Here is a 288,358-nt window from a genome sequence, read left to right on the forward strand (position 1 = left end):
TTCTTCCAGTCTTCCTCAATCCTCTCTTCTCCCAGGTCTCGGATTCTGCCAGTCATCTCGGCCAGTTGCATATAGTCCATCAGCTGCATCTGCCACTCTTCCAGTGTGGGTAGATCTTGAGTTTTCCAGTTTTTAGCGATGAGTATCCTTGCTGCCGTTGTTGCATACATAGGTCTGTATATCTTTGTTGCACCCATGAAAACAGATATCTTGGTTTTTCTCCCCTCCAGCACTTAATGCAGTGTTACACTAAGTTAATTGATGTGACAAAATCCCTAAGGTAAAGGGACACGGGTGGCACTGTGATCTAAATCACTAAGGCTTGATCAGAAGGTTGGCAGTTCGAATCCTCATGATGGGGTGAGCTCCTGTTGCTCTGTCCCACCTCCTGTCAACCTAGCAGTTCGAAAGCACACCAGTACAAGTAGATAAATAGGTACAGCTGCAGCAGGAAGGTAAACAGTGTTTCTGTGTGCTCTAGCTTCCGTCACGGTGTTCCGTTGCGCCATAGTGATGATGGGCAACAGCACTCTGAATTAGCAACAGGTACCTGGGACCCCAGTACAGAAAGGGAACTTTGGATCTGAAAAGCCAATTAATATCCACAGTGGAACAGTCAGTAAAGCCAGTTTTTACTCCCATCATCACACAACAGCTATGTCCCTTGCTACACCTAGGATTCAGTCCTACAGTGAGATTATGCACTGGTTCCTCCTTCCTTAGCCCTGTCTCTGGAGTCTTTCAGAGCACTGGCATTTTATGAATGAAAAGCTGGTATCCTGACTAGTGAAAAGCAATTTTTGCATGCCTGTGTCACGCAATCCTGGGGTTTCTTATGGGCACAGGAGTTCTGACACACTCATGGAGCATCCCCACTGCAAGTGATGTCCTGCCTTGTTTCTTTCCGTATGATTGTGTTCATATGTAAGAACATAAGAAGAGCCCGGTTGAGCCACACCAAAGGCTTACCTTGTCCAGCATCCTGTTCCCACAGTGGCCAGTCAGGAGCCTTTTGGCAAGTCCACAAGCTGGACATGAAGACAAAAGCTCTCTCCTAATCTTGTTACCCAGTGCAAGGGGATCTGGTGCTTCCACCGAATGTGCAGAAGGCTCTAGATTAGGACGGTTCCCCCCTGTCTATCCTGACATTATATCTGTTTCAGTATCTCTACAGCAATCTGTACAACTGCTGTAATAAGAAAACAACAAAACACCCAAGCACAACTGGAGCCTTAATCCGAAACATCTGCACTAGTGTAAAGCACCAGTGACGCTGCATGACATTTCTCGAATACCAGCATAAATCCTCATTCCGTGATGTTGTTCTGGTGCGGCTTTGGGGCAAGCTGCACAGTTACTGCTTAATTGCTGGTGATGCACGAAATTTGCATCAAGTGTCTCCGCAAGCCAAGTTCCCCCTTCCTCATCAACTCTTTACTGAAAAACTTGCTCTGAGCAAACCGGATGCTGTTCTCACTCTCTGTCTGGCATTATAATCCAGATGGGGAAAACAGTGAAAAAATGCTGAACGGGCCCCAAATATATTCAGGAGGTGCATATTACAGGAAACCGTGATAAGGATGCTGTATTTTGTATTTCACGAGTCCTGTATTTTGTCCTGGAAATGTTGACACACTTCTTTGGAACTTCATAGTCAGCTAAAGCAAGCTCTTACACTCTGCCTCCCAGCTAGGATCGCAACAAGCTCTATTTTTAATTGTATTTTATAGGTTTTATATTAAAGTAATGAGCATGATCCAGGGAAAAGTAAGCACATTAAAATTACATGAATCTCACTAGGAGTACTGAACATGGGCTTAAAATAGTCCCCATTGGAATGTATGGGAATAAACATTAACTCTGGCTGGATGGTGCCCCATCTTGGATAGCCAACAAAATGGCATTGCTGGATGTTTTGTTAGACTCAGATTTTTGCTGTTTCAAAAGGTATGTATTTTGGTTCGCAATTAAAAGTTTTTTGTGTTTTTTTTTAGTGGTGATCTCTCATCCTATACACATCCAACCCTTACCAGCAGGTCAGGTAAAAATAACATATGTGATATTCTTCTAAGCTAAATACGCAGTCTTAAAACAGTTAAACTGATCCCTTCCCAAAATATGATATTTTAAAAGCATCTATGCAGGTAATCAATGTTTAAAACATATTAGATTGTCTTAGACTATACTTTTTTAAAAGTATGTAAACTCATTGCCATTTTTTGGTCTCTGCAGATATTTATCATTCCACATAAGACATAATATGATGTGAGGTGCCAGTACGGCTGCTGAAATTCTCTGATGCTGGAAGCATGGGATCTATGAAGAATACTTAAGGGGCTAAAACATCAGTGTTTACAGTTTCCATCTGGGTTGATGGAAATAATTCTAGAAGAGTTGAAAGTGGTTTGGGGATATAATACACGTGAGAGTATGGATTAGAGTAAATATATTCCAGCTATTGCATCTTGCAGGGCACATATTAAAATGGGAATGATGTGGGGAGACATTGTTGAATGACAGAAGATGAAAATGCGCCTACATCAAAGGGGCAATTATTTATTTGGGGTGTTTTCACACCTATGGCTACAATAAGGTCAAATTATTCCCAGGTGTAATTTGACTCTAAACTGCTTGGATATCTTCTCATATGGTACTCTGTTCATGTCAACTGGCAGTGCTGACACAATATGCACATTTCCTTAGGCCTGGGACCACCATAATCCAGTCAATGACTAGGATACACATGGAATGAATCTAAAATTGATTAAATTGTGGTGTTGTGGCTAATGCTGAAATTCCTATTTAGCCATGAGCTCAGTGGATAACTCTGGTCCTGTCTCCCTTACCTACCTCACAAGGTTGTTGTGAGGCTAAATGTATGATACATTTTAGATGTCTAGACGTATGGAATGCAATAATTTGCATCACTAAATATGACTGTATCTCTGAATAAGACTTTTAGATTTGTGTTTTTATGATTGTATCCTTGCTTTGATTTATATACATATTAAGCAGGAACTGAACTGTTTACAAAGAAATAAAAAATCCTATATAGGAGTTGGGAATTAAAGGGGCTCATTTGCTTCCTTTTCTGGCAGATAAACACTTCAGGAGGTGTTGAAATTAATGAGAAACAGTGTGGATTGCAGGCAGTCTGGTCTGTAGAAGGGATGAGGACAGTAGCAAATGTTTTTTGGTGTTTGTTTTGTTTGTGGGTTGAGATTTACCGGTATTTCAGAAAGGCAGCCCTAGGATCTAGATAGGGAGCTGCTTACAGACACACACACTGGGAGATCTGAAGAATTCAAGTTTGGTGCAGGAGGAAGAAAGGAGGGCTGCTTCCTGTCATAAAATCCTAAGAACTCTTAAGAGAAAGAGCCTTGCTTCAGAGAATTTTAGCAAGTAGGGAAGACTCTAGATAGGACCAGCGGGATGAGTTTATCCTGCTTTATTTTCATTACCTCTTTTGCTCTTTGGAGATTGTTTTGTGTGCATTCAGATGTTCAAACCGTTTTTTCCTAAGAATAATCTCTCTCCCTTTGGAGGGGCAAACTTTTCAATTCAAGCCTTGTAGTCTCATTGTCTGTAGTTTTACCTGCCACGATCTTAAGAGCCAAACCTCACACTACCTAAAGGAGACCTGGGGAGTTTAGGATGTTTGATGGAAGACTGAGTAAAATAAGGCTTTCCACCTAGTGGGTGTGGAAAATACCCAGGAAGCGAAGGGCAAACAAGAGAAAAACTCTCTTTGGTCTGCCTTCCTAACACGGATCAGGGTGTAGCAGGGGACTCATGATAAGCAGTACAGTGGTACCTCGGGTTAAGTACTTAATTCATTCCAGAGGTCTGTACTTAACCTGAAACTGTTCTTAACCTGAAGCACCACTTTAGCTAATGGGGCCTCCTTCTGCTGCCGCACTGCCGGAGCATGATTTCTGTTTTCATCCTAAAGCAAAGTTCTTAACCTGAAGCACTATTTCTGGGTTAGCAAAGTCTGTAACCTGAAGCATATGTAACCTGAAGCGTAGGTAACCCAAGGTACCACTGTATATGCAATTTACAAGTAAGTAAGTGAGTAAGTAAGTAAATATTGTTGGAGCTGCTTCCATTTTTCTGTGAAACAAAGAAACAGAATATGGTTAGAGCTATCCAAATATACTTTAAATATCAAAATCAATGCAATATATCCTTCAACTCTGGCAATGTTTCTTGGCTGCCTGGATGGAGGGTAGGATAGCCTACTAGACAAAGGTCAAGTTCACATTTGCTGCCCCACCCACTTTTGCTGCTGGCCCCACCCACGCACTGGAATAGGGTCCCTTGAAGGCTTTCCATAATGGAATGTGGCCCGTAGACTGAAAACAGTTCTTCACGCTTGACTTACAGTGTTCACATACCTTTCCCCAGTAAACTTGGGAACTATTCTGGAGTGTCACTATGGCAATTGTACCCATACCGCGGACGAAAGGAGCGTTAAAATTTCTGCCAGATTCCACTAGCTTTCCAGAAAGGACTTTCACCTCATGTGAAAAATCACACAAAACATGAAAATTATCAGATAAGGAAACGATGGTGAAATGAACTAAAGTGCCATTTGTATGTAGCCTTGGAGTTGTGCTGTCACCTATTTGACCTATCCACAGGGGGCTTCAGCTCTGACACAGCATCCTGGATTGGTGGTCAATGTCAGTGGAATCCCTCATATTTTTGCACCATCCTGCCAGTCTTCTACTTTGAACGACGAGCCACAGAAGGCAGAAAGTGCTAAATTATTGCACTTTAGTCCTTTCCCCCCTCCCAGTAAAGTAGATAATACGCGACTGGTTGAGTTTGAAAGCAAACTTCAGAAGATGGGATTGAAATAAATAAATAAATGCCCACCCCCGCACCCCCCCAAACCCATTCCTTTTGCCTCTCAAAAATGCAGTCTTTAATTCATTCAGATAGAAATGGAATGCTCATGCTAAGCCATCAAAATGTTCATAATTTCTTAAAGATGTTCTTTCATATGATGCAGAATCATCCAACCCAATAAGCCATTAACTTGTGCTTGTATGCTTTAAAAAGAAAAAAAAAATTAGAGCCAAACAAACTTCCCACTTCCTTTCCATTTGGTTTCTCTATGAATGAATCCTTTTCAGGGGAAATGTTAGAAAGATATTTTCAGATCCCTAGACAATATAGGATCAGACCACAGAATTAAAGTGTTTTCTTTGTCTTATGATAGCTTTCTTGTGTAGGTATTAAAACATGCTTGGATCAGATCAATAGTTTCCTTTGAATGCAGCTAGAGAGAATCAAATGCTTAAGCCAGCAATGCACTGCCATTATGATCATTTTTAGAAAGGAATTTAGATACTTCAGTGTTTGAAAAAGAATGTCCTGCAGTTTATTTAACAAACAAATGCAAAACAATTGGGTCTGCATGTTAGGAGGAGTTAGATGCTGCTTGCCATTATTGGTGCACATAAAGGTAAAATAGCATCGTTTTAAACTGGCCATTGCTTGATTTAAGTAGATTAGCTTGAGAGGACTTTGAAAGCAACAATTCAATTTTGCATTTACCTTGCAGTGGAGTTGCATGTGGAACTGAGTTATGGGGAAAGTAAAGCTAGAATTGGGACCATGTGTCAACATGAGGTCAGCAGTCCCAAGAGCTTTGTTATTAGGCTGTAGAAGACAGCTGCCTATGAATGTCATATTATAGTGTGCCACAAACAGAAGATACTAAAGTGACAAGGACTGAAGAGCTCATAAAAATACTTTTAATAAACCAAATCCACTTGGCTCACACAGTTTGAGACATACTAGCATGAAGCTGGACTGTGGAGGAAAATTATGTCCCGATCTCAAAATACATAGACAGCACAGCATAACATTTAGATATTCCATCAGGTTAAATTGTTTGGCATGAGTTAAAGCTACGTAGGTTCTTGCACTCAAAACAGATGCCATTCACAAGTTGAATGGCAGTCAATAGTCAGCTTGCTTTCTGGGTAATAGAAATGTCCGTGCTTATCCTCTGACTAAGGGCTGCTCACTCCAATCACCAACCTCCCTGGCACCCCCCCCCCCAACACACACATTAACCCCCTAGAGCAGCTGTCAGGGGCTCAGGAGCTGAGGCACAGGGAAGATGGGAGATGGAGAGCGAGGGGGAGGAATCCGAAGGGAGCGTAGGAGGGGACAGTGGTCCGAGGGATTCCATGAGCCTCTCCAGCGAATCGGAAGATTCACAGAAGGGAGCGCCAGTGGCCAGGGGCAGGGGGGTCCCAAGGGGAACGCCCCAGGAGCAAGGGGGCAGCAGGGACTCCCAGAGCAGCAGTTGGAAATCAGGACCAGCTTCCCCACCAGAGCAGAGTGGGGGGGAAGAGTCCCAGGCATCGGGGCCAGTGCTTTCCCCACCAGGGAGAGGAGACGAGGCAGAGTCTACCACGCCTCCCTCGGAGAGTTGGACAACGGAAGGGAGGTCAGATCCGGCCAGTGTCACGGAAGAGGGAAGCAGTGATAGAAGTAGTGTAACAGTTAGGAGAAAGGTCACTGGGTTGGCGCGAGAAGCAAGTTCAAATGTACAGGAGCGCGGGACAGCAGAGAGTGAGGATTGGGAACCGGGTCCTAAAGCACGCCGGAGGCAGGGGGAGGAGCTAAGCGACTCAGCGTCGGAAGAGTCCAGAAAGGGCAATGCCCCAGAGGGCAGGAGGACCCAGAGGAGGAGAGAGCAGCGCAGGAGGTGGAGCAGGGCTAGGATCTTAAACTGGTGTGGAAGGGGCGGAGACTCAGACGGGACTTCGCCGATCTAGAGTCTAGACGTAGGGCTGCACGCTCTGGCTTTGAAATGGAAATTATACTTCAATAAAGACTTTTGCACATAACATCAGCCTGGCGTTGGTCCTCTGTGAGCTGGGACCTAGAGGCAGCTCTGACAGCAGCCTTTCATTAACCCTTTCAATTCCACAGCCTTTCTTTGCACCCCTGTTTTCACCTTCAACCCCAGGTCCATGCCTCTCCCCTCCTTTTCTGTACACACCACCACCATGGTAAACGTCTACATTTTCTTCTTCCCACATATTGCAACAACTAGGCACCCATTTCACCTTCTGCCCAGTTATGAGGCCACTATCCCCTTCTATTCTACAGACCCTTTCATGCCTCTGCTTTCATCCTGAACCCGATTCCCATGCCTTTTGCTCCCTCCATTTTTGCAACCCCGTTTGCACACCCACTTCACCTTCGCTGCTACCTTTTCCCTCCAGCCCTCTCCTTACCTTTCTGCCATTTTCCTCTCAGTTCTTTCCACCTTTCTGCTGTTGTTTGAAGGCACCCACTTTCCCGCTCTCGGGGTCTCTCATTTCTTGCTCCCATGCCCTGTCCCCTGTGGTTGTGCCACCTGCCTTCTCATCTGCTCCCCTGCCCCAACCTGACTTCATGCAAATCCACTACAAATCCTCCAGTGGAGGCTGCACAATGACAGACTTAGATTTTTTATCTATATAGGAAGATAAAGCAGCAGCCATGCTCTGTATGCCAACAGAATTGTGGGGCTGGTGGTGCAAGTCAAAGAAGCGTAACAACTCGATTGCTAACTTCCTCTCCATAAAAGAAACATTGTTTCAAGCAAGCTGGCCTAATGATCAAGTTTACCACAGGAATGTGTTGGCAATTATAGCAATCAATGCAGAGCTTTTTTTGTTTTGCTTTTAAAAAAAAACCCCTCCCCTCCCCTCCCTCCCAGTTTGACTTATCTGATATCTACTTAGTGCTGTTCCTGGGTTATTGCTGTTTTGGATATGGAAGAGACAGTACTGGAAGCTTCTTTTTAATTATTAAAGGAATGGACTGCATTGTCTTTCACTGCCATATGCAACAAAAACACCCGTTTGCAAGATGCAGAGCTGGTGTGCTCACACAGTGCATAGCAACAGCATTACAGTAGCGTTGCTCCAAGGTATCTTGCATTTCTGTGCATACTTCCTATATTGCAGTTCAGTCACAGTGACTTGCAGGCTTCTTTCATGAAGGAGTACTTATGAAACGAGAACAAAGCATTGTAACCCATGAATCTGTACAGGTCACGCTTCCAAATTTTGGTTAGAATAACATTTCCAGAATTGCAGAGGATTAACTGGAACTACACACAAAGGTCAGCTGATTTGCAGGCAACCTGAATTTGCCATTCTTCTCACCAGTAATGATACTGCATGTTGTGCCAAAAGATGGTGCCACCCCCTGTCTTTGCCAAGCAGTTGCAAGATTCCTGGGGGTTCCAGGCACTCACCCAGGGTATGTGCTCCTTTGGAAAACTGAGACACAGCAGAGACTGTCATAGCTGTAGACATATTTATTATGTTTTATATATTCTGTAAGCCACTGAGAGTGGCTGGAGAAACACAGCCAGATGGGCGGGGGAAAATAATAATAATAATAATAATAATAATAATAATAATAATAATAATAATAATAATTTTTATTCACCTATTTACACCTTCAATTTGCATGGAGGAAGTCCAGCTCTTACAGCATGGTCATTTCAAGAGCTTGTCCCCCACAGCAGTGCAGCCTGGAGCCAAAGGCATCTCTCCCATCCAGACTTCAGCCAGCCTGCCCAAGATGGATCCAAGTCTTTGTCCTCCCCCTCCTCTTCCCAGCACGCCTTGCTCTCAAGACTCTCTTTTCCTGTCATTTCAAACCCACATCCCATCACCACATCCCATCACTTCTGTAGGCCCAGGATCTCAGATGTGCCATCAACACCTTTTGACATGTTAATGCCTCTAACCCAGGTGAGGCCATGGCTTGGAAAGAAATCTTAGCCTGTACTTTTCCACTGGTTTCCAGTTTTCCCTTCAATACTCCAAATAATCAAAAGCCTACCATTTATTAATTTCTAGGGTTTAGGGAGTACCTGCCAAATCCATAACAATACATTTGCAAAATCTAACATACTTGAAGGGTATCATTTGCGGCTCATCTCACTTGTTTCTAAACATTTACTGCTCAGAAGTTTGTTGTCCCTGTTAATAAAAGGACCCAGCAAGGTATTCTTGGAAGTGGCATAGGGCATTTAAATGTGGAGCTAGCAAGCAATTGCTTCTTGTCAGTACAATGTACCTCTTGTCCTTTCTGGGCATACAGAAGTGAGCAACAGCCAACATTACTACTGTGTACCAAAAAAAGAGGAAGTAAATAAACACGAGACTGTGGAAATACAATGGAGTGACAGTGCTGAATCTGTGGGGGTGAGGAAGGAAAGGCAGGAGATCTCCCAGAGGCAAGAGATCTCGTCAGATGTTATTTGCATGTGTAGAGAGATGAAATCCTGGGGAGGGGAGGGGGAGAGAAATACCTGATTGTGTGGAAAGAACAGAAATGTCCCCAGGATTGAGAAGGCCCTCAACAATGAGTCTGATGTGGGGCCACTCCTGTCTTAGTGGGCCTTCTTGGTGGTAGCAGCTGTGGTGAGCTGCAGTGGCAGCATTCCATTGAGTGCTTCCAGTGGGAGGAGAGGGAGGGTCTGGGAGCTGCCATTTTCATTTCCCACAATACCCTCGTGACACTACATCAGAGACATTGAAGGGAAACAAAATGGTGGATCTCAGATCGTCCACAGGATTGTCCAAATGGCACTTGTCACAATGCTTGAAAGATATTGCTTGAGGGTGGACCCCAGGAAAATACACGAGGAACTTCCACAAGTACAGAAAGCTTCTGTCTTCACAAGGTCATCCTCTGTGAATTGGGGTGCCCTCAACAGGATAGCGCTAGAATGAGCAGATCTCCTACCTTCCCCACTTCTTGGAAACATCTGAAGAGGGCATAATTATTTCGCCAATTCCTCCAATTCCAGAGCCTGACTGGTGGAAGGAGAATAAAAATTGCCTGGGGTGCATAACGTGCAAGGGAAGGGTTAAGCACCAACCTCTAGCCCGCTGATTCTTCCCGGCAAATGCAGGGAAAGAAGAAGGGAAATTGGTTGGGGTTCCAGCCAAACATATTTTGCTGCCTGAAGTGGAGCCCAATAGTAGGGCCAACTATTTTTTTAAAATACAGGGGATGGCACAGAAAGGCCAAAGTGAATTTTCTGGGCATGGGAAACTTTGTCCCACATGATCTACTTCTGAAAGAGAAATATCCGTGTATTTTGCAATAATGCTCCCACCTGAAACATTCTTTGTCTGAACTAAGATCTATTGATCTTGTTGAGTAAGCTTGTTTTAGGTGGCAGCCTCACTTTTCATTTCCAGTTTATGATTCAATTACCATTTGTATTCAGAAAACAATTCTTTTCAATCAAGTAAACACAAGGACCCATCAACTGGTGGTGGCGGGACTGAGATACTTGTCTGGGGAAAGTGTCGTCCCCCCTTTCCCCCCCCCAACACTTTTAAACACTGAACTACTTACATAGGGAACTGAAAACTGCATCCTAGGTTTTCTGTTTGTAACAGCCATACCATTCTCCATATTCATATATAGTTGTCAAGAGCTTATAATTAAATATTCTTGCCATGAATCTAAAATGGCCAGGCCTCTTTTTAGGTTCAAGGGGGCTGCCTTCCTCTTTAATCTGCAGGAAGTTGGAAATCCCGTTCCCTTAAACAAGTGCAGTTGACAGCATTTACCCAAGAAGGCATGCTAAGTCCAATAAGCTTTCTGTCTTCTTTAGTACCATCGTTACTGATATCAGTCCTATTTGGACAAGGACCTTCCAGATTTGTCTGAGAAAGATCACAGAGAGAAACACTAGAGATTACTTCCTCCCCCTATCTAGATGGTCTTATCCGGAAATTTTTTGAACACTACTGAATCTTTAATTAACTTCAAAAAGAGCCCAAGGTCTTTTGACTCAGGTATGTAAACATGAAATCCACAGATTTGTCACTGTTTGGTATGGTGAAGCTTCAAACCATCAATTAGGAGAAGGAGGTTTGATAGAAGAATGCCCATCTTGACAACAGGAAAGAATGTTTTGCTAATTATAAACACACTGTGTAGAACTGTTTCCTTGATTTCTCCATTCCCAATTATATATTACATATCCGATGACTTGATAAAATAGTCCCTATTCATCCTTTAATGTTAGCCTAATCCTGCGCTTTGCAAATTATTTACTATGCCAATGAAATTCAGTAAGACATTTCTCTGTGTATTTTTGAACAGCTCCAAATTTGCATCTTTGGTCCAAATCTTCTTTAAGAAGTGTCTAGGCTATGCTAATCCATTCAGTCGGCTTTCCCCCCCACTACTGACCCCACAGTCCAGGGGTGGGCCACTGAAGCCCTGGAGCCACAAGCTGCCCTCAGTCTCATTTCATGTAGGTGGGGAGAATGGGATGAAAGAGAATGGTAGAAAGCGAGAGAAAAAGGAATGACAGAAAGAGAAATAGACAGTGGTTCGTCCTGCTCACCGTTGGTTCTAGCCGTACCCATGTTTAGCTCCATCCCTGTCCACTTTTGGCTCTGGCCCACCCACCACCATTATTTGGCCCCTTGACAGAAAAAAGGTCCCCCAAGGCAATTTCACCTTACTGCTGAAGTATTGCCAAAAACAAAACACTCCTAAAATGGGTGAAATGGCTGAGAAATGGACAGCATAAAGCAACTTCCTATGACTGTGTGCTCTCCAGTCTATGGATTCTGCCACTGGTATTCACCTCCAAGACATCATAGTCAAATCAGAAACAGCTAAAAATATTAATCTTGTATTTTTATTTTTAAAGTCCACAGTTTAGATTCTAGAGAGTCTTACTATTTAGTTGCTAGGTGGTGCCCTATTATTCAGTGTTGTGAAAATATCCAATTCCATACAGGAACATAATTGGACTATCTGAAGGGATTGATGTTTCTTAGAAGACAATGCAAGTCTGAGGCTGCAAATATATATCCTTCTTTCTTACCACCCCCGTTTCTCTCTGTTACCTCACCAGCCCTACCTTCTTTGTAAAAGTGGTTAACAAAAGTATAGCTTTCCATTTTGATCTAGAGCATGGGATTCTGTGCCTCTTGAGCGCAACCTTTTGCCTTATCTAAACCTTTCAGTGGTGGCCACTTGGGAGAAGACATGCAATGCCACAATGACTCCCAGACAGGAAAAAGCGGCCCTGGAGGAAAAGAGCATGCAGGTCTCGGCTTAAATGGATCTGACAGCTCTGCTCAGAGAAAGATGTTTATCCCTGTTTATGGACGTGTCCTTTCCCCCCTTTTATAATTCTCATGGCTGGTGTTACTTTTTACAGCATGCCTGACTGTCTGGGAAGGGAGCAAACTGGTCACATGCCTTTGAAAGCAATTGGGATGGGTGAGAAACAATCCCACCAAAGCTGTTCGTTTGCAGTGGGCTTGATTCCTTGCCATAACATTTCCATTATCCCCTATAAAGCATAATGCCCTGCATCAGTGTTTATTGAAATCACTGTGTGCTTTTCCATTGGCTTCACTGGGAGCTGAACCAAGCGCTAATTGAGTGTGTGTGTGTGTGTGTGTGTGTGTGCGGGTGTGTGTGTGTGCATGCAAGTACCGGTATATTAAACATACACATGCATTTTTAGACATATAGCGGATAAAGATAAGAATGAAGGCAGTAATGTATTAGGTTAGCCAAAATAATAATAATCAAATGTTATCCATCTCAATATAATTAGTCAAAAAGTTTATGGATCATTTATATTCATTGTCTTTCGGAGGCACAAAGGGTATGTGCAGCCACTATATTTCTTTAGTGTTAAACACACCTAAATGCATTTTTGCATTTTAAAATGTATAAAATGCATTTTATATCCTAGAATGTATCATATGGTAAGGGACTGAATCTCTGTATTGGTGTTTCTTCCCTTTTTAGTGAATCACCAATTAACGTTTTAGAAATCCATATTAAGATTGTGATGTATTGTCCCATTTTATTACTCAGATTTAATAATACTAAAGGCAGTCTCCAACTTCAGTGTAAGGGTTTCTGCTTGTGCATCAAGACTCTATTTTCTCTTGTTCCTGCACCCGTGCTCTGCATTGCCTCCCAAATCTACTCCAGAGGGTTGTGAGAACCACTAGGACAGATTAGAACAGATTGGAATGCAGGTGGAGGAAAGGGAGTTCTTTCAGGGTTCTAAAATACACAAGGATGTTTTTTCCAATATATGTAGAAATTCAGCCCCCAACCTGTGGAGAGGCGGTGCAGGAAGAGTGCTGAAGATATGCTGGAGGCAGTGTGACCAACACGCTTATCTCCACTTTCTCCTTTGCACCATTGTAGCCACCGGGAGAGAGGAAGGCAGCTGAACAGGTGTTGGTATCTGAATTCCTTGAGAGATAATGGAGTGCACCTCTGGGGGTAAAGTCAAACCTCTGTGTTAGTAGCACCAAAGTGACCTCTCTGGGCTACAAGCCTGGCCAGTGTGTGTGGAGGTCCTGGGCTGTCCAGACAACAGAACCCCCCTCTTGGCCTTGCTGATGTGGGCCAAAAGAAAGCAGTCTACAGGAGTTGCCAGAAGGAGGCATACAAGGTGCTACCCAACCATCTTAGGAAAGCCACTCTGGATTTGTGTAAGGTTTACTCCTTAACTTTTTCTTCCCCTGAAGATATCCCACAAGGCAGTGGAGGTTTAGGAGCAGAGTTTTCCTTCTCCTAGATGGGCTACCCTCCCAGGTTGGCAAGTCCCATCTGCCCCTCACTTCCCTCTACAACATGTGCAGAAACTGCGTTCTTGACCCTTGGACCCACTATGGGTCTCATCCACTCAATCCTCCAGAGCGTCTCTTCACATGCAGGGGAAGTCCCTAACTCATGGAGGGCTTGAGATCCATCGCTTGGTTTAGCCAGCCAGTTGAAATCGTTCCCAGGGTGTGGCCGTTATCACATGATGACAGCTTCTAACAGAGCCATAGCTATGGGGATGCTAGCTGGTGGTTTTGCCCTAGGTGAAGCCTCCAGAGGGGCACCATTGAGGCTCCCAGCCTGTGTGCGTTTGTCTTCAAATGCCAAACTGGGTCTTTGACCCGGGTGAAATAAAGGCTAGTTTCACCCCTGCTTCTAGCAGCCACAGGTGAGACCTAAGTTCAGGGTGGGGACCAAAGGTGGACAAACTACCCTAGAAGGAGCACAATGTGTCCCACACCAGAGGTACTACCCCCACACCTCACAGAGCTAGTAACTGCAGCCAACTGATAGTGTAAAGAATGAATATACAGTATATATCAGGCAACCAAAGCCATAGCTTAATGTAGGCTGAAGCATATGCTAGGAAGAGATGCACAAATGCATTCTGTATCTCTCACATACTTACTTTATTTTCACTGTGCACCATGTTGCTGTTGTTTTTTCTCTAAAGTGTGAACAATGCAACATAATATTTTACATCTTTTATCTACATCTTTGGTGATGTTGATAGAAGAGTGAAATTTCTAGCTCAGCTTAATCGCAGAGAAAACACATGGGGTCTTCCATAATATTCTTTATCATTGTTTTTAAAGGTCTAACCTTCAATCCTCGCCACGAGGGCTGGGTTTTAATATCTCATCAGAAGGAATCAGCATGTGATGGGGATTTTCTGGAAACCAGAAATGATTCCAAGTATCATGTTTATTAAAGCCATTTTTATTAACAATTACCTTCACTTCCTGTATACAATGAAGTTTTCTCCGAGAGCCAAGTAAGTATTTTATCAGATACATATATAAAGTTTTGTATCAGAATGAAATCAGTGATGAACTGAGCTTGTGCTTACATCTTGAAAACAGTATGCATAGATTTATTTTGCATACACAAAAACTATTGTTCCGTTCAAACAAAGGAAGACGCCCAAACTGGCACCTGCATCTTTTTTCCCAGGGAGATCTAAGGGAAAGAATAATGATGCTCACTTTTTGGAAAGGAAAGAGTTTGTTTTTATTTTCCCATTCTCAGATGCTGGATTGAAGCTGACACGGTGATTCATATTGTCTTAAATCTTTCATTGGCTTCAGCCTTGAACTTCTTCCCATTCATTTCCCCCCCCAAAGCTCAGAACAGCATTGCAGGAGCCTGCCACCAAACCAATTAGCAGCGTTCTAGTTATTTGTGTGCTGGGGTTGATTATACTGGATTGAATGCTATGCTTTGAAGGATTCAGATACTGTGGTGACAAAGAGATAAGAAGTCTATATTTTGAGAAAAAGCAGAGTTGAGTCTACATCTTAGGCAGCAACAGCAGCAGCAACTCTAGTGCTAAAAAGAAGTCCAGCATAGACTTCATAATGAGCCTTCTCTGCACTTCTTCCATGTTAGGCTTCAGGAAATTTCCCAGGCCAAGGAGCAAATAGAGTAAACCAGAGAAACCACTGAATAGCATATACTTCCCAACTAATTATAACTTTAGCGCTATCTCTTTGCAGCAATAAACTAAGATCCATCTAGCTCCATACTGTCAACACTGTCTGGCAGCTACTCTCCAGGATTGCAGCATGCAGTCTTTCCCAACCTTAGCTGAGGATGCCAGGGGTTGATCATTTTGCATGCAGCACATTTGCTCCGTCACTGAACTGCACCCCTTCCTTATACAGTGACATCATAAATATTCTAAATGAGAGAAGCCAGGTTGGAAGAGGAGTCAATGGCCCGCCTGAAATTTATTACCTCTGACTTATGGGAAGCTGTTGGAGGTGTTGAACATAACCTTTGGAGCTAGGAGATCTCCAGATTTGGCTGTTGAGAGACAATGCCATTTATGCAGACTCTTCAAGCATCTGGTGTATCGCAGAAGGAATGGCACGGTCCATTTTGGTGCCTGCATCTGTAGTGAGGATACAATTCATTGAAGATTTCCATACAAGCAACCCCCAGTTCAGTGCACTGTTAATCTAATGGCACAGAGTCCCATAATCTCATACAGATCAAAGCCTGTGGGAGCAGTCCCTGTTAGCCAAACTGCAGCTGTGCTCAGATCCTGTCCACACCCTTCCTGCTTCTTGTAGTGGCATTACCTCTGGCCTATTATGTTCCCAGCAGGGTGATGATTAGCGCTCCTCCATTCCCTCCATTCTCTGGGGAAGGAGTTGCACTAGCGCTTGCCTTGCTGTCTGCCTCGGCTGCTCATTGTTTCTTTTCGCAAGGTGTAGATAGTAGGCTAGACACTTCTTTACTGCTTGTTAAGATAAGGCTCCGGAGTGGGTATATTTTGTTACACGTATATTCTGAAAATAGGGCTGATATTTGAACATATCAAAAGTTTACTTAGAGAAAAAAGCTTTTTCCTTTCTGGGTCTTGAAAATGCAAAAGGTTACGATCTCAATTACACTGCTGTAAAGTAAACTTCAAATATCATAGATTTGTTGCCATTTTTACAAAGACTGGGTTTTTGCTTATTACTCAAGTTACAGCAGGCATGGAGGATACTGATTATCTGAATCCATTTCAAACTGGTTCAGGCCTAGCTTTGGCATGGAAATGACTTGATTTATGATCTCTGTTGGGAGAAAGGCGACAGTAGTCCAGCATATTTTACCATTGGCTGTGGTAGCATCCTGCGGCAGCTTGGCAGCTTGTGGGCACTCTGCAGCTTCTGGTTCTGCTCCTGTTTCCATTTCCAGAGAGTAGCACTGGTCCTTGTGCTGGTCCTACCTATGGAAGGTCCCACCTATGGAAGGAGATACATTTGATGGTGGCATGGGATGGAGCTTTCTCAGCAGTGGACTCCCAGCTATGGAAGATTGTCGCTTTGGAAGTCTGATCCTCCACCCCTCACTGATTACCTTTCGTTATCAACTGAAGGCATTTTTATACATCCAGGCTTCTGAGGAATAATAATGAGAGCCATACCGGACATCAGAATGCTGTAAAATTAAAGAGTTGTTTGTTGTTTGTTATGTTTTAACTCTAGCCTAATTTTTTTATTGCTGTTGATTTAAAGTTGTAAACTGTCCATGGTTTGTTGACAAAAGGCAAGAGAGAAATTAAACAAATTAATGAACAAACAAACAAATTATACACCATTTTTACCAGCATAAGATCTCACTTAAAGAAACAGAAGACTGTGGTTTTCTGCTGGTTAACCACCAGAATGTTCTGGTACATATTTAACCTGCAGAGTTTCTACATTGCTATGAATCCATAGCACATCAGAGGCACACAATCATTATCTACTGCAAATGGAGATTGTCATGGGTGTGATAACACCATTTGTGCCCTCGCTGTATCAGAGGAGGGTGTGGGGACAGAGCTCAATGGCTGCATGCAATGGCCCAGATTCCCTCCCAGGTTAAAAGATCTCATGGAGCCAATCTAGGAAAGATCTCTTCTTGAAGGCCATGCTAGACACAGTACTGACTGAAATGGCCTATTAGTCTGACACAGTAAATGGTCATTCCTGATATCTTAGTAAAATTTGGTGTAGAATTTCCTGCATGGTTCAGAACCATAGAACTGGAAGGGACCCTAGCCCAGTTGCCTGCTAATGACATCCCTGGTAGGTAGCTATCCAGCCTCCACATAAAGACCTCTGATGAATGATAGTCCATCATCTGTCTTAGCACCATCCAAAGTAATTGCAGCTCACCAGTCATATACTGTTTGATCATTTCCCCATTTTTCCATTCCTATGCAGGCAGCGAAGTGAGAGGTTTTTTAAGCTTCTTGTTGACTGCCTTACTTGCTGGGCTGCATTTGGCTGGGAGGGTCACCAGTAGTGTGCAGGCCTGCTCAATGCCTCTCCCTTCTATCCTGTATTGGACAGAAGGACCTCATATGCTATGCAAAACAGAAATACAAGGTGCCCCGGGAAGTTGATGAAGTTGGACATCCAACACGCAGAGTATGCATAGTCGGTACGGTCAGCTGTGTAGTCCATTGATAGGGAACTCACAGGGGGGCATCTGTGTGGGCATCCTACAGAAGAGGCATCCAAATATATATTAGGGAATTGTAGCCTAAGGAAGGACCATAGCTTTGCATGCAGAAGGTCCCAGGTTCAATCACCAGCATCTCTAGGAAGGGCTGGGAGAGAACCCAGCCTGAAACCATGGAGAGGTATTGCCAGTTTGTGTAGGCAGTACTGACTGAGATGGACTAACAGTCTGACTCAATATAAAGCAGTGTCCTATATTACTAGTATTCATTTATCTGCTTGTTTATTAAAAATTGCTTGCTTGCATGCAGAGGTCTCAAGTTCAATTCGTGGCACCTCCAGCTAAGGAGATCAGGTAGTGTGGGCTGAGACATAGGTCATGGCTGGTTAACATGTGGCACTCCAGACTACAAATCCCATCACACATATCCTAGCCAATTGATAGGAGTTGTAGTCCAACACCATTTGGAGAGCCACAGGGTAGCTAAGAGAGCTGCTGACCCTCAGAATGGACAATAATGGCTTGGTAGACACACAGTAGAAGGCAGCTGGTATAAGTAAAGTAGCTTTCTAGGTTCCTAACCTGAAATACTTTCATATAGGAAATTCCAGACTCAGCCCTCTATTTTCTCTAGCTTTGTTTGTTGTTTGTTCAGTCAGTTTATTTGTTTGCCTTATTCGACCACCTTCCAGTTTGTGCACGCATATAATTGTCCTTTCCCATTTCCTCTGTCTCTCCCATTTCCTCCTGTTTCCTCTCACACCACCAATCTATACGGTGCAACATCTGTGGGCTCATGGCTCCCCGCTTCCCGCCCTGTATTCTTGTAACTCAAAAATGGAACCACCAACAAGGTATGCAACAATGAGTAGGAAGGAGAATCTGTCTGATATTGTGTCCTGTGCAGGACAGCACATTGTTCAGCTGCACGCTGTCTGGATAAAGCTTGCCATCAGGTGTTGGGAGTTGAGGCCTGTGGTGGGAAGGGAGAACTTTTTTTTGCTGTTAATAAAGGAAATCAGCTTGTGTTCCCAAGAAAATAGTAATTGAAAAGTTTGAAAGGCACAAGAGATAAGTCAGGACACTTCCGTCCTACTCTCCCCTTTGCTTATTCCACTTAATTGAAGTATAAAAGGAAACAGAAAGATGGAGTAAGTAAATTAAATGGCCAGACCATCCCACAGTTTGTAAAGGACTCTGAATGGGAAAGATTATCCATTGTCTTCCAGCTCTTTCGACAGTCTAATGTTGATATTGTGAAAGCATGGATAACTGGTCAAATCAGTTTCATATGATAGTATAAAGATGGTAAAATCAGCTTCATAAACGATACTATAAATGATCTCTCAGCATGGGAGTAGCCAGGGGGGTTCAGGGGGAGCATTTCACACACACATACTCACACACACCAAGTAAATAAATAAAAATATTTGACTAACTGACCAATTGTGTCACAGATAACTCAGTTCTGCCCCCCCACAACATAAAGCTTGCACCCCGTAAAATAAATCCTGGCTAAGCCCATGTCTCTCAATGATCACCCTTCAACCCTGGTTGTTTGCTCAATAGGTCCAACTGGTTGGACAAACTTAGGACTCAGCTATACAGCTGCAAATAAAACGTTTTAAGTGCTATATACAATGTGACACTATTTGGCGATGACGAACCTTATAGAAAATTCAATGTATTTTTAAAAACACTTTTTATATGTGTGTGGATTCCATCTTAGTCTGGGGCCATAGTATCTTCTGTGGGGAGGCATTTCTAAGTTCCACTGAATTTATTTCATAGAATTGAAGCCTAAATACAGCACTTGTTCATCCCTGCTATCTGATGTTCCGAAAGCTCAAGTTGAAATCCAAAGGGAGCTTTTCGCTGCTGACACAAAGGTGAAACAGAGATGATTAAGCTCTAGCATTTTGTCTTAGACACATAAGCAGGCACTCCGAAGCGCTCACTCTCTTTATCTCAAATCTTGACCCTGTTCTTCACCTTTGGATCGGCATGCCTGCGATTGCTGGAAAGTTATCTGTCATGGTAGGAATTTGCCCTCTGCCTCACATGCACCCATTTTACCAGCCACTTGCACACCGGACTGCGAGGCTAACACTTCAACACTCCCAAGTGGAGAACCTGAAAGGAGTTCAGTGTCTCCATCTCAGGCGAGGTGTAGCAGAGTCAAGTGGGAGGTCAAGAAGAACAAACTAGGTAAGGACCTCAGCAGGCATTTTGGCTCTGGTCAGCTCACAGGAGGCATGGTGTTAGCAATGCAAAAAATAAACTATCCCTTGAAAAAGTGAAATTCAATACTAGGAAATAGCCTTCAAGCATGGGCACACAAAGGTAATTGTCATTGGCAACAGCCTCAAAGGCTTTGTCATCTGCAGTCCCCTAATGCTATCACCTGTAATGCACAATTGCCCATGGTTTATGTAAAGCATTGACATATTTGTTGTTGTTTAGTCGTTTAGTCGTGTCCGATTCTTCGTGACCCCATGGACCAGAGCACGCCAGGCACTCCTGTCTTCCACTGCCTCCCGCAGCTTGGTCAAACTCATGTTGGTAGCTTCGAGAATACTGTCCAACCATCTTATCCTCTGTCGTCCCCTTCTCCTTGTGCCCTCCATCTTTCCCAACATCAGGGTCTTTTCCAGGGAGTCTTCTCTTCTCATGAGGTGGCCAAGGTACTGGAGCCTCAGCTTCAGGATCTGTCCTTCCAGTGAGCACTCAGGGCTGATTTCCTTAAGAATGGAGAGGTTTGATCTTCTTGCAGTCCATGGGACTCTCAAGAGTCTCCTCCAGCACCATAAACACTTTGTAAAAATAAATGCCAAGGGCACAGACAAAATGCCCACCAAAGAGACCAAAATGTTCATCCACTGACAATGGAGGTGGAACATATTCGTTGGGCCTAGTAGACACTGGGCATGCAGAGGAGAGAGAGAGAGGGAAACAATTCTGTTATGCAATGAGAAATCCTTGTGCTATGGAACATTCTGCTTAGTGCTATGTTGAATATCACCATATGTCTTCATTCTTTCCTCTCATCCTTTCCGAGTCCCTCATATCTTCGTTGCTGGAATCTTAGTTCAATTAAAAAACAAAATGTATAGTATTATTCAGATCTACGAGTGCCATAAAATGTATCCACGTTTTGCAGATTTTTCACCTCCTAGACCCCAGCATTCTCAAAACTATGAGGCACAAAGGGATCCCAAAGATTCATCAAACACCCCAAACCACTGATAGGTTAATGCATTCTTTTTTAAAAAAATAAATATTTATTACTTTTAAACCTTACAAACAAGAAGAAAAAGAAAAGGAGAAAAAAGAAAAAACAACAAAAGAAAGAAAAAACAATGCAATACAATATATAAACAATACACCACACAACATTAAGGCATTAAACTAAACAAAACAGAACAAAAACAATTTAAAAACAAGCATCATACCATTTCAATTCCTTATCTTTCATTCCCTCGTTTCATCGACTTCCTCTCACCTCCCTTTTTGTATTCCACTTCTATTAATTGTTTCAGCAAATCCTTTCCATCTTACACTATTTTCTGTCATATAAATATCTTAACTTATTTTAACCTTATTTCCATTAATACTATAATACTTATTTATGCTTAACTCCTTGTAACATTTCTACTAAGGTCATATAATTTCATTCCAACATTTTTCTAACACTCATTGATTTTATCCTATTTCTATAAATGAACTTTAAACTTTTTCCAATCTTCTTCCACCGTCTCTTCTCCCTGGTCTCGGATTCTGCCAGTCATTTCCGTCAATTCCATATAGTCCATCAACCTGGTGATCTTCTGTCCGAGGCTCTTAACTCTTTTCCAGGTCCCTTCTGCAAATCTTCTTCGTATTTATACATACACTTTACTTTGTCTTCTGCTGATCTTGTTCTTAATTTCCTTTCTTTGATGCTGAAGAGTAGGTCTCGGGGGAGCTCCAACCTAACAATGTTTTTATTCCTTCTCGACATGTCATCCACATCTCCGTGGTTAAAACTAAAATCCAAAAGATATTTCAGGACGTGTTTCAAAGTCCCTCCAAATCTGCAGGTCCCCACAACTCCAATTTCCTCCTGACCCAGGTCCAGATCCCAAAGGTCAGTAAATCCCTGATCTATCCAACTTTCCTTCTCCAGTCCAAGCAGGGTTCCAATCCGACTTTCTCTGAATTCAATCATAGAGGGCAACAACTTGTAATCATCAAATTGCCTCTGTAAGGCTGGGGCTCTCTCCCTCTCCACTTGTATTACTTTAGGTTCAACAACCACAACTTTCTCCCTCGCTTTCTGCACCATTTGGCATGTCAGAGTAGATTCCTGTATCGGTTCCTGAATAGTTTCTGTGTAGATGTTCACTTTTTGTCCCAAAATATCAATTTTAATATTCATCACATCCGTCTTCTTGTGGAGCTTTTCCAATGACTCACTTATCTTGCATAGTGCAATCACTAAGGCTTCTTCTGTCAACATTCTCAAGCAATCCAAGGTCAAACTCATGGTTTTCTCTTGCAGCTGGAGATTCCACCAGCCCAACTCTTGTAACAATTTCAGAGGTTCCCTCTAGAGGGAAACAATTTCTGTTTGTATCAATCCTTTTAAGCACAGTTCAAGCAGTAAAATTAGTTTCAATTTTCAGCTACTTTTACTCCTTTTTAAACGCAGAAGGAGACAATGAAAGCAATGTATTTCTCTTATTTAACTAACTGTCACAGTCAATGAACTTTCCCAAAAGCGTCAGTCTTACTAGCAGTCCATTTCCAGGTTCAGAGCAGTGGTGATCCCACTTTCTTCACTCTATCCCTTACGCGATCCAAAATTTCCCCCTCTTCTCCTGCCTCCAAGGTGGGTTTAATGATTTTAGCCGATGGAAGTTTAATCCTTTACATAGGACTTTCCAAGACTTTAGCTTGCAAATTCTTTGCTTCAATCTATTTACAAAAGGGGAAGGCGGACTTCCTGTTTGAAACCTCCCCGTTTCGGTGCCAAATTAAGACGTTTAAAAATCCAATTTTCTGTTCTACTCACGGGTAGTTGTTTAGAATCAAGTTGTCCACAGGAAAAAGTCAGCGCTCTCCGGCAACAGCAATGCGGCTTCACTCCGTGAAAGAAGCAGTCAATTTGAAACACCGCGCCGCTCACCCCACATCGCTCCGGATCCCCAAAACCGGGTCTCCCCGCAAGTAGGGGAGGCGCAAAAGGTGCCAGCCGAATCCCACGTTCACAGGCTTCTCCCGCCTGCGATTTTTAGTGGGTCTCTGCCTTCGCCGTGGCGGCCAGACCCTGAATTCCACGCAGCAAGTTCCTCCCAATAAGAGGAATTCCGCCATTGCCAGAGGCGCTAACCCAGAAGTCTGATAGGTTAATGCATTCGGTGCATAAACCCAAATTGACCATAAGTCACTGTCAGCACAAATGCAAAAAAAGTCTGAAAACAGTAAGTAGCTTTATGAAGATCTGTATCTGCCACCTGGAGCTATTGGGAGTTGTTCAAAGCATCTGGAGGGCAATGGTTTGGGGAAGGTTGCTCTATATAGATAATTCGTGCAAGTGGATCAATTCTGCACTTACAAGGGATACAACGGTTGGTTCCAATCACCAGTTAAAAACAACAAAGCAGAAAATTCCTTCTTTTTTCCTTTCCATTTTGTGATGATCATTCAGTCCAACGGTAGTTAAAACTCACAAGCCAAGGACTCCAGATAACATTGTCTCTCACATTCGCCAACAAACCCACCCTGACAGACATCTCCATTTATGTACTGCTGTAGATAATGGATTTTTGTTTGTTTGTCTGTAAAAAAGAAAAAGCGGGGAGGGGGGATCCCCTCCACAGTGTACCATGATTTCACAATTAGAACATTACATTGGTCTTTAATAAATTTGTATAGGGTGTCTGGGAGTCCTGAACAAAATAAATATAGCTATATCTGGAACACATTGTTTTGTGTTTTTATGTCTTATTCAATATGATGATGCTGATAAATTAAATTTGTATTCCATCCTTCAACCCTTGTTTCCCAGGGCACTACAGAGCAATCTGAATTGTGGCCTGTAACTGTTTATGATGTATCTAAATTGTTTTTTTAAAAATGTTATTGTTATTTGCCAAAATGAAATCCAAAAGAGCATTCTCACTCTTGGATGGGTGTCAGTGGATGAATACATTGTCTATTAAATCTGGAAAACAACAACAATAACAATAATCAGTACTGGAAAAATCAACTTCTCCCATAATAACACAATATATAGTTACAGTATAGAAAACATTGAATTTTTATTCTGTGCCAAGTTCAACTTTTACCATGCTTTGGGGACCAAGGATGAGGAGAGTTATTAGTATATAGAGTATTTTTCCTGTACTTTTATTTTAGGGATGTTCTCCAGTTTCCCAAGGAGGACACAGCTAGGTAGAAAAGAACAGGAACTTACGGTAATTTATTTGATATGCTGCTTTCAAATAGTGTAGTGAAGTGCATGCAAAAAAAAACCCTAAGTAATGGGAGGGAAAACACGATATCATTATGGAAAAGCTGTTGGAAATCACCAGTGGCTCTAATAAACACCTTTCCCCATCTTTAAAAAAATATTATCTCTTCATTGTTGCTGTACTTGAGCCAGAAAATATTATGCATTTTCCTTTCTAGCTCACTGTTCCATACTTTCTACAGCCTAAAACTCACTGCCAGAAGTCTGATCAAAGTCCTAAGATCTTTACAACACATTGATGGGCTTCATCTGCAGTTGAGAAGTAATCAACATACATAATTTATGTTGAAGTGTCTTTGGCTATAAGATCTTCATGGCAAATGCAACTCTTGTACAGTGGTACCTTGGGTTACATACGCTTCAGGTTACATAAGCTTCAGGTTACAGACTCCGCTAACCCAGAAATAGTACCTCGGGTTAAGAACTTTGCTTCAGGATGAGAACAGAAATTGCGCAGTGGCAGCGGGAGGCCTCATTAGCTAAAGTGATACCTCAGGTTAATAACAGTTTCAGGTTAAGAACGGACCTCCAGAACGAATTAAGTTCTTAAGCCGAGGTACCACTGTATCTTAATTCTGGAATGACAATGACAATGCCTTGTTTTCTTGCTCTTGCCTAGAAATATCAGTATTCTAGCATTGTTTTTGAGCTAGCCTAATGCTTACCATTTTTCCTGCAGCAGCAATATACAGTAATGTAAACCAGGATGCCGAAAAACTGAAATCGCACATATTAATGGTAAACAGAAGAAGCTGCCATATACCACCAGACCATTGTTTCATCGAGCTCGGTATTGCCTACATTAATACTTCCTCAACCTGGTGTCTTCTAGATGTTTTGGACCCATTAGCTCCAGCCAACATGGCCAATGTTTAGGGATGATGGATGTTGTGGTCCAAAATCCCAGGTTAGGATACACTAGCAACAGCTCTCCCAGGTTTCAATTGGGGGGTGGATTTGTAGCCAGTGATTGTACTTTGTACCTACTGCATGTGAAGCATGTGTTCTGCCACTGAACTACAACCTGTCACTGGATCTGGTCCTAGCCCTACTCAGAGTAGACCCATTGAAATTGGTCCTAAATTGGTCATGTTTATTCATTTGAATGGGACTAGCACTGGTTGCAACCCATTATCTATACTTATTCAAATAAAATTTTGTCTACTTCCATTCTGTTGACTTTTAATTTTTTAATTCATAAGGTTCTTTTAAAAAATGAATGAACTTGGACATTTGCCCTATAAATATCTATAAAATCTAGACTTTTACCTTATTTTTCATATTTCTGACCTTTTTAAGGTGCTTGGCCATATTTCTTGACATATGCACGCTTTAAGGCATTTCCCACATATTTTTGTACATCAGGAAATACTGCATTGCAAAATTCGGAGGCTGATGTTTGCGCTAGGTTCTGCACATTAGTTTAGGGTGTGTAGGTCATTTGGTTCACTTTGACATGCAGACTAAACAAAATCCTTGAATGCCCTAGCAGAATGATTTCTGACTTTGAATTATGCTTTCTGAGTAGGACAGGAACATTATAAAACTTCCTTGCACACTGGTAACAAGGCAGCCATATGCCAGTGGGAAGAAGTTACACTAAGGAAGGAATACCTTTGGGCCAGCAGAAGACAACTGCTGGGTGTACCTGAGGATGCAACAGGTGAAGATTGGAAGTTAGAATGCTTTGCTGACAGCAGCATAATATGATGCCTGCAAATGAGGTATTATAAGTTAATACATTTGCAGCAGAGTTACTGGACATGACTTCCTCCATCTCCTTCTCTACCCCCACATATACATTGGAGAACATGATCCCAATGAATACTGCAGCCACTCAGGGCCCATCACCAGAAGACTCAGCAAGAGAACACAGGTCTCATGTATCAAAATGGATAGCATGCGGGTTACCTAACTCATTTTGTCTCCATCAAATTCAAGTTCAATGTGCTCAGAGTCAGCAGTAGTCTGGATGAGGGATAATGAACTGAAGTCAATTCAGACAAAACAGAATTTACTGAGGATAGCTAGGTGGTGTTTGCATATTGATGACCCCGCACTCTAAAAAAATTATTTATTTATTTAGATTTATTAACACCCCCACCTTTCAAATACATTACCAGGGCATCATACAAAAGATATTGAGAGCACCATAAAATAATTAGTACATTAAAATCAGCTAAAACCACAAACTCTATAAAAGCAGTATCCAAATACAAATAGATGGAGGAAAGTGAAAAAGCTTGTTATGGAGTCATTCAGACACAGACATGCATTGACTGCTACTTCCATGCACAGCTATGTGGGCGCATGATCGGTGTGCAATGCTGCTTTGGATGCAGAATTTTAGCTTTCAAAGATGTTGTGATTTTGCATATCAGCATTGCTATGTTAGCTTTTTCGTTTCTTCATCTATATTTGTGTTGTTGACTCTGTGGCTGCACTCAGCACAGGATTGTAAATATGTCACAGGAGAAAGCCAGCAGTATATAACACTGAGCAAAAACAGGATTTGCACAAGAGTATCTAGCCTAATGAGCACAACAACTCAAATCTGGCAGGTCTTCCCCATGTGAAGCAGTTGCTGAGACTGAAGGTCTCCACTTCCCTACAGCTGCCCAAGTCCCTTCCTCTCTAGGGTTTCACCCTCAAGCAATCTGAGATTGTGCCTGCATGAAGCTAACTTCTCCTTTGCCCTCTTCATGCCTCTCCTGGTTCTGGGAGACCAGGGGTGAGCTTGTTGCAGCAGGAGGGGGAGACACATGTGCCAGCTAGACTCATCTCTGCCTTTTGGCCTCCCTCCTCTCCTGCTTCTGCCTCCAAGTCTAGACTACTCTGCCACAGACTCTCTCTGCTCAGTTACCTCTTCGGCTTCCAACACCTTCTTCAGTGTGGTGTAGTGGTTAAGAGCGGTGGACTCATAATCTGGTGAGTTCCATTCCCCGCTCCTCCACATGCAGCTGCTGGGTGACCTTGGGCAAGTCACACATCTCTGAAGTCTCTCAGCCCCACTCATCTCACAGAGTGTTTGTTGTGGGGGAGGAAGGGAAAGGAGAATGTTAGCCACTTTGAGACTCCTTAGGGTAGTGATAAAGTGGGATATCAAATCCAAACTCCTCTTCTTCTTCCTTATTTTCTCCCTCTTCTCCTTCTGACCACTCGTCGTCGTCCCACCGCCAATCCCCTGGCTCTGAATCTTCTTCCCTTGCAGGTTCCCCAGCTGGTTCCTCCCACCATTCTTTTGCATCCAGCCAATATGCTTGCACTGATATGCTTACCCATGTAGAGCAGCCACTCAGCGTACCAGCCCCTAAGATTGCCTTGCCCACCTGATTTGCTTTAAAAATGACAGCTTGAGGTGGCTCACAGAAACGGAATGTATGCTGGTGCGGTGTGAAGACCCATTAATTTTAATAGTACTTTGGGAGACTTGGGTTCTTTCAGATCCTCAGTAGCAGAAGCCACAGGAGACTGCTGTTCTGGAGTTCTTCGAAAAACAAGCCCCAGTAGCCATTTGGAATTGTTTGTTTTCAATTCAAAACACAAACATTTGAGAAGAACTCGTGCCAGATACGTGCCCTGCTCCCACTTCTCCTCATCCCTGCTCTTCATTCAGAATAGATTCCAGCATGCCTTTTTTTTTCCTCACACAAAAATATCTGGTTTGAATTGGAAATAGAAGTTTGCACAATAACCACTAGGCTTTGTTGTGGCTCAAGAATAAAGCTCAAACAGAGACTGCAGCTGTCTCAGTACGGTCTGCTCAATGTAAAGAAGAATGAAAGGGGTTCAACGTTAGGGGTTGAGCTGCCCCAGCACATTACTCTTGTAGTGGGCAACTTCTTCCCTACATGGATTTCATTATCCTTGCGGTGAATGGTCATCTGCATCGTCTGAAACTAGCTCATATTTGCAAAACACCTTGGGTGGCCACTTATGTATCACTAAAAAGAAGAGGATTTGCACCATTGGGTTTACCATCACTTCCCTTTCCAGGGATGTTGCATGGAAAAAGAAATGACTGTCTGTATGGACTCCTTGGCAGCCATTGGTTTCCCCATACCATGCAGAGCCAGAACTAGGTGTCTTAGGGCCCCAGGAAACACAACACAAAACATAACCCACTCCCCACACACACCCTGAGCCAACCTGGCATTTTTTTTAATGTAAAATAGCACAATGGTTGTAATAAAATGTTCATAGCATTTCAATTGTGGTAAAATTATGATAGCAATTAAATCAGAAAAAAAGGAAAAGCAATACCCAAATCAAGCTCATGTGCATATGTAAATTTACTAAAAACAACCCATGTATATGAAGCTTGCTTCTGCTGCTGTTTCTGAACACATTTACCTTGAGAATGAGTAAGGATAATGTATTTTTAATTAAGAATAAAAAAATGAGCATCTGAAACAAACTGCCTGTGTAGATGGCTGTCTCCTGACTAGTAATATTTTAAAAAGGAATAAGGAAGGAAAGATGCTGCAGTGACCACCATTAGCTCCATTGTGTCCTGGCCTGTCTAAGCTGATGCAGGTGCTACTTCCATCGGCATGCCTATGGAAGTTGGAAGAAGAGCCCATTGAGGAGCAACATAGGAAGCTCCCTTATAGCACGTCAGATCCCTGGTCCATTTAGCTCAGGGCTGTCTATACTGCCTGGCAGCAGGGCTTCAGGCAGGGGACAGCCCTACATGGAGCTGCTGGGGACTGAACCTGGGAACTTCTGCATGCAATGCAGTTGCTCTGCCACTGAGCTATGAGCTTCCCCCTAAGTTCCTAAAATCAGCTATACTGGTTCCAGCCAGGATGGAAGGTGGAGGTCAGTTCGCACCTTGTATACCTTCCATAAAACTTGTTTCTTTTAAAAAAAGAAAAAGAAAATCCCCTCCCATTTTTTATATGAGAGGGAAAATACTTCCAGTGCTGGTATAGTTTGCCACCCTTCTCATGGGCCTGAAGAAATCAGAGGATTCCTATGGATCCAAGACCACTGATGGCAAAAGGGACACCGACAGTAGACAATTCTACCACCATCCAGGGAAGACTTCCAGCAGCAGACCTCCATTTCTAAGGTGGATCTTCCTCTCAGCCGATGAAAGGAGGGAGTCCACAATATCCTAGGGTTCCTGGGACTCTCTGCCAGGGACCACAGGACTTCACCCTAAGTGAAGGTAAGCTAAGATGAAGCAGAAAAGTAGTCCTAGATATGCTTTCAAATGTAGGCGTGCTTGCAATTTCAATGCCGGCACACATTTATTAAGTTAATAGTTAACTAGGTTTACTACTTTTGTAACATTCAATTAAGCTTACAGGAGGAAATGTATAGCAATGTGCTAATATCATGTTCTCTAATGACAGGCTTACTGTTGGAGACATGTGTCTATTATTCTTATTCTTCCAGCATGCAGCTTTAGGAAGGAGGTGGGTTGGACCTACATTGTAAATAAAAGCCATCTGCTTGTTTTGTGTATGCCTGGCACATGGTCAAAAACAAGCTATAATTTGGACCAGGAAGAAGCTGGAAGCAAAAGCAACTTATTACCTGGAAGTTAAGTAAGCCCTGGTTGTGCATAGGGCAGTGGGTGTTTCATCTTCCAATCTGGTACAATTATGGCACAAGCCTGATGCTCAAAAGCTATATCCCCTAATCAAGGGGAAAGCAAGGTCTAGTCAATGAAGCCTAATTCCACCCCCCGCCCACCAAACATTGTTTGATGAATGTCTTCACAACATCTTCACAATGAATAATTTCCTCAGCAGTAATGATGCATGCGAGTTGATGCCAGCAAAGTCACTGTTGTTTCCCTAGAGGCCAATAAAAGAAAAAGGGGGAAAGGTTAATCAGATATAAGATGTGATTATTTTTTTTACACTTTTTTTTTTTACATTGACATCCTTATAGCCTTAGCATCCTTGAGTGTTACTCAAAGCACTATTTATGAGGAGAATCAGATCCATCTTCTTGTTCCTCCACCCACATTTTTTTGGAGAGACTAAAGCTCACCATACCCAGATGACTCGAGTTAGTGTTCTGGCCTGAACGGCGGCAAAACTACCACAAACACCACTTAACTATGCCAAAGAAATTATATTAGGGCCAACTGGCATTTAAAATAGCTTAAGTTTACTTGTTTTCAGTAATTACTTCAAGGTTTCTCAAAACCATGTTAAAGGTGCTGGACAAATTAAAAATACTGTTAGATTAACATCTCTAAAATTCCAAATGTAAAAAAAAAAGGATAGAAAATCAACTTGGCATCTAGACTCAGCTTGGCACTTGTAGCCACACAGGACCCATATTTTCCATGGAAGAAAGAGAAAATGTTTGCGGGTGAAAACAAAGAGATGGTGGGTGAAATTATAAAAGGTTCTGTCAAAACCGTTCTTACTGTTTCATTCCACACCCACCCCTGCCGGGCCAATGTTGGAATATCTTTAAAACTTGCAGTTCTCTCAGTTTCCCAAGTGTGTCATATTTTTCTTTAAATTAAGCCCTTTTCAAGCACACAATGCCTGAAATGGCATCAGATGATTGACTGAAAGGGAATGGAGAGTTTTTTAATTTTAATATTTCAGAATTTTAAAACCACTCTACATTCCATGAATACCTGAATTATGGACAGAAATAAAACATAAACAAAACCAATCATAAAACAGTATTAAAAATAAAAACTAGCAATAATTAAAAATAGCAGGTAGAAAAAAGGCTGATTTTGGAAGGCTTGTGAGAAAAGTTTTCAACAAACAATGAAAACATACCGATGACGGGATATGTTTCTTCATTCCTATGGGAAGAGACTCCTGGAGACCTGGTGCAACAACACCCAATACACATGCATGAATCACAGCATACTTTACCATAGGGGGTATGTGCCACCACCAACAGATCTTCATCCACTGATCTAAGTGAGGGAGTGGATGGGACGTAGGAGCAAGAGACAGATTCGCAGATACTGTGGTCCAGAACTATGTAGGGTTTTATAAACCATCAAGTCAAAATGGGGCTAGTAGCTGCATGAGGTGGGAATGAGAAGGTCTAAGGGAGTTACCATGGAGGGAGGGGCTGAGAAATGAGAGGAAGAAGCAGGATGCCAGAGCCTCCCTAGTATGAAGTACCGTAAGTTAAAAGGGGGAACAGGTTCCTAAATGATTAAAATACACCAAAATCTCTGTTCCACCCACAACACTCTTTGTGTTCAGAAAGCTTATACAAGGCAATGTCTAAGTACAATTTTTCAACAATGTTATAGAACAGGCTTGGGGAGCCTATGACCTTCCGGATCTTGCTGGACTACAACTCCCATCATTCATGACCATTCACTCTTGGTGGCAAATGGGAGTTCAGAAACATCGGGTGGACCTCAGGTTTCCTATCACTCTTATAGAAGGACACAGATGTAGGTGGAGGGCAATCAGAGATGGGTTCTTTGTAACACGGGAAATGCTTGTCATATTTTGCTCACAAAGAAAATTGTATGACATTCTAAAGTTATAATGAAATAACTTTTATAATTATTGACTGAACCACAGAACGAAATATTGAATTTATCCTAGCAAACTCTTTAAAAGAAGCCAAGTTTAAATTTAGCTTGGTGGTATGTGAACTTGAAGCACAGAAAAGTTTTTACCCGCTGGGTTTAGTGACACCCGCTTTACAGATGTAAAGAACTTGACATAAGGAGTCCAAAGCAGCCAAGACACTGATCACTGAAGTCTAGAGAAAGGTTTATTTCCTGGACTTCCTTAGAGGGCAAATGGGAGAGAAGTAAAAATGTCACTAGTGTTGTAACACTCAAGCAACCATTAGATGTTTTTGCCAGGAAAGAGAGAGAACATGAAGTAATGTGCTGAAATGTGGACCAGTTCTGAACCAGCATTATTTTTATTGTGTTCTTGGACAGCATGCTTTGAGGAGAGGAGAGTGAGAGAAACAAAGTGTAGAGGTAAGGGGAGAAAAATCAGAACAGCAGGCTTTTGCTACCCCGTGAACTGAAATTTATAGTATGCATGCCCCAAGTTATTTGGCTTTCCTGAAAGTATGTTGTATCACCAGAAAGCTTTATTACAAAGCAAAAAGGAACCCAACTTTAAAGGTCAAAACACCCAAACCTACATCCAACCTTGCTATTTATCAAATTCTCATTGTTGTAAGAGGTGGGTTGTTGTTGTTTTTTTGCTAACATTCAACTTCCACACAACCATGAAGTTAATGTGAATCATTAAAAGTCTGCGTCGTGCCATTTGTTTCCTTTGATAAAGTATCTTGCTCACATCTTTCAGCTAAACAGCCTTTGCCCAGTTCCTGTGGGCAAGTGCAAATGTCAGCGACCGACAGAGATAGGGCTTGAACAGCTTTCCTGGACTTTGGGGGTAGACACAGAGGCGGACAGAAATGGCAGGCTGCCGTCAGCCATTAGTGGACGAGTTCAAGATCAATAGGCTGTGGTAGTAAAAGCGATTTCCATGTCTTCTGATGCAGGGGCTTACAATATCATACACTCTAACATTTTTCAGGTGCAAAATAGGGATGTATTATATCAAGAAGCTTTTCCCACATTTAATCTCACTGCACACATAGATGTTATATACACATCTACATCAGTCCCCTTGAGCCAATTACAACCTCTCAGCCTCACCTACCTCACAGGATTGTTGTAAAGAGAAAAAAAAACATACCAGAGAAAATTCTATTGAACTCAGTGAGACTTAGTCAGGCACCCCCAACCTTTGGCCCTCCAGATGTTTTGGCCTACAACTCCCATGATCCCTAGCTAACAGGACCAGTGGTCAGAGATTATAGGAATTGTAGTCCAAAACATCTGGAGGGCCGAAGGTTGGGGGTGCCTGGACTTAGTTCTCAGTAAAAATGCTTAGGATTGAAGTGTAAGGCTGCACCTTACATCTTACCTAGGAATAAGTTCCACTGAATACAATGGGGCTCAGTGGCAAAATTTCCACTGGGAGCTACCTGCTACCTGCACTGGGAGCAGCGTACATAAGGGGGGGCTGGCGCGCATCCCAGAGGGTGTGGCCTGCCGCCCACAAGGGGCATGGCATGTGTCCCGGGGATGCTCAGTGAGTGCCGAGCATCCTGGGGGCAGGGGCGGCCGTGATGCCACCTCCCCAGAAGGCACCTGGGGCGGCCGCCCCTCCCACCCCCACCTTTGTCTGCCAGTGGTGGGGCTTACTTCTGAGTAGACAGTGCAAGGCTCCATTTACAATAAAGGAATAAATACTCCACGCATTTCCTAAGAAATGGATGGCTGCTGAAGCACTTAAATAATTTAAAGTGGATTGGTTACATTTCCCTTCAAAATTATAGGAAGGGCTTCAAATTCCAGCTTCACCATTTCCTTCATTTGGTGCAGGTACAGTGGTACCTCAGGTTACATACGCTTCAGGTTACAGACTCCGCTAACCCAGAAATAGTACCTCAGGTTAAGAACTTTGCTTCAAGATAAGAACAGAAATCGTGTTCCAGCGACGCGGCGGCAGCAGGAAGCCCCATTAGCTAAAGTGGTGCTTCAGGTTATGAACAGTTTCAGGTTAAGAACGGACCTCTGGAACGAATTAAGTACTTAACCCGAGGTACCACTGTATCTTATTTTCAGTATAAACAGGACTCCATTTTTGCACCCACCCCACTTTTAATTGTTCTTTGAGATGTGGAAGAGAGGAAAAAGGAAAACGGGGACATTCTGGATATTTAAATCAGATACCAGGATGGCTTCTGTAATTCTCTGGAAAATTGGAAGGGTATGCAATATCCTAACTTGTAATACTATCGAAACAAAATATGTGTTACAGAAACTTTCCACACATAAAATGGGAACAGGGTAGTATGTGGGGCTACCCTTGTGCCTTGTTTTGAAACTGTGGCTTAGTGCACAAAGGTGTTTAGTGGAATGCCCAGCTTTCAGTAGCTGCCGGTGGAGCGGTGCAGGCCGGGTTGTGTAGCTCATAAGCCTTCAGCCAGTGGTGGGTTGCAACAACTCTACAGCCGCCACGTTGGACTCCAGCTAATGTTGCCCAGACCAGTGTAACACTACACACAATGCCTTGGCTAGGACACTTTCTTGTGATCAGATTCTCAAATGTGGTCAGAGAAATATGAGCCTTTTTCAATAGGATACGTATTTGGAGCCAACCATACGCCACACCTTCCTACAACTAGGCCTCTAGCGAGGGAGCTCTATATGGAGCAGGGACACCCTGTTCATTCTCCAGTCTATTTCTATGGCTTTCTAGATTTCTCTTGAAATGGAAATATGCTGGGGACTAGAATGCAGAAGCGTCAGCTGCAGTGTGGCAGATCAGTTGCTGTCATAGCAGCATCTGGGGTCCCAGGAAGTGACAGGAGGAGCCTGGTGCCTGCAGGTGGCGAGAGTTGGAGACAGAATAAATGGCACATCATCCTGATTCCTCTCCCCACAACCTTGTAATAAGACTGAGCTGGGTCAAAGTTCCTTGCTGGGAATCCATTTGCAGGTCTCTCTGTACAGTTGCCAAGTTCCTAATGCCTCAGGAGGCCTTGCTTCCATTTCCTTCCTCCCTGCTTTCACATACTATTCCCTTCTCCCATTTTAGGGTATCTGTTCAGGTCGCATGCTCAGTCAGCTGAACAATGGCACTTTGCTTTTTAGCTCAAGTTTGGGTGAGCACATGCAAAATCCTAACACATGTAATGTAAATTTTGTATGTTAAAGCCAGAATCATGAGAGCGCCATTTTGAGCAAGATCCAGTTGCCAACTGTGAGGTGTCCCAGCTCACAGTGGCTGCTGCAGAAATGAACAACTATTTTCTCCTACAGACTTTCCAATCCACTTAGAACAGCCTCTCTCAACCTGTGGGTTCCCAGATGTTGTTGGACTACAACTCCCATCATCCCTGAGCTCTGGCCTTGCTAGCTAGGGGTGATGGGAGTTGTAGTTCAACAACATCTGGGGACCCACGGGTTGAGAAAGGCTGACTTAGAACATTTTCAGGACACTTAACAAGGTACTTCTTCTTTGGCCCGGTTTCCACTGGTGAAATTAAGGTGCCTTGCAGTAATTTTATTATCTACAGCAATGCAATTTTACTAGGTTTTATTTTTAAATGCTGTTGCACTAGTCCTTCAGATTGGGTGGAGTTGCGATCCAGATTCATGAATGAAAGTGATGAAATCATATCCTTAAGGTATCCATGTACAACAATGAGCCATCCAAATGAAGATACAGTGGTACCTCGGGTTACAGACGCTTCAGGTTACAGATGCTTCAGGTTACAGACTCTGCTAACCCAGAAATAGTACCTCGGGTTAAGAACTTTGCTTCAGGATAAGAACAGAAATCGCATGGTGGCGGCACGGCAGCAGCAGGAGGCCCCATTAGCTAAAGTGGTGCTTCAGGTTAAGAACAGTTTCAGGTTAAGAATGGACCTCCGGAACGAATTAAGTTCTTAACCCGAGGTACCACTGTACTCTTTTGCATTGGGATGTATAGGCTTTGATATGCCTTCTCCATTATTTTCTTTAAAAAACTTTTTTTTTATATAGAAAATATCAAGTCATTTGGTGGCACTGCAGGGGTGGGGTCTGCTATTCTGTGACCGAACGCCTAAGTATATGAATAAAAATCATACAAGCTTGCCAAGTCTAGCCACAGTCCAACACCAGCAAGAAAGCCAATAAATCTCCTCTACGGCCACCCAGAGACACACAGTCTAGCACTCACCTACTGAACGGGTACACTGCACACTTCTAATCTGCCTTCCTGCAGGAACAGTCCCCTGGTGCCAATATGAAATCATACTGTGTCACGTTCCAGGGCTACGTAGCAGCCTTTCTGGGAGCACTTTCTCTTGAATTACAACCTGTGGTCAGTCGGACATAATGGAGAATAGCTTGTAGGAGCTGAATGGGAAAGTCTGACAGAAATAAAACATAGTCCTGAGAATGGCAGGAAAAGCCTCTATTATTCCGCTTCATTCTATCTGCTGTGAGGCCATGCGGCGCCTGGAGCCTGTCTGCCTTTAACTCGCTTTCCTGGATTTCCGAGTCATAGCCACAGCTCCAGCTCAACGCCAGATATTTCACTCTGGAGACGTGCTACACTTCCTGATATAGGATGCACTTGCATGTATCCCAGTGACCTTAAACACTAATAAAGGAGTCATAATATGACCTAGACAGGCCTTGAAAGCCAATTGTAATGTGAGTGATTGATGGCATTGAAGCGGTGGGGAGGGGAGGTTGGCGGAAGTATTCAGTTGCCTAAATTTGTCCAGGAGCCTTGATACTGTGATCTTTTTATTATCGTGGGCAAGAGATTTCAAAACACACTTGGAACGTCTCTTTCGCCCATAGCAATAGCTAATTGTAGAACATTAGGGGATTGAACAAAGCAAATGCAAAGAAATAGTGGCAAGCGTTTGGTCACAACGAACTGGTTCTGGGTCTCTTCTCCTATGCATGCTGGGGAATTTCGGAATGGCTTTTTAAAATGCCTTTCATAACAAGACATTGTGCACTTTACAGCTAGGAAATCTCTTCCTGTTCTTCATCTATATTCCTCAACTACAATATAAAATAAGCACATCAGAAATGAGGACTCCACATTTTAAAAAAAGCTATTGTAAAAAAAATAAATAGTTCTACTCTGTTCTGGACTGGTCAAGCTGCAGTAGTGTGTCCAGTTCTGGGTGCCGCATTTTAAGAAGGTGATCAACAAAGGCATGTCCAGAGGAGGGTGGCCGGGTTAGTGAGGGATTTGGACACTCGAGTCCTATGAGAAATGGCTGAAAGAGCTGTTGGGTATGTCCAGCCTGCAGAAGAGAAGATTAAGACCACATTTACACCCTCCGTTTAAAGCACTATGGTACCACTTTAAACAGTCATGGCTTCCCCCAAAAAATCCTGGCAGCTGTGGTTTGTTAAGGGTGCTCAAAGTTGTCAGGAATCCCCTGTTTCCCTCAGGGAGCTACAGTTTTCAGGGTGGTTTAACAGCCCATCCCTCTTCCCCAGAAACTCTGAGAATTGTAGCTCTGTTAGAGAAAAGTGAAGGATAATCTGAATGATTTTTTTTCTAAAAGTTAATGTAGTGTGCAGAAAGCTCGGAACTGAACTAGGTACTGTGAACACAGTACAGTGGTACCTCGGGTTACATACACTTCAGGTTACATACGCTTCAGGTTACACAGTCCGCTAACCCAAAAATAGTGCTGCAGGTTAAGAACTTTGCTGCAGGATAAGAACAGAAATTGGGCTCTGGCGGCGCGGCAGCGGCAGGAGACCCCATTAGCTAAAGTGGTGCTTCAGGTTAAGAACAGTTTCAGGTTAAGTACGGACCTCCGGAACAAATTAAGTACTTAACCCAAGGTACCACTGTACACCAATTAATCCTGAACACAATGTTAGATTTACATACAAGCAGAGTAAGATAGTTTAGGGCCTCGAGTCATGGGGGTCTCTTAACTACAAAAGGAAACATGACTACATTTCACGTTTTACATAGTTACATAATAGTATACTTTTCCTGTTTGTTAACACTATGGGGTTTCTTGAACTTGACATCACTTAGGGCCTCCGTATTTCTTAACCCATCCCTGCATGAACTCAAAGCTATATGGGATTGATGTAGGGACATGCTCTGGTCCTTACTAGCAGAATAGCGCCACTTGAAATCTATTCTCCGCAAAGTTCCATACTATGTGCAAATTTTAGCCAATCTCCAAGATTGGTTTACCATTTGATTCATGGGGTTTGTCTGCAAAGAAAAACACAGCTACATCAGTATCCAGCAAATGCCCAACAGACCTAGAGATTTGCCCCATGGCAGACCTTGTCTTTTTTAAACATTTCAATGTGGCTCAATGAATGTTGTTAAGACTCAGATCAGGAAAGATGGAATTTTAATTCTCCTAGTGTTTCCCAAGTGCATATTCTTGGGCAAATCACTTGTACCGTCCCGGTTTCCTCCAGTGATATAAAACAAGCTTCAAAGGTTATTCATCCAAATAACTGTTAATATGTTTACAAGGAGAAATGCAGAAAATGAATGGAAAGAAAGAGTTGCCTTGTGAGTGAATGAAATAAAGACCCCAGAGTACTTTGTACATAAAAGACCCTGTTGCAATTAGCAATGATGTGGCTGGGATAAAAGCCTTGTTTTTGTTTAATGCAGGTATATCTGGTCTCTGCCATTTTCAACGGGCCTTTGTAAGTCTGCCCTAATTTGGGCTTTCTGTCACTGTTCTAGTCCCCAGTTGCTAATAAAATTGGCAGCAAGACTGAAGCACCCTCTAGAAAAATATCATCACACCAGTCCAAACGCCTGAGATTCACATAGCACAGAAAGGGTTAGTTTTTATGAAGACTCATAGAAAGAAAAACAGACAGCCTAAGAACAGCCTTGCGTTGGGAGGAGGGTTAGAAAACGAGGCTGTTGCTGTTGTTTTCATTGTGTGCACTCTAATCAGGGAGAGTAAGAACAATAGTGCATGTAATGCTGATTTTGGAACGGGTCCATGCAGCTTTTCCCAGGCTAGACAGCCTTGGGAACTACTGATAGTGTGGCACACCAGGGGCACAGCCTTCACCACCAAGCACAGGGCAGGGCAGCCTTTTCTGTGGATAAAATATGTGAGGGATGACAAAAATCTTCCCACCATGGGAAGTGGCGAGGATGTCGAAAAAATGATTTTTTAAGAAAATAAAAAAAGATAGGGGAAAAAAGCCGAGAACAGTGCGAAACTGCAGGACACTTCAAACCTGACCTTTTCCCTACATGGAGAGTTCTTCAGCATTAGAAGCAGCACACAGCAGCATGTGACCATCACACATGTTTATGCGCACGTTCTGGGGGACCCAGCAGCTCTCCTGTGCATGGACAGGCAGTGAAATCACAGGCATGACCCACCGCTGACGAAGAGGAGGAAAAAACCGTGTGCACAACACACCATTTTCCTACACAGAAGGAGGCAAAAAAAAACCCAACAGTCAAGTTAGAACCAAGCACAGTTTTGTGTTTGCCTGCGTAATTTTCCACCGGCCAACAATTCCTGACAGGGTGGGAAATATTTATTTACTGGACTTCCCTCCCTCTTTTTTCTCTCCCCCCCCCCTTTTTCATTTGTTTGTTTGCTTCCCTTTCTTATATGCCCCTCCCCTCCCCCTCCACACTTTGAAGGCAAGATGAAAGGACCCTTGTGGCTGTTGCTGGCAGAGAGAGCAGTGCGGGGTGGGGGGGAGCCTGACTGAAGTGTGCTTTAGTTTAAGATGCCATATTTTTCTCCTAAGGGAGGGAGGAAGCAGCAACAACACACAAAAAAGGAGTTAGTCAGCTAAACATACACACGCACATGCACATCCCAATGCATTACTCTCCACTGGGAAACGTACTGTATAAATAGCCAGGGATGAAACATGTTCCTAATTTTTCAAAGCTTTTGTTTTCAAGGACAGAGGGCTTACGGGTAGCTAAGATGTGGGGTCCTCCCATGAAGTGGTAGCTGATGGGGAGGTTTTCATGATTTATAAAACAGGAAAACCTGTCACAAAAGATTATGATGAGATCTGACAGAAGCTGCAATGCAGGAGTGGGGAATCACAGAATTGTAGCGTTGTAAGGGACTCTGGATCATCTAGTCCAAACCACTGCAATGCAGGAATATGCAGCCGTCCCATACGGGCATTGAACCTGCAACCTTGGCATTATCAGCACCATGCTCTGGCCAACTGAGCTATGCAGGCTCTCAGGCTTGGGGAGCACATGTGGCCCTTGAAGCCTCTTTATGTGGCCCTTAGGACACTTCCTGAGCCATACCTTTTCCCAGCCCTGCTGCACACCCTCTTTGAGTTCTCTTTTCCTCTCTGGATTGGGTCCTTGTGGTCTGTGATAAAGAATGCCTGTTGCTTATCTGGAAGGAAGATGGTGAGAAAAGTGCAGGTAGAGATCAGTTTGCATTTAAAGACTAAACTACATAATCTGTATTCTAAACCAATACACAGGCTGAAACACAGCTATTGACTGAAAATTCCTTCGTCTTTGAATTTTGCAAGGCAGATTCCCAGCCAAAGAAAGTGTTCAAAAATGAATATTAATGAAAATGGCATACAAAAATGCATTGCATATGGGGAAATTGCTTTGCAAAAATGAGCATATTCAGCAAAATTGCATACAACAATGTGTATAGTAGGAGAAAATCACAATAAAATGTTGATAATTTGTGCAAAGTGATGTGGAAATGTGGAGAGCTCAATATAGGAGTGAAAAAGTGGTCAAACTGCTGGCTTTTATGTAGCTGGAATGTAGCACACTGTACAAAGGTCAAAGTAGCACCCATTGCTCTGGCTAGTTTTGCATCTGGTCACACCTACCACTGGTATGTGGCCTCCAGACAGTTGTCTGTGATGGAATGTGGCCCCTGGACAGAAAGAGGTTCCCTTGCACCTGCTGTAACATGACGGTCTCCTTTGGGCAAATTAGCTTGGTCCAGCCAAGCCATCAATTCCTTCCTTCCTTCCTTCCTTCCTTCCTTCCTTCCTTCCTTCCTCAGGGCAGCATCCACTGTGCTACTCCATTTTATTCTCACAACCACCCTGGTGGTAAGTAGTCTTAGCTCTAAGCAATAGTGATTGCCCCAAAGTGAACTTTATGCCTGAGAACAGATTCAAATTTGGGTTTCTAATCCAACTCTGGTCACTATACTGGCACACTGTTGTGGGAAAGATGCAAATGAATGTGTGCAGTGCAATCCTATGTCTGTTTACTCAGAAGTAAGTACAACTGTATTTACTCCCTAGTAAGTGTGCTTAGGACTGCAGGCTTACAGTATATAATTTAAAATACTGTAGTTACTGTAAGCTACAATCCAGAACACACTTGTTGACTAAATGCCACCATTTCCCCAAATTCATCTTGATAAAATTTATTATCAAATATAACAGAAAATGCATAGACATGCATTCATATCCTATAAAACAATTTCCCTGCATTATGGCTTGTCCATTAATTTTAGAGACTTATCCTACCTGAAAATGCAAAGATCTGTTGTTTCACCTTTTAAAATATGTCTGCACTGCAAGTTACCACATCGCTATTTGATGTGTGGTGCTGATTCACACTTTAGGATAGCATGCTGAACACATTAATCTGCTCATCTGTTCCTTAACTAGGCTCCTCTATCCTAATCTCTTCCTGTTTCCAAACACGGTTAGTTTATTCTGGGTCAACTAAACTGTCCCACGGGATGCAAAGCCAGAGTTTCTGGTTTTTATTATCTGCCTAGGTTCCCAATTTACTTTTTAAATCTCCCATGGGAATTTTGCAGCAACACATTCCAAGCCCTGATTTTACTTGCTTATTTTTGTAGCGTATCCCGCTGCTCAGCAAGACCTAAATTTGTGCAAAGTATAATCAAGAAAAGGAAAATAAGCATAGCATGAGAGTGCAACAGCTATACTTTCTGGGAAATGACTGCACCTGCTCCGTTCTACAGGCTATATTAGTATTATTATTTCTGATCATGGAGATGACTGATGCTCTACTTGTGGCAGCCTGCAGTCCCACTGCCATTAGGTGCCCACCCAGCATTGCTGTCAGTGTCTGCCATCATTTGAACCCTCCAGTGGTTCTACAACCATGAAGCCACCAGCCCTACACTCTATCCTAGCAGATGTGCTAGTGCTGTTGGATGAGAACAGCTGCAGAAATGAAAAGCAAGATTGTCGTTTCTGCAGCACTGGGGAAGGTGGGGCGGAGTTCTAGCTGGCACTGGTGGTAATGTCAAACAAGTCCGCTCACCCCTTTTGGTGTGGAGGCGTTGCAGGATGGCAGAGGCTTCACCGGGGCCCTGAGAAGTGAGCTGGAACAACGGTGCCCTTCCTGATAGGTGGTGGGGGCCTTGGTTTAAGCTGATGTCAGTGATTTTGCTGTGGCTTTGGTGGTCATCGTTCTTTAAGGGGCCAGGTAGGAATTTGCCCACTGGACTAATTGGCACTGACCCGGTGGTTTTGCCTACCTCATAGTTGTGACCTGTTTTGACCCAAAAACCAGCCTCATTGGTCTCTTATTTGCATGGGTTGGGGTATGGGAACCCGATGCCTGGTCCTGCAAGGGTTAAAGGCAGTACTGTGGGGAGGCAGAGTCCCCCAGCCAGCCCTATTATGACTACGAGGAGCCTTTTAAGCTCTTTTGCAGTGCTGTAGGTTGTAACATTTGCATCTTTTGTAATCAAGTTGAAATATACTCAGAGTCGCAAAGTGATTTCATGCTCTTTATTCAGCTCATAGTGGTGAGGAGGAATGAATGAAAGTCCCCTCAAGGTATCTGCTTTATATACATTATTTACACAATGGGCTGCACATGATTGGCTAATTCCGGAATTCTACTGTAAGCCAATCAGGTTGTGGATTCACTTCTATCTGGAGCATGATTGGGTAGTTCCTGCCAACCAATCATACTGCTGCATTGTTCTAGGACCAATCAGACTGCTGCATTCTGAATCCTATTGCTCTAGGACCAATCAGACTGCTGCCTTTTGGATCCTATTGTTCTAGGACCAATCAGACTGCTGCAGTTTGGATCCTATTCAACTCAGTACATAACACAAGTAAAATGGTCAGTGATGCTATGCTGTATTTATTTATATGAAAATATTTATAAGCCATGCTTTTGCAAAACTACAAGCTGGTGTACACCATTAAAAACCCAATAATAATAAAACATCAGCAAAAAAAACCACCCTCAGTCATAACCTCAGTAAAAACATCCATACTGTAAATACTGGTTGGTGAAAGCAAGTTCTCATTTAAAAGACCTGTCTAAATAATACCGTTCTGAGGCAATATCTAATAGAAGGCAGTGATTATTCCTGCTGAATTTCTATTGGCAGGGAGTTCCCTGGGCAGCAGCAGGCCATACTAATGGTTAAGTCCTTTGAAAAGCCTGATTGAATCTTAGGGGCATGGGAAGCCACAGGAAGTGCCCCATCACAGGATCTCAGTTATTGAGGTAGAGAATAAGGGATCAGGTGATGGACCTTAAGGTACATTGAGACAAACTTGTTTAGGGCTCTGTGAATTAATGCAAGGTCTTTAAACCTGGCATAAAAGGAAATTGGCAACCAGTGCAATTCTCTCAGCAGAGGAGCAGCATACTGCTGATATGAACCAGTCTGGCCACTTAATTGTGCACTAGCTGCAGTTTCTGAACCGGATAAAAGGGAAGCTCCATATACACTACATTATGGGAATCAAGCCTTGAGGGTACCAGTGCATGGACCATGGTGGCCAGGCGATTGCAGTCTAGGAATGGTTGCAGCTATCTTACCAGCCAGAACTGGTAGGTTTGTGTATTTAATCCAGTTTAGCTCTTAAAAAAACCTGGAGTATAAAACCTTGCAAGTGGCATAAACTCAGTACTGTATCCTCTAGCCTGTGCCTAAATATGGAACTGCAAGCTAGGAATTCCTTGTCTACTGGATCTGATCACTTTGCCAAATCCCACTTTTATACCCAGTGAAATGTTTTAGCATCACATCACATGTGTTCTCTGAAACTTCCATCTTCTGCTATGTTCCCTCTCCAAACTTGAGTAGCTCCTTTTCAAGCTCAGAAAAATTCAACATCACTTTTCTATTTTTAGATGGAAAAAACCAAAGCTCCCCCCCCCCCACAAATGGTATTTCTCAACATTTTGCAGTGGGCTAACCCTCTGTAAACAACAAGAATGAATGAAAATTGCAAAACGACTCTGGTGTGTTTGCTTGTGAGAGATTTGTTGCATTGTTATTGTTGCTAGTGCTGTATAGATTTGATAGCTGTTCTTGCAACATGCGAGGCATGAACAGATTATGGATCATTCCTTCATTGCTAATTTATTGATTTGTGTTTGTCTCTGGTTAGGTTGCTTGTAAGTATAGCTGACATACAGAAATGATTGGCTGAAAGGCTGTAGTTAAAAAGAAAAGAGGTTTGCCTAACTGTGTGTTTCTATCACTCCCTTCATCTCAGGCTATCACACGGTGATTGAGTTACAGTTCAGTGAAAGAGGCTGTGGGAATGAATCTGCCAAACAGGAAACCATCTTAGCAGCAGCCTCTACAGGAGCTTCAGTGTCAAATACTTATATTTCTAAAGTTCCCTATTCTATAAACTGAGAACAGGTACAAAATACAAAAAACCAGTAGGAAACTGACTATAAAATCACCATAAAAAGGCAATGGAAATGCTAAGAGAGGGAAGAGAATCTAAAAGCAATTACACCTCATTGATTTAACGGTTTCTTCATTTCCGTTTGAAATCAGTGGGATTTAAAAGAGGAAAACCTTGGCTTAATTGAGCCCACAGGCAGCAGGCAGCTGAATTTTATTCAGGACAATTCAGGATCCTTCATTAGTGATCACAGCAATTTATCCAACATGAATTTATCTAATCCCTTTTTCCAGCTGTCCAAGTTGGTGGCCATAACTACCTCTTGTGGTAACAAATTCTATAGTTTAACTCTGCACAGTTTGAAGAAGTCCCAGCACACTAGTTTGACATGCTGAAGATCAGATCTAAGAGATATACAGATCCTTTCTTTCTGGGCAGAAGTGGGTATGTGAACTCAGTTATCTGACTTCTCCTTGGTGTGCTGAGAATGCAAATTAATCTATCTGTTTATATAGATTCTACTGAAGGATAAACAAGATGATTAAAAAGAGGCCTTCTCCAAGAGGTCATAAACTTGGGTGGAATGGGCAAGGCATTCCCTGAGGACCCAAGACATGTAGGCTTCCAAAACAAAACAAAACTAGGCACCTAAAATTATGCCTGGAGAACCATAACAACTTCTGAAGCATTCATGTAATGTGTGAGTGGAAGGGCTGAAAGATGGTTTCTTGACCCTCAATGTCATAGAAATTATTGGGTGGATCATTCTATTCTCTGTTCTTGGCTCTCCCCCCCCCCCTTTTTGCTTGTGTTAAAAATTTGAGGAGAGCAAAAAAGTGGAAAGGAATAAAGAAAAAAGTTTCAAATGCAGCCAATTCCTTCCTACACTCATTCTACAGCCTTCCCCAATGAAGGAGAAATGCCTGAATACTAAATTGAGCTCATACTTCTTTTTAAAAGGTTGACTGCCTTGATGAAGTTCTAGTTGCACTTAGAAAATACGTGAAATTAAGTTGTACAAAAATGTGGATGGTTATAAGAGGCACATCCCACTAAAAGCAATGCAGTATGAACAGATGACATGCCCCGCTGGATACTTCTAGATGCATAATTTATTAATCCCCACAAGAAATCTGGGTTGGGGTGTCCCAACCCAGGGAAGTGGGTTGGGGTGTCCCATGTCCAGGGAAGCCTAGAACCAAATGTAGCAATCCTAAGCAGTAGGTACAGTTGTTAAAGTGGAAACTGCAAAATGACTCACCTTGACTTGAGTACTCAAAACCATGCAGCAACAGGTCAGCCATGGTAACCACAGCTAATACACTGATTTTTTTAAATAAAGTTTGATCTTCAATAAAGAAAAGTGTGTCCAAATATAGACAACATATTTGCTTCTTGTTCCAACATCTGAGCCCCCAGAACCAGGAAAAGCAACTTCCTATGGTCTCATTTGTTTCAGTTTAATGTGAACTAAAAGCTCCCTCTCACAATTTCTACTTTTCACCTACCATGTATTGTATTTGTATCTCTGTCCTCTTCATGCTTACTATTTCTCAACTGAACTCTCTCATTGCTACCAAGAAGCTCCATGCATACCAGACTGACCATGTGCCTGTAGCTTGCAGTAGCAGAAGTAAATGACAAGGGGTTGCATGTTTGGCCTCAAACATCCCTTCACATGATGCTGCCTTTTGGAACGAGCCTTTAAAAACAAATAGAAGAATGAATGAATAAAACACCTCCTCCACATTTCCTTGTTTTTCTTAAACAAAGCACATTTGCGAGAATCTGCTTAGTGCTGTTGGTGCACATACTTTCAGAGGAAAATGTTCTTCTGCTTAACTTTGATGTAATAAAAAGAAAGACAGCGGCCACAGTGGGGGTGGATGGTTGGTTGAGGGGGGAGACCAGCAACAACTGTGGTGTAATCCTCCAGGGAGAATCATGAGTAAGATTCTTAAGGCTAATCTTTCCATATGTCCTCAGTCACAAGCAAACACAGTAAGACATAATTACAACCATTCCTGTTGAGCTATAAAGCCCTGGAAAATATTAATTCACCAAAAAACAACAACAAAAAAACAAAAAAAGGCCTGGTAAATTGACAGTGGTTGTCTTTACTGGATATCAGTTTGGGATTCTCTGTCAAGTGCTCCACCCTTTGTGTAGGAGATTGCTCATGCCCCAATAAACCAGCTGGACTCCAAGGTGCCATGGCACATTTTGTCTTCTTGCTGTGAATGTACTGCCAGCAGAAAACTCACTTTTCTCAGGCTGGAGATACAGGAAGTATATTTCAAGAGTTTGATAGGGGCTCAGTTCACATATACAAGCCTGGTGGACAAAACCAGCACATAGGTTGGCAAACTATAGGTGGCCCCTTACAAACACACCCCATCCCAATAGGAAATGCTTTTAAGAAAGACTAAAAAGAAGAAGAAGGCAAAAGAGCACAGAGTTTTTCAAAATGAGGCTAGGCCAGAATCCTCATCTCTGACATTTAGTTTTCTGCTTGCAGGAAGTCTTGAGGTGGTAGAGTCCATAGCCATTTTGCCACCAATCAAGTGGGAAAGTTTCCCCTGTGGCTTCAACCTGCGCACTTTAGGGGGTATTTTATACACATTTATTTTCAACAACATACAGTAGCTGGATGAAACCCTAATGTCCACCCTAATTTTCATAGGATAGGTTGATATTATGTACTTCTGTGTACCCAATCAGCCATCTAGAATGTATGTACAGCTTTAGTGCTTCATTAAGCAGTTTTGTGAACTCCAGATAGTGGGATTCAGGACCACAGATATTGAGTACAATTCCCAGTGCAGTTGCTTTGAGATAAAAAATATGTGGCACAGCAATTTACGGCAACAGAGGTGGTAGGGAGTTTGGAGAGGGGTAGCAAAGAACAGGAGACAAGAGTTGTGCAAAGCTCTGATCCTGAATCTTCCTGTGCACAGTACACATGCCATGCTGGGGATTAAAACACTGGAGTCTCTGGGAAGATTTGTTTATTATTATATTTATTAAATATACACCCTCTCTTTTCTCCACCAAAGCACCAAACAAGTGCTTTGCTGCCAAGGAGTGTGGTGGAGTCTCCTTCTTTGGAGGTCTTTAAGCAGAGGCTTGACAACCATATGTCAGGAGTGCTCTGATGGTGTTTCCTGCTTGGCAGGGGGTTGGACTCGATGGCCCTTGTGGTCTCTTCCAACTCTATGATTCTATGATTCTAAGTGACAGAACAATAAAGCAATTCCAATGCAGATTAGACTGGGAAAGATCTCAACCTAAAAGGATTTGTTGGAAGTGAAAGGTGTTCAGTAGGTGCTGAAAAGACAATGGAGCCTGCTCAATATTGAAGGGGAGGAAATTCCAAATGGTAGGGGCCACAACACCCAAAGCCTAATTCCTGTATTGTATGGAACAAATTTCCTGGTAACATAGCAGGAGGCCCGCACCTGCAAAGCACATTGATTGACTGGGAATATCTGGGGTGAAACAATCTTTCAGGTATCCTGGTCTTGAGCTGAATAAGGCTTTAGACACCAAAATCACAACTTTTAGCCTGGTTGCTATTTATGGCAGCAGTATATGCAAATACTGGCCTAGTTATGGTGTTACTATATTAAACCATATATATATAAATAAACAATGGTTTAGCAAACCATGAGTGGTAAACCAAAAATAAGCCTTGCTTTCCACTTGTGCTTTGTTAGGAGAGAAACAAAATTAGTACAGGACTGGTCCAAGACATTTTACTGCCTGAAGCAAAGGACAAGATGGCACCCTTCCCAGCTCAAAAAGGTTGTAGATACAAGCAGAGCAGTAGACATAGTGGGGACTGAGAAAAGGGAATTCAAAGTAGAGAAGGTCAGTGACATCAAGCCTTACAGATAGAGTAACATTATTTTGCACAATGTGAAAGCAACTGGAAATGATGTAATTCCTGCAGGTTCGTCTCAGAAGAATAGCAGAAGATGCTGGTTTCATAGATGGTAGTTTCGTGCAGTTAGGAGTCATCAACTTGCTAAAGCAGCTCTCCTATGTCTCTCCCTACTACCCTGGTCTACTCTTCAGGGAACATATTCATCTCCTCGCTTGTCACTTTCTGGTGACTCACATTCAACACCTCAATCACATGCTTACTCAAAAGTAAGCCCCACTGTATTAAATGGGGCTTACTTTCAGGTAAGCGTGCAGAGGGTTGCAACCTCAGTCTTACCAGTTCTACAACATCCAGCTTTACTTAATAAAACGTGGTGGGATTAAGATCAAACATTTCGTGGTCCTTCTGTACCGTCCTGTTTCAAAGGGAAACAGAGAAGCGAAATGAAAGAGGCACTACTTTGACATCAGTCCTTGGCATGCAAGGGTACGCTTCGCTCTACAGTTTGATATATATATATGAATATGACAGCATATTTTCAATTCTTCATAAAAAGCACAAAAGCAAAAACAGATGACAGAGAACCATCGTCACTGAGATACTACAAATAAGTAAACAAGCTCTGTACCGTTGCTATTTTCTTTTAATGAGAGCAGTGCTGGGAGGCCCTGGCGCCTCTTTGGTGCTCATAGCTAGGGCTTGTAAGAGAGAGAGAGAGAGAGAGAGAGAGAGAGAGAGAGGGGAGGGACAGGGAGGGAGGGACAGGGAGGGAGGGTTCTCCCTTCCCCTTCTCAAGCCTAATTACATGGCAAAGCTGGCCCCCTCCTAGAGGAATCTAGTCCATGGTGGGGGTCTTGCCTTGCCTTTGAAAATGCCTATGGTTGTCACCACTACAAAATATGAAAACCCTTTATTATATGGAGCCTGGTATTAGGCTCCCAAGCAGTCTGCTGTCAGAAGAAGCATGGCAATTTTCCAGCAGCGTATGTAGCTGCAATGACAAGGCAGAAGGGCACACAGCCCTTTCCAGAATCAATAAATATTTCTCGATATTATTAATGTACTATACTACTTCATTAAAGGTGTTTAGCCCAAGAGTGACAGATCGGCATTGGTAGGAAATTGTTCAAGAGAAGAGGAGGGTCAGTTTACATACACTTGTTCTTTTGGCCGCCCCAACCCTCTACGTCTACACTTTTGTCAGAGACGGCCCAGAACCAAATGGATATGCTGTCTACTATATGATACACACACACAGGGATGGGGCAAAATTGCCTTCTGAAAGTTTAAGTTTTGGCTGTGGCAGGCTTGAAACTAAGTAAACACACAACACAACAACAACACTTTGTCAAGAGAAACATCAAAATTCCAATACGGAACAGTATTCGTCATATCCATGCCCAGAGAATTTATTCCAGACCTGTTAACTTTCACTGCTAACATTTTAGGATAGTCATGTGTTGATGAGTGGTTAGTTATGTGTGAGCAAACCATGACGTTATGGGGAATGCTGAATACCAGATGCCTGCACGAGATGCTTAATGCAACAAATCATTTACAAAGCATTTGGAAAACAAACACAAACTCATTTTCGAAAACAAGAGCATGTTGCCTCCAGTACATGAGAAAGTGATCACAGCAGCCTCCTTCACCACCACCACCCATGTCACTTACCACCATCACCAAGTTGGGATGACTGCAAACACACACAAGGGGGTGGGGGGAACCAGCCTTGTGTTTTGTCATCATATATTCTGTGGTTAGCAGGTGTAAACTAAGTTGTGGGTGGGTGGAGGGAATCTTTTTAAACAGAAGCTTCTGTTACAGCAAATGTTCAAATGTTGAGGTGGATATCCAACAATACAGAGATTGTCCACAAGAAATCATTTCTCATCAGTGCTGACCACTACCAATGTTCACCACCACTACTCAGTTGACCGGATGTATGATAAATTGTCAACATAGTAAAGGTAGTTTTGGACTTTGACTGTAAAATATCTGCATAACTAGCCCTATTCGTTTCTCTTACATTTTAACAACTGGGGGGAGAGGGCTGCTTCTTACAAGCTCTGCCCTCCTCCAGTGCATCACAGTCCCATTTTCACAGCTGTCCACAGACTGAAGGGCATTATTCTGAACCTCTACTCATGCTTTAGCACCATGATTATGCAGAATTCTAAATCCCAAGGTACAGGGAGGGTGCCTCTATGAGTCGACAAGACTTCAGCAGAATTCCCTTTGACTAAATCTCTGACACACCAGAGGGGACAAGGCTTGCCAGCATATCCCTGCTGTTCCTCATGATTGTGGTCAAGCCTGAATTGGGAAGGTAGACAGGTAAATAGATGGACAGACTTTGCCAGAATAGAGACCTTTCGGTGACAACTGTAGTTCAAGCTTACTTTCTTAGGGCTACCAACTGTTTAAAGTACATTTTGACAGACGTGTTTAGAAAATATTCTAAATAAGGAGTTGGATTCTAGTGTATGTATGTATGCATGTACATGCTGCTTTTCCTCAACGACTGCTTCTGTGCAATCTTTGTTAATTTTGCACACATCGTTTCCAGGCAAGCTCTCTTGACAAGAATGGGGACTGTGCTAAAGGAGTGCTTGGTGGACTGTATTTATGGGCTGCAGGATTAAACCAGTACGTTTCACAAGACAGAAAGGGAAGACTGAAGAAAACCATACCCTTACCAGAGTCATATTCATCGGAGCTGGACTTTTGAAAAATGCTCCACTTCAGTAAGAGGCACAGGGAAACAATTATCCAACTGCCTCATATTCAACAGAAGAAAGGAGGAAAAGGCAAACATTAAGAACAGATTGTGTCTTCTTTTTGCCTCAAGAATGCACTGCTTCAAATATAAATATTTTTGGTCATATCATGGTTTGTGGCATTTCATCCGTAGTGTTTAAAGGGAGCTTATTTCAAATATATATACAAATACACAAAGGTTAACTTCCTGTCCGTAAAATAAGAATTTTACATTAGTGGTATTAGGAACACCAAAGTTAACAAAAAAACCAGTCCCAAAAATATAGCAGGCTCTTGGGTTTTTGGAGACTAAAGCTTTACTGCAATAAACACAAAAGGGGCATTCATAAGATCATTTGAGGCCTGATCTGAAACCTGCAGAAAGTTAACAACAACTGAATGACAAAGCACAATGGACAGTGCCCCAGCTCAACATCACAACCTGTTGCATCATGCCTTTGTCAGAAATTAATCCAAGATGTTGTGAGGCAGCTCTGCTGAACTCCTCATGGGCTGGGCAACAGCACCAGGAATAGGTTCTACCATCATGACATAAGAACATAGTAAGAGACATGTTGCAGATGATCAAAGTTCTATCTAACCTAGTAATTCTGTGCTTATGGAAGCAAATTCCATGGTTTAAATATGCACTATATGAAGAACTGCATCCCTTTGTTTATCCCAAATCCCACACTCTTCAGCTTCCTTGAATGACCCCAGGTTCTAGGATCATGAAAAAGGAGAAAAATATCTTCCTGCCTACTTTCTCCATGCTGTGTATAATTTTATAACCCTATAGCATGTTCCTTCCCTTGCCTTTCCCCCTAAGCTGAAAAGCCCCAAATGTAGCAACCATTCCATAACATTGGGATAGGCATCACGGCATGGGCAGGGTTTGTTGAGATGGAGCAGGAATGGCACAACTCATTCGTACCCTAAAAGTGAACAACATTCATATGTATCATATGTATACCACATGTGTTTCCAGTGTTCACAGTTGTGTTGCAACTGACATGCAGCATAACAAGGCACGCTTGCTAGACTTGTCTTTCACAGGAAACTGCCACAGCAATATTGCTGACTACAAAATTCACCGGACATTTATAGGTAACGTCTTTAAGCTGGATGAAGAGCTGATTTTTTTTTTTTTTTGTAAAGAACATTATTTGTAAGTATTCCTCCACAGATAATCTGCTAGACTCACCCATACTGTTACTTTATCTATACATTACCAGAAAAAACAACATGGGGATGACACAGGAAAAGCACTCTGCATGCACCTTCAATAATGTATAGATCAGGCCAAGGAAGGAAAAAACAGAGTGATGAAAGCTTAAAGGCTGATAAGAGTTATAGCAGCTTCAGATATAAAGCACTAGTAATTATGTAGTCCTACTGAACCTTCTCTTCACTCTGCTTCTATTTGCACTTTGCCTTCCAACACTCCAATCTTTTAAGACTGTTTAAACATTCTGGACTCAAACCAGTTCTAAATGTGTTTGACTTCACAGCTCCTGTGAAAGGCTGCAGATCTCCTATTAACAATTCTCACTACATTCACAAACAAAAGTACAGTACAGTTTGCCAGGATTGTAAGAGATGCCATGACAATTAAACAGGTTTCAATGATGTTTACCTTTCTCAGGCAGTACAGATGATGTTTTGGAAAATAAAATGTACTTTCGCTGTAATATGAAGTGTCTTTATTCATGATTTGTCCCTTTTCATTGCTCATCAAGCCTTTTACTTATTTTTGAAAGCTATAATGATCCCACTCAAATTCCATTTTTCCTCATCTGTGTCCTTCTCATATTTTCCCTGTCTCTTCTCTTCCCTGGAACTGAAGATAAGATGGCCAAATATGGTGGCCAGATCAAACATGCTTCTTGTCTATGGACTTCATCATACAATTTCAGGCAACGCATTAAGGATAGTGTGGCATTTCAACAAACAAACAGTCAAATACAAAGAGACTGACACAAGATAACTAGTTGAATTTTATTTGTAGGAGTGAGTCAGATCCTATAGTCCATACAAAATAAAAAAATTCCTTCCAGTAGCACCTTAAAGACCAACTAAGTTAGTTCTTGGTATGAGCTTTCGTGTGCATGCACACTTCTTCAGATAGAAGAAGAAGTGTGCATGCACACGAAAGCTCATACCAAGAACTAACTTAGTTGGTCTTTAAGGTGCTACTGGAAGGAATTTTTTTATTTTGTTTTGACTATGGCAGACCAACACGGCTACCTACCTGTAACTGGACCTATAGTCCATATTATAGAAAGATATCCATGGCTGTCTAATTCATCCAATGCCCCTTAAAAGAGCTTTCTGTTAAATCAATGGAGATTTCAACTTTCTGCTGGAAGCTGGTTAACCTGTGAGGAGTTTGAGGGGAAAGAGAAGAAGGAATGAAAAAGTTCCCAAATTGTACCCTTAGGAGCAGCAGTACAGTAAGTAAGGACTGCAGGCTTTCCCTGAAAGTCCCAAAAGACAGGGAATTTGAGGTGGTTTAAAAATTATTAAGGGGTTGGGGGCTGAATATCCATTTTGGAAGACTGGAATGGCCATTTTGGAAGACATTTCTTTCAATGCAGTGATTATTCCTACCATTTTACAGTGAAGAAGTTAGGCCTCCTCTTAGAAACACAGAAGAAACTGTTCATGAAAATGTTAACTTTGTTGAAAACGCATGAAAAAGCCATTGTTCTTATGGGCCATAACTAAGTGCCTCTTAACAATGTCACTACAGTATTGCTCCTTTTCAGCTTCTGATGTTGACAAGGCCATGGTGACCTAGGGTCATCTGCTGAGTACACATCGGTCATGCATGTTCAAGCAAGATGCCTACAGGCTGTTTTGAATAATTCAGGTTTCCCTATCATTCCCCCCCCCCCACCTCCCAGTGCTTTACCCTTCTCATTCCACTGAGCCTCACAGGCACAAGCCATCTCCTGAGTCACAATTGATAATCTACATCAGGGCTTCCCTGAGATTAGAAAATTGCTACTGGAGTCCCCAGGCCAAATCTTACTCCCTAAAATGTACAAAACCCCAAATGATAGATGCCTTACCAGATGCAAGAGACAAATATGGAAGGAGGAACTATGTGGGCACAAATCCAGTGTCCTGTTGTGGATCTTGCCTACAAAATTCACATCACTCTTATATTCTGTCAAATGTACTTTTTAAACGTTTCTTTTCTTCATAGTTTAAGGGGAAATGTTGTTAGACTCAGATGCCAAAAATAGCCAAGAGACTAGATTTATGTTTGTGAGATCTTCAGTTGCATCAGATCCCAGCAGAGGAGAGGAGCGGCGAAGCAGACACTGCCTCCCCTCCTCTCTGCCACTTCCACCCCCAAGTAAAGCCTGACCCAGGAGTGCAGCAGCGGCCAGCTGGTGGCTGTGCCCTCCCCCTCCCTCTTGGCCAACCCAGGTGTGGCCCCAAGGAGAAAGAAATGCGGCAGCTGCTGCCCCAGCCCCAGCTGAGTTGGGTGTGGCTTCCCTCAATGAAGGAACCTGTCATGGGCATGCCTGGCTGCACCCCTTCAAAAAGAATGTGCCCAGGGCTAAGGTCCCCCCAGCACCCCCCCAACTACACTACTGGTTTGACTTCACCTCTGAATGAGCAGTCTTCCATTGTCTCCCAAAACAGAGGACAGCCTTTCTTGTAAACAAGTTATACTATACTGTATAAGTTATACTATATATACCATATAAACCGAGACAGTATTTTTTGAGTGTAATAAATGACAAATAGTTCGCTCAGCCTATGAAACTAGTTACTAGACTATGTTCTGTAAAGGTGAGGAGCTCTGGAAGTTCCACTGAAAGGCAATATACAAATCTTTAAATAAATAAATAAATAAATAAATAAGCTTACCCAAATGAAAGTGAGGGATGATATATCAAGAGTATAATATGCTACATATGGGTTGTACATTTGGCACACAGTATTTTATGTTGCTCCAGAGGGCAGGGCCCAATGCAATGCGTTCATGTAAAAGAAAATTGGTTACATACAGCTCAATACAATTAGAACTATGTAATACGTGAGCATTAAATTGGAGGGATATTCTGGGACTTCCGGAGGCGGCGCGAAGGGCAATGGCTGCCCTTTCCTAACGGGAAGGGAAGCTCCGCTCGAGAAAGGGTCGTCCGCTACGGCGCAGCGGAGACCCGAAACGGAAACCCGCAGGTAGCAGAAGCCTGCGGTCCCGGGACCCGGCGGGCGCCAGCAGCGGCCACCGAAACGTTGAAGGAACCCCGTAAGGGGCTCCGGATCGCGGAGGAGGCTGCGGCGCTGTGGGTAATTCTGAGATTACCCTATACGCCCCCAAGGCCTGTGTAAAAGGATACATCTTGACCTGACATCAAAATGTGTACAAGCTTGATGTCAGGTCAAGATGCACCTTTTATTCAGGCCTTTGGGGCCATAGGATGATATTAGAACATTTCTCCCATTTAATGTTAATGCATTACATAGCTCAATTGTATTGAGCTGTATGTAACCCACCCTGGGACTGCATGATAAAGGGTAAACAACAAATGCTTATAAATTTAAGGAAAGCATTCATACCACACTAGATCACAAGTCACCTTGTGTGAAGAAGTTCTGACTGACACATAGAGAGTTGCACAACCAATGTGGCTTGATTCCAGGATAATTGTTTCAAGAATGAAATGATAATGTGACTGTGTTATCACATACTGAATTCAGTACAGGTCCACCCAGTGCTATTTTGCTAGAAAAAGAGGTGCCGCAACTCATTTTCTTAGAATGGCAACGGTGCCCACCTGAGAGGTTCTGGAACTGAGTTCGGGCGAGTTTCAGCTGAAAAAAAGCCCTGGGTTCACCCAAACCATGTTTACAATTTGTGTGTGTGTTGTGCAAATACAACTCACTCAAGCATCACTGGAACAGATTAAAGCAAAATAATATATGTGTTTCTATGCTGGCTGCTTTTCATAACATATGACCCAAACTGTTAAGAAAACATAAATTATTACAATGTCATGCAATGAAAGTATTCGGGTCAAATCTTTATTGGTCTTTATTGACCTAAGTCCTAAGCAAATAAGCCATTCCAAAAAAGAAAGAAAGAAAAGAATGGTGTGAAATACATAAAATGAACCAATAAAAATGTTCCATACACAAGTACTGTACTGAACCAAAGCATCCAGCTTAAATATATGGATACAAAAATCTAACAACTCTAAAAACCCTTTCAAACAAATCAAATTTGCTCGGCCCTCCAGAATCACCCCAGCAGCAAACCACATTAAAATGGTATTCTTCTGGTCAATATATTAAAATGTCAGCAACATCCCTAGAGGGCTAATGGAGAGGGTTGGTATTACACGCAACATACATTCCAGAATTGTTACATTAATCCTTCATTACAGTCGTCCACATCAGATTTTAGGAGTCTGCTGGTGGTTTCAAAACATATGGATTGTACACTGCAGGTACTGTAGGCCTGCAATATTTTAGAGCTAAATTTTGGCAGGAACAGGGCTGCTGGGACTTCCCTAAAAAAGCCGTAGGAAATCCATACTGGTCCTGTGGTTGATTTAGCAAAGCTCTTGGTATTGTTGTTATTTTACATAAAAGTAGTTAAAACAAACATATTTCTGGCAGTTAAAACCCAAGTAAAATCCCAGGTTCTTAAGCGACCAATGTGGATGTTTGCTGTTTATATACATATCTCTGCATAAAAGTACCATAACACATAAAAATGGGGATTTTTAGCATGTTGAAGACATTTGGAAACCAGTATGAAAGTTGACAGTCATAAGTGCTGTCAGAAACGTATTTTCCAGATATGTGGAGTTTTCATATCGCTGGTAGCAGAACAATGACAATGATTAATATAGTATATGAGTGGGAGGAATATAAACATGGTAACTAAAACTAAAACTAAATGCTTAAAACTAAGCATTCAGAAGTAAAATTCAATCTAAAGTAAGGATGCCTGGGCAATATTAATTATCTCTGGACCCAACTCCCATCTAACAGTTCATCACAAAAGGCTGCAATGCTACTGTAATTTACCTGGGAATAAGCCCTACTGAATCCATAAGGAGTTATTCTAGGGCAGTACAACAGTCAGCCTAAGTGAGAAATCTCCATTGAAGGAGCATAAAAGTTTCACACACACAAACACACTCCTCTTCCACAGTCCTTCCCAAACCCTCCAAAATGTCTCCGATGAAAATAGGGATGTCCTATTCAATAATAGTAGTATTAGTAGTAGTAGTAGTAGTAATTTTATTTATACCCTGCCCTTCTGACTGGGTTTCCCCAGCCACTCTGGGCAGCTTCCAACAGATATAAAAACATAATAAAACATCAAACATTTAAAAAAACTTCCCTAAACAGGACTTCCTTCAGATGTCTTCTAAAGGCTGCATAGTTACTTATCTCCTTTGCTTGGTGAGTCGCAAAACTCCATACTCTCCAACGAAAATAGGGACATCCTAAGGAAAAGTGGGACATTCCAGGATCAAATCATAAACTGGGATAGCTTCTGTAAATCTGGGACTGTCCCTGGAAAATAGGGACACTTGGAGGGTCTTTAACCTTCTGTCAGCCAATTAACAAGATGTGACTCACCACCCGAACCTCCCTCCCTCTGACCCAGTTTCCCCTTCCTTCTTCCTAATGCCCCTCGCGCTTCTTCACAGTACTGCAAATGCCCTTTAACCTCAGCCTCTTCCACCTCCTCTCCAGCCTTCTCCCTGACCCCCACCATCACTGCAGGCCTAAAACTGTCACACGCACATGCTTCCCTCCCTCTAATTCCTCCCCTTTACTCCAAGTCAGTTCCACCCTGCCCCTCCCCAGTTCATTCTCTTTCCTTCTCACCAAAGAACTAAAACTGTCACATTAACCTGCCCACGTCTGTTTCTCTCCCCATTATCCAATGGTTTCCTTAGAGCAGCTTCATGCCACCCCTGCTTTTAGAACCTTTGAAAACAGCCAATTAAAACAGAGCGATGGCGCTCTTATATTATTATTATATGTGATACAGATACATGTTCCTGATCTCAAAGGACAAACTACTGAAAATATGGATCATGCATGTGCTGAAATATTGTCCGAGTTGGTCACTAGATTAGAGAAAACACAGAAATATGTAGGCAAATGCAAAAATAAAAGCAGAAGCTTTTTATTTGAAATGCTTGAAGCGAAGAGCCTGTGGATGGGGGGGGGGGGAGGAGAGAAAGGTCTCTGAAAACCAGATCCTTCAGAATTGTCCCACAGAACCTGCTCATCCTTCTTGCCTATTTCCACCATATTCCTTTCATGTCATTTCTGTCTAATACAAGTGGGGAGACTGATCAAACACATTCTGCTCATACCACTGAAGCCACAGACTCAGCATCCCAGCTGTATTCCTAACCTCACAAATTCACAGCGAAACCATCTCCAATGTTTCAAAAGCATTACTACTTTCATGCAGAAGACAAAGAGAGGCAGTGGGAGCTCCTTAATTAACTTGACTTATTTCTGCACATTTTCTTTTACTAGACATGTCTCCTTCTTTGTTAGCCGTCTGGCGTTTAATATGAGAATAGAAAAGAAACAGTTTCCCCATATAGTGGAAATTCAGTACATTATTTTGTTGCTTATTTTTCCTGTCAAAGTTTTGGCAGTTGTGGAAGAAGTCTGAGCTCAACTACTCAAATGGAGAGAAGGGAATTTAATGTGAAGTTTTGTCAAAAATAAATTTTAAATCTGAAGCATTCATTTTCTATGCTGAATGCACAATAGGTTGCACCCTACTAGGTAGAGGGTACAACAATAAAGGCATGTGTGGCAGATTTATTTTTTTTTAAACCCACTCCATCTTCAACAATCTTATTTAAGGCAATGGAGCAAAAGTCCACCAATTTAGAAAGTTCTTCAATGACTGATTGAAAATGGCAGAATAAGCCGCCATTTGAACTTCAAAGGGCAAGGCAATCTAGGTTTGGCCACTGAAAAGGTCCTGTTAGGGTGCTTCCAGACTGTCACCATTTTCAGGTGTAATCCAGTTACATATCCGCAAATTCAAGTTGCACAGTTTGAGTTGATTTGGTGTTCATGTACAACAAATCTATTACTTCTCCCAAAACTGGGCTTTTTGAGATAAGGAAAGTGACAAAGAAACACACTGGGAAGTGTCGGATAATGATTGCTTGATCCAACGACCAATATACCCAAAAGAATGCTCAACAGCCCACATTGCTTAACCTCCCACAAACTTTGTGCCAATGGATCAGGATGAATGCACAATAAGCAGGTCATCTGGAAGTGATCTTGCAGTGTCCCATCTACTAAGAGCCTGAACTTCCATGTAAGAAAAAAGAGTGCTCTGACCCTCTACCCTTACTGAAGTGATAGGAAGCACTTGTGCAACACAGGGGTACAGCTTTTGAAGAACCAGGGAGAAAGCAAAGTCACTACTAGTCTCTTGTACCTCATCTTAAATGTCTGCAGAGCATGTGGCTTCTAACACAAGAGCAGCCTAGTAACTGCTGAGTGCTGTAGAGGCAAGGAGGTTGGAGCTGTTCAGCTTTGCCTTGCTGACACACAAACAAAATGCTCCATGAGTGCTATTTAATTGGCCATAGTTGTTACAATTGAGAGATGTGCCGCCAATGGCATAGTACAACTCACAGCAATTGTGTTAGGGGTTTCCCTCCCCCACCCACCCACATGTCCAGATCTTCCTTTCTAAAGCAGGAAGACAGCCCTTGTGTAGAATTTGTTGAATTAACTGATGTCTCTTAGCCAACATGATTCTTTTTTCATCCTTAATTCTAAGTGATATCCAGTTCATGTGGTTTGTGTTGCTGAGAGATTTGTTCTGATGGAAGTTACACGAATCAAAGGAAAATTCCAGGGGATTATCTATGCAGCACAGTTCAGTCCATAAATTACTCCTTATTGGATTCTGCTGCTCATGATAACTTTACTTGGGCCTAAGCCCTACTTCTCAATCATTCAGTTGAACAAAGATCACAGATTCTACCCACAGAAAGTGACTGGCCCAAGTGCCTTTTTTTACTAACTAATTACCCTTATTGATTTTCATTGTGGAATTCATCATGTTCATGCCATTGACTGTGGTTTTTTTTTTAATGCATTTCTGCCTTAGAATAACATTGTGTTAATTCTAACATTGTCATTAATGATCCAATTCAGTTTTCCAGAAATAAAGAGGGGGAAATTGTATCATTTTCATATATGTGCTCTTTTATGGGCAAAATCTACACTGAAATGTTGATGAACTTCATTGAAGATTTTAAAAAGCAAACTTCACACATTGCTGCAGAAATGTGGAGAACTTAATTTAAGACTGGAAAAACAAGAAACTAGGAGAACTGAAACCATCAGATTTGCCCATCCCTACTCAAGAGCAAGCACTTCATGTCCTAATAAAAGCTGGAAGCAGGACAAATAGCCTTTGCATTCCCCCCCCATCACTACAACACTAGGCTTATCCACACTTCCTCTTGTCCAGCTGCTTCCCCCCAGGGGAAACTGCTCTTTAGCACTTAATCGGAGCAAACAGCAATACAGATTTTCCTGCAGATTGCTATTTGTTCCAATCTATCCCTAAGGAGCAGGTTTTCCTATGGAAAGGAGTGGGGCAAGGGGAAGATCACTTGCACCTGTGCTTTCTAGGCACGACACAAACAGAAGTGTGGAAGAGCCCATTATGGAGAAACTGCACTGCGTGTGAAACTTGTGTTTCTTTTGCGCTCTGCCTCTGACCAAAGACCTGTTCTTGCTGAAATGTGGTCAACCAAATATGGGTCTTACTTACACTTCACTACTTCCCTTCCTAGATTGTGTGACACATACAGTTCCAGCTTAGAATAGGGATTAGCGAGAAATTTGATTCAGCTTGCATTTAAAGGTGACCCTACATAATCAAAGCTTTCTGAAATAATACGCAACAGCCACCCTCCAAAGCAAGCCACCCTCAACCCTTAATTCATGAAGCTGGCTTGTTTTCACTAACAGTGTTTAAGATCAACTTGTTTCAAGATCAGTAGACTAGTAAAAGGTAAAGGGACCCCTGACCATTAGGTCCAGTCGTGGCCAACTCTGGAGTTGCGGCGCTCATCTTGCTTTATTGGCTGAGGGAGCCGGCGTACAGCTTACGAGTCATGCGGCCAGCATGACTAAGCTGCTTCTGGCAAATCAGAGCAGTGCACGGAAACACTGTTTACCTTCCCACTGGAGTGGTACCTATTTATCTACTTGCTCTTTGACGAGCTTTTGAACTGCTAGGTTGGCAGGAGCAGGGACCGAGCAACGGGAGCTCACCCCATCGTGGGGATTCGAACCGCCAACCTTCTGATCGGCAAGTCCTAGCCTCTGTGGTTTAACCCACAGCGCCACCCGCGTCCCTTTCAGTAGACTATGGTCCATCTAAAACTCATATGACAATTTATGATCTTCTTACAGGCATACCGCAGGGGGAGGGAAAGAGTATACAATCCTGGTGGAGAGGCTAGGCTCCTCCTTGTGGCACTAAACTGTTGTTTGCTATTACGTCTGAACACACTCATTGTGAGCAGTTAATTGACACGTAGCTCTTTTAAATTGTGCTACGAAGGAGTTTATAGTGGATTCCTGGTCTCCCCTTGCTTCAGTTAATTGTTGGTGTATCCACAGTGACCTGTAACACTTCAACAACTGTGAGAACATCTTTTGTTTTTCGTCTCCAGCCGAGTCTAGGCAATCAAACAGCAGGTTGGGTCCTACATACAAAGGCACCTCCATATATGCCAGTGACCCTTCCCCTCACTCCTTCACTCGCTCTTTGACCCAGGCCCTCAGACTGTTTAACACACATCACTGCATTGTAGGAGGTGAAGACAGGCATCACTCATTCTTTATTATACTGAATAATGAAGAGAGGTCACAAAAGAAGCTGTGGCAAACTCCTTCTTTTTCAGGACACTTAAGCAAGCACCCCAGGGCCTATATGTGTTTCCCTCTGCAGCAAACAGACTCTTTATAATTTTTATTATTTTCAGCATTACACAGTCTTAAGCATGCTTACTCACATACTCAGATGTTAAGCCCATTCAGTTCAATGGGACTTACTTCCTAGTGAGTGTAGTCAGGACTGCAGCCTTAGCAGACTTTTAAAGGCAATCATATTCTTTTTTTTAAATTACCCTTCACTCTTTTCTGCATTCTTTGTAATATACAGGCTGTATTATTAACAGACTTGAAACAGGTCTGACTTTTGCAACCAATGAATTTAAAGAAAAACTAACAAAAAAGACGTCCCATCCTGATGACATCATCTCGCTGCCCATTTGAATGCAGCACTAAAAAAGATACTGCCATAGGAACAAGGCCTGCTGGGTCAGTTGCAGCAGCTGCAGCCAAGTAGGACCCTCAGCAAAGAAAGATCAGCTGGCCTCATCTTCTGAAATCTGATGTTCTGAAATCACAGGGTTTTTCTGCTGGAGAGAAGGGGCAGCTTTATTTGGTTTCACTGCTTTTTATATATATGCTGTATATAATACACTCACACATGTATAAAGGTAAAGGTAAAGGGACCCCTGACCATTAGGTCCAGTCATGACCGACTCTGGGGTTGCGGCGCTCATCTCGCTTTATTGGCCAAGGGAGCCGGTGTACAGCTTCCGGGTCATGTGGCCAGCGTGACTAAGCCGCTTCTGGCAAACCAGAGCAGCGCACGGAAACTCCATTTATCTTCCCGCCGGAGCGGTACCTATTTATCTACTTGCTCTTTGACATGCTTTCGAACTGCTAGGTTGGCAGGAGCAGGGACCAAGCAACGGGAGCTCACCCTGTTGCGGGAATTCGAACCGCCGACCTTCTGATCAGCAAGTCCTAGGCTCTGTGGTTTAACCCAGAGCGCTACCCGTGTCCCCACACATGTATATATGAATGCAAACTGCACCTTTTAAAGAGGCCAAACAGATGTGAACACGGTGATATTTATTGCAATTGCTGACACCACCATATTAGTATGCAATAGGTTTCTACATAAATCACACAACTGCAATCTGAGCTGTATTGATGGAACATAAGAGGCACAAGTCCACAAAATTCATATGAAATGGCTTTTGCAGATATGTCCTTGTAGATAGTCCCTTATATCTGCAACTTCACATCTCTATATATCTTATTGGGTGATTGTACACTTTCTTTTAAATAATTATAAAAATGCTTAGGCTCCCCTCACTCCTGAGGTATGCACTTTTACATGAATGCATTTGAAAGGAAAGAATTCCAAGCACATTCTTCAGCCATCGAATGAACTTGGCTTTCTCCCAGCTTTGGAACTAAAATTCCAAACAGTGGTATATCAGCAGTGGGGTAGATTTAGATTCTGGAGTTAGTCGTCTTACACACACACACACACAGTCTAGAAGACCATGTATATTGCTTCATCTGTGAAGCACCCACAGTTAAACACCACTGCATGCTGTACAACTGCTTCTACAATTCAGATATGTTCAAGCAAAAGTACAAAAAAAAGCGTCAGTAAAAAAAAGTTATGCACAAAAAGGTGTTAAACCCTGATTAAAACCAAGAAAGAAATGCTCTGGGCATGTTCAGCTTCCCATTTTAAACACGCTGACACCACAACTCCATCATAACTATAGGAATAAAAATGAGTTTGCTCCTGCTACCCTGATGCTAAACACATTTACTTGGAAATAAGCAACATTTAGTCATAGAATTATATATATATATATAAGAGAGAGAGTAAAAATAACAAAAAGACCATCTGTAACCATTTACATGCCTGGCTGGCTCCCCCTACGTTTTAGATGAAGAAGAAGAAGAAGAGGAGGAGGAGGAGGAAGAAAGGATGCTGTGATGTGGTGACCAGAGCGAAGCTTGATGGGCCCTGGAATACCCATTCCGGCCTAAGAGCTGATGCTGGGCCTGTTTGCTGCTGCCTCAATAACCTGCTGCTCTCTGGGTGGTCACTTGCAAGGGGAGCGGGAATTGAGCTGCTGGCAACCCTGGTGACAAATGTGCACCAATGGTGGCTTGTAATTGGGGGGTGGGGTCTATGGTGTTCTCATGGCAGCAGCACTACTGTGCTTGTGAGCATGGGAATGGAGCATGGTGAGGTTGGTGGATTTCCAAGTGGTCTCTTTCTTTTTTGGCGATCACTCATAGCCGAGTAAGATTGTCTTCCATGAACATGGTCTTAGCAGTCTCACAGATACCTGTGGACACCTGTGGGATTGCCCCAGCCAACCTGGTGTTCCCCCAACCTTGCTGCTGCCCCCTTGCCGCATCCCAAGAAGCAGAGTTTCAGCAATGCTAAGAGGATGCCAGTCTCCACTCACCCCGACCTAAGTCATGAGCAACCAATGATAGGTACATAGATACATACACAGATATCAATGGACAGACAAGTAGGTACTCACTGTCAATCTTATCCTCCTCTATGTTTTTGGTGGACTGTTTGTCTTTTTACTCCTATTTATGTAAGCACTATATGAGGGTTCTGTGTATCTATCCATTAATTTGTCACTTCGTTAATTCAGCGACAGCAACTTTTTAAGAGCAAAGCTACTCTGACATCAAGGTAAAGCAGGTTTTTTGGGTGCCATGATGGTGTGGGGATGGCTCCCACAACAAACTGTATTCTTCAGGATCTGACCCTGCAGAGGTGGCAGATAAATTTGGACTGAACACAGTGAGGGCACTTGAAGAGCAGCCCCAGGACTCTGAACACATTGTATGGGTTGTTAGCCTTAAAAAAAACAGTTGCAAATATTTATTGCGACTTTCAAACTGATGACAAGAAAAGCTACAAATGGTAAGATTTTTACCTAACGCCAGTCTCTTAAGTGGATTTTTCAAAGTGTATTCCAGTATGGGAAAGGTACTTCCACACAACTTGGAAAGTTGTCTTTTTGGTACTTGGGTAGCCTAAGACAGCCTAGTTGCTAGAAAACTCTGAAGATGAGTATTTATTTATTTATTTATTTATTTATTTATTTATTTATTTATTTATTATTGCATATGGCAGTCAAAACTCAGGTCATGAAATTTCCATCTTAATAGAAAGTAGCATAAAAGCTCCAGTCTAAAACAAGCAATTTTTCTCTCCAGGTATAAATCAATCAAAAAAGGTTTTTATGGGTATGTTCGTAGCAAAAGGAAGAACAAAGAAACAGTGGGGTCACTCAGAGGAGAAGATGGTGAAATGCAAACAGGGGACACAGAAAGGGCTGAACTCCTCAATGCCTTCTTTGCCTCAGTCTTCTCCGATAAAGAAAACAATGCCCGACCTGAAGAATTTGGAGCAAATGATTCAGCAGAGGAAACACAGCCCAGAATAACTAAGGAGATAGTACAAGAATACTTGGCTAGTTTAGATGTATTCAAGTCTCCAGGGCCAGATGAACTGCATCCAAGAGTATTAAAAGAACTGGCAGATGTGATCTCAGAACCACTGGCAGTCATCTTTGAGAATTCCTGGAGAACAGGCGAAGTCCCGGCAGACTGGAGGAGGGCAAATGTTGTCCCTATTTTCAAAAAGGGGGGAAGAGAGGACCCAAATAATTACCGCCCAGTCAGTCTGACATCAATACCAGGGAAGATTCTGGAACAGATCATTAAGCAAACAGTCTGTGAGCACCTAGAAAGGAATGCTGTGATCACCAATAGTCAGCATGGATTTCTGAAAAATAAGTCATGTCAGACGAACCTGATCTCGTTTTTTGACAGAATTACAACCCTGGTAGATGAAGGGAACGCAGTGGGCCAAAGCAAACAAGATGAATTTTAACAGGGAGAAATGTAAAATATTGCACTTGGGCAAAAAAAATGAGAGGCACAAATACAAGATGGGTGACACCTGGCTTGAGAGCAGTACATGTGAAAAGGATCTAGGAGTCTTGGTTGACCACAAACTTGACATGAGCCAACAGTGTGACAAGGCAGCTAAAAAAGCCAATGCAATTCTGGGCTGCATCAATAGGAGTATAGCATCTAGATCAAGGGAAGTAATAGTGCCACTGTATTCTGCTCTGGTCAGACCTCACCTGGAGTACTGTGTCCAGTTCTGGGCACCACAGTTCAAGAAGGACACTGACAAACTGGAACGTGTCCAGAGGAGGGCAACCAAAATGGTCAAAGGCCTGGAAACGATGCCTTATGAGGAACGGCTAAGGGAGCTGGGCATGTTTAGCCTGGAGAAGAGGAGGTTAAGGGGTGATATGATAGCCATGTTCAAATATATAAAAGGATGTCACATAGAGGAGGGAGAAAGGTTGTTTTCTGCTGCTCCAGAGAAGCGGACACGGAGCAATGGATCCAAACCACAAGAAAGAAGATTCCACCTAAACATTAGGAAGAACTTCCTGACAGTAAGAGCTGTTCGACAGTGGAATTTGCTGCCAAGGAGTGTGGTGGAGTCTCCTTCTTTGGAGGTCTTTAAGCAGAGGCTTGACAACCATATGTCAGGAGTGCTCTGATGGTGTTTCCTGCTTGGCAGGGGGTTGGACTCGATGGCCCTTGTGGTCTCTTCCAACTGTATGATTCTATGATTCTATGAATCATATTCAATGATACACGGAGCCTTTAAAAAAGGAAAGAAAATAGGTTAATGTTGCAGCCAGGATTAACTCTTATAATGTGGCACCATCACATTGTTTGTAAATAGTGGCTTATATTGCAGATTGGGGATTTTCACCATGGTACCAAAGTAGATTTTTTTTTTAATATTTGCAATGGCAGCAACAATGACAAACATACCCAAATTTGGAGCGTAAGAGGATAGCAGTGCCATCTGCATATAATAGAAGCGGGGTGCTTCTTGCCCCCAGCTTAGGGTGTTGTCCATCTGGGCCCATTAGGACTTCCTCAGTTTTAAAAAGATTAAACAATAGGGGGGCAAGAATACAACCCTGTCTGACCCCTCTTGACATCGTGATTTGGTCAGACAGTTGCCCCAGCAGACCGTATCTTACCTCGCTTTACTGGCCGAAGGAGCTGGCGTACAGCTTCCGGGTCATGTGGCCAGCATGACTAAGCCACTTCTGATGAACCAGAGCAGCACACGGAAACGCCGTTTACCATCCCACCTATTTATCTACTTGCACTTTGACATGCCTTTGAACTGCTAGGTTGGCAGGAGCAGGGACCGAGCAATGGGAGCTCACCCCATCATGGGGATTCGAACTGCTGACCTTCTGATTGGCAAGTCCTAGGCTCTGTGGTTTAACCCACAGCGCCACCCGCATCCCTTGAAATCTGATCATAGAATCATATAATTATAGAGATGGAAGGAACCCGAGGCTCATCTAGTCCAACCTCCTACAATGCAGGAATCTCAACTAGGTCATACTTGACAGGTGGCCATCTGTCTGTTTAAAACCTCCAATGAAGGAGAGTCCATCGCCTTCCAAGGGACTCCATTGCACAGCTGAACAGCTCTTACCATCAAAGAGTTCTTTCTGATGTTTAGTTAGAATCTCTGTTCTTATAACTTTAAGCTATTGGTTTGGGTCCTACCCTACAAAGCAGGAGAAAACAAGCTTGCTTTATCTTTCATGTGACAGCCCTTTAGATATTTGAAGATGGTTATCATATTTCCTCTCAGTCTCCTCCTATCCAGTCTAAACATACCCAGTTCCTTCAACCGTTCCTCATAAGGCTTGGTTTCCAGACCCTTGATCATCTTGGTAGCCCTCCTCTGCACACGTTCCAGCTTGTCAATATCCTTCTTAAAGTGTGGTTCCCAGGTACTCCAGGTGTGGTCTGACTAAGGCAGAATAGAGTGGTACTATTACATCCCTTGATCTGAATAGTATACTTCTGATGATGTGGCCTAGAGTAGCATTAGCTTTCTTTGCTGCTGCATCACACTGTTAATTCATGCTAAGTTTGTGGTCTGCCAAAACCCCTAGATTCTTTTCACATGTACTACTGGCAAGCCAGGTGTTCCCCATCTTATATGTGTGCAGCTGGTTATTCCTGCCTGCCAATGTTCTTTGCTGTTGTTGTATACATTCATAAAACAAGCTTTTTTGTTTTGTTCTTGGAAGGACAAGAAAGCATTTTGTAAAACCTCCAGTATTATCATCAAAGCTTCACTCCTTCAGCCCATGAACCATCTTTATGTGCCAATTAAAAAAGCAGAAAGAAGAATACTAGAACTGGCCTAACCTCTCCTCCTATCAGCAACAGAAGGACTACTGTTAAAGGATAGTAACAGCCAAGCTACTGTAAACTGTTCCTCTCACCCTTTGGGTGTCAAAATCAAAAGAGCTTTGTCTAATGCTTGGAATCCACCTATCAAGAAAACAAAATCCCCACTGATTGTGTGTGTGCAGTTGTTTGGGGTTTTTTTTAAACTCACCGGCAAGAAGCCGATTGACTAAGAAGCACTTCAATAAAATGTCACACCCCAAATCTGGCACCCTGCATTAACTCTGTTGCACACTCACAAACTGAAATGTTGCATGCCTGTGTGGGGTTGGTGGAGATTTTTTTAAAAGGTGACTCTGAGGCGAAAGGTCAGTGAGGAAACACTCATGAGCTCGTTTACTAATAAAGCTAGGAGCATTCTGAACTGCGCTCAAGCCTGCATGCAAAACTCCGTAATTAGATATTTTGCTTTAGGACAGAGCTTTCCAAACTGTGTGTCGTGACACGTTAGTGTGTCGGCTGCAGTGTGTAGGTGTGTCACACAAACTCTCCCTGTGCTCCTCCCGGGGATGGAAAGGGGTTAGTTTAATCTCCAGTTTGCTAGTAAAACAGAACTGCTGTGTCGCGAAATGATGCATGTCTAAAAAGTGTGCCACCAACACAAAAAGTTTGGAAAGCTCTGCTTTAGGAGGACTGGACTACTAAGTGGGTGAACTAACCTAAATTGTAAGCAGGATACTAGTTCTGCAAATCCATGCAAATGCCAGAGAATTGAGTTTTGGCTGCAAATGTCAACATTCTGGCAACTTCGTTTAAAAACAGTATACATCCAAAAAAGTGTACAGTATATAGCTCTAGAAGCAGGGCCACTTTAAAAGTGTGTTGGAAATGACTGATGAGCCACTTGGTGAACAAGATTTCATAGCTCCTTCCTTCTTTCTACAGTGAGCAAAAGTAGAAAAAAGTATACAGTCTAAGGAAATGCATAGACATGTGCTTAGTTTGCAAAATTTATATGTAACAGAATTATGCATTTCCAATCACAGAATACAGGGTAATGGTGCAGATTTAAAACAAAACAAAACATAGAAACAGCAGATTACTATATACATAGCCTTTCTATGTGCCAAATGTTGTTCTGCTCCATTCTTTCATGCATCCTATTGTTGTGTTCAGATGCCTGGGACTCTTAGAAATTAGAATCTGGACTCAGGCAATGCTTATAAGATGAACAGGCTCATTTTAGAGCCCCTTCATTGCTCAGTTACTGAAAGACTGTTGTTCTTCCATCCATAATTCCCTGTTTTCCTGTCTGCTACCCTACTGTATCTCCTGAGGTGGACACTTAGCCCAGAGCATTCTGGAATCATGGTCTGGATCAATAAATTGATCTGCCATAAATACTACAACTATCTCAGCCTGTCACCGTTTGTATTACTTCCTTGGCACATCATTGCAGAGAAAAGTCAGTAATTAAAAGGGACTGTGGAACCATTGACCTGTGAAGTGAAATGCAAACTACCAAATATCTGTAGCAACACTTTGGGGACTTGATAAACTCCTTGGTTTTGCTGCTTGCCTGGGACAACAGAAACCAGAAGCGGTCAAGTGTTTGGCATATTATTATTATTATTATTATTATTATTATTAACCTATATCCAGCCCATTTGACTGGGCTGCCGCAGCCATTCTGGATGTCTTCCAACATAATAAAAATGCAGCAAGACACCAAACATTAAAAACTTCCCAATACAGGGCTGCCTTCAAATGTCTTCAGAAAGTTGTGCAGCTGTTTATCTGTTTGAAATCTGATGGGAGGGCACTCCACAGGGTGGGTGACACTACCAAGAAAGCCCTCTGCTTGGTTCCCTGTAACTTCATTTCTCACAGTGGGGTTGGTGGACTGCATTTGGACTGGCAGGTCACATGCTGCTCAGATCAGGCTTAGGAGGAAAAGAATAACATCATTTTAGAATAGATCAAGCCAACAGAATGTCTCATGAAAAGAAAAATGCCATGTTGAAATGATGAGGAGCTATTCCTTAGTTAGCTTCACCAGGACTGGAGCACAACGGCCTTAAATGCTGTTTCCATCAAAGTTGGAAAAGCTATGTCATTTGGAATATATCCCCCATTTTAGATTTTTTTAATACCCAACATTAAAAAAAAATACTGGATATTATGAAAGGGCATTAAAGGCTATTTGTTTATGATGCAACTGAATACTCAAATAATCAGTCCTTTGGTACAAATGGTAAGACAGCACAAGGTGATGGCCATCTGTATGCTAACTATGCCATGAATACTCTTAGCAGAGGCATAAATAACAGGCCATTTGTCATCTGGACCATGGAGGAGTAAAATCCATAATTCTCACCAACAAAATGACTGGCTATAAACATCTATGAGAAGGAACAAGTAATGTAAAATGTTATCATTGGTGTGGTCTTGACACTGGATTAATCAAGGCCACACGCATTTACCAAGCTCACTTTTCCTGAAGAGTTCAGCAAATCACTGCATCATGACAATACAGATATTGTGGCATCCTAGAGATGGAAGATGTGGCCTGTGAACTGATCCTGAGACTCTCTGCAAAGGTATAACAATGCTATTATTCTCTGATGGGTGTCTGTGAGGAAAGCATAGGGGAAGGTTCAAAGGGATCCTGAATTTGGTGCAGGAAGATGGGATAAAAAGTTAGAGGACCTCTGGGCAGGAATATTGTGCAATAAACTGATTTAACATGGATGACAGTAAATCATCAAACAATAAGTGGAGAGGAAGGAGGCTGAAGTAAAGCTGGAGATTTTCATGACATGCAAATTTATCATGGTACATCAAACAACTTAATACAAAATGTAATGGTCAATTTGAAGTAGCATAAAATATGTATCCCTCAGAAACTGACAGATTGCTCATGTCTTACTGTACATATTGTGCAAACATGCTTTTTTCTGTACTATACAGCAAGGGTCGGAAAACTTCATGTTAAGGAGAATCAGTGATTTCAATGTGGCCCCCAATCATTTGAGCCTGCTTATTTGATTTCCAGTAAACCTTTCATTTTGCTGTGATTAACCAGTTATGAGAGGCTTCCTTGTTTCAGTGAAATGCCCACCTAATTTACTTCAATGTACAATTGACACTAATCATATAACTGATTTGCTCCAAGGGAGGAAAGTGTAACCCTTGCCAAAACACTTTGTTTCATGACTAGTCTGGTTCTGTTAGCTACTAGTATCCTTGTTTGGATAGGGATATAGAAACTGTTTGGATAGTGAGAATTCAAGATTAACTGATACATTGTCTTATTTACACTAAAGTGTATATTTGATAAATAAATAATGATAAATAAGTTGAGCAATGTGTGGATGTCAACTAGCACTTTCATAGTATATTTAACCACAGTATTTAGAATATCAAATTTTGTATTTCAACTATTTTTACCATCACCAATCCCCACAGCTGTGGGGTAAAGTGTGCCATAATTTATTCTGGCTTTTTCCTTTGTTAATTCACAAGATCATGAGTCTTACTTCTTGTGACTGCACAGGGTCTCACAATCATTCCAGCATTTCTTTTGAAATGAGAAAGTAAATAAAAATATACAGGATCCGTCATGAACTACAGTATGACTATTTACATTATAGGGCCTGACCGACAGCTATTGTGAATGTTCTAATAGTATTTTCAGAAAAGGGTAATGTAATTCATTGATATGGACTACACACAGATTATTGAGCTCATAGCGATGAATGCCTCCTTAAGAATAAGAATTGCCAATATAATTTTGATATGAAAGACATATGCATCCCACCCACCGCCCACCCCCAAAAGCAAAGGCAGTACTGTTAGCTATCAAACAAACATAGTTTTAGGGAGCCTGGGCTGTGGGGAGAAGAGATAGACAGAAAAATGTATTTAAAGTGACTTGGGAGAGCAGTATTTAAACTTCAGTTTAGGGATCTGATTTTGATTCAGAACTGTGACACTCTTCATTTCCATGCTGTTTTGTTTTATTATATTTAAAGAAGGAAAGGCTTGTGGGGAGGGAATTGGTTCATTTTTCTGGCAGAACTCCACAAAAGCTTGTTTTTCATCCTAATTATTTCACCGGAGTTTTGTTTATTTGCTTGTTTGGGAATAGTCAGTGGTACAGATACTAATATAACCACTGCTGTGTTGGTATTTGAAATAATTAAGTATGAAGGACACATTCTAAATCAATGCTGTCATCTCCCCGCTAGCTTTCCATCCTCATTCAACATATTTAAGTGAAGTATCCAATGTGACTATACAAAGTAATCAAAGAAGAAAGGGATTTCCATTTTTGTCTAACCAGGGGGACTTTGTATACTAAATAAATACAATTAACTATTGCAACAGCTGCAATTCAAAACACTACCCCCAGTACATATTTAAAGCCTAATTCAAAACTGAGCTAAGACATAATCATACTGAATTTTTTTTAAAAGCCAACTGGTACCTGAATCCTCACCATATTTCCTCCTATCCTGTAGTTCCAATGCACACAATCCTCCAGTATCTGTTAAATATTTTTCCCATTCCCTTCAGATGTTTGATTTCAGAGCCATAAATGGAAAGGGACATACTTTTTAAAATCTGCCAACTCAGGGACAAACTAGGCTTGGTAACTGCAATTATGTGTGATCAAATGTTTTATTTTTCCTTTACTAAATAGCAGGCACAGATGTGTGATAAGAAATAGGAATATGCTGTGCAGGAAGAGATTTTGCAACAGTTTGCATATCCAAACTGCACCCTCCAATGAGAATCTCTAAGCTGCTATTTGTCATGGGACAAGGAAAAGGCTTTTTAAAAAGTCAAATTTTAAAGGCAGTTGTGTTAAGTAGACAACAGGTCGATTTTTTAAGCACCACTGTAGTCATATCTTTATCTGATAGTGTTTGATATTGGTCAATTAAGCATCATGCCAACTGCTACTTTATGGGTTCTTCACATGACTATCATCTTCAGTTCACCTCCTTGGCACTTCTTCCTTCTGTGGGGTTTTTGTTAATCTAAAACTTCCTTGTCAATTACAGATTTGAGACCTCCAGGTATAGGGTGGTATACAAATTCAAATAATAATAATAATAATACTATCACACATATATGCATGGAGGTTTGTTTTACTTTCTGAGGGCTATATCAAACTAAGTTATACTCATTGACCCATTGAAATGGACAGATCTAATGCCTATCAATTTCCATGGGCCTGCTTTTGAGTAGGACTAACACTGGATACAACCATGGGCCTTTTGATAGCATGCTGGCCACTGACTTGGTTGTGGAAGCAGACAATGAAGGTTTTAAAATTCTGTTTGCAAAATGGAATGTTGGTTATTCCCAATATTGTGCTGGTTCCTATCTCCTTTAAGCCGCAGATCAACTGTAGATACCATGCCAATGTTCACTGTACAGAAAAAATGTCAGGCTCTACCAGTACTCATATCTCAATCAGACCCAATTAAATTCTCAAGGAGGAGATGTAGGATCCCTGGAGTCTCCCTATCTACTGAGGCAGAGCCCGACACTTCTTATTCAGACGACACCTGTCCCAAGCGGAGACTCCACTACCCCTTGTTGGAACCCCTAGTGCTAGATCTTTTATCAACTCAGGATATGCATATATGTGTAATACAAGGTTATGAACTGCCTTTTTCTTATTTACTAATTTTGTGCATAGCTTCTTAAAGTAAAGGTAAAGGGACCCCTGACCATTAGGTCCAGTCGTGGCTGACTCTGGGGTTGCGGCACTCATCTCGCGTTACTGGCCGAGGGAGCCGGCATACGGCTTCCGGGTCATGTGGCTAGCATGACTAAGCCGCTTCTGGTGAACCAGAGCAGTGCATGGAAACGCCGTTTACCTTCCCGCCAGAGCGGTACCTATTTATCTACTTGCACTTTGACGTGCTCTCAAACTGCTAGATTGGCAGGAGCAGGGACCGAGCAATGAGAGCTCAACACGTAGCTTCTTAGTCAAGCAATTAAACAAGACTCAGGTTTTGTTCCGACTGAGGTACTAAACTTGTGTTTGGGCTTTATGTATCACTTCAGAATGACTTTTCCATAAAAGATAATAATAATTTCTCTACATAGCTAACTACAATTGTTCAGAAACTCTGGTATTAAGCAGTATATAAATGTATGAAATGAATAAATTAATAATAGATAATGGCGAAGAGGGATTCTGGACTTGCCCTCAAAGTTTACTACTTCAACAACAACTGAAGTATAACTTTAGATGGCATAACTCAGTGGTATAACACATATTCAAAAATATACATTTTAAAGAAGTTAACTCCTTCAATTATTTAATAAAATATTGTAGGAGAAATGATTTAGAAAATTAATCAAGGTAACAGTACTATCTCCCATTAATTAAATAAGTTTCAGAAATTAGGCCTGCCATGAACATTTTTTGGCTTTATCTGGAATTCAGTACAATAGTTCTGTCACATTTATAACTGAATATGAACTGTGGCCAAACAAGAAAATGTAATGGTTTGACTCCCTATTTAAAGAAAGCTCACACATGTCAAACTGGCTTACCCCTTCAAAAGCTTGCCATTACCGCTCCCCTCTCCACCCCACATCATCTCCCACCTTGAATTCTACCCATGTAAGTGTTTAAAATATGGATGTAACGTGGCTTAAATTCAAGTATTTTGGTTTCTGGACAAGTTATGAAATTTGGCGGCCACTCTAATCCTAAGCACACGTAGTTTCCATTAATTTTCTTGGAATCTAAAGCCAAATATAGCTATTTGGAAGCAGTTGTTGTTTATCCCAGCTTCCAAGCAGATATGTTTAGGCTACAACAATCTTACATGGGTCATAACTCAGTCCTAGCAATATTTGTTCAGAAGCAATCCTCATTTATTTCACTTCCAAGTAAGAAGTATTTTATTCCAAGTAAGAATGCTTAGGATTTCAGCCTTAGATTAACTGTGCATAACTCCTGAACTCATCAGACTATGCTAGGAAAAAGTGAGGAACCCTTGAATCATAAACAAATTGATAAAATCTAGTGCTGAAATGTTTGGTGGAGTTTGTAAATTCAAGACAATTTGCTTCTCAACAAATGCAATCAAATATTCAGGGACATTACTGTTACATACCACAATCCTATACACGTCTTCTTAGAACTATATAAAAAGTGTAATGTAAATTCCGATCTCCCCCTCCCCCGATATACCATGGGTGTCTTTAAATCTAAAAGAGGCAACTAACAGTAGACTTCATGTGCTGGAGTTAGGATAGTTGTGATTCTATCATATTTATTTATTAATCAATAAGCAACAGAAGCAGCAATATGGAAATAATAAAATCAAATATAGTTAAGATTTAATACTTAATTTAAATAACCATTAGAATCATGCCTAATGTTACTTTCTAAAAAAAATCCCAAACCATTTTAATATATATACTGAGAAACAAAAGTGAAATTTTGACCATTTACATTTTGATTTTTTTTTTAATTCCAGAATTCTGGACTGCTTTCTAACTAAAGTACAGCTCCCACAACATACTCCCTTCAGGAGAGAGAGAGAGAGAGCTTTTTGTGCGCGCGGGTGTCTAGTTCTTAAATCAGTCCATTGTGAGGAATGTGTGTTTTTAAAAAAACAAATCCCTGAGAACTCCTGCTTGTTTTTGCTGAGGGGGGAAGGAGAGCTGTTGCTTTTGTTGTGTCTGAGTAGCCGTGCAGTTTTTAGTAACTCTGCAAACATGGGCATGAGAAGGATGTCCCTGCAGAGGCAATGAGGCATGAAATCCCCCCGTTCCTTTACGCAGTAACAACAGCCACATGAAAGAGCAACATGCAACATGTCACTATATATAATTACACAGCCCCCGGGCGTTGGTGAAAAAAGGGGACTGGTAAGGCTGTGTTTTGTAACCTATTTGATGCACATACCCACCGTCTCTCGCTTTTAATTTATTGCACTCAATTTTTAGGAACTTTTAATTCTTTTCACACTCTGTATTTTTCCCAGTAACAACTTGCACGCGCAACCAACCGTGCACGCACACACAACCACTTTCTAATTTGCATGTCCAATCTTCCTCCGCTTTCCCTAACCGTACACCAGTGCCTGGCGTTTAACACACACATTTGCCGTGGGGCGTTTCTCCCTTTACAATTTTTCACTTATGTGTACACGATAGAGCACGGTGTGCATATACCCTTTCCTTTTCAACCAATGGCACATGTTAAGTTCTCGCCTCCACCTCTGGTAAGAGAAACCAGAACGCGACAGGAAAGTTCTGCAAAGGCGCGCGCCGCCTTGCAAAGGGGCCGAACGTGGAACCAACCGAGGCGCTTCTTTGGCCTCAGCGGGCGCCAAAAGAGCAGGCGCCCGGCGCGAGCGCGCTCCGCCTGCCCGACGCTCTCTGTTGATTGGCAGGAAATGGCCACCGCTAACCTATCCGAAAAGCCCTTCGAAAAGTCGCCCCCGTGGTTTTAAAGGTCTGCACTGCACCTAAGCATACCGGACCCACACGCCCCGGGGCGCCCAAGGCGAAGCGTCTCAGGCCTGCAGCAATTCTCTGCACGCTTGCTTGAGAGGGCCAGTGAACGTAGGGCTTACTTCTAAGGAGACCCGCAGGAGGCCAGAGTGCTGTTGCGCGCCTCACATCCTGCTTCCCGGCCTTCCCACTGGCATCAGGTTGGCCACCGTGACAACAGGATGCTGGACTAGATGGGTCAGTAGCCTGAGCAGGCTCTTCTTACTTTCTTGGATCGCTTGGAGGCATTGCAACTTCGGCCAGGCTACGCCCATAACCCGCCATTACGATTCTTTAAAGTCCCAGCATTTTAAGAGCACGCAAATATGGAGTAAGAGAGGCGGAATATTTGCGTCCCTTTTTCCAAAGCCGAACATAGATGATATGCCGTGCCATTATTTATTGGTTGTATAATTTTTGTATTCCCCCCCCCCGCCCCGCTCCGCCTCCTCCAAGGGGCCCGGGAAGGCGCGTGTGCGGTTCACCCGCCTTCTCTCACATCCCTGAAAGGCCAAAGCAGGGCCCAATAAGCTTCGCAGGAGTGATTTGAACGCCGTCTCGTGGCGCGGCCTAAGGGCACGCTAGGCTCCGGGGGCTGCCCTGCGGGAGATCAGCAGGTCTGAGCTCGGTCAGTTCGCGGACGGGTCACCGCCCGGGAGCCCCAAATACGCTGCCTTGGGTCCGGTGTTGGAAGGGAGGGGAGACATTAAGTGCAGGAAAATAAATAAGCAAGCTGCCCCCAGATGCTTACTTGGAAAACACGAACATGAACTCCCGGCCTGGAGCCTGAAAGTGCCTTCGCAAAAAGTTCTCATTGCTCTACTTTTGTCGGGAAGAAGCGCAAACTTCAGAGTTCATGACAAACCTAGGTATTTCATATTCCTGCGAAGAAAACGAGGATGCTTCCTAATTTCCTTCTAAACGTTTTATCTGTATTTAATTCTGGGGAATTTTGAAGGGGGGCCAAGAATTATCTTGGCACTGAAGGGGCAGGGAAGAGAGAGAAACAGAAAAGGAGAAAAGAAAAAGAAGGCCCAAGCCTTTTCCTCTCCCAAGTGGCTTCTGCCTAGGACTAGGTGTTCAGAGAGTGAAGGGCACGAACAGCGGCTTGGTTTTATGTCCGCTGGTCTGCAAGCGTCGCTGGACGCATTTCCATTTAGGATGGTCGCCAAAATCCAGTTCCTGCTGTTCCTCCTCTGCCTTCCCGCTCCCAACTGTAACACCCTGTGGTTGCTCAGGTCTGCGGGCTGCTTGTTATGTGGCCGCGCAGCGCCTCCGAGAGCACCCAGCGTCCCTTGCCCGGGGCGGGTGGAGGCAAGGAAGCGGCCTCTGCTGGGGGTGGACGGGGCCTGGTCGGGCGCGCAGGAGACCGGGGGGGAAAGGGCACCGCCCTTGCGGGGAGAGGCCTGGCGGATGACAGACAGGCCGGGGGACAGCGCGAGGCAGGTTGCATTTCAAAAGCCACCCGAGCTGAGCTGAAACGGGTCGGGTTTCTGTTCACACGGGGAGGCCGCCCCGCCGCCGCCAGCAGCCCGGAAAGAGGAGCGGGTGGAGGGCAAGGGCTGCCTTTGGTCGCCCGCCACCCGCTCCTCTTTCGCCTCTGTGCCCGCCTGCCTCTTCCTTTCTCCTCGAGTCTCTGCGTTTGACATTCATTGTAAAGTCCCGTCCCCCCTCCATTCTGTGTCCATCGCCCGGCCTTTTCCCTCTCTCCCTGCTCCCGTCATTCCCGCCTCTTCTTGCACTTTTTTGCCTCGGTTCTTTTTCACACTCCCCACTTAACTGCCTTTTTCTTTAACGTTTGCCTTCCCCCGCTTCCCTCTTTTATGTCATCTTATTATATTCCATCATGCCATGTCAATGAGTTAGGCACAAAGGAGCCAGAAGTCTAAAAATCTCTAATCCACGAAATGCTCCTATAATGTCTATGTGAAGAGTTGAGAGTGCACTGAAGCCTTAATGTGCTGGAATAAATCCCTTTGGGTTTATTTATTTGAGTCTGAAATAAGGCCCACTGAATTCCATCATGTATAGGACTACACTGTGTTAGTTGACCTGTATTGATGTTGCTATTATTTGAAGCTGTAAACGCAACAAGATGTAAATATAGTGGTAATCCAATATTTCCCACCCTCTTCCATTCCAATCCTGCCTCCAATCCATGGCCGGCCCAATCATGAGACAAGGTGAGGTGACTGCCTCAGGCAGCAGAATCCACAAGGCCAATGGATCCTAATGTAGATCTTGATTCTGCCAGTGCCTTTGTTCCTGGTATCGATCTTCACTCCTCCACTTCTTCCCTGGCAGGGAAGGGAGGTGCCATTTTGTCTTGAGCCAGCCCTGCTCCAACCACATTTCACTCAGTTGCCTTGTGAACTGGAAGACAGAACAGGTTCCCATAAGAAACACTGCCAACAGAGATACAGTGCGAGGCAATGAAACCCCCACTCCCACGAACCCTAATCCCAAGGATCCCAGCTTCCTTTTCTTTTTAAAAGGAAAGTTCGGGCATTTGTAGAACCTGAGGTAGGAAGCCAAGAGTACAGTCACTAATTTATTTATTTATTATTGTGGAGGGAGGTAAGAAACCAACTTTTCCTTTCCCCTGAAAAATTCCTGCAGGCTCTAGACGTTCATGGCCAGAGGACACACTCAAAATCACATACGGCAACAAATAGGAGGGGGAGCCCTGGTTTTAATACTCTGTCAAACTAAAGCAAATGCTGCCTGCCGAGTTTGTTGTGGCTCTCTCCTTTTAATAGGCCACAAGCATGTTTGTAAGCAGAATGCGGCCTCTGATGCTGTGCAAGGACTTTTCTTCTAAAGTGTGTCTTTATGGTGTTACCTGTTATATCTCAAGCTGCAAGAAAATTTCCGGACTTTCAATCTGCTCATCCACTTTTGATTCCTACCTTCTAGAACCATTCCAAAAGAGCCCAGGATGGCAAACAAGTGATAAAGCTATAAAGACATCCTAAAGCATATTTGAAACATTTTTTTAAAGAACCCTGTAAGTGCCACTGTTAATTATTCCTAAAGTGACCTCTCTTCCCACTCTCTCCGCTTTCTGTCTGCAAAGGAAAGAGGCGCCCTTCTGCTTGGTTCTCATTGCAGAAGTGCGGGAAGAGAGTGATACCTAAGGGGGAAATCCTACGCCTGTTGACAAAAATCCTTCTTCCACATCCGTAGACGGTACCCTAAGACGACCAAAATTTGTTTCCCCTACAAGCAATCCTTCCTCATAGTTTCTCCCTTTGTTTTATAAATAGGACAAAGCTCGCCCCCTCCACCCGGATATTTCCCTAAAGCTCTCTTGTGTTCTTCTGCAATATATACGTCGGTGCAAATTATTTCCATCCGTCAAACTTTTTTTTTCCTTTGGAACTTTTTCCAGTGTTGGGTCAGATTTGAGAAGTGTAAACGCTGCGTGCCCGGATTGACATTATTCGCGCATGCATCTGCGCTTGTTTATGTGGGTTTTATGAATCCCTTTTGCAGTCTGTGGCTTGCTTCGCTGGCTGCGAAGCCACCTAGCAGAAACACACGCTTTGATCAGTTCCTGCCCGAGCTATCCGCGTGCTGCAGCCCAGCTCCGCAGAGCTGAAGGTGTCTCCCGGCCAGCTCCAGCCACCCTCCCGCCCTCTTTCCTCCCCGTCTCCCTTGCGCGCTCGAGGTGCTCCGGGCTTTCCCACGCTTCCAAGACGCCCAGGAGTGTTTGGCGCCGGGACCGCTGCCGCGCTTCAGCCAATGAAGAAGCGGGCAGAAGCGCCGGGGAAGGAGGCCTGTCACTCACTCCTCCGCTGCCCCAATCCAGAGGGCTCAGCCGGAGGAGGCGGGGCGTGGCTTCGCCCCTCCTGTGGGCGGGCTCTTGTGCTCGAGGCTGAGCTGCAGCGTGGGAAAGAGCTTCAGAAATCCATTCAGTTCGCTGGCGCCGGCTGGGGAGGGATAGGCGGGCTTTAATCCGGAGTCACTGTCCAAAAAGGGAAACCGCAGACCTGAGTTCTCCTTGTTTATCTCCTGATTTGGAAGCTGGACTCTTTCCTTGGGCCACAATGAAGCGGCCTTGTGAGGAAACTACCTCAGACAGCGATATGGACGAGACTATAGACGTGGGGAGTGAAAATAATTACTCTGGGTAAGGACGAAGTTTGTTCGTTCCGGGTTAATTTTTTTTCTTTGCAACAAGAACAAAAAATCTGGACCGTGCCTCATCTTTTTCTGTGGGAGGGGGTGGAAGAGGAGGGTGGGGAGCCAGATCAAAGGCACCCCCACCCGTGTGGGACCATTGTTTCTTGGCGCCCCTTTTTGACTTCTGTGCAGTGTTGGATATTCTGGCATCAGAGGGGCAGTTAAGCAATTTTAGATCTGGACTTGATGGTTTTGTGGAAGGGAGCGTGGTAAGAGTGCTATTTCACTGTTAATATGTATTAGACAGTTTGCTTCAAAAACGTGGCAAGGCAGCCCTATTAAGCTTTGTGGCCCTGCTACTTACTCATTTTGCTGACAGGCTTCTAAAGTCCTGCCCTGATGAATGGCACCCCATTTTTTTAGGTTCTAATAGAAAGTAGGGGGTCTATTTTCTACCTTACTCGGACGTCACACTTCTTTCACCCAGCTATCTACTTTGTAATAGATTTGTAAAAATTTCTTTGTAAAAATTTCTCTTGGGGATATGTGTAAGAGCATAAGATTGTCTGGGCAGAAAAAAAAAAACATAGCAACAGTAGCAGAGTACAGTGGTACCTCAGGTTAAGTACTTAATTCGTTCCGGAGGTCCATTCTTAACCTGAAACTGTTCTTAACCTGAAGCACCACTTTAGCTAATGGGGCCTCGTGCTGCCGCCGCTGTGCCGTCGCAGCACGATTTCTGTTCTCATCCTGAAGCAAAGTTCTTAACCTGCAGCACTATTTTTGGGTTAGCGGAGTCTGTAACCTGAAGCATATGTAACCCGAGGTACCACTGTACTGTACTTTTATCACAGTCAGCCATATAGTCTTGGTCAATATACATCTTTTGGAACTGTTCTTTAGTGCTAGATGTTAAACAAAAAGGGGACGGTGGTGGATGGAGTATCACATTTTGTGTCCTGTAGGCTGTTGACAATTAGCATGCGTTGAGTAGTAGCAGTACTGAACTAGTAAATTCTGTGTAAAGTGGAGCTGCAGCTGCTTGCAAGACTAGAACTGGGGTGGGAGGCATCCCTTGAAATACTTGAACCAGTCTTATAATACTAATCCTGTGTTACTAGAATCTTTCTAGGTGTGTACTGTTGTAGGTCATTGTCGGAAAAGAAGGCAAATCCAGTATAACTCACCTCCCAGCAAATGACCTGGGTTTGCCTGCTAGGAAGGATGGGGTGGAAAGGAGTTAAGGTCTCAGCCGTACCTACTGTTGTTTAATACGGACACTAAGTTTCCTATACCTCCATAAATTCTTCAGTTCTGCAGATCACTGCCTTCCCACACTTTCTTCCCCATCAATCTGGATTTTCTCATAACAAGGGAGACTTCAAACATCTGGATTAATAGAGGAGAAAGCGTGGGTGGCATTGATTTAGGAGAGATTTTCTTATGGACAAGGAATAATTAATGGAGCTACCGGGCTATTCACATTAAGCACCAGTATGGATGAAACCTAGAAAAGAAGAGAGATTGATTAGAATGCTATAGAAATCAAATTGGGGGGGGGCACAGTTGCTTCAGAATAATAGGTGGAGCTGGAGCATTGTTGAGATAAGTAGAGCAAGGTATGCTTCATTACGTCTGCTTGTGTAACAATCCTCAAGGCCTTAAGATGTTTGTGGTGAGAGTGTTTGAAGAAAGGGTGCTTGCTATCAAAGCAAAATAAGATATTTTCACAAGAGGGCTGTCAACCAACTGAATTATATTAGTTGATTAATCAGCTAAATAAATTTGAATTTTACCAAGTCTCCATATAGAGTCGTTGGGGTTGGTTTGTGATTCTGAAGAAAGTAGAAAACAACTGAATAAGTAACACTGCAATTCTAGCTCTACTTACCTCGCACTTAGTGGCACCTACTCAGTAGAGGACTTACTTTCTAAGTAGACATGGCTTGGCTTGCACTGTTAATAAACAAAAATTGTGCCTAATTTTTAGGCTGCCTTTAATAATTAATTTCATGAAAATGCAGAGGCAAAGCTAAAACAAAGTTCAGCCAGAGTTAGACATGTTTGACTCCCAATTATATCAGTGGCATGCTTAAATCTCTCATTGAAAACTTGGTAGTATCCAGTCCTAGTCTTACTCAGTAACATGTCCATTGATTTTAATGGGTTCCCTCAGAATATGACTTCCTTGGATATTGCCCAGTGGGACTAAAATAGGGGGGGGGGGATTGATTGCCTGCACACTGCGGTAGTTTTTGATAAAATTTTGTTAACAGAGATGCTGTAAAAAGATAGCAGTAAAATTACTGTTTCAGTCATTGATTCCCTTTGTCTTTTAAAATGCTGTTCTCCTGGGTTTGCTCAGACATGTCATGATTTGGGAGTTTAAAGAGGCATTATCCACATGATGCAATAAATCCAATTGCTTTTTATAATTCATTTTAAATTAACCTGTTTCAGGGTATCTACACAGTAGTAGTGTTTAATGTTAGCCAGTTGGATTTATATAGGCTGTACACAGTGCAATTTTTTTCTAGCAAAAGAGATACTGCAGCTCACCATGGAACTTCCACCGTGTTCACCTGAGAGATGCTAGAACTGAGCTCCTGTGAGCTTCAGCTGAAAAAAACCAATGCCCTGGCTGTAGTAGTTCGGTCTCAATCCCAATCAAGATGGTTAGTGTAGATTAGCTGGACAATTACATCTGAATTTCATGGAAATATTGTGTAAGTTTTGAACCTTAAATCCAATTACAGTAGTGTTATGCCACAAGTCACTTACTCTGGATAGTATCGTAGAAGTCAACAGAGAAAAAATTTAATTCCAATTAATGTCATTATCCGAGTGAAGCAAAAAAATGTAGCTGGATAAATGCAGAGGAGGAAATACTAACAGGTGTTTGCATGCTAAATTTAGGTTCTAGGGCCTGTAGTATGTCAGAAATGATCACCTAAATATATGGGCTGTCAGTAAAAAAAAAGTTTCCTCTTCGTTGAGGTCCAGATGATATATATGGAATATGGAATATGCAATTGCAATTGGTTGTTATAAAAGAAAAGGAAACAATCTATGGCTTACATAGTAATCAGTGGGACATACAACTGTTTAACTCTGACTGGATTGTCTCAAGAATTTTAAAATATTTAATCTGGAATTATCTAAAGCAATGTGATTGACAGATGAGGATAATTGATGGTCTGCCTTAGATTCAAAGCAGTCTAGTGCAGGCATAGGCAAACTCAGCCCTCCAGATGTTTTGGGACTACAACTCCCATCATCCCTAGCTAACAGGACCAGTGGTCAGGGATGATGGGAGTTGTAGTCCCAAAACATCTGGAGGGCCGAGTTTGCCTATGCCTGGTCTAGTGGTTCAAGCGACTGTCAACTAAAAGGGGCTGTAATTGAGGTTATCCTTCTGAGATGAATGGAGATTGCACAACAGAAGTGCCTGATAATTTTGTTGAAGGCTGGGCACTCTGCTTTTTAGAAAAACCCAAGCACCCTAATCAAGTTTGTTAGAATATGAAGCATTTTACAATCCAACATGCGTAGTTAGGAAATCTCATTGATCTCGGTGGAATATTTGTATTTCCAAGTGATGACCATTTTTTGGTTAATGTTTTTTGTACACAGATGTGAGTTTAGTCAAAATACATGTGCCTTGCATCAGCTGTGAATATTTCTTGTGTGTGTGCTCGGCAAAATACATGGAAGTGAGCCTAATCCTTTTCAGACTGCTGCTTCTATATCTTTTGCTTGATAAAATGATTTCTGCCAAACATAAGCAATTCAGAGGCATGTCCTTTTTGTATCAAGTATCTATTTCTGCTGTATTGGAAGCAGTAGGCTTGAGTGCGCTCAATATTAGACACTTAATCAGTAGTTCTTTTGAGTACAGTACATAGTTAATACATTTGAACTCATATATAATGAATATTTTACATATTTGCCGGTACTGAGGTCACCCAGTCAGGGTGAACTCAGGACCGTGGAATATTTTGGGGGGACTCTTTTTATTTTTTAAATGAACTTCTTGGTGAGCAAAACTAAAGGAGATGGTGTGATGGGGCTGAAGAGTGGTAGTGAAAGTTTTCTTCTGCCTGCTTCCATATTTTACGGAGCACTTGAAAGAGGAATGGGGAACCCGTGCCTTTTTTAATGTTGTTGGACCCACCATCTCTTAACCATTGGCCATCCTGACTGGGGCCAATGAGAGTTGGGTGTCCAACAGTATATAGAGAACCTCAAGTTATTATAATTACTATTTTTAAAATTTCTATACTGTCCTTCATCTGAGGACCACAGGGTGGTTTATGATATGAATTACATAGCCCTCGTGTTGGTGGGAGGAGGGAGGCATTAGACCCAGGGCTGGCCCTATGATGAGGCAAAGTGAGGCAGTTGCCTCAGGTGGCAGATGCTGAGGTACGGGGAGGAGACAACTGTGAGTTCCATGTGGCTTGCCCTGACACCCCTACGCTAGCCTGCTGCCCTCAAGTGTAGTGGAAGAGACTGTCCTTTTGCCAGTACAGCTGAAAACAAAAAAGTTGTACAAAACAGGACAGAGTAAAACAATACTTGCGTAGGAATAATTGTCCTTCATTTTCAACATTTGTAAAGTAAGATTTTGTAATTGGAGTAAAATTCAACTTCCAGTCGAATTGGCTTCTGTGTGTGTGTTGGCAGAAGACACCACCCTTTCCTTCGCCTCGGGCGGAAAAATATCTTGAGCTGGCTCTGTTTAGACCTCTGCAACAAACAACACAATAGGATGCTGTACCTGACATGCCTTTTCAACTGTTCCTCAGGCACAGTGCCAGTTCAGTGATCCGATCAAATTCGCCTACGACAACATCTCAGATCATGGCCAGGAAAAAACGAAGAGGGGTAAGGGTTTCCTTTATATTTTTAATGTAACAATTGCATTTGTTTCTGCTGTTTTTACCTTCTATGCACCTTAACTTTTATATCAATTTATTGCTTTGTTTTGGCAATAGATCATAGAAAAAAGGCGCCGTGATCGCATAAATAACAGTTTATCCGAACTGAGGCGGCTTGTGCCAACAGCATTTGAAAAACAAGTAAGCATAAATATTCTGTATCTCAACTCATCTGGTCATGTTGGGTCTTTCATAAAGCTCATTAAAAATAAGCCTGGATGTGTTCTGATCTGGCACAGAGCAGGCACTTCAATAAAATGCTTTGTTGTGGCAAAACTATTAAAAGCAAAATTCTCCACAAGGCTGAAAAACATTTCTATTCTCTGGTTTGCTGTTCCCTTAAGGGCAATAGTGTTCGTGTTGTCTCTGTTCTTTCTATGCATTCCAGTAGTGGTTTTGTTTTGCTGTTTTTAAAAGTGCTTTATTCCTTACAGTTTTTTAAAAAACCCACACATGTCAAATACCCTCCTGCATAAATCTTTTAACAGCATTGTATTCTCATCCCTCTCCTTTCTGATCCTTTTTTTATTTAATTCTAAATTTAATTAGTAAAATAATCTTGATTGTTTCAGATCCTTAATAAGCTGGCTATTTAATAAACTCTCTCAAATAAATATTTAAATTCTTAAAAAGAAGCTGTTCAGATATAACAATTGTTGCTAGTGCTGCAGCTCTTTGAAATGGTCCAAGTTGGAATGCAATTTTTTAAACGTAAGTTTTTGCAGGGTGATCACATGAGGAAGGGTGAATAAAAATTATTTCCTATATATAAAAAAGTTATTTATTCCATTCTTAAGCTGCCCAACATCTATGAAGATCCCAGGCTGGTTTATACAATAAATCTATTAAAAAATAAAATTAGCATTCTTCTTGCAGAATTGTCCCAGCCAAAACTTTGTGTTCTGAAGTAATGTGTCGGCACACTCATTATAATTACTGATCTTTCTGTATAGTGTTTTATTGGATATTTTTATCTTGCTTTCGCAAAAAAAAAGTGAAACATTGTGCAGAAGCCCTTTCTTAAATGTAAATTTGTGATTCCTGAGAACAGCACAAATAGGTTTCGTCAATATTGCTAAGCGTAACGTACTTCAAAAGATTTCCACTGACTTTGTAGAATCATAGAACTATACGGTATGAAAGGAACCTTACTCTTCTGTGGAATTATTCAAGGTGATGTGAAGTTGTGTTGCATGCACAGGAGAAAAATTAAATCACTTCAGTCACCAGCTTATAAGAGTTGGAGGAACACAAGTGTTGTATTTGGATCATTTCTAAATATTAAAACAGAACCTCTCGATTAAGCCCCTTCAACAATAACAAAAGTTTGGAGGGTTTTTAGTATCTTATTACTGACTCGTAACCAGTTGTGATTCCTTGACTTTGGGAGAGAAGTCTGCAGAAAGGTGCTTCTCTTGGTGCTGAAGATGCAATAGGTCCAAAATTGAGAAATGTAATTGCAACCTCGAAATTGCAATCATTATGATTTACAGTGGAATCCTGTACATAAATGTCTACTTGGAAGTAGGTCCCACTGAGTTAAATGGGATTTATTCCCTGATGAGTGCTCATAGGATTACGACCTCAGTGTGGAGTCATTGAAATCTAAGGGAATACAATGCATTTTCTATGGGGTAAGTATTTTGAACGTAGGCTCCTGGAATAGATTGCTTGCACGGAAGAAAGCGTGAGATGAGTATCATGTTATATAACACAATGAAACCTGTACGAAATCAACTTACACGAGTTAACTTTGAAACTCTGAGAGAATGTTTGTTTATGTATTTGAGGAATTATTCTCTGTCCTTCAAAAATTGAAACTACATGGTTCAGGTTCATACCACTTAGTCTGGAATAACATGACAATAATATTATAATAATTTTATTATTTGCACCCCACCCATCTGACTGTGGTTGTTTTTGGAATAAACAAAAACAAAAAATGGACTACAAACAAAAATGCTATTGTTAACAGGAACACTTTCATGTGAGACTATGTAACAGTGTCAGACGATTACAATTCCTGTACACAAGAGGACAAGAGAGTCCTTAGCGCAGCTCTCAAATGAAAGAGGAAGATGTATTTCTGCCTCTAGGGGGCGCTGCCATTAGCACTTCAGGTTTCAGGGCCTTCTTTGTGGAAGGATAGAGAAGGTCAATTCAAACTGGGCAACCCTTAGGGCCATAATAACTATAGTGATGACAAATATGAAGAATTGGAAGAAGTAGAAACTGAAAGCAAGAGCTGAGAAAGCAGAGCTAATTAAATTTCATGTACATTCATTGAGTCTTGGTTATCCCCTTGCTTTTCCCCTCATTTCTTTTTATGGAAATTAGTGCTTTATGTCTGCTTGACACAGGAGGACTGGAGGAGATGTAATATTTTTCTTTGTTTTACTAATCTTGGTGTTATTGTTTTGTTTTTATTGTTTTTTGCCTGCTCCTCATAACCTGGCATAGTCAAAAAAGTTTCTTACAGGTCAGGTTCCTTACAGTTCAGCAACTTGTAGCTCAGTTTGTAAACATTTTCTTTTAAAAAGTACCGTATTTTTTCATGTATAAGACTAGGTTTTTCCCTAAAATATAATGTCACAAATTAGGGGGCACCTTATACACAGATACATCTCTCCCCCCCCCCATTTTCTTAAATCTGAGTCCCCCAAAATAGGGGGCGTCTTATACGGTAAATTCAATTTGGAGTTATTTTCTGAATAAACTGTACTTTATAATAAACCAGACATGATAATTTTATGGCCAACCATGATACATTTTATGTTCCTAAGGTAACAAAGTGACTTTCAAACTAAATGGTTGAAAGCACACACACACCCCATATATATATATATATATATATATATATATATATATATATACACACACACACATACACACACCCAAAATATTCCACACATATATATATTTACTCAAACTGAGGGGAAAACCTCTTCCCCATGCCTTCAAATTTTCTGGAAATATTGCACCTCCAATTTTGATTCCCAACACTACTCCCCCCCCCCCCCGCCCCAAATGGTCATGAAATGTTCTATTAAGGGAGCTATCCCACATTGGAAGAAAACAAGCACGTTTATTTTAGGCCATATGTAGATCTCCCTATTCTTGCAACTCCTCATATCTCAGTGTAGGGAAAGTTGATGTGTTTTATATATGGTGGAGTAGATGGTATATACTATGTACAGACTAGGCCTTTAATGCAGATACAAGCAGATGGGGCGGGGGGGGATGACTGTGAGCAGGCAAAACACCATTACTGCTACCCACACTATACCTTTAGCAACTTGCAAAGCTCAGCAGACTTTGGCAGCATGGGAACATGGAGTTGTCCTGAGCTAGTCAGGGAAAGTGGGACAAGGGACAACAGTTGATTGTCCCATTGCATTGTTTACTTCTTGAAAACCACAAACATTATAAAGGCTTCTAAAGCTCCTGGAAATTACCCAGCATCGGGCAGCTATTACTCAGCTCTTGCTAAAAATGTTTGTGTTGGGTCAATGGAAAAGATTAGCACTGAGGAAAGTACAAGTTGTAATACAGGGGAAAGATAAGGACGGGGGAAGGAAAAGCAAAGCAAAGCAATCTAAGATAACCCGGGTCATATAAAATCTAAAAATGCCAAGGCTTACTGTGCTTATTACATTTATAAAAATAATAAATAATACGGGGAAAGGGCCATCGGAATAAACTTTCATACAGTCTGCCAGGCCACGTGTTATCATTGCTGTCTAGTCTTGATCAAATGGCTTTTAAAAAAATAAAATAATATTAGTATTCAGGTTTGTTGTAATCCAAGTCATTCTGAGAAAAGCTACACATCCATTCTCTTTACTGGTGCAACTGAAGATACCGTTGAATATTCTTCAGCAGACTTCTATGACTGCTATATATAGATACATTCAGTTGGCTCTTCAAAGGGAAAGGTGATCATTTCTGCTTAAACTTTTTTAAAAAAAGACATACCCCAGTCTTTCAATTGACTGATTCTCAAAGTGTCTTACAATACAACACTTGCGCGCGCACAAGCTTGTACCACTGGGCCAGTGCATGTTTCTCTTTGGTTCCCCTGTTGGATCAGAGGGTTCTTCCTCATAGGGAAGCAAGCTCTTTGCAATTTCTCCTTCAGTGGAGAATGGATTGGGCTATGCTGCTCTTCCCTTTGCCATGATGCTTTTCCTGGGAGGCCAGGAGGGCCGCCTTCCATTAGTCCTTGGTCCCTTGGCTGATGGCAGAAACCAGAGGGTGCTTCCAACAAAAATAAATCAATCATTGAGTCGCTAAGCAGAAATCACAAGCTTTTCATTTGAAGGCATATAGCAGTCTTAGAAATTTACTGAAGAATATTTAAATTGTGTATGGAGTTCCAGCAATAAAGATAATGGACTTTTAGGGATCAGAGTGTTGCGGAGCCTGAGCAATTTTGAGGGCACAAATTGCTTGACAGTTCTTTTTTCATTTATTCTGAGGACTATCCTGGGAGTTAGTTAGGCTGAGAGAGAAAGTGACTTTTAGAAGTTGGTTGCTCAGTAAGATGCACAGACTTGGACTTCTCATGTTCAAGCGCAGCACTTGATGGCTTGACTCGCAGCTGAATGTGTGAATAGGTGCTATTGAAAAGCAATGTGCTTTGAGGTCATGCAAGATGAAACGTAGGTTGTCTTTGCCTTGATAGAACTGGGATGGCCATAGCAAGTCTTGGATGGAGCTCTGAACATAACTGCACACTGTAGGGGTAGACCCATGATTTTACACCTAATCACACGGGAGAGCAAAAGGGACATATGAGTAGGGGGTGCTGAACCCCCATCCCTCCCACAATTACCCCTCCCTTTCCAAGGTTACTTTCCTGCCAGCTGGCTTCATATGTCAGAAATGAGCACAAGATGGATAAAGTGACTTGAGGGGGAGAGAGGCTGTGGGGAGATAAGCAGCAGGCCCTGGAATAGTTCAAGTCCCTTCCACTGATCCACTGACCCCTTTTACTATATAAATTGGGCTCCCCACTCCTTTGCTTTTTATGTGCTTGAGGGAGACTGGAGTCTAAACAAGCTGGCCTCTGCCAGCATTGGATGTAGCTTGGTGCTTTGTTATATAACTCAAACGTTTCATTTTGGTGGCACTGGAAAATAACAGGTGGAATTCAATGTTGCTCTAAGTGGGGAATGAGCATGAGAACAAGCTCATGCAATGGGACTTCCCCCCTCCCCCATATGTGCCCCTAAACTGATTCTGGGATTTTCCCAAGATTTAGGGGGCACAGGAAAGAGGAGATAGGAGGAAGTTCCACCATGGGAGTGGATCTTGTTTCACACATGCAACAACTTACTTAAATCCCACCCAAAGCTTCCGAAAGGGAAAGGGCAGATAAGGGCAGTTCTGAAGGGTTTTGGTATGGTTCCTGTTGAAATGGAGAAAGGGTTTTTCTTCCGTGAGAGTAAAATTTAAAAATGATTTTATGACCCCAGAAGATGGGCATCTTATCTGGCATCATTCATAACATGATGTCATCAACATCCCTACTGCAACTTAACCCTTAGAGCAGCTTGCCATTTAAAAAAAAAAAGTTTTGATATTTTTTGCAAGATGAATATTGAAGTATATGTATTGCTAAAACATGTTCTTCCTCCCCTTTGATTTAAATATTATCAAAGTCTTGTGGCACATTTAAAGACTAACATGCTCCAATGAGCTTTAAAGATGAAGGACACTTTGTTGGATGCATGGGTGGGGGGGGGGTCTCCTGTTCATGTGGACCATGTGTGTTTCACTTTTCCATTTTAAAGATGAACCAAGTCTCATAGGTTGTTTTTGGGAATCCATTCCACAGTATTGGGTTTAGATTTTCAATGAGAAGCTATACTCTTCTTTATCCAAGTGAAGACTAGGAATAGTTTTGAGCAAGAATTTCTATTTTTGCTAAGTTATGGGTCAATGTGGGTAGCCTTTTGGTAAGTACAGGAATAAAGACACCACCCCTCTCCTGAATTCCTGATTTGTAAACAAATGCTTTTTAAAAATAAAAATATATAATTAACTAAACAAAATTTGTATTAAAACCAAGTATATTTTTCCTTAGCTGCAGAGCATAAACTTGTTAGGTATTACTGCTGTACCATTCATTAGGCACAATTCACTGGGACATTGTCCTGCACAAAACTCATTGCAGAAATAAATACCTTGCTGTCCTATAACTCCTGTTTATTTTATTGGGGCTTGCAAATAAGATTGTGCAACTCTGAGGTTTTCTTTGCCTTTCAGACCTGGTGTGGATCTTTGCACCTTTTCTTACTGAGACAGATTATCTAGGTCAATTTCAATCTGGTTTCAGGTCTGGTTGTAGGACAGATACTGTCTTTGTCATCTTGGTGGATAGCTTATGGTGGGAATTGGACAGGGGGAGTGTGTCCCTATTGTTGGTTTTGCTGGTCCTTTCAGCAGCTTAACCATGGTATCCTTCTGGGCCACCTTGCTAGGATGGTACTTGGGGGCACTGTTTTACGGGGGCTCCATTACCGGTAATTTGGTAAAGAAAAAGTGTGTTATATGCGTTGTATATGCAATATAACACTGTGACACAAGGTGGCGCTGTGGAGACCCATCTTTCCCTACCAGATTTCCCTGTATGAGTTCACAACGCGTTTAACTGAATTGATTCTTTGACATGTCTAGATCCAGCCCCAGAAGGTGGTGCTGGGGGGCTCATGTTTGATGCCTTGCCCGTTTGCTTGTGGAGTGCCCCAGGGTTCTGTTCTGTCCCCCATGCTATTCAACATTTACAATGAAACCTCTGGGAGAGGTCATCCAGAGTTTTTTGGGGTTTTGTGGCACCAGTGTGCTGACGAAACCTAGTTTTGTTCCTCCTTTCCACCTAAATCCAAGGAAGCTGTATCGGTTCTAAGCCAGTGTCTGCCATCACTAATGGACTAGATGGATGAGGGTGAACAAATTGAAATGCAATCCAGACAACACAGAGGTGCTCGTGGCCATTTGGAAGGCAGAACAGGGAACTGGGTTTCAGCCTGTGCTGGATGAGTAACACTCCCCCTGAAGATGCCGTTTCGCAGTTTGGGTGTGTTCCTGGATTCAGCCCTGACTGCAGCCAAGCTGTTGGCCAGAGCTGCTTATAGGAAGCATACAACTTCCTTGTTCCAAAAGCTCCACTGGTCTGTTCCAGACACAATTCAAAATGCTGGTTATAAGCCCTATGTGTCTTATTCCCAGGCTACCTGAAGAACTGTATTTTCCCATACAAACCTGCCCCGGCTCTAATATCTTCAGAGGAGGCCCTTCTCTCAGTCCTACCACCCTCACAGGCACATCTATGGGGGCACAGGAGAGGGCCTTCTTGGTGGTGGCTCCCAGACTTTGGCTCTCCATCTCTAGTGGGGCTAGACTGGCTCCCTCCCTCCTTTCTTTTGTCAGCAGGTGAAGACTATTTTATTCCAGTAAGCCTTTGGGAACTGACGGCTTTTAAGGAAAGGGTTTTTAATAGTGCTGTGCTGTTTTTAGTATCTGTATTTTAATAGGTTTTTTTTTACATTGTTTTAATTTGATTATTAAAGTTCAATTACTTTTTAACTATTTTTTTTAGCTTTTAGCTTTCTGTGTTTTATTCAGGCTTCTTTTAATATGTGTAAGCTGACTTGAGGAGAGGTTCTGGTAGGGAAAGGCAATGTGTAAAATAAATAAATGATAATAATGATTTTTTAAATGCTGCTTTGAACGTTGTGAATGTGTATATCTGCTATACATGTTTTCCTTGTTTGCACTACTCTGTGCTTCATAGAAAATGTGTGCTCAGTTTATGCCACGCTAGAAACTGTGATATAGTACTTGTGTGCAAAAATAAAGTGTGGGATACAGATGCTGGGTAGAAGAATTAAACTGAGAATGCTCTAATGGTTGGGAAAATTGAAACCATAAGATGGAGCTCAAAAGAGGGTATACCAAATCAAAGCATGCAATACTTTTAAGCCTTTATTGTTTGTGCCTCTTATCTCAAAGGGATCTGCCAAATTAGAAAAAGCAGAAATCCTGCAAATGACAGTGGATCATTTGAAGATGCTCCAGGCGACAGGCGGGAAAGGTAAGGAATTGATTGTTGTACTGTTTCTAATATTAGCAGGGGGAAATCTCAGCAAATTCTCCCTTTGACAAGCTGGGATAGGCAGTTCTAGATTAAAGGACTGGAAATCAATGCTAAAGGCAGGGTTGAACTCGTGGGAAAGAACTACGGGGACAAAAGAACCACTTGACCCTGGGCTTGTGTTTGCTTTCATAACACTGTGGGAGAGTAAAGGCTTCATTCACAGGCAGCCCAGTCAGAGATTTGTTTGGGGTTTCCAAAGAGCACTGAAATCGGCACAAGGGAGACAAAACAAATACCCCAAACATCCAAACATAAACAAGGAGGGCTGCGGCAACAATTGTGCTGCATGAAAAACCAAAGTTAAAATTCATTATGCAGCTGCTATACCACGGGAAGTGGATCCAGAGGAAACTTTCCTTATTGTTTATGTATTGCCCTTTGTTCTAGAAAGAATGTTTTCCATGCAAAATTAGGCTGTGCCATTCATTCACCAGGACAGCATCTAAGCTTGGATCTTCTGTTGGATTGTTAAGAGGAAACCCAATACCACTAGAGCTATCCACAATCAGTGCTTATTTTGTGTGCCTGCATGTTTGCGATGTGGAATTGGGAATGTGGCTTTTGAAGAGAATAATGTCTCTTTTCTTATCTCGTTTTTTGAAAAGAAAAAAGAAAAGCAAGCTGCTTTGGTTTAGAGAATTTTTGAAAATCTAGTTGCACTGCACACTAGAAATTCAAAAGCCAAACATCTGGAAGCCTAGAAAGTTAACTTAATATATTTTAGTGGGTTACTTTATTTTTGTTGTTTTGTAAATGGAAATTGATAAAGTGAATAGGAAGTTTTGAACACTGGTAAATATGTAATCATTAGGACTTTAGTGCTGGAAATTGTGCAGCTCAGATCTTTCCACAGTATTTCCCATTCACTGGTGGCCTTACCCAAGCCACTGTGTCTCATATTCAGTCCCATTCTCCAATCGGAAGTATACCTTACATTATGACTGTCTGAGTTCCTGTGCAAATGTATGTGAAGGGTTTTGAGCATCCTCAAACTCCGTATAAATTGGAGATGAATAACTTGTGGCCCTCTAGATATTGTTGGATATCAGCTCTGTTCAGTATGGTTCATGGCCAGGGTGATAGGAGTTGCACTACATCCACAACTGAAAGGCCGCCACCACCACCTTCTTCTTCTTCTTCTTCTTCTTCTTCTTCTTCTTCTTCTTCTTCTTCTTCGTAGCAGTTGTTGTTTTATTTATTCCCCATTCCTGTAATAAATCAAGGTTAGGGAACCCCATTATCCCTGACAATTGGTCATACTGGCTGGGGCTGATGAGAGTTGGGAGTCCAGCATGGTTCCCCATCCCTGGTATAAACACATTTGCATTAGCACTAACATGAGCATTAGTATTAAGATGGGAGTGATCGCTCCCCACATTAAATGGGCATGTTTTGCATGGTTGCACGCAGCTCCCCCCCCCCCCCCGATCCTACGCGGCTCCTTAAAATACAACCTTGCTTTGCCCCCTCCCACGCTGGATACCTGGAGGGTCCCGCCTAACCTCAGACAGTTAACTAATCCTGGCAAGGGGGGGCATTGCCAGGGGAGTTGGCCAGGTAGGGTGGGACCGCCCTGCCACACAATAGAGGGTGGAACTTACCTGGGAGTCCTCATTCGGCTCCAGAGCATCTCCCACCCTGCCTTCCCTCAGTTATGCCTTCTTTTGCAGGTTAACCTCGTCTCCACAGGTATGTGGGCGCTGCTGCGTCATTGGTTGCTGTTAAAGGACTGAGAAGGAAGGAATTTCCCTGCACTGGCAGGTTTTGCCTTCCCCGTAGCAAAACGTCAGTTTCAGGCCTTGGGCAGAATCCTTTAGTCTATCTTCTTCCCTAAATGGGGGGGGGGGATGAAGCAGTGACCCATGCCCCCACTGCGGTGGTGATCTCAGGATTCCCCGTTAAAGGGGTTGTTTTGAGGGGAGTCATTGGCCATACACCGATGGCCAATGACTGCGTTGTGGCAAAATGGGGGGCGGGCTCTCTGCTTAAACATACGTTTACCAGAGCCAGCCCAATCCGCACACATTTTGGATAACCCTGATGTTCCCCAGATCCCCGGCTGGGGACTGGGAGGGATAAATGCCCAATTCCTAAGCCAAGGTCTCCCTACATCTGAATCTTTATAATAAAGTTGTGGCCAATTTTAATCCCATAACACGTTGTCATGAGTCATTATTCCACTAGGGAGTCATCTGGGGTTTGGGGGGGGTGTCTCTGCCTGTCTGCGCAATTCTTTATTAGGGGAATGGGCCAGGCAGAAGTCACGTTCTCCCAGTTGAGGCACCATTTGCATGCCCCCCACCCACCAACCTACAGTCGTACCTCAGAAGTCAAGCACCTTTAAACTTGAATGTTTCAGTCCCGAACAATCAAAAACCAAAAGTGATTGTTCCGGTTTTCGAACGTTTTTCGGAAGCTGAATGTCTGGCGTGGCTTCCGATTGGCTGCAGGAAGCCACGCCTTGGTTCTCGAACTGTTTCGGGAGTCGAACGGACTCCTGGAATGGATTAAATTTGAGAACCAAGGTACAACTGTATTTCACATGGAGGTTGTTGGAACATTAACAACTATCCCCCTCCTTTCTTGCCAGTTCCCCCTGCTACACTATTTCAGATTGTCTCTGGAGACCAAAGTACTGCACATCAAATAAAAGATACATTCTTAGTATCCTTGTAACAATTTGCACGACTTAATATGTGTGCAAAACAAACTCCTTCTGTGCTGTACTTGATTTTAATAAGAATTTGGGAGGATGCTGAACCTTAAGAACTGGTATTTTCAAAAATGATGCTGGGAATGTTTGTTTGAAGGGGGAATATTCGTGAATTTGATCAGCCACTTTTTCCTTTGGAAAGATAAATGTTTATCTTTGGTTAACTACTGGTAATGTGTCTTCCTGTTCCTACTAACACACACATGGTCTTAAATATTCACATTACTAGTAGTCCTTCACCATGATTGACATTCCCAAGCCTAACTCCTCTAAAATACAAAGCAGTTGTGTCATGGGCCTCAAAAGCTTTACAATATCCTTTTTCAGACTCTCTGACCAGAGTTGTACATTTTATTTCAAATTTGGTCTTGCAAAATAATTTGGTATAAAGGCATTATAATATGGACAGCTTTCTTATCTGTCCCTTTCCTAATGATTCCTAATGCAGGATTCACCCCTTTATAAAGCTGCTGCATTCTGGGTCCTCGACAGCTTTAATAGAATGAGATGCTCTTTGTTTCACCCACCCAGAGAAGACCTTGTTGTTTTTGTTAAAATAATAATAATGGCAAGCACCAGTTGTATGGAGGAGCAAATCCACAATATTGCAAATATTGTATTTAAATATCACTGTAAAAGGAACAGGATTTCAAAGGCTAATTATTATGTGCCCATGTATGTGACATACACAGGCATTGTTCAGCAATATGGTGGAAAATTTTGCATTGGAAGTTTAGTCTTTTTAATCCTTTTCCTATTGTTCAAAGTGTGTGTGTGTGTGTGTGTGTGTGTTTGAAGAGTCTCAGACACTGATGGTCTTAATTCTTTCTCACTGTAATGTCTGGTTGCAAGTTAACTTTAGCACATTTCAGTTCCATCAGTGAGCATATGCATAATACAAAAGCCGTTTGAAAAAAATGTTCTGGGAGCCTTAAAGAGAAAGAGCTAGAACATGGGTAGGCAAACTAAGGCCTGGGGGCCGGATCCGGCCCAATCACCTTCTAAATCCAGCCTGCGGACAGTCCAGGAATCAGCATGTTTTTACATGAGTAGAATGTGTCTTTTTATTTAAAATGCATCTCTGGGTTATTTGTAGAGCATAGAAATTTGTTCCTCCCCCCCAAAAAAATATAGTCTGCCCCCCCACACACAAGGTCTGAGGGGTAGTGGACTGGCCCCCAGATGAAAAGGTTGGTTGACCCCTGAGCTAGAATATTATAGAGCTGCCATTTCAAGAAAGACCAAAAGAAAAGAAGAAGAAAAAAACAACAATGAAATCCCATTGGGTCGCTAAATTCATTTCTTGCTTTCTGTGTTCCAGGTTACTTTGACGCTCATGCTCTCGCCATGGATTTCATTAGCATTGGGTTTCGAGAATGCTTAACTGAAGTTGCGAGATACCTGAGTTCAGTGGAAGGTCTAGACACATCTGACCCTCTAAGAGTTAGACTAGTCTCTCATCTCAGTTCCTGTGCTTCTCAGAGGGAAGCTGCAGCAATGACTTCAACCATGGCACATCACCACCACCCTTTGCATCCTCACCACTGGGCGGCAGCTTTCCACCATCTCCCTGCAGCTTTACTGCAGCAGAATGGACTCCACACTTCTGACATCTCCCCATGCAGACTCTCGACAGCATCAGAAGTGCCTCCCCATGGATCTGCTCTGCTCACGGCCACTTTTGCCCATGCCGATTCTACGCTTAGAGTGCCCTCTGCCGGCAGCGTTGCTCCCTGCGTCCCACCGCTTTCTACCTCTCTCCTGTCGCTCTCGGCCACCGTACATGCCGCAGCGGCAGCGGCAGCTCAGAGCTTTCCGCTCTCTTTTGCTGGGGCATTCCCAATGCTGCCACCTAGTGCAGCGGCCGCAGTGGCAGCTGCAACAGCAATCAGCCCACCGCTGTCCGTATCAGCATCTGCCAGCCCGCAGCAAGCCAGTGGGAACGGAAGCAGTAAACCCTACCGACCCTGGGGGACTGAAGTTGGAGCTTTCTAAAAAAAATCTACGCAAGCCTTCCTGGGGCATTTTACAGTTGCAATAGAAAGTCTTTCACACAAAGACTGTTAACAGCTCAAGTAGCCCTTTGGATTCCCAGAAGACGGGAGGGAAATAGTAAGACATATTCTGCCTTAATATTGGTCAAAATGAACAGGAGGTGTTTCTTGTTCACCAGTCTGGACCACAGTGATCTTCAAGAACGATGACTCCCCTGTAGGCGTTTCCTGAGAAATGTATAGAGTGTAGAATTAATCCTCTTGCCATGCATTTTTATTTGTTAAAGGGGCGCTGGATTTATAGCTAAAGATGCCTACCTGAAAGATGAACGCTAAGTTTAAAATGCGCAAGTGCCTGACCTCTTCCAAATGTGTGCGGGATGTGTGTGGGTGTGGGTGTGCACGTGTATGTGTTTTTCTTTACAAGGCAAATAATAAAAGTCCAAGTATGAAAATAATACTGGAGAGAAGAGTACAGAGATCCAGGACAGAGATACCATTCTTGAACAAAATGTATACCCTAAGGCTGTATTCCCTTGACATGAGTGGGATCTAAGCAACCTAACTGTGCAAGATTACAAACTATGGAATAGCCAAGCAGATAATTGAGGGTGTATACGCTAAATTTAATCTAATCTAATTCACTTTCTTTGTGCAGACTTGTCAGATGGTGACATGCATGATATTGACAGAAGCACTGATCTTTCCAGTGCTTGGTCTTTCAAGACCTCAAGCATCCTGGCCCTAGATGGCATAAAATTATAGCCAAGTGTGTTACATGTACATGCGTGAACACCAGGATAAATTGGACTTATTTGATTCCCTTTGCAAGTGAAAATACCGCATCCTCCAGATGGGCTGCAAGTCCTCTTCATAGTCAGCTGTTGGGAATTGGCATGAATGAGTAGCTGTAATGCAGGCAACAGGATCCTTTGGGTTGTCTTTCTCCATTGCCAGTGTTTTTGTATTGGTTCAGTTCTCAACCCAAACAAAAGTGTTGGGAGTTAAAGTTATGTTCTTACTACCCAGACAAGCAGTGCTACAAAAATGCTTTGCTTTTTTTTTATTTTATTGCAGCAACATGACATAACAAGTATTTTAATTCATTGACTCAAGAGCTAGAAAGTTTGTTGTTGCGGGTGGGTTGGGGAAGCAAGTTAAATAAAAGCACAGCATGTATTATTATGCACTTCATTTCTCTGCTGTGTGGAGAAAGCAATAAGCAGTGAGAATGTTAAACATTATGCAAAATATACTTTTAAAATATTTGTTTTAAAAATACTGTTCCTAGTCAGGGGTGGGGTGGGAAAATTGTGCATTATTTTGTTAACCTTTTTTTTCTATGCAAAAGTCTTTAAGTATCACTAATTAAATGAAGTCTTTTTTTGACTGACTTCTGGTTTGTTTTGGTGTGCGCGCTGGAAGTGAAAGGTCTGACTGTGAGGTAGAAGTTCAGATCAGCCCAGATGGAGAAACTTCCTGCACTTTCTGGTCTGTGTGTGCTTGTGCACAGGCACAGTACTAACCTATTCTACAACTTTTGAGTGTGCAATGTGGTCTCTCAGTTTCTGCATAACTTGATTGTACCCCATTTTTGGGGACATCATGCTACTGAAAACGTCTACAGTTGAATGTCCAAACCTAAGAGTGACTTTGGAAGGCCGAGCTAGACACAATGTTCTGCACATGACTGGTCCTTTGTATGCTTAGCTTTTGTTGGTTAAATAGCAGTTGCAGGGGAGCTGATCCAGAATGGGGGCTGCAGGATGGAGAGGGCATCAAGCTGGTTAATCCTGCTACAGTGCTGACTGTGCCCCATGCTTCCCCAATGATTTCTACTTGCCCCCAGGACAGAAGCTACCAATGTTACTAATGTTAGTTCTCCTCCAGGGAGAAATCTTCTCTCCTTCATGCTCTGCCCCCATGGCTGCTATTTAATTAATGAAAACCAAGCACATGAGGTACAACCACACACGTAACATCTAGGCTGGCCTTATATTGGTTCAAAGTGTTTGGTGATACATGATAAATAAGAAAGATAGATAACTGCAGCCATTCTCCCTGGTCCTCAATGGTTTTAGTTCCCAAAAGGGGAACCTAGGACAAAACAAAAAAGATGGCTAGCAGTTAGGAATGGCTTTTCTCATTTTCCCTGTCTTAGGTTTTTTACATACATTTCCACATCAGTTTGCATTTTTTTAAAAAAAGTCCTCATGAAAATTCATCAGTGTCTCAGTGCAAATTTCTCCTACTATACGCATTTTTTAATGGATTTCTGAAAAGCTGTTTCCCCTAGTATGATGCATTTTTGTACGTTATTTTCATGAATGCATGCATTTTTATGCACAATATTTGGTTGGAGAACTGCATTGCAAAGTGTGAATTTTGATCGACGGCTGTGTCTTGGGTTCAGCTATTTCAGAAAGTGAGGCTTGTCTTTAAATGCAAACTTTAAATCCAATTTCTCTCTGCCTCCCACCTCCCAATCCCTACTTGAAATATTCACATTTTATATTAACACGGGAACAAGCAGATTAAAAGGTATTGTCTGTGTTGCAGTTCTAAGGACCCTCCTTAGAGGATCCCTGCTGTCTCCTTGGCAATTTGCAAAGACACAGAAAACAAAAATAGTTATCCCATTGGCCCCAACATGAACAATCCACAACAAAGTGAGCACACAGTTCCTGTCGCAGATTGGCACTCTGCTTCTTATCTCAGTTAATAAATTATCTGGGAGGGGCCAAGAACATCACCTCTGCACTTCTCCTAGATGGCCTTCACATAACAAAACAGGTTTTTTTTAAAGTAAAACTAGGCACTATATTTTGTGTTTATCTCACACAGTATTTCATTGATTCCATCTTTTATATTTTACTTTGAATACAGCAACAAAGTTTAAGCTGGAACTTCACAAATACACTTCTGAACTATGGCTCAGGTTCTGTCCCATTCAAAGGTACTCAGGCTGAAGCCTGTACAGTGGTACCTCGGGTTAAGAACTTAATTCATTCTGGAGGTCCGTTTTTAACCTGAAACTGTTCTTAATCTGAGGTACCACTTTAGCTAATGGGGCCTCCTCCTGCTGCTGTGCCGCCGGAGCACGATTTCTGTTCTCATCCTGAAGCAAAGTTCTTAACCCGAGATACTATTTCTGGGTTAGCCGAGTCTGTAACCTGAAGCGTCTGTAATCCGAGGTACCACTGTAGACCACAGTTGGGGAACCTGTGGCCCTGCTGATGTAACTTGATTTCATTTCCCATCAGCCCCAGCCAGCATGGCCAGTGGGCAAGAATTATGGGAGTTGTGGTCCAATATCTAGACGATATTGCCTGAACTTAGAAAGTAAGCGTATGTCCGCAGAGAATGAAGTGTGTACATGTCAGCTAGAAAATGCTAGTGAAAAGCTTTGCTTGCATGCTAGGGCTGGATAGGACTTGTACTGTAATAAGATGCTGAATTAACAAAGCAGGAATGAGTTGAGCCCTTTCAAATAAAACCTGCTTTTCCTACAGCTTGTGCCCATGTTGCTGTCAGGGAGCAAAGCAATGAGGTTCACATGGGAATGACAATCTAGTTGCTCAAAGGGAAATAAATGTTATTCCAGTGTCGTGCTCTGTCATTACAGAACTGGTTTGGCTGTAGTGATATGCTGTGTTGAAAAAAATCATCAAAACTATATATATTTTTCTGTACAGCACTATCATAATAAAAGAGAAAGGGATAAAATCCAGAAATGTTCTAAACCTTTTAGATCCTGTTTAAACCATGTAATGTTTTGCAAATAATTTACTTCAAATGCTAAGCTTAGTGTCTGTATTAAGACACTGAGAAACAATTCAGCATCATGATGCTTTTAAAAATAGATGCAAAATATTCCCTTTACCTAGCTTCTTTTAAGAAGGAGGGGCAAAGAAATTACAAGGCTCTCGAGCAAATCAGATGCAAATATATTTATTGGATTAAGCCACAAACACTGATCTGCACAGATAAAATACTGTAGCCAGTAATAATGAAGGAAAAACATATTTGGCTACTCCTTTAAGTGCCACTTTGTCTTCCTTCAGGACCTGGTAAACCTGCAAGAATGAGTCACATTAGTAAATCACTATTCAACCACAATGTGCTTTTCTAAGAGAATGAGGATTACGACAGTCAGTGCCTGCTGCCCACTGACAATCATGGGAACCGACCTCAGTAATAAATCCAGGCATTATCTGGCTCAATACTGACCAGTTCTCACGCCACAACAACTCTTTTGATGTGACCGTCAAAAGCCAAGGATGCCCAAAAGCAGTAGCAGAATTATAAGCAAAAGCCACACGCACGCCCACACACACAAATAGAAATAATTTAGCAGAAATATGTAAAGCCTGCTTCCGAGGCAGTCTTTCTCGCTGTGTGGACCATTCTGCTCTGTGCCAAAGACTTCCCAGATGTAAAGAGAATGAAAAGGTTGCCGTATTTGTGCACATAATATTTACTAATACTGAGTATGATCCAACCAGAAGTTAAGCGCTGTTATGTCTCATTGATTCTAGGAGGAGAGATTTAAACCTAAGTGGGGGAAAACTGAAAAAGACACAATGGGACTTACGAAACTTCATGCCAGCTGGATCTTGCCCAATGTTTGCCCATAATATACAGACTACAGTATTATTGATTTTCAGCTCCACCTTTCATGTGTACACACAGCCAGAGAAAAAGCTTAGCACATGAAGCAATCCTTATCCTTGATACAGGGCTGTAGCATAGCTACCATGCTGAGAACCCATATTCCTTGCCAGATGTTCTAGAAACATGGGAGATAGTGGCTTCCTAGGAGCTCAGGAGGCAAATTCTTGCCAGCTAGCCTTTTGCATAGGCACTCTCCTGTACGACACATGTTTTATATACTACAGTGCCCTCAGACAATGGGGAAATAGCAAGATTACATGTGCAAGTCATGCCAGTGGAGTTGCCCCCAGCAGATGTGCATTCAGTACCAGTGCAGAGAGAGGCCGATGCATGTAGCCACCGTTCCTTCATAGACCAAGAGGGAACAGGTTATATGGGGCAAACAAACTACTTTTCACAGTAGTGCTTGCTTGTGGGCGAGGGCCCTCTAAGACGCTGAATTAACACGAGAGAGTTCATTGCAAACAGCCTACAGATCTAAGTGGACATATTAGTTGTGCAGAACATTTTGTTTTCTTCTTGCATTGATGAATTGCTTTCCCTGAGGCATCCCAAAGCGATTTACAATATATGAGATGTGTAAAAGAGTTACCTGATATTTTTCCTGCAGGTGGCTACAAGCTATTAGAACTCCAAACTGTTTCAGTAGGAGCAGGAGGAAAACATTTTTTGATTCAGAATTCTGTTAACAAAGCAACAACACAGAAGGCTTGAGTTTCTGCAAGGGATGGATGAACCTTCAGTTTCTCATTTTTTTACAGTCTTAAGTTCAATTTTCCCACTTTTTTTTTTTAAGATGTGTACAAATTTCAGGCAAGTTCCCCTCAATAGATGCATTTTTGTACAAAGTTGTTGAATATTTCTGCAATTTTTGCCCATTTTCATTAACATGAATACTTTTGCCTAACATATGTATTTCTTTGGTTAGAGAACAGCATCTCAACATTTGAACAAGTGTGAAATTTCTGCTTGTCCTGTGCTCAAGAAAGCATGAGTCTGAGTCACTTTCTAAGGCTTCTGATCATTTTAATTGGGGATCTTCATGTAATGCACGGACCACACAATGGAGCTACGAGTCCTCCCGTCTATTATTTATAAAAAGGATGGTTTCATTTAAAAATAGAGTCTTGTTGTCAGCTAGGAGGAAGGCACCTCAGGACCACTTCATTCAACGAAAAGCATTCCTGGTACGGAAGGATTATTAACCAAAAGCGTGCACACACATGACGCGTAGGAGTCTTGCAATTTCCTACAAAGAAATAGCTTGGACAGCTGCTTTTTCATTTGTGCACACAGGTCTTAAGTACTACTGTAAGTCGCATCACTACATTTAAAACAAACACAGAAATTTCTTTTAGGCCCAAATGAAAGTTTGATCATGGGACTAGCATGCCCCCTTGTGGGATACTTCTGTATTTATTCTAAGCAACGGTAGAGCAAATGGCTTTTGGAATGCTGCAAAGTATTTTGAAGAATGGAAAAGAAGCCTGGGGAACCACTAAGAGTCAGAGTAGACAGTATTTATTAGTAGTAGTAGTATTAGTATTAGTATTATCATTACTACATTTGCATCCTACCCTTTCTTTAAAGAGCTCAGGTCAGGAAATATAACAAGCAACTAGAAAGAGTGACCAAGTGACTCTGATACTAAACCCCACATTGACACTAAGTATATAAAAGAATGTACCCACCCCTCTTCCCCCTCTTTTTCTTCCCAAAATTTTACTGCATGTAACACCAATGTCTCACAACAAATGCAACTGATCTGTAGAAATCACAACCTGAAAAAAGAGATAATGCTTGTACTTTTGTAAAACTATGAAAATCTTTAATAAAAATTATTTTAAAAAATAAAAATATAATAATTACAACTACTACTGGTAAAAACATAGAAGTTGTTGAAGCTTTGGAGTACTGCATTTCTGTTACTCCGTAGAAATAGGGATGCACAGAAATAGGGACCCACAGATTGAATGCAACAAAACTGCAAATATACGGAGTGAAAGAACATTTGCTTCCATCTCGGATCCTCGTTGAACAACATGACATCGAAACTACCGTAACGACAATAAAAGCAACTTCCCTGACCGGGAATCGAACCCGGGCCGCGGCGGTGAGAGCGCCGAATCCTAACCACTAGACCACCAGGGAGCTGCGCAAAACGGTTGTCTGCTTCTTTATGAGAAAGTATTCCATTGGTTTACCTTCCCTTAATCTGCATAAATGCCGCCTATATAAATATCATCCCGCCTCTTGATGTTAAATGACCTATCAGCATGGCTTTCTGCTCCCGCAGTTCCTATTTAGTGCCCTGCTTTGCAACCGAACGTTGACGCCGGCTCCGCCTCCTCAGCGCAGCAGGCTAGGCTGCTTTTGTCAGCATCTGACAAAGAATAGGTCGCTCTTCTAGCCAGTCTGCCAAGTTCTCGGCTATCGCGAGAATGGGCGTAAATGCAATCTTTTTGTCCGGCCCGTGTTTTGTTGACTTCTCAACACAGAGATAAAAGTGTAGAGTAACGTATTCGTTGTCTGCGCGGTATACTTCCGGATTCACCATGAAGTATCTTTTTTCAAAATATCCTACAGGGCAGAGCGACGGCTCATAGCAATAAGGAGAAATCAAATTTTCAAAGAGCAATGACTGTTCACCCCTCGCCCTCCAAAAAAACCCCACATTTTTTGTTTATTCTTTAAACATTCTCAACACGTGTCAAACCTACATAACTCCAGCATGAGTTTGTAATTAACTGCAAAAGAAAAAAATGATAAAAAGCAGCTGATTGTGGCAACGCAAAACCAACAATATTTAGTACGGCATCAATAAAATTATGCGGCCGTAATAAAATCTGCCAAACCTGATGCTCAGAAAGGCTCCCAACCCACAAACACAATCTAGATTTGCAGATAAGGTGATGTGCTTGAGATAGGACAGCTCTGAAACAGCGACATCGCTGCAGATCAAAGCTGAGGCTGGACTGGATTCCTAGTAAAATGTCCACACACAGAACATCCCTCGGAAGCAGGCAATCCCCACCCCCTCCTGGCCCAAATCCAGTTCTCAGTTGTACGCGGGCACTTGTGCGCCGCCACGAACTTGCACACAGGGATGCCGTCGAAACCACCCCAAGCCCCTCTGCTGCTTTTGCGGCTCTTCCCTTCTTCGCCTCTGCGGTTTCTCAGCGCAGGAGGACGAGAGTCTTCCTTCGCAGAGCCAGCCTCGACTTCTTTCTGTTTGAGAGCCTCCTCGTGCCCGGTGGATGGAGCCCGAGAAACGGGCTTCTCCAGTCCCCGGGATGCCCATCGCTGTTTCTTCCTTGCATCTAATGAAAAACTTGCACCTCCAATTTTAGGACTCGGGCGCGCTGCTGCAGTTGCGTTAAGTTCTTTAGCAACCGGCTCCTGGATCTCAATCTTTCTCTGGAATAAAGGAATCCTTTAAAGAATAGAATTGCAGAGAAGGCTGTAATAAACAAAGACCTCCTCTATCTTTATCGTTACCAGTATAACCACAATCAGCAAGACATATATGCGAAATATATTTTGAGGATTTTTTCCTTCGCGTTTCCTTTGCTTGTTTCTTTGCATCACGGTAGATCATCAGGGCATCTTTCTCTACCAGTTCGATTCGATTCCTCTATTCGATCCCAACTTTAGGATTAGAGAGGTTTAATACGCGCAAGAAGGTAGTTACGACTAAAGATAGTTTCTCCTGCACCCGATCAATGGCATCTGAACCCAGAAAATCCACAACAGATCAACCTGACAAGTCAACATTTTGTCACAGCCCAGCTTTCTTCTCACCGATACCTCTGTGTATCACTCATTTGATAAAGCAGGCGATTATCAAGCCCTGTGCACGAACGTTCACTTTCACACACTTCTACTTTCTTGTTAGTACACAACTAGATTTCGGGGTGGGACGAGAATTAACTATTCTTAAAATTAACAGGTCCCAAGGAGGAGGATTCATTCGCACATTATATAAAAGTTTTCTAACCCGCGAGACTATTGACAGACAACTCTAAAGCAATATACAGTACTACAAATCTGAGGGGGTTTTGTGGTCGTTAAAATTTGCACGCTGAGTTTTAGCAGAACCGTGTTCTCTTAACTGTTTGCAATGATAGGTCATAACGGAACCAATTAAGACTCCAATCTTAACCCCGTTCACCTGGGAATATGCTCGACTGACATCAATAGAATTTATGAAAAAGCATGGACAGCATAGCAGCCTGAAATTAAAGCAGTAAAGCACCAAATCAAAAAACCCTAAAATACTGAAATCACAGGACCCATACTGCAGGCGTGAGTTCTGCTCAGAGTGGGTGAAACCACTCTGGGAACTAATTAAGAAGAAAACCTCAAAGGAATACGGGAAGCGAAATGACAACTTTTGAAAAAACACAACTTCCCTGACCGGGAATCGAACCCGGGCCGCGGCGGTGAGAGCGCCGAATCCTAACCACTAGACCACCAGGGATCTGAAAAGCTATATCTTCGTCTGATTTATGTAAGACACTTTGTTATTTTTGGTGCCACATGACATTTTTTAAAAAAGGAATTTAAATTTAGACAAATTCAATTGTCCCCTGGCTGGGAATCAAACCCAGGCTGCAGAATGAGAGGACCAAATCCTAACCACTAGACCTTGGACCAAAGTCAATAGCTAAATTATACATTCCATAGAAATAATGAGCATGGTAATTGCAATTTATACCAAACAAGAGTGGCTCTTTCATATCAGTGAAATCTCTTATTGGAACTTATTTCACATTTATCCAAGTGCAGCTACTGTAACATGTCCACTCCTATCTCATTTATGAAGTTGTACAAATTCTGTTTTCCAATTTATTTACTGAATTATTGTGATGATGTGAGTATCCTATATAATGGAGAGGTAATGGGACTGTTAATAACAGCCATGCTGACCTATTTGTGAATCAGACAAATGATTATATCAAAATAATAGAAGGATCACTATAAAAGCTGTGACATAAATACTTCAGGAAGTGAAATTAAATGTAAATACATGATTGCTTTTACTTATATCAGTTATTGGTTTATAGTATCAAAGCAATAACATAGCAAAGTACATTTTAGATTAGAATTGATTTATGGCATTTAGCAAACAAAAACTAAACTATGAATTAATTAAACATGCAAGCATCACCTCTACTAGCATTTCTAGTTCTGAAAGAACATCCTTTGCACTAGTGTGCCCAGCTCACTGCTTTACCCCTAACCACAGAATTCCTTCATTAAAGTTACAGTGCAAATTTGCAAAACTATATAAAATGCAATCCTAACCTCACTTAACTAGGAGTAGGCCCGACTGGACTCAGTAGAACTTACTTTTGAACAGACATGGTTAAGATTGGGTTGTTAGTCCAAGGTATCATCGACTTACCATGGGAGTAGACATGATTAGAATTACAGTAGCTCTGTAACAAGTCAGCAGGGTGTATATGGGTTCATAAAGAAGCAAAAATGATCCAAAGCCAAATTGTAGCTCTTTGGGTTATTGATGCTACTGAACAGTTTCATACACTTTGACAGCCACAATGTTAAGGTAGGCTTCTTTTAGGTGCCCCAAACTGGAAGAAAAACGTAGCAAAATAGTATCACGGCCTAATCCCATATGCATGTTTACTCCCATTGAATTCTAAAGCAAATGCAGATATGTGTGTCTCCCTCGGTTTTCTTAAAAACAACTCGAGGCCTTACCCCTCTGGATTTGGTTTGCCATATTGTTAATATTGCTTGTTCTCGTGCCTTTAAGGACAGCCTGGAAAATAGAAATTGAGCAGATAAAGTTTCTTCTGGCTGCTGGAGATAAGTAGTAAGGCACTGTGAGCACAGGAGGAATAGGAAAAGCTGACATCCAACTAAGAAATATGGATCTCTGACATACAACACAACTAAGGCTTGTAAGGTACTAACAATGTTTTCATAAGGAGGCCCAGCGTTGAGGTGCACAAGGCTTCTGGACTTATCACAGGTATGCAGAAGGCACAATATCAGCAGGCGCAGCCTTTTTACCCATGAATGACAAACTGCACCTGCCCAAATTTAAAATGTTCTCTACTGTTAAAGGTACAGGGACACTCTTTGCATCTGATCACCTTGTTCTTCCACCAGTGCCTGCTTTGTAGTTTGTCCTTTTTTTGAGATATGATCTAACATGAGTGTAATAAATGGCTGAGATGCTGAGGGCAGATAGGAGACACGTTCTGGGAAATCTTCCTGTTTTCCCTGCCTGCCTTTTCAAAATCTCCCATAAACAGGCCAACACCATGCCCCTTCTGACTACTGAAACACTAACCATCATCTTGGCTGAGTTGTGAAGCAGGGGAAGTGTGTGTTGCAGTTGCAACAGAACCCAAAGTGCATTGTCAAGAAGAAAATGAGAAGTCACAACCCATGATGGGAAAATCCACTTTTCAGGGCAATATCTCAGTTCTCAAAAAAATGCTTTTAAATGATTTCCTTTACATTTTTTTCTGCTTGAAGCTCTTGTGCCTTCAATAGCTGAACAGGTAGAAGTGCAAGCTAATGATGCAGTTATGCAAAAAGCTACACACTGAACTCTTGCACTGGAACGAAACGTATGGAGTCTGTCAGGAAAAACGCAGATAATACCCTTCTTATTCACAAGTGAGCAAGCACAAGCATATTACGGAATATTCGCAAGGAGGGGCAAAGAGCTTCTTAGTTTTGGGATATGACACTTTGGTGGGTTTAGGCCTGGCCCTTGAAGCAAAGAGTCAGAAGGTTAGCCCTCTTCCTCTCTTATTTGTTTAAACTAAGGACGGGGAAACCAAGGTCCTCCAGATGCTGCCCAACAGCCATCAAGCCCAGCCAGCATGGACAATAGTCATGAGCATTTTCTGGGTGGGTGGGGAACTGCTTCCTTGCTCCTGGTGCTCAAAAACACAAGTTGTTGAAGGCAGGTAAATGGCAGCATATGAGCTGGCTCTACCATTTAACAGACTGAGGAAGCTGTCTAAAAGTGGCCGCTTTTAGGTGTTAAACTACTTGATTATTGTGGTATTTTTACTCACAAGGAGAGGCATTTGAGGCAAATTCTATCTCAAATGCCAACATAATGTGGGTATTACACACCTTGCCTCTGGGAGAAGGCATTTCCCCCCAGCCTGCCCTCAGGAAGCAAAAGGCCTTGGGCTTGAAAAAGCACACACATTTCAAACAAGGCCATGCTGGGGGGCCACTGGCCAAGAGCTCCCCTGTGGGACAGGTCATGATTTGAGTAGAACTTTTTGCTTGGAGAAGCACTGGAGGGAAAACGACCCCAAACCCGGTTTAATAAGAGGTGGACGCTCCACGCATGCTGACAGACTTGTGTGTACACGGCACCGTCCAGAGAATGACAGATTAATAAATATCATTAGCAATGGACGTGTTTTTGCCAGATACGGTATTGGGGAGGAGGAGGAACTGATTCTGGGTGAGAAGGGAGAGTGGAGCACGTCACGAGGAAATGACGGCACCCTCTGGCTCCCCTTTCCCCGCTTCTGGTGGGATTCTACGCATTTCCCCGCGGGGTCGCCCCGCTCCGACGTGGGCGGAGCCGGGGCCCGGCTGCGAGGGAGGAAGGGAGAGGCCGAGGGAGCCGCTCTGGCGAGGCGGGCTCTGAGGAGATTTGCCGGGCTCAGCTGGCGGTGGGGAAAGGAGCGAGCGAGCGAGCGAGCGAGGGAGGGAGGGAGGGTGTGCGTCGCCGTGCGGGTGCGCGCAGGGCACAGAGGGGCGGCGGCTTGTGCCTGTTTCTGCCGGGGGAACCATGCTGCTGTTGCCGCTACCGCCGTTGCGGCGACTGCTGCTGCAGCCCTTGCAAGGCCGGCGGGCGGCCTCAGGCAGCTGCGCTCCCCGGACGGCCGGCTGAGCCGCAGCGGCGCGCGAGGGTGGATCTTGGCAAGCGCGGCTTTCTTCTTTCGGCGGCTGTCGCTGCAGCAGCTGCTGCTGCAGCTCCTTCCCTCCGCCAGCCAGCCAGTCTCCTGATGCTTTTGCTCTACTACGCGCCCCTTCCTAGGTAGAAGAATGAGGGGATCTCAGCTGGGCATCCTCGAGGGAGAAGCTGCCTAGGGGTCCCGAGGAGACTGCCGCACACCTTCCGGAGGGGGACATCGGAGAAGCGACAACCTCTGCCGCCGCAGCGCCCAGCTGTGCGCCTTTTGGAAAACATCAAATGCTGGTGCGCATCAAGGGGATGGGGATGTGGGGGAGGAGAGAAACAGGCTCCCTCTTTGCAAGAAAAAAAAATGTGTTTGTGTGTGTGTGTGTTTTTGAACCTCCCACCAGCTCTCTGATCAGCATTTGAGGAGGCGGGCGGATGAGGCGAGGGGGGGGGGGGAGGAAACGCCTGCGCTTGGCTGCCTCCCGCTGCAAAAGCTTGTTTTTCTCCGCCTTGCCCGGCAGGCGCTTGCCAAAGAGGGAGCTTCAGGGCTGCCCGGCTCCGAGATGCAGGTCCAGGAGGTGGGTGTGGCTCCGGCGCTCACTTCCTCGCTTTTTTCCTCCCGAAATCGCTTGTCAAACGACGAATCCTGTCTCCACGGGGGCGTTGAAAGGGTTAGGATGATGGATTCCCTTGCTTTCCAAATAGTGCCTGCCTCAAACAGCAACGTGCGAAGTTAACGCGCAGTCGAAAAGGTTTGTTGCAGGCGCCCACCCACGTTGCTGCTGCTGTTGTTGTTGCAAGTCGGTGATCTTAAATATATCATGCAGTTGCCTTCCCTCCCGACTTTATTGCGGTTTCTCACATGGAAGAGTATGTTTCTTTAGCTACACAGCCAGGTAGAATGTCTCTCTCTTGGTGAACTGAGGTGGAGGTCTAGGAGTGATGTTTGTGACCCTGGTTCACATACACTTGGAGGAATTGTTTATGAAAATGGCCTTTAAAAAATATGCTCAGCAATGTGGGTAAGAATCTACTGCAGTGATGCGTTCATGCCTGAAGGTACAGAGAGAGGTGTATAGCTAATATTTAAGCTTGTTCAGCAGAACTTCAAATCATCCGTAATTTACAAGGGGAAACCATTCTCTTAGCTAGCCACTTACAGATAAAACATACTTTGAAAGAAGGAAATTGAGTATTTTTGGAGTTCTCATAATCAGGTTGTTTACGATTTCCTGACTTCCAAAGATTTATTATATTAAAAAATGGGAGGGATATTAGCATACAGTGCATCATAGGCCTTGGACACAGACTGGACAAAAACAAGGTGCAGCTTTGAGATTTAAGAAGTGTTGTGTTAAGAGACATTAAGCATGTAAATAAAAAAAAGTTTTGTTTCGCTTTGTTCATTTAAATAACACCAACTATGCCCATGGCACTTTACACAAAACAGATATGACAGGTTGCTGCCTCAGGGGTAGACACTTAAAATCTATGAGTAGAACACAAGTACAAGAAAGGAAGGAATTTTTAAAATATTCTTCTAACTTTACTGGTAGCAAGGGGCGTAGGAAGGGGGGGATGCGGTTCACTCCGGGTGTCATCCCTGAGGGGTGACAAAATGGCACACCGCGGGGGGCGGCACTTACCACGAGGCCTGGCCTGCAGTGTGCCTGAGCCATGCGTCTCTCTTGGGAGTGACGCGGTGGCTTGAGGCCCCACTTTGCCTGAAATGGCAGCGTGGGGCTTGCGTCTGCTAGGCGGACTCTGTGGTCAGCTCACCGCACTGCCCCCCTGGACGGATCCCTGTGGCGCCCCCGTGCAGTGCCTGCCCCCCTGCGCAGATCACTGCAGCCCCCCCTGTGAGCGGCTTGCCCCATCCCCGCCACTTCGGGTGCCAGAGCAGCTAGCTACGCCCCTGCTGGTAGCATTTATTTTGCATTTATTTAAGTGAAAGAAGAAAATAGAGGAATGGAGAATAAGAAATGCCCAATAGTTAAAAATGTTTACCCCTTCTTTCTTTATCCCAGCTACTTCAGAACTGGTAAACCCTGTTTGCTGGTTGATCTATGCAGCTGTGTGTATATGTTTACTTGCTTGATAGTCAGGACTTACTCTGTGGTAAAGGTGCATAAGAACTGCTTTGTTGATAACACATGTAATGTTTAGGCTAGGATAATACCTTCTTGTTACCTGAATTTGAAAACAGGATGGCATGAGTTGTTACATAACCTTTATCATGATATATGTTAATAGATAAGCAAGGGAAAAGGAACACCATGGAAGTTAATTGTCATACAGTTTAGTTCTGATCTAGTAAAGAGTACAGTGGTACCTCGGATTACATACGCTTCAGGTTACACACTCCGCTAACCCAGAAATAGTCCTTCAGGTTAAGAACTTTGCTTCAGGATGAGAACAGAAATCGTGCTCTGGCGGCACGGCAGCAGCAGGAGGCCCCATTAGCTAAAGTGGTGCTTCAGGTTAAGAACAATTTCAGGTTAAATACGGACCTCCGGAACGAATTAAGTACTTAACCCGAGGTACCACTGTACTTAAGTTCCCCCCCCCAAAAAAGGTAAAATAAAACATACATTTGCTTTCATTAGTTGTAAAAATATGTTATGACGGTAAAGTTTGATATCCAGTTACAGAGTTTGTCATGATGGCCTACTAGAATTAAAAAAGAAAATAGATTCTCTGGTACCCTTTGGCATAGCATTTTGTTATTTAAATTGGGCTTCATTTGATTTTGACAACCATTACGTTTTGAGTAAACATACACAATTACATATGTATGTTGTGGGTGTTATTTTTGTGCTGCATTTACTATGTCTTTGTTACACTAGCTTTTGTAATGAACAACCAGTTCTAATTTAAAATGGTAAATATCTGACAGCTAATTGATTCTGAAACAGTGCTTGAAATAGTGTGTGTATATGCTTGAACAAACTTTAACAGCCGTTTTGAAGAGGTTCTTCCTAGTGTAATGCATGAACAAATATTTGCAGCTTTCTAAATCAATGTTTGTAGAAAGGATGACACCAGGTCAGGTTACAAACTGAACTGTCAAAAGTCATTTAAGGAAGCACACAAATGTGAGCATAGAAGTCTAAATGGAAACTTTACCCAAAGCTTTGAATGTGGAAGACTTGTGTAAAGATGTAGCTAAGAATTAAGTATGTGTTTGACATGGCAAATTCTATACCCACTTACCTGGGAGTAAGACCCATTGAATGCCATCACTTATTTCTAAATAGACTTGTACAGGATTGCATCCTCACTTTTGATTTTGAAGCATCTCTTGAAGACATTTTTATGCCAACAGGCATAAATTAATTAAACAGATTAATATATTTTTTTATTAGCATGTCATTTTAATGCTTATCTGTATTGTTTTTCAGGGTGCTTTATGTTTTAATGTTGTACACCGCCCTGCTATTTTATGAAAATGGCAGTATGGAATTACTTTTATAAATAAGTAAGTAAAAGCAATCCCAGTTAGTTTTAACCATAGTTTGTCTTGATGATTCCAGTTATGGTCCAAAATACAGTGAAACAACATTTTAATTTGCTGGGTGGCATATAAACACCAGTGGGCGCTTTATAAAGTGGCGAGAGAGAGACAAATTAAGCACCTTCCAGCAGACAGGCTAAAGAGGCCAGAGAAAAACCCTCACTGTGGTTTGCTTGGTGCATATGGGTTGCTTAAACATGTTTTGCAAACTCAATTGAAACTTTGATTTCACACCCTGGTCTGCAGTCTGGTCAATACTTAACCATGATTTAGGGATTAATAAATAACTATATTATGTTTTAAATGTATTTCCCTCATTGATTTTAATGTCTCTGTACAGTGGTGCCTTGGTTTAAGAACAGCTTAGTTTATGAACAACTTGGATTAAGAACGCTGCAAACCTGGAAGCAGCTGTTTTGGTTTGTGAACTTTGCCTTGGAAGCAGAACATGTTTCACTTCCTGTTGAGTGTGTTCCATTTGTAAATTGAGTCCCCCGCTGCTATGGGAAAGCACGCCTTGGTTTAAGAATGGACTTCCGGAACGGATTAAGTTTGTAAACCAAGGTACCACCGTGTGGGGTTTGTTTGTTTGCTTTTAAGTCTTATTGAGTTGCCTAGGGCAAGATAAATTGACCAACAAATTTAATAAATAACAATAATAAAAGGACTAGGAAAGACAGAGTAGGAAGAAGAAGAGTAAGAAGGAGGATGGAAAAAGATCTAATCTCAAAAGATCTGTGATTTTAAACTTGTTCATTTATGGTTAGGGGTGAGCAGTGTGGTGGCCAGGTTTGTACATGGCATCAAATTAGTGTGGGTAGTGAAAACCAAGCAGATTGTGCAGTTTCAGAAGGATCTTGGCAAACTAACTCAATGGGCGTATAGAGTGCAGTGTAAATAAGAATAATGCAATGCATGTTTGTGCTGCATAAGCCTAACTTCACATATACATTGAAAGGTCTGAAACTGATGGTGACTTGTCAGGAAAGAGAGCTTGGGATTGTGGAGGGTAGCTCATTGAAATCATTGACCTAGTGTGTGGCAGGTTTGTGAGGGTGATTAGGAAAGGGATCAAATAGAAAAACTACCAGTCAGTATGGCACTCCCCTTAAATCTCTGGTCTGGCTACACTTGAAATGCTGTGTTTAGTTTTGGTTTGCGCATCTCAAAAACAGGAACAGAAAAGTGTAGCCAGGATGAATCAGGGGCACTTTGACTATGAGGTAAGGTTGCAGTGGCTCGGTTTTTTTAGTTAAGAAAAATGTGACTGGGGGAAGAACCTAATAGTTATTTTAAACTTGTGTAGTGTGTGGGGAAGGGGCATTGAGAAGGTTCTCTCACATGCAATAGTAGAACTCGGATTCAACCGATGAAACTGATTGGCAGAAAATTCAGGGCAGACAAAAGCAAGCAGTTTTTGGATGGCTTTAAAAGACCTTGGACACATTTGTAGAGGGTGGGTCTGTCAGTGGCTCTTAGTCATGGTGGCATTAGGGGATTTCCAGGTTCATAGGCAGTATCAGTACCAGTTACTGGGGAGCAATAACGCTTACTGCCTTGTGAGTGTCTCAAAGGCATCTGGCTGGCCAACACCACTGTTGGGAAAAGAATGCTAGACTCTGTGAATTGATCCAACAGGGCTGCTCTCACATTGTTAGGCGGCAGCTTTGATCATGCCATATATTCTTATTCTAAAAGCTGCTTGAATACTTTATGTAGTAGAAGTGCTCAACCTAGAAGGTACTTAACAAAAAATTGAAAGCTAATTAAACCTTTTTTTAAAAAGAAGGGACAATGCAGTGTGGTTTAAAGCAGTGATTGAATGCATTGCCATTAGTGATACCATTTTTTTCTTCTTATGTTGAATTTTGTCCCATTCTTATCTGTTTGGCAGCTAAATAGGGCTGTCTAGATACAAAGTACAGTAATGGCTTCTGTGTGCTCAAGGAGCTTTCTAGATATGCTGAGCAAAAAGAATAATAGCTTGTATATAAAAATAAAGAGAATATCCTGTTCAAACCCATGGCCCCTTACACCTGACTTAGAGCTAAGACATATGTTCAGCATAAGTTTAATCTGCTGGAGTGGCTAATCTCTGGCCTTCCAGACATTGTTTGCTTACAACTTCCATTGGTTGTTCTAGCTGGGGTTGAGAGGATCCATTCCTACTAACCCTAACCGTAACCCTTAATGCCTCTTGAAATCAGTTAACATTTGGATTTTCTACCACAAGATGTGATGGTTACCAACTTGGACAGCTAAACAGCTTTAAAAGGGGACTAGACATATGTATGGATGATAAAGCTATTGGTGGCTACATAATTATATATTAACTCCAATATGTGTATTGTTTTACAGTTTTAGCTTTTGTGGTGACAACTGAAGCAGGCAGCGATAGGTTTATCTGTACCAAAAACCACTTCAGATCTGCCCACCCTTGACTCATTAGACCACAATGTTTTGAAGTTTTTAAAACAGTGCCATTTAATTTTTGTAGTCACTGACATTCTGCTTCTGTCCCACACATCATCTGTTGTATTTTATGTTTGTGTTGCAATCTTCAAAAATGGTAGTATGGTGGGCAAACTAATATCCTGGTTTGTTTTTCTTGAAATGAATTCACCTCATACATTTGAAGTGCATTCCCTCCCACCTCACCCTGGGAAGCGTAGTTTGTTAAGGGTGCTGGGGATTGCAGCTCTGTGAGGAGTAAACTGCCATTCCCAGGGCCCATGTTGAGATTGTAATGAAGGACTGACTTCCCACATGGCCATCCTAAGAGGGTCATTGCATGAGCCTCCATGCTGTCATCATACGAGAGTCTGCCTCCATGCTTGTGCAGTGTCCTTTGATGACATGTGGAAGTAGTGTAGAGATGCTATGCCAGGCATCCCCAAACTCAGTCCTCCAGCTGTTTTGGGACTACAACTCCCATCATCCCTAGCTAACAGGAACAGTGGTCAGGGATGATGGCAATTTTAGTCCCCAAACAGCTGGAGGGCCGAGTTTGGGGATGCCTGTGCTATGCAATGCCAGCATTCATGAGAATAAGCTGCTCTAGACGCTTCTGCTGCAGTGTAGAGCTATGGTGGTGCTTTCAAATGGTCCCTACGTGGTGAGCGTGAGGCGTACACTGTCACCAAGTCCTTGGTTTGTACTTGCTTGTTTCTGGCTTATCCTGATGGAAAACTGGGCCAAGATGGATTTCTGCCAAACAAGCTGCATTGCAACAGCAATGTGCGGTGCAAGGAACAGCAAGATCAAGTTGTGTCTGTCCTTTACAATAATTGCCTTCATGGACAGAATAAGCTGAACAAAACAGCATTCTCCCTCTTGGGACCCAATTAATGCCAAAATAGGCCCTGTGTATTCCCTGCATGTGCTGGTAAAGTTGCCCTAACAAACACAAAAGTGATTGGATGCTACTGTGTACCAACCAACCTTATCTCTGAAGGTGTTGGGTTGCAGATGCCGAATGCAGCTGGAGAATCATATGGGAGAAAACCATATTTTGGATATCCTGGCTGTATACCACTTAGTTCTTTAGAGTCCAGAATGTGCATTTGCAACTGACGATGACCTGGAAACAAGTGTTGCTAGAACTTAGGGGCTCCAGAGGTCAGTCTAGCCACCAGCTGACATTTATGATGCTTTTTTATAAGGCAGCTTCAAGAAGACTGTGATCTAGTAATTGAATGTGGCCAACTCATCCAGGAAGGGGTGCAACAGCACTAAGCCCAGGCTTGTGGTTTGTTGCTCCTGGTTTCAGACAGGAGTGTGTATTATTGGCATTTTGCACTTACAAAGTGCATACCTTCTCATAAAGGAACTGTTAAGAGTATTGAGAATTGTAATGTGAGGGGAAAGCTACAGTTACCATGATTTTGGGTGGGTGGGGGCCGAGGTGGGTCATGTGCTTTAAATGTATGGTGTGGGTCTTCTTACAGTAAGACTTAAAAGCCACTGTCTGTTGTAACGTGCGAACCAGTTTGGTGCATAGATGGCATGCCTTCTGATAGGATGTAGTGCAGATAGGAATCCATATAGCCTGCAGACTGAGACCACTTGCATGTTGCTGTTACTCACACATTACTAGTCGCGCATAACACTTCATTGGATACGGCTATCTCTGGCTTAAAGCCAATGTGATTTAAGTTGGAAATGCTGGCATCTATTGTTGGCAACTGCTTGCTTGATGCTTCATTACTGTGGGCAGTTTTTAAAGTGCTGTCTGTAGTTGAAATGAATCATTCTAATGGCTTGAGTGCCTGGAAGCTAAAGTACTAGCTACTGTACAAATGCCAATCGGGCCCCCTTTTCCATTACTCTCCTTGGCTGCTGATTTCAGAAGTGCAGATGATTAAAGTGAGTGTGATCATTACAGCTTCTTGAGAACTAAAACATTAACTTACTAGAGTCACATCTTGCAAGCTTCTCTTTGAAATCCCATGGGCTAGGGGCAAAAGCACATTGGAAATATTTTTTTCTTACTATTTTCAAAAGCTGAGGTTTTAAAAGCATAACAAGAAAAATGCCCCTTCCTTTCCAACTATTAAATAGCTTGCTGTATGTGATATGTGAGTTTTTGTCTGTTTCTGGGGGGAAATTTTGGGGATGTGTCTAGGCAATGAATACATCACTCTGACACTGCTTGGTGGCCAGTGACTACATGCTTGCTGGTGAGTTCAATGAAGAAAGACTGGTGATGAGTCAAATGGAGTTCATTTAACTGGTCAATAAAGTTGTTCCTGCTGTAGGAAACAAGGTTAGTCTACAATGCTATCTGTTGTGGAATTCAATTGTACTTTGATTAATCTGGAAGGTAACCAAGGTCTTGTTTACATGCTGAAGATAGAGACTTATGGTCTGCAAGGTGCTGTCGCTACAAGGAACTCAAAGTTTTTTTCAAGGCCTTCTCTTTATTCTACATGAACAATTCCAGATTTATGGAATTCCCATGTGCTAGAAAGATAGTAGGTGCTGCAGGCTGAGGGCATTTGTGACTACCAGACAGCTGATAGATTTTAATAAATGTGGCAGTGCGTGGGGAGTCTCTTCCTACATGTGTTATAAACTTAAGTTCCTCACTTACGATTATGTAATAAGAAATGAGTGCTGCTCTTCTGGTTTATGTTGAATCTCCTTAATTAACTGATCCTTTGCCAGTTTGATTTATAATATTTACTTGAATCATGGAATTGCATACAAATCCTCATAAGTTGAAATGCCCCCTGGATTTTGCTTTGGAAGTTTATCTGTGTATTCCTTCTGCTCATGAAAAATGTGTCTTTTGGACTGATAACAGAATAATTTATGGGGTCCATAGGATCAATGGACTGAAAGGAGTGCACAGGGACCTAACTTGGACAGTGAACTTAGTCATGGCTTTGATGTTTGGAAACGAGTTGCATTGATCAAGGGGCTCTGCTTCTCCCTTCTCTCTTCCATCATGCACATAAAGAGGAGAGTGAACATGTCACCGTTCACTTTACAACAAAGTAAAGGTCCCTGTTGTGGGCAAACTTGGTGAACCATGGTGTGTTATAATTGCTTAGTTAAAACCTGGAACAAACTATGGTTTGATATCCTGGTGAGATTGGCAGGGATAGGGAACCTATGGCCTTCCGGATATTGCTGGACTACAATTCCCATCATCCCTGATGGGAATGTTTGGCCATGCTAGATGGGGCTGAAGGGAACTGTAATCCAGCAGCAGGCTCACCACCCCGATTTCGTGTGAAAACAGAAGCTTGTAACCTTCCTTGTGCATAAAAGAGAAAGAGGGAAGGGGATTGCTTGTGGTCTGAAAAAAGTTAATTCCTGTGTTTCCAAATAATATAAGGAACAAACTCCTAGATGTGGGAGCATATGCAGCATGCATAAAATCATGCTTTCTGTAATAAATGATTAATTGTTTTAGATAGAATAACTGCTACTTCTGTACTAAAAAATCCTCTAAGGGGATTAGAATCTGAAATTTACATATACTGTAATATGTATTAGAAGAGTGAAAAATTCTACCCTTTTATCATTGTGGAATCACTTTGATTGTGAATATATCATGATGGTTAGGTGATTACCAGAAGTAACCAATGCATATTAAATAATATTGAGGGTGCACTCATGGAACAGAAGGAAAATAATTGCCGGCAGCCTCCGATTAGTACAGTGATTCTGCATGAACTCAGAAAATGAAAACTGAATGTTGATGTAGAGATCTTGAATTTTCTTAAGTTGTGCATATATATATATATATATATATATGTTTTACCCTTCATGCTGTGCATTAGTACACTGTGCGCAGTGTGTTGGAATTAAAGTTGCTATAGAAACCTTAACTTTGGCTTTATAATGTGGATAATCTGTGGAGGGTTTAGCTGCCTGCCTCTGTACAAAAAATAGCATTCTCTGCATTGCTAAGTTACCATAGTAGTTGTTTCCAGGTTCTCTTTCCCCTCTTTTTGGCATGCATAATAATACATTGCAACATATGGTGGCTACCTTTTTTGACTCCCCCCCCCCCCCGGCTTTCTCTCAAATGTTTTTAAATTAGTTTTCAAGCATCCGTAATTTTGAAGACTATGATGGCTAAAACGTATGTTTGACCTGAAAAATAGCTCTCTTCTGTTTTCTGTCCACATTATTATTATTATTATTTTTGAATAATATTTATTCAGGTTTTAAAACATTACAAAAACAAAAACAAAAACAGAAAACGCAATACAAAATACAACAACAAGACATTTCCAAGAAAAAATGCAAAAAATAAAAAAGCAAAAAAAAAAAACAGATAAAAAGGGAAAAAAATAATTAGAAAATACATACAATCAAAACAGAAAAAAACAAGTTAAACCTTTACATAATTTTCTTTCTATGACTTATTTCCTTGACCTCCTCACACCTCCCCTCTTTGTTTTCTAGTTCAAATAGATATTTCAGCAAATCCTTCATCTTTATTTTTATCCTAATAATTTATCTTAATATACTGTGATTTTCCATTCTCTCTTTCACCAATTAGCCATCCACTTTTACTTTATTTAATCTTATTTCTCATTAAAACTGATATATTTAAACCTATTCTCTTAAGACATTTCCCCTAGGGTCATAAAAATTCCATTCCACGATTTCTCCATCTCTCATTAAAAGCAATTTTAAAAAAATAAAAAATAAATTCTCAATATATACACTTTAAATTCCCAATTTTCTTTCACCGTCTCCCCTCCCCGGTCTCAGCCCCTGCCAACAGTTCCATCGGCTTACAACAGTCCATCAACCTGGAGATCTCAAATCCGAGGCTCTTAAGTCTTTTTCATGTCCCATCTGCCGATCTTCTTGATAATCTTTAATATTAAGAAACAGTTCTCGGGGGAGCTCCAACCCAACGATAGTCATATTCCTTCTTATCAAGTCTGCCAGATTTCCATAATTAAAGATAGGGCCCATAAAGTATTCCCGATCTTGTTTCACACTTCTTCCGAGTCCAAAGGCCCCAGAAACTTCGGTCCCCTCCTGGCTCAAATTCATATCCCAAAAGTCATTTGATCCCCACATAGGGTGATCTCTCCACTTTTCATTTTCCAAATCAAGCCAGGCTCCCATCTCCAAAAACTGGCTTCTCCTAATTACAGTCATGTAAGGCCTCAACTTGTAATCCTCCAATTGTCTCTGTAGGGTTAAAGCTCCCCCTTGCATCACTTTAACAACAACTTTCTCCTTCTCTGGTTCTTCAGTTTGTTCAATTGAGAAAGATTCTTGTGCCGGATTCTTGTCGACTTCTTTACTGATGCCTACTTTTGTTCCCAAAATATCCACACTGGTAGCCATGGCATCTATCTGTTCATGCAGCTTTTCCAACAGATAAAATGTCCTATTCAATTCAAGCATAACTTTTTTCTTTGCCGACATCCTTGAAATATCCAAAGTCAAAGCTAATTTCTCAGAGTTTTTATCTTTAGGCTAATTTCCCAGCTGCATTCTTATGACCATGTCCCAAAACTCCCTCTAGAGGAAAGCAGACTATCACTCCTTCCAGCACAGTCCCAAAAGTCTCAAAAGTAAATTAATAACAATTCCAGTTACCTTTCCTTCTTTTTAGACGCAGAAATGGACAATGGAAACAAAGTCTTTCTTTGTATCTTAACAGCTAGCTGTCAAATTTGACAGCTGTCAAACCTTTCTATTCACCGTCGATGGGCTTCTCGCGGACCTCTCCCGGGTTTGGAGACGTGACGCTTCAGTTCCTAAATTTTACCTTCTCCAGCAGGCTTCCCTTGCTTCCAAAGGGAGTGTAAGTAATAGTTTCAATCAGTGAAGTTTTAATCCTTTACGTAGAACTTTCCAAGACCTTAGTTAACAAACTCTTTGCTTCAGTCTATTTACAGAAGGGGGAGGTGGACTTCCTGTTTAGACCTTCCCCCGTTCCTTGCCAAATTAAATTGTTTTAAAAACCTAATTTCCCGTTCTACTCACAGGTTGTTGTTTGAAATCCAATTGTCCACAAGAAAAAGTCAGCGCTCTCCGGCAACGGCTGTGCGGCTTCACTCCATAAAAATAGCGGTCAATTCAAAATACCGCGCCTCTCACCCCACGTCGTTTCGAAGCCCCCCAAAAGAGGTTTCCCTGCGGGTAGGGGGGACGCTCCTGGTGTCAGCCGAATCCCATGTTCCCAAGCTTCCTCTGCCTGGGATTTTTAAAGGGTCTCCGCCTTCGCCGCGGCGGCAAGACCCGATTTTCGCGGAGCGGGTTCCTCTAAGTCAGAGGAGCTCCGCCATTGCTGATGGCGCTAACCCGGAAGTCCCTGTTTTCTGTCCACATTAATGGCATTTACAAGTCATGCAGTGATGCATCTCCTCTTAAAAGGTTTTCTTCCCCATCCATCATATATGTGCTTACTCAGAAGTAAGTTTTGCTGAGTTCAGTAGGGGTTTGTTGCAAGCAAATACCATTTAAATCAGGGGTCAGCAACCTTTTTCAGCCGTGGGCCGGTCCATTGTCCCTCAGACCATGTGGTGGGCCGGATTATATTTTGAAGAAAGAAAATGAACGAATTCCTATTCCCCACAAATAACCCAGAGATGCATTTTAGATAAAAGCACACATTCTACTCATGTAAAAACACGCTGATTCCCGGACCGTCCATGGGCCAGATTGAGAAGGCGATTGGGTCGCATCTGGCACCCAGGCCTTAGGTTGCCTACCCCTGATTTAAATCCTAGCATCATGTGCAAAAATTCCACTGAGTACAGGGGATCAAATCTTCTTGTTTTAAGAAAATGAGGTATTAGATATATTTGGGTTTTCCTTGCAGCAGAATCCTGTACTTATTTTTGACTGTATATAATCTGGGATGTCCACATTCTTAGCCATCCTTTGTATGTGGGAGAAACATGACAGAGGTGACTTGAAAGGGACTCTTACACCCACTGGATCCAGTAATTTTACCAAAATCAGGGTGAACTTTTTAGAAACATTTACATCCTTTATGTTTTACTTTCTTTAACGTTAAAACCATCATGTGGACTTGCAGTGGATCCACAAGAGGGTGCTGCTCAGTCTCTTAAATTGACTAGAAGGCTACAAAACCAGTCTTGGAAATACTTGCTGCCTGCATCTTATTAGTTTCATATTAGTATCTTATGAGTTTCTATTTGAATAGTGCACCCCTTCTTTTCTGGCTTGTGTGTGTATAATAAACATAATGTGCAAATGTGTTTTTAAAACAACATTACAGTAGGTCTGAGGTCAGTCAGTGAAGATAACAGCAGGATTTTTTTTTTTACTCATTTACGTGCAGGCTTAAAAAGTGTTTCCCAAACCTTTAATACTTGGTTCCACTTTTTAAAGCTATCTTTCTTTCTTCCCTACTTACTATTTCAATGTATTGAGCCAGAACTGTACATCTGCATCTAGTGTGTGGCTGCTTCCAAAAGCTTGGGTTCAATATTTTCTTCTATCCTTATTTATATATTTATTTCATATATTTATGACCTGCCCTTAAGCAAAAGGGGCCCTAGGTGGATTAAAAAATAAGTGAGCCAGAATGCATAATTCGACATGTTTCAAGTTTCCTCATCCTATTCCTCTTATTTCTGAAATGTGGGAAATGAAAAAAAAAAAGTCATTGGCTGCTGCAGGTATGGAAACAGTGTAGTGATGGCATTCCTTGCTGGAACGAACCCTTTCTGAACATTACTGGGGACTGAGATAGCCACAAGTTGGCTGTGACATTTAGCTGTGGTCATAGTCACCCAGTTCAGATCACCTTTCCTTGGTTCACAAACCATTAAAGCCAGAATCTTCCCACCAAAACATGGCAAGACTAGGAGGGAGACGGGATAACACTATGAGTCTAGGAACAAGTGTTATCCCATCTCTATCCTCCTCTTGTGATATTTTGGTGGAAAATTCTGGCTTCAATTAAGCCAGAGTTCCCTGCTGCATCCAGACTTGGGAATTGTGGCTTAACATTTTATATTCTGTTCAGCTGCTTGTGCAAAGGGTGGAGAGATGTGGCTGTGAAGTGGCTGTGTACTGGTTCATGCGTACTTTGCCTTAGAAGCCAGGGTTTTTGGCAGTGCATAACCTTCATACCTTCATGTGTTCCTCTGGAGGTAAAATGTATGTGCTTCCATTATCTTGAAAAGAAGACAATATGGTTGGATGCTTCTTCTGTTCCTTTCCAGGTGTGTTAGTATTCAACGAGTTCTTAATGAAGTTGCACTTTCCCTGAAAAACCAGCTTCAGGGTTATTACATATCCAGCTTTGGCAATAGAAGCCCATGTGGTATTTTGTGGCCTCGAGTGTCATTTACCAATTATGACTGATTTGTTGAAGGCAGCTGCTCCTGGACCTGGGATAATTGGCTATCCCTTCTATGGTAACCTGCTTAGATTGCTGCAGTGTGTTAAATTGCGGGTCTACCTTTGAAGATGGTTCACAAGCTTCATGAGGAAAGAATACAAGTGCCAGTGACCTTCAATGCATTCTTTTCTTCTCTGAGGTGACATGGATGTCAACAATATGGTACTGTTTTTCCTTTTACTTTGACAGGCCTCTTTTGAAATGTCCTTCCCACGGAAGCTTATCTGGTACCTACAGACAGCAGGCAAAAATGGTTTGATTTATCCAGGCATTTAAATTTTTGCCACTATTTTCTGTCTTTCTTTTTAGGACCAATAGCAGTGGGCAATGGATGGTGGCAGGGTGGAGGGTGATTTGCATCTCAAGGGAAGCTTCTATTGGTACTAATGGGAGCTTCCCTTGGCATGCAAACAGCACCTTTTAGTAATAGTAAAGAAATCCTGTATACCAGAAGGTAAATAAGGCTAGTAATCCTATACCCAATGACATGGGAGTAAGCTCTATTGAACCCTGTGGGACTTGCTTCTGATTAGATATGTATAGAATTGTGAGGTAAATAGAAGCAAGCATGCTGATTTCTACATTGATATAATCTCTTAAATTTGAATCCATGACCCACCTAAAGCTGTTTCCCTTTTAATTCAGCCTTGAGAGTAGGCAAGGATCATGTACCTGAAATGTGCGCACACACTGAAGTAAATTAGTATATGCAAAATAAGACTTCCTCCTTCCCCACTCAACTTGCAGAAGATATGATTTCTTGACCTCTGTAGCTTGGTTTTGAGGTTAAAGCCATTGGAGAAGCCATTGAGCTGGCATACTTCAAGAAATTCTCTTTAGTTGTGAGTAAAAAGAAGCATTCAACAATTCCTCTTGTTGCCTATGACAGCCTTAGATTGTGGTTTGCCTTCCCAGAGCATCCCTTAACTTCATGGATGAATTACCTCAAGTATGTCACTGTGGCCAACACTTTCCCTGTCTTTTCTTCAGGTTGCTTTCTTGTGAACTCTCCATATATTGGCCCATGGTACATCCATTTTATTTTAACTTTGCACTCACTAATTAGGCAGGCAGTTTCTCATGAACTTTCAGTCTTATTTGTGGTGACTGCATTTTGCCTGAAGAAACAACAAAGTAAGTGGTGGCTTACTCCGATTTCTACTGGTTATAGCGTTTCTGCTGCTGTTTCAGTCTGTCACAACTGTAGTGTTGTTCTTAAATTGCAGACTCTGATTAAAGCTAGTGAGGTGGCATTGTTAGCTGGAAACTGATGTTACGCCTAAACTGATTGGGCAAAATACTGTGGATGGTATGTATTAATGCTATTCAGTGCAGCCTGCTATTGAATTTGCAGAAATGGAATTGAAAGGTTAAACTTCTAGTAAAAGCATTTATATTTATTTATTCATTCCATTTATTTCCACACTTTTCCATATTCATGGTTTTTGTATTGTGGTATGTGAAGCCCGAGTTTTCCTCAGGTTCTTCTTGTTGAGAAGGTAAATAATGGCAGACAGGCAGCGGCGGAGCAAGCCGATTGGGCGCCTGGGGTGGCCCACATGCCCTGCGCCCAGGGGCCGGGCCAGCTGGGCCAGGACGCTCTGTGGGGCCTCCAAGGAGTCTGCCTGCCTCCTCCCACTCAGCTGCCCTACAGCTGAGGGATAGGCGGTGGACGGACCGTTTGGGGCAGTGTGGAGCCTGCGGGAGCCCAAGCCACTGCATCACTCCCGGTGAGTGCTGCCCGCCATTTTGTCACCCCCTCAGTGGTGACTCCCAGGGCATCCGCTCCCACCGCACCCCCCCTTCCTCTGTCCCTGCAGACAGGATGACCTTGTGCCACTATTAATGATCTTTTCATGGTCATCCATATGGGCTCATTCTTGTGTGTGCTCTCAGTTTGTGTCAGGCAGGTGTGGCTAACCTGTGGCCTTCCAAGTAGTTTTGGACTCCCATCAGCCCTGGCCATCATGAGTAATCATTAGGACTGATGGGAGCTCCAGTGTAGGAACATAGAGGGCCTCAGGATAGCCACCTTTGCTGAAGATAACATTTCCCAAAAGCTGGACCATGTACAGTACCAGAATCCTCATTGGTGAGCAGATATTTTGTGGCCAATGTGTTGGATTCCCTGAGAACAAATAGTTTGAATACAGCTTCTGGCAGATGTTCCTACAGTTTATTAACTAACAGATTTTTGTTTACAACATCTACATATACTCAAAACCAGGGGTCGGCAAGGTTAACCAGCCATGGGCTGGATCACTCCTACAGAGATCGTCCGTGGGCCGGACTGTTGAAGCGTGGCCCCGGAAATCGCTTCTGTGCATGTCTGCAGTGCTGGAAATTGCTTCTGCGCATGCCCAGACGTCGAAAATCACACCTGCACAGAAGCAATTTTCAGCGTCTGGACATGCGCAGATGCGATTTTTGGCGCCACTTGGTGAATCTCCGCGTTGTGCCTGTTTAGCGCAGCATGCGTGGGACTCACCAAGCAGGCGGCTTAGTTCGGGGCAGCTCGTGGGGCGGTAAAATGGGCTTTGTGGGCCGCACGTTGCCGACCCCTGCTCAAAACTGTATAGTCATCACCCTGAACCACATTAGTTCTAAAGTGTATGCAGGAAACCTTGTCAATCATGCAGCAGTGGTATGCTGTTGAGGAAAAGCTGTCTCTAGGTTGAATACAGCGAAGAGGTTGAGAATCATGGCCTGTTTTGGCACAAAAGCAGTTCTTGGTTATCTCTTGATTCTGAAGTAAATATTGACCAATTAGTTTCAGTGGTAGTAATACAGCAATTGTGGAAAGTGATGTGTACAGTGGTGCCCCGCAAGACGAATGCCTCACAAGACGAAAAACTCGCTAGACGAAAGAGTTTTCCGTTTTTTGAGTCGTTCCGCAAGACGAATTTCCCTATGGGCTTGCTTCGCAAGACTTGCGAGTTCTTGTGAGTTTTTTTCCTTTTTCTTAAAGCCGCTAAGCCGTTAATAGCCGCTAAGCCGCTAATAGCCGTGCTTCGCAAGACGAAAAAAACGCAAGACAAAGAGACTTGCGGAACAGATTAATTTCGTCTTGCAAGGCACCACTGTATTTTATTACCATATATCTATCTTAAAAGTTCGGTAGTCATCCCTTTGACTCCTACTTGTTGTTGAGCAGACTAGGAAATAAAAAAAGAAGTGGGGAAAGAAAAGAGGAACACTAGATATGGTAAACTTAATTTATGGTTGCAGGGAGATTACTAATGCCTTCTCCAAAAGGTCTCCTCCCACCTTTGATTATTGTTTCTTTTTCTTAAGAGCACATGGGAGTGATCTGACTTCCTTCCAGTGAATCTTTGAAGATATACTTAGTGCTTTTGTTTATTAGAATAGTTCTCCAGTTTTGAAGAGCTTAGCCCTTTTAGCACATTATTTTTATTCTACAGAGAGTTCTAATGGGACTGTATTATTTTTCTAAATTGGTTTTTATTTATTTTACCCACTTTTCAGATTAATCTTCCAAACAACTAAAAATAAAGGCACTACAGTCATACCTTGGGTTGAAGTAGCTTTGGGTTGAGCATTTTTGGGTTGCGCTTTGCAGCGACCCGGAAGTAACGGAAGGTGTTACTTCCGGGTTTCACCGCATGCTCAGACTCTCAAAATGACACCACGCGCATGTGCGGAAGCGGTGAATCGTGACCCGCGCACGTTCAGACGCGGGTTGCGTTCACTTCAGGATGCGAACGGGGCTCTGGAACGGATCCCGTTTGCATCCAGAGGTACCACTGTATAAAACACAGTACACAGTATAATTGAGAGTGGGTGGTGCTGTGGTCTAAAAGACTGAGCCTTTTTGGCTTGCTGACCAGAAGGTCGGCAGTTCGAATCTGTACGATGGTGTAAGCTCCTGTTGCTCTGTCCCAGCTTCTTCCAACTTAGCAGTTTGAAAGCACACCAGTGCAAGTATATAAATAGGTACCTGTGTGGCAGGAAGGTAAATGGTGTTTCCGTGTGCTCTGGCTTCCATCGCACCAGAAGCAGTTTAGCTGTACGTGAACAAATGCCAGCTCCCTCAGCCTGAAGCGAGATGAGTGCTGCAACCCCATAGTCACCTTTGACTGACGTTAACTGTCCAGGGGTCCTTTACCTTCTACCTTTTTATACACAGCGTAAGAATATTGAGGAGAGTATTGGAATATCCACAGTTATAATCATACTGGCTACTATTCTAAGTGAAAGTTAAGAAATATATATTATGTGGCCCACAATAAAAATAGAAGGCTCAATTGTAAAATGCTTTCTGGAATTAAAAAAGAAAAGAATAAGCAATGTAGTGATTGTATTGGACAACCTTGGTTTGGCTGGTTCCAGGGCCACGCAAATGGCATCAAGGACCAAATGCAGCCTTGGGGTTGTGTGTTGGACCCCTGTGATTTAGACAGACTGCAGATAATTTGCACTAACAGTGCTATGTGGGAAAACGGTGCATGTTCTGTGAAACGAAGATGCAAAATGCCAGATCTATTTTCTACCACAAGTGAACCCCCCTCAAATTTGTGTTTTGTTTTAGTTCAGATGCCTTGAATGTTCTCTCTGTGTGTGTGTGTGTGTGTGTGTGTGTGTGTCTGTTTCTTTCTTTCTGAGCATTAAAACAACAACAAGAGAAGCAAACAAACAGCACTCAGGTTGTTCATTCTTTCCAGGTTTCTTGTCTTTTGTATCCACATATATGGACAGAGATGTTTAACCTGTTGATAGAACTGCAGCACAGTGCATTAAAATAATTGCAGTTAGATGGTGAATGAATTCTTTGTAAAGTGGTTTTAAAGGCAGTTCATTAACATTGATGTCAGACATCTGTTTTTATTTGACACATATATACACACACATAAAATCCCATGTGCAACTTGTGTTTCCCTATTTGTGTTTCTATTTTAAGGAACCTTGTGTTCCCCATGCAGTGAATTGAGCCATGACTATTGTTTTTCTTTTGTTTTGTTTTTGGTACAATACGCTTTGTCATGTGACAGTGCTTTCACTGGTTTAATTTACCGTGCTGTGGGACTATGCACTGTAACTCTTCAAAAAAAATGAAGCAGCAGCAGCAAATCAGGTGTTGTCGACATGTTAATTTCTGAGCTTCCTCTTTTCCCCTTCCTCAGTGATAACTGCATGGATCGTGTGTGAACATGAGACGCTAACTGGAAGTTCAGAAGCTCAGCCAATTCACCTTACACTTTTTACTATTTGCTTACAATGGAGATCAAGGAAGAGAAAAAAGAACGAAGACAAGGCTATTTTGCCCGGTAAGCTACTTGCTGCTCTTTCCGTTGTTTCAAAATGCAACTGTGGATTTTCCCCTCTGTCGGTCGCAACGTTTTAATCCAGGGCAAATACTCTGACTGCATTTTCCTGCTTGCTATGTGAGTTACGCTTTGCTTTCTTTTTCTTTGTTGTCTCTGAGTATCCACACTTCCGTGACACGTACAGGTTGGAGCCCCCAGAGTGCAACTAATTTCGAGCTGCTTTGAATCTTTTTATTTTATTGCTACTGTATGTTGAATCTGGACGTTAGGGATTTGCTTCCTGTCTAACCTGTTTAACCCTGGTGGAACCAAGCTGCAAGTCACAAGTCTTTTCCACCAAGAATGTAGTGCAAGGGTGGGGAATCTGTGGCCCTCCAGAGGTTGCTGGATTACTACTCCCATCATCCCTGGCTGCAGCTGATGGGACTTGTAGTACCACAACATCTGAAAGCCTGGGGGTCCTTGACCCCTAATGCTGTACGGAAGGTTTTTGAGTACAGCACACGTCAGTGTTCATAAAAGAAAGAATATTAACTTGAAACAGAAATGACTAACAGCTCTGGTATTTCATGCACCTCTGCAGACTACTAAATTAAAATATCTAGGAATTAAAATTAGTAATTAGACTTAGTTACCTACAGCTTACTGGCTAATATCCAGTTCATCGGTACTTGGGAATAAATTATATTGCAGTCAATGTAGTTTTCTTAGTAAATATGCTTAGGATTGTGCTGCATGTGTGGAAGGCAACATTTCATTATTATTATTATTTTACCATGATATATAAAAATAAATATTTTTATTAACTTTAACACAGGTTTGTTATACTTGAGCCATGACTTTTGAATTTTACTTCCCATCAAAGCCTAATGTCTTTTGTTAGGAAGTTGACCTTCATTTTAAATAATAGGTATATTTAACTTGCTATGATCAAATTATACAGCTTTCTTGGTTGAAAAATGAAAGGGAAGGGGAAATCTGTTTTTGTTCCTTTAAACATACAGTTTTGTTTTTGTTTTAAATCTGCTGTAGCATCAGCAAAAAAGAGCTGCTGTGGTGATTCTGTGCCATCTTTGCTCTTCATTCTGTGTTTATTGTAGGTGAATTATAAACACAATCCTTGATGTAACAAAACCAGATCTCCACGGTGGAATGTAAACTGTAGTTAAAGTGGGGTAGATCTTTTAAGGATTATTTAACTGTGCAAACGTGCTGTTATGACACCTTTTTGGAAGAAAAAGAAGTGCATCTCAAGGTCATGAAATAATTTGTGAATTGAAAGGCAGCAAAGTTGTTAAGATTTCTAGCGTTGTCCCCCCCCCCCCATTATTATTTTTTGAAATACACACAGAGGTGATCAAATGCTGTGAACTGGGGAACACTCATTCTGAAGAAACCATATTCTTAGAGAAATATTTAGCAAGCTGCCAGTGATAGACACTCTATAAAAGGTGAGCAAACTCAGACTTAGGGGCCCAAACACTCCTACAGTCCTCTCTGGCCAATCCTCTCCCAGGCCATCCCTCTTAACACCCTGTTTCATAATAATACTGATTCCTGTTTTGCAGTAAGGCAAGGCACTAGGGTGAAACTAGCGTCTCCACTCCCATTTTTCAGCCCGGACACTGAGGTCCATCTCCGAGGGCCTTCTGGTGGTTCCTTCACTGCAAGAAGTGAAGCTACAGGGAGCCAGGCAGAGGGCCTTCTCGGTGGTGGCACCCTCTCGTCAGTAAAAGTAAAATAAAAACATAATCACAGCTGATAATTTCAAATTCTGCAAACTGGGAACTGCCACCAAACAGACCCTTATAGTTGAGAGTTGCTGTGCAGTACATTTTGTGAATAAACAATCCCCTTGGCCAAATCAGCAGCAATTTCATTTCTCTCTGTGGCCCACGTGCTTTGTTTAGGTGTAGGTGAGTTGTGTTAGGGTTTCCTCTCTAAGCTAGTTTCAGACTTATTTTTATGCCCCAATGACAGATTTTTTGCTCCCTGCTCATGGAAGCTGTTTCCTATTTTGGAAACCTTGGTTTCGAAACAGCTAGTTTTTTAAAAAAAATATGAAGTGTGCATGGAAAGCTGCCCAATAACACAACACAATTCCCTACACAAAAGCACAACCAAATTTTTTGATTCCTACCATTTCCTGTAACAACCTTAGCCATGGCTCAGAAAAAGTCACCAGTCGGTACAAGCTCACCACATATTTTGATGTGAAAAATGTACCCACAAATCTGCTCTGGGTCTAAAATGCATTATTATGTGCTTCTTGTGTTTGAGAGTATATCTTTTGACATTATATGCACATGCACCTCATTTCTAATTTAAAAATTTGGAGTCATTTTTTGTTTAAAAAGAGAGTATCTTTTCTAGACAAACAGAACCCTTCTTTCTCTGGAAGGTTTTTATTGTTGCCCCCGCAAGGTATTTGTGTGCTTTAGTTTTGTTCATAATTGGGTGTCCCCTCCCTTTCCCCTGTTTTCTTTTTTGCCTTTGCTGTAGACTGAAATAATAATTGGTTTTGTAAGCACAATGTCTGCATACTGTAAATAGTTTTATCTGCCAGACACTCTTGTTTTCCCCCTCCTGTTGAAATTTCACATCATGGTTAAAACTGTGGGATAATTGATCTGTTTCGAAAGAGCCTGTGGCAAGGATTCTGAGGCTGTGGCCTAGTCTAGTGAGCAAGCAAGGACAATGTGTATACTCAGAACTGTTGTCATGGGGGGGGGGGTTGTAGGCCATTAACCCAGACTCTAGCTCACTGCAGAGATAGGGATAGAGATCACAACCAAGAGATAGAAGTCTAGCTTCTGCTTGAAGATCTCCAGCAAGGGAGAGCCTCCCACCCTTACTGAATTCTTGGTTCCATTGTCAAGTTACTCTTAGCACTGAGAAGTTTCTTCTAATGCTCAGTCAAAATCTCTGCTCTTCTGTAACTTAGATCTAGCTGTGTTCAGAGGCAGTAGATAACGAGTATTATTTGCCCTCTTCTGTGTCCCTCAGGTATTTGAAGACTGCTGTCAAGTCCCCCCTCAGTCTTCTCTTATCCAGGCTAAGCATGCCCAGTTCCTGCAACCTTTCCTTCTTCATTTTCATACCCATGACCATCTTAATTGTCCTCCTTTGAACTTGTTCCAGTTTGTATTTCCTTCTTAAAGTGTGGCATTTAGAACTGGAAATTGTTCTACGAATGAATAAAGGGAAATAATGGGGAACTATTACTTCTCCTGACTTAGAAACTATAGACTATCTAATGAAGTTGTCCCTTTAGTACAAGGACTTCAACTTGTGCAGAGGAACTTCTCCTCCTCCTCCCCAGCGCCCCCCCCCCCAAATCTGCTCTGAGTTTGTAAGGAAAAGTGGGGCAGATCCCAGCAGCTAAACCACAACAATGATTATTCCAATTTCTCCCTTTGAGTTCAGTAAACAAATAACAGGATAATCTCTACTAGGTACTGTACTTGAAATAAACAGTATCATAAATGGGAGGGAAACCCTGTCTGCTTTGTCTGTGCTCTCTTTCTGTCTAGTGTTGATTTTCTCTTGCAGGGGAAAGCCAGTTTCTTGGTAGAAATGTTGTGTTAAAATGAAAGGGAAAGAAAAAAACATTTTGAAAACATGTTGCATAGCAAGGATCCACTGGCTCTGGCCTTCAAAAGCAGGATGCTAAGCATATGGTTTAAAAACATTTGTTCCTTTTGTGTGTGCATGAAACGGGTTTGACTTACCTGTTCTCATTCTGCAAGGTGCCCTATTTTGGGACAAGGGACTTCAGTGGGCAATTATGGATGAGAATAGCAAGGTAGTTCCTCTTAGTGGTATACTATAAAACTCTTTTCTCCCCTTCAAGCTTTGTTGTTTAGTCGTTTAGTCGTGTCCGACTCTTTGTGACCCCATGGACCAGAGCACGCCAGGCACTTCTGTCTTCCACTGCCTCCCGCAGTTTGGTCAGACTCATGCTGGTAGCTTCAAGAACACTGTCCAGCCATCTCGTCCTCTGTTGTCCCCTTCTCCTTGTGCCCTCCATCTTTCCCAACATCAGGGTCTTTTCCAGGGAGTCTTCTCTTCTCATGAGGTGGCCAAAGTATTGGAGCCTCAGCTTCAGGATCTGTCCTTCCAGTGAGCACTCAGGGCTGATTTCCTTAAGAATGGAGAGGTTTGATCTTCTTGCAGTCCATGGGACTTTCAAGAGTCTCCTCCAGCACCATAATTCAAAAGCATCAATTCTTCGGCGATCAGCCTTCTTTATGGTCCAGCTTTCACTTCCGTACATCACTACTGGGAAAACCTTCAAGCTTACTTCCTAATAAATTTTATAGAACGTCTGGCATATTTGGCGGCCAGCTTTTGCACTTTTTGCAACGTTAAAACCACTTTACAGCGTTTTGTTGTCGCCAGGTTGAATAACCTAGGAAGAAGTTATACATATTTAGAGCATAGGAGCCTACCTTAAACTGAGTCAGACATACATCCATCTAGCTCAGTAATTCCTGGCAGTGGCTCTCCAACTCTTTAGACAGGGCTCTCACCCAGCCCTGTTTGGAGATGACAGGGATTGAGCCTGAGACCATCTGCATGGATAACAGATGTTGTACTCCTGAGCTGCAGTTGGAGTAGGTTGCCTCGATTCTTTATCCTGTTAAGGATTGCTAGCTCCTGACAGTGTCTAGTAATGGCAGGGTTCCTGAAGGTGTGTCTGTATTCCCAAAGTTGTACCATATGTTGTGTCCGGGTCTGATGCTGGATCCCACACAGAAAAGTGGCAAGGGGGGTGGTCTGGTCAGAAGTTGCAGGACCATGGACAGCTCTTATTCAGTTACTCTGAGGGCCCCAACCTTTTTGCAAAGTTTTTGTGTGCTTCTAAACTTGGGGCTCCACCAAGCCTACTGAAACCTCTGTCTTGTGCATGGATGGCGGGGCAAGGCAACATTCTTGGATTGTAGAGGTCCCAGCCCACCAGGTTCCTCTTGTGCTGATAGTAGTTAGTAGTGTCATTTGCGGCTGGCCCAGAGAGCAATTTCACTCTGCATCCTTAGCCTCTTTCCCTGGTGATAGGCCATTACAGCAGCATATATACCTTTGGGTCCCTTCCACCTCTACAGTTCTACGAAAGTAGAATTAGTTGGCTCTACTCATTGCTGACCTGACTTGAGTCTCCAAATTTTTCTTCCCTTCCTCTACCCAATATAGTTACTACACTGACCAGCAGGGTAGCTATCCAGAAACTCAAAACAGGACCCTTTTTCAGCCCTTTCCAGAGATATGTGGGGTTGAACCTGAGTCCTTTGGGCATTCAAAGCATGCACTGTGCCATTCCACTACAGCCCTTCCATTTCCTACTTTCTCTTTGGCTCAAGGTGACTTACTACTATAATTAAAAACAGTAACATAATTAATGAAGATGTAGTACAGAAATAGGGGGAAATATTAAATCTCACTTTGGAAAGAAAAGGTTATTCTTCATACATCAATGGTGTCGTTCAGATCTCTCTCTTTTTTGTAGATGTTTATAAGAGCCTCAGAACAAACATGTATTAGAGGGCACTGATTTAGATAACCTTGAATGAATGACATGTTTATGTGAAAACAAAGCTAATAATAAAGCCTGGGCAGCTGACTGTGAAATTATAAGTTTAGACGATGACATAACGAATAGATGCTGGCCAAATATATTAATCAGTGTAGTATTGTTTGAGATGGGGATTAACATAGAACGTTATTTAGGCTCATATGGGCTGGAGCTGGCTTTGCTTCCATCAGAAACTGGTCCCGTGTTGCTCCAGTAACGTCAGACATCCAAGCTCACGTGGGAGGAGTCACCTTGCCACTGCTCCTCCTATCCCAGCAGTTTTTCAGTTTCTTGGTCAAGTGATGTTGGCATGGGAAGGGCATGCCAGATCCTCACACTTGCACGCCAGCTCCTGATGTTACCCGAGCAGCATGATAAGATGACATGTTGCAGCAGCACATAACCTGCTGAAATGAAGGCTACTTTGCCATGTAAAGTACGTTAAAAAAGTGAGAGAGATAAAACCTCAAGTTTAGCCACAATTGGGATTTTATTTGTAAAAAGAAAAAGCCCAATGTGTTTTGGCCTGTGATTATTTTAGGCCTTCGTTATTTTAGGAACCACGTGCATTTTTCTCAATTAAAAACCAGTTTTAAGTATATTTACGTTATTTATATGCTAATATATATTTACTCAATGTAAGATGTAGAAGTAGTTTGCAGAAATCTAGGTTAATAAAGTCACACTGTCACTTTCACTGAATATTTACCGTATTTTTCACCCCATAGGACGTACCGGCCCATAGGACGCACCTAGCGGAGCGTTGCGCAAAGCCCAAAGCTTGGGGCGTGCTGAGCTCCGTGCGCCCCAAGCTTCTGGGTGCCGGCAAGCTCTCCGCTGTGCAAAGCCCGAAGCTTGGGGCGGGCTGAGTTCAGCGCGCCCCAAGCTTCTGGGTGCCGGCAAGCTCTCGGCTAGCCATGGGAGAGCCGTGCGACTTTGCCCGGCTCTCCCACGGCTAGCGGATAGCTTCCTGAAGCCTGCATTCGCCCCATAGGATGCACACACATTTCCCCTTCATTTTTGGAGGGGAAAAAATATGTCCTATAGGGCGAAAAATACGGTATGTGATGTAGTCAATCGATCGATCAATCAGTCATTCTATTATGGTCAAAAATCAGACAACAGAAAAAAACATTAATAACACACACAACAACATCAGCACCAAGGGGCAGAAGCAGTAGACAAAATTGAAAATGTCATATGTATTGTTCCTTTTACAGTTCTGGTGCAAGCCTAAGATAATCACAGGTAAAAATGTGTTGGCTTTTTTACAAATAAAATTTGTGCCATCTTAAGATTCTATCTGTATCATTTTTTGTGTGTCAGTTTGGATGCTTATAGGTCTTTAATAAAAAAATAAGTTGTCATGCGTGACATCAGGTATGGAGCAGATGAAGGTTTGGTTTGTATTGGCTGCACTACTGCAGCCAGTGGGACTGCTCTCAGCTCCAGTTACCTGATAGGCCCTAAGAGGGATCCCTTTTGAAGTAATCACCTGACTGTTTAATGTTTTATTATATTCTTAAATATGTGGAAGCTGCCTAGAGTGGCTGGGGCAACCCAGTAAGATGTGTGGGGTATAAATAGTAAAATTATCATTATGGAATTTCATCAGAGAAATGTTGGAGGGTATGCTAAGTTAGATAAACAAAGAATTGTTATTCTGATCATTGCAATTTAGCAGGATCAAGGTACATAAAATTATAATGATCAATGGTTAGCCAATGAAATTTCTGCAAATTAGTTTATTGTCTATATTGCTTTATTGTGTTTCTTTTTTCTAGTTTGAAGAAGAAGAGGCTAGCTAAGCAAAATTCAGAGGCAGCCTCCTCAAATGCTTGTGGGATCCCCACAGGTAAAACTCAGGCTGGAAGAGATGATGGAAGTAAAGCTGTTCTGGTGCAGACCAATGGCTCTCAAGAAAACGGCAAAAAGTCTGGGGAAAAGGAGGACTTGGAGAAAAAGAAGAAGAAAAGCAGTCAGCCAAAGGATATTAGGCGCACAGATCTTAAGCGATACTATAGTATTGGTGAGTTTAAGGCAAATACTGTATTACCTCTTTGAAATCTTTTAAGTATTTTTAAAGTGTAACAATCCGTGGTGTGGTGTTTTTTCTTCTCATTATATTGCTGCTATGCTTTCAGTAACCTTCTGTAAGTCAATATGGAATATATAAACACGTTTTAGTTTTATAAGCTCCCATTTGGATTCTGTAACATTGCTGAGTCTTGGCAGGACTGGTTAAGTGTGTGAAGTCCATCTGCAAGCACAGATTCTATGTATTAGAAATGACAGAAGTTTCTTAGCATCAAAATAAAATATCTTTTTACGTATTTGAATGTAGTGGATGAATGGGTTGGCTTTTACCTTCAGAATGGGCACCTGTCTCCAATCTGGCACCTTGTAAGTGGAGGTTGGATCCAGCTAGACTGGGGAAGGTAAAGCGTAGTGGAATGATTGTAACTGTTTGAAAGGATTCCTAGCCACAAGGCTCTGGGACCAGATTTCTTATATTCACCTAATCTCTCTGCTTCTTAGCAATTTTTCATTTTGTTGAAAACATTCTATTTTTAGTATAAAATATCTTTTAACCAAGTGAAACATAACACTATTGAAAGAGTTAGTTAACAGTGTGGAGGTTTTTGAATGTGCACACTCACACACACGTCTTTTAAGACTTAAGAACATCATAATAATCCCACTAAAATCATATCTTATCCTTCTTCCTACAATGGTCAACCAGATTCCCTGGGAAGATCACTAAGTAAGCAGGTCATGGAGAAATGTCTTTCTTCTGCTGTTGCCTCTTTAACCAGTTGTATTCAGTTCTATATTGTCTCTGAACACATAAGATCCTATAGCCACCATGACTAATTAATCATTGACAGACCATAATCTTGTCTAATTCCTCTCTGAAGCATTTAAAGTTGATAGCAATTGCCAAATCCTGCAGCTGTGAATTCCATGATTTAACTGTGCATTCTGTGAAAAAGCACTTACTTTTGTCTATCCCCAATCTACTGCTAATCAGTTTTAGTGAAAGACTCTTGAGTAGCAAGTATCTGTCTCACTCTTCATTATACAGTTTATTATTCCTCCCCCCCCCAAGGTAAAAATGCCCCACTGCTCTAGCTTTTCCTTGTTGGGAAGAATATGAAGAACGGCATGTGTTGCCCAACCCAAGTAACTTTTATGATGGCCCATTAACCGTATAAAGAGTAAACAGAATCTGCAAAAATGACTCCATCATTTGGCAGGACACTACAAGGATAATGTCTGCCTGTGGAGTTGGGAAAGATTCCAAATAACTAGAGTGGAGCTTGTAAGACAGATATCCAGGAGAGGCATAAAACAATTTGCTAGCATAATGAATCTGTTTAGCATTTACATGGCAACAGTGCAATTTCAGCCTTCTTAGCAACCTTGAAAAGGGACCATTAGCTTCTTCCATTGCCAGAGATCCCATGGTTGTGCCTTTCTCCAGCAGTCTGATAATGAAGGTTCTGATGCCACTTTAAACTTGAATTGGAGCATCAGAGAAATAATAGATATCTGTGTGTGCATTTTTACAAAATCACCTGTTTCGTTTTTGCAACTAAAGCAACACAAAATACCTGTTGAAATAGGAAAAAAAACACCAAATATTGTTTGATGGTATACCCCAGAGCAGGGGTAGCTAATGTGATGCCCTCCAGAAATTTTGAATTGCAGCTCCCATTCCCCCCAACCTGGGGAGCTATAGTCCATAACATTTGATGGGTGCAATGTTGTTTGTCCCTGCTCCAGATTTGGTGCTGGTTGATACGGGTTTTAACCAGTCTCTGAGTTGCATCCTGTAGTGGCTTTATGCAAGCAGAAAGTGTTTCTGTTTTCACAAGGTGGTGCCAACACCACATTTTTCTCAATTCTCCATTATGCACTGCCCATGGTTGCCCCAAATATGCTTCTCAGAGTTGGGGAACCCTCTGGGGCAATAGGTAATACAGGACTGAAGGCTGTATTGGGGATGGGGGAAGGTATGTGAAAAACATAGTGTGTTTACTTTTACCTACACATCTATGTAGAGTTACAGACATACCTGGTAAGAGTTAAGGCTTCCATCAAATGTTAGTATGATGCCAGGTTTTAAAACGCAATATTCCTATTGTGCCCTGCAACCTGAAATTTGCTCCCTGAAGCAGATTTGGGCCATGTGTAGTGGGAGGAGACAGAGGGGCAGTTCTGTTGTGTTTATGGAAGTTGTTCCAATTGCCAGTCACGTAGCTGAATACAGAAGGTCTGGTTATATTGCTTCTCATTAGGAACCAATAGCTTCAAACACTGGGTACAGAACAAGTGCACCACAATTTGAACTTGGCTGAAATGTCTGATTTGTGGCCATCTTCTGAGGGCACACTGGTGGGTTTATTCCTTTGCTATTATTTTTTATGATGGTCCATTTTAGAACCTCAAATGGCTGGGCTGGCAAACCAAAAACCTAAGTTGGATTCAGCTTTTCTAGTTAACAATTATGTTGTAGCTTCCTTCAATGTCATCTTTACAAGCTATTGCCTTGTTTCCTCACACGGTTCTTTCCACCAAAGGGGCAAAGTTTAAAGGTGTAACATTGTAAATCAGTAACCACAAACCTGCTGTTCTAACAAGTAAAAACAAATAAATTCAAGCTAGCATTGTAGTGGGATTCAAATCTTTCCCCCTCTAGTCATCCCTGTGGTTGCGTTGTTTTTTGGGATGAGATCAAAATTTTCAACCTATTTCCAAGTTGTAAATACACTTCCTGACTATCCGAATAAATAACACTTGTCTTTTCAATATTTGTTAACAAATATGTTAGGTTGTATGTAAAAGTCAAAAAGCTGGTAACTGATGTTTAGGAGGAGCTGTAGCTCTGTGGTGGAGCCCAAAGTTTTGATGGTATGAGGTCATGATTCAGTCCCAAAACATCTCAATTAATAGATCTTGTGATGATTTTTGCCTGAGAATCCTGAAGAGCTAGTGCTCACCAGGGCAATGAAGAGAGTTCTGGATTTGATGGACTATTGGTATAACTTGTTATATATTGTGTGTGAACATAAAGATATTCTCATGACCATCCTGGAGGAGGAGAAAGGAAAAGTTTGTGAGTCTGAGACTCACTGTGGCGTATCTTCATAACACTAAACCAGGGGTGGGGGGTGGGGCTAGACTTTTTTGGCCAAAGAGACAGTGGTGGATGTGACTCCACACATAAACCTTACTCAGCTGATCCATGTTGGAGAGGATATTTCTATCTCTACACTCATCAGATGATTGTTAAGATTTCTGGGGAGGGGGTGATTTGCATCCTCAACAGAGCATTCGACACCACCCAGCAACACCCAGTGCTGTGCCTGCTTCACTTCACTTCACTTTCACCACTACTGTCAAAATTGATGGGACCTTATCAAGAGGCCAGGAAAATTTGCTGGGTGGGGGAGGGCACAGGATCAGGCCTCCAAACTGGAAATTTGCCACCCCTATGTTAAACAACCCCCAATGTGTTAGCTAGTCCTCTGTACATGTTTTATATTCGCATTACATATGATGAGAATGCAAAAGCGCTTGTAAAGTTACCAGTTGTGGAAATTTCTAAATAAATCTCATTACGATCGAGTTGTGAAAGATACCAAAATTAGCGTAAGCCCTGCTTGTGAAAACTCAGCACACTACGTGCCCTCTCTGTGCCTTGGGATCCTCCTGTTCCTTTTGCTACAAGGGGACTGTGCTCATATTTCAGCTGAGGGGTGGAGTATGCAGAATTACACAAATCTGCTTCACTTTCCTCAGAGCTAGATTCCACAGACTTGGACAAGCCCCTTCCTCAGCCACTTCCTTAGCAGAGGCTTTGAAAAAGATGGGGGTTTTGCGTGTGTGAGAGAGTGTGTGTGTGTGTGTGTGTGTGTGTGCACACGCACAAACACACACAAGTAATGGCACTATTCGATTCTAATTTTCTCTGAGCGGGGGGGAAATTGGCCAATTTGTATTCTGAGTGATTTTGCTGTGGCTTATTTTCCGTTCTCTGTCAGCCTTGCTTGCTTTCAAGTCCAGCGAGGCTGATTTAGCAGAGGCGTGGCAAAGAACCTTTCCCTTGCTTTTTTTTTTTAAAAAAAGAAAGTTGTAAAAGGGGAAACTCAGGACTTTTGGACACATGATTTAGGCTACTTGTTGGCATTCCTGCGCTTGAAGATGTTTGCGGTTGAGTGTTGCTGTGCCCACCATCCAGGAGGATTCTGCAAGAGCTGTTTGCCGGATGTGCCCAGGAAGGCCTGCCAAGCTTCTGCTGTCACTGCCGCCAGTAAACTCCCGGGGAGAATAATCAACGTGGAATGGGAGGAGGGCTTGCCATCTTCAGGCTACAGTTCTGCAACCGGGGACAGCTGTGAGTCTCTGCCAGAAGCTGTGGCCATTGATCACAGTGAGATGGCAAAGAAGAAATTCCTAAAGGTTATGCACAGCTTTTCAGCCCCAAAGCATTTTTCCTGGTGTGTGGATTACAGGCAGCCTTACCTGTTGTTAGGTATGCAAACCACTGATTCCTGTCTGCTGATGGTTATCACACATGGAGGAGGAGTGGGGCTCAGGGAGAATAGGTCTTGGGAAACTAGACAAGGTGAATGGGCTTTCAGAGCTATCTGAGGATACCTAACCATATTTTTCATTACAGCTTTTTACATCTACAGCTCTCCCACTGAAAACATGACATATCCGCTACTGTGTGCGCACATGTGATAATGACAATCACCTAGAAATGTACATTTAATATTTATTTATTTTTTAAAGTGTTTTAAGACATTAAGCAGCCATCATTGGGCAGCTAGCTTGAGTCTCAACTCCCATGGTAAATATAATGCTGAAGCAAATTTTATGGAAGAAAATGGGACCTCAATGCTTTATTGTTAAAAATTCATATAGTAATTGCACATTAAACACAGGCACATGTATCTTCTCTCTGATGTTTTCTTTATTTTATATATATATATATATATATATATATATATATATATATGAAAAAATTGTCTCTGAAGTTGATTTTAGTTGGAGGTGTGTGTCCGTGGAGAAAGAAAGATAAATTGGCTCTCATACCTTTCCCTTCTAGCAGGTTTTTCACTTCAAATCTCCCATCTCATGCTGGTTTGTTTGTTTGTTTGTTTGTTTGTTTGTTTGTTTCCACCAAGGAAGAAAATATACAGCCCTGTATTTCCCCTCTACAAAGTAAAAAGCAAGTTGGGCAGGAAGAATCTGAGCTTCAAAATGGTTGGAAGAGAAAGAGTTAAACAGCTGCTTTCTTCCTGCCTGGCCCCCTTTATCTGCTTCTTTTCAACTGAAATTTCTAACCTCAGAGGCTGGTGTTGATTAAAAAGAAAGAAAGAAACTTCAAAGAAATGCTTGCTTCTTTGCTTAAGACATTTATATACTGCTCTTCATAATGTTTATCCCGGGATAGACATTTTTTAAAATAATTTGTTTGGCCCTTAGGTAGGTTCTTGTAGCAGATATATATAGCAGATCCTGTGTGGGATATTCAAAGTGGGAGAAGCAGCCATAGTTTTGTGTGTTCAATCCTTGGCATCTCCAGTTTAAGAGATGCTGGATGTCTGAAAAAAGCCCAAGAAGACCTCAAAAGCTGCTGCCATTCAGAGGAGTTGTAGGCTAGATGGACCCATCATTCCCCACTTTGTTTTCCTGACCCCCTCACTATTTTCTTTTTGCCTCCCATCTAAAGATGCACTGGTTTAGTCATTTAGCATTTGGAAGAAGCAGAGATAACAAGAGTCTATCTGACACTTAGAACTTTGGAGGTGATATTAATATATTTTATGATGTTTCAAGGCTTCATTTGGTTTCATTTGTGTTTCTTTTAATGGAAGATTTTGTGTATTGCTGTGCTGCCCTGCAATCATCAGCTGAAGGGTGGTTCTAGAAATAAAAATAATAAGGCTATTCTGATGTACAACTTTGTTTAATGCCGGCAATGTTAGAATGTTTTAGTTCTGTTAGCAGCAGAGGTACCTTTACTGCTTATGTGTGAATACGGTCTGACAGTTTCAAGCTTCAGTATTGTACAATTAACCGCTTATGTGTGTCCTCAACAAAAACATCTAGCAGAACACAAAGGATATCCTTTCGAAATAAGTTTTGTTTTCTGATCTTGCAAAAGACTAATGCCCATACAAGGTCTTCTGCGGAGTCCTGCTGAGCCCAGTAGCCCCAACCATAAAAATCTTGGATGACTGGGAAGAGCGCACATAGGCAGTTGTGACATCAGCAGAACGAACAATTCTTGTTGATATTGCAAATGCTTGAGTGATTTGTCCTGTCATGATCTCAACTTTGTCCAAGCCCTTAGGCACGCTGTGTACACCTCAGGTAGATAGTGGCGGGGTTTTTTGCCGTTAACATTTGTCACAGTGTATTTCAACTTTTCCTGACGTAACACCCACATTTAGCCTCAACTTGCAACCGTTGACCCACTTTTAATTCTTTACCATATACAGCATGCCTGTTTTTCTTCCTCTTTCTCCTTGCTAAAAACACAAACAGATAAGAAAATGTTGGTGACCCACCTTAGCTTAGGGCATAACTCGCTTGTGGCTACCAGCCTACCAATAAAAGATCAGTGATACTTCCCTTACTTAATGCAACACTCAAGCATTACTGTTAAAAATATTGTCAATAATAGGTTTTCTGTGACTGGCAGCCCTGTATCGAAAAGTTTTTAATATTTGAGGTATTATAATGTTTTTATATATGTTGTAAGCCAGCCAGATGGGTGTGGTATAAATAATAAAATTATTATTTATGATTTGTTAATCACCAGTTTTCATGTTTGGTCAAGACAAACCTGGTTTAATATTATTTTGCTTATTTTACCAATTAGTGATTTGAAAGTTGTTCACATTTTAGGTAATCGGTCTCGGGGTTTCTCTTTCAGAGGACAATCAAACCAAAACAAATGAGAAGAAAGAAAAGAAAATGGTCTCTCAGAAGCCACATGGTACAATAGAATACACGGTAAGAGTAGCTCCTCAGAATCTATTGCATGAATATTTTTGGAAGTGGTATGCCCATTCTATTACCCCATGCTATGCAATTCCTCTACATCCTGGTTTGTTGTTTTTATCCTATTCACAAGAGGAAGTGATCCTTTTCCTGAGTATAACCAGGCAGGAGCCACCTGTGTCTCTACTAGTACCACCAATGGTATCTATCCACTAAAGGTCTCACTAAATATCCACAATATACAAGAGGTTGTTTCCTCTTCCTGCCTGGTTCCTGCATGCACTAGCTCAGTCTTACTTATACTGTGTACCCCCTCTTAAACATAACCACATTTCAAGTAACTGTTCTCAAGAACAAAATGTGAGATGAGTGCCTCTCAAATGAAGCCATAGGGCAGGGTATGGATGCGGGCCCAGCAGCAGGGGTTAGAAGCACTGGGCATCTTCCAAGGCCCATGCCCAGGTAGGGAACCCAGTCCCAGTGCCAACCCCTGAAGCCACCTGCCCAACACAGGGTTGTCCTTGCTGCTGCAGCTACCCACCTCACTGAGCATGCAAGCAACGGCAGGCACTATTTCATTTCAAAGTGATATGCAATAGTACTTGCTTCGGCAGTACATATATTAAAATTCAAAGTGATATGCAATAGTAGTTTTGCAATAATAAGAGCGAAGATGGGGCACCCCATGCACATTTTCAGAATTCCCGGTGTGCTCACTGTGCTTGGTGTGCTCATGGAGTGTAGGGAAGGTGGGAATTGTGCCTACTGGCCTCCTTGTGGGGTAGGTCTAGCCTTGACTGTATGCGTAGGTGGTGGCTGTTGGAGCCTTTCTGATCTCTAGCAATCAGATTTGTCTTTTTAATAAAAAATCACCACTGCACCTAGAATTGATGTTTTCATTGTCCACAAAGCTCCAGGGTCTGTTCTAAAGAAGCTTCTAAATTAATAGATTAGCAAGAAGAAGGAATGGGGTGATAAGTACAAGGCGCTGTTACATGCTCAAGCTCTAGTACACATGCTGTGGTTCAATGGATTATGTTCAATGGTTAGAAAACAAGTTTGCTCTGGATACAACTTCCTCTTATCTTGTAAAGCCGATAAAGAATTGACTTAACTAGCTATAAACAGAGACCCAAGTGGGCCAATCCTATTGATCTGTTGTATATGAGTGTTTGTTTTCACTTAGGTTACTTCAATTAAATCCTCCCTCCAGTCCAGATTCAAAAGATGGGAGTATTTTCCACAAGCCCTCATGTGTATTGCAAAGATAAGATACTTTTATGTGCCGGCAGGCTTGATTGCTCTTGGCTGCTCCCAGAGGTCAAATGCAAGTACCAGAGAATGCATACAAGAAAAGTTAGGGCTCTGGGTTTGAATGGGAGTTAGATTAACAACAACTTTGAATCCACTTTAAGCCATGAACATTCTCATGTCAGAGGGACTGGGTAATTTGTAGCTAATAAATCCACTTTATTCTGTAGTCTTGCACACATTCTGCCAAAATACATTTCCAGAGGCATTGCCATGTTAATCAGTTGCAGCAAAAAATATAACTGTATTATTTTAACGAATATTTTTTATTAATTTTCCATTTTTAACATTGATATTTACAAATTTCAAGCTCCACTGAGCTAATCGACTTCCCTCCATCTCGTCATCTGGTTTTTATATAACTACCTCATATTTCCACACATTTATATCATCACAATTCTACATTTTTCTTAATATTATATTAGTTTTTAAGCATATTTGTAGAAAAGTTCCTCTTAATAAACATTGCAAGATTTAATGCAGCCCGGCTAGTGTCTTTGTGTTTACAATGATTGTCTATATATTGAATAAATTTACTCCACTCTCTCTGGAACGCTTGTTCACTCTGATTTTGGATTTTCCCCATCAGCTTTGCTAATTCTGCATAGTCCATCATCTTTGTCTGCCATTCCTCTACCGTCAGTAATTCTTTCAGCAAAAAATAAGTGCACATCCCATTGCATTTTAAAGGCTAATAATTTATTACAGCAGAAGCTTTTGTGCACCAAAATCTACTTTGTTTTGTGACCAGAGCCTACTTAGAAATGTGTGGTGGTTTTTGAAGTGCTACATACTTTGGTTATTTCCCCCTGCATCGAGGAAATGGTCTTCTTAAATTTAGGTTTTATATTTGTTGTTTTTAAACAGGCATGATCGAGGACAGTGCAATAATATTTTAATCTTTCTATCTTCCCTCCCTCAGGCTGGAAGCCAAGATACTTTGAACAGCATAGCTCTGAAGTTTAACATCACTCCAAATAAACTTGTGGAACTCAACAGGCTCTTCACACACACAATTGTTCCGGGCCAGGTAACCGGGTTGTGATTAAATCCAATTTTCTGAAAGATGTGATCTGTACTAGTTAAAGAAGGCTCTTCTAGTATCACTTATTAGGGCATGGTGTCATTTCCACTGTTCTAGTTATTTCAAAATAACTAGAACAGTGGAAATGACACCATGCCCTAATAAGTGATCGTAGGCATGCAGTGGCTTCAGAGCCACATGCACCGGGCACAGTGGTGGATAGCATGGTGGAGCTGTGCTGCTGCTGCTGCATAAAGTGACACAGCAATAAAGGAAGGGGTGACGCAGCAATAAAGTTGACACAGTGCAGACACGCTGGTGGAGCCAATCTGTTGCACCTGCTGGTGAGTTTGCACCACACCAACCTTGCTGCTGCCTCCTGGAATGCAGCCGTTATGCAGCCAGTGAGAAGTCAGGTGAGTGGCACAGCCCCTCCCTGCTGTCTGCATGCAAAATAACACTGGTTTTATAAGAACACGACTTTATATGCTCAGATCATATGTCCAACAAGCAGAGCATTTCCTATACTGCTTGGAAGCAGCTGTCTGGGGTTTCAGGTAAGAGTGTTTCCCAGACACATCTGGGGATGCCTGGAACTGAACCTGGGACCCTATGCCTGTATCGGTGCAGGCAGACCTCTGATAACTTCTGCACTGGGCTGAAATCCTGTACCAGTTATATGTGCTTAAGGCTGCAATCCTATACCCCTTTACCTGGGAGTTAACTGCATTGAATTAACAGTGTTTACTTCTGAGAGGGTATGTATAGGATTGCACTGTAAATATTGTTATATATTAAAAAAAATTAAGGTGATTTTAAACAAATTTATAGGTGCATAATCACTTCACTAGTTGGTTTTGTAAGGTCAGGATTGTCACTATCCTGCAATGAGAGAGGGACAAAATTCAAGAAGCTAATAGTTGTGTGTGTGTGTGTGTGTGTGTGTGTGTGTGTAGATAGATGATAGATAGATAGATAGATAGATAGATAGATAGATAGATACCTTGGTGCTTTAAAATAATGCTCTGAATCGGTTGTCTTCACCGTGTATGTTGTTGTAATAATCTTTTTTCTTTTATGGGGGGGTTGGCTTAGGTTCTGTATGTGCCAGATAGTGAGCCTCTTTCTGCTGCTGCGAAACTAGCTTCTTCAAGCCCTGGCGCTACTGTTTCACCTTCCTCATCAGATGCAGAGTATGATAAACTTCCGGTAAGACTTTCATGTTAGAGTCAGTTTTAGCCAAGAAGCATCTTAATCCTTTTTTTCTGGCATAGCCTTTCAGGGAGTGGGCTCTGGTCCACAAAAACTTATACCACAATAAATTAGTTAGAGTTTAAGGTTGCACAAGATTTTTTGTGTTACTTTTCCAGTAAGACATTATACAGACTCTGATGTTTAGAAAGTACTGTCTAGTCAGTTAAGCATATAAACTATCTTTTGATATTACGGTTCTTGATTTCCTTGAAAAGTGTAAAATTGCTTATCATATTTGCAATATACATGGGAACTTTGCATGTCATAAGGGTTCACTTGATAGTAGTTCCATGGCTATTTGCCACATATTCCATTGTTTGCTTGCCGTGGCTCTCTGCTTGAACTGCTGGGTTTCTTCATGCCACTAGAAACAAGAAACAATGGGGAATCTGTGGTGGCCTCGCCCACCTGCACAAGGAACTGTGGCACACAAATGTCTGCTGGTTTTTTATTTTTTTAAAAAACCTTTATCATTCAAGGATGCTGACTTAGCAAGAAGGGTTTGCAGACCAATCCAAAGAGTCCTGTCTTCCACCTCAGAGGAAGATGAGCCAGTTGTTGTCAAGTTTTTGAAAATGAACTGTCGATACTTCACAGATGGCAAGGTAGAAGGCTTTGGTGATTTATTTTGCAACAGGTGTGTGTGTGTGTGTGTGTGTGTGTGTGTGTGTGTGTGTGTGAGATAGGCAAATAACAATTAGAGTATCATAAGATGTGCAGATGTTGGAACTGTTAATCTTTATTGTCTACAAATCTATTTGCATTTGAAAATTAGCTTTACTGGGTAGGCTGACCACAGTCTAAAATGGGCTGTTTTGTAGATGGTTCCTGTGTGTGTGTGCTTGGGGTTCTGGGCACATAAGATTCAATAGCAAACTACACATTATGCACATAGAAACATAGCTAGGGTCTAACAGCAGCTTTTACTAGGTAACAGCAGCTGCAAGAGGAGGTAATTTGGAACAGAGAAGGCTCATAGGAAGGGAAGGAGTGTACTACACTGCCTTTCTACCAATTGTGTGCCTGCTGCAAATTCACCCCCTTCCTCCTTCAGTGTTCCAAATCTTTTATTTCATGAGTATGCATATTACATGTACCTAAGCTCTAAGGCAGAGCCATTTGCCATTTTGCCTTCAGTGTGCTATAGCCATCCAAGTCTCCTGTTGGGAATTATCAGCGTAAGAAATGAAATCATGCTAACATGAGAAAGGAGGCCTGCTAGCTTTGATAGGTGTCATGGAAGCAGCCAAGATCAGAGAAGAATGGTTTTTGCTTGACTCGTGAATTCTAATGTTTTGACTCTAGTTAATTAACAAGCTGTCGCTCCCATTTCATTGCAGCTAAGGATAAAATTTAAATACCTTGATCCCCTTTTATAACCCTGGCCTTGTCTGCTGAAGATAGATGTGTTTTGAGCACTTGGAATCCTTATCACTGCTTGGTATCAGTAGGGTATTGACCTGATGTCTATTCAGAGTGAGCACTTTGGTAGAAAACATGATTGCAAGGGCGGGGTGGGGGAACGACAATGAGGGGTGTATAAAGAATTTGGGAGAGGGAACATAAGGGACAACTTGTCTTGAAAATCTGATGTGCTAATTCATTTATTTTTATTTTAAGGGTGTGGTAGGAGGGGTCATGATAGTCACTCCCAACACTATCATGTTTGATCCTCACAAATCAGACCCTCTGGTAATTGAGAATGGCTGTGAAGAGTATGGGCTCATTTGCCCCATGGATGAGGTTGTTTCGATTGCACTCTACAATGATATCTCTCACATGAAGATTAAAGATGCCCTGCCATCGTAAGAAGTATTCTTTGTTGTCCATGTTTGAATGTAACCAGTGGGATGTGGAGGACAACCAGTGGGAAGTGAAAGGAGAGCTTTGAAGAAATTGAGGAGCGAAACAGCTAATGAGGGTGGGAGGGAAGGGAGATGCAGAATAGTTCTGCATTCATTAGGAATGGTGATATAGGCTAGGCCCAGCTCACATATTTTTTCAAGTGGTGAGGTTGTATACAGTGACGCTCTTTGTGGAGGGAGGAAAGCCCTCCACAACTTGTTTATACAGTACATTGCTGCCTATAAAATGCACGCAAGCATGGGTAGTGTGTATGGAGGTCCTGGGCTGTCCAGATGACAGGACCTCCTTCTTGTTCTTGACATGTAAACTGGCCTTAAATCTTATTTTTTGAATTAAGAAGCACAGATTCAGTGAAAAGGGGGGTGGGGAAAGGAACTGGGAAATGAAATAAAGTGTCAAGGATCTAGTAAGGCTAGTTTCTTTATTTGAATGGGTTTTTCTCACTGCTGTGAGCTCCAAATTATTGGCATATTAAATGATATAGACTGATCTGTATAGGAGTAGATATATGTAGGATCTTCCTCTGAAGACAGACTGCTAGTACTAATGTCCTTGAATCTCTTCCTATCATTGTATGAATGGTAATAATGCTATACAGCTACTTTACAGGTACAGCTGCAATTGTATAATTCATATCATCACATACAATGACCACATAGGTAATGAGAGGGATCTTCATGTCTTAACTGAACATTTACTCCAGTAGTGAGAACCACTGGAGTTGTGAAATCACTTTGCAAATACAGGGAGTCTTCCAGTGGCTTGAAGTTATTCGTTATTAATCTCTGTATACTGGATGAGAAAATGAGAGCTTATACGTATACACAGGCTTCAGTTTATTTATTTGAAGCAAGGTTGGGCAATTTGCTGAACTGTTTAAAAATTTCTCTTTTTAAAAAATGTATTTGTGATTGCTGAGAGCATGAATCTTGGCTCATTCAAAGGCTTATGCTGTCAGCTGAGAGAAGGAAAATTTCAAGACCCTTGAAAATAATAGAATTGTAGATCTTATGATTTCTGAGGCCTCCTCATGTTTTTGAGCTTGGATCTCTGAAGTCCGCTTCTAGTCTTTTGTATCAGTCTCAGCTGATGAGATGGGATTTGTTTGTTATCAGTGGCCTGAAAACCGTCACAGAAAAGAAATTATACAGTTTATAGTCATTCTGTTGCTCCTTTTGTAGTAACTTGAAGACTCAGGCTGGGTCTTGTCTTTTGTCCCCTTGGCCTTAAAAATACCTGCAGAGTACCTAATGATACATCCATCTCTCCACTTTCACAACATGAACTTCAAAATACAAATATTTTGTTATACCAATTCTTTCAACTCCATAATTACTTATTTAAGTTGGCTTGCATTTTATTTTGCGAGAAGCAAAATTGGTTTATTTCAAATTATTTCAATGTTGCTTGGGTGTATTTTAGTTGAAAGTTCCTTTTTGCCATTTGTTTTGTTTATTTATTTTAGTATTTATTGAGTTTTCATTTTGTTATCATTTTGTTCTCCATTTTAACATTCCATATGCATCCACCATCTTTCCTGACAGCGACATTCCAAAGGATCTTTGTCCTTTGTACAGGCCTGGTGAGTGGGAAGACCTTGCTTCTGAGAAGGATATCAACCCTTTCAGCAAATTTAAATCCATAAACAAGGAGAAGAAGAAGCCCAAAGCGGACAACTTTGTCACCCTGAATTCCACACCAATAAAGCCCACGGAGAAGGAGAAGTCTACAGATCTTGAACTTAAACCTCCTGAAAGTTCTTCCTTGGTGACCTCCAAGTCGGAGGAAACACAAAGGGACTCCAACACTCCTGAGCCTTCAAAAAGGGTGGCTTTGGAATGTACCACGGAACACTCTGTAGAGAGTGTTAGTCTGGACCTATCCAAAGATAATTCCCTTCTGGAAGAAGATGGTTTTATTGAATTGGAAGAGACTTCATCACAGACTGATAGCAAAGTAAAGAGCACAGATGTTGGAACAGTTGGTGTTCCCAATGACTCTAAAATGAGAAAGGAAGTTTGGTTGGAAGCAACAAATAAAGAAAATTGTGACCAGTCAGGGACAAAGCATGAAGTTATTAAAGATGTCCTTGATTTAGAGTCCTGTGAGAAGCTAGATGTGGTGCCTGAAATAAACAAGGGGGGTAGTTCACCAAACAAGGAGCTGAATAAAGACAAACTTATTGAATTTTACCTCAGTAAAGATAAGGATGAGCCACAGACTACTGATGACTTATGTAAGGCTAACGTCAAGGAAGAGGGGAACAGTATACCAGGAGGCATAGACCTCACCCTTAGTTCTTCACATTCCCAAGCCAATAAATTTGTGAAAGGCAAAAGAGAAGGGCCAGATTTGTGTTCTAATGGAAGGAAAGAGGCATCGTCAGAAGTTGGCGCAACAGCAGAGAAAAAGGACCATGAAGGATCATTAGCCTCTTCATTGCCATCTCAGCTAGATAATAAGTCTGAAATCAGACTCTGGCTGCTGCAGAGAATCCAAGTGCCCATTGAAGGTAGGCCTGCTTGCCATAGTGTTACTGTAGCACCATATGTTAATGAAGGACAGAAATCTCTTTCAGTTTCCAATAGTTCTTTTCAACCTTGTTTTTTTTTACAGACTGCTTAACAGCACAGTTATGTCCTACAAAAAATTAATGAGGCTGCCCTTGATTCTCATCTCTTTCTGCAGTTGTTTCTAGAGAAGTGGAATACTCTTGCGGTTTTTTCTTTCTTATGACTTGAATATAGTTGGAATGTGTCAAAAAATTGAATTTTCCTAATTGTAGGGGCTACATTAAAACCCACTTGAACTTCTTTTTCTGCAGGTCAAAGTATCAAAGTTATTTCATAAGTTGTTTTTTTTCTTTTCTTTCTGCAAAGTATTTTTGTTGATTCCCTTAAATTAGTCTTGGAGGAAAACCAGCTGCAATTTATATATATATTTATGTAAGCTGAGAATAATAAGGCTAATAATTTCCTACCAGACCTTCACCATGATGTTGCAGGGTGCGTTGCAATAATTTTAAAATACAGTATTAAAAGCAGTTGAAATACACTGAAGGGCAGTCAGTACAGAATGTTCACAGAATATACATTTAAATATAATAAATTCAAAACCATATTCTGCATTTCTTAAGTCACTCCTTGATAAAGGCTAAATTGTGCTGCAGGCCTGGCTACTGTGCTCCATTTGCTATGTTATAACTCTGTGGTCTTTTGGATTCAGATATGCTTCCTTCAAAGGAAGAGAAAAGCAAGTCCCCTCCGATGTTTCTGTGCATCAAAGTGGGCAAGCCTATGAGGAAGTCCTTTACTTCTCAAAGCTCCACAATGGCTCAGCAATATAATAAAAGAAGAAAGCAACCGGAGTACTGGTTTGCTGTTCCACGAGAAAGGTAAGTTGTCACTTTTCAGGACCATTCCGGAGTTTATAAGAACTACATTTCTTGCCCACCAGCTGTGTGATTAGTGCTTCTGTTAGAGAAGCCTTTCATTTTCCAGATATCCTTGTTATTGTTTTGTTGCCAACATCATGCAAATGGAACCGAACAGGGTGGTTTGTCTCTGCAGATACGTGGTGTTTTCTTCTGTCCAAGGCACATTCAGCTTATTCTTATTGCTTTGTGGAATGTGATAACACAGCCTGGCTGGTAACTGTGTGATGTGATTAGTGATAAGTATCACAAACCCCATTACAAACTCCGTAGCTCTTGCTGGCTGACCCGGTGTAAGCCTGACAGAGGGAAAACAAACCTTTAAAAGATTTGCCAGCATAATTATGCCTATCCTAGCAGATCTGGGGTTTGGATTTCTCGCTTAAAAATTGAGTTAAAAACAATAACTGATATTCACATAATTTCAAGTAACAGAGGCCAAACTAGATTAGAAGCTACATGTGTCACTTGCGATGATGTCAGCTGAACTTCTTTTTATATATATATATAAGAAACCCCAAGGTGCACATGGATAAAACCTAATGGAAGTTTCTTTCCAGGACAGCTTTGTGGGCTAGCGGGGGAGGAGGGTTGTTTTTATCACAACAGTCACGGTAGAGGAAATGATTGTATTTCCTGTCTCTTTACACAGTGGTCCTGATAAAAAAATCCCCTCCCTGGCAGCCACTATATATATAAAAAACTCCCTTTTCCTCCCCTGCCTTTGCATGTTTCGCCTCACATCTAGTTTGACCTTCAAACAGCTTCATCAAGAATGAATGGGGGAAAGCCTAAAATAAATGGGTGGCAAAAATAGTTTAAGGGGAATAATAGTCCAGAAAAGACTTGGCGGAAAGCAGATTAAGTCTGAGGAAGGAAGCAATCTAGACTCTTTCCAAAGCTGAAGAGTGAACTAATGGAGTGACTGAACAAGGCAGTAGCAAGAGTTTTTAAAATGAAACACAGCTGAAGCTCGTGTGTGTGTGTCAGATATTTCATTTGAGTTCTTAGAATTGTTCCAAGGTGATGTTTTATTATTAAGAGCTGTCTTGCATTTTATTTATGTTGCAACACATCTCTTGATATTGAAGCATGACCCATAACAGCATTCTTAAAAGTTCCAAGAACAAAATGAAACCATTGGATGAAATGATGGATTCAGTTCCTTACAAGTTTATATATAGATGTGTTTAAAGTACTACAAGACTCTTGGCTGTTCTTACCACAACAGACTAGCAATGCCATCCATCCTGGAAACGAGGTCATGTAGCTGATAAGCTTGCTGATGGATCATGCAGCACATCTGCATGACTGACTTTGCAATAAGGTACAATGTGCCACAGCTGCAGTTCTTGGCGTCTTCTGCTGGACACGTCTGTCTTCTATGTGACTTTGGACATGCAGCAAGCGCTCTCTCCCAAAGCATATCTTACTTTGTCAGCGTAGACCATGAAACCGGTTAATCAATGACTTTGGCCACTGGTGCCTTTGTGATTGTGAAATAGGAGGAGCCCTTATCTTTGGCACGAAACTCCAGAAGCAATAATCATTAGGGAGGTATGCTTTATAAGGGTCCTTCTTTGCGCTGCGTGAATCTTTATGTTGACCCAGTTGTACCACTGCATCTAGCCAGCTTACTGAAAGTCCTTCATTGTGTATCTTGCAATGGGGAATTTCAACAGTTCTAGAGGGTAAGTATATTATTTATTTATTTATTGGATTTATATACCTCCCTCAGGTCTCAGGGCGGTTCACAGAATAAAATCAAAATATAAAACCACAAAATACATAATCAGGTTAAAAACAACCCAATAATCCCTCCCCCCCAAAAAACCCACATTTTAAAAGGGCATAGGATGTATAAGTATAAACAGGCTGTGTTACTTTTGTATGTGCTTGTTATGTTTGAAGAATAATAGGCTAGTAGTTTGTATCTATAAACCTCTGCAGTAGTGCCTGCTTTACATTTGCCAGTGAGTTAAAAGCAGGGATGACTAGAGAGAGTTACTAGTGCTTATAAAGCACTGGCAAATTGCACAGCAGCCCCTGCTGCAGAATATTACGGTTCAGGTAATATTAGAGAGGGGGTAATGAGTAATGGTACATGGACTTAATGGCATGGCACTTGCTTCAGAGATCAGTTGACTTGGTGAAACGCATCTTTACATACACACACACACACACACACACACACACACACACACACTTTTCTGTTTTACAATTTAAATTACTTGTTTTTACATCCTTTAAAATATCAATGGTGAAGCACATCTAATCCCCTCGGTCTGTATCCTGTGCTATGCATTTAATACATGTGTGAAAAGATGCTGTGAAAACAAAGCAGCCTTTCACTAAAGTCCTTTGCTTGCTTCTTCTTGTGCACCAAAACACTGAGCCAATAATGTGGTGAGTGATTTGAGTCGAAGAATACATAGCAGTAATTATGCAAGTCTGCATATGTGTTGTTTCATTTACTCAGGAGTAAGGATGGGCCCTGATCTGGATCAGGACTTCAGCATGAAGGAAGGAGAGGTTGAATTCTTCTCTCTCCAGCCACGGTTAAAGTTGCCCACTCTCATCAGAGAGGACCCCCCCCCCTCCCGGTACAATATTGGAATGAAACAATGTAGGGAAGAGTACATGGTTCCTATTAGAAATGTGCCATCTTTCAGGCATTTCAGTTTGCCAGATGGAATGAGCATTTTGTCCTGCTTCATGCTGTTCTGGAGGTTCTGAGCCAATTTCGAGAGACACAGAGAGGTCCATTGGTCAAGTGGAAGTTCATTAGGTGAATCCTATTTTAAACACTGCTCTGTAAGGCTTGATACAGATGGGAACGTGTTGGAATCAAGGACTATGGGTCATAGCCTGGCATGGTGTTTCTTTTTCAAAAGAAAGTTTGTGTGCACACACAAAACAGGGTTTTTTGTGTGTTTTTTTGCAAAGGTGGGGAACTTGTATCCTTTCAGAAGTAGCTGGGCAACAACTTCCATCATCCTGATCCCTGGCAATGCTGGCTGTGAATGATGGCAGTTCAACTCCAACAACATTTGAATAGTACCAGCCTTGGTATTAAAGTTATTTCTGATATTTTGGCAGTGCAGGAGTGGTAGTATAATGCATTGTACTGTTTTTAACACTTGATTGGGAGCCGCCCAGAGTGGCTGGGGAAACTCAGCCAGATGGGCGGGGTATAAATAATAAATTATTATTATTATTAAAATAACTTTTTCCTCGAATGATAAAGCAGTATGTTAGCTCTTCTTCCACCTATCCAGTGCTGGATTTGTGTATAAGCTGAACAAGCTATAGCTTAGGACCCCACTCTCTTGGGAACCCCCAAAAAATTTAAAGGGGAAAAAACTGGATGTACATTTCTAAAATACAAGATAAGAAACGAATAAAACCTACATACAGCAACAGTGTTTTGTGTTGTGTAGGCTCCTATTTGTTATGTGCAAATGGCTTTAGATGCCTATTAGGTCCATAAATTACCATATAGCATATATTCAACACAAAAAACAGCGACAATTTGTTGTTGACAAAGGACACCTGGACATATAAAGGGCCCCATTACCTTCAGTAGCTGAGGGTTTCATCAGACCTAAATCTGGCCCTGCACCTACCCTTCTGCAGCCAGTAACTATATAAATCATGCTAATTATTGCTTGTTAATTATGCGTCAGTCCCCCAAGTCCTGACATTGCTCCGTGCAACTGTTATGCTGCATTTCCAACAACCACCTTCTAGGTGCAGTGGTGGCCAAAACAGAGTTTTTGTTTCTCTAAGCAGGGACTGCGTCCTTTGTAAGTTACCCATAAGTCCACCTGGTCAAACTTATTTGTGTACAAATAAAGCTTTGTTTTAGAAGAGTTGGAGTGACTCTGAAAGGCTGGCAAACAAGGTCACTCGCTTGGTTTGACTGGCATGGGCTTTACGTGTTTAGCATTTCAGACCTTAAAGCCTTTGATCAAGATAACATGATTACGGTAAGTTAAGCTTTGGTAATAAAGAGTGAGAGCCACAGCTCATGCCCGCCTGCTGGTGTGACTTGTAGAATGATGCCATTCAGTAAGATTTTTTGGAATGAGGAGAACTGGGCATTTAAGTTTGCACTTAGCACATCTACAGCACTCACAGCTGTAGGTGGAAGCACCACAGGTAGAGAATTTTCTGTGCCCAGTGCAAAATTTGTACAAAATATATTCTTGACCAGTTCCCTACCTTCTTCCCGCCCTCTTCCAGAAACTCAGCACTGTCAGGTTCTCCCCTAGTTTCTTTGTGTATTCCCTGTCTGCAAATTTGGCAACTAGCCTTTGTCTACAAATCAAAATGCTTTAAGCTGGGGGTAGGGAACTACTTACGGGGGCAGGGCCAGATCCAAAATCAGTCAATCTTCTGCAGGCTACATTGACAGGTGGTTGGGTCCACCCGCCTGTCAATCACCTGGCACCAAATGATTACGGTAATTCAACCCATTTATTAGGCTGGAACTTATTCATTGTTGTTTTAATCCAGGGGTAGCCAACTCTCAAGTGACTTGTGATCTACTTTCAGAATTAAAACCTCCCTTTTTTGTGTGTGTGGGGGTGGTTTCAGCTCAAAGTTGTTGAGCTTTTTTAGGGAATAAAAAAGCTGTTTTTGGGAGAGGGTTAAAGGCAAGGGACAAAGGGGTGAAGTCCCTCACAAAAATAGATCTCTATGGATGAAAACAGCAGCACAGAGGAAGCTCTGTCTTCCCTTCCATAGATCAAACAACAATGGAGGGCGGGGCGAGGGAAGGGAGCCAGAGATCGACTGTGATCTACCAAAACCTCACGGTGATCTACCAGTAGATCGTGATCGACCTGTTGGACATCCCTGCTTTAATCAGTTGACAAGCTTGACTCGAAGAAAGTGAGCTGAGAATCCCTGAAATTAAGACAGCAGTGATGTTTTCAGGTGGGCTATCAGCAGGGAAGGTCCTGTTGGTGGTGCTGCAACTGAGTGCTACCGGGCTTCCTCAGACCCATGATAGGGCCTTCTGTGCAGTAATTCCCTGTTTATGGAATGCCTTCCCTGGTACACAGTGTAGGTGTCTCCCTCCTTCATTAAAACAAAATAAAAAAAAATTTCTTTCCAGTAGCACCTTAAAGACCAACTGAGTTAGTTCTAGGTATGAGCTTTCGTGTGCATGCACACTTCTTCAGATACCTCCTTCATTCTTATCATTCAGGAGGAACTGAAAAATCTTTATGTTTACTCAGGCATGTGGTTGCAGAAGTATGTTGGTTCCTGGAACCTTGAAATTATTTAGTTGTGAGGATATTTGAGGAAACAACAATAACTATCATTTTTCTTGTTTTTGTTGTTTGCTGTCCTGGGTTCCTTTGGGAAGAAGGGTGGGATAGAATAATGATAATATACTGTTTGCTCCAAATTAGTATCTTGCAGAAATATATAAATGCTGTATATGTGTTTCTTGAAATTGTCTTATGCTTGATTCCCAAAACAGTTGCTTGAAAATATGCCAGAAGGATTTGCTTCCAAGGGCTTGAGACTCATTGCCTTAAATGTGTATATGAGAGTGATTTGTATGGTTTATCTTTTTATCTAAGAACGGTGATGAGATTAATAGTTGGCTACCAGAATTCACACGCAGTAAAATGTTTATGATTTGATAGTCTTTAACTAAGTGATTGCCTTTCCCTCAGCAGGTTTATGTTTCTGTCTGGTTCTCTAGAAATTAGTTACTTGATATATCACTTTGGAAATAGGCAAGTTGATCTGTTATGGAAACAGGTACTTAGGAAGTTGAGGTCATTTTAATCTGTTTTAGTATTTTAACTTTTGTATGTTTTAAAGTACTTTTGTAGTTTTTGCTTGATTTTCTTGTTTTATCCTATTTGTAAACCGCTTTGAGTTTTTGGGGGGGCTGTCCCCCCCCAAAAATCAAGTGATATATACATTTTGCGAACAGTCTTCCCCAATCTGCTGCCCCCCAGTTGTTTGGGGCTACAGGTTCCAAGAATCACTGACCATTGGCAATGTTGGCTGGGACTGATGGAAACTGTAGTCCAAACTGTTTGGCGCTCACCAGGCTGGGAAAGGCTGCAGTGACACAAAATGAAACAGTGAAACATCATGTGGAAAGACATTAAGTGAGTCACTTGCATTTCTAGAGGGATTCCCCCCACCCCAGTGGAATAACTCAATCGTGGGTAGTGCACTGTGGATTGGTAGGAAGTGGTTGCAGAAAGATTAGATAAAATTGCACCTGCCTTCCCTCTGTTTCTCATGGAAAACCAAAACTCAGGCTGCGGATCACAAGCTGTTACACATCTGGTTGGCCGTTGGAAGAATAAAATACTGGATGAGCTGGGCCTTTGGTCTCAGCCAGAGTGGCCCATTATCTCTTTATGAGTTTTTATTTTCATATATGTTTATCACTTGATAATTGCAGCTTCAAAGGATGGTTTGTTTCCTGTGCTCTCTGAATTAAGGAATACTCTTGAATCTGTATACCGAATGTAAAGCTGCTTCAAAATCGAGGGATAAGAGAGTTTCAGTGTTGAATAACTGCAGTATTTTGCAGTTTGGGTGTTCTGTGAGGTAGGAGTAGGGAGAAAGTGTAAACCTGAGGTTCAGTCCAGCTCTCACCAAATATTTGGTCAAAATCAAGAGCTGCTGCCACATTCACTGAACATGTTCAAAAAAGCTTCATTTAGGTAGTTGGCAAGTGGTGTTAGTATTTTACACTTGCCTAGGAGTAAGTTCTACTTAACTGATTTGGGCTTACCTTTGAGAAGATGTGCTCAGAGTTTTACTGTTAGTGAATCTGCCTCCCATGAAGGGTTTTGGAATGCTCAGCCCCTATCTTTTTGCTTTCACTTCACAGGGTCGATCACCTGTATACCTTCTTTGTACAGTGGTCACCAGATGTGTATGGCAAAGATGCTAAAGAACAGGGCTTTGTTGTGGTGGAAAAGGAGGAGCTTGACATGATAGACAACTTCTTCAGTGAACCCTCAACAAAAAGCTGGGAGGTGAGTGGTATCTGTTTTCAAATCAGAAGTATTTGAAACTCCATGGCAGGATTGATCTATAGCAACACATCTGGCTGCCAAGGAGATTTATTCCTACTGATTGTAACCTGTCGTTGGCCTCTTCTAAAGTAAGTTCATAGTCCTCATGGTTGCATGCATGGTTGGACCATGTGTTACAAAGTACAAATTCTGCTTTTCATGGACTCGGCTACAATGAATAAATGGATAATACAGTCCTATGTTAGTTTTATACTGAATATCGCAGGTTAACTGTAGAGTTCAAATAAAGAACTACATGCATTTGTGACAAGAAAAATGTATTTATTATTTATTCAACTTAATAATTCCAAAATCAACAAATAAATACATCAACAAATACGTAAACATATTATTACAATTTTTAAAAATTACTCCAAATATAATAAAATGAATTACTGTATTTTGTACGTTTGGGTTCCTGTATAATATGAAAATATTCCATTTTTCTATAGAATATTTTTCTTTTGTAGTACTAATAAATTCATTATATACATATACACTCCACTCTGATTTTTCAGTAGCCATTTTGAGGCCTGTTTCCTCTCATATTTCCTGGTAAGTGAGTGCTCCTGAAACCAGACATAAATTCCCTGTTATTACTATTATTAATAATTTATACCTCACCTTTTCCCCTAATGGGACTGAAGGCAGTTTACAGACAAAAACCAGAATGGCTAAAAACTGGAAAATACAATTAAACATTGATAGATTTAAAACTTTATACTTATATAAAATATGCTACAAGGGAAAGAGATACAACTGGATACAACACAAAGACTATGAATTCTAGCAAAATATATTTCAGTCAAATATATTCAGGTTCACTTGTGCAAAATAAATCCTAAACATTTAATCAGTCCCATGTCTTATCTTATCCCTATTCCTAGGAGCTCAGGGCATGCAGTTTTATCTTCACAGCAACCTTGTGAGGCTCATTCATGGTCAAATAATTTGTCCACTACAGAAACAATCTTTCTATGAGTTGTTAGTATAATTTCTTCTTGTTCTTGTTGGCATCCCTGCAAAACTCTTCATTTTGTTAGTGTATTAAATTTATATCTTGCCCTTTCTCCCAAAGGAGCCCAGAGCAACAGTTACATAATTATATGGTTAAATATTTATTATTTAATCTTGAAGCAAAGTTTCTTGTGTTTAACAAAATTGTCTAGATCAGATACACACTTTATTACTGCCATTAATTTTTGTAGACAGATACTTTAAATTCACACAATTCAAAGGATTTGTAGGGTGAGTTAAAGATTTGTGTCATCAAGAGAACAAAAAAACAACAATACAGGTTATGTAGTTGAGGATCAGATGTTAACTTGCAACATCTGCCTGTAAGATAAATTGTTAGAATCTTTGATTCAGAGGCATACACACATTCAGGATTTTTTTTAAAAAATGGGGGGGGGGGGAGAGATGCAGCTCTATCGAAGCAATTTTTTATGCAAAGATTTTGGAGGGATTTGTTGGATAAAATTGAGGAAACAATGGGATATGATATTCCTTCAGGTCTAAAACATAGGATCCTTAAAAGGAAATAGAGTTTTATTTTATTTTAGAATTATTGTTCAATTTACTTGCCATCAAATGAGTTTCTTTTGCAGTGGGAATTTATTGAAAAAACCCCACATACAAATCCCTGTAATTTCAAAATGACTTTATGACCACCTTCCAGGCAGCAATGAAACTGATCGGTGTACAACATAAAATGACAACACCTGTTTTATTATGATACAGAACAAAAATTTTCAGAACACATTAGCTCATGGAGGACAAGAAGTAGTGGGCAATAATAAAAGAATGACATGTATCTTAATGCACAGTTTGGCAACTGCAACCTCATTTTGTGCAGCTCCTGCTGCCTCTTGAATTTTCCCCATCAGAGCTCCTTTCTTCCTTGTTCATTTCCTCGTTTTTCCTGACCTTTTAAGTGACCCCCTGTCCCACATTCTGTGTAGTTTTGGAACAACTGGTTTGGACAGTTGATAAAAACTAACAACCCTTTCCCCGTTTATTTCTTCCCAGTAGTATTTATATATTTGATTTATAAAAACAATTAAAGCATTGTTACATTAAAGCAAATCAGAACATTCAGAAAGAAATCACATGTAGCTTGAGGAACGTAATCCCTGCTAACCCAAATAACTCTACTGGACAGTGGCTCCTATACTAAATGTACCAAAAAGCATAGAGTTAGAAAGCTAGTGGATTATACTCGTTAGGAGTATGACATATGGGCAGAAAATTCCTATTCAACTCTCAGCTCAGGCAGGAATCCCTGAGGTGGCCAATCTCACAGCAAACATCACTCCCTAAAACTGCTATGTGCCCTGATTTTTGTGGTGGTAGTGGTGAAGTTGGGGGGAAATTTTGGCAGGAAAACAATATGAAGGGAGATCCTGATCCAGACTGAGGCATTTTGTGAATAAAATAAAATTTGATTTTTAAAAAAATCGTCTTTGGGGAGATAAATTTGTCCTGTTTGAGTCTAAGCTTCACTGATCCTGCAGCTACTCACTACCCTATGGAAGGAAGGAATGGGAGATGCTCTTTGAGGCAAGAGAACTACTGGTTCTACTACATTGTTTGCATGTGGTGGCAGTGAGAATGTGTCCCGTCCCTAGACGACCTGTGTGTGTGTGTGTGTGTGTGAGAGAGAGAGAGAGAGAGAGAGAGAGAGAATATGAGTATACATATGAGATGAACAGAAAGGTACCATTAGGAGTCGTTTCTGTTTTCCCTACAGAAGCCTAAAGTTGGCACAATTGCTATCTCAATCATTCAGTTATTTTCTTTGTAAGATATATATATATATATATATATAGACACACACACACACTCTTTACAGGGCTGCTTAAAAAAATTCAAAGAACCTTATTATTTCCTTTAATTTCATTTATATAAATGTTTTTATATTCCTCTGACTGGAAGCTGAGGGTGGCTATTGATATAAAGGTGTGTGATAATTACATTTTTTAAAAAAGTCAATAGGTCCAGACTTGCTGTTTTAGCCTAAACTGCCAGAAGCGGCTTAGCTGTTGCCAAATAATGGGAGGGACAAGCTTTGTCTAGGAATACCTAAGAAAGTGTTAATTGTTCCAGGATATGAATCAAGGCTGGAAAGCAAAAGGCAGGATAAAGGCCATTCAAGTTGCCACAGGTAGGCAGGTATCCATCCCGCTGCTGATTTCCTGGCAGCGGGGCACTAAGATGTGTTGGTGTCCTTCCTTTCCTCTGACTTAGAGCAGAAAATTAAACTGATTTGGATGATATAAAACTATAAGATAACAGCCATAAACATTAGTTTAAAATAAGTAAAATCTACAATAGGCTATCCATTTATCCAGTGTGTGTGCTCCTCTGACATGCTGTTTTAGCCTAAACTCCGGAAAGCAGTTTACCCATTTCCAAAAAATGGGAGGGGCTAGCTTTGTCTGGGCATACCTGGAAAAGTGTTAATTGTTACAGGGAATTAATCAAGCACTGGAAACTGTGAAAGGCAGCAGTGCATGACGTATTGGTTGGGCCATTCAAGTTGCCGCATGCAAAGGATATAGAGACTAGCAGTGAGAGCACACAGATGTTTACCATGTGCCCTTCCACATTCTGAGCTCAGTGTTGACGTTGGTTACCAATTTCAAGTTCTTCCTTGTGTTGAAAAGTCACAACTCAGTCAGAAAACATAAAAAGGAACAAGAGTTTATATACCCCTGAACTCCAAAATAAGCTTGGTCTACTACATACAATAGGTTTTAATGGTTTTACTGTATACCACCTTGATATTTTTATGAGTTGGCAGTTTATATTCTTATAAGTATCACACCTCTATGACTAGGAGACTATCTCTTTTGAGATGCACAGTAATTTTCTAAATCACTGCAATACTCATAAATGAGGTAATGGAAAATTTGGGCTACTCCAAATTGTGACCCAGGACAGGGAGCCTAAATGATTACATTATATATGCTGATTTAATATCAATTGCACAGTGATAAGTTTAAAGAAAGATGGGTTTAACCTGTTTTAATTTGTTTTGATTGGATTTGATTTCATTCATCTTAAATCAGTTTTGAACTTTAAAATCAGGTGTTTTTTTTAAAAAAAAAATCTTCACTTGCATTAAAAAAAAATCTCTCTGATAAAAAAGAGAACAAGCTAGTTAAAGAAACTGCAAGTGGCATAGGGATGTGTTCAGCGTAGCACTAAGTGGAACAGTCAGGGCAAGGATTCTTCCTTGCACAATAGAACATTTGCCCCCTTCCCTCCCCCAATGAAATCTATTCTGAGAATTCCCCCATCCCTTCAGAGCAGATTGGGGATAGTGCAGAAAACATGTGGGAGGAAAAGAGGGAAGAAATTCCATCACCTAGCGGTAATCAGTGCACTAGTGGAACTATTTAGTTGAATTCCTTCCAGTAGCACCTTAGAGACCAACTATATATATAGTGAGAGGTTGGGGAGGGGTATTTACTCAGAAGGGTGGTGGGAATGGTTGACGACTGTTAACAACTGCAATTGGTCTTACAAGAAAAAACAAGCAAAAGCTCATACCAATAACAAACGTACGGTAGTTGGTCTCTAAGGTGCTACTGGAAGGATTTTTTTTTTTTATTTTGTTTCGACTACGGCGAACCAACACGGCTACCTACCTGTATTTAGTTGAATGCCACCCACTTTTCTCAGGTTGTGGGTACATATGACCTGTGGTGGCATGGTAGAGGGAGGCTTGACTGCATATTGAGACCAAACAGAGAAATCAGTTGAAGCAATTACGGTATTTGCCATCACACAGAAGACAGGATCCTAGATATGTGGGTGTATGATCTGGAGTGGCCTGAAGCTTATTTTGGGAAGACTCCCATATTCTTTTCTACATATTCTGGCCATTATTTGCATGGTCCCTTGATAGACATATAGTTTCCTGAACCCAGGAATTCGTTCCTGAGGTCCGTACTTAACCTGAAACTGTTCTTAACCTGAAGCACCACTTTAGCTAATGGGGCCTCCCACTGCTGCTGCGACACCGGAGCACGATTTCTGTTCTCATCCTGAAGTAAAGTTCTTAACCTGAGGTACTATTTCTGGGTTAGCGGAGTCTGTAACCTGAAACGTATGTAACCTGAAGCATATGTAACCTGAGGTACCACTGTAGCTAAATAGGTACCGCTCCGGCAGGAAGGTAAACAGCGTTTCCATGTGCTGCTCTGGTTTCGGCATTGTGCCAGAAGCGGCTTAGTCATGCTGGCCACATGACCCAGAAAAACTGTCTGCAGACAAATGGCTCCCTCGGCCTGTAAAGCGAGATGAGCGCCGCAACCCCAGAGTCGTCTGCGACTGGACTTAAATGTTGGGGGCCCTTTACCTTTTAAAAATGTTGTTATGACAGCCTTACTTAAGAGAGCAGCATTCCTTGTGATGGCTGGAGATAAGTGAAATCAAGAAAGGACACTGCAGCTATTAGGAAGTGATGTCCCTTATCTAATGCTGATTAGTGGATGTTTGATCAGTTGGGTTTAGAGGGAAAGTGCATTGACAGGTGATAAAGAGTGTACAAGAGAATCCTGGGATTCCTGCAATTTTTTTGGAATAGGTAAGAGAGCCTGCTCTTGTGAAATCTTGGAGCCACTGTAAATTTATGTTTAGGTAGTACATGGAAATGGCAATAAAAGTAAAAGTTGTTGCAAAACCTAATCTGAAAATGGACTGCTGCTACTATCTGACTCATACCCTATTTACAATAAAGTCTTTTTGCGTTGAATCTGTTGCCAGGCTGCCCTTGGGCTCGTTCTAGAGAAAACGAAAGTAAGTTTGGTATATAAGGCAGTTTAGAAAGCAGCTTGTTTCAGAGTTAGCTGTAGAGACAGGAGCTTCACTTGTGGCGAGAAATCAGAAGGTAATAAAAAAATGAAAATCATAAGAGACAGACAAAAGGAAACGGCTGTGAATTTTCAAATAATATTCTGTGCCAAGCCTGACCAGGAGCCCTTCGTGAAGGTAGGTTAAAATGAAAGTTGTTGTCTTTTAGTTCTTTTGTTTGCCAATTCTCAACATAGAACGTTCAGAATGGGAGTGCTGTTTCCTGGTTAATAAAACTGTTCTCATCATAGACCATATTGAAATGTAGTTGCAATTAAGATACGTTGCATATCATTTTTTTATATGCATGACAAATGCAGTGCTCCACATGGTATGAGATCATGTTGTTGCCCTTGTTGTAGAATGCATTTCTGTTGAAATTGTGATTTCTCATCTTGGTACATATGCCTACTCTGAAGTACGTACTATTGAGTTGCACTTATTCTCTGTGTATAGGATTACGGCACTAAAAGAGCTGTAAAAGGAGTTTCTGCTGTTGCTGTTTGTTTTTAATCCTGTCCTTCAGTGTGTATGCAACTGCCTCTTCACATGCAAATAAAATGCATATTTTGCATCTCAATTGCAGGTGCACATAGTCAACATTTTGTTCCCAACTTGGGAAACACACTGGCTCTTCTATCTTCTGTTTTTCTGTTCATTGTTTTTATCTTGTTTTCATTATTGTACTTTGAGATTTTAATTAATCAGTTCAAGTATTTCCATAAGCCGTCCCTGAGCACTTCCTTCCTGGACTTGAAAAAGGCAGACACACTCCTCTGAAGGACAAGTAGCATATATGAGGTGTTAAATCACATTAAGTTGTTTATTAGGTTTAATTTAGATTGGGGTATGTGTTTTGCAGTTGTTTTAATGTTTAATGCTTTTATGACTGAACTACCTCGAGCAGGCTTTTATTCTGAAACATGACAAAAAATTAATGAAATAAAATAAATAAAAGTATATTACAGGTTTCCATCAAACAAAAAGCTATCTAAATAGTAAATCCTTTAAAAACATTTCCCTCGTTTTTACAATGGTAGTAGAAGTTGGAGGGTCACGGCATAGGAGCTGTAATGGAAAACATTTCAAATACGATGACCTAATTTGACCATAAGCCAATAAATGTCCATGTTTATTTTACACTGTCCTCTTCCTTTGACAGTCAAATATAATGTAGCGAACAAATTAGATCAATATATATAGATGTCCATTACCATAAAACAACCCCTTTAGCTATTAGTTACAGATAGGTAGCCGTGTTGGTCTGCCATGGTCAAAACAAAATAAAAAAAATTCAAAAATTCCTTCCAGTAGCACCTTAAAGACCAACTGAGTTAGTTCTAGGTATGAGCTTTCGTGTGCATGCACACTTCACGAAAGCTCATACCTAGAACTAACTCAGTTGGTCTTTAAGGTGCTACTGGAAGGAATTTTTTTATTTTGTTTTAGCTATTAGGTTAGTCATATCTGATGTGATTCTATGAGAGGCCATGTGGTTGGAATAATGTGGTGGCATGGATAAAAGCCAGAGAGCAAACTCCTCCACATTATAATATCATCCTCTCTATGAACTCTCTGCCCGTTACAGAACAGTTCCTTAGCATACATGTTAAATAAGGCAACTTCTTCCTTTGCTGAATGAATATTACAGTTTAGGGTCAAAAGAGTCCTCTGGGCTTAGTTATAAGGCCAGTCAGTTGCCATCCAGTTGACAATATTTGACCATTGTTGGCTAGATAATCTGGAAGAAAGGAGTCCCCTTGTACAGATCACAGCAAACACAAGAGTTCCTTGGTTTGTGAGCCCTTCAGGGTGCCTGGATTGGGGGCATAGGATAAATCACTTGTTCCATCAGCACAAGGATTTCTCCTTGCGCAGCAGAATGTTCTCCCCCTCTCCTCCCCCTCTGCAGGTTCCCAGATTTGAGAAATCACATTCCCCTAGTGCTGTTAGTGGAATGCCAGCCACACATTCTTATTTTAGGCCTCCCCTTTTATCCTCCTATTTTAAAAAGTAAGAGCACAATCCCGGCCAAAGTTAAGTATTTTAATTCTTGCAGATTTTAGTAAGAGATATTTAGTTTGTGGTACTGTTTACAAACTCAGTTGCTCCAAAGAAAGGGGGGGGGATAGCTGATGCTAAAAGCAGCCCTTTACTGTGTTTCCCTCACAATTTAGTTTGCCTAATTTTCGCCCATGACTAGGTAAACCTGTTCTGAATGAGATAGAGCTATGCCATTGTTACCTGGGCATTAGTTTGCTCTTTTATAGAGCATTTCTTTTCACACATTGTGTACTGCATCAATCAAATAAGTAAATTTCAAGATGCACATGGCATACCCCCAAAAGGTATGAATAGATGGTTTTGCTTCCCTAGCCTTCCCTGTGCTGGGTCACTTTCTCTCTTATAAAAACATTTGAGTACCACTGATCTAGCATTATGGAATAAAACTATTGTCAGACTTTTTTTTTTTAAAAAAGTATCTCTTTTTAAAACCCTTTTTAGATTATTACTGTAGAAGAGGCAAAACGGCGAAAGAGCATTTGCAGCTATTGTGAAGAAGATGATCGACGCAGTGAAGAAGATGAAGATGCTTTGCCTGTCTTAAAAAACCAGAGTGTGCTCTTAGAAAATATGCATATAGAACAGGTAAAGTTTATAAAGGGGAGAATGTATGTGTGTGTGTGTAAGTATATATGTATATATGTGTGTGTGTTTATATAAAATCAGAACATGTTTTGTGTGATGTAGTGGTTAAGAGCGGTAGTCTCGTGATCTGGGCAACCGGGTTCGCGTCTCCGCTCCTCCACATGCAGCTGCTGGGTGACCTTGGGCTAGTCACACTTCTTTGAGGTCTCTCAGCCCCACTCACCTCACAGAGTGTTTGTTGTAGGGGAGGAAGGGAAAGGAGAATGTTAGCCACTTTAAGACTCCTTCTGATCGTGATAAAGCGGGATATCAAATCCAAACTCTTCTTAAAATCCAAACTCTTCTTAATTGTGTGCAATGCATATTAATTTTTGATGCTTTATAAATGGCAACCAGGGAGCCCCGTCCTATGGAGCTTGTTCATGCACCTCATTGTACAGAGGTACAGCTCTGATTATAGGTTGAACTGTTCAGTTCTCATACAGGACGGAATGAAATTTCTAGTGCCACATCAGTTGCATTTTACACTAACTACAGTGCTGTCTTTTATCTTCTAGCTCGCCCAGTGCCTGCCAGCAAGGGTTCAGGGATATCCCTGGAGGCTAGTCTACAGCACACAAGAACATGGAACCAGCTTGAAAACACTGTATCGTAAATCGGCATCTCTTGATAGCCCTGTCCTGCTTGTCATCAAAGACATGGACAATCAGGTTAGGCACCACAACAAATCCTGTTTAATTGTGTTTTGTTTTCCCTCTTGTATTTCAGTAGGAGCGTAGCTTAAAATAAGTCTTGTATTAACAAAAAGCACAATTGATCTCTGTCTTGTGGCTTCAAGTTACTTGAGTGCTTCATAGTGTGAAAAGTACTTTTGCTTCGTGTTCGTTTTTAGATTACATTGGCATAAAAAAGCACAAGTTTATGGATGCCATTGTTCTTCTGTCTTAAAATGGTTGAGATCTAATTATGTCTGCCTGCTTGTGCCCCACTTTTCAATGGGACTTCTGGTTTCTTATCCTCCAGCCTGCACCCCAGAAACTGCTCTGGAAGGTTCTCCAGCTCTCAAGAGCAATTTTGGGGCATGCAGGGGCTGGAATGGAAACCCTGTTGCCCTAGTGGACATCTGCTCATGCTACATTGGATTTTGCTAGGGGTTTAGATGGAGGAGCAACTTAGAATACTTGTAACTTTTGCACAAGAAGAGAAATAATCAATAACAACAACAACAACAACAACAACTTTATTGTCAATGTACAACCTGTGTACAATGAAATTAACCAAGCCTCCCCCCCATACACTCAATCTCATTGCACTTTGTGTGCTTATCACACAACAGACCAACCCTGAAAGTCAGTTGCACTATATTATTTTCCGTTCAGCAGCCTTACAGCCCACAGATAGAAACTGTTTTTTAGCCTGTTGGTACAACTGATTACTGGACTGTGGGTTAAACTACTGAGCCTAGGACTTGCTGATCAGGTCGGCGGTTTGAATCCCTGCGATGGGGTGAGCTCCCGTTGCTCGGTCCCTGCTCCTGCCAACCTATTAGTTCGAAAGCATGTCAAAGTGCAAGTAGATAAATAGGCATCACTCCTGTGGGAAGGTAAACTGTGTTTCTGTATACTGCTCTGGTTCGCCAGAAGCGGCTTAGTCATGCTGGCCATATGACCCAGAAGCTGTACGCTGGCTCCCTCGGCCAATAAAGCGAAATGAGCGCCGCAACCCCAGAGTCGGTCATGACTGGACCTAATGGTCAGGGGTCCCTTTACCTTTGCTTACGACTGATTATACTTCTATATCTCCTGCCTGAGTGTAGAAGATTAAAGAGGTGCTGGCCGGGGTGTGAATCGTCCCTGAGAATTTTTCTCGCTCTCCTAAGGCATGGATCCCTTGTGATGTCATCTAGTGGGCTCAGGGGACAGCCCATGATATCATGTGCTGTGTTCACCCCCCTCTGTAAAGACTTTCTGTCCGTGGCTGTCAAGCCAACGTACCACCCTGTGATACAATATGAGAGGACACTTTCTATTGTGGACCAGTAGAAGGAGGTCATCAATTGTTGTTTAACATTGTTCTTTCGCAAAACCCTAAGGAAATTGAGTCTCTGTTGGGCCTTCCTAACCACCTGAGTTATATTGTTTTTCCAAGTGAGGTCTTCAGTAAGGTAAACTCCCAGGAATTTAAAGGAAGAGACTCTCTCCACACAACCCCCCTGATATACAACGGGGCTAGTTCCCCTCTCTTCCTCTGAAAGTCCAACACCATCTCCTTTGTCTTGCTAATATTTAGGTGCAAGTTATTCTCTAGGCACCATGTAGATATTTTTTTGAACCTCCCCTCTGTACGCTGATTCATCTCCACCTGCAATTAGACCCATTGTGGTAGTATCATCTGCAAACTTAATAACTGCAGTAGCTGGATCAGATGAAATACAGTCATATGTATAGAGCGAGTACAGGTAGGGACTCAGCACACATCCCTGTGGGGTGCCAGTGCTGAGCTTCAGGGAGGGAGATGTATCAGGCCCAATCCTCACTGTTTGTGTCCGATCCCTCAGAAAGTCTTTAATCCAGTCACAGATGGTAGAAGAAAGGTCTAGTTCCATCAGCTTTTTGATAAGAATGTCTGGAAGGAGGGTATTAAAAGCCGATCTGTGTATTGAAAACTGACACTAAGATAGGTGTGAGAGGACTGATAGAACCTCTCTGTGCCTTTTATTGGGGCTATTTCTATGTGTGCATGCTTCAGATGTTTGAGCTTTCAGCTCCTGATAATTCAGCAGAATGAAGGCATCTATGTCTCCTTATCCATTTCTGAACTGCAGTCATATTTATTTACGAATATTTATAAACCAGCAACTCATTACAAACCATTGTGCATGCAATGAAATCATTGAAACATATTATAAAATTTTTAAAATCATAAAATACAGAATAAATGACCAACGCTTAAGAGATATGAAAATTTTCATCAATGTTTGCTTTTCATAGGTTGGTTAAGTAAGTAAAAACAACAGTAACCTTGTTTGAAATGTTTTTGAATGTTTATGCCTTTAAATGTGGACGTATCTTCCAATATAATCGTAATTTTGTTTCGGCAGGTTTTTGGGGCTTATGCAACGCATCCTTTCCACTTCAGTGATCACTATTATGGCACTGGAGAAACTTTCCTATACACATTTGATCCTCTTTTCAAGGTAAGGTGCGCTGAGGATAGTCCTAACACTTTACTTACACCATATGCTTGTTTATGTGAAATGATGCTGAGACTTGTACAAAAGCTCGAAGGTGCATTTCTGAATACATTATTAAGCACACCAATGAAAGGGCTTAAATATACTGATGCTGTTGTATTGGCACAGCTGAACAAGCTTCAGCTTTGTTGGTGTCTGGATGTGAGCGGATCCTATGTAAGTCTGGGCTTCTTGAAGGACGAACCGCATAAAATAAATAGGAAAGGTTGCATTTTCTGACAGAGGCCACATTTTTTTAACATAGCTGTTCAGATGGAAATTGTACAAATCTTCTGTGAGTTGTAGGGAATGTGAAAGAGGACATACAAGACTGTAGGAGCTACAGTGACTTGTCAATACTGTGAATAGCTGACTTAATTTTTGCAATAGGAAAACAGAAAAATGAGGAAGGCGAAAGCAGCCACATTGTAACATTGCAAAATTTTCTGCTTTTAATAAGATTCACACCTAGGAGCATAAATTGACACACAAATAGAGAGGATCAAAAACAACTCAAGAAAAAAGAAGACTATATCAGAATCGCCATAGGGAATGTTTAATGCTTATTGTTAAAACGAGCTTGGGACAACTTTTTTTTTACTTAAGACCAGGGCTTTTTTTCCAGCCAGAGCTCACTGGAACTTGGTTCTGGCACCTCTCAGGGGGGCCATTGTAAGGGAAAGTTGAATGCTTCTCAAGGAATGAAAATGTTTCTAGCTAAGTCTTGAGCAGTGCTGTTTTTCTAGATGAAGAGGTGCCAGAACTCACCATGAACGCTTCCCTTGTTCTCTTATTCTGAGCAGGCCCTTATTCCATCAAAGGCAAAGTTGGTGAATTTTTGACACAAACCGTGTAACTCTCTCTTGCACTTCTCCCCCCTAACCATTGCTTACTGTCATTCTGCCACAGCTGCAACCAACTGTGTTGAATAACTATGATATTATACTCTTCTCCCTTAGGTCTTTAAGTGGAGTGGAGAAAACACCTACTTTATCAACGGAGATGTAACTTCCTTAGAACTTGGTGGTGGAGAGTAAGTTGAATAAGTTTCTTTATTAATCATATTGTTGAAAACCCTCTATGGGCAACCTCTTCCTTTGGGGCTAATCTCTTCAACCATCAGAACTTGACGTGAACAAAAGCTCTAAATGCGTGCATGGCTCTTGTGCACATAGCTGCACTGACTTGTGGGCAAAGGAATATAGGAGGCTGCCTTATGCATAGTTAAGACACTTTGTTCATCTGGTTCAGTATTGTCTGCACAGATTGGCAGCAGCTCTCCAGGGTTTCAGGTGGGTCTCTCCCAGCTTCACCTAGAGGTGCCGAGGGTTGAACCCAGAACTTTCTGCATTCAAAGCAGGTGCTCTGTAACTGAATTGCAGCCTTTAATTACTTATTTCAGTTAAATAATCCAGGACAGTAAATAAAGGAACCACATGAGTTTTTGCCCCAGTCCATTAAGGTCAGAAGAACCATGCACACAACATGCGCAGAAGCCTATATCCAGGTTCCATATATAGTCATACTTCGGGTTGCGAACGCTGCTGGTTGCGTGTTTTTGGGTTACGGACCGCACCGAACCTGGTAGTACCGGAACGGGTTACTTCCGGGTTTCGGCGCATGTGCAGAAGCACTAAATCATGCTTTACGCATGCGCAGAAGCACCGAATTGCCACAGACGTGGCGCTGTGGGTTGTGAATGCTGTGGATTGTGAACGTGCCTCCTGCATGGATCACGTTCGCAACCTGAGGTATGACTGTATCTGGAAAAAGGCCATGTTGACATGTTCCTTTTTTAAACAGCAACAATCCTCTCCTGTCTACTTTGGGGCAAAAACCAACAGACAGGATTCAACCAAAGGTTTTTAAGTCTTGTTGACTTCATGGGAAGAAGGCTAAGCAAATGTTTAACCCTCTAGCTGAAAGAAACAGAAAGTTAAATTGGGCAAATTGTGTCATCATTTTTAATAAATCAAAACTGAATAAATCAAAGTTTTCAGCTAATTTTCTTCTCCTTGCAGTGGCAGATTTGGTTTATGGCTAGATGCTGATTTATATCATGGTCGGAGCAATTGTTGCGGCACATTCAATAATGATATCTTATCCAAAAAAGAAGACTTTGTCATACAAGATGTGGAAGTATGGACATTTGAGTGATGTACATGCTGCCTTAAAAAGTTTACTGAGTACTCAGTGGATGTTGAATATTGGAATGTAGACTGCCTCACAATAGAACATGCTTCTCCTGCCCTTGAAATCTGGTCACAGCCTGGCTGCACAAGAAGATTTTAGGTCAAAAAGTGGAAAGACTTAATTGCATTTTAAAAAATGACCTCGTTTATGTCGTATTTCTGCCCTGCCGGTGATCTTACAGCATGGATGCAAGATGTTTATGGAAGGCATTTGCGATATACAAGTTTGTTTAAAGCAGTCTCATTATTTTTTGTAACTGTGAAAGAATACTGGTGGAAAAACATAGACCTGTATAGTACATTCCATGTGTATTTTTATTCTGCTTACATGAAAACCAAAAAGAAGTAAAAGTTGGGTTAGCAAATTCTACTGCGTATAGTGATGGTTTCCATGAGAAAGGGGGTTAGTCTTTCAAATCAGTATACAGCACTTAAAGGGAGCATTTTTAAAGGAACGTATTTATTGTTTGTATAGTACATTTTTATGAAATGTAGTAGGCATGTTTTTTCTTTTAATATTTTAATTTCAAAATTTGTTAGGAAGATTTATTGACTGAAGTAAATGTCTTAAGCGGTGGTGATGAATCATTTCATTTCTTAGGTATTTTTTATACTTTGCTGGTTTTTTTTTAATTTCTGTAAAAGACTTCGTTGTTGCTTTGTTATTATTATTTTAGGAATCTTGTTTTTGGGCAGAACACATTACTTTGGATTGTTGGAAAGCGGTGCATTGTCAGTTTCCATTATCAAACACAGCTGCCTGGTTGCGTGCTGGAGACAGATCCTCTTTTTAAGAGGCTTAACAATAAAGAAATACCTTTTGAAACAGTGGCATTGTTATGGGGCAAAAAACAGATTCTTAAACTGTGCCCTATAAATTATTCTAGACAAAACTGTGTCATGCCAGACTAGCTTTGCCCTTCTTCTTTTTTCTTGTAAAATGATCTCTTTCTTGAATAAGAGTTGAACCCTGTGGTTGCATTCTGCTTTTTAAGCAGTCACTTTTCTTTCTGCTTATTTTTTTTTTTTTTTAATGGCGTAATGAAGCAGTACTTGAGAGCACTGGGTCCAAATTCAGTAAGAAAGACTAAGTGCTGCCAGTTAATTGAAACTGGAAACCATTTTTGGTTATTTGCCACTTCTAAAAAATATTTTGTTAGGAAGAGGAAGATATGAAAAGTCAGTGCTATTCCTTCCTGAAATGCTGACATTCTCCTAACTTTTTGGAGCCCTTGATAAGCCTTTTAAAAAAGCAAATAAACTCAACATGAGAGAAGGGGTATTTTTTTAAAAAACAAACTGTACTTCCTATGCTCCTGAAAAAGTATCGGTCAATACACTATGCTTGTCACCCTTTAGGATGCCTTCACAAGGCCACCTGTGTCAACCTAGGCTGCATCCTTACATATTAACCAGGTCTTCCCCTGCTCATGATGGCATTGCTTCCAAATGACTTGGAAATAACTGGAACCATCCATCTTGTGCTATATGGCCTGGTCAACCAGATCCAGATTACAAAGAGTAATTTCCTTCGCATATATATTGCTTCTGTGTAGGAAACTCCGTACACAAGTGACATGGGGCAGACACACACATGTCTGCTTTGGAGTCCGTAGAGCTGCACACTAACAATTTGGGCTTGCTGCAGATAGAAAACATCACATGTGGTAAGCACATAATTCTCTACACAGGAGTAATAGCCTTCGTGTACAAAACCGCTTTAGGGCATTTTGTTAACACCTACAGCCCTACACCTTTCACTCTTCTTACCATCGGTTCTACTCTGACAGATTTTCACCATTACATATTAGCATAATACTTTGGAGACATTCCAGGGAACCTTGAAAGACAGTTTTAATAAGGATGAGACACTTGCAGGTTGTAAGCGAAAGGTTTTTTTTAAAAAATAATGGACGTATTTCCCTACTGTTATACACAGTTCATTTCATTATATTGTACTTGTCAGAGCATATCTAAAGTTTGTGTTCTATATTCGAAACAGTGTTGTCCTCTCAAGATTCTGTGACCCTTCAGAAAACTATGGATATTTAATATATGTAATGCAGTGCTATCGCAACATTTTCAATAAAGGAATTTATGCATTCATATGTTTGACGTGAAATTTCTCTCCCCACTCCAGACTTAATAGTCAAAGGTGACAGAGCTGGGAGCACTAAAGGCTAGCTTGCCATATTTGATCTATAATACTTCAAAGGGATATTTATTGACGTTTCCACTCAAACTTGTAAATGTTGGATTTCCCCAGAAATTGCCTTTATCAAACTGCTAGTGACACAGTGGACATTTGCTACATCTGGAACAAGAAGGCACTAGTTCTGGAATTTGGCAATGTGTAATAGTAGGCAAGAGAGTAGCTGGTACAAATGACAAAGGGATTACACATTCCTCACGCTGAACTCTGAACCACTTTGAAACTCTCTTCGCTTGGATGCTGTGTGTCCAAGTGGCAGTGCTCCATATCACATCCAACCCATCTGCATATATGATTATTTTCACCTTGTCCCCTGTGTGTCTGCCCTATTCACTAGTGAAGATGCTTAATGAATCAAAAGCCATTGGAAACGAAGGAATCCTGTGTACCCTCCACACATAGGATTCGTATTCAACATCTTGCAAGGTAAGCAGCCCTTGCACGTTGTGCAGTGCAGTCCTACGACCCATTTATTCAGAAACGAATCCAACTGAGTTCAATGGGATTTATTTCCAAGTAGGCAGGCGAACTGGGGTCTTAATCACTGTTTCCACTCATAGCAATTTTGGTGACGAAGAAAGAGAACGGGATAGAAATGCAACAGTAAACGAAGAGAGCTTGCCTTTTGTTCGTTCTCTCTTTGCTAATTTGCCCAATCCATGGCAATGTTACCAGCTCATTCTGTTCGGCAGGCACGGGGTTTCGCCCCTTTCTCATTTGCCTCTCGCGCCCAGTCCCTAGACATGTTACTTTCCCCTTTACAGTATTGCAGGATTATGGCCCTTCCTCTCTGTGCACTAGGCAAAAACTCTGGTCCACCACACCCTGACTACCTCTTGCTTAGACTACTGAAATATTCCGTTCTCTGGTCTCCCGTTGCTTCACGTCTAGCCAATCTGCTGATGCCCAAATCACCCCCCCCCTCTTGTTGCTCTGATCATGCGGCACCACTCCTTCCACTGCTGCCTGCACCTGGTTTCTTGCGCACTCCTGGATCGGGCGCAAACTCCGTGCCCGCCCTCACCTTCCAAGCCCGCCCCGACGATCATCTCTGCGTCGCGGCGGCGGCGGCGGCGTCCCGGAGCCCGGGGCGGGGCCAAGGCGAGCGGACCGCCCTTCGCGCCGCCGCAGCCTGCGCTCCGCCTGCGCGCACCCGGGGTCGGCAAAGGGCGGAGTCGCCTGTGCCGCTGGGCTGGCCCGTCTCCCGAGGACCGCTCCGCCCCGTTTCCCCGGCCAAAGGCCGCCCGAGAGAAGGATCCCGATGGCCGGCGAGGAAGGAGGCAGCTCGGGCTCGTCTCCGGCGGCGGAGCCCAGTCCCGGCGGCGGAGAGGCTGGCGCGGCTGGCGGAGAGGGCGCTGGAGGCGGCGGCGGCGGCGGCAGCGGCGCTGCCTACGACGGCAAGTGCGTTTTCTGCCGGATCACGCACGGAGAGGAGGCGGGCACGGAGCTGCTGCCTTGCGAGGTGAGGCGCAGCGAGCAGAAGGGCGTCGGGCGGGTGCTTCCCATCCTCACGTCCAAAGGCTGCAGCCAAGCCGCGAAGTAGAGCTCAGGCTCGGGCAGGAGGCGCATTCAGTACTAGGGATGGGCGAATGGACTCCAACTCCCATCAGCCCCTGCCAGCGTGGCCAGTAGCCAGGGACGATGGGAGTTGTAGTCCGGCAACAGCTGCGAGGCCGCTTGCTCGCCCCCGCCCTCCCTTCAAATTCTAGCCCCGCTCAGCCCGTTTCCCATGGTGGGCAACCAACCCCCTCTTTTCCCTTGCAGGGCCTGGAAGCGAGGAGCCCCCACTCGCTCCTTGCCCTCCTCTTCCTTGGCAACTGCCACTGGAGCTGGAGGTTCCATTGAGGTTTTATGGCGAATAGACTTTGATAGACTTAGGTGAGAAACCTTTAAAGCCGGTGTCCATCACCAGGTCTTGTGTGCTTACTCTTTGATATAAAATAAAATAAGTTATGAATTTGAAGCTTTTAAGGTTGCACCATTTCTGGTGCTGTTTGTTCTATGGGTTTTAGGCTGTTCCTCGTTTTATATTGTGCTAGGTTTTATGGCTGCATGATTTCTCTTGGGAAACTGCCCGGGAAGCCTTTTCTACAAAAGCTTATTGAATACACAAATAAATAAACTGGGATAGTGAAAAGAAGCATGGCCACTGGTTTTCAGCCCCAGCCCACATTCAGTAGTGGATTTATTCTTAATGTTTTCACACCACTTCTCATCATAAATACCAGGATCAGTAACCTTAAAATAACATAATTATTGTTTATATCATGACATCAATAGAATATATGTGCTTCTTAAGCAAAAAGAACCCCCAATGTGCTAGAAATTTGGGGGTGAAAACATGATTCATTTCTCTCAGTCCCTTAAGTGCTAACACACTTCTGCTTCTCTCCCATTACCTCATCCTTTCACCCTTTGCTTTTCACACATCATCCTAATTGTGTTTCCCTCATACATACATCTCCTGTTGCAGCTATATGCTAGTCAGGTTCCCCTCCCCCCAACTTTTCTCCCTGCCTACTTAACCAGGGTTAATGGATAGTGGCATTTTATGGAAAGAAAAATAAATGAGTGGGATTGGCTGATACTGCTGGAACATGGCTCTGATGGGACTAAAAATATAGCCTTCAAAATGTTCTTAAGTGTTGCTGCATGGTTTACAAATATTGGCCTACAAAGTGGTCTAACAAATGAGGGCTGCAGTGTTACTTAAGTTATATCTATCAGTATGTATGAGAACTCATTAACATTACATAGGTGTCGGAAATTGGGGACTGGGACAAACGTTCTTTGTATGCTTAAGGGGATGATACGTCTGAATTCTTCTACTGTTATCTCATAGTTCAGACTGATCATCTGAAAGGCTGAAGCCACTTGCACAATTAATATTGGCGGTTGGTACTAGCTTGCTAGCTTTACTTACTGACATGCATGGCTATCTCAGATGGGTACCTGCAAAACTGTTTCTTACACGACCTGCTATTATCAAGCTTTTCTTCTCTTTATTTTTTAGCATGAAGACTTGGTGTGCTTCAGAGATATCAGGCCTGGAGCGCCACATCATTATTTAGTGGTGCCAAAAAACCATATAGGAAATTGCAAGACTCTAAAGAGTGAGCATATACCATTAGGTAAGTCTGGACCGAGCACTCAGAATACTGGAACTGAAAGTAAATGAATAAAATATAACAACAACAGTGCGTTATTGTTGTATGCAATTAGCTGCAAAACAAGGGTCTATATAATTAGCAGTTAGAATGGATCTCAACAACTGGAGCCCTTGGAGCCCATCTGTACTGCAAGTAATAATGATAATTTATTATTTATATCCTGCCCATCTAGCTGGGTTTCCCAGCACACACATATACCCGTCCCACCCTGTTGCTTACCAAGAGGTAGAAGGCGGTAGCTGTGGCAGCTTGCTAGCAATCACTTTGGGGGATTGACAAGGAGACATGTCCGCCATCTTCCATCCCATTTTCAAAGTGTCTCTTCCGTGAAACTACTTCTAGGGTGGCCACCGACAAAGCATTGGACTGGATCCTGTCAGATATGGGTCTTAACCAGAGTTTCTGTCATAGATCCTCTGGGTAGCTTTGACCCACCCGCGTGTCATTTCAACTCTATATATTTGATGTCCCACTCCCTGATGACTCCTGACTGATACCCTGTACCACCCGCCCACACCCATTGCTGTGGGGATTTCACAGGACACTGACCACCCACATTTAAGCTTTGCGGGGTATAAAATGACCGTGTGTGGTTTTTAATGGAAGCTGAGATCTTTTTTGGATGCTAAGTTCTGTCTGAATGCTTACTCAACTTGCATGGTTTGGCACTGGGAATCCAGCATATTTGCAGCTCCGCTTGGATTGAACTTAACCTGGGAGCCATTTCTCTTCCTTACATGCCAGCAGCATATGGCTATGTGGAGCCGAAGACTCCCATTCCCCCCATGAATATGTTCTTCAAAACAGTTTTCTTGGTATAAGCAAATCCTAGGCATAGTATATTGGAACTAGTCAGAAAGGATGCCTGAAGACTGGCTGTCCATCACACTTGCTGTGTGTTGCATAGCACCAGTAGTGAACCAAGTGGTATACAAAACACAGAAAATTACCATGCTTAAACCTGCATTGGGAAGATTTGTGGGGAACAGTCTTCATTGTCAGTCAGGTTAGACCTGGGTAGAAAAGCAAGCAAAGGTGAAGTTTGAGAAGGGAAAGAGGAGCTGCTTCAACTTGCATAACTTGTTGTGGATATTTTCACCATGTGGTTATCTGCCCTTTACAGATCCCTTGTGGTTCAGCCTGCTTTGGCCTATGTTTTTGTAGGTTACATTATCACTAAGAATAAATGTTAAAATTTGTACATAATAATATGTATTCTTCTTTATAGTTAAAAAGAGAGGCCCATTATTAAGTTAGCCAGGCTTACTTTGGAATAAATTCTACTGAAATCAACAGAGTTTGCATTAGTTTCAGTTTAGGACTAAGCTGGTAAGACTATAATGCATTGGATATCTAATGAGCTTTAAATCTGATTTTATTATTTTCTCCCTGATCTGACAGTGGAAAGAATGATGGCAGTTGGAAAGACTGTCCTTCAGCGGAATAAATTTAATGACTTGAATGATATAAGGTATGTTTCTAGAAAGGGAAGTATATGGTAATGTTCATTATAATAGAGTAGCATTATACATAAGGAAAGTGCATGTAATTTGGTTATGTTGTATGAAATAATAGCTGGAGGTCTTAGAATTTTGCATTAGTGCGATGCACAGACCTGCTTACTGTTTTAAGTCTTTAAGAGCTTTCACATACTTCACTCAAAAAAACACTTAAGTAGTTGATAACTGATTCTTTTTCTCCTCTGTTTCTCAAGGATGGGTTTTCACTGGCCTCCATTCTGCTCAATAGCCCATTTACATCTTCATGTCCTGGCTCCAGCTAGTCAGTTGGGATTCTTGTCCCGAATGGTTTACAGAATCAATTCCTACTGGTTTATAACAGTAAGTATTTCAGTTAGTTTGGTGATCCCCATTTCCCTTCTGCTGCAAAGAAAGAACCGGACACCACCAGTGTAAAACTTTGAGGCTCCCTTTTCTACTTCTTGTGCCAGTGAATTAAGATGTTACCATTTTGCAGTCAAAACGCATTGAGGTGCTGCCATTATTCCATTTCCAAGGCACTGTGCCTGACCCCCGACTACTCCTTTTGAAAAACTTGCACTGTTTCTCTTTTTGCAACTCTCAGCCTTACTGTTTACTGTCTGATATTGAATTAAGTCAGTTTGAAATAGTCCTTTCAACTTCTTAATAACTGTTAATGATGTCTAGATTTTAACTAACTTCATTTAAAGTGTTAGAAGCCATCTTTCATATTTTCTTCATTATAATAGAAGAGACCACAGGAAAGTGGTCTTGCATGGACCCTTTGTAGATGATGCTTCGTGCCCCCCCCTTTCTAAAATGGCCTTCCTGAAAGTTGTCGCCACCGATGCTTTTGCGTCTAGGCTGGCAATGAGGGAATGCTACTATTGCTCAGTGGTTTCTGTTACTTATCTCCCCAGTTTCAAGGGGGCAGCAAGTAATCTCTGGGAAATATTAACATGCAACATAAACATCTCTTTAACAGGCTGAGCAACTCTTGGAACGGCTGAAGGCTGAAAGTGCTACTATCTGAAAAGCACTTGTTCCAGATCACACATCTCTGTGAACTGTGACCACTGATTATAGGGTTGGATGTAATTGTTAATATGCCAGGTGTGTGAAAAATGGCACTTGAATCTGCTGCTATACAATGGTTGAACTCATCGTTAAAGAACGTTGTACAATACATGTCTCAGGCAAATACCTGAAAAAACTGAGCACTTTCGAGAACATCCATATCTACCAATCGGAAAGTAAAAATACCTATACTCTGAAAGAAAATACTGATCTTGTAAAAAAAGATATAATTAAAGTTTAATATATGCCTCTGGGTTTGACTGTTCTTTGTCTAAACAATGCAAGAGGTTTGTGCCTATACAACACATTAGTGACATTTTTGGCATTGCAATGCTAGTGATAGCTATGATGTCTTGGTGCTAAATCACTCATCGCACACATGTACATGACTGTATGCACAGCAAGAGCTCTTAACAAGCCATTGTGACCAGAGTATGTCTTCCATCTGTACTTACAATGTGAGACATCACACCATTAGTATGTTGGTCTAGGATAAGATTGTTTGAACGTGTACCACTGTAAACAATTGTAGCCAGTTAAATGCATGTAATTAAGAATAGCTAGAAGGTGAATTGTAGTGCAAGTTTACATAGAGCAATGGTTTCTTTTTACTTTTTTACTAGTGAAAGGTATCCGATGTACGAAGTATAAGAGGCTTATGCTGAAACTAAACTTGTAACTATAGCTTTGGATATTTGGGAAATCTTAAGCATGTTGGGAGGCATTGCCTACTGTGGGAAACTACCACTATGCAGACAGACCTTGGAATGGTTATTTATTAGTATTTATACAATAGTTAAGTACCCAGAACATCTTACAACAGAGAGTTTGTTAGTATGTGAATTCATGAATGTCGCCTGGTTCTGTTTTCTTTAAAATCAAACATAAAACACTAAACCCATTCTTAAGGGTAGATTATCCAGATCTTTTAATCAAATTTTAGAGGGATATACATTATTCACAGATGTCCCATTTTGACTACCTAAAGTCTTCATCCAAGTGCTCATCAGTAGAGGCATCAGAGTTGCTTATATAGCATACTGCTTGTCCACCTTACATGGCCACAACATTAGCGAAGTAGTCTCTTCCAACAAAAATTATCTTGTTCTTAGTCTACCTCCACAGCCTTAATGTCAAGATTGCAGATGCTTTTAAGACTTGGCATGAAATGGCTTCTAGAGCACATTTCAAATCTAATTGAATTTCTTACTGAAAAATTCACTTGAACAAGCACTTGCTGAAATTGTGCATTCTGGTACCTACTGCATTACTAAAGCAACATCCAATTATTTAGCACAGTTTTACATTAAAGTGTTCAAAGTATGCCAAAATACAATAACCCTTTATGTTCCTTTATGGCTTTAGCATTTTAATCCTCGTCTTTGTTGGCATGTATTTGTTTTGATACTTGAGTCTGGATTCTAACTACTGTTGGTTAAAATAATCAACAAATGTCTTCCTTTAGTGGAGTAGTAGTTGTATTTATACCATGTCGAAATGTGTTATGTATGAAAAGCAGTTGTGATTGTGAGTTTATGTACCATTGGAAACATAACAGCAACCTTAATACTGTTTGAAAAAGAAGCTAATAAAAATCAACGTGTAGAGATGAACCTCTTGAATGTTATCGTATCTGAATTTGAGAATATTGTTTGTGACCTGGTACCTTTATATTTCAACATCTCGGGAACTCTATGTATGATAAGCCTGCCATCTAGTCAAACAACGTAATGTTAGTTATAATCTGAAAACATTTTGCCAAATTCATTTGAATGTTTATAGACTATTTCCAAAAATCAAACTTTTAAGAATTAGCTTTTCTACATGAATTTGAAACTAGCTACTCTTAAAATAGTTACTATCTACTTTTCCAAAACAAAACAAATTCCTTCCAGTAGCACCTTAAAGACCAACTAAGTCAGTTCTTGGTATGAGCAGAACTGACTTAGTTGGTCTTTAAGGTGCTACTGGAAGGAATTTGTTTTGTTTTGACTATGGCAGACCAACACGGCTACTTTTCCAAAGTTTGTAATGTTAAAAACATCCATTTTGGAGTGGAAAATGTTGCTAACTGCAAAGTAAGAAATACTTTTAGAATATCAGTGGTGGTACAACAACACTTACCTCAAGAAAATGCTAAATATTTTTAATGTGTTCACATCACTTCCATTTTTTAGCATCTACATTTCCAGTGCCATGACTCATGTGAAATACATCCACTTTGCAGCCAAACAGATTTCCAGTTCATGTACACGCAGAAGAGTTATCACTCTGTTGTCTTATAATAAGCCCTTGTCACTTACAATGTATAGGCAATGACCATAGAGGGGGAAAACATGACAGGTACCGTAAGCCTGCAACTTGCACAGGGATTGCACCTAAAGCCAAAATCGTGTATATTCAAAACACTGTATTCAATGGTGGGTGGAATTGCTGAAGACATTTCTCCCATACCTCCTTTCCTTTTCCTTTTTTAATTTTCACACATGTAAAAGTGAATGGAGACAAGTAAAATATGCATAACTTCTACTTCATTTTTGTTTTTAACCTGTTTCCACCAGATAGCATTTTCTTCATCACATCCTGGCCAGCCAACATTGTTGATTAAGGCTTTTAAAGGAGTGGCCAAATGCAATCATGCAATCGTGCTTATCCAACCATCTCATTCAAGTAAGGTGATAACTACATCATCATCTTTTCCTTGCCAAAGCATTTCGCCTTCAAAATCAACGAGGCCGTGCTTCCTTGCCCTCAATAGGACACCTACTACTTTGTTGGATATAGTTACATATCTGTCAAAGAGCTGTTTAAATGTTATTCTTACTTGTCCATCTTGCCCTCTCTCTCCAACATTACTTATGACCAAGCATAATTCTTCCACTTCCTTGCCTATGTGTGTGAGAGCATCCTTTCCTCTTTGTTCTGTTTTGGAGCCTTCGGGGGGCCTCCCATAGGTGGGATCTCCTCTCTCAGTACGCCGAGTTACTGGCTTGTTGCTGCTGAAGGGGTTCCGTCTCTGATAATCAGCATGAACCTCTGACCAGCTCTGCCAGCCTCTTGTCAGTTCTCCCACAGAGCTAAGATCAGTTCTTACAGCTTTGGTACTCTGCATTTTGCTTCTATGTATTGAGGCTATGACATAACAAAAAGCAGAGCTCTGAAATTGCAGCTGTGGAGACCAAAAAACACACACATTTATTTTAGCCAATTCGTATACAGTAGTACCTTGGTTTAAGAACAGCTTGGATTAAGAATGCTGCAAACCTGGAAGTAGGTGTTTTGGTTTGTGAACTTTGCCTTAGGAGCAGAACGTGTTCCACTTCCTGTTGACTCCATTTGTAAATTGAGTCCCTGCTGCTATGGCAAAGCACGCCTTGGTTTAAGAACGCTTTGGTTTAAGAACGGACTTCCATAACGGATTAAGTTCGTAAACCAAGGTACCACTGTACTGTATCAATATTTTTGGTCGTATATAAAGGCATCAATTAATATTGGTAGTAAAACAGCACATATATATTCAAAGGAGTAGGCATGTTAGTCTGATACAACAAAAAACAAGCCTTAGAGCATCTTAAAGAGTAGTTTTTACACATTAAGTCTAAGGTACCACAAGACATCTGCTTGTCATAAATAGTGCTCTAAAGGTAAAGATAAAGGGACCCCTGACCATTAGGTCCAGTCGTAGCCGACTCTGGGGTTGCGGCACTCATCTCACTTTATTGGCCATCTCACTTTATTGGCGAACCAACGCAGCGCAAGGAAACGCCGTTTACCTTCCCGCCGGAGCGGTACCTGTTTATCTACTTGCACTTTGACGTGCTTTCGAACTGCTAGGTGGGCAGGAGCAGGGACCGAGCAACGGGAGCTCACCCCATCGTGGGGAGTCGAACCGCCAACCTTCTGATCGGCAAGTCCTAGGCTCTGTGGTTTAACCCACAGCACCACCCATGTCCCTTAATAGTGCTCTACTTGCCTTCTATTTGTAATTGCAATTCAGATCATACCCAGCCTGTTGCACCTGTTTTTCACTGTATAGTTGCATGACCTGAAAGATAAAACAGTAGGCCAACCCTGTACTATCCTTTAGACAAGTTTGGTTACTTAAGACATAATTCTATGCATGTTTATACTGAAATTCACCAAGTTCAATAGAGCTTGGGTCCAGTGGGGTAGGATATGGTGGGTGCCATTCCACTTTTCAGACAGACCTATAACCACCCCACATTTCAGGTGGGCATAACTCAGTTTGGCCTAACCATCCCACTTCTGCTTTTCTCCTCATGTGCATTTGCTCAAGGTATCACCAAAGGTATTGACTGCTTGGTCTGGATCAATGTGCCCTTGGAAAAGCTAACATTATATTTAAATATATGCTTATCCTGTAGAGTTCCTCTTTTCTGTGAGTGAAATTTGAATTGTCACCTCTGCAGCATGCCAATAATTACGATGCATGGCCTTGTCGACCTCTTTGTAGCACCTTCCTTGACAGAAGTCACAGTTAAACAGAGAGTCATCTTATGAATTGTCACAAAGTGATTCCTTCTACAGCTGTGCATTTTTTAAGATGGAAAGTACATACAAGATTCTATTTGAGGTTTCTGTAGGTTTTTAACTACAGAAAATATTCCATTTGATATAAGATAGCACCAGGTACTGTATATAAAAACAATTTCCGTAAAGGCTTGTGGGTGCAGTCTTCAATACCCCTACTTTAATAGGTAGAAAATGGAAACAGTCCACCACCGCCCTGAGCCCGGCTTCGGCTGAGGAGGGCGGGATATAAATAAAATTTATTATTATTATTATTATTATTATTATTATTATTATTATTATTATTAGCTTAACTATTCGTGTTTCTATAACAGTAGTAAAAAGGTTCCAGCACTCCTGCAGTGCAAATTCATTGTACATGAACAGCAGCAAACAATTTCTGATGGGTGCAGGTCCTCAGATTTCTATAAAATTAGCATGTAGCTAAATGCATGTTCACCAGGTAACTAGTTTATGATAAGCCTGTGTAAAACAGCAGGCGCTCATTTTGTAAGCTGGATTCTTAGCTTTCGCCTTGATCCACACGTATTGAGTGTGCGCCACTGACAGCCGCTGTATTAAGTTTTCAGGCTTTGTAGCCGCTTGCCTATTTGTGCCTCCAAACCATCTGCCTCAGCAGCATATTTATCATAAGAAGTCGCACTGATTTCTATGGGCCGATTCCTACATGCGAACTAAATGCACGTTGCTTGGAATCGCATTTCAAAGAGCTGTGTGCAGCTGATGACAAGGATGCATGTCGAGTAGCGGAATGCTACACATTCTTTTCCACTCCGCGGTGGAAAAAACGAGTGTTATAGAAAGGAATTTTCATTGCAAACATCCTCACCTTAATCCCGTGGCGCAGGCTGCGGTCGCTTTTTTACCACGTGTATATAATTGACGGGATCTCCTTAAGGACAAGAAAGGAAGGAGACACTTCCTGGGGGTCTAAGCGCTGCAGCCCCCTGTCCCGGGCTCCCGCCTCCCGCCGGCTTCCCTTCTCCTCCCCTCGCCCTCAAGCGCCGCCTTCCCGCCGTGATGCTGCTCTTCTTCCTCCGCGCGCATGCGGGCTTCGGGAGGAGGAGGCGGCGGCGGCGGGGCGATGGCGCTGCCCAGCGCGGGTCTTCCGCGCTACCTGCTGCTGCTGGCGCAAGAGAACCTGGAATTCCGGCTGCCGGTGAGTCCTAAGCGCGAGAGCCGCAGCGAGCGACGCCCGGAAAGCAGAGCGCGCGCGCGCAGAGCCGCTGCTGTTTCTCCCCCACCCCAAGCACAGGACAAGCGAAGGAAGGAAGGCGCCTTTGCTTTCCGGGCTGCTGACAAAATGCATTGTTTACGAACGAGCCCCGGGCTTTTCAAAGGCCCTCCTTCCGTGTACAAATCACACCCGAGGGGGGCTGCTGCAAACCCCCGTTTCTTTGACATGGCGGAAGAGCCCGTTAGTTTCATTGTGGTAGCGGTGTGCCAATGAAATGTTGATTCATACATTGGATTTCTATGTACAGTATAGAAACACAGATACGTGTGCCATAGCAGCGCCGGATTTACGTACTGTATAAGCTGAACAAGCTGTACCTTAGGGGCCTCTTGGGGGCCCCCCAAAAAATTAAAGGGAAAAAAACTGGATGTACATTTCCAAAATATAAAATAAAATAAAACCTACATACAGCAACAGTATTTTGTGTTGTGTAGGCTCCTATGATGTAAGTAATGGGCCATGCCGGATTTATGTATAAGCTAAACAAGCTATAGCTTAGGGCCACAATCTCTTGGGGGCTCCCAAAAAAATTAAAGGGAAAAAAACTGGATGCACTTTGGTAAAATACATATTTTGTTATGTGCAAATGGCTTTAGATACCTATTAGGTCCATAAATTACCATATAGCTTATATTCAACACAAAAACCAGCGACAAATTGTTGTTGACAAAGGACAGCTGGACATATAAAGGGCCCCATTACCTTCAGTAGCTGAGGGCCTCATCAAACCTAAATCTGGTCCTGTGCCACAGTAACAACCAAAAGCAATACCCCCACCACACATACTGTATTGGCCTGAATATAAGCCTCACCCCCACCCCTAATACCACCCAATTCCAAACGTGAAAAGTTTAAGTGCATTTTATATTTGCGATCTTATGGTATGCAGCCAGGAGTGTGGGGCAAACAGCGCCAGGAGCATGGCAAAGTGGTGCCCTTCCCGTGCGTAGTCTCCTGTTCTCTCACCCAAGGCCGGGAAGGGAGACAGCAAGGAAGGGGAAACGCAGCACAGATCTCTCCCCCCCCCCAAGTATTCAGCCAGTAGCAGCGAAGAAGGGAGCGGCTTATATTCGGGTATTTTCCCCTTTTTTCTCTCCTTCCAGTTTTAAAGGTGCAGCTTATATTCGGGTGCAGCTTATATTCGGGCCAATACGATAGATTGTGGTGGGGGTGTAAATTGTTTAATTAGCCAAAGGCCTGGGAGAAGAGAAATGTTTCTGCCTAAAGATATGTAAGGAAGGCGCCCGGCGAGCCTCCCTGGGGAGAGCATTCCACAAATGGGGAGCCACCACAGAAAAGGCCCATTCTCATGTTGCCACCCTCTGGATCTTTCATGGAGGAGGCACACGAAGAAGGGCATCGGATGAGGACTGCAGGATCTGGGTCAGATAAGATGAGGAGAGGCGGTACTTGAGGTATGTGCGCCCGTTGGTTCACAATCTGCAGATCTGATAGCCCATTTGAGCTTGGGGGAAAAAGGAAGAACTCATGCCTGATAGCTTAGAAAGGGAGAAGTTATCTCCCACTCTGACATCTGCACATTGAAACATGATATGACAGGATTTGGAACTGCATCCTCTTGACAAGATGTGCTGCAGTGAATAAATTCAGCGAAGAAAGCTCCCTAGATGCCTGTAAGAAAGAGAACAGAGGAATGTTTTCTAGTGGTCTTCACGGAACTAAAAAGATCAACTTCTCCAGCTTTGTGTAAAGATAGCCTCATCAATAGGGTGTCTCTGCTTTTTTCATAGGTTTGATTTTTAGGAGGTACCTTTAATGTACATACTGAAAATGTGAGCCTTTTATTCCTGCCAAAGCTGAGCATCTTTCTTACTGCAATCCTATTTGCATTCACCTAGGAAAAAACCTGTTGAACAGAATGAGTTTACTTCCAAGTAACAATTGCATAGGATTGCCCATCTCATTGAAATTGCATGCTCTTACTTTATCTAGATTGTGTGCTGAGTGTTTATATAGACCAAGTGTATATGGACACTGATTTTTGGATGTTTTCTGTTGTATGCAGTTCTCTGTGATTCTCAGAGCTGTACTCTCGTACTTGCAGACCTTGGAGTAAGTGCCACTAAGTCCCACTGAATTTACCGTCACGTAGGTGGGCTACTAAGGAGAGAGCGCTCTCAATGGTCATGGCCTATGTGGAATGCTCTCCTCAGAAAGGGTTGCCTGATGACCTTCCTATGTTCTTTAAAAATATTCGTTTTGTAATCTTTTCTCCAAGGAAATAAAGTCTCTGGTTTCCCTCTGTGGCGGACGATTCAGCGATCAACAGGAATTGAGATTAAATGTAAGTATTAGATTGTGAATAAGTCTGTGAATCTTCAGCTCCTGTGGGGTTTATTATTTCCCCAAAATTAGGAAGAAAAGGGGGAATGAGGTGGATGGGGCCATGGTGAGTGGGGGTGGGGCTAGGTGGCAATTCTACTATTCTACTTAATGTGTTTGGGGGGGGGGGTTGTGTCAGCATCACTTGTTCAGGTTCTCTTTACTATCCGCTTGTGTTCCTTTGGTGGTGAGAGAGGTTGGGGTTGGCCTAGGGTGTGATTGTTTGTTTGTGATTGGCTGTCAGACACTGGAGAGATCTGTCAGGAATAAGGAGGGATCAGTGGACAGTGCTTTCTCTGGTTTGCGTTATGATCTTTGCTTAGTGGGTTGTATTCAGTTTTTAAAATTCATAGTGCCATCTGCTGGAAAACTCGCTTCCTGACTAACAATGAAATCAAACAAAGCACATGCAGAAACCAAGTTCATGCAACCCACAGAATGAGCTTGAGTATCATTCCACTGAGTGTAGTTCTGTGCCCTAGCTGTAGTTTTTGCTAGGGGTTGCTCTTGTTAGAATTATCACTGCTGCCTGTTCATTCCCACTGTGCTCCCTAGGATGCAAGGATTATGCCTCTCTATGCATGGACCTCTGCAAAATTCTTATTCCCTTTATGGTTATATAAGAGCCAATGAAGGAATTAATGTGCTATTTTATCTCTTTTAGCACTTGGCAATCTGTGTTAATAATAGGCCACTATAGATTTACTATTTATTTTGCAGCCAAGCAAGAATGGGTTTGCAAAGCCAAACAGTAAATCTACAGTGGCCCATCATTTACACCGATTTTTGTTTCAAAGTGCTTGTGGCCTCTTTTAGTGGGGTTTTTATTTGTAAAGATACGTTTTTAGGTTTTTATTGGTTGCGTTTGTTGCAATTGGTTTTACTGTTTATATTATGTTGCTTTGGGTCACTTGCATGAGGAAGGCAGCTAACAAATATGAATAATAATTTTCAGATGTGGATCAAAGGGCTTGTACACACACCGTGAGTCTGCTGAAGGATCTAGTACCTTGCACAATATTTTGTTACCTTTCTATTGTTGTGCTGAGTAGATGATTCATTTTTCAGTGGCTGCGTTTCCACATAACACTTAGCCAAAGCATGGTTTAGTGTGAACTTGCAGGCTCCATATCCTGAACTTGCACTTTGCTCCTCCCTGGTATTTTTAGCTCTGTGTTGCATAGGAGCCAAACTAAAGTTTGACGTAGTGTGTTATCTAGACGTGGGATCACTCTCCCCTCCTTAAGCACGATCTACATATAGTCAAGGTTTGTTAGAGGAAACCAAGTTTCCGAAACTCAACTTTTGCTGCATGCTGCCAGCATACCTTGCAATGGTGTCAGAACAGAATCATCTCGTGAACGATGCATTGATACATACATTAAAGGACCTTCTATATAGAGGTTGACTTGAATTCTATCCTAGGGTCCTGCTGTCTTTTTATAACATTGATTCAGGCCTGAAGTGACAGAGTAGGTAAACAACCAGAAGGAGCACAACCACAAACAAGGTGTAGGTGGTGATAGAGCCGTCTGTGTAAGAAGCCGGACATCAAATATAGAGACTTAGAGCGTGTTCACGCAATACGGAACACCTCTTCACAAACTGAAATGAAAGCCAAGTATTCAAAGCTGTTAGTTTTAGCTCGCCCCCCCCCCCCGCCCCCCGTCAAACACCACTTCCTGCTTGGGCTTGACACAGATATCTGAGATAGAAAGATTATTGCACTTTGTTACCTTTCTGCAGGAGAAAGTGGTAGAAGTGATTGTTGGTTTCTGTTTCCCTCACTGAGCAGCTGCTGGTAGTCACAGGACTATGTTTTCATTCCACAGTCCAGATACTGTTGGATTCCCACGGGAAAGGGAGATGGGATGTGACGTTTACTGGTTTCCTGTTTCCTTTGTACTGTCGTTTCTTTGTTGCAGTTGCTCTCTGCTTCTCACAGAGACAAGATGTATATTTGTATGCTCTCAGCATAGCTTAGTAATAAAGCGTAGCAATGTAGCCATACCTGCCTCATCCTTTCGTTGCGGACTCTGAGTGTTTTATACTCTGCTGGGCTCAAGCGAAGATGAGCCGTATCAGCTCGGAGGGCCGGAGCTGAATTTATCTAACAGTGATGGCAACAATAAGGAAGGCAGAAGCTGAAGAGAGGTTTAAGGAACATTGGATTAGTTGGCATGCTTGTCTCTCAATTCTGTGACAACTGAAGAATACACGTTTTTAGCTTTCCTCTTGTAGTTCCATTTGTCTTCTCCCTATGTCAGTGGATTTTGCTGGACAGCAGTTCGCATTCCCCCTGACCATTGGGCATGCTGGCTGGTGCTGGTGGGAGTTGGGAGTCCGACGACATCTGGAGGGCCACAGGTTGCACATCCTTGCTCTACTGCAGCACAAGCAGTCTGGTTGTCATTCTTCACAGGGCCTTTTCCTTAGCATTATTGATCTTTTCTCTTTCTTTCTTTGCAGTCTCCATTTTGGATTCTTAGCATGCCTTCAGAAGAGATGGCAAGAGGACTGATGAAGCGAACAGTGTGTGCAAAGTAAGGGCTATGCTTTTGGAAAAAAGAAACGGCCTGCGTATTAAGTTTCCATCTAAGTTTTGCCATCTCATTATTATTTGGGATGTAGCTCTGCTTCTGTGCTGAAGCAGAAATTGTTTCTGGAGCTTTAACTCTTGAAAAGCCCATTTGCTGTACAAGTTAATAAACCAAATATAAGGACTACGTGGGTGTGATTTTTGGTGTGTGGCAACATTTTGTTCAGTTTTGTTACCTGAAAATATTTCAAAGTTACTCATGTATATGGCCCATTGATTGTTTTCAGTAGAACTTGAAAGTAAATCATGAAAAGTAAAATTGTGGAGTTCATGAGCATGTTGAATCAGAAGATTTATAAGTGAACTAGGAAAAGCATTTATGAATCTTTTTTCCCCTTTGCTGAATGTAACCTGTTACAATACTTTCAGATCTATATTTGAACTGTGGGGACATGGGAAATCTGCAGAAGAACTGTACTCTTCACTGAAGAACTATCCAGCAGAGAAAATGGTTTGTATAAGAGAAGCTGGTTTGGATTTTGTTCTGTCTTTTTGGAGCCTGTTTGTTACACAGTTGTACGCAATGGGGGTATTGCTGCTGGTTCTAATCAAATCTTGTTTTGCTTTGTTTTAGGCCCCATTTTTACAGCCCAATCTAAGTTACAAAATAAAGGTTCACACTTTTAACAAAACACTAACACAAGAAGAGAAGATTCAGAAGATAGATGTAAGTAGACTGTAATTTCTTGAAATCATTTCTTATATTTGTGCTCTTTCTTAATAACGAGTGATAGTGTTTTTGATTTTCACACCTTCTTTGGTAACTTGTTGGAAAGGCACCATATACATATTTAAAACTATAATCTGAATACTTTTAATAATTATTTGGGTTTAGTAAGCCAGGACTCATTGTATGTTTCAGTAATAGTTACTTATATTTATGTGTTTCTCCCCTCCCTCTCCCCCTCCTTAATACAGTCTTTAGAATTTTTACCATTTGAAGGAAAAGTAAATTTAAAGAAACCAGATCATATATTTTGGCTTCTGGAAGATTATGGAATGGATCCAAACAATATCCCAGAACAGCCCCTTGATTTATATTTTGGGAGATGGGTGAGTACAGTCATTTTATTAATAATTAAAGAATTGTTACAGCATGAAAGAGAAATGATAGCTGAAAATAAGTTGATAGTGGGGTATGATTTCTTCATATTTTGATCATGGATCTTTTTAATACCATAAGCAGGTGGTAGGCAAAGTCAGACTAGGATTTACTCAAAGATCTGAATGATTTGAAGTAGCTCAGCAAGGATTTCTAACTCCCAATTGTTTGAACCATGGCAGCAACAAAATGAGTCTTTCCCTTCCCCCCAACCCCCACTCCAAATTATATTACCAAAATAAAACTGATTGGAGGACAGGCTTAACTAGGAGTGTATTTTTGTGTGGAAGGACTGCAAGCTCAGTTCAGATAACACAAAACAAATTCCTAGGCTTTCATAATTGTTTTGTACCCAGTTCCTGTCGGTGGATCTTAGGGTTCGGGGGAGGTGGGCGGAATCCAAAGAGATCCTGCCTGAAATCTTGCCATCCCAATTATCAGCATCTTTGATGACATATTAATATTTCTGACACACATTTTTCATTTACGGCACAAAATAGCAGTGATGGGCATATTTTCAACCTTAATCGGCTGTCGATCAAAGATAGTTGAACTATGTGACTTTGGCCTAATTCAGATAGTCAGTTCTTACGTTCTTAAACAGTTGCTCCAGCTGAGATTACTTACATCTCATCAGTTAAAAGACATAGTGTGGCCATACTGGCTGGGGCTGATGGGAAGTGGAATCCAGCAAGATCTGGAGGGTCACAGCCCACCTGCCCCAGGTTAAGAGATGCCTAGCATGCTTTGTAAAATTTAGACCTATTGGCTGAACTCTAGGATTTTAGGGCTTTTTGTTTTGTTTTGTTTTTAAGTTTAGTTTTGGGCAAGAAAGTTTATTAGAGTGCTAGTCAGTCAGTGTTATGAGCCGGCATAGCATATGTGTTTGCTTTTGGAAACCAAGGTACCAGTACAGTTCTGAGTATTTTGGGTAGCTATTGGTTACCAAAGTTAATGGTTCCTTTCTCTCTCCACCTTGCCACAGATTGCCGATGGACAAAGGGACCTTATTGAGTCATACAGTGTAAAAAGGAGACATTTTATTGGGAACACAAGCATGGATGCCTGCTTGGCTTTTCTTATGGCAAACCATGGGAGAGTGAAACCAAATGATGTTGTTTTTGATCCATTTGTGGGAACAGGTATTTTGTATACAGCCTGCACCATGTGTAAAGTTGCCTGTCAAATTTGTATATGTTATCTCCCTGGGTTCTATCTTTTCTCTTAACATGTTAGAAGAATTTGTTTTTCTTAAGTGTACCTCATCCATGACAACACTGGTTCCATATTACTGCTTGGCCATTTGTGATCTGTCCTTATCCTGTGACAGTTCATGTTAGTAATCTCTGATGTTGAAAGAACAATAGAGCCCTTTGTTATCCTCACTTGCCTGCTCAGGGAGTGGTACTCTTAATACATCTACTTCAGTTCTAAGAAGTGGTGCATCGGAAGTCAAGGAACAGAGAGTAAATGTTCAACAGAGCTTTCTCTGGAGACGGGGAGTGTCAGTAGCACATATAGGAATAAACACTGCAATCATGTTTCCAGGTTTGTAGGTAGGAAATACTCCTTCACATTCTGTAGGCTTGATAGAAAACCTATTTTCTTCCTTTGATTACCTTTTTCTGATGTACCAGCAGGGGGCGAGTTTATCCCATTTATATTGTTCATTTAGAAGCAGCTCTGTGAAGAGAGAGAGAGAGAGAGAGAGAGAGTGTGTACACACACACACACACACACACATATATATATATATATATATATATATATATATATATACACACACACACACACACACACATACAAGACAAGATAAACCACAAGTAGCAATGGGCATAAAGGGAGTTTAAAAGCAATTGCAATAATATGAGAAGAGAAGGCTTTCTGGTAGAAGACATAAGACGTTCAAGGGATTAAAGGCAAATGGTGCTGTATCAAGTTTGGGGCTGATGTCAAGTATGAGATTTGATTTAGATTCAGAAATAGGCTCTTGCCTTTGTCCTTCTAGCCGGCAATGCTTCACACCCTTCTTAAATAATATGTGTGTATGCCAGTTGTGTATGCCAGGCAACATGTGGCATTGAGGGGTGTTATTTGTTTTGGCGCACATCTATTTGCTTCTCTGCTATATTTCTGCAATATGAAATACATGTATCAAATACCTTTTGCTGTTGTATTCCCAAATAGTTGCATTGTCAGCACCAAGTGGTTTTTTCTTTGTTTTGCAGGTGGACTTCTTATCGCTTCAGCACACTTTGGAGCATACGTATGTGGGACAGATATAGATTATAACACCGTACATGGACTGGGTATGTTGCCTTCAGTTCTTAGCAGTGAAAATGTAATTATTTGGTTTATTACACAAGTTTAGCAACTGCTTGATCTTGGAAAAGAATCAGAGATCTTCCTGTTCAAGCTTGGTCAGAGATGGCCACATTCACTTAAACCTACCCTCTATACCTATGCGCTCCTGGGCATAGTGGATCATGCGCAACAGGCAAGTTGACTGCAGAAAGGGTTTTTTTTTATGGAACTGCAGTGGATGATGCAAATGAGAGTGCAAGTTTTCTTTTGTTTGCTTTTGATTCATGTTTATGTCAGGTAACTCCAAGATGAAATTAAGGTAACTGTCAAAAACTCTACTAAAGTTTTTCCTAAAATGCTTTGATTTTGAGTAGTACTTTTCACAAGAGAACACACCATATTGCATTCACAATGTAGAGATTTCCCTGTGGATTTTGCAGTCACAATGTACAGATCCCTACACGTGATTGCCCTAGGAGCTGCCTGCACATGTTGGAGTTTCCTTTTTTACGTGATCCCTGTGCATCTGTTGCACGATGAGATGTATGACCTCCAAGCAGATATAGAACTCATGCTTAGGTTGTGCAGAAGACACACAAATTACAGATATGTGTTGAGCTCACATATCACAGCAGAGAAAGGGATGGATGAGTTCCAGTTTTTCATGTTACCGCATTCAAAGAAGAAGTCACTTCTACCTTTGCCAATGTTTCTTTGATGCGGGTGGCACTGTGGTCTAAACCACTGAGCCTCTTGGGCTTGTTGATTAGTTCAAATCCTCACAATGGGGTGAGCTCCTGTTGCTCTGTCCCAGCTCCTGCCTACCTAGCAGTTTGAAAGCAAGTAGATAAATGGGTACCGCTGTGGTGGGAAGGTAAACGGCATTTCCATGCACTCAGGTTTCTGTCACAGTGTTCCGTTGCACCAGAAGTGGTTTAGTCATGCTGGCCACATGACCCAGAAAGCTGTCTGTGGAAAAATGCCAGTTCCCTCGGCCTGAAAGTGAGATGAGCGCCGCAACCCCATAGTCACCTTTGACTGGACTTAACCATCCAGGGGTCCTTTACCTTTACCTTTTTTGAAGTTACAAAGCCACTTGATAAATAAAGCTGCAGCTCTAAGGGTTAAATGGCATCCAAACTATGTCCATGACATTTGCTTCATTTTCTTACACTATTAGAATAACTTTTAAGTTTCTTGTACTTATTATGGATGATGCGGGATGTGTTCAGTAGCTGTGCTTGTTATAGATTTAAAATTGGAAATGTTTGCCAGAGATACCTTATGTGAGCGGAACTGAAATAAATTGCGGCAGGAATTGAAGGCCACAGGATAACCATTTGAATCCAATATGGCATGAAATTGAGTTGGCGTTATTTACTCCCCACTGCTCCCAGGCAAAGCTAGCAGGAAGAACCAGAAGTGGAGAGGACCTGATGAAAATATCAGAGCGAACCTCCGTCAGTATGGTTTGGAGAAGCACTACCTTGACGTATTAGTTTCTGATGCATCAAAAGCCATATGGAGGAAGGGGGTGAAGTTTGATGCAGTAATTACGGACCGTAAGTTAATGCACAGCCTAAAATATGTATGATTCATAAATTCAGTCTGTAGTGATAATGGAAACATCTGCAAGCTTGTCATACAGTTTGCTCTTCCAGAGAGAATGCTAGAGCAATAACATTCAGTCTGAATGAAATTTGCTGACTTGTTTGCAAGGAGGTAGTGAGCCAATTGCTCCTCAGTTCATGCATCTTTTATTTTATGAAGAACAAAGTCTTGCAGGAGCAGTTCCCGGTAACTTGGGACTAGTAGTGCTAAAATAGCTTTTTTCCCTGATTGCATCTCAACCTCATAATGGATATAAACATGCTTCTGTGTAGCCTTAAACGCAAATCTCATGCTGACATCTAGACCCCGTATATTGAAGCTGGCAGCTTTCAAGTTTGCATTGTAAAAACAGATTGTGGTCTGTAGTTTGACCACCTGCAAGTATCCACTGAATAATTTTTTATGTACCGGTAAATGTAAATTTCTTTACATTGAATGTGTATATTATTAGGAGTTGTATCTTTTTTGGGGGAAACACTCAATTTTTCTCTTTTTTGTTTCTGAGATTAGCACTTTGAAGCCATTTTGAATGTGGCAGTGATCTTAATAGACAGTGTTTCCATACTGAAAATTCTTGGTTTCCAGTTTGGTTATACATTAGCTTGCCAGTAATTTGTTAAAGAATTTAAATGTTCTTTCATGCCTATTCATAAACAGGAAGCTTAGGAAAACAAAACATAACCATCTCTCACTATGTATTGATTGTTGAAGCTGTTCGTGAAAAAGATATGCCATTTCTTATTAAACAGGAGAATTCACTCTTCAATCTCCTTCTTTTGAATACACACCCTTTACAAGGCAATGCTTTGTAGGTGTTGGCAATATTTGGGGAGCAGAGAAATGTTCTTCAAATGCAAAACTGGAAATTAACTCCATAATGTTAATTGCAAGTCAGTGTGAATTAAACACCCCTATCTAATTAGTGACTACAAAAATATCCCCCCCCAAGTGTCTTTGAAAAGTCTTAAGCAGCTTTTAAGACTGTGAATAATGTTCAACTAGCACTTTGACACCATGCAGTTATATCTGAACATGGAATATATAATATCTGAAGCTTATTACTAAGAAAATATGTACCAAGTACCTAAATTTTACACTTTCCACATACAAGTACGAAAGGCATTTATTTTCTTAATAAAACAGTGCACTAGCTATGGATGGAGAAAAACATACTAATAGCTTAGAAAATGCATGGATGGTTTTCCAACAGTAGGAAGTGTGACCTGTTAAAAATACACATTTTAATCATTGCATCAAGTGTAAGTTTAAGAGGCATTGTCTACAGCTGCTGAAGTGATAATAATTCATTTGAAGTAAAAGCAATCTAATACTGTAATAAATTTTATAATTTATTAATAAGCACAACTTATTAAGATTTACTAAAAGAAAGAAAAAACATCAAATTTATGAGACCTTGTGCTTTAAGGGTGAATAAATTATGATAATTATTTTATTTGTATCTTAGTTTGCCAGATCATTTGAGCTGCCCGAAGCTCAAACACAATGATGAAATATGAATGGCAAGCAACATATCACATACAACAGTCTGAAAAACAAAGGAAGAAACCAAGTACCCAGCAGTGAGATAAAAAACCAGGCCATAGTCTGCTGGATTTTTTTTTTTTTTTTAAGAAATAAAAAGGCTACAGGGTGGTGTTGGTGCCCTGGCTATCTAGAAGCCAAGCAGATTTTTCTGCAACAGACTTCCATGCTACTATAAAGAAAGCTGCCTTTCTCTCCCATCACCATTAGCTGTGTCTCTGATGGCTGCAAGATGTGGAGATGCGCCTATTCCTGAATGGATGCGGCTATTCATGTGTGGGAGGAGGCATGGAGGGCTTTGAAAAAGTGTATTGAATTGGGCTGAAATGAATCTGAAACCTCTATAGTTAGCATAGTTTCAGGCTCCAGGGATCAGGCTTTGTCTTGAATGCTCACTGTTGCCTTCAGCCCCAGCTAGAAGGTTGTACTGATGGATACGTGTTGTACATTCTTGATCTGCGCAGCTCCATACGGCATACGAGAAGCCACCAGAAGAACCGGTTCGCAGAAGGAAATGGCAAAGATGGCAGAAAGAGGGTAGGTAAACGGTGGGATGAGAACGCAGGTGTCCAAATAGAAAAACAGCTGTGGCTTCAGAAGCATTTTTGCATATTGCTAAACATCCCAGCCTTCTGCCAAACCAGCGACAAATCCGACAGGGCTGTTTCTAATTACGTAGCTTGTATGTACGTAGCAACCACTCTGTAAGTGTGTCTCTCATGTTTTTAAAACACAGGGATTAGGAATCTGACTACTACATGTTTCCCATATGGAAAATGGGGAGCCTCTTTCATTCTGATTTTGACATCAGAGTCTGGCGCCTAGTGTGCATCTTGATGCAGTTACACAGTAGCAGGTAGAAAACTGTTGGGGAAAGTTGTTCAGTATTGTCAGTGGAGGTTTCCTTCTGAACCTTAACCCTATGCCTCGCCACTATGATGTGATAACTTTTCGGACTTGGGATAGCAGGTAGCAACCCTTTTAGTGCCTGAAACCCCAAATATTTTAGTCTGTCTCTATTGTTGTGATGGATATATCATTATATTCTTGTACAGTCGTACCTTGGTTTTCAAACGGCTTAGTTCCTGAATGTTTTGGCTCCCAAACATCACAAACCCGGAAGTGACTGTTCCGGTTTGTGAACTATTTTTGGAAGCTGAGCGTCAAACGGGGCTTCCACAGCTTCTGATTGGCTGCTGGAGCTTCCTGCAGCCAATCAGAAGCTGCTATTTGGTTTGTGAACGTTTTGGAAGTCGAACGGACTTCCGGAACGGATTCCGTTCGACTTCCAAGATACGACTGTATTTCATTATTTTTGTATGTTGCTTTATGACTCCTTCAGGCTGTGTGAAGCGATAAATGTAATTAATTAACTAAACTAATACAATGTTCAGTAAGTTATGAGGACAGTGCCTGCTGCCTGCTGCCAAATCAGGGTTTGTTATGGCCTAGTTCTATATTTCACATTATAATCTGCATCCTATTGTGATGGTGCATTGCATTAAAACTTTGACAGAAAGGCAGTTTTCCTGAAATTGAAATGAAGTGGTATTGTATTGTCATTTCTCAACACAGCCTTATTTTAATATGCACTGCCTCTTCCCTTTCTACCATGCAACCACCCACACATATAATTATGTTGCCTTTAGCTTACTTTTGACTCTGATTTGGAACCTGTGGGAATTTGTCAGGCTTCAACTCTGATAATCCCTCTGGGACATGTTTCCCATCCCTGCTTTCACTATATTTTGTTTTCCCCTCCAGAACTGCTCTCTGTTTTTACCCGCAGTAATAATTTTATATGAAGTTCTGGTGCAATCCTGTTTTCTTTCTGTGGCCAGCATAAATCTAGGTCATATTTCAATGTATTTTTTTAACCTTCGCAAAATTGGGAGAGAGACCTGACAAACCTGTGATGGATGCTATACGCCAGGTTCTGTTCTTAGTGTGAAATCAGCATGCTGTGTTTAAATAGTACAAAATAACAATGAAGCTGCTACCAATTAGTTATTTTTTCAAAATTTTACCCAGCACAGAAAATCACATCTCAATTTCTTCCAATTATCATCTGAGTGACATCCTTTTCGACCTGTTAAAATTTGCAGCTGAATACTTGGTACTTGGAGGAAGACTAGTCTACTGGCTTCCTGTGTATAAACCAGAGTATGTATATATTCAGATATACTGAATGTCTTTAATATGTTACATGGTAACTTCTGCAGACTTTAAGGGTGGGTGTGGTCTAGGGGAACCCTGGGGCAGACTTATCCTTAAGTGAGCACCTTCTCTCGGTCTCATCAGCATCAGAGGCACGGTTGTTGGTGACATGAGAGAGAGCCAAGGGCCTTTTCTGTGGCTGCTCCCATACTGTGGAATTCCCTCCCAAGAGAGGTGAGCTTGCCTCGCTCCTTGTTATCTTTCCACCGGCAGGCTAAGACCTTCCTATTCTGACAGCCCTTTGAAAACCAGGTGCAGATGATATAGGCCACTGAACTGATATCAGGGTAATTGCTATCTTAATGCTGGCTTTAGATACATTTTGTTTTTATTTTGACTATTGTTTTTAACTAGTTTGTTTTCATTATGTTGTATTTTATAAGAACGTTTTAAACATGTTGTGAGCCTCCTTGAGTCCCAATGTTGGAGAAAGGTGGGATTTAAAGACATAAAACAAACAAACAAACAAACAAACAAACAAACAAACAAACAGTTAGTGTCTGCAGGGTACCATAACATATCTAAAAATAATACATGGTAAATGCATAAGCTAGTCTAGCATGTAGCATTTATCTCCCATTAGCTCCAGCCAGCATGACCAGTTATCATGGAGTTACGATCCAACATCTGGAGGGCCCCAGGTTAGGAAAGGGTGTCCTAGACAGCGGTTGGGAAGCAGTAAGAATGGGGTCGTTCTTAATTAACTCTGCTGATGACATGGAATTATAGAATCATAGCATTGGAAGGGACCCCAAGGGTCATCTAGTCCAACCCCCTGCAAATGCAGGAATCTCAACACATGGTCCCTCATCCAATTTTAAACCATTCTGGACCCTTCTTAGCTTTGCAGAGGTGCTAGCGGTTTTACACTGCACCGTATACTAGCTATTATCAGAACAAGTGACAAACATTTATACTGCATATTACTGTACTGCTTGCTCTTGAATTGAGGATATATTGGTGACTGCTAAGGAATTTAGGTGTGGCTAGATTTAATTGCAGCTGAAATAATTTCTGGTGGTCATTTTTTGGGGGTGGGGGTAGTTTGGGAAGGAATTTACCAACTGAGCAGTCTGTCTTTTATCTCATTTATATCCTGCCTTTCCTCCAAAGAGCTCAGGATGGCAGTAGTATATTTGCTGGATGGATGTAGAGCTGAAAAGCAGCTAAGCATTGTATTAAGGACAGTTCTTATTGGAATGCTTGCTGGCAGACATCTTTTCATAATCTCTTTAAATGGTTTGGGTGCTGAAGCACAAGAGAAACCCACATGAAACGTCCTTTTCCTGTTTGCAGCCAAACTTTCACCTGCATCCTGTCTTTTGTTTTGTTCTCTCTTTGTGCTACACATGTGGCTGTGGATTCTGAAAGCAATTAGCATACATTGTTTCTGGGAAATTTAATAAGGCCGTGAACCATGTGGAAGTGTACAGTTTAACTCAGTTTGAATCAGCCCCTCTGGCTGTTCTGTTTCAGATTCACTTATTACAGTTCCTAAGCTCTTGTAGCCCTTTGACTGTTTATTTCTTCCAGATATACAGAAGAGATTATACCCCGACACCCATGCCTGAAACTTATTAGCAACTGTGAACAGACGCTTTCCAGCCACACGTCGAGACACCTGATAACCATGGAAAAAGTGAAAGATTTTGAGGTAATTGTTTTGATGGCTTTCTCGCAAAATAGCAGTTGTCAGATTCGGAACAGGTTTTTCTACTGTGGAAACGGAGGGAATTCACCGTACCAGACTCAGTGTGCCGTAAAGCACTTTTATGAGTTGGTTTTAGAAGGTTTGTAAAAGAGTCATAAATGTCAAAACAGGAAGCCAAAGTACTTGTTGCGCTGATGTACATGGGCGGCAGTGATTGAAGGACACTTGTCTTACTTGTATGTGTGCGTTAAGTAAACTTTTTAATACTGAGGCAGGGTATTTCTTGTTCCATTTTTATTATTTCGGTTTTGAGGTGCTGTCCGGTTAGAACTGAAGTAACGAGAATGGTTAATTTTGCTGTTTCTATTATACTATGTTGCAAGATGTAGTTGCAAGCGCCTCTGAAATTGGTAAAACTTGTGTATAGAAATATTTTTGAAAATACCTGCTAGGGGTGTAGAAGAGAGTGAAACACCTTATTCTATGTTCGTTGTTTTTAACATTGTGTTTTCATTGTCGTAACCCGCCCTGGAACCTTAGGGTAAGGGTAGGTAATCAATCATCGCTATTATCATATGCAGAAAACCATGTGTGTTACTTGGCTCTAAGTTCCCAAATAGGACCTGCTGTTTAGTCAGTATGCATAACTGATCATGCTATGTATTTTTCTGTGCCCCTCACCTTGAAGACAGCAAGTCCAGTTTAAAAGAAAAAAATACATATCTGAGCATTACTTTGCAATGCAGCATAAGGAAATAAATGTTTTCGTCTTCTAAAAGGAGCGCAGTTTTCAAGCATTTTTTGGTCAAAGATGAACAACAGCTTCCAGTCCATTCCTGGCTGGATTTTAAAGTTCAGTTAGGAGGATACTCCTGCATTTTGTCTGGATTTTAGCCCTACATTCCTTGGAGCCTCTGTTCTCCCCTCAACAACTTTTATTATGTTTTGGGGTCGTCTTAATGCAGCATTAAGATAGGGCTTTGTACATGGTGAAGGGTCTGATTATCAGCTTTGAAGTGCCCTTTAAAAATAAATAAATAACAATAGACCACTTAAAAAGCGACTAAAAATTCATCAGGATAAAAAAACAATTAAGATCTCAGTAAACACAAATGGAGAGAATATATCAGTAGCAATCCTCGGAGGTAGATTCTTCCTCTGACAGCAGCCCCCAAAAGAGGATGCATCCACTCCCTGGTCCATGCCAGGTGTATTTGCATGCCCCAGACGCCACATCTCCTCCCTCTGCTGCTAGACACCCAATGATTGGTCCACACCCCAAATACATTGGGCCCCATTGACAAAAAGATTCTTTAGATTTAGATCAATATTTAATACATTTTTAGCAACAAGCCGTTATTCAATTTCCCGGGGGGGGGGGGAGATCTTACAGCCATTTAGTTTCATATGGATCATTATAACCCAAAGAATAAATTCATGCATACTAAAAGAGAAATAAAATACAAATGAACATAATGAACAAATAGACACTTCCTACGGCTGTGTTCATAAAATACAGATGGAAAACTCTAACCAGAAATTTCACTTGCACACCCTTTTCTAGATCTGTTAAAATTTGAATGCTTTTTCCAGAGCTATTGCAATTGATTTTGCAGTTCGGAACATGTCTTACCCGTTTAGTCAGTAAATGCATTAATTTCTCACGGCTGGCATTCCTTCTAAGCTTTAACAATAATGATTGGAATAGAATTGCCTTGTAGTCTCATATCTGATTCACACCCTGTGAAGAGATATGCCAACTTCTACACCACTATTAAATTACACAAACTCATAGTAATACTTCAAGAAAAGTTTCCTATATGTCCAGTGTTGTCGGCCTTAAGCACATTTAACAGAACGTGAATTATATGACAGAGCGTCAGCTGTTTCCAACTTTTTCTGGAAATAAGTGGCCTCCCTCTAAACTACCACACTGCTCAGATATCAAGTAAAAATGCATCCTTGCTGTGTTCTGTTTGTGACTGGGATTTTATCTGATAGTTGACCGTCAGTTCCTACCTTCATCTACAAGGGCATACCAGCACATCAATTCCTAATGCAGTTTATTCAGAGATTTTATTCAGAGATTTGTGCACTCTCAGATGTATGCATGTTCCTTTGCAGATGTGGTGATGATATTTTCTTTAAAATGGAAAGATAAATCCATGCATTATCTTTTTTTTGCTTTCTTTATCCAACTTTTATACATGGAAATACCTGGTTTTTATACGTGGAAATGCATGGTAGGGACAACAAGGACAGAATCCTAAAAGTCATACTCCAAAACTTTCTCATTGCAGCACAGTAGCTCGTAAAAAACACCCCAAAGGACATTTTAGATGGTCGTCACGAGAAGCTGTATTTGGAAGGGAAAATATTGCAACAAATGCACAGGGGTCTGTTTTATAATGTCCAAAACATTATCCTGTTGCTCGGTCCCAGTTCCTGCCAACCTAGCAGTTCGAAAGCACAAAGTGCAAGTAGATAAATAGGTACCACTCTGGCAGGAAGGTAAACGGTGTTTCCATGCAATTCTCTGGTTCGCCAGAAGCGGCTGAGTCAGTAAAGCGAGATGAGCCGCAACCCCAGAGTCGTCTGCATCTGGACCTAACCGTCAGGTGTCCCTTTACCTTACTATTTGCATATACTGTTAGTGGAATAACTTCTGCCTTTGCTTCGTTTTATGGAACATTCCAAGTCCGTGCTGAACATACGGCAGAGATTAATATTCCTCGCCTTCCCATGGTCAGAAATAGACTGAACTCAGGAGACAAACTCTTAGCACTCTGAGCACAAGGAATGAGTATTGCTGTCTTAACTTAACTATTTATATGACAACTATGATAGCATGGAAGCAGTTTCCATATATTTATGCACACATACTTATCCCGATTATACACTTCTGAACTGAGCTGGCTCCCTGTGACTTTGTCCTAGTGTAGTACTTGGTGAACGCTATGCTAAGGTTGCTGAGGAGGTTTTACACCACTACACCAGCTAGTTTCATCTTGGGCTGTAAATACAGTTTTGAAAGAGATTGTTTTAAAAAGCAGACTGGCTCCTTATTTCACTTGAAAATTGAATCTGTGTTGATTGATCAAATTCTGAGATCTCAGCACAGCTCAGCACAAGAGAGCCTGCTATTAGGGCAGCAAACACATAATAATCTTTCCTTGAGAATGTTTGACTGGCAGGTTGAGTTTCCTTTATATTCTGCATTCTCTCAAGGATTTAGCCACATAATCTTTTTTCTGCTGACTCTAACCTCTCTCAACATATGAGTTGTTTCAGAAATCAGACTCAGAAGCATGTGGGATGTAGTGCCTGGAGAGATGTGAGCGTTTGCAGATTTTATTCCCTTAAGTGAAATTTGCGTTTGTCTGCAGTTTAAGCTCAGGAATAATTAAAGAAGGGAACATTTAAAAATTTAAAGGAATAAAACTGATTTATTACTACTGTAACTCAGGAATGAATGCAATGTGCATACACACCTGACTAGCAGATTGTAATATTTATTTAAATAAGAACCTTTATTTTTCACATCAATAACCTATTCTAAGCACTTGTATTTGAATATACATTCTGCAAAACCAGGAAAACTGAGATAGAGGGTGAAAAACTGGCTTTTGGCTTTTGTATTGTTTCTTCTTCTGTTTTGTTTTAATACATTTGTGTTTCACTATTCAGTCTCTCTTTTAAAAAACCCACTTTGCATTGCTTTGAGCAAATAAACCTGTGTAACTGCAACAGTACATCTCTTAGAGGTACATGTATGTATCTGAAATTCTGGTGAAATTAAATAAATAGAAATCATTGCCAAATTCTTCATCTTTTTTTTAAAGCAGCAGGGTTGTTTTTTGAAATAACAAAGCTAGGTTCTAAACTGCTCTTCTCAAGGCATTTTGTTTTAATTTTAGAGTTTGCTAAAAAGCAAAAGGCAAAGGATAAAGAGGCAAACACTACTGGGCTTTCCCTATTAACTCCCCAGTCCGCTGTAGCCCTTGAGTATAAAATCCACATATGTTAAGTTTTAGTGCATAGACATAAAGCTACAGTGTTAGTTAGACTGTTGTACTAGTACCCCAGAGACCAGGGTTCAAATCCCCAGTCCACTGAGCGGCAGACCTTGAGCTTGCTACTCCCTCTCAGCCTAACCTACCTCTCAAGGTTGTTGTGGGGACTAAATGAGGTTGGGGAAGAACCATGTACGCTACTACCATGAGCTCCTTGGAGAAGAGTTGGAATATAAAGGCAATAAGTAAACAAAGCAGTTCTGTTTATGCAGATTATAACTTGTTCTGGGGTGTGTTTCATCAAACTCCAACAATGTTTTTCAACCAGACCTAAAATTAATGACTACATTTGGACACAGCAATGAATTGTCGTTAATCTTTATAGGTCGTTGAAATACGCCAGGTTAATAAGCCAAGGTTTGAAGTTGGCTTGTTTTAGTAAACCAGGGTAGTCTGTGTGGTGTTCTCCAGACATTGATGAAAGGATTGTAAATCTACCATGCTCAAGAGCTGTCAACTGATTTATTCAAGAGTATGTATGTTGGAAGTGATGCGGGTGGCGCTGTGGGTTAAACCACAGAGCCTAGGGCTTGCCGATCAGAAGGTCGGCGGTTCGAATCCCTGTGATGGGGTGAGCTCCTGTTGCTCGGTCCCTGCTCCTGCTAACCTAGCAGTTCGAAAGCACGTCAGAGTGCAAGTAGATAAATAGGTACTGCTCCGGCGGGAAGGTAAACGGCGTTTCCGTGCACTGCTCTGCTTCGCCAGAAGCGGCTTAGTCATGCTGGCCACATGACCCGGAAGCTGTACGCCGGCTCCCTTGGCCAATAAAGCAAGATGAGCGCCACAACCCCAGAGTTGGTTACGACTGGACCTAATGGTCAGGGGTCCCTTTACCTTTTTATGTATGTTGGAAGCCCTTGCCTACTGATAAAGTTGAAAGACTGGAAAATAACTTGGCAGTTAAGCTTTCTAAAGATAAAGTAATGCCACTGAACAAGATGAGTGGTGGATCACTGCAGTCTTTCCAAACTGCACATAAATAAATAACCTTCCTACTTTTTTGGTCAGGGAAGTAAATTGGTGGGCTTAAAAGGACCTGAGGCTTAATTTGCCATGATGAACAGACTTCAGTTGAAGACCCAGACATATTGCAGGAAGAAGTCACATAGCTAGACCAATCAAGGAGGATGGTTTTATTGCTTTTATTGTTGTTGTTCGCTCTGAGCCTGGCTTCGGCTGGGAAGGGTGGATATAATAATTATTATTATTATTAATTATTATTATTATTATTATTATTATTATTGGAGTGGAATAAGATTCAAACCTTCAAAATCTCAGTCTAAAATAGCATAGTGTCTGAGCCAAACTTTTAGAAGACATCTAAAGGCAGCCCTGTTTAGGGAAGCTTTTAATGTTTAATAGGTTATTGTATTTTAGTGTTTTGTTGGAAGCCGCCCAGAGTGGCTGGGGGGACCCAGCCAGATGGGCGGGGTATAAATAATAAATTATTATTATTATTATTATTATTATTATTATTATTATGAGAAACTGGGTTGGGTTTGAATCTAGTCTCTGCTGTGAACTCATTAGGTGGGTTTAGGCAAGCATTATTAGCAGGCTACATCATCTGCAGTGTATGGTATATAATACTGACCTACCTGCATGATTTTTGCAAGTATTGCTGAGATAATATATGTGAAACATTTGATGATGATGATGATTCCCATATCTGATGACAGAAGTATCCCACTGATTCACAGAAAATGCATGGCAAAGCTGTCATTGTGCCTTTAGAACAACAGATTTTGTCCCTGATCCAACTACAGGTGCATTTGACTACAGCATGGGGTGGAGACTTGCAAAATTTGTGACAGTGCTGATCATATAATGGTATACATTCCATCCAAAATTACTATTTGCCATTACAACAGTTTCTAGGACCAAGCTACAAGCTTGTTTTAAATAGTTCCTTTGAGATCTGGTAGATAAATTCTGAAGAAAATTGTTGAGTCACACTGATGCAATATATACTGTATGTCTAAACAATGTATTTTAACACCAGGATGAAGACCGTGATTCTCACATATTGGACAGCCAGTACCTGCCATACAAAAGTCACAATAGCTTTCGTGAGAAATATTTCAGTGGAGTGACAAAGAGGATTGCCAAGGAAGAAAAAGACAGCCAAAAATAATTATATATATGACTAAAAGCAAAGAACGCACATCTGGACCTCAACATTATATGGATACTTCAGAGAACAAATACTGTTTTGAATTTTTTAAAAACTCAAAGCAAAAACCACAAGTTAAGAACAGTTCTTTTTCATTAACTTTGTTTATACCAGATTATTGCACAAGGTTTTTTGACCCTTATTTAATTTATTTTTGTATTTAAAGTTCAAATGATAATTGACTACATTTTTTATCACAATTTTTTTAACCCATTACCTCTAGAAAAAACTAATAGTATTGTTTGGCTTCTTAAACTGTGAACATCTGGAAGTCTTAAATAGACATAATACAATGATTAAGATTTTTTTATTATTAGGAAGATTGATTTCATTTGTTTTCTTTTTTGTATCTGATATGCAATAAAGTCAGTAAGAATTGTTGTGCATTTTAAAAATTGAGTTGCATACAGCAGCCGTTTATCATTTCTTACCAACATTTCTGGGACCATAAACCCGCTCCCTCCCCGCACCCAGGTCTAGGATCCAGAGGCTATTAAACCTTTTCAATCCATTATACATCTGAAGCTCATCTGTCTAATTTTGCATTTGAAATTGGAAGCTGATAAATTAGTAAGTATAAATGCGGCCAGTGGATGCTTACTAATAGTTCCTCAAATCTGGAATAAGGAATCCATAGCAACATCTTACTTTTGAAAACCATGAAACCTTTTTGTGCCTATCTCCCCATGGGATATTGGAAAAATACATCATTTCCAGTTTTCTTTACATCACTGTCATTTAAATTTAGTGGCTCATAACAATTCTGTATTGTTCTATGTATTGCAGGACCCCATGCAAGTTTATTGCTATATAGGTCAGTGCACATTCATGTAAGTTCGCTGGTTTAATTCAGCATCATGATGGTCAACACAACAGCAAGAAGATTTTGTTTTTCAATGAAAATTATCTGATACTCACAATTTATGGTGTCTGGAAAGCATTGAAGATTGTGTTTACGACTTTTTATGTATTCAACACTCAATCTGACCTTAGTGCAAGCTAGTTGCCCTTAGTTGCCAAACATGGAATAAGTTTCTCAGGCAGCAGTGATGTGATCAGATAAGAATAAGTTCTGGCAATGATGAAAATTTAAGCCACACATTATTATTTCACTTTAAATTTATATACCACTCTTCATCCCAGCTTTTACAGTATTATATCAATGCTGGGTACCTATGACTCTCTGGACCTTTTTTTTTTTTTACAGTTTTGGCTGTAAGACAAGAAATCATGCACAATACATAGAACATGGATATTTGGTCTCTGTATCATTCATTACAGATGGACAGATTCTCCTCTGCCTGCCAGAAACTAGTTACTTGTATAAGAGTTTATGTCTCCTAGCTGAATTGGCTCCAGCCTGCATTGTAAATATTTACTCTTGTTTCTAACCATTTTCCATGTCTCACTAGGTGCTAGCTGTACCTTTTATGTTATCACAGTTTGAAAATCCATTTCCAGTAGTAACTTGCTTATGCAAAACTTAATCATCACCACCTTTTGTCTGGCAACTGGAAAAGCTACCATCCCCTCAGCTATTGACTAGCTATGTTCGTTTAGGGGCAGTTGTAATGTGGTTTTCATGGCCACGGGCAGTTATAACCTTAATTTCTGACTTGAGGAAAGCATAAATTAACGTAATATAATCAGTACTAAGGATCCTAGGCAGAAGTTCCATTTCCACTGTTGCAGAGTAACCCCCAAGGCATATCACCGTTATCAAAGAATAAGTATTTTGGCAATACAATGAATATTTTAACTTGGAATTTTTTGAGGTAAGGTGGACAATGGAATGAATATGTGCTTGTCTTCAGGGAAGGAAGAATAGGTTGGCATGAGAGAAATGGTAGGTAGGCCCTGCCTCATTTTAGTTGATTGTTTGCTTCTCTTAAACAGGACATGATAGATACAAGTCACATTTATACCACTTCTAAAATCATAGTTTCCCCCATGACAGCTACAATCCCATCACCCTTAGCAACTACATTTCCCAGGAGTCTTTGGGGCAGGGAAACCATGTGCTTTAAATGCGTGGTGTTGGTGTAACCAAAATAAGATCCCCCATACAGTAAGCATATCTGAAGGCAGCCATCAGCAGTGATGGAGAGAGAGAGAAGACATTAGCACTACAGAGAAAAGGACCTTAACCTGTTTGCTGAAATTACTGGTAATAAGGTTTTAGTGGCACTCTTAAAACAAAGCAATAAGGTGGGCTCCCTTGAGAGGCTTTTCCAAAACAGCAGTGCCACTGCAGTGAAAGCATTGCCTTGGGCAGCGGTAGATTTATTTTGCTCAAAAATAAAGTGCCTGAATCAGGGCCTCTCTTATTCATATCCTTGCAAGTTCTCTGTGACCTCTTGCCTCCATGAGAGATGGATAGATGCTTTCCCTTGCCAGAAACTGGTCATTTGCAGCAACCTCCTAGCCAAACTGACTCCAGCCTGTGTTAAATTCCAGCCTCTTACCCCTGGCGGAGACGCTCTGTTCAGAAGCCTGCTCTGAAATCATTGTCTTTGACAGTTCTTTGGGGTGCTTTGAAGATTTTTCCAGTGTTTTAAAAATATTGTTTTTGGACCACTTTTTTCTCTCTTTTCTTACTGCTCTTTTATTGCTGCAGTATGCAAGGAAAGAAAAGAGATTTGGCCCTCTTGTTGCAGAGAATGACAAATATCAGTAAGGTTTTTTGCCCTCTTATCAAGAGAGCAAGGTATGTCCAATTTCTGCCAAGCTTTAAAAAAAAATCTTATCTGGTAAAACCATTACTCTGTAGTTGCTTTGAGACTTCAATCACTTCCTCATCTCTAACCACTAGGGATGAAGAACTAGCATTTTTAGGTTGACGAGGCCACTCTTCCAAGAGTCCTCGTTGTGTTCACTGGACTCTTACTTTTCCAAGATGGAGCTTTAGGTGGGTGTGAGGGTTCTGAAAAGTCCACAAAGTATGGTGCTGCAGTCCCACCATCATTTTGTGTGTCCTGTTAATAGTGCCTTGGCTCAAGAAGTTCTATTTTGCCATAGCTAACCAGGGCAAATGGTGCTTTAAGTTTCCCACTGAAAATCCTGTTTTGACATGGACAAGGGAGTGTAAGACAATACAGGGAGTTTCCTTCCTAACTGCTAAAGCGGTAGTGTATCTAATCAAAGCTGCAGTGTGGTGCTATTGACATGGCCACAGGGAGCAATGGTATGCTGCAAGTCCAAATGCCTTGCTTGCCATCTCTTTTGAGACACACCTGGGTCTACTGCCAACCTAGTAGTTTGAAAGCACACCAGTGCAAGTAGATAAATAGGTACTGCTGCAGAGGGAAGGTCAGTGGCATTCTGTGTGCTCTGGTTTCCATCATGGTGTTCCATTGCGCCAGAAGCAGTTTAGTCATGCTGGCCACATGACCCAGAAAGCTGTCTGTAGACAAATGCCGGCTCCCTCAGCCTGAAAGTGAGATGAGCGCCACAACCCCATAGTAGCCTTTGACTGGACCGTCCAGGGGTCCTTTACCTTTTACTTTTTTTACCTACACACACATGCCAAAAGTGAGGGTAAAGAGGTTCTTCAGCACACCATAGAAAGTACATAAGGAAGATGTGAGGCACACCTCTGTGGGGAGACAATTGCATGACATAGGGGGCCACCCATGAAAATGAAGAGTTGGGGAAATGATCCAGGTCAGGGGTAGGCAACCTAAGGTCCGTAGGTCGGATGCGGCCCAATTGCTTCTCAATCCGGCCCGCGGACGGTCCGGGAATCAGTGTGTTTTTCCACCAGTAGAATGTGTCCTTTTATTTAAAATGCATCTCTGGGTTATTTGTGGGGCCTGCCTGGTGTTTTTACATGAGTAGAATGTGTGCTTTTATTTAAAATGCGTCTCTGGGTTATTTGTGGTTCATTCCCCCCTCCCCCCCCAAAAAATACTCTGGCCCACCATATGGTCTGAGGGACGGTGGACCAGCCTATGGCTGAAAAAGGTTGCTGACCCTGATCCAGGTTATGACAGGTCTATAATGACAGAAAGAGTTTGGGTCATAACTGTGGAGTGTGGTCCTAAGTGTAGTGACAACTTTGCTTGTTTCCTTATGTGATTTTGCTCTTCTGATGTGACTGGAATAGAGTGGGGAAAAGCTCATTCCACTGAGGTAAAGTCAGGGAACTGCATTACGTAGCTTGAGATGTACCCAAAACCACCTCAAGAGGATCTGACACTAACCGCTGGTGGAGGAAGGGAATCTTACACAGTACTGTATAGGAAGCGAAGGCTACTTTGTTAACTGTGCTGGATCTCAGAAATTTTCATCAGTACCTGCTATTAACTGAGATTGCTTGCAGGTAATGCTAAGTAATGCATTTAGATTGCCCTACAGTTTTACCAGTGGTTTCTCATGAAAGTACATGTCTGCCCATCAAATTGAATTCCAGGTTTGACACAGTGAGGGTGGAAAATTAAGTTAACTATACAAGTTTTGTCCAGGGAACAACCTTTCAGAAATGAAAAGGTGTGTGAAAGAGGTTGGATTTATGAATTGCTATTACACAATACAAAGATAACTATTCCTAATTCTAAAAAGAGAGAAGCTTTCTTAACAGCCTCTTCACCAATGCATGAAAATTATGGAGTGAACAAAATTATGGAATGTTTCATAATTAAACCTGATTTTAAAATTATATTAAAAAGTAAAAGGAATGCCAGTGCCAAGAGTTTCCTTTCTGTCTCCTTTTTAACGCCTGTTTTTCTTACATTTGGCAAAATCAATGACAAAAATCCTTCCAGCTACGACCTTGCCAAAGTGCTTTTCTGAAGCTCCTACTAATTTGGATTAAAGTATATGTTTGGAAGCCTCAAACTGAAAATCCTGGCAAAAGAAATGCTGAGGCCCCACAGCATCTAGTATTCTTACAGCTCTTATCTGCTGAGGCAATATAAATAAACACAGGATAATTTGGTAATCTCAGTTGTTAGCTATATCTCTTCCTTGGGCTTTGGAATTCTAACTGCATGAAAGAATACTCCATTTTTAATATTCAAAAATCCCATTTTCAGGAGGCTCTGTTTAAAAAAATAAATAAAACATGCACACTAACATAATTAATTGTAGAGGATATGGGTAGGTAAGTAAATGTTACATATGTAAATGTCACATACATAACAATATACAATTAATTCTATTTTACAGTGACTGAAATCTGCTCAGAATGAAGTCCCATTGAATCTATTGGGGCTTGCTCTCAGGTAAATGAATATACAGTTGTAGTCTCAGTGTGACCTTTGCTTAAGTACAGCACCATCCTACGACACTTGTTAACGTTACGACACTCAGTCTTTGTGAATTCTGATCAATCAAACGAACCTGATCTGCATATTTTACCAGATGCCACACTTACCCAGTGTTTCAGCTCTTTAAAAATGTATATTTTGAGAGAAACTAGCTTTTTACATCTTAAGCCAGTCGCTGTCTCTCAGTCTAGCCTACCCGATAGGGTTGTTTTGAGGATAAACCATAAGTGCCTCATTGAGCTCCTTGGAGGAAATGTGGGATGTAAGTGTCACAATAAATAAAAATAAAATAGTTTACTCCACGATAAATCTACTGATCTACCTTATGGCCCATGCAGTGAACTTTTTATCATAGGCTCTTTTCACCTGCCTTTGCAGCAGTTCAGATTATTAAGCATAATGATATTCGGAGAGATTTTACATTGCTTGTTTGCTTTTTTTGATAGGCTTTACTTGGTGAGTGACCCAAGAATTGAACCTTAATTCTCTTCTGCATTGTTTTCAGCTATACTTGACCAAACCTGAAATTTAGAGCAGTGATGACACTTCCTTTATGGAAGAGAGGGCCCTTCAGAACCAGTTCTGTCACTCAGCAAAATGGTGACAAGGTGTGGAAAAAAAGTGCCACAACATCTCAGTGGGTCTGAGTTAGTCTTCTTCAGAGGGTGCAGCACATCAGCATGAGATGGGTGGCGGCGGGGGTGGGGTGGGGATAGAGTCACTGCAGCATACGCAGAGCAGATTATTTTTCAAAGTTTCTCTATTTGTTCTCCTGGAAAATAATTCCCTCTGTGATGAGTGACACTCTGTTTGTTAAAGGTGAGAGGTAAGACAACACCACGTCTCTGACCTATCCTGTTAGCTGTCATGACAGCCTGCATTTTTGTTTCCAGGATGGAGTAGAATTTCTCAACTACTGCTCCCCTATACCCACAACGAATCCTTGAAATAAAGATGGCTATGAAAAATGTATTTCTATTGCACTTGTTAATTTATAGTGAAATAACCCAAGTAAAACTTAAATACATAATTTTTTACAAAACGAATTTATTACAAAACTATCCCACACACAAAGGATGCATAGGGAACAGGACAATTGATATTTTGGCTTCCTACTTTGTTGCTTCACTTTTTACCAGATTTTTTTTTTGGGGGGGGGGGAGACACGGAGCGAGGCTGATATGTAGAGTGGAAGGAATCATAGAGTTGGAAGGGACCCAAGGGCCATCTAGTCCAACCGTCTGCAATGCAGGAATCTCAGCTAAAGCATCCATGACAGATGGCCATCCAACCTCTGCTTGAAAACCTCCAAGGAAGGAGAGTCCACAACCTCCTGAGGGAGACTGTTCCATAAACAGCTGTTACTGCCAGAAAGTTTTCCTACATGTTTTGTCAGAATCTCCTTTCTTGTAACTTGAAGCCATTGGTTCAAGTGCTACCTTCCAGTGCAGGAGAAAAGCTTGCTCCATCTTCCATGTGACAGCCCTTTAGATATTTGAAGATGGCTATCATATTGCCTCTCAGTCTCCTTTTTTCCAGGCTAAACATACCCAGCTCCTTCAACCATTCCTCATAAGGCTTGGTTTCCAGACACTTGAGCATCTTGATTGCCCTCCTCTGCACACCGCCCAGCTTGTCAACATCCTTCTTAAATTGTGGCGCCCAGAACTGGACACAGTATTCCAGGTGTAGTCTGACCAAGGCAGAATAGAGTGGTATTATTACTTTCCTTGATCTGAACACTATACTTCTGGTGAGGCAGTCTAGAATAGCATTTCTTTTCTTTTTTTGCTGTTGCATCATACTGTTGACTCATGTTAGGTTTGTAGTCCATCAAGACCCCAAGATCCTTTTCAAATGTACTGCTAATAAGCCAGGTGTCCCCCATCTTATATGCGTGCAGCTGGTTCTTCCTACCTAAGTATAGAATCTTACATTTGTCCCTATTGAAATTCATTTTGTTAGCTTGTGCCCAGTTATCCAATCTGTTAAGCTCATTTTGAATTTTGAATCTGTCTTCTGAGGCATTAGCCACCATTCCCAGTTTCGTGTCATCAGCAAATTTGATGAGCACCCCTCAATTCCTTCATCCAAGTTGTTTCTAAAGACATTGAACAACAATGGGCCCAGGATAGAATCCTGCAGCACCCTACTAAAATGCATTACACTAAAATAGTTTTGCAATGTGTTGCTGGATATCCACATTTGTTAACAAATATGATGCTGCAGTCTATAAAAGCAAAGTATTATTAGGGCTTCTTGGAGACCATCATTGGTTAAGCTGATAGTTAATTCAGAGGAATCAATGTCCAATATTTCCTCAAGTGCTACCGGTATGACAATTCCACCCCCCCCCCCAAAGGAATAACCAATATTCTGGGTAGAGTCTGAGACTAATGTCCTGCTGGATTGTATGTGAGAAATGAAAACATTTGTGAGACATTTATATGCACAGACAGAAAGATTCATCATTAGTTATGATGGAGGAATGGTTGTTAAAATTATTGGTAAAATTATTGGACTTAGCTGAGATGGCAAAGTTGACATGTTTAAGAAAAATCATTGTCAATATTTACTAAAGAATGGAAACTCCTTATAGACTTTGTATGAAAAAGAAAATGAATTTATGATATCTGGATTTGAGGACTTTATAGAAACTGGAAATGTTGGGTGTTATCTTGGAGTAGATGTTTTGAATATTCTTCTGTATATAGCTGACAGACGAAGAATGAGATATTTTCTCTTTACTTTTTTATTCTTTTCTCTCAACCCCCCTTTCTTTTTTCTTTTCCTCCTTTTGGTTTGTGTTTGTATTTAGATTAGTTTTTTTAATCTTTGATTAAAAATGCATATTTTATATTAACCTTTGTATATTTTATTTCAAATATTTTTATTGAAAAAAAGAAAACAAAACATTTGGCAATTTTGATTTAGACACTGACTGAGAGAGAACTTGTGAGTTTAGATGGGAGATTCAGAGGTATCTGAAGTAGGATTAGCAGTAGTTCTGCCTGATTTTGGAGTTCATCTCCTTCCACTATGTAAAGTTGTCAATAAAACAGACCTGTTCTCTTGTCCAAAGGAAACAGCGCAAACTGCACATTGGGAAGTTTAATGGGTCTTACTCTCACATACCCCTTCATGGATCACTGCCTTGCCATGGCGAAGGGGCTTGAATAACTCAGAGAAGCTATGAGCTATGCCGTGCAGGGCCACCCAAGATGGACAGGTCATAGTGGAGAGTTTTGACCAAACGTGATCTACCTGGAGCAAGCCACTCCAGTATCCCTGCCAAGAAAACTCCCTGGACAAAGGCAACAGGTATATTGCAGAGACATCACCTTGCCAACAAAGGTCCGTATAGTTAAAGCCATGGTTTTCCCAGTAGTGATGTATGGAAGTGAGAGCTGGACCATAAAGAAGGCTGATCGCTGAAGAATTGATGCTTTTGAATTATGGTGCTGGAGGAGACTCTTGAGAGTCCCATGGACTGCAAGAAGAACAAACGCATCCATGGAAGGACAGATCGTGAAGCTGAGGCTCCAATACTTTGGCCACCTCATGAGAAGAGAAGACTCCCTGGAAAAGACCCTGATGTTGGGAAAGATTGAGGGCACAAGGAGAAGGGGATGACAGAGGACGAGATGGTTGGACAGTGTTCTCGAAGCTACAAACATGAGTCTGACCAAACTGCGAGAGGCGGTGGAAGACAGGAGTGCCTGGCGTGTTCTGGTCCATGGGGTTACAAAGAGTCGGACACGACTAAACAACAACAACAACTCTCTCACATAAGTCAGTATAGGATTGCAGCGCAAGCCCTATAGCACTATTGCTGGACTTTTCAGGATTTGGGTAAGTGTTCAACAACACAGTTGTTTTGAATCTACATGGATGTGTGTTTCCCCTCTTCAGAAGAACTAGATTCATGATTATAACAGCATGAAGACTATGTGGGGAGATGAGGGGGGAGTCCATCTGACTTGATTTATACTTTAATGTGTTTTCACAGTTGCTGGATCTCTTGTGGCATAAAACTACTTAGTTTTAGCTGGCTGCTTAGCCAGGTAATTTCAGATCCAGAAACTTTATTTTCCATCATGTGTCCATCACTAATTTCAGAAATGCAAGTACCATATTGATAAGAAAAAACATCATCATTTATATTCGTAGCATATTTCTGAAAGCTGCAGGAAGAGACACTTTTATGCCTTGTGACTTTATAGGAAGAGGAAGAGATTTTGAAATGCCAAATCCCCATCTTGGTTTAGCTCTTTTGTGGTTTAACATCTTAACGTTTCTAAATATCTTTAAGATGCACCCCCCCTTGTCCCGATTCTAATCCCAGAAGTCACATTTCGGAGGGATACAGTATAAGATGGGCAAACACCTGCTTTTTCACTGCCTCTACACAGACAAGTGTGTAGGGGGACAATACTGTATTTAGAATAATAGTAGCCTGGATTAATAAAGCATAAAAAAGGGTTCTGGGTTTCTTTTAAAGTTTTATTTGTCTTGCTTAAGAATTTTGCAAGTTTGGCATGGTTTGTGCTTTCATGAACTAATTAATCATTTGATTGACCAACTGTTTTCTGATTATATGCTTTCCTGTTTCCTAAATTTATGAACTGGGACCATTAATGGCGTATAAGAATCTTGTGGATTGATTTTGTGCCCTCCAATGGTATACTTTTGGCCAGGAAAAAACAACCAGTGCCCCCTTTTTGTTATTGCTTCCCCACACAAAGAAAAAGCAATGTGGAGAAGTCAGAGGGCCATGTTGAGGTAAGAAGAACCAGAGGGACCACTTTCCATTGACCTTTTATTCAGATGTAATCTGCCCCACAGCTTTAGGTTTTGGAAAAAGTAAAGAAAATTGTAATGGGACTCCATTACTGCAGTGTAATGTAATTTATGCCTATGTACTATTTTTAATGTTCTGTGTCCTTTTTTCATCCCCCCCCCCCAAGAAAATGACCTGTGTGGCTAATATAAACGCCAACATAAATGTTGGTTGTTTCTGCAACAGCTTAACACGGCTATTCTCCTGAGACGGGACTGAAACAAGTGGTTGTGAGCTCTCATAGAAAGATCATCAACCTCTTCTTTAAAAGCATCATCAGGCTGTTAATCGTAGTAGTAAAAGTTTCACTGGAATTATAAAAAAGCATATTTTTCAAAGAGCGCTGGAACTAAAGCAACCAAAAGGCTTACTACTTCCTCTTCTATTGTTTTCATACTATGAAAGTTTCTGATGCAAAATCCTTTATGTTTCTCTTTTTCCTGTTTGAAATTCCTATCCTAAAAATGTTTAAAATAATAATCTGCCACGTCACAATATCCAAGTTTCATCTTGGGGGAAACTATGGAGGGAAGATTTAAAATTTACAGCGTGCTGTGCGTTGAAGGAGAACTGTATGAAAATGATGTATCGGTGGTATTTAGCACCTGTAAAATGTATAGAACTGCTTCCAATGTTTGTTGGAAATGCAAGGATAAGGAAGGCACATTCTACCATATGTGGTGGGTGTGCAAGATAACAAAAGTATTCTGGGAAATGATTTACGATGAGTTGAAAAAAATGATTAAAATAATGTTTGTGGAAAAAACAGAGGCTTTTTTACTAGGTATTTTAGGTGCCGAAATTCTGAAGGAACAGAAACGACTATTTATGTATGCGGCGACAGCTGCGCGGATACTACTGGCCCAGAGATGGAAAGAAGATAAAGTCCCAACCAGAGACGAATGGTTGATGAAGATGATGGACTACACCGAAATGGCAAAATTCACTGGGAAAATCAGAAACCAGGAAGAGAAGAATTTAAAGAAAGAATGGGAAAAAACTATAAAGTATTTAAGAGAACATTGTAAACAACTAAAAACTTTGGCAGGATTTGAGTAATGCTTTAATGTACAAAAAAACTATGATTAAAAATTGTTTATTTTTCTTTTAAAAATAGAGAAAATAAGGGAAGCATCTGGAAGAAAAGATTGATAATGGTAACCACTGAAGAGTGGAGGGGAGTCGAATGATTCAGTGAATTCTCAGTGATGATGTGGATGTTTAATGCTTGAATTTAAATTTGTTATGTAAAATTTAATAACAAAATATTTTTTAAAAATAGAAATGTGTGCCACGTAGTCTGCCCTGCAGCCCTTAAGCTAACTTGCTGCACTAGCATGGCTGGCACACCAAGGAGGCGACTTGAGGCAACCTGCCTCGGGGAGCATTCTTCTTTCACCCCCTGGCACATGGGCCCAGATCTTTGTCTGAGGGGGAGCCTCAGTGGCACTTTGCCTCAGGCACTAAAAGGTCTTGGGCCGACCAGGACAGAGGGCAAGAGTGACGTGTCTAACACCACTTAAAGCCAAACTAAATTGATGAGGCACAGAAGATTGTGACTGGATCTCCTATCATTGTTTTCAGAGCTGAAAAGTATTCACGACCTTCCAATTTGCTTGGAACACACAGCTGAAAGAAGCACAGTTAACTCTTTCAGATTGCCTGTTGCCACACTTGAAGTTCACCTTCCAACAGTATCAGTACTGTACCTGTCTCCCCAGAGCGAGGAGATCTTCATCTCAAAGGAAGGAGGGAAATTCCAAGCAGATAAATTGTGTGGAGTAGACGATACCTTTTCCTTGCCCAGTGCTGATCCAACTTGCCTCATTGAAAAGCAGGTGAAGACAGTTAGGCACAAGAGATTTGAGTTATGATTCTAGAATATTGCCTCTTCCATGGACTGATTAGATGGTATTGGGCAAGGCACTCTCAACCTTAGATCCGTACAATCTACCATACAAGCTTATTAAGCCAAGATACTGCATGCAAAGTCCTTTCAACATTCCAACACTAATAATAATAATAATAATAATAATAATAATAATAATAATAATAAAGTAATAGGAATTATAGGAAAGGGCATAGCCTGCTTCTGAACTTCTTCCTGGTCATTACTGAAGACCAAATACTAAGTTAATGGACGGTTGTTTAATCTAGCCCCAAACTGTAATCATTACCTTCTATAAAGCACAAAGGTTCTATCCTAGTTTAAAGAAAATTCATAGTAATCTGTGACCCCAGACTCTGCACTGTAGCTTAGTAAGCTTGACTAACAGCATTACAGTCGGCCAACAAAAAGTAAAACCATTTCAGTTCCTGTAATGTATGTGATTTGGAACTAATTGTGATGAATTCACTGCATAAAAAGACCTGATGTTCCTTTGGATCATGCTGTTTACAACACACAAGGTTCATGTTTCTTGAATGCTGACATTGGTAATAAAATAAGCCTTTTGAACAACTTGGTCTTGTGTAGCTGACAGTTTGCTGGCCCATGATGGAGCTTCTGGATCATTTTTAAGGACATCAACATGCACAGCATGTTCTGTATCGCTATATATTATTTTTGTTGCTATCAACAATCCCCCCCCACACACTTCTGTTGGAGTTCAGTGAATATATTGCAGCAGTGAGCAGAAAGAAAAAGTATGGTGGGACTGCTGGTTGAAGGGATAAAGAAAACATGAGCTTTACAGCTTATGGCAAACAAAGCCATTCCAAGGATAGGTTTTATGTATGGCCAAGTGAAGCCAAGCAGTTAACACTAGCTCATACTACAACTGGCTTGAACTAACTCATTTGCAGAAGAAGGAAGGAAGGAAGGACATAAAAGCCTGAAAGGAACTGATCTACTCTACCAGCAGCAAGTAGTTACTAAAAGAGAAGAAATCGGTGAGAAGGAAGAACAGTTTGTCATGGTTATATTTGTATCCCACTTTTCTCAAGGAAGCTTAAGATAAAACAGAAATGCTAAAAACATAGAAAAGGCTACCATCAAACTGTAGCTAAGCACTTATAAAATCAAAACAATATGAAAATACAAATCTATTAAAAATACAAATGGCAACAACAATCAAAACATCACAGCACCAGACCTTTCCTTAAAAACAGTCAGTTTCTAAAGGCCTATTGGAATACCCCACCAGCCAGAGGAAGAATAGCAAGTTTTTGCAGAAACACTGCTTGCAGGGGTTTTATTGTATGAATTTCCAGAGCAACTGAAAAGTTTCAGAAGTCCTCAAATTTGTTTCAGGATGCTTTGGAGATGCCCCACTTCAATTTGAAAAAGCCACAAATCTGCCCCCAAATGCCAAGTTTGGTTAGGAGTCATCTGACGTAAACCCCCCACTTTTAATCATTAGGTGAGCACATTTCATTTTTGCATGCTTTTAAATTATGGCCAAAGTATAATAGCAGTGTGAGGAGAGGGATTCTCACTGGAACCATGACTCTGGGAACAGGTTTAAACATGTCCCTGTGCACAATGGCCCTGGTTCTAATTCTTCCGGATGCAAATGTGTTTAAAAACACATTAAATGCAATCTAGCATTTAAAGTAATGTGCAATTTGTTGCTGAGTAATCTGTCCTTCCTGCCTTTAACTGATCATTCTGTTTGACCTATTGGTTTTAATCCGCCCCTTCCTATCCCTGCTGGCCATGTAGGGTGATGATGATGATTATTATTAGTCAAGTTTCTGTAAGTTTCTTTTCAAAACAGAAGAATGACACATAAATATTTTAAAATAATCAGTCCTCACCACATCATAATGTTCATCTGAACCCCATCAAAGCGACTGGAGACATATTTTGTTGTACATCTGCATCTACTAGTTTATTACCTGCAATTACCTGCCTGCAGCTACAGTTGGATCAAAGCCAATGCAGTTAGTCTTAAACCAGAAATACCTGATAAAGAAACAAGTGGGACATGGGTAACTTATGGAGTGCTACAGTTCTATTTTGTATGAAGTCATTTTCTAAGGTGCAGCAATACACTTTCCTTGCTCTCTAGCCCACACAGTGAGTCAATGTTGGAACCCAAGAAAGTCTGGCTCCCAGTGGCCTTATTCATTCTGCTAAACCACACTGGGATTAAACTAGCTGAAGCCCAGTGGGATGTAGATTTGAGAGAGAACCTGCTCTGCCTCTTATTAATGGAAACTCTTCAAAACAGACAGCAGTAGTAATTTGTTAATTTCTTTCTCATGCAAAAGCAATTTGGAGTACAACAGAGTCATCCACTGGAAAACATGTCTTTAATTTATCTTCTTTAATTATCACTCATTTTTTTTTGCAACATCTGGTTCCAATTTTTTATTAGAAAGTTTGCATGTTTGAATCATTTCTGGCTGGTGTTTCATTTGTTCTTGTTTTCATTTTCTACTGAGCTGGTTTATCCCCATGGTGGAAAAGGGTGAGCATTGCTTTCTTTCACACAAAGCATAATAAATCAAGCAAGTGTTCTGCTGTCAGATCATTATTAGCATGTAGGCACACCCAGTCAAAATCCTACAGACTGCTTTGGTAAGGTTTAGGAAGCCAAGCATTGCAAAGAGAAAGCTGGTTTCCTGTTTTCTTTTGTGTTTTCTTTTGTTTTTTGAGGAGACAGAAAATCTTTATGGGAAGGTGGGGAGCCTTGTGCAAAACTTCACCACAATTCCTGGTTAAGGGTGCTCAGCTAAGACCATGTTACAAAAGGGTGGTATTGGAACAAAAAATTCCAGTATACAGGGCGGGTCCTACCATTAGCCAGAATGAGGCAATATCTGTACAGTGGTGCCCCGCAAGACGAACGCCTCGCAAGACGGAAAACCCGCTAGACGAAAGGGTTTTCCGTTTTGGAGGCGCTTCGCAAGACGGATTTCCCTATGGGCTTGCTTTGCAAGACGAAATGTCTTGCGAGTTCCTGCGGGTTTTTCCCCCTCCCCCCTTTTCCTAAGCCGCTAAGCCGCTTATCAGCTGATCCGCTGATAAGCCGCTTATCAGCGGATCCGCTAAAAGCCGCTAAACCGCTAATAGCGCTAATCCGCTAATAGCGCTAATCCGCTAAGCTGTCAATGGGCTTGCTTCGCAAGACGAAAAAACCGCTATATGAAGAGCCTCACCGAACGGATTAATTTCGTCTTGCGAGGCACCACTGTAGCCCCAAATCCCACAATTATTTCTGAACCCCACAGTTATTTCTCTCTCCCTTGGAGGACAGAGCCGTCTGTGGGTAAAGGGTCCCATAAACTAGTCAGGTTGCCTCAGGTGCAGTGGAAGAAGCAAGACTCAATTACCAGTCTGGCTGGTGTGTGTAGAAGCACCATCTTTTAGGCCTCAAAATGTTTTGGGCTGACCCTGCCTGGGCATGTATCTAAAATCTCCACTCCTACTAAATCTTTATGATGAGATGAAATAGATACCATATTTTCCCATGTATAGGAGACACCCCCTATTTTTGGGGACTCCAATTTAAGAAAATGGGGGGAGATACTATCCATGTATAAGACGAGTCCAGATTTTGAACATTGTTTTAGAGTAAAAAAATTAAAATATATATATTAGAGTCTTATACATGGAAAAGTACGATAAGTGCTTGGGGCCAACTTTGGAAGCATGCTCACCCTTCTCAAAATACCTGGAACCTCTTGTTGCTAACTGTTTGATAGAATCCATGCTTAAGCACAATTTTCAAGTTTTACCAATGAATGAATGGAGTGTACAAGGATGGTGGCTGATAGGTTGACTTAACAAGAGGTATGTCCATGCACCTCTTAACTGATTTTTTTTTTTTTGGGGGGGGGGTAATTTGTGTTGTACCCTGCCTTGAGATTCATTGTGATAATGAGTGCTCTAGAGATATCCTAATACAATACATTGAGTATTATAGGAGTTTGGTCTAGTCTAGTTTCGTCTGGCAGCAGCCCCCCAAGTATTCACTGTTTTGTTACTTGAAAACTCATTTTCACTGAATATTCCCCAGCCCTGTTTTAAAGCAGAGTTGTCACTTATCAGCTAACACTTGGTATCCAACCTAGGCCAGAAAAAACACTATTTAAATTAGTTGGCTACTATGAGGTGGGTGGGGGTACACACATTCCCTTCCCCCACATGCTCCCTGTCATGTAAACAAAATACACTACTACATCTCCACTCTGATTGATTAAAATAATAATAATATAGAATAATATAGAACTCTATATGTGAAACTCTATATGTCCCCACTGTATATGTGAAAGAGGCAAATGTGTACACAAATGTCCCATCATAGCTATTATAGTTGGGATCTGAGCCACATAGAAAGTCTCACATTGACTTACTGAATTATAATAGTCTAAGGGGCCTTTATAGGAAGCTCACTTAGAATTCTACCTTAGGGGAAGAGTGTTATAGATTGCACAAGGCCACCATGTCAACTGGCTCTGAGGTCTTATTAGTAGCGTTTTTAGCAGAATGTGACCACAATCTTCTGTCTCATATCTCTGGATGTCATCCAAAGAGATGTAATTACAACCTCAGTAATGCGTTTTGAGAGCAGAGGCCAGCAAAAACATAAATGGAGCCCACAAGTTGAGGTAAATGTTACAGATAAACTGTTCTCAATTAAACCGATGGATTGGCAGAAGCAGTTAATCATGGGCAGCTCCCTAGACTGGGCTTGTGAGGTATTCTTTAAAGTAATGAAGAGCTTCAGCCTGCCTTTGACAACTATATAGTCCTAAGTCCTTTTACTAAGAGAGGGGGGAAATCATTTTTGGTAAGTAAAAAATGCAACAAAAACAACAAAAACCATTAGGTTAAAGCATGCGTTGAACTAAATCGAGGTTGATTAACCTACAGCCCAACTTAAACTACAGCTCCCATGATCCATGGTAACTGGTCTTTAGCAACTCCTGAATGATGGCATTGAAAATGGCAACTCCTGCAGCCAAGCTGATGCCAAATGTATTGCATCAGTGAGGCTGAGAACAGGGTCTTGTTGTTTGGGCAGCCCAGGACCTACATACACACTGCCCAGGCTTGCACCCTGAGGAGGTAACTTCAGTTCTGCTGGACTAACTTCAATCCCAGTGGTTTAACTTCACCCCCAGAGGCTCACTCCTTTATATTTCAAGACAGACAGAAGCCAACAACAACAACAAAGGTAGTCAGCTTCATAGGCTCCTGTCACCTCATGGGAGAATAAAAAGAATTGTTTATGGAATACCAGGAAACCACATTAAAATTATACAGAAGCAGAGGTTCCAAAAACTTATTTAAATTGGTGGGCCCTATGTTTGAAAAGCTGTGACAGCTATATGTTAAAATGCCTTTTTCCCCACTCCAGGATTGAACTGGCCTGCCTTGAGCATAGCTGACATCAAGAACAAAGGACAGATCCAAAGCCTTGCTTCCGATTAAACCCATGACACTGAAATTCATTTTGATCTGGTTACGATTAAGCAAATGTCTTTTTTCAGGTGTCTTTGTCATTTTAAAACTTCTTATAATTTGGAAAATTATTTCCCCTTATGACTCATTTAGCTTGAGGACAGCTTGCACAGCACTTTATCTCCAAATTATGCCTTCTAGTGTTCTGGAAAGACATTATGATCACAGTTTAGATTGGACTGTAAGGTTCTGCACTCGTAAGCAGCAGCAAGAGTAGTCAAGATTAGGTTCAGTATATTTTCCATTGCCTGCTACATCAGAAGGGAATGGAAGATAGGAATATAGGAAGCTGTCATGTGGAAGTCTATTCCATGGTATATAAGTATGGAAGAGCTCCAGATGAAGTTAGTGATCCCCAGACATGCAGTTTCTCCCCAGAGTTTCAGGCAGGCGTCTTTTCCAGTCTTACCAGGAGGTACTGGGAACTGAACAATTACAAGTTTACAGTCCTTTTGCTAAAAGTTCACTCCTGGTTAGCTTAATCTGGTTAGCTTCCATTTCTGGTTAGTTTTCTTCATTTCAGCAGCATAATGTAGGTGCAATCCTGAGTTCAATGGGACTTACTCCCAGTTAAGTATTGACAGGATACAGTGGCCTGAGGTTGAACACAGTGGGACTCCTCCCTCATGGGAATGGGTGAGGCAGCATTCTGCCTTGGCTGACACCTGGCAGCCTACTTAGACCTGATGCAGATCAGGGGAATCTGACTGATGCATTAAAACAAAGCACCGCTAAGGTCTGCAGTGGATGTTGAGATGATGTGATTTCTGCCCAGTGCCAAGATTTTCAAGTAAACATTCATAGGTGAAATATACTCGGAGTCGCGTAGTGATTTCATGCTCTTTATTGCAGCTTGTAAAAAAGTGAATGAATTCCCCCCCCCTCAGGCTTTATATACATTATTTATGCAATGAGTCCCATCTGATTGGCTGATTCTGCTTCCCTCCTGGAGCCTGATTGGGCTGCTCCTGCAGATCAATCAGTTGTTGTATTCTAGGATCCTACTGGTCTAATAGGCTGATTAACTTCCTCCTGGGGTCTGATTGGGCTGCTCCTGCAGGCCAATCAGGTTTTTGCATTCTAGGATCCTATCTGCCTATTGTTCTAGGATCCAAGTTTAGTACATAACAATAGGATTAGGCTTCATGCTTATGATCCTATGCACCCTTATATGAGGGAGAAAACTATTGAGCAAAGTGGGCCTATTGAGTAAAAGTGGAGATTAACCTACCAATTACAACAGGCATAGGCAAACACCAGCCCTCCAAATGTTTTGAGACTGCAATTCCCATCATCCCTGACCACTGGTCCTGTTAGCTAGGGATCATGGGAATTGTAGTTCCGAAACATCTAGAGGGCCGGAGTTTGCCTATGCCTGAATTACAACATGCACTGAATACTGAATATATCAGGGCATGATTATGCATAGGTCTCCACTGGGGTGTAAGCAATGAATGAGAATATAGATGTCAGCACTTTGGCTATATATACTACAGAAATATGCCTGAATTTGCCTGGATTCCTGGTACACTAGAGAGCCAGGAGAGACCACGAAAAACAAATTCTGAAGGAGTTGGGCTGAACTCTTAACTCCTTTTCAGTTGCTGCTGTCATCACATCAAGATCTCGTGGCAAAGGGCTCTGCCTCTGAGAATAGCAGTCAGCGTAAGTTGGAGGGGCTATTTTCTTTGTAGGGAAGATAGGAGTGGTCCAAGACAGAGAATTAATGTATGATCCTACTCCTCTTTTATAGGCTATAATTTCTGTGGCAGTGATAATGCATAAGAATGTTTGAAGGCTCAGAACTCATAAAGTACAGAATTTATCTTTAATAACCACAAACATTCCAAAAAGCACACACAGTTCTCATTTGGTCTTGTACCTCTTGTCTGCCTGTAATAAGCTCATTAATTAAAGAGTTTGAGAGTATTTTTCTAATAAAGCTTGCTCTTTGTCCTAGGTTCAATTAGTGCTTGAACAGATGATCAGTCAACACATCCTTCTATTGCATTTTAGTATTAGTACTTAATATAATAAAAGTCTCTAAGTGGTTTATGTAAAAACAATAAATACAAGAATGACATTCAGTAAAAATTTCATTAAAACTAGATAAAACAAACAAAATAAAAGCAAAACAGAGCTATATATCACAAATAAAACTAATCAAAGTACAAAGAATTAAAAATTAGGAACTGGAATCTAGGCAAACTTGGGTAACCATATACATTTTAAAGAGATGTTTAAAGGTCATTATTGTTTCTGCCTTGCAAATTACCGGAGGAAAGGGATTCATGAAAGCGAGTGCTATCACTGGGAAGGTCTACTTCTGTATTGTCACCAGGTGAAAATTTGCCGACCATGTAATAGCCAAGGGTCTTCTCAGATGGTCTTAGAGATCAACTCAGTCTGTACTGGGGGAGACAATCTGTTAGGTATCCTAGTCCTAAACGAAAACTTGAACTTGTATCAGTAGTACCAACTTGTATCAACAATGGTTGTAATATGTGTGAAGGATAGACCTACAAGTCTTCTTTCAAAGGCAACACATCCATGGTCATGCCCAATAAAATTAATGTACTTAAGCATGTCTAATTTTTTGCTGGTTTTTGGATGGTAGTAGAACTCCTACAGAGTTGTTAGACACGCTGTGTTGGGAATCATTTGATTTTCTTTGTTTTAAAAAACAAAAACCTGACAACAAATGAGGGATCCTTCAGTTAGAAACAGAGAGTACACATCCTTCAAAGAACTATGTGTAAAATAGATGACTGCATGCTGCTTCAGAAAGCGCAGCTTAAGTAGGTTCACCTTTAAATGTGAACTGAATCAAAATTATCCACTGCTTTTATTACAACCACATCTGGAATATGGTGTACAGTACTGGTTCCATACATTGTGATCTTTTTATGTGAACCACCCTGAGGATATAAGGCAGTATATAAATTCAATCATCATCATTATCATCATTATCTCAAGAAACCTATCATAAAACTGGAAGAAGGTCAAAATGTATGTGTAAGACAGCACTGTAAGAATGCAAAAATGCTGCATCATGTGTGCTAACAAAGCATTTTCTCCTCTGCCAATACAGAGGTGCTTGCTGTTCACAAAAAGCTATTTCTGCCTGTCTTCTGAAAAAATGGAGTGGTCCTTTGATTTTCTGCTTTGGTATGAATTCAGCTTTCTAGTCAATACATTTATTAAGATTCAAAGACATACATAAGAATAGCTGCAAAACATACTTTCTAAGTGGAAGATGAATGAATTTAAGATGGTAGTGGACGTTTTCTCAGCAAGGTATAAGGTTAGTATTCAGATCTTCCATGATTAGTTTTGGAACAGGAATTCATAATGATAGGCTTTGGAGTTACTATGGTTCTGTCTGAATTGACTCTCACTTGTATCTCTTACTTCTTTCCATTTTCAAATGATATTCCATTCAAAGAATCCCTGCTAATCTTTTTTATTGCAAAGAATTAGGGATAATAAAAAGGCTCCTTGAAAGCTGTAAATTCAATACAAATGAAACATTCCATGGACAGAGCTTGGCTCTTCAATGAAATCACATAATTTATGAACATTTTCGGCATGGGGAGGATTTATGACTCTAAACTGCACACCAGGGTTTTAGCAAGTACAATTTGCTAGCAAATTTATATGAGCCAAATACATTTCATTTTTAGTGCAATTATGAGTAGTAAAGTTGATGAGGCTTTACGTTTCAATTTTCTTTTGTTAAGTAGAGGAAACACGAGCTTATTCTAAATTTGGAGTCTAATTTCCTAGGAGGAAACACATTCCATCTGTATTCAGCAAGAACACCAATGGAGAAATGATATAAGTATAAAGTATTAAAAATATGTGCAATATTGGAAAATAACTGCAGGCTTGGTTATGATTATCCTCTGATTATCCTCTTTTCAAAGGGCCAGTAACTATTGTTTAGGCTGGCTCTTGGGGGCATCCATTTAAGTTGGCGACAACGAGTTTAAATATGTACTAGCATCACTCCATGAGTGGAGGATAGAAGAGACCAGCAGGGCTGGGTGAAGGAATATCTCCATCCAATCCACCACCAGCCATGCAAAGGGAGTTTGAATTGTGCCCTAATTCATGAAGGCTTGGTGAAAAAGAAAAGTTTCCAGCAAACACAGAAAACATACGAGTGTTGGTGCTTGCTTCACTTTTCCAGGGAAGAGAATTTCAGAGAATTGGTGCCACAAAGCTAAAAGCATGTGCTCTGGTGACAGTTGAGGCTGGCTCTTGGTGGACCCATCTTGTTGCTAAGTTGTCCCATGGAGCAACCATGCAATAGTGCTTCACCCTGGCTACAGCTTCCAGATCAAAGCCAAGGGCAGCCCCAGGTAAAGTGCATTACAGGGATCAAGTTTAGAGATTACCAGTGCATGCACCACTTTTCCCAAGCTTTCCTTGTCTAGGGTTGGTTGTATTTGGCATATCAGCTGATGCTGACGAAAGACACTCCTAGACACTGAAGACACTTGGGTCGCCAGTGAAAATGCTTGATAAACTGTATGGCCCAAACTCTGCACCTGTTTTGTCGGAGGGAGTGCAAGATCGTCAAGAACAGACAACATTAAACCACAGGACCATCATCATGCTGAGATTCATCTTCAGTTTATTGACTCTCATCCAGGCTATTACTGAGTTCAGGCACTGGTTCACAAATTTCACAAAGAATCAGGCACCTGATTCTTATGTTACAGAGAAATAGAGCTGAGTGTCATCAGCCAGGCATATATAAAGCAGAAAACACAAGTTATTCTGAGTCAGACCATTAGATCACCTAAAACTACAGTTTATCTTGGCTAGGATAACCAGCCTCCTGAAGACCAATGTCCAGAGTACAGTATGCAAGATGGTATTTTGGGAAGCTCAGGATAATGTTTGGTCCATACATTTAAGCGAAACAACTTGATTTGCACTCCCTGGATTAATTCATGGATTAGAATATTATCCTTTAGGTGCATTTTTAAATACAGAAGGAGGCTGAAACAGATTGATGAATATGAAACTGTCATGGCACCAAAATAGACTGATCCATCCATACTCAGTGATAGCCTCTTTTCTAATGAATCAGAGAACAAGAAAAGTGTTTTGGCCTGGATGCTTGAGCCATCATTCATTCCCAAAATAGGTCTTATTGGCAATCTTGGTGGCTTCGTTTTCACGGAATTGATGAACTGGTGATGAACAAGCACAACATTGTAAAATACTCTATATGTTGAAAAACAGTAAGAGCATGAGTGTAAGTGGACCTCTCAAGCTATTCCTTCCAGTAGCACCTTAAAGACCAACTAAGTTAGTTCTAGGTATGAACTTTCGTGTGCATGCACACTTCTTCAGATACACTGAAACAGAAGTCACCAGACCCTTCTATATAGTGAGAAGGTGGGGAGGGGTATTACTCAGAAGGGTGGTGGGAATGGGTGATTGGCAGATAGCTGTGATGAGCCTGTTGACAACTCTTAATGACTGCAATAGGTCTTACAGGAAAAAGCAAGGGGTGAGAAGGTGAAAAATGGCTTTGTCGTGTATAATGAGATAAGAATCCAATGTCTTTGTTCAGACCAGGTCTCTCCATGGTTTTAAGTTTGGTAATAAGCTGCAATTCAGCAGCTTCTCTTTCCAGTCTATTTCTGAAATTCCTTTGTAATAGAACAGCTACTTTGAGATCTTGTATAGAATGTCCTGGGAGATTGAAGTGTTCTCCTACTGGTTTCTCTGTCTTGTGATTCCTGATGTCAGATTTATGTCCATTTATCCTTTGGCGTAAGGTTTGGCCTGTTTGTCCAATATAGAGAGCTGAAGGACACTGTTGGCATTTGATGGCATACACAATGTTAGACGATGAGCAATTAAATAGTCCCGAGATGGTATGTGTGATGTTGTTGGGGCCAGTAATGGTGTTGTCCGGGTGTATGTGGCAGCAAAGTTGGCATCTGGGTTTATTGCAGGCTCTGGTGCCAGTTTCCGTGTTAAGTCTGGTTGTAGTATTATTGTGGGTTAGGAGTTGTTTAAGATTGGGTGGCTGTCTGTAGGCAATGAAAGGTCTTTCTCCCAGATCTTGAGAAAGAGAACTGTCATTGTCCGGGAGAGGTTGTAGATCTCTGATGATGCGTTGTACTGTTTTAACTTGGGAGCTGTATGTGATGACTAGAGGTGTTCTGTTATTTTCCTTTTTGGGTCTGTCTTGCAGCAAGTTCTCTCTGGGTATCAGTCTGGCTCTGTTGATCTGTTGTCTAACTTCATCTGCTGGGTATTTTAGTTCTAAAAAGGTTTGGCTATATACAATAGATCAGGCACTACGTTACAGCCGCTTCTGTTCCAATTCTACAGACAGAGACTCTCACCTGAGAGATCTACAGCAAACCTTTTTAGAACTAAAATTTTTAGTTTTGACTATGGCAGACCAACACGGCTACCTATCTGTAACTCTCAAGCTATTGACAGTTGGACACACAATACTGAAACAATAGGGACAAACAGTGAGAGGTGTCTGCTTTGGTTGTGCTGGTGTGGTGTAGTGGTTAAGAGTGGTAGACTCGTGATCTGGTGAACGGGTTCGCGTCTCCGCTCCTCCACATGCAGCTGCTGGGTGACCTTGGGCAAGTCACACTTCTCTGAAGTCTCTCAGCCCCACTCACCTCACAGAGTGTTGTGGGGGAGGAAGGGAAAGGAGAATGTTAGCTGCTTTGAGACTCCTTCGGGTAGTGATAAAGCGGGATATCAAATCCAAACTACTACTACTACTACTACTACCCTTCTTCTTCTTCTTCTTCTTCTTCTTCTTCTTCTTCTTCTTCTTCTTCTTCTTCTGAGCATCTAAGAAGCATCTGGCTAATGGCTGTTGGAAACAGAATGCTGGACTAGATGGATCTTTGGTGTGATCTACCAAGCAAATATTTATGTTCTTACTAAGTATCTCTTGTACCTAACCAGCCCTGGCACCAAGAAGAAACACTGAGACTTTGCCAGGACAATTTTTATATTAAAGGCCTATTATTTTAAGTGGCTGTATCAAAAGGAAATTCAGACTTAAGCTCAATATGCTTCTTTCAACCACCGTAGAAAAGATTGTTTTAGGATGCAGTGGGAGCATTAATATTAATCTTTCTGATTGGCTTGCAGCCAGCTTTTTGATTCTGTTGCATGTTATTAAGCTATTCTGTATGGATCTCCACCCTCCACCCCATTGACCATTTGCAATATGAGTGGTGCTCAGTGAGCCTATAATTGTGAAATATTACTTTCTTAATGAAATTTCCTTCCTGGCTCTTTGTTTTCCTGCTGAAATGGAGGTGACTACAAATAAAAACTTTCTGTAGTCATGTAAATAACCACATGAGCATTATATTAAATACCACCAACAAGGGTTCAAATGCAGTATATTATTCTTGGTGGTCTACCCCTCCACCCACCTTCCCAGCAAATCCTCTCTTTTTCTTTGGAGTCAGAATTCCACTGACAGAAGACAAATCTTCCTCCAGGTTGGAGAGCTTCATCAGATTTGACTGCAAAGCTGGATCAGTGTGAGGAAAGTGAACACCACTGGCTTCTCATAAACCTTACTGGTGTTTGTCCCTGGCAGATAGGTCCCAAGGACCCACAAATAATATGTCAAAGCACATTTATATCTGCTCAGCTTCTCATTATATGTCCCAAATACAGCTTAAATAATGCAAATTATATCTGCATCAAAAGGTTGCCTCTTGCATGCTTTGTCAATTGTCAATATTATTTTCTAAGACTGTTTAAGGTTGGATGGCGTTATTTATTTATTTTAAATTCACGCTTGCAATTTCTACTTCTTTTTCCTTGCATAAATCCTTAAAGTAGAATCAGACCGCATGATAGCTACCCAATTCCCACCCACTTCTTCCCCAAAACATTGATATGGTATGTCAACACCTTTCCTACTTAGTAGAAAGCACAACAATGGGATATATAGGATACATGTCCATGCAGGCTTTGATGCTTTCTTGAAGCTCTGTATATGGACATTCACTCAAATTAGCATGCTGTAGATAAGAGCTGAATCAGACAACCAGGGGCTATAAACAATTATTTTTAATTATTATATTCATTAATATCTGTCACTGCTACAGTTTGTTTTTATTTGTTCTCAGGTTTCGGCTGCCACCTTTTAGGGCTAACACTCCCAAGGACAGACAGGAATACAAAATTAACAATACTAGTAATTAAATTAAAAGACATTAAATTATCAGTCAAAAGCACCTTGGAACAAACAAGTCTTCAAAGCTGGTTAAAAAGCTGCCAACCTCAGGACAGCCTTTCTTAGGTCCATTTCATAATTTTTCCTAGGTACTTTTCTCTTTGCAATACTGTTGGCCACCTTATTTCCTGTCTAATTGCTATCCCAAAAGTCTAATCCATTTCTTTGAATCTGAGCTCTGACATTGGTATGCTTAAGATATAGAAATGGTTATGAATGTTTTGGGAAGGGATGACCCATTCTGCCTTAGCTTTCTTTCCATTCGCGTTAGACCAGCAGTAGACAATGCATCTGAAATGGAACTTCTGCTGGAAGGATATTCACATTGTGAGTTCCCTTCATTCCTGCAAGGGATTGGCAACGAAGGGAGGGTGGAGGAACTCCGCAGCATGTGTTGACACGGCACACTTGTCACACTACTGATCATTCCAAGGGAGAGAAGATAATGACAGATTGGACACTGCTTTCTCTAGAAGCCACGTCACCTCCAAATTCTTGTCTAGCTTCAATCATCAGTATTTCATTTCTTGAATAATGAGAGATTTTCTTTTGTTGTTGTTAAATGTAGCCTCAGGGACAAACTAGGCTTGACACTGTTCTATTTTGTGTTTGTTACGTACTGAGTTGAATAGGATCCAAAATGCAGCAGTCTGATTGGTCCTAGAACAATAGGGTCCAAAATGCAGCAGTCTGATTGGTCCTAGAACAATAGGATTCAGAATGCAGCAATCTGATTGGTCCTAGAACAATGCAGTATGATTGGTCTGCAGGAGCCACCCAATCCAGCTCCAGATGGAAATGAATCCACAACCTGATTGGCCTACAGGAGAATTCTGGAATTAGCCAATCACGTGCAGCCCATTGTGTAAATAATGTATATAAAGCAGATACTTTGGGGGAACTTCCATTTTTTCCTCCTCACCACTATGAGCTGAATAAAGAGCATGAAATCCACTCTCGACTCCGAGTATATTTCAGTGTTGCTTATATTTATTCAACGGATAGTTGGTGCAGCAGGACCAATTTGTGGAGAGGAAGACAAATGGAGCACTGCTGCATCAACCCCAGTCTGCCCTCAGCTAGCCTCCACCTGCCTGCCTTTTTTCTAACAACCTGCCATGGGGATGACACTGCCTGCCAGCTTTCTCCCTCACCTTAGTTTCTGTGCTGCCCTTTTACAACTCAACAGAGAAGGATGGAGACACAACTACAGTCGGTTGGTACTGCCTATCATTAGCTGAGACATCACCTATTGTTGGCCTCAGGCGTTCGGTCCCATCAGGCCCAATGAGAAAGACCATGGTATTTTAACTATTTCTCCTTCACCCTTACAGTACCAGTCAGAGTCAGGCACTCCATACTCACTACTGACAGTGTGCAGGAAAGCTGCCTCTGGCACCAATGGAAATTTTCACCCCCTTTCAAATAAGAGGCATGGAGGAGGAATTCCAAGTGGGACCGTGGCAGAGCCCAAAGCCATGGGCCTGATCGGGCTTGCACCCTCTCCTGGGATAATTTACTAAACAAAAATCAGCTATATAAAGCCAAACTACATTAAAAATACTGCATCTAGTTTGGCTTGCAGAGCAGACAATACTCTAGACAATATTTTGTTTAATTACACGAGTCTCTAAATTGTGCATACTTAGTTCCATTGTGAAAGCTTTTTGGACTAAATCATTGCCAGCAGGCCCACAAATAGCAGGGTTGTTTTTGTACTGTTGCTTTGTTCTTTTGATAGTTTCTGCAAGTGGAATATGTGGACATCTCAACTCATATGGAACTGCCTCCTCTCTGAAATAAAGCAAGCATTGACTTTGATGTGCTTTCAATGCTTGCTAAAAGACCCATCTGCTCACCCAGGCATTTGTGTGTTGTTAATACTGAGTCTGGGTGGCATCTGGCTGGTCTAATGTGAATCGCAATGTATTTTATTGTCTTTTAATTGTGTTGCTGTGAACCACCCTGGTAATATTGACAAAGGGCAGTATAGAAATGTTTTAAATTATAGTGCTAAAAGTATGAATGACAAATTATCATTTTCAGTACTAACAGATAATATTTCTAGCACTGTAGCCATAGAATTGGGTGCTGAACTGTTAGTTTGAAATATTATTTTACATAAATATGTGCTTATTTGAGGGCATTGCCATTGTTGGCCACTTATAGGAGACATAATAGACTTTTCAAACAACATACAGTGTTTTAAAAATGTGTGCATGCAACTGTAAGCAGGCATATCTCTTGTGCATTTAGACTAAGGTTACTAGATTTTTTTCAATGAATCTGGGGACAAAACAAACAAACAAATAAATACTACACGTTTGGGACATTGATGCTGCAGCGATGATGACGGCAGAGGAGCAGCTGCTGCCTTGACCTCAACCGCCACGTTTCCCCTCCCCCCAAGGCTTCTATCTCCTTTCTCCATGAGCCTGGGCAGCCCCTGAGTTGTTGGTTCTTTGCTGGTGGTGGTGGTGGGGAAGTGGTGTGTGGTAGGTCAGGCATGGAAGACGGAGAAGGAGGGCCGAGAGCGGCAGTGGCAGCGAGGCTCGGGCAGCGCGATGCCTCCCTTCCCATTGGAGCAGCCCCAATCCCATTCCTACTTGCTTGCAAGCAGGAGGGGACGGGGATCCCTCAGCTGGAAAGGGAGGCTTCCCGTTGCCTAACTGAGAGATCCCTGCCCCCTCCTGCTTGCACGCAAGCTCTGATAGGCAACATGAAGCCTCTCTTCGCAGCTTAGTTGCTGGGGTCAGGGAAGGTGGAGGCAGCCCAGAAGCTGCATCTTAGAGCCCCTGCACCACCACCATATGGGACTTCCAAGCAGCTCCTGAAGCCAGCCAGAGCCAACTGCTCCAGGCTCCTGAGACGGTGTTTCCCGGGGACATTAGTTGAAATCTGGGGACATTCTGGGGATGGAATTTGTCCGGGAACTTATTTGCAAATCCGGGGACTGTCCCTGGGAAATGAGGACGTCTGGTAACACTAATTTAGACATCCTCAAATAAATGAATGTGTGGCTTGTAGCTTACCATTGAATTAACAGGGAAAGCTGTCCAGGAAAGGGAGCATTTATGTGTCTTCATCAGAGCTTAGATTTTTGAAAGTGATTCCCTATACCTTCCTTAAAGTCTTATTCCAGTCTTAAATGTGAGCAGTCATAATAGAAATAAGGGTTTACAGATTTTTGAAAATGGAATATGTAGATAGATCCCCTGCTTCTAGAGAGGGGTTGGACTTTCTAACTCACATGGTCCTTCATACACTACCTCTCCATAATCTTGTGGAAATGAGAAGTATTTTTACTGAATCAGTTGGCCTTGTGTTTGATTAGATCTTACCAAACTTAAGGCATTATAAAGTGGGCAATTCAATTATTCCAGCAATCCAAATTGGCGGAGCCATGTTAGCGGTCAGAAGACTTGCTTAAAGCTTTGTAGCAAGTCACATTAAATTTAGGAGTTTCTTATTCCCGGATTGAAGTCCTTTTGTTTAAGTCATGTCGATTGACTGGTTTGGACTAAAATTAAAGTCAACTGTCAAGTGTGATACTCATGCCATATGCTGAAAACATCACAACAAAATCCATTGGCCATATAAAAAAGTCATCACACATGGGAACAATAACGTCTCCTTGAAAACCACATAACAATTTTGATCTAAAGCTACCATGCTCCATTAAGGACTAATAATGCACCCATTTTGTAAATAGACACCATCGTTTTTCAGAGTGGGTAGAAGAAACGGTAATATAAAAGAACATTTCATAAGCATGAAATATGCTGACATTCAGATTTAACAACACCCCTTTTCTGAGATCTTGTGCCAAATTTTAGCTCTGAGGAAAACGTTCATGGCAATAACATCTGAACTGTGAAAAATAAAGGTCCATAGCAGAAGGGCATCACCTACCATCACAACACAATTAAAGAGGGACTGCTGAACGGCATATAATTAAAAGTCTGCTTTTCTTCTTCTTCTCTGTAGCCTTTCCTCAATGCAAGTTCAACTGACCACTTCGTCTCCCTTATTTCAAGAGTTCCATTTCCCTGCCCCTTTATTATCTGTGCTATCAAAATTATTGTAATGAGATAGACTCTAGGAATGTGCCGACATCATCTCTTGAATAGGTTTGGGACCGAAAAGAAGTGGAGAGAAACGAAAGAGGCAGCAGGCTTTATAGCATCTTAGAAGAGGCTCCCTTTGTAGGTCTGGTATTGAGCGCTATATATTAATCCTGTTACTTTTAGTGTTTTTCCTTTAGTTTAAAATGATGTGTTTTATATATTGTTGTTATATATTTGTGGGCTGCACAAAAATGTAGCTGTTTGGAGTGTAATATGCAGGGAAAGAAACTCTAAAAGCTACAGTTTCCCCTTCCCTCAAATGTGTGATCCCTGGTGCTCAGAAGCACAGGTTGCATAACATGGCATTTTATTCCAGAATCCATGGGGACTGGGGAGACTTGCTTTTTCTATGTAGTTCACACACAATCCAGTTCCATTGCACATGTTTTGCCCCTGAGAAGTGCTTCTTGAGAAACTGGATGCATTCAAAACATAAAAGCTAATTCTCAAATCAATTTTGATTGAAGGCAGCATGTTGAGGGTGAGCAGGAAGATTCTGGATTGACAAAAACTACACTTTTGTATTACAAATGGGTTAGTGTGTATGCAGTCTCTACCTTATTTGCACAAATTAGTGTTTTCATCATGAGGTTGCTCCATCTACATGATTCCAAAAAAGTTTCTCTCTGCTATTGCATATGTTATGGTATCTCCTGAGAGTTTTTATAATTCTTACTCCCCTTAATTTTGGTGAGTTGTTTTTTTTAAAATTGTTATCGCTGGACCACTACTTTGTTTTTAATTTTCTGTCACGACAGGGGTTAGGGATGGGGATAAAGTAGTTGTGAAGGGTATTGTTGCACTCTTGTTATTCTTAAAAAAAAGCTGCTGCTATGCAGAATTAGATTACTTAATCTCCTTTTAGCTGAGTAATAATAGGGTACTGTGCTGGGGGTGGGCATGTAATCATACCTCACCAGGGAATCCATTCATTATTTCATTGATAAGTGAAATGCTGTTGCCTGCAGCTAGAGTGGATCTTCCAAGTTAATCCTCCCCTCTCATTTCACAGAGAAGATAACAAAGAAGTACCTGAGAATACCAGGGGACTTGTTGCTCAGAAATATACTAGAATGCTTAGCCAGTGTCAAGGAGATGAGCCAGGAAGAACTATTCATGAGCCATGAAGCACTATTCCAGTGCAATTAAAATGTATATTTGAACTAGTTGAGTCTAGAAAACAAATCCAGGCATTAATGTTGGAAATATAACCCTCCTTTTTGTTACTGAAGCAAAATGATTTTTACAATTAATTTCATATAGAGTCATAAAATCATAATGGCACTGTATATTGTGTTTGTTCATTTCCCCATTTGTTACACACTGGGTGCATAAAAGGAAACTAAAGCCACTCTTTATAGTGGAAGAAAATATAAATTGGGTTATGAAATTATCAAGCTGTGTCTAAATGGAACCATATTGCAGAATGGAAATGTGAAAGGAAACCAGAGTAGGGATATAGGGTGGAATCTCTAAGGAATAGCAGTGCAGTTCATGGAATCTATAGAACACAAAAGGAAATTAACTTAATTTCTGTGTATTTAGGAGGAAATACTTTATTCTGTAATTCAATAATTTGCTTAAAGTCTAGCAAGAGAAAACTTCAGAATGTTATAATTGATTTTGAAGATAGTTTGCTCAGAACTCCAGCTCTGAGTGAGCCAAAAATGCAATGTGGTACAATTTATTACCAATGTAGACATGACTTGTATAAACTTATGAAACCATTCAGAATCATCAATATTAATTTGGTAGCATGCTTTCTCTGTCTTACTGAAAACCACTAGAAGAAAAGATTTTGGATGTATTGTCTACCAACAGCCACTGTTTTGCTGTCCATATATCACCCAGTTTATACAATAATTTCTGCAAGTGTTCATAGAAGCCTTGGCAGAATAACGTGTTGGCATATTGGTGCAAGCACTTGAGAAATACAAAATAGACCAGATGCTACTTTGTCTAGCTTCTATTAATGGAGGTCTCTTCAAATGGAATCTGCAGAAATTTTAATTGAGTAGAACCTTGCTATGTGGAAACTATATAATGTCAAATACATTCCTACACTGCTGTTATACACAGTGCTGTACTACACAGAAGGCTCACATGCAGATAGGCTCTTGAACTGAGATTTATCTCTTCCTGTCCAGAATTGCCTAAATAATCAGTCCTGCCACCATAGTTGTTCTTGGTTGCTGTGGTCATATAAAGGTTTCATTGCCATGCTGGATAGAGCCCTAAATTAAATCATGAGTTCTGGTGCTTTTAAAATTTGGTTTCTTTCATTGTAAAGAAATGTTATGCTATTAATCTGCTATCTAATTTAAAGGTGGGGGCCTGACTAACTGTCTTATCCAACCATTCTCTTCCTTTCCCAAATCCCACCTCCTCACTTTATTGATCTGGATAAAACGGAACAAGATCCAAACCATTCTGAACATGTTTTTGCTTTTCCAGAGCCAAACCTGAATGATGAGGTTTGGCAGATCTGAAACCCCAAATAGCTCCATTAACTGTGTCTATTAAAATGATGTAACTGAGCACCAAACCTTTTATCTCAGACCTCTATCCTCTGCTGGACATTTGTGGTTGGAAACTGGAGGGAAACCATGCCTGATAATGGGTTTTTTCAAATCGCAACCTGACTGCTGTAGACCTCCAAACCAAAACTATAATATGTTTTCTTCTGGTTCTGTCTCAACAAGTTCAGGATGTTGGGGATGAAGCACTTACTGTGCCATCCTGTCCATGTTTACTCAGAAATAAGTCCCATTCTGTTCTGAGAAGATTCTTCTCAGATCAGCGTGCACTGAGTTGCAGGCTAACAATCCAAAATCTGCCATCAGATTATGATAAAGTTTAACGCCTCTGGGCATATTTACTTTTGAACAGATGCGTCTTCTACTGAGATCCTGTTAGTATTACTAAAAGAGAAACACAGAGTTGCCTTCAAGTTAAACTAAAATGTGGTTTGCATATCTTTGAAATTTTCCAGACATTAAATATAAATTTTCTCCATTCCTGCTTTCCTTTTGTCCCAAACTCTTTATCTCATGTATTTCCTCATCAAAAATCTCTTTTTATGGTAGGTTCCCACAAATCCAAAGTTAATACATACAGTTTCAAGAAAGGCAGATACTTCTTAATGAGGCATTCATCCTGGATGCAGAACAACCTTTCCCATGTGATATTATTGTTAGTCTGTGGCTATGACAAAGAATATTGTTGTGCCTGCCTGTTATAGTTCTGAATTTAGCAATGGTTGGCAAGAATTGAACATACTTTTCAGCTAACAAGGAAGCATCTGTTGCAGTCAGAACTTTTTAAACAATAGATTGAAATTTATTATTGTTTCATTGTTGCTTTTATTGATTTGTTGGTTTTAGTGTGATTTTTAACATTAGTACGGTGTTGTCTAAATGTCCAATTAGTAAGTTTCTGTGGTCACGATCCAACAGAGTTAGGCGTACTATTTCTGTATGAGTTGTGGACCTTGAATGTTTTCTGGAAAGGTGAAAGGCAGATACATAAAGTTTTATTTTGTATATTATTTTACCATATAAACTGCATTGAGAGAGCTCTTGTCCTTAAAGGAGGCCTAAAGAGATTTTAAATAAATAAAATAAACAAGATAAGGATTGTACAGGACAAAAGTACAATTCCTAGCATGGGAATCATTAGATGTTCTAGCTCATACATTAGCAATTGCCATTCACCCCCAGACTAGAGAAGCATTACATTTCCCATTCTATGGAAAGTTTGTAATACGTATCAATCACTGTCCCATTTTCTTGCCCAGTCTAGTAGAGTTGGAATAGGTCTGTATTCTGTGGGCCCAAAATTTGTTTTCAAATATTTCTCTGAACTCCTGTGAACCAAATTCCTTGCTTCCACCTTCATTATATCCATAACTTTCCTTGTGTGTATTGTAACTTTTGTCAGAGCAAGATTGGAACATTCTTTGAAAATGATGGATGCTTGACATTATTTTGGGTCTCTGGTCTATAATTCACCATGTGAGCTGCAACTATGATGGGCTGAATATCAAATAGGTTTTATATTGTTATTGAGCCTTGAAGTCCTCCTCCAAAGCTGGCTGTAGATCAGGGTGACGGGTGTTCAAATGACTACTGGTAAGTTACTTAGCATGGTGTACCAATTCAGGTCAATTTCAGTGCTGCCTAAATCGTACAGTTGGATCGCATTATACCATTTATTTCTTCAGTGCATTCTGTTTGAGAGCAGATAGCTGCATTTCTGCTCCATAACTTGGAAGAACAAGTATCTTGTCTAAAGCAGAAGGTTCAGGCGGAACCCGTATGACCTATAAAGTTACTAACATGTCCATAAATAAGCAGATTATCATCAAACATATCAATGGCTCTCTCAAGATATTTATTGTTAGAGGCCAGGCTGAAGTTGTGTAATGGCTTTTCCTTTACAACTAAATTTTTAGGGGGCCAACAAAATGAGCAACATGAAAGCTGGTTACCAGATGTTCAGCATCTTGGAGAGATAAAAGGTGATCCCTCCCATTGCCCTCCTCCCCTCGAAAAGCTTAACTGGATGATATAGTAGCTTGTCCTGTATAAGACCACTTGCACTTTTATGAAGTCATTTTGTACTTAGCCAGTAATAACCCATATTTCCCCTATCATCGTATAACCTGTTCCTTTATCCAAGCTGAATTTATTGCCAGTCATTTCTAAATAAAAAATAAAAATGGGCTTTCTTCTGAAATCTCTTTCATTGTATTGTCTTAAACATCTAAAACGGCATCACCTGTTGTAAATCTAGATAACCTTAGTAAAGTTGATCTCAAAAGCAGAGCATTAAAAATGTTGAAGGTATTTTTAGAAAGGGAAATGAATTTAGTGCGTGAATCTCCTTTCTTGCAGGCAAAACTTGATGCTGTGGTGGAGATTAATCCATTCCAATGTATTATTTGGATGTATACAGGCTGCTCATGAGAGAGCAGTAACTGAAATATGAAAACAGGAGCCTGCTTGTTAAGAGCAGAAAGGATAGCTATAACCTACAAATGTGGAGAAATGATTGTTTATTAAGAGTTTGGGAAATGGCATGTAATCTTAAATATTGTTACAGTCAAATAATACAGATGGATAGTAATTTTATTGATAAATTGAGTATTTAGTTTATATATTTGTATATCAAGGTCCAAGTTACAGAATTTCATATGTTAAGAATTATATAAGAAATCACAAATAGTTTATGCTGTAATTGGAAGTATTTTGTTTTGTTTTGAAATAAGCCTTGGATATGTATGATACTCCATTCTACTTCATATTTTTTGTGTGCCCCCTGTGTCACCAGGCTGCTTAGAACAGAAAGTTGATGTTGAAACCTTTTGTGTGGTAATTTTTTTTTTAATACATTCCGCAACAAAACCCTCATCTACGTCATGTTTAAGATAAGCTTTCTCACACCTAAAAGTTCTTTGATTCTCCACCCCTGAAAGTCATTCAAATTTTGGGGCATGTTTTTGCCCTCCCTCATAAGGAACAGCATCAAAATTGTGGCCTGAATACTTTGGTCCAGTGCTGTTCTATTCTGAAGTCACTTCAGAATGTTGTTGAGAGGAAGTGGCTTTCAAATAATTATTGCAGATTCCATGGCCAAATGGCTTTTCATCATCTCTGGAATTTACCATTCATTTACCGTATTTTTCGCCCTATAAGATGCACTTTTTCCCCTCCAAAAATGAAGGGGAAATGTGTGTGCGTCCTATGGGGCGAATGCAGGCTTTCGCTGAAGCCTGGAGAGCGAGGGGGGTCGGTGCGCACCGACCCCTCTCGCTCTCCAGGCTTCAGGAAGCTATCCGCAAGCCGTGGGAGAGCTGCGCGGAGAGCTTGCCTACACCCAGAAGCTTGGGGCGCGCTGAGCTCAGCACGCCCCAGGCTTCCGGCTTCGCGCAGTTCTCCCACGGCTTGCGGATAGCAGCCTGTTCTGGGGGCTGGGGTCAGGGGAAGCTCGGGCTTCCCCCGCCCCAGCCCCGCACCTGGGGGGCAAAATAATTTTTTTTTCTTTATTTTCCCCCCCAAAAACTAGGTGCGTCTTATGGGCTGGTGTGTCCTATGGGGCGAAAAATATGGTGCTTGCTTGGCAGTGAGTAACAAGTATGCCAGGTGAATAAATGGGTGGCAAAGTGCCGCTGAGCTACGCAACTCTTACATGGTGGGTAGCATTCTGATGACTGTGTTCATGGCTCTCAAACTACTGGCCTTTCACATTTTAAAGACTATAATACTAAGAGAGATCCATAAGCACAACTCCCAGTGTGTGGTACTGTAGTTTCCTGCCTCAGAAAAAGGTAACAGTACTATGATCCTCTCTACAGTGGTACCTCGGTTTACGAACTTAATCCATTCCAGAAGTCCATTCTTAAACCAAAACCATTCTTAAACGGAGGCACGCTTTCCCTAATGAGGCCTCCTGCCGCCGGTGCACTTCCACTGTTCGGATTCTGTTCTTAGACCAAGGTAAAGTTCTAAAACCAAGACACTATTTCTGGTTTTGCTGAGTTTGTAAGCCAAATCGTTCTTAAACTGGACTGTTCTTAAACTGAGGTACCACTGTACTATCTTTATTTCTATTAGTCCCCAACAGCTCTTGAATCAGATCTTTGTCTACTTGTCAGTATAATGAAAGACCACAAATGGACATAGTTGGACTCCTTGCAACTTTTCTGCTGTTCTAGCTCTGACCTTCAGAAGTTCTGTTTGATGATGACCCGTTAGAACTTGAAGCAGAAGCTTTCAAATGTTTACTCCATATCCAAAGCGGCTAAGAACTTGGAAATTATACAACCACACACAACCCCCCAGGCTAGGAGTCTTACGGGGGTATGCAATCCATGGTACATGTACTTGTGGAAACAGAGTGTCTGTGTATGGTGTGGTGACTATTCATAACAGATACCCAGTTTGGCCAGAAGATGAAAAGCTATTATTCACTATTAAAACTATATCCACATCTTGCTGTTCTTGGCTGACTCCCACCCACCCCTTCCTCCACCTCCTGGTCTCATACTGCTTAGCAGTTCTCTGATCTTTTACTGCTTCCATTTAGTAACCCAGCAACATTCCAAGGTGGATGAAGGCCACAATATTCATCTAAACTAGCATTTATTTACCCTGTAATAATTTTTCCTGCCTGGTTGCAGTTACAACTAGTTCTGCTCATTAATTATTATAAAAGGAAAGGCATGGGATGCAAACCACATCCTATTAAGATCAATGGCAAAGCTCCCATTGAGTTTAAGACAACAGGATTGTACTAATCAATTCTAATTTTTCATAAAGCCCTTTTAAAAAACAGGTTTTTTTTTTCCAAAGAAGCAGCAGCAGCAGCTCATTTTTTCGAAAATATTTTTATATCTTCAGGCTTTGCATGCAAACATGGTAGATAATATCAGGTAGCTTTAAAAACAAACACTTGAGTGATGCTTTCCTCTTTCTAATAAAATTATATCATCTACCACATGCTTGTTATATGGAAGACTTGGTTCTATAAGCTCATTGGCAATATTCTCATATAGGAGTGGACAAGCATGTCAATTTCAGTTTCTCTAGTGGCATGTTCACATTAGTGGCTTAAGATGCAGCAATGTAATTTTTCACTGCTGTGTTTCAAGGCACATTTGCACAGCATTGTTCACATCAGAGAGGAGGTGAAGATGTCTTCACCCAACATGCACAAGGAGGGGTGTGGAAGCCCCATTACAGTAGTGAAAGACCTTGCATGGGCTTTTGCTGGAGTGACTGGTCAGTTGAATCCCACTCATGGTCTGCAACAAATCTGCACTGCATAATTGACATGTCTCATGAATCTTTGCAGATATTAGTTACAAAGAATTTCTGATTTCTGTATGTTTACTAGCTAGTAAAATATCTGACATGTGCCATATTTGCTCCATGGACTCCTTTCTAGCAAGTTGGCATTTATACAGCAGGCAAAACAGATAAGCAAAATCTCATAAAATGAAGACTGAAAGACACCCATAATCACTGGAAGCCATTAGAAAATAAAATAGAAATGATTGTGGCATATCTCATTGCAGAGACTCTGGAAACTAGGCAACCAAATTTTAAAATTTGGAATTCTCCATCTGTTTCTCTAACCTCTTTGCACTCTTACCTACAAAGCAGGATCAGCATCACACAACACACAACCCTGCTCTTAGAGATGTAAAAACCAAGTACAAAATGGTAAAGTTTGTCTTCTTTGGATTTCCATATGTTCAAATTCATTAAAAGTATATTTGCTTACACACATCCCAAGCATTAATCTTTACAGCATCTTGCTCCATTCTAATTTACTTATGCTATTTTAAAACAAGCCTGTCTCCAAGGAACACAAAGTAACATAATATATCCCCCTCAACCTTTTTATTATCACAGCTACCCTGTGAGGAAAGCCTTAAGTCCCACGTAAGCTTTGTAACTGAGAATTTGAACTCAATTTCCTCACTTTGAGGTCTAGTGCTAACAATTTACATAAAAAGAACAGTTATACCTTCAACCTATTATACAAATGTTCAGTTTATTTCTTGGTAGATTATTTTCCAGGCAGAGATGTTCTATATTAATATCTTTCCATGCATAACTATTAGAAGTCTTAATTAATAAGATGTGGAGATTCACTGGTTCCTAAAGAATATTGACATAATCAACATAAGTATCATTTATAGATATTATGTAATGATAGCTGTGAATGTCCACTGGTAATGCCTGCATTCCACATTAAGTGATAACAAAAATAGCTGTATGTAGCATGTTAGGAATAGTGAGCATGGATTTAAGGGGTGAGCATTGGTTTTCAAGGGTATCAACTATGTGCAGATAAACCCTGTGATTATCCGTAGAATAGTGGAGGAGTGCAAATGTATGAAAGCATAACATTATTTAAGGGGAAGAGTTGTAAGTCAGTGGTAAAGCATCTGTTTTTCATGCAGAAAGTTTCAGATCCAATCTCTGGCATCTCCAGGTGGAGCTGGAAGAAACCATTGTCTGAAACCCTGGGGAGCTGCTGCAAGTCAATACTGAGTTTGATGGACCAGTGGTCTCAAGACCAGCCCAAGACATTTTGGTGCTTGAGGCAAGCCACAGAAAGTTAGCTCTGCACCAGGGAACAGGGGATGAGTGAAGGTCTACACTGGAAACAATGGGTGTGTGTCAAATCAACCTTACTTGACAGTTGAAGTGGAAATCAAAGGCTGCCATCAGGGAGGGGGCTGTTCTAAATCAAGCTGGGTGGGTGCAGAGCCCAGGAGACCTCTGGGGATAGTTCTCATCATTTCTTCTCTAGGGGTTCAAGGAGACCAGCAGTGCCTCCTATTTGCTGAGAGGACGCTGGAGGGTGGGTTCCCAAAGTGGTGGGAGATCTGGCTTTCAAGGAGCGCACCACACTTGTTGCTGCCACCATGGCATTGGGTGGTGATTTCCATGGAAAGTGGAACTGCTGCCCCTGAGGATCCTGTGAATTCTGCCACTTGAGGTTCAGTAGTTGCCTCACCTTGCCAAATGGGTGGGTCGGCCTTGAATGGTCTTACTCAATATAAGGCAGCTTCCTATGTTCCTGTTTGAATACTATCATGGAAAGTTAATGATAACAGAAACAATAAAGAGGACTGTTCAAAATGTGAATGGATTCCTTTTCAAATGTCTTCCAACACTTTGAGGAGCTGCTTAAAGATTTTTTACTGAGACGCCCTTTCCTTTAATCAGAACACTAGGCAATTGTCTTCTTCCTTTTAATAAAGAAACCTGCAGGAATGGAAACTTTGAAAGCCAACTTCAGTCACAGAAAAGATTAAACTTTTGTGGGTGGGCAAAGGAAAATATGTTCAACTTTATGTGTTTTTTTTATTTAAAAGGAACAGTCTTCTTGGGCTGGTTCCTGAACTCTGCTCCACGTAGTATCAAAGGATTATGTGCATCATAGGGAAAGATTAGGGATTATTGGGTTTAAATGTAAAGATTACTTAGAGACACATGCTGCAGACATTAGGAGGACCTTAAAGATTAAAAGCTTTACCATGAGTAAGTACCATTTTAGTTTTTTCTGCGTGGCCGGCTGTTTTCACAAAGGAAAGAAAAACAAGTCGTTCCTTACAAAACTAGGTATTTGTACAGCTTCAGGTAGCAACACCTTCATTCACCTTCTATTAGTTCAGCTTTGGGTCAGTGAGTTTCTCTTGGGACGGAGGATAGAAGGTGGCTTTCATTCTGACAAGGAGGGAGAACTACACTCAGTATCCTCATCAATTTGCTGTGGTTTGACAAGGTTACTGGTGTACCATGACACAGACACTGTGAGGAAAGCTGAATGTTTATTTGAGGGTCTTATCTTTGAGGAAGCAGGGAGGGGAAAGAAACCAACAGCAATCTTCCAGTACTGTTTGACTGAAAACAACCTAACCTATGCTGACAGGACTATGCAGCTGTTTAAAGCCTTTTGACTTGCTGTTCATCGTTAATGATTACATTTTTCTGTTTTTAAGTTTTATTGTATACATATTGTTGTACGCTGCCCTGATATTTTTATGAGACAGCAGAATATAAATATATTGATAAATATTTTGAGGCTGACTCACAATTTAATTACAGTGGTACCTTGGTTTAAGAACAGCTTAATTTATGAACAATTTGGATTAAGAACGCTGCAAACCCGGAAGTAGGTGTTTTGGTTTGTGAACTTTGCCTTGGAATAAGAACATGTTTTGCTTCCTGTTGAGTGTGTTCAATTCATAAATTGAGTCCCTCGCTGCTATGGGAAAGCACACCTTGGTTTAAGAACGCTTTGGTTTAAGAACAGACTTCCGGAACGGATTAAGTTCGTAAACCAAGGTACCACTGTACTCTCTTCTCTCTAACCTGAAAGCATATATAAAAGGTAAAGGTAAAGGTAACCCTGACCGTTAGGTCCAGTCGTGGACAACTCTGGGGTTGCGGCGCTCATCTTACTTTATTAGCTGAGGGAGCTGGCGTACAGCTTCCGGGTCATGTGGCCAGCATGACTAAGCTGCTTATGGCGAAGCAGAGCAGCGCAGGGAAACGCTGTTTACCTTCCCGTCGGAGCGGTACCTATTTATCTACTTGCACTTTGACGTGCTTCCGAACTGCTAGTTTGGCAGAAGCAGGGACCAAGCAACGGGAGCTTACCCTGTTGCGGGGATTCGAACCGCCAACCTTCTGATCAGCAAGCCCTAGGTCCTGAAAGCATGTATAATCTTACCTAAAACAAGCCCCAGTTCAAGTTTTTCTTTTTTCTATTTTGTATGTCATTCTGTGGAGCAAAAGAAAGAGCCTGTACACTGAAATGTATTTACAGGCAATATATAGGCTTTTTTATTTTTTTGCAGTACTCACTGGAACTGTCACCTCCCTGCACGTGGCAGCCATTTTTGTGGTGGCACCCACAACATGTCTATCATTATATGATAATATATACAGCTCATTTTTTACTCAGATATCCCTCTCCCTGACTATATGTCTCTTCTAGGGCTATGCAATTTAATTGAAAGCTTAGGCTGTAATTGTTTGGACCCTGAGAGGGCATTCCAGGGCCATAGGATATAGCAGATCTCCCTTGCCAATGCTGAAGACAGAGCTCCAGTATCAGAGATGGAGATCTGATGTCTGATTCCTCCTTTGCATTGCCTCCTGCATGTTAGTTTATGAGTGAGTAAACTGATCTTTAGAATAGGGCTTAAGTGCATAGTAATAAAGCAAAGAGGAATCACGTGTGAACTGAATTTCACTTCGATATTAAACACAAATATTTTTCCATCTTAATGAGTCACTACTACTATTATTCGTAGTACAGTGGTACCTCGGGTTAAGTTCTTAATTCGTTCTGGAGGTCCGTTCTTAACCTGAAATTGTTTTTAACCTGAAGCACCACTTTAGCTAATGGGGCCTCATGCTGCCGCTGCGTTGCCACTGCACGATTTCAGTTCTCATCCTGAAGCAAAGTTCTTAACCCGAGGTAATATTTCTGGGTTAGCGGAGTCTGTAACCTGAAGCGTATGTAACCCGAGGTAATATAATTCTTAATTTACATACAATTCCTGTGTGCTTTAAAATATTATCTGCCTTTATAAAAAAAACCAACAAGTGGACGCTATTATTCCTACTTACTGATGGGAAATTGGGGCCCACAGCTGAGATAGAATTTGAACCCAACTCACCACAATATACATCCAGTTTCTAGACATCAAGTACTAAAAATGAGACTGAAGAGAACTAACAGTCACTGGTGGCTTAGTTTGTATGTTCCTTTGAACGTCTCTTTAAAAAAAAAGTTAATAGGAAAATTATTTCCATTTGCAGTTGTGTTATGCTTTTCCTACCCTGCTGTCTTGAACTTTCAGTTGCCAAGGACAGAACAATGTGATTCATATTCTCTTTAATTGAAATGTCTGTTGCACACAGTCAGAACACATAACCGTAGCTTCTGTCAAAAGTGGATGGGAATTCTGCCATTGACTTCAATAGGGAGTTAAGCTTGGCTCAGAGGCAGACAGGCACAAACAACTTCCTTGTGTTTTATTTTGTCAAGACGGTGGCAAATGTAATATTGTCAATGATCTGGAACTCATCTCCATATCCCAGAATTGTTTTGCTTTCCTCTAGCCTGATTTGCCAACAAACCTTTCCAACAACCTTTCACCCATGGTACATAGAACTGTTGCCATATTCTAGATAATTTCCGCATTCCTTCTATCAACTTAGTTTTGCATATTCAATCGAACCCAAAATTTAACCCTTTCTCTCAACTGATCAAACAACTCCCTAAGTGTTGCACTGTCTTCTGCTCAGGGATCTGGGATCTAAGTCATGCCCCTGGTAGTTAGCCCTTCAAAGCAGAAACTGTGTCCTTAATAATTTATTTGTACCCCACCCATCTGACTGGGTTTCCCCAGCCACTCTGAGAGGCTGAGTTGCCTTTAAATCTTATCTTAAACTCAGATTATGCTGGCATGCCTTCCTTTTCTAGAAGACCTTTTTCCTTCTTCCAAATTTCAGTTTACAATAAGGAAGGAAGGCCAGCTCTGTTGCCACTGCAAGGAACTTTCTGAACGTCTCAGATCCCAATTCTAGCATCTCGCTACTTATAGTATCTCAGTTTTACAGCCTCCTACTACAAATACAGGGACGCGGATGACATTGTGGGTTAAACCACAGAGCCTAGGGCTTCCCGATCAGAAGGTCCATGGTTCGAATCCCCGCAATGCGGTGAGCTCCCGTTGCTCGGTCCCTGCTCCTGCCAACCTAGCAGTTCGAAAGCACACTAAAAAAGTGCAAGTAGATAAATAGGTACCGCTCCGGCAGGAAGGTAAACAGCATTTCCGTACACTGCTCTGCTTCACCAGAAGTGGCTTAGTCATGCTGACCACATGACCCAGAAGCTGTATGCCGGCTCCCTCGGCCAATAAAGCGAGATGAGCACTGCAACCCCAGAGTTGTCCACGACTGGACCTAATGGTCAGGGGTCCCTTTACCTTTACTACAAATACAGCACAATGGCTTCACCAAAGGGATGTCCAAACTAACAGGATGTGGTCATATCCCTTTCACCATTAATATATCTGATTTCTTGGCTGAATGAACTGATCTGTTGACTGTATGCCTTCAGTTTTACTTGAGGCCTGCTGGGTGGATTATTCTATATTTTAATGATGTAATTTATTTGTGAATGGGTTAGACTTCAAACTGTACCTCACTTAAAATTTATTACACTTGTATTATACACCAATGTTCCTTCGAAGAACCCAGAACAGAGAATGCAGAGTAGTCTCTAATCTTTGCAACCAACAGGGCTGATTCTACTTAGCTTCCACTCTAGACCCATTCTATGTGTCTGCAGACTATTTGTGGCATCTCTGCCAATTCCGTTCTCTTTTCATTCTATGCTCATAATTAAAGCTGGGGTTGATGGGAGTTGGAGGAATATCACATTGGGGAACCCCAAGCTATGCTATCTTTTGAACTAGGCTAGTTCACCAGGTATGCAGCCACTGCTCATTAATATCTGTGTGGCAGCAACAGGTTGATTGTTCCTCAGAAATTGAACAACTATATAGCTCTCTTCACTTCCACTTACAGCTTCCAGAGTTGGAGTATCTGAGTATGCTTGAGAGGCCTACATCGCAGAGAACTATAAACTCAGGAAGTGCTTTAGTCTTGCCTTCCTTCCTTCCCCTCTTGTTAGTATCTTGATAGGTCTTAAAAATGGGGAACAGAAGAATTAAAGGCCCGATGATGGAGGAGACACACACTCCTCTCCTGGATGGGTTTTCCAGAGCTTTGGAGACTCCTTGGAGAAAGAAGCCAGTACTTAGACCATGCCGGCATAGCAGAGCTTTAAAATGTTGATTGAAAGTCGATTCAAAAGATTTGTGCTTCAGCTTGGGTAGAGATTCATAGTCTACAGCTGGAGTCAATTATTTTGATTTCTTCTGGATATTTTTCAGGAGCCTAGCTGAGCTATGAGCTTGTCAGCATTATCAGTGATCCATGGACAGTATTATTAGCTTATCACCTTTAAAAATGATTTTATCACTCATGTTGGATTGATTAGTACTGCAGACACCGTCTCTGCTACAGAGGCTCTCAACCTTTGCTGCGCCATGACCACATGTTACAGCAGTAACAAGATTCTGGCATTCACTTCTGTAGTTTAGAGACTCCATGGCCTTTTCCTGTCTAGACATAAAGGAAGGGTGGTCTCCTGGATCTTTGTATGGGTATCATAAGAGTCATGGAATCAAAAGCAAGAACCTGCGTCCTGTTGTAAAATTCCACAGAAAAATACCAAAGGTAGCAACTAGATCTCTTCCACATCCTATTACCTTCTGATCCTAAACCGTTTTGCTTGGAGGGGAAGGCCATCTGAAATCAACAATGATGGAGTCTACAGATTCATGTATGCTAATTACAGTGCAACCCTAAGTATATTTATCCAGGAATTAAGTCTCTTTGTGCACAACGAAGCTTTCTTCTCAGTTCTTCAGATCATTCTCTTCAATGGGAACTTCAGCACCTACAATGCTGCCCATTGGCTCTGTGTATGACTGGAAGCTTGGAGAGCTTAGGAGAAGGTTGTATAGCATGCAGGGTAGAAATCAGTTCTTTACTTACTGTCCCATCTTATTATGTTAATCTCCTCAATGGTGGCAGGGCAGAGGGAAGGACCCCATTTGCACTGAGCATGATGCAGCCTTTGCACAAATCTTTACCTCAGTTTATAAAAATTGTGTTTATCACTGTACAAGTAAATTGTGAATGGAGTTTATCATTATCACCTCCTCTGCTTCACTACATAGTTTGTTGGTTAAAGTGAGGCAAAGCACAATGCAATATAATATTTAATCATGTACCTCAAGAGGATTTATCGAAAGCAGGTGCAATAGCAGAATATTTCTAGGGGAAAGTCATATTTTATTTTTATTTTTTGCCTAATTACACCCATCTCTACTTTTGACATGGCTGATTCAATGCATTGTTTGTTTTCTTAAATTTGTACCACACCCTTTGGTGTTTAATTGGTATTTCCAGGTGGGTTAACAAGAATTAAATTTCTCTGTCTGTTGGAAATATATTATAAATGCATCTGTGTATATATAATATTAATATAATGTAATAATTAATAATACAATGCAACGTAGCAGTACTGGTTGGATCATGGTGCTGATAATGCCAAGGTTGCAGGTTCGATCCCTGTATGGGACAGCTGCATATTCCTGCATTGCAGGGGTTGGACTAGATGATCCTTAAGGTCCCTTCCAACTTCACAATTCTATAATCTCTTACATGCAGGTGACTGAGCTAATGGGAAGAAAACCATGTCCTGGAGACATCTATGTGGAGGAAGGAGAAACAGATATATGTATTAAATAGAGAGAAAACCAATAACTGATAGAAGTAAATTAGACGAAGACGTCTAAAAGATGGACAATCAGATGGGAAAGAACATAGAAGAAATGCAATAAAGTTCTTTTTAAAAAGTAGTTTCAGAAGAATTGTGGAATTTTTTTGTACACAAAGGTATCTAGCATTTGTCATAGCCATCCACATAGTACAAAAGGAATATTATAAAAATGAGCAAACAGCTCTATCTAACCTTATGAGATAAAAATAAGGAAAAATTTAAGGAAAAATAAGGTAAATCTATAAGGCAAGCGGAGGAAGTGCTGGATATGTCAGGAACAAAAATCTAATTTCTTTCCTCTGTGGTGTGTGTGTGTAAAAAGGCAGTTAAATATTGGAGGATGGTGTTGTGATTAATTGGGGAAATGTGAAATAAATATAGTCAAATCCAGTGATATGCTTATTAAACTATATGGTCAAATATAGTCAAATCCAGTGATATGCTTATTAAATCATATTAAAGGAGACATTCCAGATGAAAAGCAAATATCAGTTCTATCGATTCTCACTCTTGCAAGATGTTTATATGGGAAAACATGATTCTTTCTAGGAAGGAATTGTTGCAAAAATTATGGGAACTGATTAAAATTATTGAATGGACAACTATATTAAAAGGTGCTCCAAATTTCAGAAAAAAACTACACAAATGGATCCCTATGACCCAATATATTAGACAGAAGCTGGATTTTGGAGGAACAGACATAGAATATATATTACTTTAAATTACAATGTGTTTTAATGTGGGTTTTTTGGGCTTTTTCTTGATTTTAACTGTCTTTAAATGGTTTGAATTGTTATTTTAAACTGTTTTTACTGATAATTTATGTCAAGCTTTTAATAATAATAATAATAATAATATTTTATTTATATCCCACCCTCCCCAGCCGAAGCCGGGCTCAGAGCGGCTGAGTAAAATGATACAATATACTAAAAACATTTCATTATAAAATCAATTCAGATCAGATTAATGGCAACCATTGGGCTAGAGTTCTGTGAGGATTTTGCATTTACACCTAATATTTATACAATAATAAATAATCAACCTGTTGCAAGATAAAATGGCAAGGTAGATAGGACTAGCAGAAGAATTTTGTACAACACAAGACTGGCTGGCAGGGAGCTGGTTGTGACAGAGACATGGCCTCTCAGCTCCAGCATTGCTTCCATGATCCATTACAGTGCAGGAATGAGGCATGGCAGTGGTGGCATCAGTGAAGTACAGTGTGATAAAGAAAGTCCATGTAGGAAATAATAATAATAATAATTTCCAAAGTATTAGTAAAAGGATACTGAAAAGAAAAATTTGTTTTAAACTAGTAGAAATTAAAAGGTAGAAATGACTGGAGGAATCAGTAACACAGCAAGGATGGAACTATAGTGACGATTTTGGCCTATGTTTCTAGGAGAATGAAATAGCAAAATGAATAGAAAGAACAATTGTACAAATATCAAGATTTCTTTTAAGATGCTCAGCAGTAGAAGAATACAGATGGGTAAGCCAGGTGTAGGGATTAAACCAGAAGCAGGAATTAATTGGAAGAAGGCAGTTTCATTTCTCCTTCTATGTACAATTTCCCTACATGTGACTAATGTGTGAATAGCGACCATCAGACTGAGAAAAAGAGTAAACAGTGTAGGAAGAAATTTAAAGAGCATGGAACAAAAAGAAATCTTCATCGGTGAAGATTGATATAATGGACTACATGTTAACATTTCCTCCCCCCCCCCCCCATGGTAAATCTTTATTAGTTTAAAATACAGGCACAAATGATCATTTACAACGGAGGTAAGTATAAAAGAGATAAATAAAAAAGAAAAATCAAGACAAAAGAAAAAAGAAGAAAGAAGAAAGAAGAAAACAAAAGTTATACAAAAGCATAACAATCAAATAAAAATTTATGTATAAAACTTCCAGTCGTTCTCATTATACTGTTTATATAGTCATGGTTTTGTCGCACAGCTTTGCATTATATCATTTTTCATTTATCCCAATAAAGTATTTGTTTCATTCATTTATTTTTTCCAAGTATTCAAGTTCGCTAATATGGTATTATTTGTACAGTATAGACTTAGATATTCTTTAAATATTTTCCATTCTCCATATACTTTCTGATTAAAAGCTCCTCTAACTTTTCCCGTCAATTTTGCTAGTTGGAAATATTCTGTCATGAGTGTCTGCCATACTGTTATCGTTGGTGTTGTTTCACTTTTCCAATTTCTCGCCACAAGTATTCTTGCTGCCATAATTGTGTACATGAACAATGGTCTTTTTAAAATTTCTATTGGTAATATTCCTAATATAAAAATCTCTGGTCTTTTTTTAACTGTAAATTTGAATAATTTCCCTATCTCTTTCTTACATCTCCAACATGTTGGTGACCTGCCTTTATACATTTTAGCAAGTTTTAACGGGGTATGATAACATTTCCAGAAAGAGCTGTCCTCATGCTTTTCTGAAAGTAGCTTCTATCTGTCCATGCACCTGATATCGAAACTATAATAATGTGTTTCACTGGCAGTTAGGGATGGGAAATTCTGTCATTTTTGTTATCTCTCAGGTTCTCATTTTTCCGACCTAAGTTCACGTCTCCACATTTCCACCGCAGTTTGCTTTTTTTTTTTTAAGGCCTCATGAAATTTCACTGGCATTTTAGTGCACCCCCCCTAAATACACATTTTTGCAAAGCAATTCTGACTAACAAAATGCATTTTTGCACCTTATTTTCACAAATGTATTTTAACACACATGTTACCCCAGTATATGTATTTTCGTACACTTTTCTTGGTTGGAGAACTGCGTTGGAAAATTCAGGGAAGTGTGAATTTTGAAGGATGGCTGTCTTGTATTGAAAAGTATGAATTTGGTAGATTCACCTTTTAAATGTGCATCAAATTTTTCCTTCATCCCTACCGGCAATAAGGAGCAGTTTCTATGTGGCCAACTTATGGAAGAGTTGAAGATCAGGCATTTGGTGGAATAAGAACAGGGTATTCCCTACACATACATAATGGTTTGTGGTAGTGTTGATGAACTTGGTAGGGAAGACTTATTTGGGTGCCAACTGTCTGTCTTTCAGTATTTTATTCCTCCTTGCCACAACGGTGAAAAAAATCCCATTAATCTCCAACTTCCTGAAGAAGTCTTCACTAATGCCCCCATAAAGTCTCGCAGAACCACCATTGATTATTTTAATGTGAACAGGATCAGACTTTTTGGGCACCCGGTGACCAGTGTGATGTACTGTAAAGCAAACTGACATGCAGACAACACATTTTCAAAATATATTTCTGAAAACACTCAGGAGCACTAGGTCAGCAAGATGGAAAGCAGAAAACATGCATTTCCTGTCAGATTTGCAAGGCACATATCATAATTGTGGCCAGACCTATTTAAATGATACATTGGTAAAAAATTCTTCTGGTATTAAATGATCAAATGATACTAGGAAAAATTTACAAGGGAATGGCTGAAGGATGTGTCTAACTGGAAATATGTGGTTGAAAAAAGTTTAGGGATTTTTGAAATCCCTTGTCATACTGTAATCCTGGTTAGTGGTGAGCAAATGTTATTAGTACCTGATGCCTCTTCCTTGGCATATCATGTGAAAAGAATTTGGTGATCTCAGTCCAGTGTTTAATAAATAAATATCTTCCATTATGATAATCCACCAGGAGAAGAGGCACATATTCCAAATGACATAGTACAAAGTGCTTTGGCAAACTGTCCATAGAGAGTGGATATGAAGTGGATATGAAGTTAACCATTGATGCTTCTGTTATGCTGTTTCTGAGAAGTGTCAAGTGTGCCTGCTTCACTTTAAAAGTAAGAAGCCTCACTGAACACACTTGGAATAAACATGCACAAAAGATTGCACTGCTTTACATTATCACCAAACTACGAGGTTGGAAAAAGCTCATTGTGCCATCCTCTTGGGAACAGAATTTCAAGCAGAAGAATTTTAGCTTAGTCTTCTCCTGGACTGCATGCTGGTTTTCAGTGTGCAAGGAAAAAATAATAATACATGTGAGCTCACACTGTTCTCAGTTGCCAGGCAGTAGCAAGATTTTAAAAAGACGAAATGATGGTATAAAAGAGGAACCTCAGGTTCCAACACTTTATGCACAGCAATTTCATTTTAAAATGTCAGGTTTAACTTGGCATAGCCATTCTTACAGAGGAATCTAGATTTTCATTTGTATTCCAGGTCACAAGAAAAAGAAAATGTTACATTGACTCGTAGCCATCAGCACATTTTCTAGTCTGAGTAGAAATAAAAAGGTTACTTTTAAAGTTATTGTCTGAAAGAAAATTGCCCTTAGGATGAAAAAGGATCGGCTTTCATTTAAAAAGGACTAACCACCACTACTGCTACTGCCTCTGGCAGGGAAAACTTCTGTAGGATATGATGGTGCCAACGATATTGTATCAGCATTGGGACCTGGTCCACGGAGGTCATTGAAGATGCTAAAAAGAGACAATGGCATTATCATCATCATCATCAACAACAATAATTTTAGTTAAAGATAGGTAGCCGTGTTGGTCTGCCATAGTCAAAACAAAACAAATTCCTTCCAGTAGCACCTTAAAGACCAACTAAGTCAGTTCTTGGTATGAGCTTTCATGTGCATGCACACTTCTTCAGATACACAGATTCTGTGTATCTGAAGAAGTGTGCATGCACACGAAAGCTCATACCAAGAACTGACTTAGTTGGTCTTTAAGGTGCTACTGGAAGGAATTTGTTTTGTTTTAACAATAATTTTGTTATTTATCTGCCACCCATCTGGCTAGGTTGTCCCAGCCACTCTGGGCGGCTCACAACAAAGTATTAAAAGCACACTAAAACCCCAAACATTAAAAAATTTCCTGTACAGGGCTGCCTTCAGATGTCTTCTGAAAGTCATACAGTGGTACCTTGGGTTACATACGCTTCAGGTTACATAGGCTTCAGGTTACAGACTTTGCTAACCCAGAAATAGTGTTTCAGGTTAAGAACTTTGCTTCAGGATGAGAACAGAAATCGTGCTCCGGCAGCGCGGCAGCAGCAGGAGGCCCCATTAGCTAAAGTGGTGCTTCAGGTTAAGAACAGTTTCAGGTTAAGTTCGGACCTCCAGAATGAATTAAGTACTTAACCCGAGGAACCACTGTACAGTTGTTTAACATTTGATGGGAGGGCATTCCACAGGGTGGGCAGCGCTACTGAGAAGGCCCTCTGCCTGGTTCCCTGTAACTTTACTTCTCAAATTGGGGCAGGGCTTTTCTCAGCAGGAACTAACAGGAACTGAGTTCTGGCACCTCTCAGGTGGGCGCCATTGCTGTTATAAGAGAACAAGGGAGGCATTCACAGTGGGTTCTATCGAAAAATTGGTAACCTCCCCATTGAAAATCTATAGGTTAGAGAATACTAGCCAAGTTTGGGGTCTATTGATATTTGTCAAATCACGTCATGGTGGCAGTTGTGTTAATTCTGCAATACTATGGTCCACGGGAGGGTATCCCAGGGAGGAAGACAGTTTAAGATTTTTTTAAAAAAAATAAACCTAGAAGAGGATGGAAGAACACAAAAACACTGTTCCACCCTTACTTCTGTCCAGCTGGTCTGGCCCACTAATAATTTATTTAATCCTACTAACGCACTGTGTACTTCTGTACAGACTACTGAAGTTATTTGCCCAGAGGACTTAAATATATATTTCAAAGTATTTCATCTTAATAATAGACAGAAACAGTGATTTCTGTAGATTAAATATCCAAAGTCATCTACAGAGGAAACCTGAGGCACGTAAGGACAGCTGCTGTGTTATAATGCAGAGTTTAGTGCAGAGATGACTAGCCTGTGTTGTTGGGACTCCAGCTCCCTTCAGTCCCAGCCAGCATATTCAATGGTCAGCAATGATGGGAGTTGTAGTCTAACACCATCCAGAGGGTCATAGGCTCCCCCACTCCTGAACTGATTTATCTTTGAGAGTTTCAGAGTATTCACTGGTCTACTATTTTCTATGGAACCATTTCTGAAGCAACTTACAAGTACGTGGTTGTTTAAGCTATCATTTCTTCCACTAACACAGACCTTCAACCACATTTGTATATTTTCTTTAGCGTTATTTATTTTCATCTAGTTCATGATTCATTTCGTTAGGGAGCTGTTTGAACGTGAAGCCGTTTTTTTATGTATAAAATGTTTTTTTATGTGCAATATTGCCCTTATTCTAATAATAGCAGTACAGTCTAGAAATAGAAAACTAACGTCACTGACCACTTGAGGGAGATAGTGTGTTTTGTCTAGACGATAAAAGCTACAATAGTTCTTGCTAAGTATTCCTTTTCCAGATGGAAAATAATAGTTTAAAGTTTGCTGTGGATAAAAAAGATTCTTGGAAGAGATCATTTCACTTCATTTATGTCATTTGTCTAACCGTCTATAATAGTGGAAAGGTGTTTGCATAAATTTGGCCACTTTTGGTCTTTGTTTTAACCGCCCGAGCTACTATGTGCACTGAGTTGCACCTTGCCATGTATACTAGGAGTTGTGTGAAGGCAGACGGCACACAGAGAACTAAGCATGAATTACTGTATTTTTTGCTCTATAAGACTCACTTTTCCCCTCCTAAAAAGTAAGGGGAAATGTGTGTGTCTTATGGAGCGAATGCAGGCTGCGCAGCTATCCCAGAAGCCAGAACAGCAAGAGGGATTGCTGCTTTCACTGTGCAGCGATCCCTCTTGCTGTTCTGGCTTCTGAGATTCAGAATATTTTTTTTCTTGTTTTCCTCCTCCAGAAACTAGGTGAGTCTTGTGGTCTGGTGTGTCTTATAGAGCGAAAAATACAGTAACTTTTAGTACACTATAAGTATTTGTGAAGTATTTGCACTGAAGTATATTGTGTGGTTTCAGCAAAGAACTGAAAAGGCTATGTTAAAAACTGAAAGAAGAATAAGAAATACAGCTCCATTGCCATTTCCCCTTTGGGGTGATGGCTGTGTATGTCCTATCTGGGTTAGAACATTTTTTTTATTACCATATGAAATATATTTTAGGTATGTGTTGCAAATTAACTTTCACTTTTGGACTAGCAGGAGTTTTTATTGCGGGGGTCAGGCACGTATAACTTTTCCCACATCTGTGAGGCATGGCGCTGCACACTTTTATTATCTTCTCCGTGAAAGAAAAGGATCTTACACTGCCAGTAATAAATGTCATTTTACATTCAGATCTATTGAGGATTGATGATGCGAAATTAGATGCAGCCAAAGATTTCCATTGTGAGCTATTGTTAGGAAACACAGGAAACAAAAAAGGAAATAAAGACATACTTCTCTGCTGCAACCTCCACATGCATGTGCATGTACACACAACACACACAATTTCCCCAACACTGATTGGTGACATTTCCATATATAGTTAGGAGTGAGACTTTCTTTCTGAAAATGGCATTTAAAACTTTCCCTTTTTAAGGAGCAAGCACCACTTTGGCAAAACAACCAACCTGAAGCACATTCATTCTTTTGGTCAAAACATTAGCAGAGCACTTTGTTAACAAAATGTTCAGGTCACGACAAGGTCAATGCATGAACTGTAAGCCTTTTTATGAGCTAAATGTTTCCAAATAGCACTCCAAGTTGAAAGTGCTGAAAGTAAACTCTCCTCCTGTAAACAGGCAGCCGCTGAGCCAAAGGACGTTTTCGTGATTCAGCACTGATGACTTTGCAGTGCCGTACACTTGTTCCTTGTGGAAAGTCAAAACACAACACTTAGAAGGCAACTATCCCTCCCCTTACACACACACACACTTGGGGTGTGATGGAGTCAGAGTTAAGGACTTTAAAGCCCTATTTATTTCAGCTGGCGACAGCTAAACACACCCTTAATTTCCTATGGAAACTGATGCTAAACTTGAGCAAGACCATTCATTTGTTTGGAACTGGTTGCAATGAATCGCATTCACAAGTATTAGTGCTGTGCAGAAATCTGTCTTTCTGTTTCTTGAACACTTCCTCCCTCTGTGAGGGCTCTTGATTTTTTTTCCTGAGAATGTCAGTTGGTGTGGAGCTTACCATATCCTTGTGAGGTGGCCAAGGGTGATGTGCCTCTGTTTCTTTCCAGAAAATGTTCTTCTAGCATTTTGCAGCCTTCCTGGCTGCCTGTGCTTCCTAATTTAAAAAAAGTCCCATGGAAAGAGTAACCCCAAGATGCCTTCTCCTTGGCTTTGACTAAAGTACAGATACCCAGTTTATTTCTCTAAGCCTGTCTCCAAAATGCTGTTTACTGTGGGGACGGTGCTGCTAATATATGGTCCCCCCCCCCCCGATATCCATGCTACATCATTGAAATAATAATAATAATCATTGAAATAATAATAATAATAATATATTTGTATCCCACCCACCCTGGCCAAGGCTGGGCTCAGAGCGGCTAACATAATAAAAACAACACAATATGCATAAAAACAGACATCACTTAATTAAAATACATCTTAAAATTAATTCAGACTCTCTCATTCCCCTTCCCCATTTAATCAGGATTTACCCTTTCCCTGGAAAGTCCTACCCATTTTTTTGGTTTTTAAACAAACCAACAGCACCTGTTGCCATGTATGCAATATCTGAATGATCCATTTGCAGTATTAAGCCCCCTGTCCGAAGCCACAGTAACACACAGATCATGACTGTAATCACCTCTGTGTCGCATTTAATGACACTTCTACTCCTATATGAGCTTCATTATACTTCCCCCTACCCCTTTTAATATTTTCCTTCCATTCACACTTCTTTCTCTTTCTGTGGCAGTAAGTCAGACTGGATCCATCACTGGCAAGATCACTTCCCCGGGAGAAGCAGAGGAAGGATGTCAACACATTCACTCTTGTTTATGGCCTCCTCTGCTTTCCTCCCATCATCCCCCCTCAATCCCCAGTCTTGAGGATCCATGACAAAGCTAAAGTATACCCTTCAGTTCTTTCAAGGTTATAGTCTGTTAAAGAAACGAGGAAACACGGGGAGGGAAGAGAGAAAAAGTCTGTCCTCCTTGAACAAAAGAGCCTCTCAAAGTAAGTAGATCCTCTTTCTTCATCAGGTGAGAATTCTTTTTTTATTTTTTTTAATAAAAGCTCCTTTATCAGTCAGATTGATCTGGAGAATAAAAGCAGCCTTTGAAGCAACTTAATAAGGAAAGGGGGAACCTGGTGGGAAATTTTAGGCATAGCTTGCATTCTCTTCCCTAACCTTTGCTTCTCAGTCCTTGCCCTTCTGTCATTTGCTGCTAGCTTTTCAACATGAGGCTTGATGGGATAGTGAGTAGCATTACCAGGTTTCATAACCCTGTCGAAGGCAAAGTGGACAGAGGCTGAAAGTGGCAGTGGAGCAACGTGGAGAAATAGGAGCGGGCTGGGAAGTGCTCAGATAACCTAGTCTTGTCCAGTGCAGGTCATCCAGGCCTTGATGGATCACATATATCGGTTGCCTATGTTGAGAATGCAAAACCAGGGTGATTTTCAAGCATAAGGTGGGAGGGGCACAGGACTTCATTTACCTTGACCCCTCACAAGTGGTATAAGTCCTGCCACTGGGGTTAAGTCAGGTCTACTAAGAATCTGATATTGCTGTAGTTGTCCAGCACTTTCAAGACAGTTTTGCCCAATTGAAGTTCAGAGTTCCAGTTTCAGGCCACCACCCCCTCTCTTTCAGACACGAATAGCACTTTGCCTTAATCCAGTTCCTTTGCCTTTTATATACAGTGGTACCTCTGGTTATGTACTTAATTCGTTCCAGAGGTCTGTTCTTAACCTGAAACTGTTCTTAACCTGAAGCACCACTTTAGCTAATGGGGCCTCCTGCTGCCACCGCGCCGCTGGAGCATGATTTCTGTTCTCATCCTGAAGCAAAGTTCTTAACCCGAGGTACTATTTCTGTTTTAGCGGAGTCTGTAACCTGAAGTGTATGTAACCTGAAGCGTATGTAACCCGAGGTACCACTGTACCCATGTTTCATTCATAAGCTAGATCAGTCTTTCTCAATGTTCCCCAACAGCATCTCCAAACTTGAACCCAGGGACAGGAAGTTCTTTTATCCATTGGGAATCTTTGTCTCTCTTTGCATGGACTAGCACTGTTAATCCAAGAGCAAAGCGTGAATAAACACAAACCAAAAGGGATTAGGACATGCTATGTACTTAATTATGACTAACATGGCCTCAGCTTGCTCCCAATAAGTCTCATTAGGTAATGAGGCACAGCGGCTTTGATTGCAAGGAGGACACCTAATCTTCTGCTGCAAAAAGGGGAAAGGGTTTTATACCTTCTGATGGGGAAAATAATTTTAGATCTGCCTAAGAAGGCAAGAACAGATGAGGGATAAGTATGTGGGGGGGGGGTCAAAGTTCTACTGTTATTTTTCCACAGGTATACATGTGCATATAACTGCAACACACACACACACACACACACACACACACACACACACACACACTAATGTATCTGATCTTCCTCCATCCCAAAATGTATGGCAAACTCAATAGAACAAAAGGGATTCTCTTTGAAATTGATGCAGATAGCAGTGACATAAGCAAATTTCAAGATGGTGGTGGTGGGGAGGAAGATTAAATGCCAATACTGGTTTCGAAATGGTTGCAGCCAAAAATTATTGTAGGACCTTAAATACTAACACATTTATTATGGCATAAGTTCTTCCAAGTCCATTATTTCTGCAGCTGCAAGATCAGGTTATAAATTTTGACTTTGTGTTATCTGACAGCGCCTCCTCAGAATAGAAATAACCATGAAAATTGAGCCATTTACATCTAACATCTCCAGCTAGCCACAAAAGAAAAATCATGATAAAGTATCCGTCATTAATATTTATTAAATCATGTTATTATTGCTAAAGAGTACCCATTTAAAACTATATGCTAAACAGCAGACAGAATAGACAGTTTTGTAGTAAAGATGTCAGAGGATGACATCTTTCCAGCTGTTAAGAATTCCAGTGTTGATTTTTTGTTCCTTTGTGGAGGAATGGTCATGGAGGTGAAAGATCAGAGAGCCAGAGGAGTGACTAAATATTGGCTTTTTTGGCATGGAGGTGGGGAATGTACAAGCTATAGGGCAACCTTATTTTACGTGGGAGGATGGCTGAAGGTCTTTAGATTCTTCAGGCCTCCCTCTCTGCTGGCAGAGTCTTATAGTCTTATAATCACTTATAGTCTTAAGTGAGGGTGTTCATTATTTGAGAGCATATAAATGAATCTAGATTAGTAGTTTGGAGCAAATAGCATGACAAGTTATGTTACCCAATAGGAATGCTGTCTTTCATCTACGTTTTCCCATAGACTGTTGTATTCATCACTGCAGAATCAGGTTAATGCTTCCTGCAACCAAAGTGGTCATCTTGAATGCCAAATGTATCTCCTTTGTTTAGACAAAACTTTCTTCAAAATTTTGCCCATGTAACGGATAAAGCAAGATGGATTACAAATAGTGAAAAAACCCAAATATTGGGCAAATAGAGTTCATTGCCTTATATAGTAGCTTGATTCGTATTGGCAGAACATTTGCCCAACTTCCAGTATTTGAGACAAAAAAGAAAAAAAGAAAAAAAGACTGAAGCAGAAGCTGAAGAAGTGCATGCATGTGTTTACCCTATTGGCACATATCATTCTGTACAAATGTTGCATTCTGAAGCATCTGCTATGAGTATTCACAAGAAGAGAGATTTATTCATTCTTTGTATTCACTCAAAACAAAAACAAAAGCTATGTAGATACACTTCCAAGTTCTGACAGTTCCATTTTTTGAAAAGATGGATGTGGAAGGGAGAAAAACCCAGAAATAGCTTTTGATTATCAAGAATAACAGAGCATAGGTGGTCTGTTATGGCTATAATAATTGACACTGGCGGAAGATGTTACACAGCAAAGACCCATCCATAGAACCAATCTGAAATCAGCCGAAACCATGTGGGACCATGGCAGGCTTGGAAGACGAGAGCACTGCGAAGCAACCAGCCATCATGTGCCCTGCCTTAAATTTCCCAGAGATTCCCCATCCTCTTTTAAATGCTATGGAGAGGGAGAAGGGCTCCCATTATCCCACAGCAGGCTATAAAGCTAACCAACAATAAGGAACTTACAAGAAATGGATTAGGAAATATTAGCACAGGGGATGCATGTACCGGTAGATTTGGCAGAACTGGCCACCTGACCATAGGATAACCTAACCATCACCTTTCATTTCTTTTCTCTATAGATGGACCCCCTTTCTTTGATTCTTTAATCCCTAAGCCATTTAACTACTATCTTAGAAATATATCTATTAGGGAAGATTACTGTAACTTGTTTTCAAACAATTGCACAGACTATTTATCTGATATTTTATTTGCTCAGACCTTTAGGCATGTCAATTAGCTGGTTTTAACTATTGCCTTTTTTGCCTTTCCATTCATTTACCAAGTTTTTTTAAATGTTTCTGTTGTTTGGTTGTTCTGTGCCTAATTTTAATATTGTATTTTATTGCAATATTGTCTGCTGTTCTAGGAGCTTCTCCGCTGAAGAGCAGTAATCCTTTTTTAAAAAAAATAATAACAACATAATAAATATGTATATTGCAGCAATATTTCCAGGAGGGCTGATTCCAACAGGAAAGAACATTGCATGTGGAAAGTGAACCAAGCTTACACCCCTGAATAATGACAAGGAGAGTCTACTTAAAGGGAGTGAAAGGCGGGATATCAAATCCAAACTCTTCTTCTTCTTCTTCTTGGACACAAATAGTTTTCATTTCTTTGCTGTGTGAAGCTGCTTATGTCTCAACCACGAGGGGTTTGCATTGCGATGGCAAACATTTCCAAACCGACATGGGCTCCATCTCCATATAACTCAGCACATGTCTAAATGTATCACACCTACAGCCTGGATCATGTTTGGCACATGGGATCACAGATCTCTGCTACACTGCAGCAGCCAGCATAGATGGCTCCAGATGTCATGGATTTCAGTTCTTGTCACCCCCTATCATCATGCCCAGTGGTCAGAGGTTATAGAAGCTGTAGTCCACAAACCTCTGGGCTGGCTACCCCTGAGCTAGAACTCTCACCACAATTCTGTGCAAGGTTGTCCACAAGCAAACTCATTCTGCTCATATTTCTTTGAACTTAGTCCTTGGCTAAACAATTTTCCAGGCGGGTTTAGTGATTCAGAATTGGAACCCCAACCCTGACACCGGTTAAGATGGCAAAGATGTCTTCAGCCGAAGAGCCAGCAATCATGAGCCGTGATTCTCTTACCCACGGCCTGGCTTTGTGATCACTCCACTTCATCGCATTCACCAAGCCAGCAGGAATTCTCCTCACAGTGCTGTTTTTGAAATAGAACCAGACTCTGAAAAGCCCCTTTGGAAATGAGAACATTTCCTGCCCAGTGGTTCACGGGGGATGTGGAATGCCTGTACAGCTGACACCAAGTTTCTTTGTCCTGTCATAAAGGTATAGTCATTCAATAAAAGGAGAACCGCGCAGGGTGGAGGGAAATGGGAGTATGGCAGTTTTTGCCATATGCACTCTATTAAGAGTAGAGTTGTATGGCAAATCTGCTCTTGATTACTGCTCGCCCCTTCCCCCCAACTCTCCTCCCAGGATAAAGCTGGAATATCCTCCATAAGCTAACTCTTAAGTGCCAACAAGTCTTAGAAACTTTACACAGAACAAAAATAATAATAATAATAAAAAAAAACGAGTTGCTTGAAGAGGGAGCAACCTGACTACAACCCTGGCAGTGTGAACCTAAAGAACACAAGGTACTTTATTAGTGACCCACCTTGGTAACCCTGGCAAGCTAATGGAAGAGGACTTTTCTATTCAAACATTTGCTAGATAAAAATGTAGAGCAGGGATAATAAAATTCTTTGGGGTGAACCCATATAATGAAACACTCACAAGCTATTATAAACAGCTCTCCCCTGGGTGGTGATACGCTATCAGTACTGGACAAAGTTCTCCTTCCCCACCCAACTAAGCTTTGCCTCTTTAGGCATCATTAATTCCCCCAGAAATTTAAACAGCTGTCACTTGTGATACTCTTCAGGTCTACATGTGGGAAAGATTACAGTATTATAAGGCAATCTGTTTCTCAAGTGCAAATCTTCTCCTTCATAGGCTGGGGATCAGGCTTGCAAATCTCTTGCCAATAATTGGCGGTCGCTGTGACTTACGCAAGTGAGCCATCGACCTTGTGGGTTGTGCGCTCTTATTAAAGTCAGCTGCCCTTCTCAGATACTTTTTTTTAAAAAAAAAGGTAGTTTCTCTTGCTCTTCAGAAAGAATCACCTGTACATAGCATAATAAGGCTGCTTTAATGACCACAGCTTGAGGTAATAGATCACTGTGAGAGACGGGGAACAATATTTGGTCATAGTGTGTGTTATTGCCCTTCTGGACTTTCTGAGGTATTGCATAGCCTCTTTTTTTTAACTAATTTTTTTTAATGGGTGTTAGTTCCGATGCAAAAACCAGATCACACATAAAAAATGGATCTTCATCATTGGTGCTGTGCAATGCCAGGTCCATAGGCAACAAAACCACCACCATGTGTGACTTTTTTGTCTCGCAGGGGATTGACCTGGCTTGCGTGACGGAGACCTGGGTACGGGAAGGCGAAGTAGTCTCCCTACATGAGATAACACCCCCAGGTTTCTCTGTCCTCCATCAATCGCGGACTGTGGGTCGGGGGGGAGGAGTAGCGTTCTTATTCCGGGAGGATTGCTCTTTCAGAGCTCTGCCATCACCGGCGATCTCCGGCATTGAATGTGTTGGTCTCGTGTGGGGCACCAAGGAGAGCTTGGCTGTCTGGCTGGTGTACCGACCACCCAGCACACCTGCAGCCACCCTGTCAGACCTGCTGGAGGTGGTGGCGGGCTGGGCCTTGGAGTTCCCAAATCTACTGGTTTTGGGAGGCTTCAATGTCCATGCCGATGCCGCTCCCTCCTCACAGGCTCTGGACCTAGTGACTTCCATGGCAACACTAGGGCTCTCCCAGGTTGTTTTGGGCCCCACTCATCAAGCAGGCCACACGCTGGATCTGATCTTTGGGGCTGGCATAGATGTGATCATGCTCCCTGCTGTGGAAGTGCCATGGTCTGATCACTACGCTCTGAAAGCCAAGATTGACTTCCCGCTCCTCCCCGGCTCGGGTGGCGAACCTATTTGGGCTCGTCCGCGAAAATTGATGGATCCTGATAGATTCCGACAAGCCTTGCGGAACCCTGCTCCTCCTGGCGACTCATTAGATGACCTTGTTGAGGACTGGAATAACCGGCTCTTGGCAGCCATTGATGAGATCGCGCCTAAGCGCCCTCTGCGACGCCGTCGAAACCGGGCCCCTTGGTTTACTGAGGAGCTCCGGAAAATGAAGCGGGATCTCAGACGGCTAGAGCGAGTATGGCGACGGACTCGTGACGGAGCCTCAAGAACATCTTATAGGACACTTATGAAAGCCTATGAGATGGCTATGAAAGCTGCTAAGAAATCTTACTTTGCAACTTCCATTGCATCCGCTAGCTCTCGCCCGGCACAACTTTTTAGAATAATTAGGTCAATAATGTCCTTAGGAGGACAACCAAATTTAAGCACAAATTCGACCCACAGCTGTGAGGCATTCGCGAGGTTTTTTGTGGAGAAAGTCCTGTTGCTCCGCCGTGACGTCCCTGCCAATTTAGATACAGTGACTGAACTGGAGGCCCCTCGACTGACTTCAGGTCCAGTGTTGGACCATTTCGATCGGATACTCCCTACTGATGTGGATAGATTCCTCCAAGTTGGTAGGCCCACCACCTGCCTCCTTGATCCGTGCCCGTCTTGGCTGATTAGGGAGTGTCCAGATGTTGCGCGGACCCCCCTGGTTGAAATTATCAATTTGTCCCTTGACACGGGGACATTCCCAGGTGAACTGAAGGAAGCAGTGGTGTGTCCACTCTTAAAAAAAACTTCATTAGATCCCTTAGACCTATCCAATTACCGCCCAGTTTCAAATCTTCCATACCTGGGTAAGGTAATTGAGAGAGCGGTTGCTGAACAGCTTGGTAGGTTTCTGGAGGAAACATCGGCATTAGATCCATTTCAGTCCGGTTTCCGTCCTGGTTTTGGGACGGAGACGGCTCTGGTTGCCCTAACAGATGATCTCCGTAGACAACTGGATCGAGGCGGGTCAGGACTGCTGATCCTTTTAGATTTGTCAGCAGCCTTTGACATGGTTGATCATGATCTTCTGGACCACCGCCTCGCAGACGTGGGGATACAGGGCATAGCCCGTAACTGGTTGTGCTCTTTTATCTCTGGTCGGGGACAGAGGGTGGCACTAGGGAGGGAAATGTCGTCGCGCCACTCCTTGGTGTGTGGAGTGCCACAGGGCGCAATTCTCTCCCCGATGCTTTTTAACATCTTTATGCGCCCCCTTGCCCAGATTATACGGAGCTTTGGGCTGGGCTGTCACCAATATGCTGATGACACTCAGCTCTATCTGTTGATGGATGGCCACACTGACTCGACCCCGAACACACTGACCAGATGCTTGGAAGCTGTGGCTGGATGGTTTCGTGGGAGCCGATTGAAACTAAATCCTTCGAAGACAGAGGTCCTATGGCTAGGTCGGGATGGTATGGGGATGAGGGACCAACTGCCTTCTCTTGCGGGGGCCCAATTAGTGCCATTGCCTTCCGTTAAGAGTTTGGGTGTAATGCTTGACGCCTCCCTTTCCATGGAGGCGCAGGTTACAGCAACAGCTAAGGCGACATTTTTCCACCTTCGCCGCATCAAGCAGTTGGTCCCTTACCTTTCCTGCCCCAACTTGGCCACAGTGATCCATGCGACGGTCATCTCCAGGCTTGACTACTGTAATTCGCTCTACGCGGGGCTGCCCTTGAAGCTGTCCTAGAAACTCCAGCAGGTACAGAATGCTGCAGCGAGGCTCCTCACGGGGTCTCTGCCATGGGAGCATATTCACCCAGTGCTTTTCAAGCTGCACTGGCTCCCGGTGGAGTACAGGGTCAGATTTAAGGTGCTGCTTTTGACCTTTAAAGCCCTTCACAGCCTAGGACCCTCGTACCTACGGGACCGCCTCTCCCGGTATGCCCCACGGAGAGCCTCAAGGTCCATAAATAACAACACCCTAGTGGTCTCTGGCCCTAAGGAAGTTAGATTGGCTTCAACCAGAGCCAGGGCCTTTTCAACTCTGGCTCCGGCCTGGTGGAACGCTCTGCCTCATGAGACCAGGGCCCTGCAGGATCTGATTTCTTTCCGCAGGGCCTGTAAGACAGAGTTGTTCCGCCTGGCCTTTGGCTTGGAGCCAATTTGATTCCCTCCCTCCCTCTCTCTTTTTTTTCTTTTCCTTCTCCTCCTGCGATGAGGCTACATTTTAATATTTTAATGTTCCATTATTTTAATGTTGTATTTTATTTTTGTTTTTAAGTTGTAATAATTCATCTTGTTTTTAATATTGCTTGTAAGCCACTCTGAGCCCGATCTTGGCTGGGGAGGGCGGGGTATAAATAAAAAAGTATTATTATTATTATTATTATTATTATTATTATTATTTATTATCTTTGCAATGGCAGCAAGCCTAAGTCCTGCATTCAGAACCTCAGACTTATGCAACTATCCATGCCACTTGCTGGCTGGCAGTACTCTTGGGGACATACGCTGCACTCTCCTTTCAATCTCTCAGTCCACTCTCCAAATTCTTCAAAAATTGAATTATAGTATCTTGAGCAAAAATAGGCTTGTTTTTGATCTTGCTTTTTAAAATCATTTATTTATATCTAGAAATCTGAGTAGACCCATTAAAATAAACTGACTTGCTACATAAGGGCACTGATTTCTGTGAGGCTGCTCTCAGACTGAGGATGATTGACCTCAGCTATCATCCAGGCAGTGGAAATTGCACAAATCCTCGTTACTGCAGCCAGTGCAACCCAGTACAGTCATAAGAGCCTCAATGGCACAAAAATGAGACTGCAGAATTAAAGCCCAAGAATGGTGTCCACCCAAATAGTTTCTGCTGGAGAAAATCAAGCTGCGAAGTCTCTATTTTTAGGATTTTTATGGGCTGGCCAAAAAGATCTGTCAGGCTTTGTTACAGTGGTATATACATTTACCCTGCAGCAATGAGATTTTCATTATTTGTATCTTTATATCCCTATGATAACACTAGATTTATGCTGGCTGCAATGCCTGCCTCCTTTTACTGCCTTGCCTCACACATCTAAACTGCTTATTGAAAACCGGGATTATATCAGAGTTTGTTTGGAAAAAAGAAATGAAGCAAAACAATTTCTAGAACAGCGCCATGTCTCGAAGTTGTTGTCGGCTGCCCTGAAGAGTCCTGTATTCTTAGCTACGTTCACAGTGCAATCTTTTGCCTGTCTACTCAGTGGTAAACATGTATAGGATTGCAGTCTCAATTAGCACAGGTGCAAAAATGTTAGAAGTAAAAATACTTCTGGAGTGTTTTAGAGAAAGGGCATAGCAGATTTCCAGTTTGCAGGATCTACCACTTCCAGACTTTCTCTTCCCTAGAGAAATTAGACTGGCTCCCTCTTTGTCCTTCTGCTGGCAGGTGAAGACTTTCTTCTTCCAGCAGGCTTTGGGGAACTGACTGCTTTTAATGAAAGGGCTGGTGCTGGGCTGTTTTTATTGTGGCTATTGATATGGTATGGCTCAATCCAAATAAGACTGGTGCACTGTTAGTGGGTGGTTCCCTTGAGTGAATGGATGGGAGGTAGCCAGCTTTTGATGGGATCACACTCCCTCTGAGGGAGCTGGTACATAGCTTGTGGGTACTTCTAGATTCTTTGCTGTCACTTGAGGCTCAGGTGGCCATTGTGGCCTCATGGAATGCTTCCATCAGCTTAGGATGGTGGTCCAGCTGTGCCACTATCTGGACAGGGGTAGCCTAACTTCTGTTGTCTATGCTCTGGTAACCCCTAGGTTAGATTACTACAATGCCTTATATCAGCCTTTCTCAACCTGTGGGTCCCCAGATGTTGTTGAACTACAACTCCCAACACCCCTAGCTAGCAAGGCCAGAGCTCAGAGATGATAGGAGTTGTAGTCCAACAGCATCTGGGGACCCACAGGTTGAGAACCGCTGCCATATACGGAGAGCTGCCTCTGAAGACAGTTAAGAAATTTCAACTGGTGTAGAATTCAGCTGCCAGGTTGCTCCCACAGTTTGAGCATATAACACTAATCCTGGCCCAACTGCACTGGCTGCCAATTAGTTTCTGGGCCCAATTTAAAGTGCTGGTTTTGACATATAAAAGTTTAAATGGTTCAGGACCGCAATGTCTCAAGGACTGCCTCTCCTCAAATGAACTGACCTGGACCCTTCCTTATACAGAGTCAGGCCATTGGTCCATCTAGCCTAGTATTGTCTACACAGACTGGCAGCAGCTGTCCATGGGTTTAGGCAGCCTTTCCCTCCCAGTCCCCCCTGGAGATGCCAAGATTTTATCCGTGACCTTCTGCATGCAAACCAATACTCTACCCAGAAGCTATGATCCTTCCCCTAAGGAGGCGGAGGGGGGCGGGGCAGGAGAGAAGATGAACGTCAACGGGAAAATGTCTAGCCTTGCCCTGACTTGCTAAATTTGCATGCGCAGTTATCTTCCACCTGCAGTCCAATCGTACAGTTAATGAACAGCTTTAGCAGATGGTCTGCGGTTTGTGCGAACCAGGCCTTCCGCCTTTAAGCCACTGTGTTACACCAGCTCTCATTGCAGTTTTACGGCAGCTGAGGATTGACCCACCCCTCCAAGTGAGAATAAACTGAAAACGTCCTTAAGTGGCCAGATTGGGTGGCCTGGAAATATTTGGTTTAAGGAGCAGAGCCATTATTTTTATTCAGAGTGTGTAATCCTACAGATAAACAAAAGAGAAACTTAAGCCTTAACTGTTGCATTTTTTACGTGATGCTCATGCATGTCTCTGTGGTGCCACTATCAATCAGGTCCCTGCAGGGCAGCAACAGGAGCAGGAGAGCATAAAGAGCCTTGTTAGACTCAGCTGAAGCCCATTTTCATTTGGAGACAGGCTTAGAGAAGATTTTCCCAAAGAAAGCTGTGTCAGTAGTTGTTTAAACGTACATAAGTAAACAATTTATGTGAACAAATTGGCTGAGGGGTTTTTTTGGGGGGGGGCAGAGGGAGCAGTGGGGAGCTCTAACTGCTTCTTCTCATCAAAGATCTTATCAGGGCAACCTGGCTCAGCGACAGGAGTAACAACATTTCTTAAGCACAAGTCCAATTTAAGACGTCCTTGTTGTTCAAGTAAGGTCTCTCTTGCAAAAATCAAAATGCTGCAGTGCCAAGAGCTATGCTCTTCCCATTTCTTTACTTTCAGACATGTTATGTAAGATACATAGGCTGCCGATGCCCTAAGGAAGACAAACAAATGGAGTGAAGGCAAACATTTTAACATGCTTCAGAATTGCATAAAAAATAATCTACAACCAAATTAATCTTTGGCAAAGCTTTCTTGGCTCCATAGGAGCCCAGCCATTATCCACTGAGGTCAATGTGACTAATCTGCTGTTTAATGTATTGATTATGAATGCTGCTCTGTGTGTTCTGGTTTTTTGCTGAAATTGTTAGTTTTATAATTTGTTTTAATGGATGGATCCATTTTTTAAAGTTTGTTTTTATATTTGTAAGTTGAGCAAATCCTTTGTGGATCAAGAAAAAGGTCTCTCTCTGTGTGTACACACACATATGTGACTTAACTACAAGGACTTAGACTTCACAAGTTTACATGTTATGGCTTGAAGATTTTTTTTGTTATATACATACACATAGTCCATTCCTAATCATCCTATGTCCATCCTATGTTGGACCAACTACAGTTCCCATCATCTCTGACCACTGGCCATGCTAGCTGGGGCTGATGGGAGCTGGATGGCCACAGGTCTACTTGCTACTCTGATTGACAAGGGCTCCTTGTGATTAAGCTAAAATTACCGGGCTCTACAGCCACAGCAGATGCTGCGATTCTACAGCGGTTTGACTTCACCCCCGGAGGTGCACTCCATTGTCTCCTTATTTATAAGTAAGGCTGTGAAGAAACATATTTTTGACACTGAGTCCACTGTGGATCAAATGTGTAACTCATCCTTGTTTGGGACAGATATATAACCTTCCCAAGAGAATCAAGCTTGGATGCACTCTGTGTAGAGTGTGGATTAGTTGGCCCAAGAAACAGTCACAAAACTATCTCCTCCCCTAGCTGGCTGTGCAGAGTGCTAATTGGTTGGTTCTTATGTTGTTGGCCAGTCATGAAGCCAATTCCCTTGCCACCACCTGGAGTGATTCAAGGTTTTCTTTAATGCATTGGCTTAAACTAAGAAGCAGCTGCCAAATAAATATTTAACAAGATAGACAGGGATGGGTGCTTGGTTTCTTTCTTTTAATGCCCAAAGCCTTCCCAAAGATCAATTTGGATCCAGGCAGATATTCCAAAAGAGGTGTGGGGGAGGATTGTAGAGCTTGTCCTGTAAGAAGAAAAACCTAAGCCGCATTTCATACAAAAGTATGCCTATATACAGCAAAATCCTATATATGTTTATACACAGAAACCACTGTATTGAGTAAGGCAATACTCCCATAGCATTGCAGCCTCAATTTCACAGGTTTCAGCCAGGCTTCCTTCCAAGTGATCATACTCATAAAACTAGCCATAATGAGCTAGATTTGCAGCTACTCCAGTTATGCAAATTGCAAAACAGATTTCCATAAGGCTGGACCAAAATGATTTTCAGTTCCTGAATACTTCTGGACAGCTTTACAGTAGTGTTGGACTGACTGGAAGCTGTTCATGCTGGGTTTTCATGATTCATTAGTCTATGATTGATGTAGATTTCCTACTAGGTAAAAAAAAGTAAGCAGTTGTTGCAAGTGCAGATGTAATAAACAAGGAGCCCTTGACAAAGGAGTATGTCAGTCAGAGTAGCAAGTAGACCTGTGGCCTTCCAGCTGCCATCAGCCCCAGCTAGCATGGTCAATGGTCAGAAATGATGGGAACTGTAGCCCATCTAACAATCCAATGTACAACTCTAAGTGGCACAGTAAGTAAGACTGCAGGGTCTAACAACTAGGAGTGCTTATTGAACCCCCAAAGTTTTATTAGAATCACTTTGATTTTATGTAAAGAATAAGGCAAATAAAACATAGTCTTCTTCATCCTTAACTGTGAAGAGCAAATGGACAATACTTTCAAAAGGTATGAAGAAACCTAACTTGCAATGATCATTATCACATACTATATACTGTCTCAAGAATATGACCTACTACAGGTCATAAATCTGAACAAGCTACAAAGTCCTTGTGTTTGTTGATGGAATACCTGTAAATTACAGTATTTTCATCCATAAAGTTCTCTTGCTTTTGGAAGATCATTGTACCCTCTCAGAGTTCTCTTCACCCTTTGGCAATAGTTCTGATAATGCACTGGACTGAAGATCCTCATCTCAGACAAGGGACAGAAGAATTAGGATTTTGACCTTTAAAAATGATTGAGAGCCAGATCTTTTATTGCTGCTGGCTGCAATTTTAGGACTCAGATGTTTGTGCATGTTTTGAATGGCTCTTGTCTAATGCAGAGATTGTGAGTGTCAGGACTGGTCATTGTCCTCTTCAGATCACCACACAAACGCTTCTTGTTCTTTTATAACTCTTTATTGTGTATTAACAAAATAATCTTATAAACAGTTCTTAACTATTCTTCCTCAGAGTCACTTATTTCAGATACCTTCTGAGCTCTGCTTCTCCGTGACCAGCCACTCTCAAAATGGCGAAGGCACCCTTCCCTTCGCTTTCCCGCTCTTTTTTCTAACCTCCTGGCTAGAGCTGGCTTGTATCTCCCCTCCTTCCAATCTGAGCTAGAACTTAACCCTTGCCTTTCCTGGGAACAGCCGGTCCCTCCCTGTTGTTCCTCCTGTTCTCTTCTATTAGATTCACTGCTCTCCTTCCCCCCTTGGGGAATGCTTTCTCCCTCTGATAAACTGAAAACTTCTAACTCTTCCCTGACAGTGAGCATCTGAGCAGGACAGCTTCCTCCTTATTTCAACTATTCAGTACACAGCAAAACTGAGTCTTCATTGGGTGATCTCATAGGCATGGCAGAATATTCTGTTCTGCCCCATTTCCACCTGGCTGGCTGCATTGGCCTCCTCTCTGATGCCCAGGTGAGTCAAAATTTATATTTATATACTGCCCTCACCTCACAGTTAAAGCTGTAAAATGGGTCTGCATTGGGTAAGGACTGCATCTCAGTGGGAGGTCCCAGGTTCAATCCCTGGCATTGCCAGGAAGGGTTAGGAAGATCTCTTCCCTGAAACCTTGGAGAGTCACTACCAATCAGTGTAGGCAATACTAAGCTGTCATGGACCAATGGTCTGACTCAGTATAAGGCAGCTTCCCTATGTTCCTGTGTATTGAAGTGGGTGAATCCTTCATGTCTGTTGATAGGGACGACACAGATAAAAACAAGCTGGTGTTTAAGATTCTAATATCATGAGCACTGAGCATGGTTTGTGTGTGTATAGAAGCTTCCTACTCATCACTTTTTCTGAAAGTACCATTTCTGACGGGGAAGAAAAGCTGCTGCTGGTACACATCTTATTTTTGCCTCTGGTAAATGGGACTTTTTAGGGTTTTATCTTATTTCAAAAACCTCCCAGACCTGTTCGACCAAAGGCAACAGTGAACCATATGAAATGCTTGCGTATATAGTGGAAACTGAACACTCTCTCAATTCACATTCAAACATCGTAACATGTCTTCTCTTGCCAGCAGCCTGAGAGTGCATTGAGACTGGTGTTAGATTATACCCAATCCACAGACCAATCTGTTGTCTTCTTTACTTCAATTTTCTTTCTTCCTCTTGTATGCTGCTATTGCAAAGCTTATTTGCCATTGATAGTATCTGATTTTGATGCAGTTTTCTCTGTCCTTATACCATCAAAGCATGTTTTTCATGTGTAGGCTATATTCCTTTTTCCAACTCAGATTCCTAAATGTATGCTTCTTTACAACCTTATGGGGTGTGTCTGTATGTGTATGTATTACAGCAGGCATAGGCAAACTCAGCCCAGACTACAATGCCAATCAACCCTGACCACTGGTCCTGTTAGCTAGGGATGATGGGAGTTGTAGTCCCAAAACATTTGGAGGGCCAAGTTTGCCTATGCCTGTATTACAGTGTTATTTTTCTAGGAAAAGAGGTGCCGGAACTCACCATGAATGCCTCCCTTGTTCTCTTATAATGGCAATGGCAACCACCCGAGAGGTTGCAGAACTAAGTTCTGGTGAGTTCTGGCTGAAAAAATGCCATAATGCAATGCAATGCAATGCAATAATGTTCAGGTCCCTGAAATCTTCCAACTGATGTGGTTAAGTCATTTTATCACACACATATAATTTCAAGGAAGAAAAACCAGAGCAGGGTCACATAATCACTGTTCGACATAGGAGTAGAGAGGGGAGGTTGAATGCGTAGGTGATTTTTAACCACGCTGACATAAATCAAGCTGTTCAGAACAGTGAAACTTTGATTGCTGTATGGTGAGACAAGTTTTTGTTACAGGCCCTTCATTAAGAGGCACTGAAGTTTAGCCAGAAAGATGAACTTTCAGCTGTACTAAAACAAGTGTGGGAGAAAATTAGAGAAGGCTAGAACAACAACACATGAGTATTAGTTGAACTTTGTCCAGCTAGGCAGTCTAGCAGAATAACAAAATGAGGAGACAAACAAGCAAGTTCCTCTGTTTATTTCTTGAAATACATTTTGTTGTGGAGGGAGCTATAGGACCAAAGTTCAAAATGTAGTGGATGGATGAGGAGGAATGCCACAGCCCTGAAATAATACCTCCAGCCCCCTAGTCCCACATTTCCTGATTAAAATAGATTTTAAAATAAGTAAACGAAACAAAAAAAATATTGGAGAGAGGAAATTGGAAAGGGGTAAAAGGCTATAGATTAGTAGTAGAACACATGCCTTGCATACAGAGTCCCATCGTCAGTCCCCAGCATCTTTAGATAGCGCTGGAGGAAACCCTGGAGGGCTGATGCCAGTCAAGAAAGACTAGTGTTGTGTGGATGTGTCCAAAGATTAAAGCCTACTGGGATATGATATGCAATGAACTGAAAAAGATTTTCGAAAACACCTTTAGTAAAAAACCAGAGGCTTTTTTTTTAGGGATAATAAGTGAATAAATTCCCCCAAAAGACATAAATATATTTATGTATGCTACCACAACAGCAAGCCCAGAAATGGAAGCAGTAGGAACTTCCAGCGTTGGAAGAATGGCAGACAAAGATGATTGCAAATGCCGAGCTCGCGAGACTGATGGGGAAAATTTGAAACCAGTGCGACAAACTGTTTGCAAAGGACTGGAGTAAATTTGTACAATATATGAAGGAAAATTGTAAACATTTGAAAACATTTGCAGGATTGATTTAAAATATTTTGTTAGGTTATGATTTGATACCTGTTTATAAAATACTAGAAGTAAGTCTTTTAAGTACAGTGGTACCTCAGGTTACATATGCTTCAGGTTACATACACTTCAGGTTACAGACTCCACTAACCCAGAAATAGTACTTCGGGTTAATAACTTTGCTTCAGGACGAGAACAGAAATCGTGCTCCGGTGGCGCGGCAGCAGCGGGAGGCCCCATTAGCTAAAGTGGTGTTTCAGGTTAAGAACAGTTTCAGGTTAAGAATGGACCTCCGGAATGAATTAAGTACTTAACCTGAGGTACCACTGTATGGAGATAAGGTAAAATAGGGTGATTTAGAAATGCAAAGATAAAAGTGATTACATATGAAAGTCAGGGAGGGGGACGGGAGGAAGTCAAAGCTCAATTTGAGCAAAGATATATGTGATGAAGACATTTTATTTGGTTGTTATAAAGGAAAAAAGAAAATTTAACACACACACACACACACACACACACACACACATAATAATTTATTATTTATACCCCACCCATCTGGCTGGGTTTCCCCAGCCACTCTGCGCAGCTTCCAACAAAATATTAAAATACAATAGTCCTTCAGACATTAAAAGCTTCCCTAAACAGGGCTAGACTAGTGTTGTGGCAAATATTTCTTATGAATTTTCTCCATCAGTTAAAAGAAATGGCATTTGAACATTTCTCAAAGAGAAGAGTTTTTTGGGTGGGTGGGTGAAATATTAGAGGCATTGTTTCCATTGCAGCAGATGCATGTCTGAAGAATTATTTTGATGTTTGGATCACCGAGGCAAAGCACTTCAGGGGACCCTGAATCCACTTGTGGCAGCTTGTGGAGATACTGCATCACCTGTGACAAGCCAAAAATCCCCTTGAGATACTCTGTTTCACCTTGGGATTCCTCCAAGTCCAATGCACAGCCTTAAAAAATATTTCACAGAAGGATAGTCTTCTCTGAAATGCCAAACACCTGTGATTTCCATTCATTTTCAATGCTATGTGTGAGAATGCTTTGTACTTCCGAAAATTTGGCCATGAAAGGGCTGAGGAAGAATCTTGATCTCAACATTTTATGATGTAATTCACCAGTCATCATTGTCGCCGAGCTACAATGATTTAAAGGGAGCTTGAGAGGGATTTGCAAAATGCTGTACTGAAATAAATGGAAGCTGTACATCGGCTGTTTCTCGTGGATTGTACTTTCAGGTTGTTTTTGTTCAAAACCATCCAAAGAGCATTTTAGATACAACAAAACCATTTTGTGTTCCTTTTCTGGAAAGCTTATTCCATAAGTTCATAGGTCTTTGAATGTGATTAACAAGGTAGAATAAAGTTCAGTTTATTTTTTAATAGTAAGAATCTATTTTTTGGGAACTGAGAGAAAGTAGCTTCAGCATTTTGGGCTTTGAACTTCTTGAAACAGATGGTATGAATTTTGTACCTAAGCTCATTCAGCACTTACTGCCGGCTGCTAGATTAGTCCTGGCAGTTAGCTGGAAATTTCCAGTCCCTCTGAAAATTAACACCTGGTTTTAAAAATGCCGGTATACTAAATTTTTTTTTTTGGGGGGGGGGGGATATCATTAGTTTTAAAAATTGGGGGGGAGTATCTGGAAACTCTACATTTTTCAGAAATTTTTATGAAACATTTTATGAAAGGAAAATATCAGAAGAAGCTGCCTGGACCTTGAGGTTTACATCAGAGGCCTTTCTCCACATGTCATCTCCAAGGAAGGTATAGAGGGTAACAATGAAAAACAAGCCTTTTCTGTTGCAATTCCAAATCTATGGAATACGCTCCTTAGAGAGGCCCACCTGGCACCAACTTTGTCATCCTTTTCATGCCAGGCAATAATATTTCTGTTTTCCTGGGCAGCACCAATGATTAGCTGCTTTTACTCTTGGTTATGTTTCTATATATATTTGTTATTCTATTACTGTATTTTCTTCTTTTTATTGTAGGAAGCAATACACAAGTTCAACAAATCTAATCCTAACCTAATGTTTAGGAGCGTTTTCCCAATCCAACCCTGTGGCCAACAAGAAAGCATGGTACAAAGTAAGTTCATCCACCCTTGGACATGCTTCCTTGTCAACCAGAAACTTCTATGGATACATCCTCCCTAAAGGGTTTTACAATTGTCCCTCCATCAGGGTGGATCTGGGTTAGCATGACCCTCCCAAAAACAATGCACATAGTCCCAGGTTCCATCCCTGGTATCTCCAGGTAGGGCTAGGAAGGACTCTTGTCTGAAAACCTGGAGAGCCATTATCACTTAGTGGGGACAGTACTGAGCTAGGTGGACTAATGGTCTGACTCAGTATGAGGTGGCTTCCTATATCCCTATGTGGAGGTTTCAGACGCAAACATTGAGGGAAGACAGGATATTGACAAATCTCTGGAGGAAAAGGATGGTAGGACACAAGTCTTGCAGGACCATGGACAGTTCACTGAGAGAAAGCAACTTACTCCAATGGAGTGCCAGCACCAGTCAATCCCTCTTAAATATATTGGCCCACATTACTCCTCTCAGGTTCCAGCCCCTTGCTGAAAGCAAAGGCCCTTAAAGGGGATCCTCAGGCCTGCAACAATACAATCTGTTACTTCTCTGTTACTTCCTGCTTGGTAAACTCCCTGCACCCATGAGTAGGCACTGGGGATGAGTAGGCACTGGGGATGAGGCACTGGGCACAATGGCGTGTAGCCTATTGGAAGAAGCTCAGTCAGGAGAAATGATTTCTGAGGGCCCCAGCTTACGGGTCTTAAGCTTCCTCCTGGTTGCCAGCTTCAGGCTCTCGGCTGGGTCCCACACCTCTGCAGATGATGCCAGAGAGCTGGAGCTGAACATCACTTCCCACTTCAGATTTTGGGTGTTTCCTGAGGCTGGAGTGATGACAGTCTGATGTAAAAACTGAGCTAGGTTGCCCTCTACAAAATTTGAAGCAATTTATTCCCAAGGATTTAATAGTCTTGTTTTCCCATTTGGGATTACAAATACCTTGTGTACATCTCTCTATAGATAACTCTGTATCAGGAGTATGGTCCTCTAGATGTTGCTGGACCATGACTCTTGTATAATCTCTTGTATAATGGCCATTCTGGATGGGGCTGATGGGAGTTCGAGTCCAGCAGCATCTGGATGGCCAGAGGTTTCATAACACTGCTTTGTATTAAGCCCCGCCAAATTCTATGGTTACCATGATAATTATCCTGATTATAGTCCAAGGAAGCAAGGTTAAGGTTGCGTGTGCATTGAGAGGCAGCTCCGAAGATGGATTAACCAGCAAGTGTGACAGATGGATCAAAGTTAGGGCAGAAGAACACTCTGTCTAGCTCAACAGATAGCATCAACCGACCTGTAAATGCATTTTGTATTTCCTTGCTAGATCTTGCCAGTCAACCTTTCCAGACAAAATGGTGTTAGTATGGGAACTCAGTGGAGGCAATGCAATCTCCTCCAGCAACCCTAATCTATGAGCATGGAATGGAGATATACTGAGTGAAGTATTACAACTTTTTGCAAGGCCCTACTATATTGTTCTTCTTCTTCTTTGACGATCACTCATAGCCAAGTAAGATCGTCTTCCAACACTATATTTTACATGTTGAGGATCATGCTGATCTCCAAACTTCCTGCTTATGGTAAAGAAATACGGGTAATGTTACAACAGATCAGCTGCACACAAATTATTGTTGGTAGCAATGATTTAATTTTTTTGCCTTCTGAAACAAAAACAAGCATTCGGGCATTCAAAGGGATTTAGATTTTTCACCTAGGCAAACATTTGGAATTGTCATTTTAGTTACTGTAAAAGGCCTCTATCTATGTAACATTTGTGCTTCAAAATGGAAACCACAATCATACTGAGTGCATTAGCTTCTCAATGCACAATTCACGACTTTATCACTTTTTCTTGGCCTGGTATAGAAAAAGGCAATTAATCAATCAGACATAGGTTTTCTAGGTCTGGTCTTGATTTATGCATCTGCATTTAGTAGACCCTAAAGCAGAACGTTCTGATTTATTAGCAGTAAGCATATCTTGTTTGGTCTCCGAAAGACTTATATTATGGTGACAGGGAATAATATGAGCCTTCAGTAGATAGCTACGCAAATGTATATGTTTTCTTCTACCACTAGGCCCACCACAAGCAAATGAAAAGCGTTTTAGCTGAAGTGAGAAACAGAATACCAGTAAAATGCAGACGTTATCTCAATGCAGAATGAAAGTGGCCATTTTTTACTATCCTGCTTTTCAGAGTGCATTTTTCCTTCTCTTAGTCTAACCACTGGGAAAAGTAACTTCTTACCGATAAAATGTTTTGGGTAGGCTGATGACCTTAGAATCACCTTTTTAAAGAAACGAAATAAGTCAGAATATTATTCAATGATATTATTCATACAATTTATGGCAGAGTGAGTGTTTGAAGCCCCATGGAAATTTAGTGGAGATGGTACCAGTACAATGATAACATACATTATGGCCCACATAATAAGCATCAGGTCAATTGTCCAATACCTTCTGAACTTAAAATGGAGGGAGGGAGGGATGGCGGATAGAATTGTCTGAAAATTGTGATGCCAAGCTTATCTACAAAGACTATTTTCAATTCCTGTCCTGCGTCTTAATACTGATGTCAAGTGAGTTCCCTTACTTCTGATTATGGATACCATTTTCATGTGTTATTCAATGCATATAAAATTATACTATTATGTGCATTATAGCACATATATTAATGGCATATGCTCCAACTTTCATAAAGTAACCAGATGCATAAATGGATATATAAACCAATGCATATAATGGTGTAAAATATATATTAATATACCCGTAATGATGTGTGTCAGAAATATAGGACAGTGGGGAGCTGGACTCTTTTACAGTGGTACCTTGGGTTACAGACGCTTCAGGTTACAGACTCCGCTAACCCAGAAATAGTACCTTGGGTTAAGAATTTTACCTCAGGATGAGAACAGAAATTGAGCGGCGGCATGTTGGCAGTGGGAGGCTCCATTAGCTAAAGTGGTACCTCAGGTTAAGAACAGTTTCAGGTTAAGAATGGACCTCCAGAACGAATTAAGTTCTTAACCTGAGGTACCACTATATATGAAAAGTTTGCATATAATTTTGTGCATAGTTTTGCATATAATTAGTTGGGCTTTCAACACCCCCACAACATTTTAGTTTTGCTGTTGATTAACCAACAGGTTTGTGATGAATGCTAGCCAGATTCAGCTCTTTTTGTAATAACTAATCAGCTTCTGATTAGCTCCTTGAATGCATACACAAATTCAAAGGCTGAAGTAAGCAAACTAAGTGTTATCCCTATGCAAATGATCATGCAAACAGGTCCATGTATGACAACTTTCATAGTACTACACATAGCAAAAATCCTCTATCTGGACTATTTGGGCTTCATAAAAATTAAAAATTGATTGTAATAATTCAGGTTCTTTAGCTACTTTGTAGATCAACCTTGTCTAGTATATAAATTCAAATAATTAAAATATGCAACATAAGTGAAGTTCTGCAATGCTTGCACATTTGTTAATGCAGACAGGCTACTCTTATCACCAGCCCAAGCTTTTGGTCAATTTTCTGATCATTATCAGTTTCTTATAAATTGTAAGAAGTAAATAAGAATCCTATGAGATACAATGTAGCCAGTGCTAACATCTGCTCTGATCACAGAACTGTAGAGTTGGAGGGAACCCTGAAGGACATCTAGTCCAACCCCCTGCAATGCATGAATCTCAACTAAAGCATCCATGACAGATGACCATACAACCTCTGCTTAAAAATCTCCAGTGAAGGAGAGTCCACTTCCTTCTGAGCGAGTCCCTTCCACTCTTGAAGAGCTCTTACTATTAGAAAGTTCTTCCTGATGTATAGTTGGAATCTCCTTTCTTGAACTTTAAGTCATTGGTTCGGGTCCTACCCTTCAGAGCAGGAGAAAACAAGGTTGCTCCATCTTCCATGTGACAGCCCTTAAGATATTTGAAGATGACTATCATATCTCCTCTTTTCCAGGCTAAACATACTGAACTCCCTCAACCGTTCCTCAAAGGCTTGGATCCAGACACTTGACCATCTTGATCACCCTCCTCTGCACAAGTTCCAGCTTGTCAACATCCTTATTCAATTGTGGAGCCCAGAACTGGACACAGGACTCCAGGTATGGTCTGACCAA

The 288,358-nt window shown here is 41.5% G+C and overlaps 4 protein-coding genes and 3 long non-coding RNA genes across 13 annotated transcripts; 4 read left to right on the forward strand and 3 right to left on the reverse strand.

Moving 5' to 3' along the window:
* The first annotated feature begins 76,821 nt into the window (after positions 1-76,821).
* Positions 76,822-100,135, forward strand: HEY2 (hes related family bHLH transcription factor with YRPW motif 2). 4 transcript variants are annotated; one of them, XM_081856227.1, is made up of 5 exons: positions 76,822-77,007; positions 85,743-85,821; positions 85,932-86,015; positions 93,891-93,972; positions 98,070-100,135. In XM_081856227.1, the coding sequence occupies exons 2-5, from the start codon at positions 85,798-85,800 to the stop codon at positions 98,741-98,743; spliced, it is 864 nt and encodes a 287-aa protein (XP_081712353.1). In that variant the 5' UTR covers positions 76,822-77,007; positions 85,743-85,797; the 3' UTR covers positions 98,744-100,135. The 4 variants fall into 4 exon arrangements, with proteins under 4 accessions (XP_081712353.1, XP_081712354.1, XP_081712352.1 ...); XM_081856228.1 differs by lacking the exon at positions 76,822-77,007 and adding an exon at positions 77,560-77,678; XM_081856226.1 differs by lacking the exon at positions 76,822-77,007 and adding an exon at positions 80,556-80,941.
* A 2,542-nt stretch (positions 100,136-102,677) lies between these two features.
* Positions 102,678-105,359, reverse strand: LOC309338314. 2 transcript variants are annotated; one of them, XR_014154864.1, is made up of 3 exons: positions 105,108-105,359; positions 104,009-104,098; positions 102,678-102,818 (listed from the first exon to the last, which is right to left on the reverse strand). It is a non-coding gene; the product is annotated as an uncharacterized lncRNA (long non-coding RNA). The 2 variants fall into 2 exon arrangements; XR_014154865.1 differs by having other exon boundaries at positions 102,678-104,098.
* Positions 105,360-110,827: 5,468 nt separating this feature from the next.
* NCOA7 (nuclear receptor coactivator 7) lies at positions 110,828-177,574 on the forward strand. Of its 3 annotated transcripts, none has more exons than XM_081856141.1 (16): positions 110,828-111,625; positions 130,845-130,988; positions 138,345-138,589; positions 145,514-145,593; positions 147,815-147,922; positions 149,012-149,125; positions 149,650-149,775; positions 150,791-150,975; positions 152,581-153,548; positions 154,262-154,430; positions 161,347-161,494; positions 169,901-170,044; positions 170,602-170,754; positions 173,145-173,240; positions 174,236-174,309; positions 175,298-177,574. In XM_081856141.1, the coding sequence occupies exons 2-16, from the start codon at positions 130,939-130,941 to the stop codon at positions 175,431-175,433; spliced, it is 2,796 nt and encodes a 931-aa protein (XP_081712267.1). In that variant the 5' UTR covers positions 110,828-111,625; positions 130,845-130,938; the 3' UTR covers positions 175,434-177,574. The 3 variants fall into 3 exon arrangements, with proteins under 3 accessions (XP_081712267.1, XP_081712268.1, XP_081712269.1); XM_081856142.1 differs by having other exon boundaries at positions 152,614-153,548; XM_081856143.1 differs by lacking the exons at positions 110,828-111,625; positions 130,845-130,988; positions 138,345-138,589; ... (6 more) ...; positions 154,262-154,430; positions 161,347-161,494 and adding an exon at positions 166,997-167,533.
* LOC309338827 lies at positions 138,596-140,653 on the reverse strand. The gene is made up of 3 exons (XR_014155073.1): positions 140,639-140,653; positions 138,928-138,984; positions 138,596-138,820 (listed from the first exon to the last, which is right to left on the reverse strand). It is a non-coding gene; the product is annotated as an uncharacterized lncRNA (long non-coding RNA).
* A 1,264-nt stretch (positions 177,575-178,838) lies between the features above and the next one.
* HINT3 (histidine triad nucleotide binding protein 3) lies at positions 178,839-185,021 on the forward strand. Its single transcript, XM_081855145.1, has 5 exons — positions 178,839-179,142; positions 180,694-180,811; positions 182,252-182,321; positions 182,565-182,691; positions 183,317-185,021. Exons 1-5 carry the CDS (start codon positions 178,942-178,944, stop codon positions 183,362-183,364), a joined length of 564 nt encoding a protein of 187 aa, XP_081711271.1. The 5' UTR covers positions 178,839-178,941; the 3' UTR covers positions 183,365-185,021.
* Positions 185,022-185,533: 512 nt separating this feature from the next.
* On the reverse strand, positions 185,534-188,936 carry LOC309338810. The gene is made up of 2 exons (XR_014155055.1): positions 188,789-188,936; positions 185,534-186,577 (listed from the first exon to the last, which is right to left on the reverse strand). It is a non-coding gene; the product is annotated as an uncharacterized lncRNA (long non-coding RNA).
* Positions 188,937-188,962: 26 nt separating this feature from the next.
* Positions 188,963-212,066, forward strand: TRMT11 (tRNA methyltransferase 11 homolog). Its single transcript, XM_081856203.1, has 13 exons — positions 188,963-189,118; positions 191,436-191,501; positions 194,009-194,082; positions 194,508-194,589; positions 194,713-194,805; positions 195,057-195,191; positions 196,226-196,382; positions 197,469-197,549; positions 198,942-199,106; positions 201,162-201,234; positions 202,729-202,860; positions 204,448-204,568; positions 210,641-212,066. The coding sequence occupies exons 1-13, from the start codon at positions 189,005-189,007 to the stop codon at positions 210,770-210,772; spliced, it is 1,425 nt and encodes a 474-aa protein (XP_081712329.1). The 5' UTR covers positions 188,963-189,004; the 3' UTR covers positions 210,773-212,066.
* Positions 212,067-288,358: the final 76,292 nt, after the last annotated feature.

The sequence above is a fragment of the Podarcis erhardii genome (assembly GCF_964252035.2).
Source record: "Podarcis erhardii genome assembly, chromosome: 3".
NCBI lineage: Eukaryota > Metazoa > Chordata > Lepidosauria > Squamata > Lacertidae > Podarcis > Podarcis erhardii.

Coding starts and splice junctions, on each gene's coding strand:
- HEY2 (XM_081856226.1), top strand. CDS start 80,859: ATGAAGCGGCCTTGTGAGGAAACTACCTCAGACAGCGATATGGACGAG. Junction 85,822..85,931: donor CCAGGAAAAAACGAAGAGGG/GTAAGGGTTTCC, acceptor TTTTGGCAATAG/ATCATAGAAAAAAGGCGCCG. Junction 93,973..98,069: donor CCAGGCGACAGGCGGGAAAG/GTAAGGAATTGA, acceptor TCTGTGTTCCAG/GTTACTTTGACGCTCATGCT.
- NCOA7 (XM_081856141.1), top strand. CDS start 130,939: ATGGAGATCAAGGAAGAGAAAAAAGAACGAAGACAAGGCTATTTTGCC. Junction 130,989..138,344: donor AGACAAGGCTATTTTGCCCG/GTAAGCTACTTG, acceptor TCTTTTTTCTAG/TTTGAAGAAGAAGAGGCTAG. Junction 147,923..149,011: donor ACACAATTGTTCCGGGCCAG/GTAACCGGGTTG, acceptor GGGTTGGCTTAG/GTTCTGTATGTGCCAGATAG.
- HINT3 (XM_081855145.1), top strand. CDS start 178,942: ATGGCCGGCGAGGAAGGAGGCAGCTCGGGCTCGTCTCCGGCGGCGGAG. Junction 179,143..180,693: donor CGGAGCTGCTGCCTTGCGAG/GTGAGGCGCAGC, acceptor TTTATTTTTTAG/CATGAAGACTTGGTGTGCTT. Junction 182,322..182,564: donor AATGACTTGAATGATATAAG/GTATGTTTCTAG, acceptor CTGTTTCTCAAG/GATGGGTTTTCACTGGCCTC.
- TRMT11 (XM_081856203.1), top strand. CDS start 189,005: ATGCGGGCTTCGGGAGGAGGAGGCGGCGGCGGCGGGGCGATGGCGCTG. Junction 195,192..196,225: donor ATTTATATTTTGGGAGATGG/GTGAGTACAGTC, acceptor ACCTTGCCACAG/ATTGCCGATGGACAAAGGGA. Junction 204,569..210,640: donor AAAAAGTGAAAGATTTTGAG/GTAATTGTTTTG, acceptor TTTTAACACCAG/GATGAAGACCGTGATTCTCA.